The sequence below is a fragment of the Mustela putorius genome, unplaced genomic scaffold (assembly GCF_011764305.1).
Source record: "Mustela putorius furo isolate JIRA1106 unplaced genomic scaffold, ASM1176430v1.1 tig00003923_pilon_pilon_pilon, whole genome shotgun sequence".
In the NCBI taxonomy this organism is placed as follows: domain Eukaryota; kingdom Metazoa; phylum Chordata; class Mammalia; order Carnivora; family Mustelidae; genus Mustela; species Mustela putorius.
The window spans coordinates 9,342,278-9,612,638 of NW_025422068.1; the positions used below are offsets into that span (position 1 = coordinate 9,342,278).

A 270,361-nucleotide genomic window follows, 5' to 3' on the forward strand; every position below is an offset into this window, starting at 1 on the left:
TCTTTCCCTTGAGAAATAGAAGAGAGGTTTAAAATCTATGCAACTTGGGGCAGAGGACCAGGGCCTGACCTTAACTCGAGAGATTGAGAATGAACTGTCCCACCAGGAGGAGGAGCTCTGGCAGGTGGCTGCTTTCAGGTCCCAGCAGATGTGCCTACGGCCATGCCGTCACTGACTAATCTGTGGGTAAACTGCCCACCTCATTAGTTTCTAGCAGAGTCTCTGTCTGGCCTTAGACTACATGGAGTGTCCTGTCCCCAAGGATGTTACTTTGAAATGTTGCCATTCATGGGTACCCTCTAGCAACTCTTTGAAAGCTTATCATCTTCACGGAAAAGTGTATTTGTCAAAGGATTATAATTTTAATTCATCTTCACTGACTTTTTAACTGGTAATAGAAGTGTGATGGGTTGTGTACAAGTTTTTCAACAGAAAGGCTAGGTAAGCTGAGACCTATATAGTGGAAAAAGACATTCATTTTGATATGCTTCAAACAAGATAGGAGGGAGAGAAGACTGGTAGATTTCAAGGCACCCGGAATCTGTGCTCTATGTCCCTTGGTCTCTATAATTTTTTCTCAATATAATTCTGGGTCCCATCCAAGCTGCTGTCACCAGGATGAAAGAAATGAGAGCCATCTTGTTCAATTTCACTTTTTTTTTTTTTTTTTTTTTTTTTTTTAGGACATTGGGTTATGGAAGGGAAGGTATCCTGTGTATATGGAACTGTGATTTTTCCACTGTCTTGAGTGCAGAGGAGATCACACTTAAATGGTCTCTAAATTCAAGACCAGAGTCAGCAGGGATCCACATTTTCTGCTGGGGCCTGAGGTTTGCCAGCAGAAGTACAGGAAATGGGTGCAGGGATGACCAGGCAGAACTCAAAGCTTATGAAACCCTTCTTAGTACTTGAGTGTCTTCAGTAACTTTACTTGTGGGGAGGACCCAGGGCTTGACCCTTGGGAACATGGATGGCAGTCCTGGAGCCAGTTCTGGGAAGTGGGAGGCGACTGTATGCTCAGGGAATTGCTGAGTGGAACAGACCCCTTCAGGACTGGCTTAAGTGGCCCAAACCCTCTCCTTGGATCACTGCCTCTTGACTTGCCTTCCATGGGGGTCATGGCACCTCTGAATAGGTTGGCAGCAAAGGTCCTCAGCACCATAGTTTGGGCAATCTCAGTGGGTTAAGTTCTGTCTGGTTTTCTGAAGATGGGACCGTGGGCAATCTCTGGTCTCATAATTCTCCACCCTGCTTAGGGCACAGTGTGGTGGCTAGGCCAGCCCTTGATGGTCACTTGAAGTTGAATATAGAAAAGACCTACCTGAGGCCCAGAGTCTGCTGCAAGGCTTCTCCATAGGGATGGGCTAGGGTTTACTGTTGGCTGTGTGTATTGTCCAGAGTAAGTTCTGCAAAGTCATCAGCATCTGGGGACATTGTTCCCAGATCTTTATGGTCCTGGGCTTGGGAGGGCAACTGTCCTTGTCAGAATGTTATCTTCTTCAAGATGAAACTCATTTCCAAACATTCCCCAGTCTTGTAGGAAACTCTGGATTCCCTAGTCTCTCCCAAAGACTGGCCTGGAAAGGATAGAGAAATGTGGACACACCCTGGCATATCACTCTGTATATGTGAGTGGTTTTCAGAGACTCCTACACTAATAAGGCCCACACATGCCTTTATGTCTGCTGGTGGAAGATGAGAAATACTTAAATGGGAGGACTGGAACCAGCATCACTAGAAGTAACATCCAATATCTCTACTCACAGGCATATTGGAAAGCATCTCTGTGCTTCATTATTGTTTGTTCAATAATGAATGAATAGAATCTGAAAACCTTCAGAACAGTTTAAAGTATTTTAATGGATTACTGGTCAGGAAGGGATCTTCCTTGGTTTCAGGGAATATTAACAGTCCTTATGAGGGTCCTTGTTCACCTTTAGGTCATCAGGACTTTGTGTACCTGGAGCTCTGACTCTGCCCACAAAGTCACAGACTTGTCATCCTCAGAGCTTCCCTGTGGGCTGGGAGGGGAACTTGGGGCTGCTGAAGGCTCTGAGGCTGGGGCCAGAAATACTGAGAAAACCAAAAGTAGCTGCTAGTTTGTTGTAACCAGAAGGATTGCCTTTTTTTTTTCTTCTTCCCTTCTGTGTTAGGTGACTCTTGACAGAAATATAAAAATTCTAACTTAAACATAATTTTGCACAAAATGACCTGTAATGCCTTGCCTATGAATCTGTTAAAATATAGTACTGAGAATAATCTACCTTATGGATGCTAAGAACTGAGTGAAAAATGTATCATTCTAAAGTAGAAAAGAATCTAAGTCAAGTTAGGAATCAAGAATTGACCTCAAAATTCTTTCTGAGCTTCCCCTTCTGCCTATGATGGAAGAAGAAGATCTAGACCCCCTCCAGCATCAAGTAAAAAGCCAGATGAATGACATCATCTGAATGTCTTAGACACTGGACAAAAGGAGGACAGTGTCTGGAGGCAGGAAGCAGGCTGGGGTCCCTGCGACTGCCCGGCTCAGTCTGCAGAGCTTCCAGGATTCAGTGAGTGGGGATCCAGGCAGAGAGAGGGGGTCCCTCTGAAGTAAGGAAACTGAGATGAGAACACAAGGAGGGGAAGTCAGCTGGGAGTCCTAGAGAGGACCTCCAGAGAGGAGGAAAGCATGGCTGAATTGGGTGGGGGGTAATATTGAAGAGGAACTGGCAGAGGGGGTCATTGAATCATCTTCAGGAGTAAGGGTTAGTGCAGATTGAAAAATTAATTTTCTTCTGGTGTTAAAAGGAAAAGACACTACCTCTTCTTTTTCTTTCAGAGCATCTTTGTATCTTCAAATTGTTTCTCTGCCCATTGGTATATCTTTTTATAAGCTAAATAACCTTTCTGTCAGCTTTTCGTTGATAGGTCTTTCTCTAGTGCCTGGGAACCCTCTTCGTGAAGTTGCTTTTCACACAGTTTCTAATTTAAAACACTCCATTGAGAAATTTTATAAATTATTCACACAGAACATCTCTTTAATTGTAATCAAAGAAGGTGAAACCCCTATGTCACAATCACTTTGGGAGGGTAGAGCTCTGGCAGGTGCTGGGCTGTAAGATACAGACCTATCTCCTTGTCTTAGAATATTAGGGATTTTTTTTTTTTTCAGGAAAGGAAGATGGTGGTGAAGTTAGGAGGACCCTACGCTGGTCTTGTCCCATGAACACAACTAGATAACTATCAAATCCTCCCAAATACCCCATTTGGCCTGAAACTGGCCTGAAGATTGACAGAACAAACTCCATAACTAAAGGGAGAAAAGAGGCCACCTTGAAGGAGGCGGGGACATAGGCAAAAAGCCAAGATGGAGGAATTCATCTCAAATGAAAGAACAAGATAAAGCCATGACTGGAGATCTAAGCAAACAAGATATAGGAAAGATGCTTGATGGAGAACTTAAAACAACAATCATAAGGATACTTGCTGGGCTTGAAAAAAGACATAAGTGAGACCCTTATTACATATTTTTTAAAAAAGATTTTATTTGAGACAGTGAGTACAAGCAGGAAGAAGGGGCAGAGGAAGAGGGAGAAGCAGACTCCCCACTGAGCAGGGAGCCCAGTATGGGGCTGGATCCAAGGACCTGGAGATCATGAAGTGAGCTGAAAGCTGACACTTAACTGAGCCACCCAGGTGCCCCAGAAGATTTTGTGTGTGTGACAAAAGTCATATATTTTATAATGGATATCAAAACATGAAGTTCATTATGACCAGTGAACTTAAAGAATCTTATGGATTCTTTATGGAACTCAAGTGCTGACAGAATGCCCTGATGTTACTGCTCTGATGTTATTTGCTGGGGACAACTTAATATCTTGGTTTCCTCCTTGTATTTTTCCTTTTAATCTTCTCCACACTCTTCATCAAAAGAAGATAATCAAAAGAGTATAATCCATATGATTATACTCATGTCCTAACCGTGCCATTGAATGGGGAATGTGCCAATTCAATTTCTTTCTTTCACAGGCTGGAGACTCTAAACTGTTATTACCTGTGGGAACTTGTAGAGCTTAAATAGTGCAATGTGTCCCCTCCCATGACTGCTGCCAGTTTGGCCTGCCTTTGGCAGCTGTAATTGGGGATGGTTGGTGTAAGGGCCTACCCCTCCCAGAGGAACTTACTTATAAACCCCGGATATAGGGGGCGGGCCAGGCTGGATGGAGACATCCAATCAGTGGGGTGCGCATATATTTACTGAGGTGAGTTGAAATCCCATTGGCCACCAGTGTATGGGCCGGGCTCAACCACCTCTATAAAGGTTAGTCTGCGAGGTTGGGGGGGGGGTAGTAGGAGGAGTCAGAATTGTAGTTAGAATAGCTGTTAGGATAGCCATTAGGGTAGTCTTCAGGAGAGTTGGAGCGTCGTGGTCATCATGGTCCTCGGGAGCATTTTGTTTGTCCTGGTCATCGTAGTCATAGGCAGTGGCACCATAGCGAATGGCCTTGCCGCCAGCAGCCTCACTGCCAGCAGCGCCCACCCCCCCCCCCCTGCAGAGCGGCCTCATCTGGAGCAGCCTTCTTGGGAGTGACCTTGTCGGGGTCATCGCCGTCGTCTCTTCATAAGCGATTGGCCCCTACCAGTCAGTTTGATTTTTGATGCTTGGCGTGAAATAAAGCTTTGATTTTCACTTTGTGTCAGTCTCGTTCCTTTGGTCACGCAGCCTAACAGTTGGATTCTGCAAGGAAAACACCTTGGGAGCTCTCCAAGGTCCTGCCAGCCCTGCTGTAGAACTCATAAAATATGGAATCTCATAAATGTTGGGCAAAATATAAGGGTCTCGGTTGATGTCTTCCACAGCAAATTCTAGAACTAGAGCCCTGCTGGCAACATTTGTAAACCTACCTTCAGGGAAAGAAAGAAGTCATCAATTCTCTCTGGACTTTCATGGGACTGTTGATTCCCACCACCTGCCCCCCATCCCCAGAGCAGTTCTAGGTTTACAGCAAAGTTGAGTGGAAGGTAGAGTTCCCATATGGCTTCTGTCCCCACACATGCAGAGCCTCCCCCCACTACCAACATCCCACACCAGAGTAGAACATTTGTTTCTAATGAATGAACCTACAATCACATGCTTCTGTCACCCCAAGTCCAGAGTTTACATTAGGTGGTCACTCTTGGTGTTACATTTGCTGGGTTTTGACAAGTGTATAATGACCTGTTTCCATCATTGTAGTATCATAGAGAATACTCTGCCTTAAAATCCTCCATGCTCCACTATTCATTTCCCTGTCCTCCCAACCACTGATATTTTTTACTCTCTCCACAGTTTTACCTTTTTGAGAATGTCCCGTCATTGGGAAAATACAGTATGCAGCTTTTTCACGTTAGCTTCTTTAACTTAGGAATATGCACTTAAGCTTCTACCGTCTCTGTTCATGGCTTGATAGCTTATTTCTTGTTAGTGCTTAAGAATATTCTGTTGTCTGGATATACTCCAATTTATCCATTCACCTGCTGAAGGACATCTCTTACGCTTCCAAGCATAAGTTGGTGGTCTGGATTTTAGCCATCCTAATACGTGTGGAGTGGTATCTCATTGTTTTGATTTGCAATTCCCTAAAGATGTGTGGAGCATCTTTTCAAATACCCATTTGCCATCTGTGTGTCTTATTTGGTGAGAGGTCTCTTCAGAGCTGCCAATTTTTGAATTGTTTTATTTTCTGGGGGCATTGTTGAGTTTTAAGCGTCTTTCATGTATTTTGGGTAAAAGTGCTTTATCAGGTATATCTTTTGAAAATATTTTCTCCCAGTCTGTGGCTGTCTTCTATTATCTTGACAATGTATTCTGTAAGCATAAGTTTTTAATTTAAACGCAGCCCAGGGTATAGGTTATACCTACCTATATAGGTATAGGGTATAGTTGCTTTGGTGTTGTATCTTAAAAAGTCAAGACCAAACCCAAGGTCATCTAGATTTTCTCTGGTATTTTCTAGGAGTGTTACAGTTTGGCATTTTGCATTTGGTCTAGATTTTACTTATTTGAGAGAGAGAGCCCATGAGCATGGGGGGCGGGGCAGAGAGAGAGAGGGAGAAGCAGACTCTCCACTGAGCAAGGAGTCTGACATGGGGCTAGATCCCAGGACTCATGAGGATCATGACCTGAGCTGAAAGAAGACACTTAGCTGACTGAGCCACCTGTGTGCCCCAAGACCATCTTTTTTCTTTTGTCCTATTTTGTTGAAATTCAGTTAACATCTAGTATACCATTAGTTTCAGATATAGAGTTCAATTATTCAATTGTTTTTAACACCCAGGGCTCATAATATCATGTGTCTTCTTTAATGCCCATCATGCAGATACCCCATTCCCCCCACCCACCTTGCCTCCAGAAACAAAAACCTTAGTTTGTTTTCCAAGATTAAGAGTCTCTTATGGTTTGTCTCCCTCTCTGATTTTGTCTTGTTTTATTTTTCCCTCCATTCCCCTATGATCCTGTTTTGTTTCTTAAATTCCACAAAGGAGTGAAACCATATAAGTGTCTTTCTCTGACTTATTTTGCTTTGCATAATCCCCTCCAGTTCCACCCATGTCATTCCAAATAGTAAGATTTCATCCTTTTTTATGGCTGAGTAATACTCTATTTTGTATATCTGCCACACCTTTATCTACTCATCTGTCAATGGACATCTGGGTTCTTTCATATTTTGGCTATTGTGGACATTACTGCTATAAATGCTGGGGTGCAGGTGCCCCTTCAGATCACAATGTTTGTATCCTTTGGCTAAAGCCCTACTAGTGCAATTGCTGGACTGTAGGCTATCTCTATTCTTAACTTCTTGAGGAAACTCTGTACTGTTTTCCAGAGTGGCTGCACAAGTTTTCATTCCCACCAGCAGTGTAAGAGTGTTCCCCTTTCTCTGCATCCTTGCCAACATTTGTTGTTTCCTGACTTGTTAATTTTAGCCATTCTGACTGGTATGAGGTGGTATCTCCATCCTTTTTCTTTTTTTTGTATTTTTGATCCCTTCTCAAATACCAGTTCACTGTATTAGTGTAGATCTATTTCTGGACAGTTCTATTTCATTGATGTATTTGTCTGCTCTTTTGCTAATACCACAGTGTCCTGATAACTTTATAGTAAGTCTTGAAATCAGGTAGTGTCAGTTCAACTTTTCTCTTTTAATTTGTCTTGGCTATTGTAGATCTGTTTCCTCTCTGTATAAACCCTTTGAATAAGTTTTTTGATTTCCACAAAATAGTTTGCTGAAAACTTTATTGGGATTTCACTGAATCTATATGTCAAGCTGGGAAGAGCTGGCCTCTTGACACTACTGAGTCCTTGAACAAGGGTTATCTCTCCATTTATATAGTTCACTGATTTCTTTCATTAGAGTTTTATAGTTTTCCTCATGTAGATCTTCACACATACTTTGTTTTATAGCTAAGTATTTTACTTTGGGGGTTGCTAATGCAAATGGTATGGTTTCTAATTTCAGAATACACTTGTTCATTGCTGGTACATACGGAAGTAATAGATTTTTGTGTATTAACCTTATATCCAGTAACCTTGCTTATTAATTAGTCCTAGGAGGTTTTGTTTGGGGAGGGTTAATTTTCTTCATATTGTCATGTCATCTGTGAACAAAGACAATTTTATTTATTCCCGATCTGTATTCCTTTCACTTCCTTTTCTTGTCCTATTGAATTATCTAGGACTGCTAGGATGATGTGGGAAGAGAGTGATGAGAAGATGAATCCATCTTCTTCCTGAGCTTAACAGGAAAACCTCTCATTTATCATTGTTTTAGTATGATGTGAGCTGTACTTTCTCCGTAGGCTTTCTTTGTCAAGTTGAAGCTCCTCTCTATTAGTATACTAAGTTTCTTAAAAAAAAAATTTATTTATTTATTTGACAGAGATCACAAGTAGGCAGAGAAGCAGGCAGAGAGAGAGGGGGAAGCAGGCTCCCCTGAGCAGAGAGCCCGATACAGGGCTCGATCCCAGGACCCCAAGATCATGACCTGAGCCGAAGGCAGAGGCTTAACCCAGGCGCCCCAAGAATATCTTTATTGTAAGAAAAACATTTGATTAAAAAACCAAAGGAATAGGGCACCTGAATGGCTCAGTGGGTTAAGCCGCTGCCTTCGGCTCAGGTCATGATCTCGGGGTCCTGGAATCGAGCCCCGCATCGGGCTCTCTGCTCAGCAGGGAACCTGCTTCCTCCTCTCTCTCTGCCTGCCTCTCTGCCTGCTTGTGATCTCTCTCTGTCAAATAAATAAATAAAATCTTTAAAAAAAATAAACCAAAGGAATGAAATCTTAATGTTAGAATTTATTTTTAAAATCACAACATGAACTTATGATTCCTTTTTCTTATTTAAAAAAAAAAAAAAAGACATAGCCTACCTTCCTAATATGAAAAGGCATGGAGACAATGATAGTTTAATATCAACGAGGACCCCTAGAATAGATTAAATCTTCTAAATATTATTCACTACTCAAAAGAGACAAGGGTCCTTGGAGAAAAACAATCTAAGTATGAGGAGCACATGTACAAGAAAAGGTCATACTAAAATTCTTGGGGATGACCTGGCATATCAACAAATTTACTTTAAAACACATCAGCAACAGGGGTGGGGGGGCACCTGGGTGGGTCGTGGGTTAAGCTTCTGCCTTCATTCAGCTCAAGTCATGATCCCAGGGTCCTAGGATCGAGCCCCTGAGCAGGGAACCTACTTCTCCCACTCCCTTCACCCATTGCTCCCCATCTCTTGTGTTCTCTGTCAAATAATTAAAATCTTTATATATACATATATATAATTTTATAAATAAAATATAAATTTTATATGTGCTGGAATAAATATATGCTGGAATATATATACATATGTGTGTGTGTGTGTGTGTGTGTGTGTGTATGTGTATATATATATATATATATATAAAATCAGCAATGGAACACCTGGTTGGCTCAGTCAGTTAAGCATCTTAATTGTGGCTCAGGTCATTCTCTCTGGGTCATGAGACTGAACCCTTTGTCTGGGTCCCCACTCATTGGGGAGTCTGTTCTCTCATTCTCCCTCTACCCTTGTCCCTGCTCTCTCTCTCAAATTAAAAATAATAAAACACATTAGCAAAAAGAAAAGATAGGTGGGGATAATGGTGGCAAATTGTTAATTGCTAAACTATGTGATAGGCCAATGAATTATGCCAGACAGATACATGGAGTACATCCAGTTCTTTTGCTGTTTGAAAACTTTTTAAAAAATTAGTTTCAGAGGTGGAATTTAGTGACTTATCAGTTGCATATAACACTCAGTTCTTATTACATCAAGTACCCTCCTTTAATGTCTATCACCCAATTACCCCATTCCCCACCACCTCCCCTCCAGCAACCCCCAGTTTATTTCCTATTGTTAAGAATCTTATGGTGGGGCACCTGGGTGGCTCAGTGAGTTAAAGCCTCTGCCTTTATCTCAGGTCATGATCTTGGGGTCCTGGGATCGAGCCCTGAATCGGGCTCCCTGGGAGCCTGCTTCCCCCTCTCTCTGCCTGCCTCTCTGCCTACTTGTGATCTCTGTCAAATAAGTAAATAAAATCTTTAAAAAAAATCTTATGGTTTGCCTCTCTCTCAATTTCATTTTTCCTTCCCTTCCCCTATGTTCATCTGTTTTGTGCCTTAAATTCCATGTTATCAGTGAAATCATGTATTTCTTTCTCTGATTGACTTCTCAGCATAATACCTTCTGGTTCTATCCACAGTGTTGCAAATGGCAAGATTTCTTTCTTCTTGATGGCTGAGTAATATTCCAGCATGTGTAGACACCACATCTTCTTAATTCATTCACCTGTTGATGGACATCTGTTCTCCTTCTATAGTTTGGTTGTTGTGGACATTGCTGCTATGAACACAGTACAGGTGCCTTTTCAATCACTATCTTTGCACCCTTCAGGTAAATACCTGGTAGAGTAATTGCTGGGTTGTATGGTAGCTCTATTTTTAACTTTTTGAGGAATCTCCATAGTTTTGAAACTTTTGTAATAAAATTTAAAATGAAAGAAATTTCTCTAATTTGACTAGGAGTATTTGCAAAATCCTAATACAAACATCATACCACATAGTGAAATTTTGACTCCTTTTGAGATCTGAAGTGATACTTGGCTATTTGCTATGACGATTTCTGTTAAAAATTGGGGTAGGGGTTCTACTTCATCACGCAAGGCACTGTTGATCCTCTATTGTGTCTGTTTTTTCTTTTATCTTTATTTCCTTTTTCTATTTTTTTAAAAGATTTTTATTTATTTGACAGACAGAGATCACAAGCAGGCAGAGAGGCAGGCAGAGAGAGGGAGGAAGCAGGCTCCCTGCTGAGCAGAGAGCCTGATGTGGGGCTCGATCCCAGGACCCTGAGATGATGACCTGAGCTGAAGGCAGAGGCTTAACCCATTGAGTCACCCAGGCGCCCTTCCTTATTCTATTTTGAATTAAGTTCTTAATTTCGACACTTGACTAATATTCAACTTTTCAGTTATTTAAATACCATCATTTATTTCTAAATGCTTTTTATTTCCATTGATATCTTGTACCCATGTTATTTATATATATATACACACACACATGCACATATGTGTGTGTGTGTATTTGTTTTACACACACACACACACACACACACACACACAATTTGCTTATTTAACCTTTGTTTTTAGGAACTGCAGGACTGTTTACCAAAGCAGCTGCTCCCTCTAGAAATGTCTGAGGGTTCCAATCTCTCCACCTCTTCACCAACACTCTTTTAAAAAAAAAAAAAGAAAAAAGAAAAAAGATTTTCTGTGTCAGGAGAGAGAGAGACAGTAGTATGAGCACACAAGCAGGGGAAGCAGCAGGCAGAGGGAGAAGTAAGCTCTCCACTCTGCTGGGAGCCCAATGCGGGGCTCCATCCCAGGGCCCTAGGATTGTGACCTGAGCTGAAGGCAGATGCTTAACTGACTGAGCCACCCAGGTGTCCCGCCATCACTCATTGTGTCAGTCTTTTTAATTACACGCATCCTAGTGGGTGTGAGGGACATACCATTTTGGTCTTTCAACCCTTTAAAACTGCTCGTGGTTTGTGTCTTTGACCAAGAGGTATGGGTGCCCATCTTTCCGTAGCTTCCATCTTTGTCTCAGGTGACTAAGATTGAGTCCCAATTTCAGCTTTAGCTCTTTTTCTTTTAACAGCCTGCCATTTCCAAAGCTCATTTTCATTAGAGGGGCCAGGTACTCTGCAAACACACTACAGCTAATGTAATGCACTGGTCAGGCCATTTACATCAGCACATCCTTACACAAGCATTGCTTCACTAAGTCACATAACATTCCTACGGATCAGCAAGAACTCTGCTCCCGTTTTCTCTGGGTGGATAAACTGAGACCCAAGGAAGATAATGTGCATGCCCAAGGTCTTCAAAGTGAATCAAAATTTTTATAACCGCTAAGTATGGTGTGGTCAGAGAACACGGTATGTAGGCTAATTTTTATATATCTCCCAAATGGCCTTCTCAAGACTGTGTATTCTAATTGTTGATGGCCCAATTCTGTGTACTCATTTGCTTAAATGTATTACCTGTGCTTTTTAAATATTCTGTATCTTTGCTGATAACATTTGGCCAATCAGTAACTGAGAGCAAATGTTCAAAGATCCCAGTATGATAGATGATTTGTCACTTTCTTGTCAAAGTTCTATCAACTTCTGCTTTGAAGAATCCATGAACAGGAGGATGGTTAAAATAACTGGGGTTTTCATATCCTCATATGTAGCCACAAAAATTGAACAAGACAACCTGTGTGAATATTAAAACCTAATACTTAATCTCACAAAACAAACTGAGGGTTGCTGGGGGGAGGGGGTTTGGGAGAAAGGGGTGGTATTATGGACATTGGGGAGGGTATGTGCTTTGGTGAGTGCTGTGAAGTGTGTAAACCTGGTGATTCACAGACCTGTACCCCTGGGGATAAAAATATATGTTTATAAAAAATAAAAAATTATATTAAAAAAAAAAACCTAATACTGAACAAAAGCCAGATTTATAAAATGCCTCTGGTATGACTTAATAAGGTTTGGACAAATACAATCTGTTATTAGATGCATACAGGCATAGAATTTTTATATCTTTAAATTCTTGTATCTTTAATGCACATTTTTATTATACTTGAATATAATAATTTTAAGTCTATTTAAGTCTTAAAAGTCTCTTTCATCTGATAGCAGTATAAGTATACCGATTTTTTTGGCTAGCATCTGCCTGATCTTTACATAGACTTTGAAACTTTCTATGCCCTTACATTTTAAATTTCTTTTTGAATGCATACAGCTGGATTGTTATCAATATTATCATTACTCAATCTGACAATCTTTTTACCTCTTACGTTTAGTGAATTAGCAATTGATTTTCATATATTTGGACTTATTTTTATCTTAATTCTCTAAGTGATTTTTTTGCATATTTTTCCTTTCTTTGCTTTTTTTATATTCAGTTCACTATTTTTCCTGCTTCTGATTTTTTTTCCCCTCTAGTTTGGAATTTACATACTCTAGTGGTTAGCCTTGACATTTTAGCATGTACAGGTAATTACCAAAGAAAAATTAAACAAAAATGCAACAATAAGCTTTTAGCTTTAAAGTTTCATACCTATTTCTATGATTCAATATTTCAAATACTTTTTGGCTTCACTAGACAAACACTATATTACTACTTAGGACACTTATTCATTTATTGTACCTTTCTATAAGCCACGCTGTGCTTCTGGGATCACGTCTCTTCTGCAGTACAGTTCCTGGAGTATTTTGATATTATGGTCTGCACTGGGCATTTTATGTTCTATAAGGACAATTGTAAAAACCACGTATTGTTGAAACCCACAGGTACTTTCCTATCCATACCTTGTTTTATGTCTTTTGGACACCCTAAAAGTCACTCCAATTGTGGGAATCCACAAATATTTGGAATTAAACAGCACCACTATAAATAATCCATGGGTCAGAAAGGAAATAACTAGGAAAGAATATTACAAATGAGTCCAACACATTTGACAACGTAGATAAACTGGGTGAATCATTGATTACCAACACTGACTTAAGCAAAATTCAATTTCTTATTATAGGTCTACTCAGGTTATTAAATTTTTCCGCAAATTTTAGGAAAATTGAATAATTAATCCCTTTGTCCACCACACCAAAATATTTGGAATAAAAATGTAGACTAACAATAAATGGGCATGACGGATCTTATTAGGACATGAAAATGTTCTAGGGGCGCCTGGGTGGCTCAGTGGGTTAGGTGTCTGCCTTTCGCTCAGGTCATGATCAAGTCCCGCATGGGGCTTCCTGCTCAGTGGGGCGTCTGCTACCCTCAGTCTCTCTCCCTCTCTCAAACAAATAAAATCTTAAATGTTCTAAAACTGAATTGTGGTCACACCACTTCATGAAGTTACTAAAACCCAGGCAGAGAGGGAGGCTGCCGGCCCGGTGCTCTCCACCTGCTGTCTCCCAGCGTCGACTCTGGCAGTGGCACCGAGGACCGCAAGTGCACCAGCACATTGGGCATGGACTTCTGCTCAGTCACCGGCAAGAGGCTGGAGTGGCCCCCAGGAAGCCCGTGACTTTTCTCCCGGTCTGCTGGCAGCCTATGGAAGCCGGGGCACTGCCTGTCCACATCCCCAGGTGGTTGGTCTAAAAGCGCTGCATCCGAGTGCCAGGAGGTTTATGGCCTGTTGTTTATCCTCCTGCTCTGCTGTCCCCGCAGCAGAAAGCTGGGGCCCTGTGCCCTCTGATTCTTCTGCCAGGTGCTCCTCCCAGGTAGCATGTGCAGGTGCCAGCTCAGCCTCACCCCAAATGTCCCTGGTGCCTCCTGTGCCCTCCACCTATGCTATGGTCTGGCAGTACCCACGCCCCCTCCGAGAGAATGCTGAGCCTCACTGCTGGGTGCAGGAGGAGAGATTTCCCCGCCTCTGGGAGGAGGAACCTCTACTCTTTGATGCACTTGCATGGAGTGTGTTTATCTGAAAATGGGTTTACCTTGCAAGAAGCAGAAATCACTGCACCTGCACTGGTCAAGATCATGAAGGCCAGAGAGAGTCACCAAGATGCAGCAGATCATGACTCTTCAGCAAATGTCTCAGGTCATTCATGTGAAATGGGAGAGGACTGTCAGGTAGAAAAGTGAATTTTTGGCCTTCAGATTAGAAGATGAGAAAACTTCAACTACCTCAGATAAAATGACAAAGAGTGAAGTGACCGAAGTCCAAACAGGTACCACATTAGATTTAATCCAGAAAAGAGTAAAATATTCATCAAATAACTTTATTCATTGAAAATAATTGTACTCCTGGAATCCATGGAAATTGCTGGAAATGAGGACAGAAAAACAGTGCTGCTCGCCCAGCAAGCTCAGGCGCCCACCCAGGGAGACACCGAGGTTGCCCACCTCCAAACCATGCTCTAGTCTTGTAAGCCTGATAATATGAAATGTTAAGCAGGGTCTGTATTTCGTGTGCCTAACAGCAACTCTGGAGTTTTATCCCTATGGATATAATAAACTATTTAAAGAAGAAAAAGAAAGATACTAAAAACCACTGATAAGAAAAAAGAAATCACAACGAAATACTTACTCCATCCTCTGAATCACAGCTCCCAAGGGATTTTCTTCTGACTCCTCTGGTCACTCCTGAGTCTCCTATCCAGGTCCCTCTGTGCCCACTGTTCCATAGATATAAGGTTTTATAAAGCTCTCTTCTGAGCCTTCTGTTCTTTACACTTCTCAAAGAGCTTAAATGTCTGTATAGTCTTTTTGTTCTCAAAAAACACCCATGACTTTACATACGGGTTTTATACCAGAAAACTGAAAATTTCACTGCCAGCCTAAATGTCTTGACTCCCACTGCTACTCCGCCCACCACCTGTGTGATAGCCACTCAGATTCAGAGCCCGGTCTCTAGGCTTCACGCAAACTCATCTAAACCACTCGGGAACAGACTAACGAGTGGCTTCATAACCTTGGCCACTTTCTGGCTATACAGTGATTGGCATCTCAGCTGGGATTCTCTGAAAGTGCAGCCCAACCGAGTGGTCTCACAGCTTGTGAACAGCAGGCAAGGGTCCCAGTCAGCATCTTCATGTGAATAATGGGATATCAACACAGTTATTTTTACATCCTTAATAAGCCTGATGAAAAAGCCACATTCCAGCCATCTCCCCTTCGTGTTTTTAGCCACAGGAGGATTTTTTTGTTTGTTTAAACTGTAAGACTGACACTCCCTGACTCTATCCCAGAGAATTCAGGGCCAAGGAGAGCAACCAGATAGGGCACTCTAAAAAGGCCTCTTCTTACAAGTTGGCTCTGATCCCAGGCCCGTCCCATCCCTGACCCTCCATGGAGAGGAGCACTGAGACTCTGGAAGGAGAAGGACCAGGCCTGCAGGTTGTGCTTATGGGTTCAGGGCAGCCCAGATCCCTCCAGATAATACCATCTCCCAGCAGTGCCCTGAGCCCAACTCAGCGGGTAGAGCTAGGGAAAAGCCTGGGAGGAGAAGTTGAGGAAGACCCCTTGCCTGTGACTTTGTTGATTGTCATTGTGACCACCCAGATCCTGCCTCTGCTTCTGACCTCAGGGCAGGACTGACCTTCAGTGCCCTGAAGTGCTGAGTTCATGGACTCACAGCTCTTACCTCACAGCATCCCTCCCCTGATCTCCTTGGGAAGGCCCCGGAGGAGCTGGGATGGTTTGTACCTTCAGCTTTGTATTTCAGGGTCATGCAAAGATGGCTGTCACAGCTTACTGGGTACAGATGAAAGCAGTGTCCTGGATGCATCTCCTACAAGCCCTAGGGAAAAAGCCAGTCCAGTCAATAAAAATCCGAGACACACACTTACTTAAAGTACACACACAGTGTCTGAACAATTCCCAGTCAGTGAAGCTGCTCACTTCAAGAGTAAGAGGGGGGGAATATCCCACAATCACTAGGTGTCCATCCATGGAGAATCCAGGGCTGAGTTGCTGGAAGCAGGAGGGCTTCTCCACTGCACACTCTGTGAGAGGGACCCACAGGCACAGTGACAAGAAGAACAGAGAGAACATCATGGCAGCTTTCTTCCCTTCCCAGACCCTGGCCTCCATAGCTAGAAAATCAGGAGGGAAAGTAGCTCCAGCTGCCCCCAAGGAGAGAGACTCCACTGGTGTTGGTCCCACTGGGCTTGTTACACTCAACCCTGTGATGTTGAACACAACTGAGGAAATGGGGACGTGCATCAGGCCCATGGGACTTAGATAGTGGTCAAGGGACAGAGGGCAGTTGTAAGACGCTGCTTGTGCTTATGGAACACTTCCGGGGGAGCACCTGGGTGGCTCAGTGGGTTAAGTCTCCGCCTTTGCTCAGGTCATGATCTCAGTGTCCTGGGATCGAGTCCCGCATTGGGCTCTGCTCTGCAGGAAGCCTGCTTCTCCCTCTCTCTGTGCCTGCCTCTCTGCCTACTTGTGTTTTCTCTCTCTGCCAAATAAAAAAATAAAATCTTATATAAAAAAAAAAAAACAACAACCCACTTCCAGGGCACTTGCTCTGGGGAGTGGGCGAGCCTGGCTCCCTCTCCCACTCACCCTTTTAGTGCTTCTGTCTGGTCTGGGCAGAGTCACTCCTGGCTCTGGGATCATCCTGCCAGAGCACTGCACCCGCATTTGCAAGATATGCTCAGGAGTTCCTGGGAATCTCCTTTCTCCAGCCTGATCCTGGGGACACAGGCAAGATGCTCTGTGCTCCCCACCCCACCCAAAGGAGGAACACCCTGAACCTTGCCTTCTTCAGCTTCAATGACTTTAGAGGTTATAAGAAACACCTATGGGGGGGGGGTGACAAAGCCAAAGAGATTTCAGGGTGGCCTAGTCTGCCCCGGTGGGACCCCAGAACATGGTGGACCAAAGTCCTACCCTTGGAGGGTAAACCATACGGGAACCCTCTCTCTTCCAAGACCACTTAGAAACACAAACCCAAGAAACCTCCAGCCTGATGTGGACATCATGACAAAGCCCTTCCTGAAGATTCTTCTAAGAGACACAGCTGAGTTAGCAAAAGAGAACACAAGTTGTTTTACCCAGTCTCTTTCAGCCTAGCATTCTTTTTTCTGCCCCCAACAGTACAGTTCCCTCAGGGGATCGTGCAGCGCCATCTTGAGCCTCAGTGCTTCTGGCTGACCACGGAGAAGTCTGTCAGTCTCTTCTGCCCAGCCCAGCTCTGCAACTTGGGAAAACACTCCAGAGACCATGAACCTGTTCTTATGGGAGACTGAGAGGTACATCCAATATTCAAGATGTTTGTCTCACTCCCATAGCCTTTGAAAACAAAGTGTGCAACCATTTTATTCATTTTATTTTATTTTTTATTTATTTATTTTTTTAATTTTTATTTTTTATAAACATATATTTTTATCCCCAGGGGTACAGGTCTGTGAATCACCAGATTTACACACTTCACAGCACTCACCAAAGCACATACCCTCCCCAATGTCCATAATATGACCCCCTTCTCCCAACCCCCCTCCCCCCAGCAACCCTCAGTTTGTTTTGTGAGATTAAGAGTCACTTATGGTTTGTCTCCCTCCCAATCCCATCTTCTTTCATTTATTCTTCTCGTACCCATTTTATGCATTTTAATACTTACTAGTCAAGAGTTCAGTGGAAGGTCTGAGGAAAAAAATCGTGAAATGATTTCCCCAGTATCAAGCACCATAATTTGGTTCAGGTTTTGTGACTGCTGAGTCCTCACACGCAGCCCTGCAGTAATCTCATGCCCTTTTCCAGCATGCAGGTTCCCTCTCAGAGATTTTGGGGCCGAGCTTTCTGACACTCCACAGTGGTCACATCCTAGGGAACCCTGAGGATGAGCTCCCTTCCACTTGTCTTCCACTACTTGCTTTTTCCCGTGTTTTAAGGTAATAATACATTTGGGTTTTAGAAATTTAAGTTCATTAGATAACAATTTAAAACATTTGTTTAGAAAGGATAGAGTAGGATATAGCTAAATGGTAGGATTAGTATCACTGCTAATACAAAACATAGATACCAATTAACAATAAGCACAATCTGCAAGGTCAACATCATACTTGAAGTTAAACACCGAATGTTTTTCCCCTATCCTCCCCCTAAAAACAGGAACAAAAAAAGTTAAGGGTATCCCCTTACTGCTTCTCATTTATATTATACTTAAGTTTCTGGCCAGAAAAAGGGCGGGGGGGGGACATATAAAGAGAGGGAAAGGGTAGCATGAGGGGAGAGAGAAAGAAAGAGAAAACAAAAAATCCAAGGCATTCAGGTTAAAAAGAAGTAAAATTATTTCTATTTGCAGATGGCATAATCTTGTGTAGAGTAAATCCAAAGGAATTCACTAAACGACTGTGGGAACAGACGATTTCAGCAAGGTTGGAAGATACAAGATTGTGTATAAAAATCAGTTGCATTTCTTTAATAGCAAGCAATATGCAAATGAAATTAAGAAAACATCTTGTTGACAGCAGCATTGAAAAGAACAAAATACTTAGGAATAAATTAACAAAAGTGTAAAACTTGTTTATTATGACCTACAAAATGAAGCTAAAAATTTTAAAGAAAAAAATGATCTTAAACGAACGAAGTTGGAGGACTCATGCTTCCTGATCTCAAACTTACTGTAAAACTATAATCATCGGGACAGTGTGGTGCTGGCATGAAAACAGATCACCGAAATAGTACTGAGTCTCCAAATAGACTCTTACAGTTATAGTCACTTAATTTTGGTGCCATGATAATTCAATGGAGGAAAGAATTCTCTTTTCAACAAATGGTTCTAAAATAGAACCAGATATCCATATGCGGAAGAATGAAGTCGGACCCCTACCTCCTACCACCAGTGAGAATAAACTCAAAATAGGTTCTAGACTAGGGGCACCTGGTTGGCTCAGTTGGAAGAGCATGCGACTCTTGACCTTGAGGTTGTGAGCTCAAGCCCCACGTTGGGTGTAGGGATTATGTGAATAAACTTTAAAAATAGGTCATAGCACCTGGGTGGCTCAGTGGGTTAAAGCCTCTGCCTTTGGCTCAGGTCATGATCCCAGGGTCCTGGGATTGAGCCCTGCATCCGGCTCTCTGCTCAGCAGGGAGTCTGCTTCCTCCTCTCTCTCTGCCTGCCTCTCTGCCTACTTGTGATCTGTCAAATAAATAAAAATCTTTTAAAAAATAAATAAATAAAAAATAAAATTGGGACGATGGGGGAGTAGGATCCTAAGCTTACCTCATCCTACGGATACAACTAGAGAACACCCATATTAGAATAAATAACCCAGAAAATGACCCGAAGACTGGAAGAACAAACTCCACTACTAAAGACAGGGCAGAGGCCACACTGAAGAAGGCAGGAAGGCAGAGATGCAGCCTGGGAGCCAAATGGACCATGGCTATCTGAGCTGCAGAGGGAGCCAGTGGCCCAGAGGAGGATGGAAAACAGACTCACCGGGGAGCCCACAAATAAGGAAGACTGATTCTCTACAGTATTTGCTTGGAAAGTGAGTTCTAAAAACCAGCAGGACTTAAAACCTGGAATGTTTATTGTTGTTGTTCATAGTTTTTTTTTAAATTATGTTCAGTTAGCATCATTAGTTTTTGATGTAGTGTCCAATGCTTCAGTAGTTGCATATAACACCCAGGGCTCATCACAACACTGCCGCCCTCCTTAATGCCCAGGATCCGGCCTAGAATTCTAAATGCCAGCAGGCTCAGCTCCTGGAGAGCCCTGACAGCATTCAGAAGTGGAGCCCCCACTCTTAAAGAGACAGCACAACAGACAGCCCCTGCAGATACAGCTTAGAAAAAGCAGTTTGAAAAATGCTAGGGGCAGACAGGAGTGATTTTCTCCACTCGGAGTGCTGCCTGGAGAGACAGAGATCATAGGTAGACCCCTCTAGGAAAAAAAACAAAAACAAAAACAAACAAAAAAAAACAACTTCCAGGCACCCTTTCTCTCTCCTGCCTCATACCCCCATCCTTTGCATACACAAGAGCCACCCCGCAGAAACCAGCGGGATGCTGGACACTCACTACCTAACTTGCTTGCACCAAGCCCCACCTCCCATGATTCAGTGGATCCACCCTTCCCAGAAACATTCCCCTCAGTCCCCGCATTGTGAGCCCCTCCTTCTGGAAAAGCCCTGCCAGCCCATCTCTTGACCGAGGTGTTCTGTAGGACTTTGGTTCTGGCAGCAGTGGGGGCAGGTCTCATTTTGCAGGCAGACCACCTCACACTTCACTGCCCGAATAGGCAAGCAGAGCCTTTGCATATGACTGGACTGAACAAAAAAGGGACCGAGACTCAAGAGCAGAGCATGTGCAACACACACAGGAGACACTCTCTGAAGACCAGGCCCTGGGGAACAGGGCACATGACACTTCAGAACAATACAGAGCCTCTTCTTCCTAAGGGCATTAAGAGCAAGAGAAGCAGCTGATTTGCCTAACACAGAGAGACACAGAAAGTCAGACAAAATGAGGAGACTGAGAAACATCTCCCAAATGAAAGAACAGAACCAAACCACAGCAAGAGACCAAAGTGAAACAAATGTATGTAATAGGCGTGATAGAGAACTTAAAGTAATGATCATAAGCATACTCCTTGGACTTGAGAAAGGGGTAGACATCATCAGTGAGACCCTTAGCAAAAAGATTTAAAAAACCCAATCTGAGATGAAGAACACAATTAATGAAATTAAAAATACACTGAATGGAATCAGTTGCAGGCTAGAAGAAGCACAGAAATGAATTAATGACCTAGAAGACAGAGTAATGGAAAGTAATCAAGCTGAGCAAATGAGAGGGAAAAATTATGCAAATTGAGAATAGTTTTGGAGAACTCAGGGACTCCAACAAGCATAACAACATTCAGATTAGAGGAATCCTGAAAAAAGAAAGGGGGGCGGGCAGGAAAATTGAAGGCATAATAGCCAAAAACTTTCCCAATGTGGGGAAGGAAACAGATATCGGGATCCAGGAGGCACAGAGGTCCCCACCCTCTCCCCCTCTCCCCACTGCCAATTACTCAGCCCAAGGAGGTCCACACCAAGACATACAGTAATTAAAATGGCAAAAGGTAGTGATAAAGAATTAAAAAAAAAAAAGATTTTATTTATTTAACAGAGATCACAAGTAGGCAGAGAGGCAGGTAGGGAGAGAAGGAAGCAGGCTCCCTGCTGAGCAGAGAGCCTGATGTGGGGCTTGATCTCAGGACCCTGGGATCATGACCTGAGCTGAAGGCAGAGGCTTTAACCCACTGAGCCACCCAGGCGCCCCGGTAAAGAATTTTAAGAGCAGCAAAAGACAACTGTTACATACAAGGCAAACCCCGATGAGGCTATTGCTGGATTTTTCAGCAGAAACTTTGCAGGGTGAAAGAAAGAGGTATGATATATTCAAAGTGCTAAAAGGAAAAAAAATCTACAGACAAGAAAACTCTATCCAGCAAGGCTATCATTCAGAATAGAAGGAGAGCTATAGTTTCTCAGATAAAAGTAATGGAATTCATGATCACTGAATCAGTCCTACAAGAAATATTAAAGGGGATTCTCTGAGTGGAAAGGAAAGACCATAAGTGAGAGTATGAAAAGTAAAAAAACACAAAGGCAGTAAAAATATTTCTATAAAAATCAGTCATGGGATTAGAAGAATGTAAAATAGGACACCATACACCTAGAATGTGAGGAAGAGAGAAGAATGGGTGTAAAGTTAGGTGACCATCAACTTCATATAGACTGCTAGATGCAGAAGACATTACACACAAAACTAATGGTAACCACAAATCAAAAACCAGAAGCAGATATATTTAGCTCCTTCTCTCTCTTTTTTATTTGCATATCACTAAAGAAAGCAAATAAACCATCAAAGATAGCAAGAGAAGAAAGAGTCATAGAAAATTTATAGAAACAACCACAAAACAAATAAGAAAATGATCCTGAATACATATCTATTTAATGTAAATGTCCTCACCATGGTCATCAAAAGACAGTTACAATGTGGATTAGCATGGAGGACATGGGGAGTTAGAGAGAAGGGAGTTGGGGGAAATTGGAAGGGGAGGTGAACCATGAGAGACTATGGACTCTGAAAAACAACCTGAAGGTTTTGAAGGGGTGAGGGGGTGGGAGGTTGGGGTACCAGGTGGTGGGTATCATAGAGGGCATGGATTGCACGGAGTACTGGGTGTGGTGAAAAAATAATGAATACTGTTATGCTGAAAATAAATAAAAAATTAAAAATTAAAAAAAAACAAAAAAACCCCAAGAGCCATCTACATGGGGCCTGTAAGAGACTCCACAGATTGAAAGTGAGGGGATGGAGAAGTACTTAGCATGCAAGTAAATGCCAAAAGAAATCCACCCAAGTAATACTTAGACAAAATACGTTTTAAAAAAGGACTGTAACAAGAACTAAAGAAGAACATTACATAATAAAGGGGACAATCCCACAAGAGGATATAACAATTTAAATACACACGCACCCAATATGGGAAAACCTAAATACAGAAAACAGTTAATAACAAATATAAAGAAACGAATCAATAGTAATACAGTAATAGTAGGGGGGTCTCACATCTCATCTACATTGACGAACAGATCAGCCAAACACAAAACACAAACAGTGGCTTTGAATGACACACGGGGAACAGATGGATTTACCTGAAATAAAGCAGAGAAAGATAAATACCATCTAATCTCACCCATATGTGGGATTTAAGGAACAAATGAGCAAATGGAAGAGACAGAGAGAGAAACCAACAGACTCAACTCTAGAGAAAAACTGATGGCTACCAAATGGGAGGTGGGGGGGGGAGGGGGAATAGGGACAGGGGGTTAAATAATATACTTAGCATGATGAATCAAATGCCTGAAATAAAACAAAATAAAAATAAATACCAAGAATTGTGAGGACTCACTGAGAGTGTCTGATCTGGAGAAGGCTACTCCTTGCTGACCTAAATAGCTCCCCAGAGATCTTGAGACCCGTGCCTCAGTGTTGGCCAGGCCATTCCCAGTGGGCAGTGCTGTTAAGCCATACAGAGTTTCAGAGGGAGAAGGGTACCTGTTCCCGGGCTGGCAAGCCTTCTCCTCATGGACTGTGGTGCAAGCCATGTAAGGGTCCCTGGAACACTAACCCTCAGAGCAGCCCTGCGTTCCTGTCACACTCATGCCATCATCCACTAGCTACGCACCCCAACACCAAGGGACCCAAGCTCTCAGCTGGAACCCAGCTTTTACTTGGAAGGACGGACTCCACAGAGAACCAACTTGTAGAAAGGTCCACCTCAACTAAATTTGTACTTTACTCTTATCTACCCTTTGCCTAGACAACAGTATACGTGATCATTGGCTTGTAGTAGGTAATTTCTTTAGTTAGTGGGCTAATTAAGAGATATTCTCTTACATCCTATTGGCTTGTGAGATGTCACAGTTCTAATTTATAATTCCTGCAGTGAACCTGTGTTAAACAAATTCTTGGCAAAGACAAAAAAAAAAAAAAAGAAGACCATGTGTTATGTAATTCCATTTATACGAAATGCCAATAGACAAATTTATAGAAGCAGGAAATAGATTAGTGACTACCTAGGCCTGGCAGGGGTGATGAGTGGGATGAGAGTTTCTGCTAATTGGTATAGGGTTTCTTTCTGGGGTGGTGAAAATATTTTTAAAGAAGATTGTGATCATAGTCAAATAACTCCTGAATAGGGGTGCCAGGGTGGCTCAGTGGGTTTAGCCTCTGCCTTCAGCTCAGGTCATGATCTCGGGGTTCTGGGATCAAGCCCCACATCGGGCTCTCTGCTCAGTGGGGAGTCTGCTTCTCTCAATCCATCTGCCCCTCTCCCCACTCATTCTCTTTCTCTCAAATAAAATTTTTTTAAAAAATTTAAACTTAAAATATTTTAAAAACTCAAAATATATAAAATGCCTTTGAATTTTACATTTAAATGAGTTCATTTTATGGCATATGAATTATATCTTACAGCTTTTTATTTATTATTATTATTATTATTTTATTTATTTATTTATTTATTTTTTTGAGAGAGAGAGAAAATGGAAGGGCAGAGGGAAGAGCAGGGGACTGGGGGAAAGAGAGACTATTAAGTGTGGAGCCCAATGCATGGCTTGATCTCACAGTGCTGAGATCATGACCTGAGCTGAAATCAAGAGTTGGATACTTTACCAGCTCAGTCACTCAGGTGCCCCATCATAAAGCTTTTTAAGAAACACATAACTGCTTTTAAAATGTTCACCAAATTCAAAAGATGGCTTACAAGTTTCTATTAATATAAAATTGGGGGTAAATGGTAGAGTAGTAGGGGGACACTGGGCTTGCCTCATCCCTCAAACACAGCTAGATGAATGTCCAATCACTTGGAGCACCTAGGAAATCGATCTGCGGATTAGGAGAATGATCTGTACAACTAGGGTGAGAGCATGAGTTCCTGGGGAGGAGGAGGGCAGAGGCCCAGGAACTGACAGGGTGGTTCATTATCTGGGTACACACACTGGGAGAGAACGTTCCCTTTCCTGGAGTACATTTGGAAGAGGGTATATTGCTTCTCCAAGGACAAAAGACCTGCCAGGCAGCACTGAGCGGCTGTTCATCGGCCAGGGACAGAGGCACACGGAGGGCAGGGAACCTGGATGCTGCTTTTCATGGTGCTTCACCATTGACTCTGGGCACCTGTGCAAGCATGCGACTGTTTTTCTGGGACAAAACAACACCAGACACAGCACAACCAGCTCTTCTCCAGAGGAAGGGAATGGGTCTGCTCCATGCCAGGTCCTTTAAGATCTAGAGTTTTGAATACCAGCTGCATACATTCTTGCAGAGGAGCTGTGGCACCAGCGGTTCCGATGCCCTGGGTACTGACAGGGTGAAGGCAGGGACCCGAGAGAGGCCTGGGACACATGAGCAGAGGTTGCTTGCTTTTCTGTGAGGGCTTCCCAAGCAGCAATGGGCGGAAGAGTCCCCCATCTGGAGATGAGAGATTGGAGCAGAGCTATTTTCCCTGCCACCAACATGACTGGACTTCAGTGAGCAACACATTACCCTAGTGGAAGCTGGAACCACTTACACAGAAACCCTCCCCCACTCACCAACGCACCCTGCCCCCATGCCCTGCAGGTGCATCTTTACACCTGCAGGGCATGTGTCTGACTGTGAACCAGCGCAGAGAGCCTCTCCCCCAGAAGACCCATACAGGCACCTCACATGCACAAAGTCCACTGATCACAGAATGCTCCAAAGCATCTGCTTCAGTTCTGGTGGAAATAGGACCAGGCTTTCTAGCTCTCTCTCTCTCTTTTTTTTCCTTTTTTTTTTTTTCCTCTTTCTTTCTTTTTCTTTTTAATAAGGTTTGAAGTTTTTTAATCTGTATTCTTTTCTCTCTCTTTGGATCAGGTAGCTTCCTTTTTTTCCTTTCTTTTTCTATGGAGTCAGGATTATACTTGTTTGTCTCTTTGTTTTTGTTACTGTTTCTTTTTCTTTTCTCTCTCTCTCTTTTTAAAACAGGCTTATTTTAACAAATCAAAGCACACCTAAAGGCCCAGACATTCTCCATTCCAAGCCAGGAGGAACTCTGCAGAGGACTGACCTATGGGGAAGAGCAGCCAAACATCAGAACACAACAACACCAGAAATACTTCCTGAAGCACCAGACACTGGACAGTGCATGACCCTTTCTTAATATAGCATCACTCTCAGGAGCAAGAAACATAAAATGAGAAGACAGAGGAACTCCTGCCAAAAGAAAGATCAAGAAGAAACCATGGCGAGGGATTTACTCAAAACATAAAAGCAATATATCTGAACAAGAATTTATTTTATATTTTTACTTTTTTTTTTTTTTTTTTTTTAAAGAGAGAGCACATGCAAGCATGAGCCAGGAAAGAGATGGAGGGGGAAAGAGAGGGACAATCAGACTCCAAGCTGAGCACAGAGCCAGACATCTTCCCAGCAGAATTCTACCAAACATTTACAGAAGAATTAATACCTACCCTTCTGAAAATGTTGCAAAAAAATAGAAAAGGAAGGAATACTTCCAAACTCATTCTATGAGGCCACATTACCTTAATCCTTTTGTGTGGTTACACAAAGACTCCACTAAAATTTAGAATTGCAGACCAATATCCCTGATGAACATGGATGCAGAAATTCTCAACAAGATACTAGCAAATCAAATCCAATAGTACATTAAAGTAATTATTCACCACAATTAAGTAGGATTTATTCCTGGGTTGTAGGAGTGGTTCAACATCCACAAATTAATCAGTGTGATACACATTAATAAAAGAAGAGACAAGAACCATATGATCCTTTCAATAGATGCAGAAAAAGCATTTGACAAAATACAGTATCCCTTCTTGATAAAAACCCTCCACCACGTAGGGATACAGGGAATATACCTCAACATCATAAAAGCTGTATACAAAAGACCCACACTGAATACCATCCTCAATGAGGAAAAACTGAGAGCTCTTCCCCTAAGGTCAGGAACGTGGCATGTTCATTCTCACCAGTGTTGGTCAACATGGAACTGGAAGTCCTAGCCTCAATCAGACAACAAAAAGAAATAAAAGGCATCCAAATTGGAAATTGGAAAAGAAGAAATCAAATTTCTTTGCAGAAGACATGATATTCTGTAGAAAAACCAGAAAGATTTAAAAAAATTGCTAAAGCAGGAATTCGACAAAGTGGCAGCATGTAAAAATCAATGCACAGAAGTCAGCTGCATTGCTATGCACTAACAGTGAAGCAGAAGAAAGAGAAATCAATGAATCAATCCCACTTATGATTGCACCAAAAACCACAAGAAACCTAGGAATAAGCCTAACCAGAGGCAAAGAATCTGTACTCTGAAAACTACTGAATGCTTTTGAAAGAAATTGAAGAAGACACAAAGAAATGGAAAAGCCTTCCATGCTCATGGATAGGAAGAACAAGTGTTGTTAAAATGTTGATACCACTGGAAACAATCTACGCAGTATCTCTCAAAATTATATCAGCATTTTTCAGAGTTAGAACAAACAATCCTAAAATTTACATGGAACTACAAAAGACCCAGAATAGCCAAAGTAATGTTGAAAAAGGAAAGCAAAGCTAGAGGCATCATGATTTCAGACTTCAAGCTCTATTTCAAAGCTGCAGCCATTAAGACAGGATGGTACTGGCACAAAAATAGACACACAGGCATGGAACAAAGAACCCAGAAAGGGACCCATAACAGAAATGGACCATAACACGGTCAACTAATCTGTGACAAAGCAGGAAAGACTATCCAATGACAAAAGGACAATCTCTTCAATAAATGGTACTGGGAAAGTTGGACAGCCAGATGTAGGAGAAAGAAACTGGACCATTTTTTTACACCACACACAAAAAATAAATTCAAAATGGATGAAAGACCTAAATGTAAGACAGGAGTCCATCAGAATTCTAGAGGAGAATACAGGCAGCAACCTTTTCAATCTTGGCCACAATAACTTCTTGCTAGACACGTCTCCAAAGGCAAGGGGAACAAAGCAAAATCAACTATTAGGACTTCATCAAGATAAAAAGCTTTGGCACAGCAAAGGAAACAACAAAACTAAAAACAACCTACAGAATGGGAGAAGATATTTGCAAATGACTTATCAGATAAAGGGCTACTACCCACAATCTATAAGGAACTTATCAAACTCAGGACCCCAAAACCAAATAATCCAGTCAAGAAATGGGCAGAAGACGTGAATGGACAACATACAAATTGTCAACAGACTCACGAAATAAAAGGTCCACATTATTGGCATCAGGGAAATACAGATCAAAACCACAATGAGATATTAAATGGCTACAAGTAAGTCAAGAAACAATAAATCTTGGCAAGGATATAGAAAAAGGGGAACCCTCTTACACTGCTGGTAACAATGTAAACTGATGCAGCCACTCTGGAGAAGAGTATGAAGGTTCCTCAAAAAGTTAAAAATAGAGCTACCCTATGACCCAGCAATTGTCCTGCTGGGTATTTACCCAGAGGAGACAAACACTGTGATCCGAAAGGGCACCTGCACCGCAGTATTTATAGCAGCAATGTCCACAATAGCCAAACTATGGAAAGAGCCCAGATATCCACTGACAGATGAATGGATAAAGAAGATGTGGTGTGTGTGTAGGTGTGTGTGTGTGTGTGTGTGTGTGTGTGTATACATATATATGTATATATATTTTATATATTATGTATATATGTATATGCATATATACATATATATGCACACACATATGTATATATGTATATACACACATATATAATGGAATATATATAATATAATATATATTATATTATATATAAGATTTTTATATATGTATATACATATATATGCATATATTTTATATATATATGTACACACACACACATATATATAATGGAATATTATGTAGCCATCAAAAAGAATGAAATCTTACCATTTGCAATGATGTGGATGGAACTACAGGGTGTTATGCTGAGTGAACTAAGTCAATCAGAGAAAGATAATTGTCCTATGTTTTCATTCACGTGAAATTTAAGAAACAAAGCAGAGGCTCATAGGGGAAGGGAGGGAAAGATAAGACAAAATCAGGGAGGGAGACAAACCATAGAGACTTAATTCTAGGAAACAAACTGAGTGTGGCTGGAGGGGAGGAGGCAGGTGAGGGGATGGGTGATGGGCATTGAGGAGGGCACTTGATGGAATAAGCACTGGGTGTTGTATGCAACTGACAAATCACTAAACTCTCCCTCTGAAACTGATTATACACTACATGTTAATTAATTGAATTTAAATAAAATAAAAAAGAAAGCAACACCGGCCATAGACAAAAAGTGTTGCTGTTATTATTAGGGGCAGGGGTCCTGCTTAATTCGTTTTGTATTACTCCTTGCACTCTTGATAATTTTGTCACTCACTTGATATTCATCAGAAGCTAATTTCTTTGAGGGCACCCAGGAAACATAGAGTCATTCTTCGCTTTGATGGTGAGGTTGCTGAGGATCAGAGGCATGGGGTTGCTGACACTACTCCTAACTCACCAAGCTCTGCTCAGAACCCAGGCACTTTGACCTTTAGTCCAGAGCTCTTTCATTGCCCTGTACTCAGTATTAGGGAAATCAAGAGGCAGTTGGGACCAGATAATTTTTCAGGGGAATGTATAGAGTGGTTCATGCTCATCCTTTCTGGTGCTTCCATGACCCAGGAAGGGGAAGTGAGGACAGGGTTTCAGTGGGAAGCAAATGAGAAATACAAATAAGAAATGATGTAAGATCACAGGGTGGTAGGTACAGCCATTATACGACTGGCTACAAGTAGTTTCTGAAATGCTCTTTTTAACCAAAAGCAAGAAATTATCAGTTACCAATATAAACGTTGTCTAAGAGACACAGTTTAAGTGTGTATGTCTTAGGAAAAAAAAAAGATTTTATTTTAGAGCATGCACCAAGTGGTTGGGGGTCAATGGAGAAGGAAATAATCTCCAGCAGACTCCCCACCTTGGGGCTCGATTCCACAACCCAGGAGCTTATGACCTGAGCTGAAAACAGGGCTGAGAGGCTTACCCAACAGAGCCACTCAGGCACCCCATTAAGTGGGTATTTCTCTGTAATTATGATTATAGCATTTAGTGAATCATTTTTTTTCTTTCCAGGTTTACTGAGGTATAATCGACAAATTTAAAAAGCTGTATATATGGGGTGAACAGTATGATTTAATATATGTACACACTGTGGAAGGATTACTACTATCAAGTTAAATATACATTACTCACATAGTTACCATTGTGTGTGTGTGTGTGTGTGTGTGTGTGTGTGTGTGTGTGTGGTGAGCCCTTAGGATCTACTTTCTAAATAACTTCCATGTTTACAATACAGCATTATTAAGTAAGGTCACCCTGCTAAATGTTAGATCCCCAGAACTGATTCATCGCTCATGCCATGTCTGCATAAATGTGCATGAATTCAAATCCAAGTATAGTTAATTAACCATTCCCTTGAAAATTTCCACTTTTAGTGAATTACATCCCATCTTCATGGGGCCACTGGGAGGTGATGAGGTCAGGAGAGGGATGTTCTCATGAGTAGAACTTATGAAATATCACCCAGAGAGGTCATGTGAGGACACAATGAAAAAAACAGTGGTCAATGAGGAAGTAGCCCTTCACAGATCAAAATAGTGTGGTTCCATGATCTTGGACTTCCCAGCTTCCAAAGCTGTGAGAAATAAACATAAATTAAAAAAAAAAAATCTTCAATGAACACTCAACTATTTTGTTGTTGTTACTTGGCTTGCATTCTCCCCCTTATGACAGATTCCTTGAAGTGTAATTATTCCATGAAAGAACATGAGTATTTATGACTATTGGTACATATAGCCAAGTGACTTTTCCAAAGAGTTGTGTTAATTAACATGATCAGCAATACAGGCAGGAAAATAAGCTTCACAGCATCACTGTACATATTGCATACTGTCACTAAAATCTATCTTGCAAAACAATAAAACAAAAATAAATGAATTTTGCTACAAAAAATGACAAAAGAGTACCTCATGGATTCCCTTTAAACTCTTCTGATGATTAGTGAACTTCAACATGTTCCTGCATGGTTTTTTTTTCTTCATTATGAATTGTTTTTTATTGTGTAGAGCAATCCCATGCATGAAAAGACATTTAGCATTTCTGGCTTCTGGGCAAGAGATAACAACACAACCTTTTAAGTGCTGGTCAGTGGGACAACCAAACCTCACCCACATATTTTCGCATACATGTTTATGAGATACCGACCACTGGCTGCTGATCTAGTTTAAGGCCTGGACCAAACACAGGCTTAAGTATCTATTCCAGGCCTTCTTTTTCTTGACTTTTATCGTGGTTCCAGTATGGCCTTCATGGGCAAGAGGAGGCCTCTTGCAAACAAAGAGTTAATAAGGCACCCCCAAGAAAAAGTGTTGTCTTTGTAACCTCACTGACAGGTTTCTCCTCTGACACCTGGAACAGAGTTTATTCTTGGTCTTCACCTACATTAGAACTCCTCTTGTCAAAAATAAGCACATAGATCAATGGAACAGAATAGGAAACCCAGAAAAAAACCCCATAATTATATGGTCAATTAATCTTTGACAAAAGAGGGAAGAATATCCAATGGGAAAAGGACAGTCTCTCCAATAAATGGTGTTGGGAAGACTGAGCAGCTACATGCAAAAGAATGAAACTAGACCACTGTCTTACAACACACACAAAAATAAACTCAACATGGATTAAAGCTCTAAATGTAAGACTGAAACCATAAAAATCCTAGAAGAGAGCACAGGTGTTAATTTCTCTGACATCATTGGTAGCAACTCTTTCCTAGATATGTCTCCTAAGGCAAGAAATCAAAAGCAAAAATAAACTACTGGGACTCCACCAAAATAAAAGCCTTCTGCAGAGTGAAGGAAACAATCAACAAAACTAAAAGGCAACCTATAGAATGGGAGAAGATATATGCAGATAAAGGGTAAGTATCCAAAGTTCATAAAGAACTTAAACGGGAAAAAAAAGAATTTACACGATGCAACACCAAAAAAAACAAATAATCCAGCTAAAAAATGGACAGAAGAATAAACATTTCTCCAAAGAAGACATCTAGATGACCAACAGTCACATGAAAAGATGCTCAACATCACTCGGCATCAAGGATAATGCAAATCAAAATTAGAGTGAGATATCACCTCGCACTTGTAAGAATGGCTAAAATCAGTAACACCAGAAACAAGTGTTGGTTAGGATGTGCAGAAAAGGGAACCCTCTTGCATCACTTATGGGAATGCAAATTGGTGCAACCCCTGTGGAAGCAGTATAGAGGTTCTGCAGAAAATTAACAGGATTACCATACGATCTGGTAATTGCACTACTAGTTACCCCAAAACTACAGAAACGCCAATTAAAAAGGATACAAGCACCCATATGTTTATTCCAGCCTAACTGAAATAGCCAAATTAGAAAAGCAGCCTAAGTGTCCACTGATAGATGAATGGATAGAGACAATGTGGTGTACACACCATAATGGAATATTATTCTGCCATTAAAAAGAATGAGATCTTGCCATTTGCAATGGCATGGATGGGGCCATAGAGCATTATGCTCAGCAAAATTAGTAGCCAGAGAAAGATAAATACTATAAGTTCTCACCTCTTATGAAGAATTTAGAAAACAAAACAAATGAGCAAAGAAAAAAAAAGAGGGAGAAACAGAGAAAAACCAAGAAACAGACTCTGAACTCTAGAGAACAAACTGATGGTTATCAGAGGGAAGGTGGGTAGGGGATGCATGAAATCGGGGTTGGGGATTAAAGAATACAGTTGCCATGATGAGCACGGAGTAATGTACAGAATTGTGGGATCACTATATTGTACACCTGAAACTAATCTAACACTGTTGACTATAGTGGAATTAAAATTTAAAACTTAAAAAAAAAATTTAAAAATTTATTTATTTGACAGAGATCACAAGTAGGGAGAGAGGCAGGCAGAGAGAGAGAGGGAAGCAGGCTCCCTGCTGAGCAGAGAGCCCGATGTGGGACTCGATCATAGGACCCGGGAATCATGACCTGAGCTGAAGGCAGAGGCTTTAACCCACTGGTTAAAGGCATCCCCCCCCACAAATAAAAAGTTTTAAAAAGGAACTTCTTTTCTTGGATGAAGCTTTGAGCCTCCCGGAGGATGACCGTGTTCAGCCAGAACCTGTTTCTCACTTTTGGCCAAACCGTGGTAGCAGAAGACGGAGACTCTCGGAGAGGAGGCTGGGAAGGAGAAGCAGTGTGGGAGACTGGAGTTCAGGTGACAACCCACACTTTACCTCTAGGCAAAGAATTGCTTAGGCCACCCTGATCTCCAATATGAATGTAATCCTGCTATTGCCAAACCAAACACACTAGCGTCTTCATTACAGTCATTCCACAGTATATTAACGACTTTGATAATAAGCCATAAAATTCCTTTGTTGGCATATGCTAACAATTTTTTTTGGCCCCTTTTTCAAGGATCCAAGATTCTTTCATAGGATGTCTATCCACTCAGATCTACCCTTTTTATCAGGGTTCTCAGGTTGGCCAAACACAGCAAAGGCACTTCAGGAAAGCATAGATTTTTGTTTCAGCGATGGGAGGTCCAGAATTCTTGGATTACAAAAGATTCCATGGCAATGAATTTTAAATTCCAAAATAAAGAATCAGAAATGCTTTATTAAAAAAACTACCAGGATTCCTCTTTCAACTTCAGCTTCCAGCTTTACAACAGGAAAAAGCTGAATGCGCTGGAATTCATTTACTTTCCTTAGATTTATCAGAAAATTAAGGTCACAGGGCAGACCGCCACCCCCAAATCTGGACAATTGCACATACACAGGGAATCCTAGCCAAGCTGGGTCTGCCTGATCTTGTACTGTATGCACGGTACGGACAGTACAGTCAGTACTGATGGGCACACTTACAGGGCACCTGATGAATCAGGCTGAGTGTGGACTAGACAGAGTGTTAAAAGTTCCTGGGAATCAGTCCTTGGGGGGAGCCTCAGACTTCCATGGATTTTACTTCCAGGATCCCCACCAGGTTCTCCTCGGGAAAAGAGAAAAATCCACTCATGTTTTGGGCATTGGAAGGGGAAAGTAACTGTTTTGAAATATGCTACGGGCTTTCTGCATAGCAAAAGCCTACACTGTCAGGGAAATTACTCTACCAGAACTATGTATTTTTTAAGGTTTTACTTAAATTCCAGTTATTGAACACACAGTGTAATATTAGTTTCAGATGTACAGTATAGTAAGTCAACACTTCCATACAACACCTGGCACTCATCACAACACAAACATGCCCCAATCTCCATCACCTGTTTCCAGCATCCACCCACCCACCTTCCTACCTGAACCTCATTTGATCTGACCAAAGGGAAATTAGACAACTCCAAACACCTCTAGCTCTCCTGCTTCGTTTAAGGGGAGTATAAAAAGCTAAGAAATGCTTCTAAAAGCTCAGAGCAAGATAACAGTGGAGTGGGAAAAAAAATCAGAGAACTGAAGCCTTTAGCACTTACAGCTATAGCAAACAGTAAACGTAACCCCCATGACCCCTCAAGTTGCTATGACCTGAAACATCATGTCTGTCTTTCAACACAAACCTATAAGGCTACTGGCAAATGATACAGAGTCTGAAGAGACAAAGCAAGCATCACAGCCAGACTGAGATAGGACATATTTTGGTATTCTCACTTTAAAATAACTATGACTAACAGGTTAAGGATTCTGACGGAAAAAGTAGGTAACAAGAGAGAACAGATGGCTAATATAAGCAGAGAGATGGAAACATGAAGAATTAAAAGGAAACACTCGAAATAAAAAACCCTGTAAGAGAGATAAACAGAGCTGAAAAAAATAATCAGTGAGCTTAAAGGTAAGTCAGTAGAGATGTTTCAAACTGAAATGCAGAGAGAAAAAAAATTTTTTTTAAAGATGTTATTTATTTATTTGACAGAAAGAGACACAGTGAGAGACGGAACACAGGCAGGGGGAGTGGGAGAGGGAGAAGCAGGCTTCCCACCACCCCGAACCAGAGCAGGGAACCTGACTGGGGGCTTGATCCCAGAGCACTGGGATCATGACCTGAGCCGAAGGCAGACACTTGATGACTGATACATTCAGGTACCCTGAGGAAAAAAAAAATTGTTAACTAAATAGCTATCCAAAAAATGTTGGACAATTACAAAAATTATAACACTTAGGGGTGCCTGGGTGGTTCAGTGGGTTAAGTGGTGACCTTTGGCTCAGGGCATGATCCCAGGGTCCTGGGATTGAGTCCCAGGTCAGGATCCCTGCTCAGTGGGGAACCTGCTTCTCTCTCTGCCTGCCCCTCCCCTTCCCTTCCCTCTCCTCCTGCTCATGCTCAGGTGTTCTCTCTCTCTCAAATAAATAAATAAAATCTTTTAAAAAAAAGTATAACAGTCACACAATGATCCAATTGAGATATGAGGTAACTCAATGGATAAAAAAACAAGAAACATCTTTTTGATGCCAGAAAGAGACTCAGTTCAAACCTAAAGACATGTATATGCTAAATGTAGCATACCTAAAAAGATATGCTATGTAAATGAAAAGAAAAAAAAAAGTTGGGGTAGTAATAGTTATATCAGAAAAAAAAAGGACTTTAAAACAAAAACTGTAATGAGACAAAGGAGGGAATTTCATAATGAAAAAAGGAATCTATCCAACAAGAGGACGTAACAATTGCAAGTATCTAAGCACCTAACATAGGAACGCCTAAATAACACATTAGACCTGGTAGACTGAACAGATTATATAGACAGAACATTCCATCCCAAAAGAGCAGAGTACACATTCCTTTCAAGTGCACATGGAACATTCTCCAGGAGAGATTACATATTGGACCGCCTCAGTAAATTTAAGAAGACTGAAATCATATCAAGCATCCTCTCCAACCACAACTGTTTAAGAAATGAGAAATTACAAGAAAAAGTGGAAAAACAAACACAAACAGATGGAGGCTAACCAACATGCTTCCAAATGGGTCAAAAAAGAAATCAAAGAGGAGATTTTAAGAAAAAGAGAAAAATGAACATGGAAAAACAATGGTCCAAAGTATTTGAGATACAGCAAAAGCAGTTCTAGAAAGAAAGGTTATAGTGAATGGGGAGGAGCAAGATGGAGGAGAAGTAGGAGACCTAAATTTCATCTGGTCCCAGGAGTTCAGCTAGATCAAACCATTCTGAACACCTACAAACTTAACAGGAGATCAAAGAAAAGAAGAGCAGCAACTCTAGGAACAGAAAAGCGACAACTTTCGGGAAGGTAGGATGTGCGGAGAAGCGAATCTGAAGTGATGGGAAGATAGACCGTGGGGAGAGGGGCCGGCTTCTGGCAAGCAGTGGAATGCAAAATTGGAACTTTTAAAAGTCTGCTCCACTGAGGGATGTCGCTCCAGAGGCTAAGTGGGGGTGGAGCCCTTGCAGGGACAGTGTGGTCTCAGGACCGGCAGGATCACAGAAAGACGGGGTGTCTGAGTGTGGCAGAGCTCCCAGGTATCAGAGTGGGGAAGCTGACCACAGAGAAAGAGCCAAGAAGGGGCCCTCAGCTTGGGGTTACGTTAAACCATGATCCCCAGCACAGTCAGGCCACTGCTCTTTGAGCAGGGACTCCACAAGCGGCAGATCTGGGAGAATCAACTTCCTCTCTCGGAGTGCGTGGCAGGGATCTGCAGGGTTTGGAGACTCCAGATGGGGCTCTGTGCCAGGACAGAGATGCTTGTTCACAGGCTGGGTGAGCTCAGTGCTCAGCTGGCCGGAGACCAGGGAGACAGGAGTGACTGAGCACTTTTCTATGAGGGCGCACTGAGGAGTGGGGCCCTGAGCTCTCAGCTCCTCCAGCTGGCGATTGGGAGGCTTCCATCTTCATTCCCATCCTCCAGAGCTCTACAGACAGTGTTCAGGAAACAAAAGCTCCTGAGAGTGAACCCGAGCAGATTGCTTAGCCCTGCCCCTGGCAAGGGCAGTGCAGTTCCTCCTCAGGCAAAGACATTTGAGAATCAGGGCAACAGAAGATCAGCAAGAACATCCAGCCAAGATCAAGTTCACCTATCAAAGAAAACTCGAAAACTCAAGAGATACAGGAATACAGCACACAGAATTCATGGCTTTTTCCCCCATGATTCTTTAGTCTTTTGAAGTTAAATTTTTAAATTTTCTTTCTTTTTTCTTTTTTTTTTGAAATTTTCCCTCTTTCCTATTTTAACATTGTCTTATCAATACCTTTTTAAAAATATTTTAATTTTCATTTTTATAGTCATATTCTTTTTAAAATGATTTTTATTTATTTCTCAGAGACAGAGAGCGAGCGCACAAGCAGGCAGAGTGGCAGGCGTAGCTGGAGAGAGAAGAAGACTCCCTGCCAGGCAAGGAGCCTGATGCAGGACTTGATCCCAGGACTTTGGGATCATGACCTGAGCCGAAGGCAGTGGCTTAACCGACTGAGCCACCCAGGTATCCCTACAGTCATATTCTATCCCTTAGTTGTATTTAACCATATTGTGTGTGTGTGTGTATGTGTGTGTGTATGCACGTGGGTGTGCATGTATGTATGTATATGTATATGTATGTGTGTGTGTGTATTTGTTTCTCTTTCTTTAAAATTTTGCGATAGTTTCTTCTAACAGACCAAAATATACCTTAAATCTAGTGTCTAGCTTTGTTCTAGTCTTCCACCTGATCACATTCTCTTTTTTACTTTTAAAATTTTTTTCTTTTTTCAACCAACTTCTCAATTCACTTTTTAAAAATATTTTTAAATTTTCAACTTTATAGTCATATTCCATCCCTTCATTGTATTTACCCTTATTTGTGTGTGTGTATGTATGTATGTATGTGTGTGTATATATATATATATATATATATATATATATATATATATATATATTTGTGTTTTCTTTTTTAAAAATTTGGGAGGCAGTTTCTTCTAACAGGCCAAAGACACTCCAAATCAAGTGTGTGGCTCTGTTCTATTCACCAGCTTGATCCTATATTTTTTTTCCTTTCTTTTCCCCCAAGTTTCAGGTCTCTTGATTTGTTGAGTGTGTATTTTTCTGGGGTTCTTTTTACCCTTTTAGGATTTTATTCTCTCATTCATCTATTCCTTTCTGGACAAAATGACAAAGTGGAAAAACTCCCGGCAAAGAGCAAGAGGCAGTACCAACAGCTAGTACCTAATCAATACAGATGTTAAATGAAAGAATTCATGGAAACAAATGAAAATGAAAACACAACTGTTCAAAATCTTTGGGGGTGCAGCAAGGTGGTCCTAAGAGGAAAGTATATAGCCATACAAATCTTTCTCAAGAAATAAGAAAGGTCTCAAATACACAACCTAACCCTAACCTAAAGGAGCTGGAGAAAGAACAGCAAAGAAAGACTAAACCCAGTAGGAGAAGAGAAACAGTAAAGATCACAGCAGACATCAATGAAACAGAAACCAAAAGAACAACAGAACAAATCCATGAAACTAGGAGCTGGTTCTTTGAAAGAATTAATCAGATTGATAAACCCTTGATCAGACTTATCAAAAAGAAAAGAGAAAGGACCCAAATTAATAAAATTATGAATGAAAGGGGAGAGATCACAACCAAAGAAATACAAACAATTAAAAGAACATATTATGAGTCACTATATGCTAGCAAATTAGACAAACTGGAAGAGATGGATTCATTCCTAGAGACATATAAACTACCAAAACTGAACGAGGAAGAAATAGAAAATGTGAAGAGACCCATAACTAGTAAGGAGATTGAAGAGTCATCAAAAATCTCCCAACAAGAGCTGAGGGCCAGACTGCTTCCCAGGGGAATTCTACTAAACATTTAAAGAAGAACTAATTCCTATTCTCCTGAAACTGTTCAAAAAAATAGAAATGGAAGGAAAACTTTCCAACTAATATTATTAGACCAGCATTACCTTGATTCCAAAACCAGACGAAGACCCCATCAAAGAGTATTACAGATGGATGCAAAAATTCTCACCAAAATACGAACCAATAGGATCCAACAGTACATTAAAAGGATTATTCACCATGATCAAGTGGGATTTATTCCTGGGCTGGAGTTTGGTTCAATATCCTCAAATCAATCAATGTAACACAGTACATTAATAAAAGAAAGAACAAGAACCATATGATACTCTCAATAAATGCAGAAAAAGCATTTGACAAAGTACAGCATCCTTTATTGATCAAAAGTCTTCAAAGTGTAGGGATAGAGGGGACATACCTCAATATCAAAGTCATCTATGAAAAACCCACAGCAAATATCATTCTTAGTGGGGAAAACCTGAAAGCTTTTCCCACAAGGTCAGGAACAAGGCAGGGCTGTCCACTATCACCACTGCTATTCATCACAGTACTAGAAGTCCTAGCCTCAGCAATCAGACAAGAGAAAGAAATTAAAGGCACCAAATTGGCAAAGAATAAGTCAAACTCTCACTCTTTGAAGATGATATGATACTTTATGTGGAAAACCCAAAAGACTCCACTCCAAAACTGCTAGAACTTGTACAAGAATTCAGTAAAGTGGCAGGATATAAAATCAATGCACAGAAATCAGTTGCATTTCTCTATACCAACAACAAGACAGAAGAAAGAGAAATTAAGGAGTCAATCCCATTTACAATTGCACCCCAAACCATAAGATACCTAGGAATAAACCTAACCAAAGAGGCAAAGAATCTATACTCAGAAAACTATAAAGTACTCATGAAAGAAATTGAGGAAGACACAAAGAAATGGAAAAATGTTCCATGCTCCTGGATTGGAAGAATAAATATTGTGAAAATGTCTATGCTACCTAAAGCAATCTACACATTTAATGCAATTCCTATCAAAGTACCATCGATCTTTTTCAAAGAAATGGAACAAATAATTCTAAAATTTATATGGAACCAGAAAAGGCCTTGAATAGCCAAAGGGATATTGAAAAAGAAAGCCAAAGTTGGTGGCATCACAATTCTGGACTTAAAGCTCTATTACAAAGCTGTCATCATCAAGACAGCATGGTACTGGCCCAAAAACAGACACATAGATCATTGGAACAGAATAGAGAGCCCAGAAATAGACCCTCAACTCTATGGTCAACTAATCTTCAACAAAACAGGAAAGAATATCCCATGGAAAAAAGACAGCCTCTTCAATAAATGGTGTTGGGAAAATTGGACAGCCACATGCAGAAAAATGAAATTGGACAATTTCCTTATACCACACACAAAAATAGACTCAAAATGGATGAAGGACCTCAATGTGAGACAGGAATCCATCAAAATCCTTGAGGAGAACACAGGCAGCAACCTCTTTGACCTCCGCCGCAGAAACATCTTCCTAGGAACATCGCCAAAGGCAAGGGAAGCAAGGGCAAAAATGAACTATTGGGATTTCATCAAGATCAAAAGCTTTTGCACAGCAAAGGAAACAGTTAACAAAATCAAAAGACAACTGACAGAATGGGAGAAGATATTTGCAAACAACATATCAGATAAAGGACTAGTGTCCAAAATCTATAAAGAACTTAGCAAACTCAACACCCAAAGAACAAATAATCCAATCAAGAAATGGGCAGAGGACATGAACAGACATTTCTGCAAAGACATCCAGATGGCCAACAGACACATGAAAAAGTGCTCCATATCACTCGGCATCAAATCAAAACCACAATGAGATAGCACCTCACACCAGTCAGAATGGCTAAAATCAACAAGTCAGGAAATGACAGATGCTGGCGAGGATGCGGAGAAAGGGGAACCCTCCTACGCTGTTGGTGGGAATGCAAGCTGGTGCAATGACTCTGGAAAACAGCATGGAGCTTCCTCAAAATGTTGAAAATAGAACTGCCCTATGACCCAGCAATTGCACTATTGGGTATTTACCCTAAAGATACAAACGTAGTGATCCGAAGGGGCACGTGCACCCGAATGTTTATAGCAGCAATGTCCACAATAGCCAAACTATGGAAAGAACCTAGATGTCCATCAACAGATGAATGGATAAAGAAGAGGTGTATATATACACAATGGAATACTATGCAGCCATCAAAAGAAATGAAATCTTGCCATTTGTGACAACATGGATGGAACTAGAGCGTATCATGCTTAGCGAAATAAGTCAAGCAGAGAAAGACAACAATCATATGATCTCCCTGATATGAGGAAGTGGTGATGCAACATGGGGGCTTAAGTGGGTAGGAGAAGAATCAATGAAACAAGATGGGATTGGGAGGGAGACAAACCATAAGTGACTCTTAATCTCACAAAACAAACTGAGGGTTGCTGGGGGGAGGGGGGTTGGGAGAAGGGGGGTGGGGTTATGGACATTGGGGAGGGTATGTGCTTTGGTGAGTGCTGTGAAGTGTGTAAACCTGGCGATTCACAGACCTGTACCCCTGGGGATAAAAATATATGTTTATAAAAAATTAAAAATTAAAAAAAATCAGCTGTATTTCTATATACCAACAACACAGAAGAAAGAGAAATTAAGGAGTTGATTCCATTTACAATTACACCCCAAGCCATTACATACCTAGGAATAAATCCAACCGAAGACAAAAAAATCTGTACTCAGGAAACAAAAGAATACTCATGAAAGAAACTGAGGAAGACACAAAGAAATGGAAAAATGTTCCATGCTCATGGATTGGAAGAACAAATATTGTGAAAATGTCTATGCTACCTAAAGCAATCTACACATTTAATCCAGTTCTTATCAAAATACCATCAACTTTTTTTCAAATAAATGGAAAAATCCTAAAACTTTTATGCAACCAGAAAAGACGCCAAATAGCCAGAGGAATGTAGAAAAAAAAAAAAAAACAAAGTTGGTGGCATCACAATTCCAGACTTCAAGCTCTATTACAAACCTGTAATCATCAAGACAGTATGGTACTGGCACAAAAACAGACACATAGATCAATGGAATAGAATAGAGAGTCCAGAAATGGGCCCTCAATTCTATGGTCAATAATTTTCGACAAAGCAGGAAAGACTGTCCAATGTAAAAGACCATCCCTTCAACAAATGGTGTTAGGAAAACTGGACAGTCACATGCAGAAGAATGACCATTTCCTGACACCACACACAAAAATGGACTCAAAATGTGAGACAGGAATCCATCAAAATCCTTGAGGAGAGCACAGGCAGCAACCTCTTTGACCTCAGCTGCAGAAACTTCTTCCTAGAAATATGGCTGATGACCAGGGAAGCAAGGGCAAAAATGAACTATTGGTATTTCATCAAAATCAAAAGCTTTTGTACAGCAAAGGAAATAGTCAACAAAACCAAAAGACAACATACAGAATGGGAGAAGATATTTGCAAATGACATATCAGATAAAGGGCTAGTATCCAAAAATCTATAAAGAACTTATTAAACTCAACACACAAGGAACAAAGAATTTAATCAAGAAATGGGCAGAGGACATGAATAGACATTTATGCAAAGACGACATCCAAATGGCCAACAGACATATGAAAAGGTGCTCAACATCACTTGGCATCAGGGAAATACAAATCAAAACCACAATGAGGTACCACCTCATACCAGTCAGAATGGCTAAAATTAACCAGTCAGGAAACAAGTGTTGGTAAGGATGCAGAGAAAGGGGAACCTCCTATACTGTTGGTGGGAATGCAAGCTGGTGCAGCCACTCTAGAAAACAGTATGGAGGTTCCTCAAATAGTTGAAAATAGAGCTACCCTGTGACCCAGCAACTGCACTATTGGGTATTTTCCCCAAGGATACAAATGTAGTGATCTGAAGGGGCACGCGAACCCCAGTGTTTATAGCAGCTATGTCCACAATAGCCAAACTATAGAAAGAGCCTAGATGTCTACTGACAGATGAATGGGTAGAGAAGAAGTGGTACAAAATGGGAAGAAGACATGAAATAACACTTCTCCAATGAAGACATACAAATGGCTATCAGACACATGAAAAAATATTCATCATCACTAGCCATCAGGGAGATTCAAATCAAAACCATATTGAGATACCACCTTATACCAGTTAGAACGGCCAAAATTAATAAGACAGGAAACAACGTGTGTTGGAGAGGATGTGAAGAAAGGGGAACCCTATTACACTGTTGGTGGGAATGCAAGTTGGTGCAACCACTTTGGAGAACAGTGTGGTGATTCCTTAAGAAATTAAAAATAGAACTTCCCTATGACCTGGCAATTGCACTACTGGGTATTTACCCCAAAGATACAGATAGTGAAAAGAAGGGCCATCTGTATCCCAATGTTCATAGCAACAATGGCCACGGTCACCAAACTGTGGAAAGAATCAAGATGCCCTTCAATGGATGAATGGATAAGGAAGATGTGGTCCATATACACTATGGAATATTATGCCTCCATCAGAAAGGATGAATACCCAACTTTTGTATCAGAAGAACAGGACTGGAAGAGATTATGCTGAGTGAAATAAGTCAAGCAGAGAGAGTCAATTATCATATGGTTTCACTTATTTGTGGAGCATAAGAAACAACACAGACGACATGGAGAGATGGAGAGAAGAGAGTTGAGGGAAATTGGACGGGGAGATAAACCATGAGAGACTATGGACTCTGAAAAACAATCTGAGGGTTTTGAAGGGGTGGTGGGTGGTAAGTTGGGTGAGCCTGGTGGTGGGTATTATGGAGGGCACATATTGCATGGAGCACTGGGTATGGTGGATAAACAATGAATTCTGGTACGCTGAAAAGAAATTAAAAAAAAAAAAGAAGAAGTGGTATAGATATACAATGGACTACTATGCAGCCATCAAAAAACCCAAAATCTTAACATTTGCAATGACATGGATGGAACTACAGGGTAATAAACTAAATGAAAGTAGTCAAGCAGAGAAAGACAATCATCATATAATCTCATTGATATGAGGAATTTGAGAAACAAGACAGAGAATCATAGGGGAAGGGAGGGAAAAATGAAACAAGATGAAACCAGAGAGGGAGGCAAATGATAAGAGACTCTTAATCTCAGGAAACAAACTGAAGGTTTCTAGAGGGGAAGGACTGAAAGGGGTGGGGTGGCTGAGTGATGGACATTGGGGAGGGTATGTGCTATGGTGAGTACTGTGAGTTGTCTAAGACTGATGAATCACAGAGCTATACCCTGAAACAAATAATACATTATATATTAATAAAAAAAGAAAGTTTATAGTGATACAGGTCTACCTGCATAAGATAGATCTCTTGATCTGCAGTCAAATGCTCTAGCCCTGAGGTATACCCCCAGGTTAAGATAGATCTCAAATTAGCCATCTAACCTTATAAATAAAGGAACCATAAAAATAAGAACAAAGCTCAAGGTTAATAGAAAATAGGAAATAATAAAGATCAGAGATGAAATAAATGAAAGAGACTTAAAAAAATAGAAAAGGTCCATGAAACCAAGAGCTGGTTCTTTGCAAAAATAGACAATTTTGATAAACTTTTAGCCAGACAGCTCAAGGCAAAAAGGGAGAGGACCAAATAATTAAAATCAGAAACAAAAAAAAGATAACCACCAATACCACAGATATATAGAAGATTATAAGAGACTACTACTAAAAATTATATGCCAACAAAGTGGAAAATGGATAAATTTGTAGACACATACAATCCTACAAAACTGAATCAGGTAGCAGTAGAAAATCTAGACATACCAATTGCTAGTAACAAAACAGAATCAGGAATAAAAAACTCCCAACAAACTAAAGACTAGGACCAGACTGCTTCACAGGTGAGTGAATTGTACTAAACATTTAAAGAAGAGTAATACCTATGCTTCTCAAACTATGCCCGTAAAGTAAAAGATAAATTCCAAATTCAGCATCACCCTGATTCCAAACCAAAGACGCTACAAATAAGTAAAACTATAGGCCAATACCCCTGATGAACCTAGATGAAACTATCTTCAAAGAAATATTAGCAAACTGAATTCAAAGATACATGAAAGGATTTCATGGACTGCAACATCTATAAATGTTGTAATCTATCAATGTAATATATTCAGTTAACAAAAGGAAGGATAAAAAATCACAAGATCATGAAATGCAGAAAAAACATTTTATGAAATTCAACATATGTTCATGATATAAATGCTCAAAAAAAGTGTGTGTAGAGGGACCACACCCCAACTAATAAAGGGTTATAAATCACAGACTCACAGCTACCATCATACTTAAAATCAGAAAGAATGATGTTCATTCATGCCACTTCTATTCAGTGTAGGACTGGAAGTTCTAGCCAGAGCAATCAGACAAGAAAAAGAAACAAAAGGCATGCAAATTGGTAAAGAAGAAGTCAAACCATCATTATTTGTAACTGATACTATATATAGAAAACCATAAAGACCCCTGCAAAAACTATTAGAAGCAATAAATGAATTCAATAATATTGACTATACAAAATTAATATACAGAAACCTGTTGCGTTTTCATATACTAATAACAAAGTTGCAGAAAGAGATACAAAGAAAACAATTCCATTTATCATTACACTAAAAAAGAATAAAATACTGAGGAATAAATTTAACCAAAGAAGTAAAAGACTTATATTCTGAAAACTGTTAAGACATTGATGAAAAAAGTGAAGTCAGCACAAATGCAAAGGTATACCATGCTCATGGAAGAGTTGGTATGTTAAAATGTCCACACTACCCCAAAACAATCCAAGGATTCGATGGAACCACCATCAAAATTCCAACTATATTTTTCATGTAACTAGAACAAATAATTCTAAAATGCATCACAAAGAACCTTGAATAGCCAAAGCAGTCCTGAGAGAGAACAAAGCTGGAGGTATCACAAACTCTGATTTCAAACTACACTACAAAGCTACAGTAAACAAAACACCATGGTACTGACACAAATATAGACACACAGACCAATAGAACAGAATAGAGAACTCAAATAAATCCATACTTACACATCAATTAATCTATAACAAAAAAGATAAGAACATACAATGGGAAAAGACAGTCTCTTCAATAAATGGTGTTGGGAAAACTGGACAGCTACTTCAAAAGAATGAAACTGGACCCCTTTCTTACACCATACAGCCAATTAAACTCAAAGTGGATTAAAGACATAAATATGAGACCTGAATCCATAAAAGTTCTAAAAGAAAACACAGAGAAATAATTTCTTTGACAGCAGCCTTAGCAACTTTTTTTCTGGATAAGTCTCCTAGGCAAGAGTAACAAAGCAGAAATAAACTACTGAAACTACACCAAACTAAAAAACTTTTACACAGTGAAAGAAACTAAATAAAATGACAAGGCAACATACTGAATGTGAGAAAACATTTGTAAATGATATAAGCAGTAGGAGATTAATATCCAAAATATATAAAGAATTTATACAACACCTAAAAAACCCACAAATAATCAGATTAAAAAATAATCAAATTAAAAAATGAGCAGGGGTGGAAAGAACCAAGATGCCCTTCAACGGATGAATGGATAAGGAAGATATACTCCATATACACTATGGAGTATTATGCATCCATCAGAAAGAACGAATACCCAACTTTTGTAGCAACATGGACGGGACTGGAAGAGATTATGCTGAGTGAAATGAGTCAAGCAGCTTTGCGCAGTGGCAGTATCGTAGCCAATGAGGTTTATCCAAGGCGCGATTATTGCGAATTGAAATGAGTCAAGCAGAGAGAGTCAGTTATCATATGGTTTCACTTATTTGTGGAGCATAACAAAAAGCATGGAGGACATGGGGAGTTAGAAGGGAGTTGGGGTAAATTAGAAGGGGAGGGGAATCATGGGAGACTATGGACTCTGAAAAACAATCTGAGGAGTTTGAAGTGGTGGGGGGGTGGGAGGTCGGGGTACCAGGTGGTGGGTATTATAGAGGGCACGGATTGCATGGAGCACTGGGTGTGGTGAAAAAATAATGATACTGTTATGCTGAAAATAAATAAATGAAAAAAAATGAGCAGGGCACCTGAATGGACATTTTTCCAGAGGAGACATAGAGATGGCCAACTAACACGTGGAAAGATGCTCAACATCATTAATCATCAGGGAAATCCAAATTTTAGCCACAATGAGGTATCACCTCCCACTTGTCAGAATGGCTAGTGTCAGAAAGACAAGAAATAACAGGTGCTGGCAAGGATGTTGAGAAAAGGGAAGCATTATTTACAATGGCCAAGATAGGAACCAAACTAAATGTCTATTGATAAATAAGTGGATACAAGTAGATGTAGGTGTATACAGACTCACATACAAGTGAATATTACTCAGCCATAAAAAAGAATGAGACCTTGACATTAATGACAATATGGGTGGACCTAGAGGATATTATGCTAAGTGAAATAAGTCAGACAGAAAGACAAACACTGTATGATTTCACATATATTTGGAATCTAAAAAACAAATAAACAACAAACACAAAACTCCAGAGAAGAGGGGTGTGGAACATGAGCAAAATAGGTAAAGGGGATTAAGAGGTACAAACTTCCAGTTACGAAATACATAAGTCACAGTGATGAAAAAGTAAAGTATAGATTATATAGTCTATAATATTATAATACTGTCTGGTGACAGATTGTAACTACACTTATAATAGTGAGTACTGCATAATGTATAGAATTGTCAAAACATGACATTGTACACCTGGAACTAATATAGCATTCTATATCAACTATATTTCAATAATAATAACTTAGCTGAAAAAAATCTGGGGGACTACTGTTTGTTCAAAGTAATGAAAGTAACAATGTATTATGAGATTAGAGTATATGGATAAGTTAAAGGAATGATAAAAATGTCATAAGGAAAGGATATGGAATTGGGAATATTCTTATAAGATAACTGCACAACCCATGAAACAGCCTAGTATTAGATGAAAGTAGGCAGAGATGAAATGAAAATGTGTATTGCAAACTTTAGGGCAACCAATAAAAATTTTAAAGGAGTATAGTATGCTAAGAAAGGAGGAGAAAACAGAATCATATAAAATGCTCAATTAAAACCAGAGAAAGCAGAAAAACAGGAGAAGGTTTTTGTTTTTTTTAAAGAACAGACATAATTGATGAGAAAAACTTATAACCATGTTAAATATTAATCCAAATAAATCAATCACTTTCACTGTGAGTGGCCTGAGTATACCAATTAAAAGAGACCATCAGAGTAGATTAAAATAGGAAAAGACTCACTATATACAGTCTGTAAGACACCCACTTTAAATACAAAGACACATATAGATTAACAGTAAAGGGATGGAGAAAGATATACCATGCTAACTCTAATAAAAAAAAAGATGGAGAAGCTATATTAATTCCAGACAAAGCTAATTTCAAAAGTAGAAAAGTTATGAGACAAAGAGATGTTACACCATGACAAAGGAATCAATTCTCTAAGAAGACATAATAATTCTTAATATGTAAGCACTTAAGACAGGGCATCAAAATATGTGAGACAAGAACGGATAGAACTGTACAAATATTACATTTGGAGATTAAAATGTGTCTTTATCAGTATCTGACCCATCCAGTTGGCAGAAAATCAGGAAGGACAGGGTTTAACTAGATAACACTATCAATCAGTTGGACCGAATCAACAGTCTATAGAATATTTGAACCAACCACAGCAGAATACCCATGTTTCTCAAGCTCACATGGAACGTTCACCAAGATATTCTACATTCTGGGCCATAAAAACACCTTAACAATTTTTTTTTTTAAAGAAAGTGTGCACGTTCGTGGGGTGGGGGTGAGGAGAGAGAGGATCTTATGTAGGATCCACACCCAGCACAGAGCCCAATGCGACGCTCAGTCTCACGACCCTGAAGTCATGACCTGAGCCGAAATCAAGAGTTGACAACCAACTCACTGAGCCACCCCGGTGAACCAACAATTTTCTATTAATGAAAATCATACAAATTGTTCTCTCAGATCACAATGGAATTAAACTGGAACTCAATAACCTAAAGGTAGCTAGAAAATACCAAAAAATTTTAGAGATTAAATAACATACTTTTAATAACACTTGGGTCAAAGAGGAAAGCAAAAGAGAGGTTTAAAAATATTTTATCTAAATTAAAATGAAAATACAGCATATTAAAATATGTAGGATGCAATAAAAACAAGGCTTATAGGGAAATTTATAGCAATTAATATATATATTAGAAAATTAGAAGTTTCTAAAATCAGTAACCTAGACTTCCACCTTAGGAAACCAGAGAAAAATGAGCTCTATAAACTCAGAGCAAACAGAATAAAAGAAATAATAAAAATTAGAACAGAAATCAGTGAATTTAAAAACAGAAAATCACTAAAGAAAAATCAATGATCACCAAACATTAACTTTTTGGTATAACTCTATCACGGCTAACAAGAAAAAAAAAAAAAGAGAGCGAAATCACAAATTACAAATACACAAATATCAGAAATGAAAGAGGGATCACCACTGTTGATCCCACAGACACTAAAAAGAGAAATTACAAACAATTCTATGCCCCCAAATTTAATAGATTCAATAAAATTCTTTGAAAGACACAAAACTTACACAATGAGAAATCCATACTCTGAATAGAGCTGTATCTATTAAAAGAAACTAAAATAATAACTTTCTAAAAAGACAGCACCAAGCACAGATGTTTTCACCAGTAAATTCTGCCACGCAATTGAGAATGAAATACCAATTCTCTACAATATCTTCCAGAAACTAGAAGCAGAGAGAACTCTTGTGAACGTATTCTACAAGGCCAGAATTACCCTAATACATAAACCAGATGAAGACTTTACAAGTAAACTACAGACCACTACCTTTCATGAACATAATTGCAAAAATTCTCAACAAAATGTTAGCAAATGGATCAAAAAATGTATTAAAAATTATACACCATGAGCAACGAGGGTTTATCCCAGGCATGCAAGGCTAGTACAACATTTGAAAATCAACTAATTAGGGACGCCTGGGTGGCTCAGTGGGTTAAGCCTCTGCCTTCAGCTCAGGTCATGATCTCAGGGTCCTGGGATTGAGCCCCTCATCAAGCTCTCCATTTGGTGGGGAGCCTGCTTCCTCCTCTCTCTCTGCCTACCTCTCTACCTACTTGTGCTCTCTCTTTCTGTGTGTCAAATAAATAAATAAAATTTAAAAAAAAGAAAATCAACTAATGTAATTCATCACACTGATAGGCTAAAGAAGAAAAATCATACAAAGCTGTATATAAATGCATAAAGTCATTGAAAAAAATCCAACACTTATTCATGATTAAAATCAACAAGCTAGGAATAGAGGGGGACCTCTTCAACATGAAGAAGAAAATCTACAGAAACCTATAGCAAAGCACACATATCTAGTGATGAGAAACTAGATCCTTCTCCAAAGACTGGGTAGAAGAGAAAGATATCCACTCCTATTTAACCTTGTTCAGGAATAAAATCAGGGGATAGCCAAGCTGGAAGCCGGAGAAGTTCAAAGTACCTGGGTTTTTCAACAGCTTGGAGGAAGCATGCATTCGGCAATCCACACGGTTCATCTCAAAGTATCGTAAGGAAAATTGGTACTAATTTATCGCTGATCCAGTGCCCAAAAGTTCAGTTCCAGCTCACCAGCCCTACAACAAAAGGGAGCCGGAGCCATCCTGGAGAGGATGCAGTGGTGTCTTTTGCTGATGGCGGATGGGTAGCCAAAGAAGGAGAGTGTTCAGCAAGACAAAGGACAGAGGTCAGATCAAGGGAGTCTCTTCAGGACGACCTTCCTTTCTTTGAGAAGCTGCTAAGCAGGCAGTGTTCCTTACCAAACCTGTCTCCAGAAGAGCTTCCACAGAAGACAGCACTAGCAAATGAGGAGGCATTGCAGATCTGTGCCCTTGAAAATGAACTTGCTGCTCTCAGAGCTCAGATGGCCCAAACTGTGACCCAGTAAGAACAGCAACATGTTATTCCAGGTGACTTAGATCCTACCACATCTGTTACTACACCACCATCCTCTGTCCCTCTACCGCCCTCACCCCCACCTCCCCCAACCCTCCCCCACTGGGGCTCCACCAAAGTATATCACCGGCTGCCGACCTGATGAAAGAGCGGAGAGAAAAATACCTGTGCTGGAAAGACCTTGGTTAAGAACAGTCCAAAGAAACCGGATATGACAAATGCGTTAGAGATCCTTAAAGATATGAACAGTATAAAATGTCGGTCAGTGAAAAGTTCAGAACAGGATATAAAGCCCAAACCGGTGAATGCTACGGACCCTTCTGCCCACATACCAGGGGCTCTGAAAAAGGCATTTGCCTATCGAGATCGAAGCCATAGTCAAGGTGAAATCCAAAACCTGCATCAGAGGCCACCTCAGAATGGTGCTGTTGGGGCCACACATGTCGAAGTCTACATGAAATATGAAGGCTTTCATTGAAAATGTTTCAACTTCCCACTAGACTGTGAGCAGAGGAAAAACTATCCTTGTTCCAGCTGTTGGTTTGTTAGGGCTGTTTGAGGAGTGGAAATCAACACAATTTAGTAAATACCTGAATTTAGTATTCAGTGGTCTCCTTTACATCTCATCAGACTCAGCAATAACAAAAGTACTCTAAGTTTCTGGGTTTTTTTTTTTTTTTTTTTTTTAAGGATTTTATTTATTTGACAGACAGAGATCACAAGTAGGCAGAGAAGCAGACAGAGAGAGAGGAGGAAGCAGACTCCCTGCCAAGCAGAGAGCCCAATGCGGGGCTCAATCCCAGGACCCCGAGATCATTACCTGAGCCAAAGGCAGAGGCTTTAACCCACTGGGCCACCCAGGCGCCCTGGGTTGTTTTTTGTTTTTTTTTTTTTTTAATGAGAAGATTAGTTCTGAACTGGGATTCCCATAATGTGTATTCAGACATGTGTTTTCTTTTTTTCCAGACATGTGTTTTTAATATAGTCAGGATGCTTAGGTTTCTAGTCTTGAAAACAATTATATAGATTTCAGAAGAAAGGACATTTGTAGAGGTGTTTTTAATTCTTAATACTAACTTATCTCTGCAGATATTTTATATGCACATTTTGGATATAAAATAGTATGTAAAATTTAATAATGATGTCAGTGAGGGTACTGTTACCATCATTAGTGGTCATTGATCATTTACTACTCAGTGACAGAACAAGGTTGTTGTAGTGAAATATTTAGGATTGCAACCTTTTTGCCTCGAATAGGACTTTTACTTTAGATTCTCTCATTTCCTTGGAAATGGGGTTCAGGTAGGAACCAGATAATGTTCACTGCTGAAAATTCCATAATGCTTTCATTTAAAGGAAAGTCAAAGACTATGAAAGCTGCTTTCACTTTAGTGCTGTCCAGTGCTGAGGGAAAAAAATGTAGTTTTCACATAGTGAGAAATCAAATTATTGAATTAAATCTGTAACAGGAGAAAACCAGAATGTACCATCTTTTTTTTCCCCAGTTGAATAAATGGCATCAAAAAGATGACTTGTTGCTAAGTTGATATATAATGGAAATAGCAATATAACGGAGTTTTAAGATTTTTAATATTGGTCAAATATAGTAGCTATATAATGAAACCTTGAATAGGTGAAAGAATTTCCTATTAAGTTGTTCATCATTGGTCAGAGTGTTGTCCTGTTGAATTACATTAAGCAGCAAACCTTAGGTACTACTGGAATTGTTTTAAGTGATCATTTGTGAATGCTTGGTAAATCTTCACGGTTTTCTGTATTTCTGTTAAACTCAGCTATAGTTAATGCCAGAATCTCCTACCATGAGTAAATATTTGATTTACTTAAATCTAGTAAAAAGAAGTGCAATGTTCTCAATATTAGCAAAGGTTATTCAGCTTAAATCTGAACTATGACTGGGCGCCTGGATGATTCAGTGGGTTAAATCTTCTGCCTTCAGCTCAGGTCATGGTCCCAGGGTCCTGGGATGGAGCCCCACACTGGGCTCCCTGCTCAGCAGGGAGCTTGCTTCCTCCTCTCTGTCTCTGCCCGCCTTTCTGCCTACTTGTGACCCCTCTCTCTGTGTCAAATAAATTAATAAAATCTTAAAAAAATAAAAGAAGAAATCAGTGGTATTTATATGAACTGTGAAACACCTGAAAAAGAAATAAATAATCCTGTTCACAATAGCATCAAAACAGTAAAAACTTAGGAATACATTTAACCAAAGAAATGAAAGAGCTGTGGAAAATAATATATAAAACTTTCATGAAAGAAACTGGGAAGAAATAAATGAAAATCTATTCTGTGTGCTTGGTTCAGAATTAATATTAATAAAATGTCCATACTACCCAAGGCCATCTATAGATTTAATGCAGTCACTATCACCATTCCAATGGTGTCACATAATTTGTCACAGAAACACGAGAAACAATCCTAAAATGTGTAGGGAAGCACAGAAGACCCTGAACAGCCAAGCAATCATAAAAAGGAAAAACAAAGTCAGAGGCATCACATTTCCAGATTTCAAACTATAATACAAAGTTACAGTACTTAAAACAGTAGGATACTGGCATAAAAATAGATGCATGGGCCAAGAGAACAGACTAGAGAGCCCAGAAATAAATCCTCACAGTTAATGGTAAACTAATATTTGACAAGAGAACCAAGAGTCCTCCATGCAGAAAGGCAGTCCTTGCACAGAGGGTACTGAAGAACTGAATACCACATGCAGAAAAATGGAATTGGACAGTTACCTTACACCCCTCACAAAAATAAACTGAAGAGGATCAAGGATGTAAGCTTAAGACTTGATATTATAAAAATCTTAGAAGAAAGCATTCACAAAATAAGTCAGTCAGACAAATATATGATTTCGTTCATATGTGGAATTTAGGAAACTAAACAGAAGAACACAGGGAAGGAAGGAAAAATAAGATGAAATCAGAGAGGGAGACAAACCATAAGAAACTCTGAACTCTGGGAAACAAACACGGTTGCTGGAGGGGTGGTGGGTGGGGGAATAATATTCCATTGTGTACACTGGGTGACGGGCATTAAGGAGGGCACGTGATGTGATAAGCACCGGGTGTTAGAGGCAATTGATGACTCACTAAATTCTACCCCTGAAACTAATATACAGTATGTGTTAAAATGAATTTTAAATAAAATTTTTTTTTTAAAACAAAGAAGAAAGCATTCAAAAGAAGCTCCTTGATATTGGTCTGGGCAGCATATTCCCTGGATAGGACACCAAAGTGTAAGAAGGTAAAGGAAAAGTTAATAGGGGGACTACACCCAAGTAAAAAGCTCCTGTTCAGCCCGAAAGCAACAAACCACAAGATGAAAAGGTAACCTATTGAATGGGAGAAAATACCTGTAAATCATATACATGATAAGGGGCTAATAGCTAAAATATACGAAGAACTGATAAAAATATATAAAGAACTCAACAGTAAAACAAAATCCCCTTAAAAAAATGATCAGAGGAACTGCATAGAGGTTTTATTTTCAAAGAAGACCCATTAATGGCCAACAGAAATGAAAAGATGCTCACCACCACCATCAGCAGGGAAATGCAAGTCCAAACCACAATGAGCTATCACCTCCCAACTGTTAGAATGGCTGTTAACAAGAAGACAAGAATGACAAGCATTGGCGAAGATATAGAGAAAGGGAATCCTTGTGCTTGGTGGGGGGGGGGGGTGGAATGTAAATTGGTGCGACCAGTACCAAGAAGAGTATGGAAGTTCTTCAAAAAATTAAAACTGGAAATACCATATGACCCAATAGTCCTACCTCTGTTGTATATATGTTAAGGAGAGGAAATTAGGGTTTCAGTGAGATTATTTCCACTCCTGTGTACACTGCAGCATTACTCACAAAAGCCGCAACACGGGAACAAGCTAAGTGTCCTTCAGTGGATGAATGAAGAAGACCCAGTATGTGTGTGCGTGTGTGTGTGTGTGCGTACACAATGGAATATTATTCAGCTACGAGAAAGGAGAAAATCCCACCATTTGTACAGTTTGGATGGAATTTGAGGGTATTTCGCTAAGTAAAAAAGTCAGACAGAGTCCATCAGAAAAGTCAAAAGACAAATACTGTGTGAAGTCACTTAGATGTGGAATCCCCAAAAAAAGAAACCTGAACTCAGAGTAGAATAGTGGTGACCAGGGACCATGGGGTAGGGGGAAATGGGAAGAGGTTGATCAAAGTGTACAAATTTCTGGTTATAAAATGGGGCACCTGGGTGGCTCAGTGGGTTAAAGCCTCTGCCTTGGGCTCAGGTCATGATCTTAGGGTCCTGGGATGGAGCCCTGCATCAGGCTCTCTGCTCAGCAGGGAGCCTGCTTCCCCCTCTCTCTCTGCCTGCCTCTCTGCCTACTTGTGATTTCTCTCTGTGTCAAATAAATTGAAGAAAAAAAAAAAGAAATGGGAATTATGTGAGGTAGTGGGGTGTTAGCTAAGGCTTCAGTGGTAATCACTGCACAATGTGTGTGCAGCAAATAAACATGTAATACATCTTAAACTTGCACACGTTTATTTCAATCTCATCTCAATAAAGCTGAAAATAAAAGCTTACTGATATGCCAATAATCTTGAACCTGAATCCAAACAGAAGGTAGGGTCTGAATTCCTTTAAGGAGAAGTCAGCAAGTCTAGAGGCCCAACCAAGTATCACTTAGTGATAACAACATGCATGCATGTTCCCAGAATATACTATTTTTCCTGATGATATTGCAAGCTACTGCATCCCTAGAGAGGCATGAAAATATAGGGCCTTGTAAAATTACCATACTCTATGAAAATTTTAGCTAGGTATACAAATTAGAATTTAAAAAATAGGCAGTATTGAGACAACAGAATTCAATTCATAGAAGTAGCTCTTTTTAGTGGATTTTGGTCAAAAGTAAAAAAATCATTTACGTATTTACTGTTGTCTGCTTTTTGAAGAGGTTAAAACACTCAAGAGATTAAGATCTATTAGGTTGGTAATGGAATCGAACTTTTTTTTTTAGATTTTACTTTTATTTATTAAGCAGGCCCCCCCCCGCTGAATGGAGAGTCTGATGCGGGGTTCAATCCTGGGACTCTGAAACCATGACCCAAGCCAAAGGCATAAGCTCAACCCCCTGAGCCACCCAGGCACCCTGGAATTAAACTTTTAAAAGTAATTTGTCAGATAAGCTTGCAATTCATTCAAAAGGAAGACATCTTATTTTAAATCCATACATTTTGATTTGTTATTAAAGAAGTATGTGACTATTTAAAAGAAATGATGATTAATACTCAGAATATTTAGTAAATTCACAAAATGAATAAAGTTATGGGGGTTCAACTCCAGGCATAAAAGCTCTTGGACATTAATGAATCAAATGGTAGATATTAAAAATTATAAAAATTATTATTAAGATATTAAGATATAAAGATATTAAAATTATTAAAAATTAAAAATATCCTCTTAAAAATAGGATAATGGGGAGGGAGAAATCCATGAAAGATTTGGTAAAGAAAAAGATGTTATCCACAAGTTTAACAAAAAGACAGAGAAACAGGAAATAGGAGGAAAAGCCTAGAAGCCTAGAGGACAGATCCAAGAGAGCCAATGCCAATGAAAGAAATTCCAGAAATAGAGAACAAAGAAAGCCAAAAGAGACACAATTTTATGCAAATGTTTCAGAATTTAAGAATAGAGAGTCACTGGAATGAAAGGGCCCAGTACGTGGCAGACAAGAGTAAAGAGAGGTGTTTTCACAGCCATTTGGGAAATACAAAAACCCCAGAAAGGAAGAGAAGATCTGGAAGCCTTTAGGGAGGTATGAATCAATGCATGGGATAGCAGTCTCCAGAAAAACAAACAAGACGGGATCTAACTGATGATGTGATTGATCTGAAAGTTCAGAAAATAATCTTAGTTAGGCATTTTGTGTTCTTTCAGAGCAATTGGGAGAACAATTAAAAAAGCAAGGGAAGAGGAAAACAAGAGGTAATTAGATGATCCAGAAAAAAATCAAATGTTACAGGAGATGAAATGCGGTAGTAATATACAATTTCTGGCTGTGCTAAATTAGGTTTACAGTTGTAAGGGCCTATTTAGCCAGAGTGACTCCACTTTGGTTAAAAGCCATTTTATTGTTTGTGCAGTAAAACTTAAACCAACCCTGCCCCCACCCCCTCCACCTGGAGAAACTTACTTAGAAGCAAGTCTGGGAAGCCAGTAAAATTTGGTCAGCCAGTTCCTGATAACAGAGCCCAGAATACAAGGACGAGTCAGGCCAGGTGGAGACATCCAATCAGTAAGAAGCACACATACTCTCTCCCTAACCGCCAAAGAATGTAAACCCGCTGTTTGGGCGCCAAACTTGAGCACCAATTCTGACCAGAGTAATAGGTTAGGTCAAACAGCTACTACAGGGTAAATTGTAATTCAACTGGCCACCTGCACGTGGCCTAACAGGACTATACAATGTTACAATCTCATTGGCTACCTATAAGTGGCCAGGTTTTTGCTCTATAAAAATTAGTTTGTGAGGCTGGGAGGGGTCGCTCTCTTCGGGAGCGGCCCTGGCCGGTCAGTCTGATTTCTAATGCTTGACATAGTTTAAAGCTTTGCATAACTTTAACTTAGTTCACTTCTAATGCTTGGCATATAATAAAGCTTTAAATAACTTTCATTTTGTCTCAGTCTCGTTTCATTTAATAACGGACCCTAAGACAGTGTTACAAAATTATTAACACTAACTACCAACTTAATCAAAATTTTCCTGTAACTATACTGGGAAGAGGATAGCAGGAACATGGGTAGAGAAGAGTTAAATCTTCATCTACAATTACAGAAAGTCTGTATTTTATATTACTGGGGATAGAACTAATAGCAGGTTGTTTTTTGTTATAATCCCAAGAGTAGCCTTATAAAAGTAGTAAAAGCTGCTTCTAAATGCCATTTTAAAAACCTGTAAAACAAAGCTATTACTTCAATCACAATAAAAGTAAATTTTAAGATAATTGTTGAAGACATGGACAGATTCAAGAAGAGGTAGTATGGAATCCAGATCATGGGATGGAATGGCTGGGACAGATTCCATACTGGCTCAGTTGGAAGAGGATAGGACTCAAGATCTCTAAGGTTGTAAAAAAAAAAAAAAAAAAACCCTCTAAGGTCATGAGTTTGAGCCCCATGTTGGGTGTAGAGATTACTGGGGAGGGGGGAGGGGGGAGGGGAGAGGGGGAAGGGGGAAGACTTAAAAAAGACCCTGAGGGGCGCCTGGGTGGCTCAGTGGGTTAAAGCCTCTGCCTTCGGCTCAGGTCATGATCCCAGAGTCCTGGGATCGAGCCCCACATCAGACTCTCTGCTCGGCAGGGAGCCTGCTTCCACCTCTCTCTCTGCCTACCTCTGCCTACTTGTGATCTCTCTCTCTCTGTCAAATAAATAAATAAAATATTAAAAAAAAAAAAGACCCTGAATACAGTCCTCTTGAATAAGGTAGAGGAAGCGCAGCCCAGCAAGAAATGGAGAAAAATCCCTTCTCTGATGGCTGCCCCTCTGTGTCTGACATCCTGAATTTCCACTGGGTGGTTCATCCTTCCTCTAAGAGTACAGAGCAAATAAATAGGAAAATATTTAAGTTTCTCATATGAAGAAGGAAGAGGAGTAGGGTTAAAGAAGAAATAAAGATGGTACATAAGAATGGTACACCTAACAGTAGTCAAAGAAAATGTAAACAAGAAAAAAAAATACTCTTGCTTCTTGTTCACTCATAAAATTGAGAATTCCAATGAAATTGGCAATACGGAAGAAAACACAGGAAGAAGCAAAATTAGACAAAAAAAAAAAAAATGGAACAAAGAATAATACCTTGGAGGCCTTGGGATCTAGACCGTTTTACATTTTAGAGAAGACAATTTCCAGTTCATAGATTATTTTTTTTTTTTTTTTTTTTTAGGAAAGAACAAAAGATGTATAATGATCCAGCTTATTATGCAAAAGGAATCTATGATACCTACAGGTCAGTGAGAGGAACAATTATTCCAATAAATGAAGCCAGATAACCAAACAGAATCTAAGGTACAGTAAGAGAATGACCAATATAATCACGTTGGATTTATCCCAGGGAGTCACAGTAGGTCCACTGTGATAGATCCTATATGGAGTTCTCTATGGGGGGAGAAAGATCATTTCAATTTAAGTCTTGGTGAAGCCTCACACATTTCTCTACTTTAGGTATAAATGAGCACGTATTCATACACACATGCCTAACAAGACTAGGATGACGGTTCCTTCCACGTCAAACTATCTAAATCAAAGCAACGTTCCAGCACGGGAGACACCTCCACACCACCTGGGCAGAAACACCGGGCTCTGCTAGCACCTGTGCACCACACGGTTCAAGGCGTGTTAGCCAATGCAGCTGAACTTGAAGCTCCAGAAGATGTTAAATATCTTGAACTTTTCCAACAGTGTGGAACAAGGAACAAATAAAAATAAGGTAAGAATTCAGAAAATGGTTCAGCAAGGGGACTGACAGAGGAACAACAAGCAGAAGGTTTCCTATCCATGGCTAATACAACAATCAAGAAATGGGGGCGCCTTTGTGGCTCAGCTGGTTAAGCGACAGCCTTTGGCTCAGGTCATGATCCTGGAGTCCCAGGATGGAGTCCCCTCTGGGCTCCCTGCTTGGCAGGGAGTCTGCTTCCCCCTCCCACCCTCCCTCCTCTCATGCTTGCTCTCTCTCTCTCATTCTCTCTCAAATACATAATTTTTTTTTTTTTTTTTAAGAAAAAGTGGGGTGGAGGACGGGAGTTGGGGAGCCCTACTCACGGAGCAACGAAGGGGAGTCCGTGGATGTAATTCCAATAAGCTGCGTGAGAAACTTAATGATGACAACTCCAAGCGTTTCCTGAAAATTAGAAACCGCGAACCTGAGAAGCAGACCCGCGCAGGTGTTCCACGACGGCGGGGCTCCGAAATGAGACAGGCAGCGTCAAGGTCAGGAAAGGAGCGAGGGAAGGCAGAAGGGCGCTCAGGAGGTCCTGTTTGGAGGCCGTCTGGGATGGGGGCCTCTCCCCTGCTGTTCCGGCCCGCGCTGCTGCCTGGGTTCCGCGGGGGAATCCAAGCCGACCGCCCTCTTACCAGGACCGCCGCCGAACCGAACCCAGCCAGCCAACTGCTTTCCAAGTCCGAGGCAGCTGCCCGGGGCGATCCCGGCAAGCGCGCGCGCGTGGAAACACCGCGGCGCTGGCTAGGGATTGCAGTCCCTTTGCGTTCTGCGCGCATGGACGCGCACCGGGTCCGCAGAAGTAGCCGGCCGCCGGGCGGAGCTAGTCGGGCCCAAACCCCTCCAGCTGAGGAGCTGGGGAAGGGCATGAAACCCAGGCATTCGGAAAGGTTCTCAAGGCTGAGATGGAAAGCGCAGGAGACGCGCAGACCCCCAAACCTCAAAGTGCAGGTTCACTGTTTCCAGGGTCTGCTCTCAGAAGGACACGGCTGCTCTGGCCCCCGTTTGTCTGTGGGTGTGGTGTGTGGTCTGCGCGTATGTAAAACAAACCCACAACGTATGTTGAGAAAAAGTAAAATTTGTTCACCAGCCAGTCAGTCCTCGCTTTTCTAGACCTAGGGTTCTCAGAGTGCCATTTGCAATTCGTACTCAGTTTGTCAATATCTACAAAGGAAGGGGGGGAAAAAAAGCCTGCGGGGATTTTGATTGGAATTGCATTGGATCTCTGGATCAAATTAGGAATAACTGACCTCCTAAGAATATTGAGGCTTCTGAGCAGTGAAAACGGTGTATCTTTTTATTGAAGTTTTATCTATTTGTGTTCATCAGAATTTTATAGTTTTCAGCATACAAATCCTGCCCCTATTTTATTAACCATATACCTAAATACTGAATTTTGCTACTATTTTAAATCACGTCTTTATTATTCATATTAAAATTGGTGTATAACATGGTCTGCAAACCTTGGGCCAAACCTGATCTCCCACCTGTTGTTATTTTAAAATAAAATAACAAAGCTAAAAAAAACCCAAAATAAACATGATGACCTCAAACTTTTTTTTTTGGTTGCGGTTTCTCATGATATCTTTCCAATTATTTAGTTTTATCCCAAAGTTTTTCAACCTCAACACTGCTGAAATTTTGAGATAATTCTTTGTAACGGGATTGTTCTGTCCAGGGTAAGATGTTCAGCAGGGTCCCCGGCCTCTCTTCGCACCAGCACCTCCTAGTTCTGAAAACCAAAATGCCTCCAAACATTGCCAGCTGTATGCTGGTAAGCAAAACTACCCTTCTCCTCCTTTATAACTACTGTTTTAACCTGCCTGTGTCTTTCTATTTAAAGTAGGTTTCTTGGGGCACCTGAGTGGCTCAGTAGGTTAAGCCTCTGCCTTCAGCTCAGGTCATGATCTCAGGGTCCTGAGATCGAGCCCCCCCCCCAATCAGGCTCTCTGCTCAGCAGGGAGCCTGCTTCCCCCCCTTTCTCTGCCTGCCTCTCTGCCTACTTGTGATCTCTCTCTCTGTGTCAAATAAATTAAAAAAAATAAATAGGGCGCCTGGGTGGCTCAGTGGGTTAAGCCACTGCCTTCGGCTCAGGTCATGATCTCAGGGTCCTGGGATCGAGTCCCACATCGGGCTCTCTGCTCCGCAGGAAGCCTGCTTCCCTCTCTCTCTCTCTCTGCCTGCCTCTCTGCCTACTTGTGATCTCTGTCTGTCAAATAAATAAATAAAATCTTTAAAAAAGAAAGAAAGAAAGAAAGAAGGTTTCTTGCCGACCACTTATAGTTGGGTCCTTCTTTTTTTCTTTTATCCAATCTGACAATCTCTTGTCTTTACCTGGTAATATTTAGGCCATTAATATTAGTGGTGTTTATTGGCATGGTTGGATTAAAATCTATGTGCTTGCTAAGTGTTTATTATTTGTTTTCTCTTCTCCTCTTGCCTTTATGGATTTAGTTTTATTATTTCTTTTCACCTCCTCAATTGACTTATTATTGATTCCTTTTTAAAATACTTCATTTGTAGTGTAAGGACCTTATAAGTGTTTATTCCCAATTCCTCCTTTCCATCTCTTTGTCATTGGGTCACACACCTCACTTTAAAATACGCTACACATATAGAAGACATTGTTACAATTTTTACTTTAAGCAGGTAGCTTTTAGAGTGATAAAAATAAGAAAAATATTTTACTTTGCCTTCATTTCTTCTATTTCTAATGCGGTCATTTCTTTGTGTAAATCTAAATTTCCAACCTATATTGTTTTCTGTTTGTTTCTTTTAAAGATTTTATTTATTTGTCAGAGAGAGACAGAGCACGCACATGTGAGTACTAGGAGGGGGAGGGGCAAAGGGATAATCAGGCTCCAGGAGCAAGGAGCCAGATGCTGAACTGGATCCTGAAGCTCTTGATCCCAGGATCCTGGGATCACGACCTGAGCCAAAGGCAGACACTTAATGGAATGAGCCTCCCAGGTGTCCCTGTTTACTTTTGTTTTTGCCTGAATCACTTACTTTCACGTTTCTTGTAGAGTAGGTCTGCTGGCAGTGAATTCCCTCAGTTATTGTTGGTTGTGAAAATTATTTCTCCTTCACTTTTGAGGGATATTTTCACTAAGTAAAAATTCTGGATTGACAGCTTTGTTTCTCAGCACTGTAGAGATGATACTACCATCTTCTCGCTTGTACGTAATCTGATGAGAAACTGCTGTACTTCATAGCCTCGTCCATCTGCAGCTAATGGGTCTTTTTTCCCCTCTGGCTGCCTTCAAAGATTTTGGTTTTTTGTTTTTAGCAGTTTGAATATGATGAATAAATGTGATTTTTGGTGGTGGGAAAGCTTTCTATCCTTCTTGGAATTTGTTTTCATCAAAATTTATTAACAAAGATGTCAAAAGTCCAGAAATAAAAGAAGACCAACAAAGAGTACTTGGTAGAAGTTTATTGGTACACATCGAAGACATTTTGCAAACTGAGAGCACTTAAAGGAAAATATGGAATGTGGCTCAGGGATATGTTGTTATAAAGCAGCTTAGATAGTGAGAAAGCAGTGATTGTTTATTCTTCACAGTGATTGGTTATAATAGAATTTTCTTAAGTGATAGGGAATTGATCAGTGGTTGGTTTTGCTTATGATTTCCAGAGGTATTAGCAAGAAATGACCCAGGTCAAGTTAGACTTGCAAAATAGGCTAAATTAAGCTTTGCTTGTGTGACTAAACTGGTTTTGCTGGCTCAGGAAATTTGCCAGATTGGTCTCTTTGTTTTTTATTTTAACAAAGCTATGGTAAGGCCAAACACAAATCAGAAGGAGAGAATGACCATGAAATTATAAAATTATTGTATTCTAGTTTCTTGGGAAGAACACAGCACTCCACAGAGCTGCTCAGGGGAAGTTCTGGGGTCAATTACAAGACAGATGGAGAGGGAGGAAATGTGGACTAGTGCCTTTTTTGTGGTTTCTTCCAGAAGGAGGAGGGAAGAAGGAGGTTCCAGGATTGGCTAGCTATATTAAAAAGTGGCACCCTGGGGCTCCTGGGTGGCTCAGTGGGTTAAGCCTCTGCCTTCGGCTCAGGTCATGATCTCAGGGTCCTGGGATGGAGCCCGTGTTGGGCTCTCTGCTCAGCCGGGAGCCTGCTCCCCCCACCCTCCCTGCCTGACTCTCTGCCTACTTGTGATCTCTCCCTGTCAAATAAATAAATAAAAATCTTTAAATAAAAAATAAAAAAATAATTTAAAAAGTGGCACCCTTGTGACCTCATGCTGTGCTAGAAATGTGGGGACGTTAAATGGTTATCTTCCCTCCCTAGTAGTTTCCCTAAAGTAATTGACATCCATCTTGATGATATAATGCATCAAGTTACAGAAATGATAAAACATGATTGATACAAAGTTCATCGAGCTTGTGGGATTGGTGGTTTCGTGTCTGTCACTAATATGGGAAAAAAATCTCAGCCATTATTTCTTCAAATATTATCTCTGCCCCATTTTCTCTTTCTTCTTTTTCTGGGATTCCAATTATGCATACGTTAAACTGTTCCATATTGGTCCACAGCCCACTTTTTAAGGCTTGTTGTGATGAACACCCACTGAGGTTAATGGAAGAAAATGTCTCCAAGAGGATGTGTACTTTTCCTTTTTTTTTTTTTTTTAATGGTTTCCAGGGGATTCCTAGAATGCTGTTAGGTTATAGTCACTCTTAACCAATTTGTCTACTATCCTAACCGACCTCTTCTTTCTCCTGCACTGGCTTTCAGATTTCAGGCTAGTGGGTTACTCTATGACCTCAGCTTCCAATGGGTTCAAACAAAGTAAAAAAAAAAAAAAAACCGATGTTACAGCAGCTCTTTTTTATAGCAAGAATGAGAGCTACCCTTCTTCCAGCTCTCCACAGTCAGGTGGAGATCAGAATTCTGACCACTGATTTTTTTTTTAATATTTTATTTATTTATTTGACAGACAGATATCACAAGTAGGCAGAGAGAGTGGGGGAGGGGGGAAGCAGGCTCCCTGCTGAGCAGAGAGCCCAATGAGGGGCTTGATCCCAGGACCCTGAGATCATGACCTGAGCCGAAGGCAGAGGCTTAACTCACTGAGCCCCACAGGTGCCCTGCCCACTGATTTTTTTTTTAAGTTATTGTTTACTAACTGTTCTGTGCTATGTTATATCCTACAAAAATTCCTAAACTGGAGTCCTCACTCCGGTACCTCAGAATGTGACTTTATTTGGAGATAGGGTAGTTTCAAAAGTAATGAAGTCAAAATAAGGGACTTAGGTGGGCCCTCATCCAATAGGACCTGGTGCTCTTGTAAAAAGTGGAAGTTTGGAGACAGACACATACATTGGGAGAATGCCACATGAAGATAAAGGCAGAAATGGGGTGATGCTTCTGTAACCCAACATTGCCAATGAACCACCAGAAGTTGGGCAAGAGGCATGGCACAGATTCTGTCTCACAGTTCTGAGAAGGAATGAACCAGCAATCTTGAACTTCTGGCCTCTGAAACTGTGAGACAGCACATTCCTGATTGTTCGCATCATCCCAAGTCTACGGTTTACCTCAGGGTTTACTCTTGGTGTTGCCGATTCTGTGAGTTTAGACAAAGGTATAATGACCCATAGAGTAGTTTCACTGCCCTAGGAGTCCTCCACCTTCTGCCTATCCCTCCCTCCCCTGACAACCACTGATTTTTTTTTTACTGTCTCCATAGTTTTGCCTTTAACAGAAAGCCACAGAGTTGGAATCATACAGCCTTTTCAGACTGGCTTCTTTCACTTAGTAATGGGCACTTAGGTTTCCTCTATGTCTTCTCTTGACCTACAGGTCATTTCCATTTAGCACCAAGTAATACTCCATTGTTTGGATGGACCACAGTTTATTTATCCATCCACCTCCTGTAGGACATCTTAATTGGCAATTATGAGTGAAGCTGCTGTAAACGTCTCTGTGCAGGCTTTGCTGTGGACATAAGGTTTTCTTTTCTTTTCTTTTCTTTCTTTCTTTGAATGTTTTAGATAATGTCTATTTATTTATTTAAATATCATTTAGATAATGTTTATTTGAAAATAAACATTTTCAAAACTACCTAAAGGAGTTTTCAACTCCTTTCGGTAAATACCAAGGAGCACGATCCTATGACAAGACTGTTTAGTTCCGTAAGAAACTGCTGGTCTTCCAAAGTGGCTGTGCCATTTTTCATTCTCACCAGCAGTGAATAAGATCTCCTATGACTCTGCATCTTCCCCAGGATTTAGTGTTGGTGGTGTGGATTTCAGCCACTCTAATAAGGAGTAGAGTCATTGTTTTAATTTGTGTCCCCGGTAACATCTGGTATAGAGAAATTTCTGTTTGTAAGCCACTTTGTTTGTGTTACTCGGTGGTAACAAAAGTTCTAGCAAAAATGGACACTTAGTAGAGGAATGTAGCTCAGATATCCAGGTTTATGACTTGGGGATATTTTTCTCTTTGACTGACAGAATCAACTGTTGCTTTCTAAGAATTTCGGTCATGAAGTAGTTGGACATGGTTGCATTTTTAAACACACTGCATTTGCCCTCAGGAACATGAGCTTCTTGAATACACTGAGAATGCCCTAACTAGATCCCATGCAACTTTCCAGTGGGTGATTCATGGTTGCCCTGCAAGTGCAGAGACCATCTGCAAGTCAGCTTACTTTCCCAAACCTCAATTCTGCACCTGACAAATGGGGATATAAATTCAAAGCCCACTGGAAGATCAAATGCGATAATATCATAAATCTTTTTGAAGTTCGGAGCCCACAAATCTCAAGGTTTAAAATCCACTATGTTTGCAGAAGATCTGTCTTCACGCCCTCAAAAGTCATTACAACCACTTTGTGAGGTCAATGTAATTAGGTCTCGCAAATTCTTTAATCCTATTTTTCCTTGTTTTCAGTAGTAAACCGTGAATAGGAAAGAAGGAACACATTCGGCACCCCCCAGGAGGTGGGTGGGCAAATTAATATCTAAAATATACAGGTTTGGGTGCCTGGGTGTCTCAGTGGGTTAAAGCCTCTGCCTTAATGCTCAGGTCAAGATCTCAGGGTCCTGGGATCAAGCCCTGCACAGGGCTCTCTACTCAGCGGGGAGCCTGCTATCTCCCTCCCCCTGCCTGCCTCTCTGCCTACTTGTGATCTGTCAATAAATAAATAAAAATCTTTTAAAAAAATCTACAGGTTTAATGAATAAGCAATTAAAGGATAATAAGTGCAAGTCTGGACTGACCAGAACTTTCACATTCTAAAGAAGGATTTGGCCCTGTGCTCTGCTCCTGGGAGGTAACCTCTAAGCCCTTGGTTGGAGGTTCTCTCCTATTCTTGTTTACTTGGAGGCCTTGGGTCACACCAGACAGTGATGGGGCTTGAGCCAGGTGGTATGGCCTTGACCTCCGCAGCGGCTGGAGACTGAAGGTCAGGTGTATGGTTGGTAAGTCATGCCTATATAACTGACCTCCAACTACAGACACTGGATACTAAAGTTCAGTGAGCTTGCCTGGGTGGTAATGCTTGTTGTCCACAAACCGGAGAACTGAGCACTGCCCACAACAGCATTTGGAAAGGACAGCTGGAAGTTTGCTTGTACCTGTTGGTCTCCTGGACAGGCCCGGCGTGCTTTTTCCTGTGGCCGATTTGAATTCGTTTCCCTTTGCTATAGTAAACTGTAGCGGTGAATAGAAAGGCTTTCCTGTGTTCTGTGAGCCCTTCTAGTGAATCGCGGGCCCTGGGAGTGGTCTTGGGGACCTTGGAACTGCACCCCCCATCACTGCCTACCTACACAGGCTGTATTTAGGACTCTGACATTCTTTGGGACAGGAAAGACATAAATGAGATTTCTGTGCAGATGGATGGAGGGCTGACAGGCCCAGTTACAAATGAGACAGAACATGCACAGCTCTACCGAGAATGCAGAAACAAGGGAGCACACCTTATGCTTCCTATTCAATGAGATTAATAAGGTCACGTCACCTCCTCTTTCTAGACATTACCAACTATATAATTTTGTTACAATAGTGCAAAGCTTGGTAATGGCCATACTCATTAAGACAAACACCAACAAAAACAGGATCATGCAAAGATCCAGAGTGTGTGGTAAGAGAGCTGAGGAGGGACAGCTTACATTTCCCACCTGACTCTGCTTAACAGTGACCAGTGAAAGGCGAGACTTGACAAGGGGAGATACGAACATCTAGAGTTCTAACCTCTACAGTCCCATGAAAATTTACTAGTCTCCACGACATCACAAAATCAGGCTAGAGCCCATCAAGTGGCCATTAACAAGGCAGTTTGGAGAATTTCCTTTTTTTAAATAAAGATTTTATTTATTTATTTATTTGACAGGGAGAGATCACAAGTAGGCAGAGAGGCAGGCAGAGAGAGGGGGGGAAGCAGGCTCCCTGCTGAGTAGAAGCCTTGATGTGGGGCTCGATTCCAGGACCCTGAGATCATGACCTGAGCCAAGGGCAGAGGCTTAACCCACTGAGCCGCCCAGGTGCCCCTGGAGAATTTCCTTTTAAACGAAAAAGTTGTAAGCCCTGTTATCCCCACTATCTCTCTTGGGGCTCCTGTTGCAGTCCTGTCCTACAAGGAGGGGGCTTCAACCCTGGTGGAGATCCCAATAGCTAAAGGGAAGCTACAGTCTGGAGCCCCACGTGGGCCCTCAGCTCAATGGGCCTGGACTTAGAGCAGAAGGAACCTCTATAGCACCCCTCCTCCTCAGCACCTGGGGCCTGAGGTCACTAAGGCTGGTCTACCAAGGTTGGAGCAGAAGGGAAGCCTGCCCTGCCCAGTCTGGAGTGGGCAGGAGAGAGGGGCATCCCCCCAGGGCTATCCCAGGAGTCCACAGCTGCTGGGAATCCTGGCACCCAGCTACTCCCTGTTGAGTTTCACCCTATCTCAAGGTCCAGGAAGCAGCCACCCTAGAATTCTGGGTAGAACGATGAGGTAAGTCTACAACCTGTAAGCAGGACCTTACCAGACGCCACTGGGGACTAGACAGCAAGGAACAGCCAGATGGTGTTCCGTTCCCACCTCAGGAGATGTGGCCTGGTGGTGGGGACAAACACTGACTGCCAAGCAGTGACCAACCCTCACAGTCCCCAAGGAGGACAGCCTGTTAGCAGCAAGGAAAGGCGATCAATGCTGAGGCAGGTGCCCAGGTCCATTTCCTGTGCCCTGCCCCACCCTGGCACGTTATGTAGTAGGCACAAGTCAGGTGGCCTTCCGCCCCCCCCACCCCCCGCCCCTCAACCAGGCTCTGAAGTTAGAAGGGTTCCTGAGATCTGAGCACAGGAAGTAGATCCCCCAGCCAAAGGCAGCTGCCTCTATGAATACAAGGCTAAGTGCCCCCTCACCCCCCACCCCACCCCACCCCCGCCACCGTCTGTCGGGACCGGGGTGGGGGGGTGGGGGGCGATTCCCACAACTCAACAGACTTGGAGTAAGGAACGGCACCGCCTTCCTTCTCTGGCTACACCGGCCGCCCAAGACCCAATCTTCCCCTAAGGACTATTTTTCCCCTTTCAAAGCCTCACTGTCTACCTCCCAAGTCACCCTGCAGTCAAGGACACACAGCCTCGCAGCAGCGGGGAGACGCGGGCGCAGACCGGGACTCGGTGAGTTAAAGGCTCTGCAGAGACCTGATGGCGGGGGTGGGGGTGGGGTGGTCCTGGGCCGCCACCCGGGAGGGCCGGGAGTGTTCTGTCGCGAGTTCACGGCTCACAGCACACCCCCCCCCCCCCGTTCCCTTACCCGGGCTGCCTGCGACAGGCAGGGATGGGGGCACCGAGCTCAGCCAGGAAGCTGACCTGGGAAGCGGGAACCATTACACCTAAGGGTGGCAGCCTCGGGAGAAGAGCAAGAGAATCTCCCTCTGGAGCTGCCAGTGTCCCCGAAGACCCGTGTTCAGAGCGGCTGGCTCCCAAGAGCTTTGGCCAAGGGCTTCTGCGGGTGCCTGTCTTGAGCTGGCGCTGCCAGGACACTCCCACTCCTTCCTCTCCTCGGCCCAGACACTGGGGTGGCAGCTCCTGTATGTGAGCTGGAAGCAGTGACAAGGTCGCAGAGGTGGTGGGGGGTGGGGAGGAAGATCCCCCTTTGGTGCCTTATATATTTTTTTCTCTCTGAGGCTGGGTTCACGTGGTCCTCCCCATCCTGGTATGTCCTGGCATCTGGCAGGATTTCTTGGATTCAAGAGGAGTCCCTGCATCTGACCCCCATCTTGACACTAAGGTAGGTGATTCACAAATGTTTGCACAGAACTAGCTTTCTAGTTGCCTTACCTGAGAACTAGAAGCAGAAGTGTTTATAACGGTGCAGCGGGGGAGGTGGTGGTGGGAGGCACGGGCACTAAGCAGGTAGCTGGCTCTTCCCCATTGCTCTCAAGGTAGATGGCTTGGTCAGGGGTCAGTTCTGTCTTTTGGAGATGGGCAAGAGGACCTGACCTCTTTGACCTTGGGATCCCTATCCCTGTGACGGAAGGGCCTATGTGATGGAGAGGCAGCTGTCTACACCCATGTGTCCCCCCTTCACCTCCCTCACCTGGCTCAGGATCTTGAGGGGTCCCTGTTCCCCTGACCCTGGAGTGCATGGGCCCATCTCACCCTAGAAATGCCGAAATCTCCCAGAGGTGTTCTGGCTGCTAGTTTTGGATACACTACACCAGCTCTCTGGGTCCCATTTGCTGGTAAGAGGACACCAGGGCTCAGATGGACCCAGGTGTCCTGCAAATAAATTGATAAGTGCATGGTTTGAGTACCCTAAACCCCAAAGCCTTCGGCCATGTGGCTTCCTATACTTATCCAGACACTAGCCCCAAACACACATACACACACACACACACACACACACTCTCTCTCTCTCTCTCTCTGAGTCACCCTGTGGGGCTGACCTCTACTTTTATTCCACTTTGGGCTTCTTAGTTGGGTGCTAGTAAAGTAAAGGATCCCATAGGCCTTTAGATGCCAACTGTTAAGGGGGCATAACTCAGAGACTGATGGGAGGGAAGAGAGGAGGCACCTCAGCGGAGCAGGAACTTGGAAAACTGAAGCTAACAGCCCAAATGCAAACCAGGCAAATTCTCAGAACCCCTCTTGCTATTGGAACTTCAGCCTCACCGTTTGCACCTATCTCAGAAAAGAGAGAATGGGGGTACTGGGAAACTGGGAAAATAATAAGAAGTCTGATAAGCACCTGGGGTGAGGCACCCAACCGGTACAGTCTTAGAGCCTGGCACCTGGGCCCCTCGTGTGGGCCCAGCACTTGGAGGGCCCTGTCTGGTTCCCCTCTATCTGGTGAGAAGTTCTCAGGGTCCCTGCCCATGCCCCATTTCCCAGTTAGGTCTCATACCCAGGTCCCCAGTACAGTGATTCCCTGTCTGAATGGCCCTGATCCCCTTTCTAGGGTCTGCAAGATATAGTCCCCAGTTCCATCTTCCTGAAGGCTGAGCCTTGGTCCCCAGGGAACCAAAGCAGGACACTGTTTGTGTGGATGAGTAGTGTAGACGGCACCTTGAAGAGCAGTCTGAGTGCACCTGGAACTGGAGAGGTCTTTCTGGGCACAGCAAGTAGGGGCTGGTAGAGATGTCAGGCAAGCAGTGGACCGGAGTCTACACTTCTCTTGCCAATCTCGGGAGTCAGGCATCCCGATTCTGAAGGAAGACTGAAAATGCGCGTGGAAGTCAAGTCTTCTCAAGACTTGCTATCATGGGTGGCACGCTAGCCACGTTTCGGGGACAGTGAGCTCCAAACCCGAGAGCTGCATCTTGCAAGGCGGCCAGGTTCAGTGTGCACTGGCCAGACAGCCCGCAGGCCAGAGATGCGCCAAACTCCTGCGGAGAAGTGGACGCACTGCCTTCCAGCTCCCGGGTAAGGTGAGACCCGTGGAGCCAGAAGCAGCCCCGACCTGGAGTCTTGCGGGTTCCCGCTGGTCCCTCGATGAAATGCTCCTGGCAACTGAAGCTTCTCTCGGCAGCTGAATGTTTTACAACCTCTGCTTTCTCAGGTCTGGTTGGTAAATCGGGATCGCCGGTCGCTTCCGTTACACAGAAAGGCACCTGCAGCCTGCAGAGGCTACCTTGGACCGCGCACGCGCACTCCCTGTGCCCTCCCTGCATGCTCCACCTAGAGGGTCTTCACTGGTATTTCATTTCCCAGCGCAGAGATGAATTCCTAACCTTTTCTCCCTCGAGTGGCTGCTTTCCCCTTTGGTTGACGGGGAGGTGGAAGGGGATGTTGCTGCTTGTAGGACTGTTTTTTTCTTTTTTAAAGTTTATTAATTTATTTTTTAGGTAGTCTCTACACCAAGCACGGGGGTCGAACTCATGACCCTGAGATCGAGCCGCATGCCCTAAGGACTGAGCCAGCTGAGCTCCCCTTTTTCTTTCTTTTTTATTCCCAACTGGGGTGCAGATTCCAACCCTCTGCCAGTTTTAAGAGTATCACTTCTCCCAAGGAGGAAGGACAGGGAAACGAGAAGAGTTGAGGCGCGCCCTGCCCTTCCATTGGGTTTTACAAGAAAACCTGCCTGGACTCCTTGATGCCATGTTAACCCTTAAGGCTCCAACGTGCCGGGTCATTCTCCCGCACTGGAGGCACCAGGGCTCCCAGGTGAGCCGAGAGAAGGGGCCCGTAGGGAGCAAACGCCCTCCAGAAACTGCTGGTCTGCGATTTTTACTTAATCTATATGCATCCTAATATGCATTTAAATTTTTTCTACCTTTCAAGTTGTTTTGCACAGTTAAAACTTTATATAAACAATATGATATAGTGAAAGTACTTCTCTGGGAAAAAATGCTTTTTGCTCAAATAAGGCTTTCGGAGTCAATCCAGGTTAATATAAATATACTGCCGTATATGCCGTATATATATATATATATATACACACATATATGTATAATATTTTGAGTAGACTTGTTACAAAGAGTACTTTTGTAATTTATAAAACTCCTATTGAGATTTGTTTTAGATATATGTGTGTGTATACATAAAGAACTTTCCTGAATGATATAAGAAGAGTCTGGAAAAAAATGACAGGACACATCTGTGCTTGGATAACATGACTTAACATTTTAAAAGATATCAATAATCCTTAAATTTCACAGAATTATAACCCTAGGATGGCGGTGGTGCCAGAAGGGATGAGCTAACTGATGGGAAGAACCAGGCGTCTACAACTGTCTTGTGTGTAAAGGAGAAATTAGTGTGTGTGAAAAAGCAGGGCTTCACAAATCAGTGTCAGACGACCAGATACATTTGACTGGTAAGACTGGCTGGCTGGTCAGGAGGAAATTACATGAAAACTGTGCATGACTGCACATCCTAAGATAAAGTTCAGATAATTCAAAGTGGAGTGTTTTGATCTGGATGGCGGAGGGAATGAGGCTGGAGCTGATAAAAACAAGGGGAGAGGTTCCTTGGCCAAACCACCCCATGCAGAGAATGACCCATGGGAATATTTCTTGGGTTCTACCAATTCTACATAACTGGTAGCACTCCAGGCACTGAAAACAGAAGTTACATATGATACGTACCGACAGCATTAGGGCTTAATTCTCTCAGAAAAACCTTGCTCAGAAAGGCTAGAACACAAGTAACAAATAGCGAAGGACAGCCACCACACATCTAAAAAGCGACTTCTACCCCTACTGCACAAGGCGCCCTCGGTCACTAAGGAAAGATGATTCTACCAATACACAAATCCAGAAATACCTCAAAGAAGCCAGACAGAAAACATACAAGTTTCCAGTAAACATGACACTGCCCCCCCTCTCACTAGCAGCGCTGTAAATGAAAACGGACAAATAAGCAGTAAGGAGACATCGCCCTCAGGGGACAAGAAGGTCAAAATGGTGCAGGTCAACAAGAACGTGCTGAAACCAACACTGGGGGAGTTTTGAAGCTGGCGGCACATTTCTGGAAGGCAGTCTGGCCCAAGCAGATAAATCCATGGGAGGGCGAAGGTACAGTACAGAGGTTTTAACTCCAGGCTTTTATATATATATAAATATATGTACACACACACACACACATATATATATATATATAAATGTTATTCATGTTATTTATAAAATTATAAATAACATGAATATCCATTCCTAGGGGCTTGTTTTAAGGATTTTTCTATGGGCCTGCCAATAAGGGAGGTAAGCAAGCACATAATGAGTAAAATACCTTATAAGCAATAGGATATATAAATGGGGCCACCAATGAAGCCGCGCCAGGTTTCTGTGAGGGGGGCTCAGACCAAGGGACTTCCCAGCGGGTTCTTTCCTGGGAATGACCTCCTGCGAGCCTTAAGGCTCCTGGCTGGCGTTTGGAAAAGTCAGCCCTGAATCTCATTGTTTCTTCTCTGTCGGAAACCATATATGTTATGACTTGCAATCGATTTCAAAGTCAGGTTGAAGGTAATATTGAAGACTCAGATGTTTGGGTTTTTTTTTTTTATTATTGTTTATGAGATATTGGAGAGCTTTTCTGTGATGATCAGATTTGCAGGGTCCTGTTGGTAAGGGGAAAGTCTGGAGCTAAGGGAGCCACTGAGGAGGACCAGTTAGAAGATACGGGGCCGGAAAAGGCAAAGTGTCTGCCGGAATGGAAAACACAAGAAAAAATTCAAGAAGTATTCCTAGAACATTAATGAACAAAAGTGAATGACCGATTTGGGTGGCGGGTGGGTGACGGAGAAAGGATGAACAGGTAGACTTTGAATCGAAAGCCTTATTAAAAAGAGCTAGAAACTGCTGTATGAAGATCTTCAACTGTGATCTTAATCAACATAGCCCGAAAAGTTCTGTCATGTTTAACCACTTCCATTCACCAGTAGCAACAACTGCTTCCATCAGTACCCGCCCTTCTACTAGTCACCTCCCCGGAGGCTTTTTACTTCTATCTTCTAGTAGGTTCACCTCCCTAAATTCCCTCAACTAATGACCTGTGGCCTTCTTCAGCATGACCTCCCATTTCTAAATTCCCAGTCTCTGAGCTGCCTCTCACTAAATTTCTACTTGAACCTTGGAAGAAGGGAAGCCACCCAACTTTCTGTGCATTTCACCAGGACCACAGGCTGGGGTGGGGGGGATTTCCATATCAGTACCTGTCTGACCTTAGTTCCAGGACTTTGGGGGCTCAAGGCTGAGGGGAAGCATGGTAGGGGGTGGGGGGCAGGGCAGATGGCCAGTGGGCGTTGGAGGCAAGGTGGGATACCAGTCTTCAGGCTGGTGGGGTCGAGCAAAGGAACTGCCTGTGGAGGGCTGAGAGGGAAGGGCGTGGTTGTAGGGGTGAGGGAAGCAGGTCATGGGTGGAGGCGGTGTTGGGTAGGAGTAGGGGCAAGCAGGGGACTCGGGCAAGAAACCAGAGAAGGTGGCAGGAGACAGATGGGCCAGTGGCTGGAGGAGTGACCGCTCTTGCTTCCTCTGCTTAGCTCTGCGGTTCTGGAACCAGACCTGAGGGAGGGGGAGAACAGCCGCATCAGAGCCTCTCTCAAGTAGGGACACTCTCCCCGTCAATGACAGAAGCTTCAGGTACTGAACATAAGCCTCTCCCACACTGCAGAGGAAGGAGAGCTCTTCCCAGAGGCACAGCTGAGCTGGGCCTTCTCACCAAACAAGACGCAGACCGTCACCCCCAATCTGCGTCGAGATCTGCTCTACTGCAAATCTGGGAGAGTCCAAGTGTCTGCTTCCCATGAGAAAGAGATAAACCATGACACCAAATGACATTTTCCCCTCCATGGAGAATAGGAAACATCCCAGAGGGTTATTAGAGATTAAGACTTTGGATGAGTTTAACTGTTAGAGACGGGGCTGGATTTCGGGTAGGGTTTGTACCTAAGATTAACTACCTGGATGGTTCGGATGGAGGGAGCAGCAGGCTGGCTGGGTTTCAAGGCCATAGTTAGGGACAAGGCTACATGGGCATGCAAACGGCTAAGACCGTATTTCTGCTGGAATTCACATCCAGTTAAGGCTGAGGGTAGGATGCTGAAATTCAAATTAGATCAGGTTAGAGCTTGGGTTCAATTCAAGGGACATTCCGGAAGTAGGTGAGGCGGTGTGGACTGTGGGTCAAGGCTGTGTTCTGGGGAACACTCAGGGGGAAGTTCTAATGTCTAGGAGAATTGAGAGCCCAGCAGTTCCCAGGCACCAGATCTGCATCTCTTCCCAGAAGAGGAGGGGGATCCTGGGACCTCACCTGGATTCTGGCCTCGCTGAGGCCTGTGTCCCGGGCCAGGCCCTCTCGGGCCCAAATGTCGGGGTACTGATTCCTCCCAAAGGCTGCCTCCAGCTGCTCCAGCTGTGCGGGACTGAAGGTGGTGCGGTGGCGGCGTCGGGAGTGTGGGCGACCCCTCTGTCCTCCATGGGGGGACAACCTTGGTCTCCGCACTCCTACACCAGAGAGGCTCCTGTAGGGCCGCGGGCCGGTGTCTGAGGAGGGAGGGGAGACAGAGGTTGTGCGGAGTGGACCCACCTGTTCCCCTCCCCAGTTTCTCCTCAGTGCCCCACTGCTGCTGGCACACTCTGCCCTGACCAGAAACCCTTCAGCTCTGAACGCAGCTCAGCCTCGTCCTGGCCTCACCTCGGGTGCCCTGACCTGCGCCCTGCTCTCCGTACACACTGTACACATAAACTTGCTTCAACCCAGGGCCCTGACCGCCTCCCCTCACTGTATGCCCATGCCCGTGGAACATTCCCGCGCAACAGGCACCCCTCCTGTGCCTTCCACCTCTCTGAGCACATGTACCACCCTCCAGAGTCTCAGCCCACGGGGCTCCTCTTTGCTCTGAGCCACTAACAGACTGTCATGTTTCTAAGACCCTGGGTCCCTGCTCCCCAGGTTCACACTGAGCACACACCCTCTTGAGACGTCTCCCATCCCCATCCTCCCAAGCCCTCTACCTGGGCAGATGCAACATTCCTCCCTCTTGTGCTCAGGCCCACCCTCCCCTCACATGCATTTCATCTTCTCTCCTACCCTGGCCCTGGCCTGGGCCGCCGGGCGGCGGAACCTGAGCTCGTGGGAAAGGCTTGCCTCTCCTCCACACAGGCTCACTAAGCCCCCACACTAATTAGTCTGAGAGCCAGCCGGGGAAGGGAGAACACAGAGCGAAAGGAAACACCTGGAAGGGACACACTGTGAAAAGGAGCTGTCTGGAGCTGAGGCACCCATCCCCATGGGGACCAAGAGTGTGGCTCCCACCCAGGGCTCCTGGTCCACCTGGGGGACACACATGCATCGAGCTGCTGGTCACAGGGGATCCCGAGCCCGGGCCCCTCCAGTTGCCCATCTCAGAGGAGGCCGAGCAGCGGGTGACCCAGGGGCTCGGGATGAGGTCCCGGATGTCATCACCTCCAACCCCACCCCCAACTGCAGGTGCTGCTCTGCAGCCCATCCACACTGGGGTCTTGGGTCCCGTTTGCCAAGCCAACGACTTGTCCCTCCCCGCACTTTCTGAGATGCCCAAGGTTTTAGCATTCTCGGATTGTTTTTTTTATCACCTTTCTCGTGGGGAGCCACTGCCCCCATGAGCCTAAGCGTGGAGCACCCCCACCCCCCACTTGCCGCCTCCTCAGGTCCAGCCCGGAGATTCACTCACCGGCCGTGGAGGTCAGAGTCCCAGCGGCGACGCCGTGGCTCTGGGGCCAGGGACTGGTGCAAAGTCGCCCCTTCTTTTGCTTACCCTGCTCACTCCTTCCTTCCGCTTCCATGACTAATAACAGAGACCTAAGAGGTCCGGTCCCCCGTGTCCCCGAGTCTCTGCTCCTGGTCAGTCTTTCTCTGGTGTGTCCTCTCTACACCTCCTTCACCCTCTGTATGTACCTCTGGCTCTCTGTGTAGATGTAGGTACAGAGGGATATCTTGGCCTTTCTCACTATCTCTCTTTTTTTCTAATCTTTTTTTCTAACTCCCCCTTCCTTCTCTTAAGTATCATTTCATTCTCTCTGCCTTGCCCGGACTCTGTCTCCGTTTGTGCCTCAACTTCCCGCTGCAGGTCCCCTGTCCCCGCGATACGGTCCTCTCCCTTTGCTCTCAGCTGCCTACTTCCCCAGCTTGCAATCCCACACCGCCTCCTTCTCCCTGAGCCTTGGAGGAGTGACCTGCTCCTCGCCCCTGGGGGCCCGTCCAATCATTGCCTGGCCACCAGGGCCCCTTCGTCTGGGGAGGATCACAAGCCGGATGAGGGAAGGTGCTCAGTTGGAGGGTCCAGGGACTGGGGCCAAGAGCTCGTATTCCCAGAGGACCAAGTTCTTTTGTCCTATTAAATCCCCTCCTGGGAGTAGGCAGGGTAAGAAGCCAATGCATTCCTCCCAAGACCCTTCCTCAGAACCCCACCGCGGGGAGAGGGGGTGTAGATGTGGGCCAGGAGCCGGGCCTGCCTTGGTGACATCCAAGGATCTGTTTCCGGGAATCTAAAAAGCTAAAAGACACCAGTACATTCTGGCCCCTCCTAGATGTTCTGATTCTCAGAATATACTAGACATACCCCCCCACCCCCACTCCCCTGCCACAGCAGGACAACCTGAGCCACAAAATGGGTGTCCTGGAGACTATAGTTCTCAAGTACAGTCTGCTTTCTTCCCCCACATCGCCTCCTCCTTGTTCACTCAGAACCCCTGGGACTCCATGACCTTCTGAGTTCACTGAAATAGAAAACCTTGACCCTGAGGAGCATTGGAATGCCAGGGGCTTCCTGACCCCTTGGACTCATGGACTCTGCAGGAGACTGAGAGTCCCATGACATTCTGACACTCTGATTCTTCAAGGAAACCCTGACACCCACAGTAGTCGGCTTCTTGAGATGACTTAGACTCAGGAAGTCAGGGAGCCATTCTGACACCTGCAGGCCATCCTGACCCTTTCAAGACAACCTGATACCTCAGGATTCTAGGATATTCTAGGACACCCTGAAATCCAGAATGTTCTGCCTCAACTCAAAGATCCCCCTGACCCTGCCATGAGATCCTAACCCCTCAGGACACACTGACCCAATAGAGACACCCTGTGCCTCTTGGAAGGGACAATCTGGATCCCCAGGTCATGCTAATCTTTCACACACATCCTTTAAAAGCACCCTGACAATTTAAGACACCCCCCAAATCCTCTAGGAGCTTTATGTTTCCAACATGGCCCACAATCAGCAGCATCAGCAGCTTGTTAGAAATGCAGAATCTCAGCCGCCCCCCCCTTAGTCTTATAGAAACAGAATCGGTGTTGTAACAAGACCCTCTAGGAGAAATGGATGTACATTTCTCTTCATCAGCTCAGGCTTCCATAACAAAATATCCAAGGATGGGTGGCTTACACAGTAGACATTTATTTCTCACAGTTCTGGAAGCTGGTAAGTCCAGGGGCCAGGGGCCAGCTGATTCGGTTCCTGGGGAAGACTCTATCCCCTCATTGTAGACAGCTGCCTTTTGGGTCTTCATGAGACCCATGGGCTCGTTTCTTAATATATCTCTGTGCCTCAGCTTTATCATCTGGGGATAAGAGAGAGAGAGAGAGAGAGAGAGAGAGAAGCACCTCTGGCCTCTCTTTTTCTTCACGTCCAGATGCTAACCCCAAGACTGGAGTCCTCGCCTCAGGATCTCATCTCCCTCCGATTGCCTCCCCAAGGCCCCACTTCCAAATGCTGTCACACCCACTTAGGGCTTCAACATAGGAGTAGAGGCAGGGGCGACACGAACATTCAGTCCATAACCACATTCAAGAAGAGAAGAATCGATCCAAGATACCCACCTTTCTCCTACCCCAGCATACAGTGTGATTTCCTGGAGCAACCCAAGCCCCAGGACATCCTGATGCCCCAAGACCCAGTAACTTGGATCTATAAGCAAACACTGAATTCCAAAACAGCCTGCAACCTCAAGGTACCCTAAGCCTAAAGGGAAACTGCCCAGCCATCCAGGACAGACTGATTGATATTACAAAGAAACTCTGACCCACGACCCCTGCTCCCCAAGGACGTTGAGACCCTGACAGTTTGACTTGCCTTTCCAGAATACGCACAATCCCTCAGGGGACTGGGAGCCTTAGGGGCATCTGGTCTTCCAGGGGGCATCCTGACTCCAATTGCCACTCTCGACCATCACGGAGGCCTGACGCCCAGAAGCCTCTCATCCTACAAGAGGGAGAATGGTGTGGAGGGTAGGGGTGTAAGTTCTGAAGCCAAACAGCCCTGGGTTCAAATACCAGCTATACCACTTGCTATGCTATGTGATCCTGGGCTTATTTCTTTTCTTTCTTTCTTAAGATTTTTAAAATTTATTTGAAAGATCACAAGTAGGCAGAGAGGCAGGCGGGGTGGGGGGCAGGTGGGGGAGCAGGTTTCCTGCCAAGCAGAGAGCCCAATGTGGGGCTTGATCGCAGGATCCTGAGATCACAACCCAAGCCGAAGGCAGAGGCTCAATCCTCTGAGCCACCCAGGCGACCCTTGGGCTCGTTTCTTATATATCTCTGTGCCTCAGCTTTATCATCTGGGGATAATCATATAGTTGATTCTCTTTTATTTTATTTTTTATTCATCTGAAAGCGAGGGAGAGAGAGAAAGTAGAAGCAGTGGGGAAGGTCAGAGGGAGAGGGAGAAGTAGACTTCTGGCTTAGCAGGGAGCCTGACACGGGGCTCGATCCCAGGACCCCGAGATCACGACCTGAGCCAAAAGCATATGGTTAACTGACTGAGCCACCCAGGTGCCCTGATTCTCTTTGAGGTAGCTATGTTCCATAAAGTCACTACAAACACCGAGTCAGTGAATATTGAACCACTGCTCCAAAAAAAGAGGTTCCACAATATTTTCTTTTTTGAAAATTCTTTTATTTGTGAGGGAGAGAGCACGCAGGAGAGAGAGGGAGAGAGAGAAACTCAAGCACACTGCCTTTTGAGCACAGAGCCCAACAAGGGAGCTCGATCCTAGGACCCTGAGGTCAGACCTAAGCCAAAACCAAGAGTCTGATGCTTAACTGACTGCACCACCCAGGCATCCCTGGCCACAACATTATCACCAATCAATATGTGACCTTGTTGTATGTGTTTCTGTTTAAAGATATCTTATTTTAGTACATATAGCTAACTTACCAACATTGACCTTGGGGCCAACAGCACTGTGATTCACGCCTGAACCTGGGTTACTGAGCATATATATTTTCTCCCTAAAGCACATCGCGGCCTTCCTGAACTTAGAATTTGAAGCACTATGCTTAGAAGCCACGTTGAGCAGCAAAATTACCCCCCAAAACACAAAAATGCAAGAAGTGGCGGCACTTGGGAGACTGCAAAAAGACACTTGTTTACAGCATGGAAGTTAAAACAAGAAGGCAGAACAGCTAGAACAGCGGCTTTGTTTGACCTCGGCTGGGAGCCTGGCGACTCGAAGTTTTCACCCCCTGCGCACGCGCACGGCTGCAAATGCCTGCCCAGCTGCCAAAGAGCATTGCGAGTACTGACCTTCTCTGGGTTTTAAATACATTTTAGTGAGTAGGCGACTGCCCAAACACGGAACCCACAGAAAGTGAGGATCACCTGTACCTACCTGATGAAGATGGGGGGACTGAGAGTCAATGAGAGAGAAGCATTTAGGATGTACTTTGAATGTAGGAAACACAGGCAAACGTGCTACTTTATTTCATTTATTAGCATTCTTTTAACTACCACAATCCCTGGGAGACTCTAGCCCTCAGAGTCATTCTGACCTTATCTGATTCCTGAATCCCGAGGGTACACAGTTGAATTCAGTCCCTAGGACACAGGAATCCTCCAATAAGTGTTGACTTGCACACCTCGGAGTGGGCACAATAACCTGAATTCACAATGTTCCTCTACAACCTTCTAGGGCACCCAGAACTTAGACCGCCAACATGTCCAGACTAAAGGCACGGTGAGATTTGGGAAACTCTGACCCTAAAGGAATTCCCTGACCTGAAAAGATCCAGACACTCAAGGGCATCCTGCCTCCTAGTCCATTCAGAACCCCGGGTTGGCTCTAATTTTGCACAGGGCATGCTGACATTGAAAAACCATGTACTCTCCAATGCCCCCAATGCAGGAGATGAGAGAGAAAGAGGGAGAGAGAGGTAGGGACAGAGGAAGAAAGAAAAAAGTCTTAAATCAGTTACCTAACCTTTATCTTAACAAACTAGACAAATGACTGTCTAGTTGCAAATGAAACCGAAAGTAAGAAGAAAAAAGAACATACAGAGATCAGATTGTTGACAAAGATTTTTTCATGGACAAAGAATGAGTCGGGCTCCTGAACCTTCTCTTAGGCCCATTTGTGTATTTCCTTGTAAATCCCAGTTTTAGCAAGAACCCTTCAAAGTCAGTTTAACCAGAATCTCCCCTGCTAGGTATCTTGTCACCCTCCATCCCTGGTGGGTTCCACATCTTCCAGCATCCCTCAAGTGAGGTCTGCCCATCCTGGTCTGTCTTCAGCAAAGAATCCTCTTTGGTTGGTCTTAACTAGAAGCCTCCACTATACCTGGTGTCCCTCTTAGCAACTTTCCATCACCTTGCTCCTTGACTAAAAATTCCAACTTGCTCAGGCTATATTCTGAATTAAACCTGGTTCTTATACTTAGGACTCCTTTCCCTATTGCAATAAACCTGAATAAAATCTGTTTTTGACACTTTAACTACTGTCCAATTCGTATTTTCTTTGACAGTTTCAATCAATGAAATAGAAAACAGGTGATAGTGAAAATTAATAAAACTGAAGGCTGGTTCACTAAGAAAATGAAAAACACTAGAATCTCTCGCAAAGCCGATCAGGACAAAGATAAGACAGAAAAGACTAACACAAAGAATGATAGAAGTACATCAGTAGAGATTCTAGAGACATTAAAAGGATGGTAAGAGAATATTATGGACAACTTTATTCTGGTAAAGTTGATAAATCAGATGAAATGAACAATCTTACAAAAGATAATCTATCAAACCTAACTCAACAATAAATAAGCAAAGTAGTCCTATATCTAATTAATAACTGAATTATAGTTTTAAAAAACTTCCCACAAAGAAGATTTCAGGCCCAGATGGCTACACTGATGAAATCTATCAGACTTTTAAGAAATATGTAATAAAACTAGGCACAAGTTCTTTCAGAAAATTGAAAAGGTTTGAGTACCTTCCCAATTCATTTTATCAAACATTATAATAACAAATATTCTTTTTCTTTAAAAGATTTTATTTATTTATTTGACAGACAGATCACAAGTAGGCAGAGAGGCAGGCTGGGGTGGGGGTGGAGAAGGCTCCCTGCTGAGCAGAGAGCCCAATGTGGGGCTCAATCTGAGGACCCTGGGATCATGACCTGAGCCAAAGGCAGAGGCTTAACCCACTGAGCCACCCAGATGCCCTGACAGACCAATATTCTTTATGAAAATAGATTCACTGGGGATCCTGGATAAAACAGTATCTCATCATAGTTAAATGGGATAATACATATGACCAAACAGGCTTCACCCCAGGAATGCAGAGTGGGATTAATGTTAGAAATGCAAGCCATTGTAATTCATTGTATTAACAAACTAAAAAAGGAAAACCATCCCAATAGACACAGCTAATGCAACAGACAAAATGCAGCATGCATGCAAAATAGGAACAGAAGATTTCTTTAACTTGATTAAAGTCGCACATGAAAAAACTATAGCCATCATCCCTTTCATGATGTTGAAAGGGAGACTACTTTCCCCTTAAAATTAGGAACAAGGGGGCTCCTGAGTGGCTCAGTAGGTCAACTGTTAACCATCACACTCCTAATTTAGGGTCAGGTCTTGATTTCAGGGCCCTGGGAGCCAGCCCCTCATGGGGCTCTGTGCTCATCAAGGAGTCTACTACCCCTCTGTGTCTCTCTCTGCCCTTCCCCCACTCATGCTCTCTGTCGCAAATAAATTTTTTAAAAATTAGTTACAAGGCAGGGTTGTATGTTCTTACCACTTCTACCCAATATTGTACTAGAGGCTCCAGCCAGTATAATGAAACAATAAGAAGAAATAAAAATGTGGTGTAAGTGGATATATATATTTAATCTTCATCCCTAGTTCCTGACACAGGAGCTTCTGAAACCCTTGGGATCTCCCGAGTGAGGGGGAGAGAGGACCATATTTTGTTATGCACAATAAGCCCCTTAAACCATACCTAAATGTATGCTAATGAAATGACTCTCAGTGGGCCCCTAGATAGCTTCGGGATGGGGGTTGGTGACCAGAGGAATCAACGAGGTGACCAGTCAGTTGTAACTTTTAACCCCAGTCCCCCACCTCCAGGGAGGGATGAGTCACTGGAGATTGAGTTAATCACCAAGAGCCCATGATTTAACCAACATGCCTACACAGTGTTCTCTGCTTGAATTCCTAAACTACAGAATTCAGAGTTTCTGAGAGGAGTTGTGTGTTGGGAGGCTGGCACCTCTAGATTCCATGGCATCAGAAGCTCCTATACTCAGGGCCATCCCTGGCTTTGCCCTACGGTGCCTCTCTATTTGGCTATTTATTTGTATCTTTTATAATATCCTTTATAGTAAACCAGTGAGAGTAAGTAAAGTGTGTCCTTGAGTTCTGTGAGCCGTCACAGCAAATTAACCAACCTGAGGAAGGGGTCATTGAAATCTCAATTTGTAGCCAAATTAGAGAGAGTGCGGGTAGCCTAGGGACCCACTACTTGTAACTGGCATCTGAGGTTGGGGCAGTCTTGTAGGACCATACCCTTAACCTCTGGGGTCTATGCTAGGTCAGGATAGTGTTAGAACTGAACTGAATTATGGGACACCCAAGTGGTGTCCCAAGAGAGAACTGGTTGTCAGTTGGCAGAGGGGGAGGGAGAGAAAAAACAAAAAACCAGACAGGACCCATTTGTTGGTATCAAAAGTGCTGTGAGCAGAAAATAATTTTATTGAAGAGCAACTAGATTAGAAAGAAAGAAGAAAAATGCCTGTGTGTGTGGACGAAACACTCACACAGAGAATTTATGGTGGAATTATAAACAATCTACCAGAACTAATTAGTGATGTTAGTGAAGTTTTAGGATCTAAGGGCAAGTTTTTTAAAAAGTCATACAACCAACAATGAGAAATTCAAATTAAAACCTTAGTACTAGTTACATAAATGCCGATTATGTAACTACATAAATGCTAATTTAGCATAAAATATGAAATATTTAGTGTTTAAAGCTGTCCAAAAATGTGAGCAATCTGTCCACTGAAGACCAAAAATAGCATTCATGAGAGAAATGAAAGAAAACCTTTTAAAATGAAGAAATGCGCTATGCTTTTAGGTCAGGAGACTAAATGCTATTAAGCTATCCATTTTCTTTTTCTTCTTTTTTTTTTGGTAGAGAGAGCACCCAGGAGGGTAGGGGGCAAGGGAGAGGGAGAGAGCGAATCCTAAGCAGGTTCCTTACTCCTAGCTCAGCGGCCGATCCCGGGCTCGACCTCACAACCCTGAGATAATGACCTGAGCCAAAATCAAGAGTCTAAGCCTCCACCAAAAGAGCCAACCAGGCACCCCAGACTGGCAACTTTTGATTGATGAAATTCCATGCAATCTCAATCAAAAGTTCATCAGGTTTTTCCATAGAAACTGGCAAATTGAACAATTTATATAATAATGCAGGGAACCTATCTGGTTGTGGGAAGCTACCAGCTGCAAAGGGAGGCCAAGAACTGTAGGATAGTGGAACCATTCTGTAAGTTGATTGTGGTGATGGTTACACGACTGCACATGACTAACCAGACTCATCAAAGTGTACCCTTCAATGGGGCCTGTTTATTGTTCAAATAGAACTCAAAGCCTGGAAGAGTTAATTTTGGAATAGGGGAAAAATAAAGGCATGAAAATGAAACCAATGAAAAAAATACGCAATGATTAATTTCAGGAACATCCAAAACTTGTACAAGGAAAAAAAGTTAATGTAAGTACACCCACCGGGTGTAACAGAGTCAGAATGTTGATAATAAAATACTGACCTGCCTCAAAGTGTAATGTGCCTACATTAGGGGGATTTAAGGAAGAAGAAATGGGACAGTCATCTGTCAGATGGCAAGAAGGTAGGCAAGAGTGCAAATCAAAGGTCAAAAACAGTACTATAGACCTGAAACTAATGTAACATCGTGCGTAAACTGTACTTCAATAAACAAAATAGCATTAGGGGTGCCTGGGTGGCTCAGCGGGTTAAGGCTCTGCCTTTGGCTCAGGTCATGGTCTCAGGGTCCTGGGATCGAGCCCCGTATCGGGTTCTCTGCTCAGCGGGGAGGCTGCTTCCCCCACCCCCTCGGCCTGCCTCTCTGCCTACTTGTGATCTCTTGTTTGTCAAATAAATAAATAAATAAGATTATTTTAAAAAGAGGATATATTCTATAAAATCAGTGTTTGGGGCCCCTATCAATAGTTTTTGTGATAGCCTAAAAAGGACCAAATCACAAATATGTGATTGTTTCCTGGGCTGGAAAAAGAATGTGTCATCTCCATTTACAGGGTGGAACTAGATGTCTTTGAAATCAGATTTCCTCATGGTTTAAATAAAATCTCTGCCATATTTTTTTTTTAAAGATTTTATTTATTTATTTGACAGAGAGAAATTACAAGTACACTGAGAGGCAGGCAGAGAGAGAGAGAGAAGGAAGCAGGCTCCCTGCTGAGCAGAGAGCCCGATGTGGGACTCGATCCCAGGACCCTGAGATCATGACCTGAGCCGAAGGCAGCGGCTTAACCCACTGAGCCACCCAGGCGCCCGTCTGCCATATTTTTTTATTAACTACTTTATCACATTCTGGGAAATGTATGTTAAAGTCTATCAAGATATTAACTTAATCAATCTTAAAAATTTTCATGAGCCTTTGCCTTATGTAAACTGTTGTTACACTGTTTCATTTGGTGATTCATAAGAGTTTTCCCCTTATTATCATAAGATATCACTTTTTGGGGCACCTGGGTAGCTCAGTTAAGCGCTCGACTCTTGATTTCAGCTCAGGTAGAGATCTCAGGGTTATGAAATCGAGCCCCAAGTTGGGCTCTGCACTTAGTGTGGGGTCTATTCCATTCCCTCTGTTCCTCCGTCTCTCTCCTCTCTCTTGCACATAAATAAATAGACAAATAAATAATATCTTTTAAAAAAAGATGTTAGTCTTTTATGACTTGTGCTCCTGGTTGACTTAATTACTACCCTATCCATAATTAATAATGTCACCCCGATTCTCTCAATTTTTACCTAAACATCTCTGCCCAACTTCACATTTGTGTCCTTTTTTTCTATTTTTTAAAAGGTGAGTTTTGAAATATACATCTTTTGAAAGTTTTGCTTTGTGTATGACATACAAATGCAAACTTAGAAATACACACCCAAGTTCCGAGAGCCATTAGATACCATTTAGATGACGACATCCACACCCGTCCCCAGAACCCCTACCCAGTCTACAGGCCAGTATCTCTAGGCGATGACTCCAGTTTCCTGCGCTGGGGACATAGTCACTATTAGATCAAAACACAGATTTGAGGCTCTGTTCTAAATAATTACTTTCTCAGTACAAATTAACAAATCAAACTGTATGTTTGAGAGAGGAAAAAGTTCAGGGTCCTGAAACCTTTAGGATTCCAAGCGAGTCAGGGCAGGAGCAAAGTGTATCCAGAACAGAGTTTCTATAGTGTAGGTGGGCCAATTTCACTGACTTCACGATTTTTCTTCAGGTCCGCTTTGGGCAGAGCAAGGGATGAGGTAGATTCTGTGACATAAGACATACTTGAGGTAACTGGGAGTGACAAGTCTGAGCACCAAACTGAGTTCCTCTCACACAGAGACAGTGGTGTCCAGAGAGAAGAGGAACAAAGAGCCGTTGGTATGTGTGTCTCTAGCGGAGCTATGGGGAATCTACCCTAGGGACCCCCAACCTTAGCAACTATTGCTACCTAGAGCCCCAAGAAAGTCCCAGTCTCCAGGGAACAAAGATCTACTTCTTTGCTCCCAATCCTCCAAGCCAGACCTGGGAGAGCCCCATTGTCTAACTCCAGATGTTCTCCTTCGGTGAGAAAAGGTTCTTCAGTCCTCAGAGCTGAGACCCTGCAATCATCCAGGGTCAATCAAGGAGCCAGTGGTGACAGGGGTCCCATAACCACATCTCCACATCTCACAGCAGAGAAGACCCCGGTAAGAAGGGCAGGGTACCTCCAACAACAGACAGATTCACATGGATGGAAACACACAGACACACAACACATACAGTTGTACTTCTGCAAAAACAGACTGATGACATCCCTCTGCACCTAAGCAAGCGGGAAGGGGACACATGTCTTGGTTTGACCTGTACAACCCTTTCTCTTTTCAGGATGTGCTGCCCAGGGAAGGACAGCACAAGCTTGTTTCCAGGGTGGAACTGGAAAGCAGCAGTGGGAGATGAAGGAGAGAGCTAAGGTCCGTGGTGCCAGCATCAGTGACTGCGGGCTCCTAAAAATCCTGCCCCAAAGTCATTCTGCCTCCCTCAACCCCCAGAGACTCTTCTGGAAGGCATTCCAGACCCTTCCATGCTGCCCCTACTCTGCACCTTCCCAGCAGTTGCTTCCCTAGGTTTGCTCATCCCGCAGTATCTAGGTGTCCCAGAGGGAGGCTACTTGGGTGCCACACGGAGCCCCACAGAGGGGACTCAGCTGGGGCTGGGGACAGGGCTCAAAGCAGCTTCAGTTCTGAGGTCCAGGAACACAAACCCTCAAAGCTGCACCTGTGTCAGATGGCTCAGAGATGGCCACACACCAACACGACTCCAGAGAGATCGGGGCAGGAGACCAGTCATAGGTATAGTCCTTCCCCGGGCGCCGGCAGGAACACTCTTTTCCTCAGAGGACGCTGCATGGGAGACTGAGTGAAAGTTCAGGGGTGGGCGGTGAAGGGCCATTCAGAGGAAGAGGAATTCAGGGGGTGACTACCATGATGTGGCTGGTTTCCTGGGGAGTCTGGATTTTAGGGGTGCAAACTATGAAATTATAACTTTTTTTTCCTCCCGTAACTGACACTCCCAATGCTGGCATAAAAACTCCATACCAGGAAGCACGGAATACTTTGGGCTTGTTTTACTCAGTCTTTGGCCTTTGGTAGCCAACCAGAGGCGATCAGACCACTCTCACTTGATACCCTATTGCCCCTCTTTTATCTTTTCCTCTGTTTCCATTATGGGAAACCACCTGTCTTTACATCCAGAACATTTGCTGGTGCTGGGCAGCCACTGTCTTGTTTTCTTGATCTGTATCTCTCTCACCCCTCAGCGTCTACAGTCCACGGTAACCATGCTCCCTGCAGAACACCTTTGAGCTTCTGTCCAGTACGGTTTTACGTACCTATGATCTGGGAAATAGTTCAGGTAATAAACAACATCCAATCTGAGCGCTTTCCCCTTGATTTTACTGATTGAAATCTCACAGCGATAGGGACCTCACTGTCTCCATTTTATGTGTATCCTACAGCCAACTTCCTAGGAATATTCCCTTCAAGGTCTTCTGGCCCAGCCACGGAGTCACATCACAAACCAGTTCCCTGCCTCTCTTTCTCCCCTTTCTCCACTCAGGCCTGAGTAATGAACGCGTCCCCTCGCCTTTACTATTCCCAAACCATATATTTTTCCAGGAACATGTCTTTCACTGTGCTTTACTTGACTCCCACCCCCCCCCATCCTATAATGATTTCTTAGTCCTGGGATTATTTGCTGGAGGTAACACATGAATTTGGTCTTTACCCATCAATAAATCCCTTCTGTCCAAAAGCAAAAAGGACTATATTATTGAATACATATATGCTATATGTGACTGTATCGTTTTCAAAAATATACCTGTCTTTGTTCTTCTATCAGAAATCAGAGGAATGTTTCACACCACACCCTGAACAGCACACTTAGGATAGCCTTCCCAACAGCTGTGATCTATGGTTCGGTCAACCTCATAGCAGCTAAAATGTTAGGGACAAACTGCCAACCCGGTCTTTCCAAACCTGCAAATTCTCCATTATCTACATAATCTGGGAAAATACAAATGTTACAGATAACGACCGTAGGTTTGTAATACAGCACTTAGTACAGAGCCTGCCACATGGTTAAGTTGTCCTAATAAATGGTTAGCTAATCAAAAAATACCACACAGGGGGTGCCTGGGTGGCTCAGTGGGTTAAAGCCTCTGCCTTTGGCTTGGGTCATGATCTCAGGATCCTGGGATGGAACCCCACATCGGACTCTCTGCTCAGCGGGGAGCCTGCTTCTCCCTCTCTCTCTGCCTGCCCCTCTGCCTACTTGTGATCTCTGTCAAAGGAATAAATAAAATCTTAAAAACACACACACACACACACAGAAAAAAAGCACTTCACCCTATTTGGATATCTACTAACTTTTACTGTCTCGTGAGTGTGGAAATATCACTTAACTATCCTGACCCTGGTTGCTTTATCTGTTGAATGAAATTAAGTATCTCAATTATTAGACTGGGTTAAATACTACACATGAAAGTATCAATATAGGATACTCAGTAAAGAAAGTGGAATAAATTGAACTACAGCCATTGGTAATTAAACACTCTTGAAATGAAGGAGGATTTTTCTGTAAAATGATTATTCATCTTTAGTTAATTTTGAACTAAGTAAATAAACTATTCCAAAATCCATTGGCTTAAATGTTAACATGTGATCTGACCCTGTGATTACATTTTCTCCTCTGCAGACATGGATGGAGACAACCAGACTATTGTCACAGAGTTCCTTCTCCTGGGACTCTCTGGGCGGTCAGAGCAGGAGGACGTTCTCTTTGGGCTATTCTTGGGGATGTACTTGGTCACCATCATTGGGAACTTGCTCATTGTTTTGGCCATCACCGGGGACAGTCACCTCCACACCCCCATGTACTTCTTCTTGGCTAACCTCTCCTGTGTTGACATCTGCTTTTCGTCAGTCACAATCCCCAAGATGCTGGTGAATCACATCCTGGGAAGCAAGTCTATCTCTTACGTGGAATGCATGACCCAGATCTACTTCTTCATCACTTTCATCAACATGGATGGGTTCCTCCTGAGCGTGATGGCCTATGACCGGTATGTAGCCATCTGCTGCCCACTCCACTATACCATGATCATGAAGCTCAGGCTCTGCATCCTTCTGGTGGCGGCATCTTGGGTCATTACAAACCTGCATGCTCTGCTGCACACTATTCTCATGGTCCAACTCATATTCTGTTTCGACAATACTGTGCATCACTTTTTCTGTGACCCCTATGCAATTCTAAAGCTGTCTTGTTCTGACACCTCTATCAATGACCTGGTGGTGTTCACTGTGGGGGGAATGATATTTCTGATGCCGTTTACCTGTATCATCCTTTCATATGCTTATATCCTCTCCAATGTGCTGAAGTTGCCATCTGCCCATGGAATAAAGAAAGCCCTGTCCACGTGTGGATCCCACCTCACTGTGGTCTCCCTCTTCTATGGGACAATCCTGGGGGTATATATGCGCCCTTCATCCTCCTACTCCATCCAAGACACGGTGGCCACTGTCATCTTCACAGTGGTGACTCCCCTGGTCAATCCCTTCATCTACAGTCTGAGGAATCATGACATGAAGAGAGCCTTAAGGAAACTAATCTCATATTCTAGAGCTAGAAAATTTTAGAGCTTAGAAGATTTTTGGATATCATGTTTTTCATTTTATAATCAGAGGACCTGAGGTCTAAATTCACCTAGGACTATTTCTCTAATTAATGATATATGGTCATGCCCATCCTTTTAGTATGAGGCCGGTGGTTGCTCTTAAGTCATAAAAGCATTAGTTTGGGGCGCCTGGGTGGCTCAGTTGTTGAGCGTCTGCCTTCAGCTCAGGTCATGATCCCAGGGTCCTGGGATCAAGCCCTGTATTGGGCTTCCTGCTCAGTGGGAAGCCTACTTCTCCCTCTCCCGCTGCCCCCTGCTTATGTTCCCACTCCTGCTACATCTCTGTCAAATAAATAAATAAAATCTTTAAAATAAAATAAAATAAAAGCATTTGCTTGTATCTATAAAAAGGGTGGATTCTAAAACACTCATTTTACACACAACAAAACTCAGGACAAACGACATATTTGGATATTTTTGGATGGTTCCAGCCACCGCATGAGACAGTGGCCACCATAGTGATCTAGGAATTTCAGAGGACTTTGGAGCTGGCGCTACTCAGCATCATTTGAGGCCCTCTTGGCTTTACATTAGAAGATGTTAAAATTATTCCCAATTTACTGAGTTACAGAAAGGTTATTGTTACCAGGACTGTACGACTAGTAATTATTGACTATAATATGGTCCTATATACTCTCAAGGTCATTGGTCATTACTGAGTTAGGCAATGTTCCCCCTCTCTCCTAGAGTCAAGACAAATCTGGACCTCTCAAAAATCATAACCCTGCCCCTACACTACTCCTCTCCCTGCTACTATTCTGAATTTTTGGTGCTTTGCTATTATTCAGTATGGGTGTCAGGAAGCCTCAGACAGTAGCTAGACTTCTTCATGGAACTCTTGGTACCCTTTCAAGTTTAAACAGGCTAAGAGACAGGTTCCCTTGATGCTGAGGTGTCCAGAGTTACTATAGCACCTTAGGGACATGAAAATATGAATATAGGATTTGGGTGGGGACCCAGGACTTCTGATTCAAAGTCAAGTTTGTTCTACTCCATGAGACCAAGTGTCTAAGAGTCCCAGCTTCTTCTCCTAGTCTACATCTGAGGGCTAGGAACCCATAAGTCAGTTCCCATCCCCTCTTCCCTGGTGTCCAGAGGTCACTTCCCTAATCTCCAGTGGCCAGTCTTCAGTACCCCTCCCTCACTGGCCTTCTTGCCTCTCGCTTCTCTCCTTTCTCAATCTCCGATCTCAAGGCTCATAGTACTCCTTATCCTCACCATCAGATCCTTTCTGACTCGGTCCTGACACTGACCAACCCTTACCGTGACCACCACAACAGGCTTATTGTGGATGGCTACCTCCCACGTCTCCCTGCCCTTATCTATCCTCCATACAGGATCTTTTAAATCCTCCTAAATCACTGAGTATATTCTGTCAGCCAGTCTGTATATAAAATGAAGAAGAAGCCAGGATAAATCCAAGTATTACCTTTGAATATGAGGCCTAACATGACTTGGACTCAAGCTATCCCCACACTTTGCTCATAACTCACATATTCATCTGTTCCATGACTTGCCTCTTCTAATTTTCTTTCTCTTTCCTTCGTTCATTCTCAGTTAGAAGACTGCCTTGATTTTAAAGACTCTAACAGTAGTGCATTTCCTTTAACTTCTTTACTGACCCCATCCCATAGACCTATACTGAGCACATAACCCACTGCTTCTCAGGTGCAGTAAATGAACTCCCTTTGCATACTGGTGCCAGTGGAAACCTGACTATAGGTGATAAACCTGATGTTTATCCTTCCTGAGCTGTGAACTGGAGTAGGTTAGTGCAAATGCTTGAGATATAATAACATAGAGCAATGCTGGTGTTTAAGGTTATATGACTCATCTCACAAACATCATATTCTTTGTGTTACCCATATCTATCTGCTCACGTCTCATTACATTATTGATTATTACATTACATACTTATTTCAAGAAAGGACTGTAGATTATGCATGGGCATATCCCTACAATGCTTAGTAGAGTTTTTGTTCATCCCAAATAATCATGTGTTCACAAGTCATTGATGATAGGGTAGTAGGCAAGTCTAATGGAAGACTGGAAACTGAATATTCCTAAACATAAAAAATTACAGCACTAAAATTTTTACATCTAGGGAACTAGAATAGTGACAGATTTACTCCAGAACATGGAAAGGTTTCACTGAATTCTGGGACACAAAGAGGCAGCAAGGTTGAATGGAAAAGAGCCATGGTTTGGAATATAGTTTTATTTCTCATTCCCTCTCTCCCTCCACTCTCAAATGTTGGGTATGAGTGAGAAGGAGGATGAAGAAAGAGGCAAGTCATCAGGAAAATACAAATCAAAACCACAATGAGATACCACCTCACACCAGTCAGAATGGCTAAAATTAACAAGTCAGGAAATGACAGATGCTGGTGAGGATGCGGAGAAAGAGGAACCCTCTTACACTGTTGGTGGGAATGTAAGCTAGTACAACCACTCTGGAAAACAGCATGGAGGTTCCTCAAAAAGTTGAAAATAGAGCTACCCTATGACCCAGCAATTGCACTACTGGGTATTTACCCTAAAGATACAAACGTAGAGATCCGAAGAGGCACATTCACCCGAATGTTTATAGCAGCAATGTCCACAATAGCTAAACTGTGGAAAGAACCTAGATGTCCATCAACAGATGAATGGATAAAGAAGATGTATAGTATTCATCTACACAATGGAATACTATGCAGCCATCAAAAGAAATGAAATCTTGCCATTTGCGACAACATGGATGGAACTAGAGGGTATCATGCTTAGTGAAGTAAGTCAATTGAAGAAAGACAACTATCATATGATCTCCCTGATATGAGGAAGTGGAGATGCAATGTGGGGGGTTGGGGGGTAGGAGAAGAATAAATGAAACAAGATGGGATCGGGAGGGAGAAAAACCTTAAGTGACTCTTAATCTCACAAGACAAACTGAGGGTTGCTGGGGGGAGGGGAGGTCGGGAGAGGGGGTGGGGTTATGGACATTGGTGAGGGTATGTGCTATGGTGAGTGCTGTGAAGTGTGTAAACCTGGAGATTCAAAGACCTGTACCCCTGGGGTTAATAATACATTATATGTTTATCAAAAAATTTAAAAGTTATTAAGAAAAAAGATAGAGGCAAGTCAAAGAACATACTACGTGGTGCAGAGTCAAAGGGAAAATAACTCTCTATCATCATGGTCCCCACCAATTCATCTCAGGGAGAAGTCATCATTTACCACACAGCAGATCTGCCCCTTCTACTGAAATCTTCACTGGCTCTTCGCATTACTTTTCATGAGCCAACTACATAAGGGGACTGTAGGAGAGATAGGGGAAAGGAGTTTATTCCAGGGACCTGAGCAGAATCAGCTTTTGTTGTGTCTTCCTGCCCATGAGGCACTCACAGGACATGAACTCATGAACTTCTGAACTCGTAAATTAACGCGTACCATCATTTGGGGCCTGTGGTGCCCTCTTCCCAACAGAGGCAGATACAGGGCCAGGCTGGCAGAGTCCTCCCTGGGAGCAACCAGGAAATCAGATTTGTGTCTGCAAATTCACCCTCCAGAGTCTGCTCTCTGCAGCTGGGGTCCCCACAGACACCATCCCCCTTCCTCATAGGCAACTTTCATGTATCACTAATGAGCCACTAGGGGCCAGCTCTTCACAAGCAATTGAAACAACTTGCAGAGAAAAGTTTGACTTGAGCTCAGTGAATGTTGAAAGAGAGGCTCATCCCTCTTCCCAGCATGTTTCCCCAGACATTGTTCACCCAGTGGAGAAGGGACCGTTCCATGTCATGACAATTGCAATGAGATGTATGAATCATCTCCTTTCTAACTGTGCATTAAGACTAATCCAGCCAGGGACCTTCCAGGAGAGATTGGTAGTGTCTCTTCTGAGCTGAAGGCTTTCCTTGAGTATTGCATGTTACTGCCATGCCTGTAATATTTTGTCGACTTGTGTTTGAGGGCAGAAAAGCTTCACATGGACTTTGTTTCTCACAATGTCAATCAGCCATCAGCAGATGACTTTGCTTTTATTACGGGAATATTAAAAACTGGTTGCCTAGTCCAAATGGCCAAAAGACACACGAGAAAGTGTTCAACCTCACTTGGCATCAGAGAAATACAAATCAAAACCACAATGAGATACCACCTCACACCAGTCAGAATGGCTAAAATTAACACAGGAAATGACAGATGTTGGCGAGGATGCAGAAAAAGAAGAACCCTCCTACACCGCTGGTGGGAATGCAAGCTGGTGTAGCCACTGTGGAAAACGGTATAGAGGTTCCTCAAAAAGTTGAAAATAGAGCTACCCTATGACCCAGCTATTGCACTACTGGGTTGTAACATGACCCCAAAGATACAAATGTAGTGATCTGAAAGGGCATGTGCACCCCAATGTTTATAGCAGCAGTGTCCACAATAACCAAACTATGGAAAAAACCTAGATGTCCATCAACAGATGAATGGATAAAGAAGATATGGTGTATATATACAATGGAATACTATGCAGCCATCAAAAAATGAAATCTCACCATTTGCGACAACGTGGATGGAATTAGAGGTTATTATGCTAAGTGAAATAAGTCAATCAGAAAAAGGCAATTATCATATGATCTCTCTGATATGAGGAGTTTGAGAAACAAGACAGAGAATCATAGAGGTAAGGAGGGAAAAATGAAACAAGATGAAACCAGAGAGGGAGACAAACCACAAGACTCTTAATCTCAGGAAAAAAACTGAGGGCTGGTGGAGGGATGGGGTGGCTGGGTGATGGACACGGGGGAGGGTATGTGCTATGGGGAGTAGTGTGAATTATGTAAGACTGATGAATCACAGACCTGTACCCCTAAAACAAATATTACATTATGTTAATTTAAAAAACCTAGTTGTCTAATTGATGAACTCTGATTCCTAATAAATCTGGTTGTCTAGATTAACCTTTCATGTGTGAGCCACAAGGAGGTTCAGTGTCTTGCCAAACTCATTTTCAAAACAGACCATCTTTTATTTGGTCGAAACTTCGTGTCTGAAGTTATATCATGTCGACAGTAAAAACAAAAACAAACAAACAAACAAACAAAAAAACGCTGATTCAGGCCCATCTTGAATTTTTTAAAAATTCATTTATTTTAGAGCAAGAGTGAATGTAAGCTGGGGGAGGGGCAGAGGGAGAGGGAGAAAGAAGGACCTTCCCCACTGAGCATTAAGCCGGACCCGGGGCTTGATCTCACAACCCTTAGACCAAGAGTCAGACAGTGAACAGACTGAGCCACCCAGGTGCTCATCTGATTGATTTTTAAATGTGAGATACAAGTGCTATTTTAGGCACATCGCTATCCCTGTATTATGGAAATGTTTGTCAAGAAGGATGTGATGTTATTTTTGTTCTTCTTTCAGTCTTTGAGTATGGACCTATAAATCACTTGTGAGCCAAGTTCTCTAAGCACAATCCAGACTTCCCATACCTGATATTCATATACAATCTGCCATTTAGTATTTTTTCAGAATTTGGTAGAAAGGGTGTTTTTTTTTGGAAATTGTCAGCAGACAAGACAGGTAGTATAAGAAAGTAAGGAAAAGGTAAAAAAAAAGGATGAGGGCAAGACAAAGGGAGATCGCAGCCAACAAGGAAAGAATTCTCAATGGCCAAAGCTAGAACAATTCAAGCAACAAAATAAATAAAGCAGTATTGGATTATAACCCAAAGTATAAAATAAACTTACATGAGTCCATACTGATGAAAACAAATGACTAAATGAGCAAATAAGTGGGGGGGGGGATGTATTTTCCTTACAGGGAAACTCCAAGTAATATATCTAGACACTTCTGCCACCCCTCCATGCCAAAAAGTAGAACTTAATCCTCTTCTCCCTCCTTCATGGTGGCTGGACTTAGGGACTTACTTCCAAAGATTAGAATATGGAAAACCGAAAACAATAACTTCAAAATAGAGAAAACTGGCAAATGATACTACCTTAACCAAGTAATGAAGGATAACATCATCATTGAAAGTCATGATGATATCATATGCTACCTAAATGATGTGAGAGGGGTCCTCCACCTCTGTGGGATTCTTATTCCAAAGCCATGATAGCCTAATCATGAGGAAAGTTATAAAATCCAAATTTGAAAGGCACTGTACAAAATACTCTTCAAAAGTGTAAATGTCATGAAGAAAGACAGAGAAACTGATACAGATCAGAGCACAAATAAATGAAACAGAGACTAAAGAAAAAAAACAATAGGAATGACAATGAAACTAAAAGCTGATTCTTTGAAAAGATAAACAAAACTGATAAATCTTTAGCCAGAATCATGAAGAAAAAAAGAGAGTATTTTAATAAATAAATAAATAAATAGAAATGGAAGAGAAGTTAAAACCAACACAACAGAAATACAAAGGATTATAAGAGACTCCTATAAAAAATTATATGCCAGCTAATGTGCCAACCCAGGAAAAATGAATAAACTTCTAGAAACATAAAATCTTCTAAGATTGAATCAAGAAGAAATAGATTTATCTGAACAGACTAGTTACTAATAAAATTCAATCAATAATCAAAAACTTCCAAGAAACAAAAGTATAGAGCATTTATTCCCTCAAACATTTAGAGAGTTAATACCTATCATTCTCAAGCTATTCCAAAAAAACTGAAGAGGAAGGAACACTTCCAAACTCATTTTATGAGGCTAGCATTATCCTGATATCAAAACCAAACAAAGGCAACATCACAAATAAAGGAAAATTACAGGCTAATATTCGTGATGAATACAGATGCAAAAATCCTCAATAAAATATTAGCAAACTGAATTCAACAATATATTAAAGGGATAACACATAAGAATCAGGTGAGATTTATTCCAGGGATGCAAGAATGGTTCAATATCAACAAATTATTCAACATGATATACCACATTAACAAAAAATAAATATTATATGATCATCTTAATAGATGCAGAAGAAGTATTTGATAAAATTCAACATCCATATATAATAACATCTCCCAAGAAAGTGGGTATAGAGCAAACATATCTCAACATAATAAAGGTCATATATGACAAACCCAGAGCTAATTTCATACTCAATGGGGAAAAGCTAAAAGGTTTTCCTCTAAAATCAAGAAGACGAGGATGAACACTCTTGCCTCTTTCACTCAACAGTATTGGAAGTCCTAGCCAAAGCAATCAGACAACAAAAAGAAATAAAAGCTGTCCAAATTAGAGAAGAAGTAAAATTGTCACTATTTGAAATGACCTGATAGTATATATAGAAAACCCTAAAGACTCTACCAAAAAAACTTTAGAAGAAATGAATTCAGTCATTTCAGAACCTAAAATTAATATACAGAAATCTATTCCATTTCTATACACTAATAACGAATGCTCAGAAAGAGAAATTACGGGGAAAAAAAATCCCATTTACAATTACACCAAAAAGAATAAAACACCTAGGAACAAATTTAACCAATGAGGTGAAAGACCTGTACTCTAAGACTATAAGACAATGTGGAAAAAAACTGAAGATGATATGAATAAATGGAAAGACATACAGTGTTCATAGATTAGAATAATATTGTTAAAATGTTCATACTATGCAAGCAATTAACAGATTTAATATTTAATGCAATCCTTATTTTTCACAGCAGTAGAACAAATAATCCTAAAATTTGTATGGAACCTCAAATAGCCAAAGTAATCTTGAGAGAGAAGAACAGACCTGGAGGCATCACACTCCCTGATTTCCAATTATACTACAAAGTTAGAGTAATCCAAACAGTATGGTACTGGCACAAAACATATATAAAACCTAAATACACAGATAAATGGAACAGAGACCCTAGAAATAAGCCCACATTTATATGGTCATTTGGTCTTCAGTAAAGGAGGCAAGAATATACAATGGGGAAAAGACAACTAGTATTGGGAAAACTCAACATCTACATACAAAAGAATCATACTTTCTTACACCATATATAAAATATAAACTCAAAATAGATTAAAGATTTAAATGTAAGACTGGAAAGTGGAAAACTCTCAGAAGAAACAAAGGCAGTAAGATCTTGGACATACGGTCTTAGCAGTATTTTTTTCCATTTGTCATCTCAGGCAGGGCGACAAATGCAAAAGTAAACAAATGGGACTACATCAAATAAAAAAGGTTTTTCACAGTGAAGGGAACCATCAACAAAATGAAAAGGCAACCTACTGAGTTCAAGGCAATACTTGAATATAACCAAGTATTGGTTATACCAATACATATATACATATATACATATATACCCCAAATATGTAAAGAACTCACATAACTCTATATAAAAAAAAAACCAAACAGTCTAATTTAAAAATGGGCAAAGGACCTGAAGAGATATATCTCTGAAGAAGACACGTAGATGGCTGACAGACACAAAAAGATCCTCACCATCACTAATTATTAGGGAAATACAAATCAGAATCACAATGAGATCAAAATCACACCTCGAATCTGTCAAGATGACTATTATCAAAAAGACAAGAAATAAAAGTGTTGGTGAGGATGTGGAGAAAAGGCAACCCTGTGCTTTGTTGGTGGGAATGTAAATTGGTGCGTCCATTGTCGAAAACAGTACAGAAGTTCCTCAAGAAGTTTAAAGTATAAATAACAGGTAATCCAGCAATTCCACTTCTGGGTATTTAGCCAAAGGGGAAAAAACCCACTAAATCAAGAACTTGTATTCACCCCTATGTTCACTTCAATATTATTTATAATAGTGAAGAAATGGAAAAAACTTCTGTGTCCAACAATAGATGAATGGATAAAGAAGATGTGATATACATATATAATAGAATATTTCTCAGCCATAAAAAAATTTGTGGCAAAATGAATAGACTTAGATATTATGTTAACTGAAAGAAGTTAGAATACATTTATCATGATGATCATTTCCTTACATAAATGTTGAATGACAATGCTGTACACATCAACTACACTTCAATTAAAAAAATTTATCAGTAACTATGCACTCCTGGGGAAGTCTTCACATATTCACAGGCATCTGCAAATTCTCAAAAAATTCATGAAGGGGTAGACCAGTGTATACAGAATGTTTACAGCAGCATGATGCTTTTTCAAAAAATTTTTATTGTGGTAAAATACAAGTAACATAAAATTTACCATCTTAACCATTTTTAAGTGTACAGTTCAGTGGTCTTAAAGTCATTCATAGTGTTGTACAGCCATAACCAGAATCCATCTCCATCTCTCCATCTCTCTATCTCTCCATCTTGCATCTCTCCCCTGTCCCCTGTCCCCTCCCCTCTGTAACCACCATTTTGGCAAACACCTTTTTATTTTCTGTAGAGTCACACACTATTTTTTTGTGTGTGTGTGACTGGCTTATTACAGAAGCATGTTTTCTTAAAAATTATTATTACTCTGATCTGAAAATGAAAACAAAAACAACGAATCTTGAGATACAATTAGTATCTAGCCTATAGTGAGCCCTTTGATTAATGTGAGACAAAGCATTTTTAGTTTGTGTTCAGTTTGTTTCCTGCTTCTTGTTCTTTTCTGTCTCTTTTCTGGCCTTCTCATGGGTTACTCAAACATTTTCAGAATTCCATCTTGATTTACGTAGTGTTTTAGAGTATATCACTTTGTATAGTTTTTTTGTTTGTTTGTTTTGTTTTGCGGTTGCTCTAGATATAACAGTATGCATACATGAACTAGCAGTCAGCCAAGTGCAGAAACCCTACTTCCATTTAGGACCCTTTTCTTCCCCCTTTTAAAATATAATTGTCTTAAATATTCCCACTATATATATGGAGAATATCAAATGGTGTAATTTTTGTTTCAACCATCATGTCTGATGTAAGACACTTAGAAGTAGGATAGTATAATATTCCTATTTTTCCCATTCTGATGTTCTTTTCTTTCAGTAGTTTCAAGCCTTTGTTGTTATCATTGACTTTGTTTAGAGGATTTCTTTTATTCTTCCTTAAGTATTTTAGTTTCTCCTTAGTTATCTTTTGAAAACATCTTTATTTCTCTTTTATTCCTGAATATGTTCACTAGATAGAGAATTCATTGCTGATAGCTCCTTCCATTGCACTTGAGAAAAATATGCAACTTCCTCTGGCTTCCATAGTTCAGATTGGGGCAGGGGAGGTGGTTTCTCCACTGGTATTTGATTGAAGGAAGGTGGGAATTACCAAGAAAGTTTTCTGTTTGGCCACCCTTTTCCTGGTTTTGACTAAGGGGAACAGGCTTAGAGCTTTTTTTGTCTGTGTCTGTTGGAGGTTCTCACATGGAAGCTTCTAGAACACATTAGCTGAAAGATACGGAAGGTGAGAAGAAGAGAATTTACTACCATGTTGCTCCTCAGCCCTGAAGTTCCTCGCAGTTTGCCATATTCTTTTCACATTTAGAGTCTTTTTTTTTTAAGATTTTATTTATTTATTTGACAGAGAGATCACAAACAGGCAGAGAGGCAGACAGAGAGAGAGGGGGAAGCAGGCTCCCTGCTGAGCAGAGAGCCCGATGCAGGGCTCAATCCCAAGACCCTGAGACCATGACCTGAGCTGAAGGCAGAGGCTTAACCCACTGAGCCACCCAGGCACCCCTCACATTTCGGAGTCTTCTTATGTTTGTTTATTTATGCCCAGGGATTTTAGTTGTAAAAGGGATGACATAGGAGGAATGGTGGTCATCTGTTCTGGCTCAAAACCCCTAATACAGAGTTTTTCCTAATACTTTATTATGAAAAATTTCAAACACAAAGTAAAACTGAAATAATTTTACAATCAACACCCATAAACCATCACCTAGATCTACTTTTAATATGAAAAGGGGTCTACTTCTCAACTTGAGTGGATATTTTCAGGGTTTTTCTCTCTATAATGATGTGTTATTATTGGATTATATGTTCTGCCTTTCTGTATACTTCACATTTTGAAAAGTATGAAAAATATTACCTTATTTTTGTTTCATACACACAACGGTGCGTAAGCACACATAATAGTATATATGAATAGATGTAATCAGTGTTTATTACTATTTCTTCAATCCCCATACCATGTATAAATTTCTTATAATTTTCACAATCAGGTAAACAACAAAGCACTTTACAAAAATTATGCATATGCAGTATATTAAAATGATGAAAATTTATTTATTTATTTATTGAACATTTCAATAAAGTACATATACAGGCAGTCTATATCAGAAAATATCTAAATGGCTCAATAAATATGAGATCATATTTAATTTCTCAAGTACTCAAAATTAGATATAAAAAATTTGCCCCCTTGAATAAACAAAAACTTAAAGAAAAAGCATTAAAAATAAAACAAAAACCCCAGAGTAAGCAAGGGTGTTAGACATAGCACATATTATCACCAACTGCTATGGAAATAAAAACTGTAAAATCTTCCAGGAAGGCAACTAGACAATGAGCTCAGAATGCCACCAGTCCTTGATAAAGTCATTCAATTCAAGAAATTTAACTAAGAAAATAATCTTCAAAGATGCAGGTACAAGAATATTAATGGAGCAAAAACTTAGAAATAACATAACTAACAAGAAACGTTAAATAAGCTTAATTTAGTTAAATATATTTAACCAGATATAACAGCATATATACAATACACATTAAATAAGCTTAATTTATAGTTAAATAAGCTTTAATTAAATTAAGCCTACTTAACTATTTTATTTATTTAGCTTATTTAACTATTTAACTATTAGCTTATTTAAATATTTAACTACCAGCTTATTTAACTATTTTAGTTAAATATGTTAGGGTCCGTAATCAAAGGAGCGAGACTGATAAAAAGCGAAGGTCAAGCAAAGCTTTATTTCACACCAAGCATCGGAGAATCAAACTGACCCCTCAGGGCCATCTCTTGCAAAGAGGCGACCCCGCCCAGCCTCACAGACTAACTTTTATAGAGCTAGTTTAGGGGGACTATATACAGGTGGCCAATGAGATTGCAATACACAGAGAAAACTGCACAGTCAGTCATGCTAGGTCTGCCATACACAGAAAAAAACTGCTAGGTAACACACAGGTGGCCAATTGAATTTCAATTTACCCTAGTAGACATATGCCTGCCCTACTGATTGGATGTCTTCACCCGGCCTGACCCGCCCTTGTATCTAGGCTTTGCAAGTAAGTTCCTCTGGGAGGGGTGGGGTCAATCTAAGTTCACCGCATAAACACAAAATTACTCCCTCTGGCTAACCAGGCCCTTACAAAATATATTTTAAAATTTTAATTTGCCATAATGGAAGGCACTGAAGCCATTCAAAACATTCCTCAGGGAGAATTATCTACTGGCAAATTCAAATGTCCGAGGTACATTCATTCCTATGTGGGGAAAAAACCAAAGTAAGTTACAATTGCTATCTGCAAGATTCCATTTTGCTAAAAGCAGGTCGGCAGCAAATGTTCACCAAAACGTTAACCACTTTTGGGCAGTGGCATTGGGTACATTTTTCTTTCGTTTGTTGTTGTTGTTGTTGTTTGTTTGTTTTTTTCCCTATTTATAAAATCTCCCCAATGGGACGCGCTCCCATTATGAAGAAATGAGAACCACTGGCTTCTCCGCCCCTGGAATGCCCTTTCCCTTCACCCCCGCTGCTGCCAGGGGACCCCACTCACTCTTCTGAACGCGCCCAGATGCCACCACCCCGCTTTCCTTTGTTTCTCCCCATAACGCTTATCTTCTAAAATGTCACAGAATTACGTCCATGGCTTACTGTGCTTCCTACCAACTCCCCCCAAAAAGTTCTTGAAAGCAACGACCTTTGTTTTGTTCACTCATTCCCAATCACTTATGGCAGCCCTTGCCACAAGAAGGTCCTCGAAACACACTGGCTGCATGACCGAAGGGGAAATAGGTTTGTTCTCGGCGACTGTCTACTTGCCTTATTGTCACTGTGCCGATGTACAGCTACAAGACACGGCCCTCGGCGAACCGTTTCCTTCACGGGGAGTCGGGAGCCAGAGCCCTCGCCGCCCAAGCGGTGTGACCACGAGCCCGGAAGCGGGAACTCGGCAGGTGACAGGCTCGCCCCTCCCAGCCTCGCAGACCAGAGCGGAGAACTACACTTCCCAGAATGCATAGGTCCTCGCCTGGACTACATTCCCCAGGGGCATTAGCGGCCGTCCCTAACTCGCCCCCTGCCCCGCCTCTCTGGACAGCCGGCTTTTGCAGCCCAAGGCTCCCGGCCTGAGTTCAGCCCAGTGAGGTTAGAGACCCGGAGAAGGGGCCCGACCCCGGGCTGCTGTCCATCCGGGCAGTGCCGGAGCCTCCGCCTGCAAAGCACGGCCAGGAGGCGCAGACCCCGAAACCCCGAGGCCTGGGCGAGGTGAGCGGCGGAAGGTCGGTGGAATGCGGGACAGAGGGGAGGACCCCGGCCTTGGGAGGATCCTGCGCCGGGGCGCGGGACACAGGCCGGAGGCGCGCCAGTGGGGCCTTTGTAGGAGCACGCAATGGGGGCCAAAGGTTGGCACCACCCACCAGCCGTCCGGCGGACGTGCCCCTGACCGCGGCAGGTCGGGCACTTGTCCCCACCTGCCCAGGCCCCGGTCACTCCCCTACTCCCTCCCGACCAGTGCCCGGCGCGCTACTTGCCTGCCCTGCCGGCGTTTGGATTTGCTCCCGGCTGTCAGTGAACGTGAGGAACTGTGTTTCCACCCCTCCTCGGCGCTACTGCCTTCCCGGGCTGCAGGCGCAGAGATGTGTTTTCCAATAGAAGTGAGTTGCCGGCTTCCCTCTCCCCCCACGGCAGAATCTGGACCGGAACCCAGGATTTCGGTCTCTGTGCCTGCTCCCCCCGACGGCAGCCCTGCGGCCGCCGTCGGAAAACTGCTGTCATCTGTTTCCCAAGCACTTTTCTCTAAAAACCTGGAAGGAGATTCCTTGACAACAGGGGGAGGAGTTGGGGGCGGGTGCAGCTTGAGGTGGAGAAGAATTGTACCCTGCCGGCGGTGAGGTTAGAGCCGGTGCTGTGGAGACAGCGCGGTACGGATCCCGGTGCACCCTCACTGGCTGTGTGCACTGGGGCAAGTGGCTCCCACTCTGCCCTCAGTTTCCTGATCTGTAAAATAGGCGTGGACAATGGCAGCAATGCTGCGGGACTGAACGATGTGAGCCGTGCCTGGCCCCTGGGGCAGGTTCAGTGAGTTGTTGCTGCTACTGAAGCTGGAGTCTAGTCTTTTTTCTCTGAGCCACAGGGGGAAGAGTTGGGCCCCGGCCCACATTGGGCTGGCGTGTGTCTGGGCCTGTCCAGCTCCAGCTCCTTCTGACTTCCCTCTCCGAGGGCACGTGGCCTCAGTTCTCAGGTGGTGGAAGGATTTCAGAGCTGGTGATTCTCAGGGCTGGAAAGCAGAAGAGGCGGAAACCAGAAGGGGTTTCTCTGTCCTGGCTCCCTTTTTCCTCTTTCAGATTTGTCTTCTGGAGACTCTACCCATCCTCAGGGAAGAGCCCAGAAAGAAGATATGGCTATTGGACCGAGGGAAGCAAGATCTCATGTGAGTTCATTGACATCTTTGGTCTTAGAGACCGATTTTTTTTTTTTTTTTTTAATTCTCAAATCAAAGTTCTCTGCTGCATGCAGTCTTCTGCAGGACCTGAAGCCCAAGCCCTTTCCTCCTTCAAGAGTCAGTCCACCCACGGGGAGGGTGGATTCTGTAGGGAATGTTTGTCTCCTCCCTGACAATCCATGTCTAGTGTTTCCCTTTTCTTTTCCTAACAGATACTTCTTTTTTCTTTTTCTAAAAAGATTTTATTTATTTATTTGACAGAGATCACAAGTAGGCAGAGAGGCAGGCCGGGGGTGGGGGGTGGGGGGAAGCAGGCTCCCTACCTAGCAGAGAGCCCGATGTGGGACTCAATCCCAGGACCCTGACATCATGACCTGAGCAGAAGGCAGAGGCTTTAACCCACTGAGCCACCCAGGTGCCCCCAGACACTTCTTTTTATTCATCAGTCTCAATTCAGTGTATGATTACTAACTTGATAGGTGAGATGCCACATGGGGACCAAACACACACACACACACACACACACACACGGCAGCTCCTTTCTGGCCCTGCTTCCTTGGTTTGCCCTGGTCTCCCTTCCTACCCTTTTTTTTTTTTTTTTTTAAAGGATAACCTCCCTAGGCTTCTCCAACCCATCATTGTCCGTTTTTTCTCCCTCTTTACTTTGTGGATTATGTTCCTTATTTCTGTACTCTCTTGAAAACTTTTCTCGACCTGCCATTTTCACCCTTCTATTGTTGGAAATGGGGGAGGGACCCAGTCCAGGTGAGCCATGCTTGAACAAGGAATAGCCGTGTTGGAGGGGACACAGCTGGAGAGATCTCTGGACTCCAAGGGCAGAGAGAAGACTCGCCAGGAGGGAGCACGGAAGGTGTACAGGATATCAGGAGTGGAGAGGCAGGGTCTCCGGTGGGTAGGAAGCAGAGCTTAAAGCCAGACTGTGGGCCCTGGACAGATGTGCCTGTTTCCTCACCTGGACAATGGGAATAACAAACATGCTGACCTCATGGGACAGGTGAGAGGGTCACACGAGTCAGTGCATGGGAAGTGTTTGGATAAGGGCTGGGCACTAGCAGACACCCAACAAGGGGTGGTCATGGGAGCCGGATGGTGTTACTGAAGTGATGATACCACTCATGCCGACAGATGGGACCTGCTGGACCGTATTGCTGGGACTTGTCCTTTCATTGCTCATCTGCATCTGACAGTCACAGTGTTGGGTGTCTGCATGAGGGTGTGGCCTTTGTTTTCATGCCCACGCTCGCGCAGCAATGATCATTCCCATGTTTCACATTAGCAAACTTGAGGCTCAGAGACATCCAGTAACCTGAATTCAAACCCCAGTGCAGTGTGTCTGGCCTCTGGGTCCAGGCTTGTCACTGTGCAGCCATTCCCCTGGTGCCTCTTTCAAATCCCAGGGCAGCCCCAAACCCCATGTTGCCAGAGCTCTTCTCCACTGTTGTGTTGATTTGGGGCCCATGAAATGTTGTGGTGGTTGATCTTTGGGCTGGGACTGGCCAGTGCATATTTCAAAGCTTTCCCCTCCAGTTCCCACAGACTGACCTTGCTCTCTTGCCCAGAATCTTCTCCAACCTGCAGGGGAGTGAATGCATGTGGCATTTTCCCCAACCTCACTTGCTCCCATGTGCCCCTACTGCATGGGCTTGTGGGTAAAGCCCGGCAATGGGCGTTTAAGACCAGAGAGAGAATATACCAAGTGCTGGCTTAACAGAAGACTTTAATTATTGTCCTGCCTCTGCTGCTGGTAAAGTAGGTGGCCTTTGGTCTTGACTGTCCTGGACCTTCTAGTCCTGATCTCTAAAATGAGGATATTGTTGGGAGATTGTATACAGTCCTGCCCAAGTACACATTCTTCTTTCATTGATCCAAGGTGTTTATCTTGTCTGCCAGCTGGATGTAAATTCTTTGAGAGCAAAAATTATTTCTTATATTCCTCCCCAATATGTAAATAATTCAGTGTTTTTCTTACCATATAGATATTTTATAATCATGGTAAACATTGTAGAGAATAAAATATGCATGTATGTATGCATAGACGTGTAGATACGTGTGTGTGTAGAATTGACCCTTGAGCAACATAGGTTTGAACTGGGCAGGTCCAGTTACACATGGATTTTTTTCGATCAATACAGTAGAGTACTGTAAATGTATTTCTCTTATGCTTCTTTTTTGGTTTATTGTTTGAGAGAGAGAGAGCACAAGTAGTTGAGTGGAGACAGAGAAAAGAGATAGAATCTCAAGGAGATTCTGTGCTGAGCACAGAGCATGATGTGGGGCTCGATCCCATGACTCTGAGAGCATGACCTGAGTGGAAATCAAGAGTCAGAGACTTAACCAACTGATCCCACCAAGGCGCCCCTTATGATTTTCTCAATAACATTTTCTTTTCTCTAGTTTATTTTAGTGTAAGAATATAGTATATAATACATATAACATGCAGAATATGTGTTTATCGACTGTTTACTTTATCAGGAAGTCTTCCAGTCCACAGTAGGCTATTAGTAGTTATGTTTTGGGGGAATCCAAAGTTAAATGTAGATTTTCGACTGCGTGTGAAGTCAGGGCCCCTAACCCCCTCCTTGTTCAAGGGTCATCTGTATGTTAATTTTTTCATATATTCAAAAGAAAGTAGAATCACTCTTAACCCCACCATCTGGAGATAATCACTGCCAATCATTTGTTATATATCTCTCAGCATCATTCTCATATATATGTATATATATGTATATATATATAAGCTTTTATCAGAAATGAGTACAAACTACACACTGATATATAACAAATATAAATATTTGTATTTAACATGATCATGGATGTCTTTTTAACAGATACTGACCTAACCATCAGTTGCACTGGTTGCATAGTATTTTATATTGATGTGACAATAGCTAACATCTGAAGCTTTGGTAGGCCCCAGACATGGTATTAATTACATTGTATGGATTATCTCATTTATTTAATAGCTCTATGTAATAGGTTGTGGGAGGCATTTCTGCAGTTAAGAATGAAGCCTTGGACATGTCCTTGGACTGGAATCCCAGGTCTCCCACTGACTAGCTGTGAGACTTCAGGCAAATTTATCCTCTCCGTGGCTCTTTTCTGTCATGTAAATGGAAACAGTGATAATATCTTCTCTTAGGGTTGTTGTGACTTTTAGATAAAGATTATATTAAAGATTAATAGGTAACTGAATTAGAAAAAAGAAAGATCAATAGAAAGCTCTAGGGATTGTACCTGGCCTGTATAAAGCATTTGGGAGAAGAGAGAGATTTCAGTTTCCATTATTTCTGTCCTCCAGCTTCAGTGGCACTCAGAGAGTGCCTTCTGTTAGTGACCCTGCCCTTTATCATCCGTGATGACCTAGCTTGCTTCTCATTTTTTTGGTATTACTAAAACCATGATAAATGCTCTGTGTGCACTTTTGTGTACTGCTCATTATAGTAGAAATATAATAATTGGTGAGTTAAAGAATAAACACATTTTAAAGATTTTATTATGTATTATCATATCCCCATCTGCAAGATTATTCTAATTAACATTCCAGTGGTCTTAATTCCTCCCTGCATCTCCTTATAGTGGTTAATACTGGGCCTGGTAAGACTTTATGCTGCTCAGTATGTATTTGTCACTGGCCAATGGTTCATTGAACAAGAAATAACCTGAAACCTTAAGAAACAAGAATGACATCAGAAGCCTTTCATGGCAGCCCATCCTCCCCAGCAACTGCCACCACTTTTACCCTGTGCGATGGGAGGTCCTGGGTGAGCTGAGATGGCTTGTCATTACAGGTGTCGGTGACCTTCGAGGATGTGGCTGTGCTCTTTACACGGGATGAGTGGAGGAAGCTGGGTCCTTCTCAGAGAAACGTGTACCAGGAAGTGATGCTGGAGAACTACAGTAACCTGGTCTCACTGGGTAAGGGAATTTTCCCTGTTACCATAAGTCAGCACCTGCTTCCCTGCATAAAAGCTGTGGGGCATCAGGAACTTTCAGCTGAATTTGGCCTTGGGGTTGTGCACATTGTAAATAAATATTTAAAGGTTCTTTCCCACTATAGGCATGGATTTGTCCCACATGTGGGATAGCTGACATACTTGTATGTTAGAAATTCCCTCATAGTTAGGCAACATTTCCTGCTGTGATTTTCTGTGATTTGTTTGCTCAGCTCACAGCAGAAAGCATCCCTCAACCGTCTTCATTACCCTGCCGCCAGCCTTTCCCAATTCTCTCTTCCAGCCTGACAAATGTGTATAAACCATCTTTGAAGGGGAGTCAGATGGTGCTTTCTCATTTTAAACAGGGCACTTGGTGTGGGTACCTGTTTACAAACATTTAGTCTGTAAATCTAATATGTTCCCTCTTCTGTGGCAAGCCATGGGTACTCTAGTAACCAGAGCTGCCTGTGTATCCGGCATCTCTAACCTGCAGCTACTTCCCACACGGCCACGCCCTACAGGCCCCTTGCCTTTCCCCTCACACACTCCCTCACGTCGCGGGGGCACGGCTGGAACACCCCAGTGGAGCTCTTTGTACCATCCCATGCGTTTTCCACTCAGATCCATGATGCGTCTTTGAGTCAAAAGAAAACCAAGTCTTATCTTTCTCTTTTCTTTTTCTTGTCTCTGAGCAGGACTCCTGTTTTCCAAACCAAGAGTGATCTCCCTGTTGCAGCAAGGAGAAGATCCCTGGAAGGTAGAGAAAGAAAGTCCTGGAGGCCCCTCTCTAGGTGAGTGGGTGGGACCGAGCGGCGGGGGGTGGGTGCGGGCAACAGTCTGGGGGGGTAAGTGGACAGTGTGGCTCGGAGATGTCGGTCAGGAAGGTTTCTCCGGAGCCTCTGTCCCCCACAAGCGGCAGAGGGGGGATGCTTAGGCCCCAGACATGAGCTTCCTCTTACTCTCTTGGTAATCACTTACCAAATGAATCTCTGGGGAGCTCTTCTTATTCGTTCCGTTTTCACAGGATCGCTGCATCTCGGGGATTCAGTCAGTGAATAGTGTATTTAAGGAATGGCAGAGAATCCATCTGACCAAGGCTCGGTATAGGAGAGAAAGAGCCGAGGAAGGAAAGGGTGTCTGAAAGCTAGCAAAGCCGCATTACACTGGGCTTTGACAAGAGTCTTCTGCATGGGACCATCCCATGGAAATGAAGGATTTTCAGCAGAAGACTGGAGTTCTGGGTATTTTAGAAAAATTGGCTTAAATGTGAAAGAGTGTTAATGTCCTCTGGAGCAAGCCCCTATTCTGGCATTGAGGGCCGCTGTCAGAGACAAAGAGTGGCTGGTGTGGACAGAACTGGCAGGGGCCGGGGGGCAGCTACTGCTGTGTCACTGTTGATGCTGAAGAGTGATGATGTGGCTATGTGTGTATTTGTAACGGGTGCAGAAGTGCAGACAGAGGCTGGGGGGACACACCTGAGCTGGTGCCAGGAGCTCCACATGGAATGGGATTGAGAAGGGGCAGGACAAAAGAGGGCTTTAGTAGTATGTAATCTTAACATTTCGTAGAGAATAGATTGATGAAATCCTTATGTAATTTGAGTTTAATAAGAATAGTCACTTTGAAGCATGGTGGGGGGTAGATTGAAAGTGAGGGAAAAGCTGATGGGGAGACAAGTGTCCCGGAGACACTTGCAGTAAGGTAGGCGAGATGTTTCTACAGTGGGACAAAGGTATGGGCACTGGGGTCCGGAGGGAGGGAGAGGGGTCCCTTTGTTAAGGGTGTAGGGTGAGTTTGCTGTGGGATGGGTCTCACTGGGGAGGAATGCCTGGGGAGAAATGCTGGTCGACAGCTGTATGAGGTCTATGGGAACTCCGAAGGCAGGTAAGGGAGCCCTCAGTACAAAGGTGGCATTTGATGCCTCAAGTTGACCAGGTGAGGGCACAGAGCAGAGGACAGAATCCCAGGAAACCTCACCATTTACAAGGTGGGTTAGGAAAGACGACTCTGGCTGAGCCTGAGAAGTCATCAGAGGAGAAAAACGGGAGAGGCAGCTGACAGGGAAACTGGGGACAGAGAGCTGATGAGTGCAGGAGGATCCAAGTTTGAGTCCCCATCCCCTACTTTCCTGTCCCCTAATGGATGGTACGTACGTGAGCTCTGTGCTGGGCACTGGCCATGCAACATTGGACAGAAAGATGCAGGTTCTGCCGGCTAGAGATCACGGCTGGGTGGGGAGACAGGTGACGGTGCACTGAGCGCACACAGGGTGTAGAATGACCCCATAGGATGTCTGTAGAGTGTGTGAGCGTGCGCAGCAGAAGGGGTGGTGTAGGCAGAGGCTTCCCAAGGAGGTGGGATCGGAGGATGTGGAGCCGGGTCCAGCCACAGGAAAGGTTCACCTGATTCCAGAGAAAGGAAGCCAGTGGGTGCTGCCGTGAGCCAGGAGAGCTCTGCAGGGACCAGATGCCACACAGCGGGGGGGAGCCTGGACACAGGATCTGGTCTGTGTTTGAGAGCCAGGCCAGGAGCCTGGGGACTGGGAAGTAGTCTTACCAGGGCCCCAGGTGTACACTGCTGAGAGCAGCCTGCAGGCCGAGGGGGGGCCTGTTGGTGTGGAAGTGAGGGCTCCTCCCCGCTGTTGTCAGGTCCAGATGCGTCAGTGATGGCCTCTCATTCCATGGGCCCCGCACAGGAGCTGCAGGCTGGGTGTTCTCCCTCCCCAAGCCCGCAGGCCAACGGAGCCTGCTTCCCACCATACTCTGACGTTTCTGCTGTAGGTACCACCTGTGTGTCTGTCTGTTTATCTTACTCTGGTTTGGAAGAAAGACACGAGGTCTGGGAAGCGGGTAGAGGCCGCCGTCAAGTGCCTAGAGCAGGCAGGAATCCATGAATCAGCCGAGGCTTGGCAGGGTGGCATCTGGGCAGCCAGCAGGAAAGATCTGAGGAAGAGAAGGAAGTCTCTGTCCCTTTCCCCGCACCTCGGGAGCCTCCCATCCAGGAACGCATCTCTCTTAGTGAAGTGAGTCATTGGTGGGTTCCGGGGAGTAAAAGTGTGACCAGAGTCTGGAGTCTGGAGCTGTGCTGAGAGGCGCTGGGGCCCCCAGGCAATGGGGCTGGAGTCCTCAGTAGCCTCCTCCTCAGTGTTGGGGACATGTCCCTGAGGGTGGACCACAGGTGGGCGCCGGGAGGAAGGAAGGACAGTGCAGCCGACTGGTACGTGCATGTCCCTGGACAGGATGCACCTCCTCTCCTGCAGAGATGGCAGTCACCCCGGGGAGCCCCGGGAGTGCCTGCATGTGTCTGTCTGTCCGTCCAGCACCCCTGGCGAGTCTCCATCTGCCCGGACTAATGCAGCCTCCGAATGGCTTCCCTCCGGAGTGCAGCTGGCTTCACCCTAAGCACGCATGAAGGATGGGGTGTTCTGGATGTAGCTCAGGTGGTTAACTCTTGTCAGACCTGAAACCTGCCCCTCCCGCAGCTGGTGACCGAAAAGCCCGTGCTCCAGGGTGGACTCGGGGCACCTCTAGCAGCCTCCCAATGTCCCCCCCCCCTTTAAAAAATTTTTTCAAAGCCATTCGCAAATAGGAAAAACAGAAAAACAAAGGGTCACGGGGGGATGTTTGAAGTGAGAGGTGGAAGGAGGGGTGTGTGTCTCCTCTGAGTCTCTTGCTGAGAAGGGAGCACACCTGCGGGGGCTGCTTTGCCAGAAGAGTTGTAATGAGGCGATTAAACCAGCCGGTACATCATGAGTTAGCTCTATGCCCGAATGCGGAAATAGTCCTGAAATCTAAAATTTAAAAATGCAGGTATGATCTGGGTAAACAGTTAACCTTCCAGTGAAAATGTGCTTTTCTTGCCTGTCACTTTCTCCTCCTTTGTCATCTCAGCGCAAGAAGCCTGGTGGGGGGACTGAAACCCGGCTGCGTGGTCAGCGGAGGTGTCCCTGGGGGCTGCCCCACACAGAGGGTGGGGCCTCTTTTTCTAACTTGCACAAAGGTGCTGCCCTTAGCAGCGCAGCGACCCAGCAGGCGGGGGTTTAAAGAAGAATCTCTGAGGAGGTGAAAGCGGAGAGCAGGTACTCATAGGTGCCTCTACTGTGTTTGGTCAGTCTTGTCCTTGTCCCCTGCCCCCTCTCCCCAGCAGTACCTTTGTTGGCCCTGCACCTCCCTCCTGCCACCAACCTGTTTCCATAGCTGCAAGAATGCTCTATTAAAAGGTAAATCAGGCCACCTCACTTCCCTTCAGAAAACCTCTCCTGGCTTCCTTCTTGATGTTTACATTTCAAAGAGATGGCTCCCAGGAGCTTAAGAAAAACATCCTTGGTGGGGGCCTGGGTGGCTTAGTTGGTTAAGCAGTTAACCATCTGACTCATGATCTCAGCCAAGGTCTGGCCCTCTGGGTTGTGAGTTCAAGCCCCACATTGGGCTCTGCACCCGGTGGAGCCTGCTTAACAACCAAGAACATCCTTAGGCTATAATGTTCCCAGAGGCTTATAGTGTTCACAGGTTTATATACATTTCATATCAAAAGCACAGAGGAAGGATTTAGAAATGCAAATTTTCCCAAAGAAATGCTTTGAGGAAAAGGTAGGGAGCCCTCTTTCCCTTTGGAGCTCCCACCACAGCATTTTCCAGAACAACTGTATTTTCACCTTCCCACCCGCTATGCAGGCATGGAGGTTCCAGTTTATCTAGTGTTGCCAAACTTCTTATTGTCCCCTCATAATTTTTTATTATGGTAAAACACAAGTAACATAGAATTTGCCATTTTGACTGTTTTTAAGTGTACAGTTTGGTGGCATTCAGCTCATTCCCAAAGCCGTGCAACCATCCCCACCATCCAGGTGCCAGAAGTCCTCTCTAATCCCTTCCTGAAACTCTCTTCCCACTAAACACTAATTCTCCACCCACCTGTCTCCAGGCCCCTGCTAATCACTGTTCTCTGTCTCTGTGTTCAACTCCTAGGAGCCACATAGAATTGGAATCTTATAGGGGTGCCTGGGTGGCTCAGTGGGTTAAAGCCTCTGCCTTTGGCTTGGGTCATGATCTCAGGGTCCTGGAATCGAGGCCCATGTTGGGCTCTCTGCTCAGCAGGGAACCTGCTTCCCTCTCTCTCTCTGCCTGCCTCTCTCCCAACTTGTGATCTCTGTCAAATAAATAAGTAAAATCTAAAAAAAAAAAAAAAAAAAAAGAATTGGAATCTTAGGACACTTGTCATTTTGTGGCTGGCTTATTTCATTCCACATCATGTCTTCAAGGTTCATCTACATTGTACATCTGTCAGCATTCCATTGTCTTAGGGCTGAACAGTATTCCATTACATGTCTGCGCCACACATGGTCTATCATTTGGTCTGGATATTTGGATGATTTCCATCTTCTGGATCTTGTGAATAATGCTACTCCAAATGTGAGTGTGCAAATACCTCTTTAGATCCCTGCTTTTGGTTCTTTTGGGTACATTGGAGTGGAATTGCTGGATCACTTGGTAATTCTCTACTTAACTTTCTGAGGAACTACTATATCATTTTCCATTGTGGCTACATTAGTTTACATTCTCACCAGCAATGGAGCTAGGGTTTCAAAGTCTCCATATCCTTGCCAGTATTTGTTATTTTCTGGTTTCTTTTGTTTCTGTTATCCATAGCCATCCTCATGGATTTAAAGTGGTATCTGGTGGTTTTTGATTTATATTTCCCTACTGATTAATGATTTTAAGTGGTCTTTTCATGTGCTTATTGGCCACTGATATATTTCCTATAGGCAAATGTCTGTTTAAGTCCTTTGCCCATTTTTGTTTGTTTGTTTGTTTCTCTCTCTTTTTCTTCCTCCCTTTCAAATTCCAGTATAGGTCACATACAATGTTATAATAGTTTCAGGTTACAATATAATGGTTCAACACTTCTCTCCATTTCTGTGTTCATCTTGGGAAGTGTTCTTTTTAATTCCTATCAAGTGTTTCACCAATTCCCCCTACCCTCCACCTCCTACCTGGTAACCATCAGTTTGTTCTCCATAGTTAAGTCTGTTTTTTGGTTTGTTTCTGTTTTTGATGGATAGCACGTTCTGTATGTATCCATTAGTTCCAGTTGGTATATTGTGTTGTTCAAGTCCTTTACTACTTCTTTTCGTCTGGTTGTTTTATTCCTTATTGAAGGTAGGGCATTGAAATCTCCAACTATTTCTCCCTTCAGTTTTGTAAATTTGTATTTCATGTGTTTTGAGGATGTGTTATTAGGTATGTAAATGTTTGTAATTTTAATGTCTTCTTGCTGAATTGAACCTTTTATGACTATACATCATTCTTTGTCTCTCTTTTTTTTTAAGATTTTATTTATTTATTTGAGAGAGAGAGAAAGAGTGAGAGAGAGCATGAGATGGGAGAAGGTCAGAGGGAGAAGCAGACTCCCCATAGAGCTGGGAGCCCGATGTAGGACTCGATCCCAGTACTTCCGGATCATGACCTGAGCTGAAGGCAGTCGCTTAACCAACTGAGCCACCCAGGCGCCCCATCCTTTGTCTCTTATAACTTGTTTCCTAAAGTTTATTTTATCTGATACTAGTATAGCCCGTCCAGCTCTCTTTTAGTGCTTCTATTTGCGTGAAGTAGCTTTCCATCATCTCACTTGCAACCTATTTGTATCTTTGGCTCTAAAGTGAATCTTTTATTCAAACAAAAAACAGTCTCTGAATTACAGAGAACAAACTGGTAGTTGAGGTGGGTGGGAAGAGGGGTGAAAGAGATAAAGAGGATCAAGAATGCACCTACTTTTTTTTTAAAGATTTTGTTTATTTATTTGACAGAGAGAGAGAGATCACAAGTAGGCATAGAGGCAGGCAGAGAAAGAGGAAGGGAAGCAGGCTCCCCGCTGAGCAGAGAGAGCTGGATGCAGGGCTCAATCCCAGGACCCTGAGATCATGACATAAGCTGAGGCAGAGGCTTAACCCACTGAGTCACCCAGGAGCCCCCACGAGTATATCCATTTTATAAGCACTGAGTAACGTACAGAATTGCTAACTCATTATTTGTATATGAAACTTAGATAGCTGTATGTTAATCATTCTTCAATAGATAGAAAAAAGAAAAGAAGCCAGTCTTTTATAGACAACATTTGGTTAGATTATGATTTTTTTCCCCATTCTGCCAATATCTGTATTTTGACTGGATAATTAAGTTAATGTATTTATATTTGAAGTAATTACTGATATAAGGGACTCACTTCTGCCATTTGGATTTTTTTTTATACACCTTATATCTCTTCTTTGTCCCTGATTTCCTGCATTACTGTTTCCTTTTGTGTTTAGTTGATAAACATTTTAATTCCCCTCCAATTTTCTTTTATATATATTATGTAGGTATTTTCTTTTTGGTTACCATTGGGATATTTAACATCCAAAATTCATAACACTGTGATTTGAACTTACACCACCTTAAGTACAATAATATATAAAATCTCTGCTTCTATATACTTGCATCCTCATCCCCTTTTAGTTACTGTTGTCACAGACTGCATCATTATACATTGTGTGCCTTAAAACACAGCCTAATGATTTAAAAAAAAAATACTTTATTTATTTATTTGACAGGCAGAGATCACAAGTAGGCAGAGAGGCGGGGGTGGAGGGGAAGTGGTCTCCCTGCTGGGCAGAGACTAAGATGTGGGGCTCAATCCCAGGACCCTGAGATCATGACCTGAGCTGAAAGCAGAGGCTTAACCAACTGAGCCACCCAGGCGCCCCTCTTTGTCATTTTTGAAGGATGGTTTACCAGATGGAGAGAGAATTCCCTTTTGAGGTTTTTTTTTTTTTCTTTCAGCACACAGACTATATCAACCTAGTACTTTCTTGCTTCCAAAGTTCCTGATGAGAAATCTGATAATCTTAATGAAGATCATTTGTATGTTATAAGTCTTGTTTCTCTTTTGCTGTTTTCAATATTCTCTTTTTGGCTTTGGGTTTTGACAGTTTGGTGATAATATGTCTCATTGTTGGTCTCTTTGACTTTATTCTTTTTGGAGTTCATTATGCTTCATAAATTTGTAGATTCCTATCTCACATCAAATTTGGGAAGTTTTCAGCCATTGTCTTCAAATGATCCTTCTCCCCTCTTTCTTCTTCCCTTTTAGGATTCCCACAATGCTATTTTGGTCCACTTGATGGTATCCCACAGGTCTCTTAGGATCTCTCCACTTTCTTCAATATTTTTTGTTGTTCATCCTCAGATTCAGTAATTTTAATATGGCTTATCTTCAAGTACACTGATTTTTCTGCCTGCTGAAATCTGATTTTTTAGTTTCTCTAGTGAAATTTTCAGTTATTATACTTTTCAACTCCAGAATTTCATTTTGCTTTCTTTCTGTGTTTTCTATTTTTCTATCTCTTTATTGATATTTCATTTTTTGAAAAATTCATTTTCATGGGCTTTACCCATATCTTTCTTTAGCTCTCCTGAGCATCTTGAAAAGTGTTGTTTAAAAGTTTTTCTGTGGGGTGCCTGGGTGGCTCAGTCAGTAAGGATCTGCCTTTGGCTCAGGTCATGATGCCGGAGTCCTGGGATCGAGCCCCCCATTGAGTTCCCTGCCCAGCAGGATGCCTGCTTCTCCCTCTCCCACCCCCCTGCTTGTGTTCCCTCTCTTGCTGCCTCTCTCTGTCAAATAAAATCTTAAGGAAAAAAAAAGTTTTGTGTAGTATATCCACCTTTATTTCTTCCTCATAGATGTTGTCTATTTATTTTGTTGCTCTGAATGAGTCATATCTTTTTTTGTGTGTGTGCCTTCTGATTCTTTGTTGCCAACTAGACATTTGAATTTTATAATGTCATAACTCTGGGAACTAGATTCTTCCCCTTCCCCAGAGTGATTTCCTTCTCATATATTTCGTCCTTTTCACAAAGAGAGGGCTACTTCAGTTATTTGGGAAAGCCTCTTCCAGGCCAGCTTTATTACTATAAGATATTTGAATTTGGGTAAATTGCTTAATACTTGAGTCTAGTTTTCTCATGAAATGAAAATATTATGCTAAGTGATTTCCATGTTTCCAGCTAGTCCTAGAGTTCTGTATTCCTACATAACTGAATTATTTTATCGTGTTGTTGATGGGGAATATGACTAATACTGCTGAAGCTACAAATCTTATGTCAAGTTTAAAAGTCCATAGTTGTTATCTTTGGAAAATATTATTTGACCTACAGTATGTCCAAATCAATTCAGTAAAATCACTTTACAACAGGGAAAAATGATAGTTGTATATATGAATACATGTATTTTTACATATAACTAATTTTTTATTGTTGTCAGGGGTCTCTGTGCCATGGACCGGCCTGAGATATAAACCAAAGGTATTCTCATGTCTTTTCTGAGCTTCTACCTTTCCCTTGGCATGTATGGTGACTTTCTAAATTTCCCATGTATGCAGTTAGTTTTGGATGTCCTTATACTTAAATATGATTGCCCAATGTGGGAAAAAGGTAAAATGTGAATGGGAGAGCATAGGGAGAAGACGGGCTCTGACCCTTAAATCCCCTGGCAGCTGCTTCAGCCAGTGGGGCAACAATGGCAGGTTGCCCTTGTGTCTGTACTTCCATGACCCCAAGCAATAATCCTCAGTCAGAACCCAGATCTACAGTAATTGAAGAACAAGGCTCTTTTCACCCTAGCTTCTGCAAGCCACCTAAGGACTGTCAGTATAGCTGCCTGCCATGGAGCTGGGGGCTGGGGCATGGGTAGGGGCTAGCGACTGAAACTACGTACCATTTATCAACCAGGCTTTGCCCTAGAAGCTGCCAGCCTTCAGTTAGATTCCACAGTTTCAAAATCATTGGAGCAGCCAGATTCTGCCGGTTCATTTGTTGTCTTAGGTGGGGAAACAGAATCCTGGAGCTTCCTACTCTGCCATCTTCCTTAATGTCCACTTATTACTCTTTTGACTCACATTTATTTTACAAGGTTTGGCATTTTCTTTCTTTTCTCAAGTAATGTGGAAGAGGAGGATTTGGATAGAAGTCTCACAGTTAGCTGGTAATGAGTGTGGTAAAACCTTCCATCACCACTTAGAAGTGGGTGATGGGTGGGCACTTGTTAGGATGAGCACTGGGTGTTATATGTAAATTCTACTCCTGAAATCAGTATTACACTATATGTTAACTAGAATTTAAATAAAAATTTTAATAAACAAAAAAAGAAGTCTCACAGTTATAAAGTTATTTCTTATCATTTGGTGAAGTTTGACAGTTTGCTTACTATCCACCTACCATTGTCTTCAGTTACCCAGAAAGCTTTGGTATTTCCTATTTTAATAAGTTTTATCATACTGTAAGCATTCTGATTTTTTACTTAGGAAGTATATTTTTTTAAGTGAAAGTATTATTTTTTTTAAAGATCTTTTCCTTTGTATATTGATATTTTTAAATTCATGTGCAGAAACCTTTTAAAATTGCAAGTCTCTTATTAGATATGATCTTTAAGAGGAAAAGGATTAATCCTCTCACTCTTATGCAAGGAATGACAGAAAAGTGGAAGAAGATTTAGTTTTTAGTTTATTATGAAAACTTTAAGCATACACACACACACACACACACACACAAATTTGAAACACTGTGGATTGTCACAGCTTGAGGAAGGGCGGGAGTGGTAGAGGGCAGCCCAACACCAAAGAATTATCTGTCCTCAAATGTAAGCTGAGTCCTATCTCTATATAGGACTTAAAATATCTTTACATACTTTTTAAAAAATATTATATTTTTATAACATTGAGTGGTTCTATCCAAGAATAGGAGAGGTTTTTCCATTTGTTTAGGTATATTAATATTCAGGGCTATTAAAAATTTTCCTCATAATAAGTTTTTTTTTATATTTGTTGTAAATTCATTCCTCCAATTCTTTGTTAGTGCCAATAAGATTATTGACTTCAGCATGTTAATTTTATATCTGCTACATCACTGATCAAGTTTTATCATTGATTTTCTGGAGTTACGTAGATAGGGTATTATAACACCAGCAAATAGTGGTAGGTTTATTTCCTCATTTCTTCTTTACTCATCCTTGTGCATCTAATTGGTTTTTCTTATGTAACTGAATTGATTAAGACATCTACTAGGAATGTTGAATAGAAGTGAAAATAATGGGCATCCTTGTCTTGTTCTTTTTTTTTTTTAAGATTTTATTTTTATGTAATCTCTATACCTAACATGGGGCTCAAACTCACAACCCCAAGATTAAAAGTCACATGCTCTACCTATTGAGTCAGCTAGGCACCCCTTGTTCTTGATCATAGCGGAAATGCTTCTAGTCTTTCTTCATTAAATAGGATACTGGTTTTAGGACCAAACTATATGTATTTTAGCATATTGAGGAACTATCCATCAATTCTTATTTTCTTTAATGTTTTTACTATCAGTGGTGCTGAGTTCTTTTGAAGGCTTTCCCACTGTCTCTAAATATACTCACAGTTTTTCCCCTTAGGTACCTACTTTGTAAAATACCATTTACTGTGGTAATAATAAAGGCAATGGATTGTTGGAGCTGGATTCACGAAAGGGTACACGGAGAAATTAACATTGGAACTGAATCTGAAGGCTACAGAGGAGTTTGGCACGTAGAAAAAGGAGTAATGACATTCAACATTAGAAACATTACATAAATGAGAACAATGGCATATAAATAATATAAAAGTCTTTTAATGTAGTCTTTTAAGTCTTTTAACAATGGCATATAAATAATGCAAAAAGCTTTGGATATCAGACTGCACTTAATTCATACTTTTCTAATCCTGTCTTCCCATTCATTCTCCTGGTTGCCTTCCTTAAATGAGCTTCCTTTATTCTTTTAATTACCCTAGTCCTTCTGCCTTCATCCATTATTATTTTATATGTGTTACTTTCCTATTTTTTCCTCTTGCTAGTATCTTTTAGCCAGAAAGCAAGCCCTTATTTAAATATCATTAGTATTTATTCTTTCTACACATTAAGTCTCAGCCAATTGTGTGAATCATTAGTGATTTTTTTTTTTTTCAGGATGTAAGAGCAGTCCTAAAACTACAAAGTCAACTCAAACCCAAGATTCATCATTTCAGGGGCTAAGAAGGAAAAGACTCAAAAGGCATGAACCCTGGAGTTTCCTATCAGAAAAACCCTGTATATATGAAGACAGATTAAAGAAACAAAAGGACAAAAATGAAAGTTTACAAATAATTTCAATCACCCATACAAAAATCCTCCCTGTAGAAAGAAGCCATAAAAATAGCAACTTTGGCCAAAATTTCGGCCTGAAATCAGTCTTTGTTAAGCAACAGAGGGTTGCTAGAGAAAGAACACCCTCAAAATACGAAATACAAAGAAATAGCTTCAAGCAGAATTCAAACTTACTTAGCCAACCAAAAATCAAAACAGCAGAAAAGCGGTATAAATGTAATATATGTGAAAAAGCCTTCATTCACAATTCTTCCCTTCGTAAACACCAGAAAAACCACACTGGAGAAAAATTATTTAAATGTAAGGAATGTTTGAAAGCTTTCAGCCAAAGTTCGGCTCTTATTCAGCATCAAAGAACTCATACTGGAGAGAAACCCTACATCTGTAAAGAATGTGGGAAAGCTTTCAGCCACAGTGCATCGCTCTGCAAACATCTAAGAATCCACACTGTGGAGAAATCCTATCGATGTAAAGAATGTGGTAAATCCTTCAGCAGAAGGTCTGGCCTTTTTATACATCAAAAAATCCACGCTCGAGAAAATCCCCATAGATACAATCCAGGTAGGAAGGCAGCCAGCACATCCCTTCCTGGATGTCAGAGAATTCACCTCAGAAAGAAATCCTATTTATGTAATGAATGCGGCAACACCTTTAAGTCAAGCTCATCCCTTCGTTATCATCAGAGGATTCACACGGGAGAGAAACCTTTTAAGTGCAGTGAATGTGGGAGAGCCTTCAGTCAGAGCGCGTCTCTTATCCAGCACGAAAGAATTCACACTGGAGAAAAGCCCTATCGATGTAACGAATGTGGAAAAGGTTTTACTTCTATTTCACGACTTAACAGACACCGGATAATTCATACCGGTGAGAAACTGTATAACTGTAACGAGTGTGGTAAAGCCTTAAGTTCCCACTCGACACTTATCATTCATGAAAGAATTCACACTGGCGAGAAACCGTGTAAATGCAAAGTGTGTGGGAAAGCCTTCCGACAGAGTTCAGCTCTTATTCAGCATCAGAGGATGCATACCGGAGAAAGACCCTACAAATGCAATGAGTGTGGGAAAACATTCAGGTGTAACTCATCCCTTAGCAACCATCAGAGAATCCATACAGGAGAGAAACCATACCGGTGTCTGGAATGTGGGATCTCTTTTGGCCAAAGTGCAGCTCTTATTCAGCATCAAAGGATTCACACAGGAGAAAAGCCCTTCGAATGTAACACGTGTGGGAAGACTTTTAGACAGAGCTCATCACTTATTGCACATCAGAGAATTCATACTGGAGAGAAACCCTATGAATGTAATGCATGTGGGAAACTGTTCAGCCAGAGGTCATCCCTTACTAATCATTATAAAATTCACATTGAAGAGGATTCCTTGAAAGTAGATTTGCATGTGTGAAAGCCTTAAACCAAAGCTCAGCAGGGTATACATACTTGAGATTGATTTAATAAATGCCATGATCATGAGAAAACTTTTCTATTTTAATTTTGTCTCATCAGATATTAAATTCTAAGGATAAAGAACTCTGACTATGTAATAAATATGTGGAAAACTTTCATACCTGTCAGTCACTTTTTAAAAAATATCTTAAGATAAGGGAATCACAATTGTAATTGATTACAAAACCACAATTTTGACCTTCTGTAAAGTGGGGTTCTTCTATCTTTTTATACAGTATTATATATACTATATGTGATGTATAAACATGAGAAAAATCTGGGTGTAGGAGTGCTGGATTTCTCATTAGAAAGACACCAACTGTATAAGCCAGCAGCATATTTATTAGAACTAACATTTTAATAGCAAACAGAACTGATCTTAAAATATATGCATATGTAGACCAAATAATAGATTAAAAAAAAGAAAAAAAAAAACCCTGGAAACTACCTCAGTCTCTGGAATTTGCCTTTTCCTAAATTGTTGTCAAACTTTGTGCACAGTTTTCATTAAAAAAGAGAAAGGAAAAAAAGGTGTTCTCTCACTCCTTTATTCTTCTAGTTGTTTCCAAACTACATCTAACAGTCTCCCCAAAAATTTTTGCACAATTTCTAATTTTGTTCTCAGAATTACATTTATTTGTTGCATTGAAGTCATTTATTGTTGAACTGTACTTGCTGTGTTCTGCAGTCAAATGCTCCACCACTGAGCTATACCCCTCAGTTGCTGTGTTCTGAACAGCATGTTAATTTAAGTAGAAAAAATATAGTTTGTTTGTTTGGCAGTCACTTCAAGGTTAAGCCTATTAATATTTTTTTAGTTGGCTGCAAAAGAAATCTTAAGAAATAATTTAAAGAATATGTCACTGTGGCAAAGTCTTAAAGAAATCCATTTCATGAAATTAAAGCATGTTTTCCCTACTTGAGGTTTTCAAATTTTTTTAAAAATTCAGACTGCAAAAGCAAATAAAGGAAATAATTCTAAGCCTTAGAAATGGTTTATTCAGTAAATATTTGCTTAATCCCAGGGTTGAACCAGTTACCATCCCGGGCACTGGAAATTGTAGAGAAGAGAGAAACAGGCCCTAATCTTCAAGAAGTCAAGAATTGAGAGGATGGGGCTGAAGGGACTAGTGAGTAAATAAGCAAATTATCATAACGTGTTGAAGTTTTCACGGAAAAAGAGATGGTACAGAGGTACCGTGTTACAGAACATCTTGCAGACATTTGCTCAGAATTCAGAAAGAAGGAATGGAGTCTAACCAAGGGAGCTTGATCAGATTTAGTGTCCCAGAGACAGGGATGCCCGAGCCCAGTTCTGGAAGAACAGGAATTCTCCAGAGAGTGAGATAAGTACTTAAAAGAGAGACAGCCACACATGCAAAGATCCAGGTACATGACAGCATGGCACATTTGTAGAACATCTATTAAGAAATGAGAATGACAGATGTTGAAGCTTGAGAAGGAGGCAGATACTAGATAACCAAAGGTCTTAACTGCATTTGATTAAGGAACCTGAATTTGATTCTGAATTATGGAATTATGATGAAAGATGATATCATAAAGGAAACTGCTCTGACAATAATGTATGGAGAATGAGTTTAGGATGTTGAGGACAACTGAGCAGACTGGAGCCTAGAGTATGGGCTGTGACAGTAACTTGAATGATAGGTAAATGAGGGTCTAAACTCAAGCAGGGGGCAGGGGAAGTGAAGAATGTGTGACAAATATTAACGTGGTAAAATACGGTTTTTACAATCAAATAATTGGGAGTGGTGAGTTAAGATACGGGAGTAAACCAGTGTGATCTGGCATGTGTTAAAGTTGATCGTATGGATCCAAAAGGGAATTATGAGCCAGTAGACTAGTATTAAGAGTAATTAAAATAGAGTTGGTAGTCAAAACCACGGTATATGAAATTGGTCAGCAGAAAACAGGATTAGAATGAGAAACAAAGGGGTCACAGTTAAAACCCAGGAAAACATCAATATATAAGGAGCTGGTCAAAGCTGGTCAAAGAGGAGGAATTGAACTAGATGAAATGAAATGGCTCCAAAGCCAGAAGAGCGATGTCACTGAGCCCAAATGTGAAATGAATGTCATCAGATGGTCAGTAGTGTTAGGTGCCACAAATCAAGTAATAAGGAGTAAACCAGAATTGGTAACCAGGACAGTACTGGAGACTGTACAGTGACTTATGGTGAATGGAAGCCAGATTATTCTAGGTTGGATTATTAATAGGAAGGTGAGAACTAGTGGGCTGTTTCAGACATGTTTCAAGAAGCTTAAAGGAAGAGAAGAAAAGAAGGCTGTGTTTAGAGGGGAGAAAATGATTTCTGTGTTAATGGGACAACATGCTGAGGGTGAATTAAAGGAGAGCATTAGGTGGGACAAATTGTCTGCAATGTTCTAAGGGAATCAGGGTTAGAGCACAGGTGAAGAAATTAACCTTAGGGTGGAGGAAAAAGCCTACAGAAATATGAGAATGCAGGTAAGTTCCTGTTTGATTTGGAGGTGAAGGAATTTCCTCCTGCTGACCTTATCTTCCATAAAGTGGGAGAAAGATTCATTTTTTAGAGATATTAATTATAGTAGCAAATTTGGGGTCGTTGGGTATCTAAAAATATGTTAATGAATTTCAATCTGTGATTTGCAGATGTTTTTAGAAAGTCATGGCTCTGAGTTCATTCTACATTCTTGGGTCAAAATCTCCACCTTTGTCACTTTTCTATGTTTGGCACTTGTGTTACTTTTTGTTTTTTCAAGAAAATTTGCTCATGAATTGGAGTTTAAAAACTACTTGGGAAGGGGGTGGCGCCTGGGTAGCTCAGTTAAGTGTCTCTGCCTATGGCCCAGGTCATGATCCCAGGGTCCTGGGAGAGAGTCCCGCATTGCTTTCCCTACTCAGTGGGGAGTCTGCTTCTCCCTCTCCTCCCTGCTTGTGCTCTCTCACTACCTTTGGCTCTCTCTCTCCCAAATAAATAAAACCTTAAAAAAAATTCTTAGGAAGGGGAAGAAAGAATGCTTTAAGAGTTATAAGGAGTTATAAGAAGAAAGAGAGACTAGAAAGAAATGTAGGATTTCAACAGGTAGGTGTGTGGAGGTAGATGGAAAAGCATTCACATCAGAGGAAAAGTTTGTGCAATGACAAGGAATCATGAGAGGACACGACGTGCTCACTGTACTACTGTAAAAAGTATTTTTTAAACTTCATTTTCCAATTATTTCTTACTAGTACATAGAAATATAACTGATTTTTGTATATTGACCTTATATCCAGTAACCTTGATAAATTCACTTTCTTCCAATAGCTTATTTGTATATTCTTTTGGAATTTCTGCATATACAATCATCATCTATAAATAATGGCCATCTTATTTTTTCTTTTCTATTCATAATACCTTTTAAATTCTCTTCTTACATTATAGTACCATATGGCGCAAGCCAGTGCAATGTTGAATACAAATAATAACATTCAGTACTTTACCATTTAATGTGTGAGCTTTAATTTGTGGTTATCTGTTATCAGACAATTAAGGACATTCCCTTGTATTCCTAGTGTGCTGTGAGGTTTGTTTGTTTGTTTGTTTGTTTTATCACAAATGGTGGTATTTTGTCATATTCATTTTCTGCACTAGATCAACATGACCTTATTTTCTCTTCACACTTTTAATAGAGAAGTACATTGACTGAATTTTTATGTTAACCAATATCACATTCCTTTGAATTAATCCTACTTGGTCATAATATATCATCATATATGTGTATGTGTGTATAAGATCAGGTTTCTTCCTTAATAAATACAAGTCTGAAGAACTGACTGAAGACTATATTCTAAGAATTGAGAGCAGAATTTTTAATCATTCAAATCTGAAGAGTGGATGGAATCTTAGTATCTGGAGAGGAAGGGAAAGGCAAGGGCAAGTGTACTATAGGAACAAAAGGCTCAGAGCGAGAGTGAATACAGCATCTGTAGGAACCAGCGGGAAACTAGTCTTGCTGGTGTAGGGGGCTCCTGATAAGAGAAAAGAAAAAATATTAGAAATGAAAGCTTGAATTAGATTATCAGAGACCTTGAGTGCTGTCTGAGACTACCATAGCTGGGATATGATCCTTTAGATCCTTGTGAAACTAGCTGAAAGACAGGTTATTGGCAGTAGGCATTGGGAAAAATTGTTCTCAGTGAGCAGTACAGAAAACAGAGGGTAGCTCCATTCTTGATGCCTGACAATTGCTCTGGTCTTTTGCCAAATGCCCCAGGTGATAAAATTCTTAAAGCTGACTTTATGAAGCTTTAAGCTTTTAGATTTTTTCAAAATCAAGGTGCAATTATACTTTCAAAATCAGAAGATACAATTCAGTTAGTATTGTAGATTAGTATGTTTCGGGTACAAAACCAACTGTTTCAGGAATAGATTTTCTGAGAGTTATAAGAAAAAGTTTTTCATTTTGAGAGGTAACTTCTTGTTGGAACACTGGACAAAGCGTCAAGAGACTTGCATATTTGTCTACCCCCATTCTGCTTCAAGTTACATAGCCTCTGGCCTTTTCAACTATATAAATACCACTATGTTGTTTCATCTACTGTTACAATTCCTAATGGTGTATGTAAGGGCCTGGTTGGCCAGAGGGAGCCATTTTGTTGCAGTGAACTTAGATTGACCCTATGCAGTGAATTTGGATTGACCCTGCCCCTCCCATAGGAACTTACTTGCAAAGCCTAGATATAAGGGCGAGTCAGGCCAGGTGAAGACATCCAATAAGAGGGGAGTGCATATATTTACTGATGTGAGTTTAAATCCCATTGGCCACCTGTGTGGGGGCGGGGCTCAACCATCCCTATAAAGGTTAGTCTGCGAGGCTGAGGCTGGAGAGGAGTAGGAGAGTCTTTGGAGGAGTAGGAGAGCCCTCGAAGAAGGAGAGCCATCAGAGGAGTAGGAGAGTCGTCAGAGCTGGGAGAGCCGTCAGAGCTCTTGTAAGAGCCATAAGAGCTGTCAGAGCTCTTGTAAGAACTGTCAGAGCCGTCAGAGCTCTTGTAAGAGACATAGCTATCAGAGCTCTTGTCAGAGCTGTAAGAGCTGTGAGAGCTGTCAGAGCTCTTGTCAGAGCTGTCAGAGCCATGAGAGCCGCCAGCGGTCCAGCCGCTCCGAGGCCTTGCCGAGTGGCCTTGCGGGAGCAGCTTCCTTCTGGGAGTGGCTTCCTCGATGTGAGGCCTCCTCGGTGAGCGGCCTAGTCAGGAGCAGCATCGTCTAGGGAGAGGCCTCGTCCAGAGCAGCTATGTTGGGAGTGGCCTTGCCGGGGTCGTCGCTGTCACCTTTTCGTAAGAGACAGCCCTGACGGGTCAGTTTGAGTCTTGATGCTTGGCGTGAAATAAAGCTTTGCTTGACCTTCGCTTTGTATCAGTCTCATTCCTTTGATCATGGACCCCAACAGTGTAGATCAACTCAAAATTTAAATTTATATCTTATGCATTTTTTGTGTAGAAATGTTGAGATGAGCACAAAAAAAACTACAAAGAAATACTCTTCTCATCTATCAAATTGTTAGTAATACTACTGGCACATATTATTGGATAAAATAATTAAATTATACATTATGAACTAAAAATTTCAACCTAAAGGTGAATTATTGTGGGAAAATGGAGTAGACAGATAAAATTTTCCTTATTTTTCCCATTAAGTATATCTAAAAACTCATAAAAAGACTGAAAAGTGGAGAGAAGAAAGGTCAGGTAGGAACCTCAGGAAAAGAGGAATGATGTGGTGATTGCGGGGCCTTTTGCTTCATATACCCCAGACTTGGAGCTGAAGAACCAGACACACAAAAATATTGCATAGCCCAAACAAGAGCCTGTATTCTTTAACCAAAGGGCCAAGAAAGGGGTATCCCTAGCAAGACAAAAAATTCTTAGATAATAACCACTCTACTTCAGCCAAACAACACAGAAAAAAACTAGTCCTATCACTACCCACACCAGCAAAGACTGAGTGGGGACCCTAGACTCCCCACCCTCCTTGTGAGACTGTAAAGAGGGGGTCATAAAACCCTGCTGGGTGGTGTCAGAAATGGCCAAGAGCTAGGACATGCATCCATGCTGGCTGGCAATAAACACACCACTTTCTTAGCAACGATAGTGGAGACCATGTGGGAAACCTGGACATTCTCCTCTTGCACCCAATAGTAAGAGAGCATCCCTTCCCCCTCCCTTTTGGGGGTGGTGTCAGAGCAAAGCTGGAACTTTGGCTACTGCCCAGCAGTAATGAGGCCACAATCCCACCTTATGGTGTCACTGGAGGCCAAAAGAATAGTGACAGGGCCCTCTAACTCCTCAGCCAGAATAATGTCAGGGAAGGCCTAGTGAGGAACTAGAAATCCCAACCCTTACCTCCGTAAGTATTTGGGAAGGTGGACAAATGGGGAAGTTGGGCTTCTACCCCCCATGGCCATAATGAAGTAGCACCACCTCTTCCTTTGCTAGAGCAGTATCAAAGCAAGCCAGGTGAGACAGAAGGTTCAAATCAGATCCAGTTTTCACAGCTACATTCAAAATGTCCAGGATTCAACGACTTTTTTTTTTTTTCCAACAAAAGATTTTTCTCAGCCCAAGAACAAGGAAGATCACTTGGATGAAAACTTGGATGAAAAAAAAGACAATTAACAGACATTAACAAGTTGGTGACAGATATTTCAATAATCTAACAAAGATTTGAAAGCAGCCATCATAAAAATACTGTAGTGGGCAATTATGCAAATGCGTGAAACAAAAAACAGGGTCTCAGCTAAGAAATTTAAAGTCTCAGCAAAGGAATGGAAGAAATGAAGAAACAAATGGAAATTTTAGAATTGAAAACATACTGTAAGTGACAATTTTAGAGCTCACTGTGTAGGCTCGAGAGCAGAACTGGATGGAGAGAACAATATCTACGGACTTGGAGATAAAACAGTATAAATTACTCAGTCTTAACGGAGGACAGAAAACAGACAAAAAAAATACAGATTCTGTGACACTATAACAAAAGATCTAATACATCATCTGAGCTCAGAAGGGAGGGGAGAAAGAGGATTGGCCTGCAAAGTCTTTGAAGCATTTTTAGCTGAAAATTCCCAAGTTTATCAAATGACATAAACCTATAGATTTAAGAAGCTGAGTTAACCCTAAAAAACATAAAAAACCAAAACACGTATAAACTTCTGAAAACTAAAGTCAAAGAAAAAATTCTTGAAAGCGATTAGAGAGCAAAATAACACCTACATATAAAGGGAAAAAATTTGAAAAAGCAGACTTTTCAGCAGAAACCTGAGGTACAACATAATAAAAGATCTATGAACCCAGAGGAATGATGTCCGCAAAACGGTGGGCTAGAAAGGCCCTGGCCTTCATTCTCCCACAGAGACTTTGTCTAACAAGAAGATATGGAACAAAATGCTTTTGAGAACTCCAGAAAGCAGTTAAGACACTGCAGTACTCAAGTGAGTGCAAAGCCAATAAGAAATGCATTGGGGTGGATGGTTAAACTGGTGACATTTTACCAACCCCAGCCACGTCCCTTGTGTGGCCCAGCAAAGCACATTCAGGAGAAAACTCCCAGCTCTGGGCTTCTCCTTCAGAGGGAAAGAGAAACATCCACTGTGCAGTCAGTGGTCTTGCTTTCTGGAGGCTTGCCCAAAGGACTAGTGGGTTGTTAGTATATTCGCAGGTATGTGTAACCATAATAAATAAGCAATTTTAGAACATTTTCATCACCTCAACAAAATAAAACCCCACACTCCACTAACACTGTCCCATTCCCTCTATACCCCCCAATCCTAAGCAATGATACATATTTAAAGATTTATATATTTGTTTGAATCTCTAGCAAACTCCCCACTAAGCATGGAGCCCAACATGGGACTTGATCCCATGACTCTAAGAACATGACCTGAGCCAAAATGAAGAGTTAGACACTTAACTGACTAAGCCATCCAGGTGCCCCTTTTTCCGTCAGTTTTTGCTTAATGTTTTTGGTGTTCTGTTATTAGATGCATGTATGTTTTTAATTCTTATGCTTTCTCTTCTAATTAAGGGCTTTAATGCAGAATATATAAAGAACATTTACAGACAAACAGGCCTGTAAAAAAGATCTGAGTCCTTCACTTAAGGAGATACACAGATGTCAATTAAGTCATAAAAAGCTATTCAAAATTAATTATTGGGGAAAAGCAAATTATAACCACAATGAGACACCATCTCATACATACCCACACTGACATCCCCACACCAGAATGCCTAAAATTTAAAAGACTGACAATGCCAAGTGCAGGCAAGGTTATAATACAACTAGAACAGTCACACATTACTGAGAGAAATGCAGAATGGCTCACCCCTTGAATTATTATATATTCTTAATGTAATGGCTTTTTCATCATTATAAAATGTCCTTCTTAATCTCCAGTACCTTTTTTTGTTTGTTTGTTTTTTTGAGAGAGAGAAAGAGACTGGCGAGAGGAAGAGGCAGAGGGAGAGGGAAAGAGAAAATCTTAAGCAGGTTCCACGCCTGGTGCAGAGCCCAATGTGGGGCATGATCTCACAACACTGAGATCTTGACCTGAGCCAAAATCAAGAGTTGGAGACTTAGCTGACTGAGTCACCCAAGCACCCCAACATTTTTTGTTTTGAAGTCTATCTTGTCTTATATTAGTGTAGCTACTCCAGCTTTATTGTGATTGGTCTTTGCCTGAAATCTATTTATTCATCCTTTTACTTTCAATCTGTCTGTATCTTTGAATCTAATATATGTCTCCTGTAGACAGCATATGGTTCAACCTTGTTTGTTTGTTTTTTTTTAATCTAGACTGACAATCTTACCTTTTGAATGTGTTGTAATCCATTCACATTTAAGACTTTTAGGGACATAGTTTATTTACAACTGCATTTTAGCTTTTGTTTTCTACATGTCTTATGTATTTTTTGTTCCTCTATTCCTCTTTTACAGTAAGCAGAAATTTTACAAAGTAACATTTTAATTTCTAGGATTTTTTTCACTATAACTTTTAAAGTTGTTTCTTTAATGTTTCCTCTAGGCTTACCTTCTACATCTTAACTTACTAAAATCAGCTTCAGATTTATTAATAACTTAGTTCCAGTGAGATACAGAGACATTACCACTATACAACTATTCCTCTTCACTCCTTTTTGTAGTATTATTGTTAGACATACTACATCTATCTATAACCTGCAAACCCAACAAGTACATTGCTATAATTATTAAGTAATGTTGTGACTTTTGAAGAAGCGCACACAAAAAAAGGAAAACAAGTAACTATAGCTTTTTAAAATATTAACCTCATTATTTACCATTTCTGGTATTCTTCATTTGTTTTTGTGGATTCCAGTTACTGTCTCAAGTAATTTTCTTAGCCCCAAACAGCTTTGCTTTCACTACCTTCTTTGTGCTGTTAGTGACAAATATAGATTCCAAAGGTTAGGCCTGACAATACATTATATGCATATTGTTTGATATTATTACTTTGTAAATAAGTTAAGAAAAGGGTGAGAAATCTGCATATATATTATCTCTTATAACTACACAATGACCTTTTCCAGCATTCTGTTTTATCATGCCAATTTAAATTATCATCTGAAAAACTTCCTTTTAATCTTTTGCAAGATGGGTTTGGTAGCAACAAATTTTGTTTTTGTTTATGAGGGCCATCTTTATTTTGTCTTCATTCTTTGAAAATAGCTTTGCTTAACAGCACCCTGGGTGGCTCAGTCAAGTTAAGCATCTACTTTTGGCTCAGGTTGTGATTCTAGGGTCCTGGGATGGAGCACCACATCGGGCTCCCTGCTCAGTGGGGAGCCTGCTTCTCCCTTTCCCTCTCCCCAGCTTGTGCATGTACTCTCTCTCTCTCTCTCTGTCAAATAAATAAATAAAATCTTAAAAAAGAAAAAGATAGCCTTGCTGAATATGTGATTCTTCTTTGACAGATTTTTTCCTCTGAGCTCTGAATATGTTGCCTACAGCTTTGTAGACTCCACTGTCTCTGATAAGAAGACGGCTGTTTTTACTGTTTCCCTTTAGGTGATGAGTGATTATTTTCCTGCTGTATTCAAAATTATCCCTTTGGTTTTGTCTCTCTGTATTTTTTTAAAGGTTTTATTTATTTATTTGACAGAGAGAGAGATCACAAGTAGGCAGAGAGGCAGGCATAGAGAGAGGGGGAAGCAGGCTCACTGCTGAGCAGAGCCCAATGCAGGGCTTGATCCTAGGACCCTGAGATCATGACCTGAGCCAAAGGCGGAGGCTTAACCCGCTGAGCCACCCAGGTGCCTCTTGTCTCTTTGTATTTTTATTTTTTAAAATTTCTTTTCAGTGTAACAGAATTCATTGTTTATGCACCACACCCAGTGCTCCATGCAATACATGCCCTCCATAATACCCACCACCTGGCTCCCCCAACCTTCCTCTCCCTGCCCCTTCCAAACCCCCATATTGTTTTTCAGAGTCCATAGTCTCTCATGGTTCATCTCCCCTTCCAATTTCCCTCAACTCCCTTCTCCTCTCCATCTCCCCATGTCCTCCGTGTTATTTGTTATGCTCCACAAATAAGTGAAACCATATGATAACTGACTCTCTCTGCTTGACTTATTTAGCTCAGCATAATCTCTTCCAGTCCCATCGATGTTGATACAAAAGTTGGATATTCACCCTTTCTGATGGAGGCATAATACTCCATAGTGTATATGGACCACATCTTCCTTATCCATTCATCCGTTGAAGGGCATCCTGGTTCTTTCCACAGTTTGGCGACCATGGCCATTGCTGCTATGAACATTGGGGTACAGATGGCCCTTCTTTTCACTACATCTGTATCTTTGGGGTAAATACCCTGTAGTGCAATTGCAGGGTCATGGGGAAGCTCTATTTTTGATTTCTTAAGGAATCTCGACACTGTTCTCCAAAGTGGCTGCACCAACCTGCATTCCCACCAACAGTGGAAAAGGGTTCCCCTTTCTCCACATCCTCTCCAACACACATTGTTTCCTGTCTTGTTAATTTTGGCCATTCTAACTGGTATAAGGTGGTATCTCAGTGTGGTTTTAATTTGAATCTCCCTGATGGCTAGTGATGATGAACATTTTTTGATGTGTCTGATAGCCATTTGTATGTCTTATTGGAGAAGTGTCTGTTCATGTCTTCTGCCCATTTTTTGACATGATTATCTGTTTTGTATGTGTTGAGTTTGAGGAGTTCTTTATAGATCCTGGATATCAGCCTTTTGTCTGTACTGTCATTTGAAAATATCTTCTCCCATTCTGTGGGTTGCCTCTTTGTTTTGTTGACTGTTTCCTTTGCTGTGCAGAAGCTTTTGATCTTGATGAAGTCCCAAAAGTTCATTTTCGCTTTTGTTTCCTTTGCCTTTGGAGACATATCTTGAAAGAAGTTGCTGTGGCTGATATCGAAGAGGTTACTGCCTATGTTCTCCTTTAGGATTCTGACATCTGACATCTGACATTGAGGTCTTTTATCCATTTGGAGTTTATCTTTGTGTACAGTGTAAGAGAATGGTTGAGTTTCATTCTTCTACATATAGCTGTCCAATTTTCCCAGCACCATTTATTGAAGAGACTGTCTTTTTTCCACTGTATATTTTTTTCCTGCTTTGTTGAAGATTATTTGACCATAGAGTTGAGGGTCCATATTTGGGCTCTCTACTCTGTTCCACTGGTCTATGTGTCTGTTTTTATGCCAGTACCATGCTGTCTTGGTGATCACAGCTTTGTAGTAAAGCTTGAAATCAGGTAACATGATGCCGCCAGTTTTTTCTTTTTCAACATTTCCTTAGCAATTCGGGGTCTCTTCTGATTCCATACAAATTTTAAGATTATTTGCTCCAGTTCTTTGAAAAATACCAGTGGAATTTTGATCAGAATGGCATTAAAAGTACAGATTGCTCTGCCTAGAACAATCTATACTTTTAATGTCTCTTTGTATTTTTAATATGATATATCTAATTGTGTATCTCTTCTAAACTCATTTTACTTGGAGTTTGTTGAGCTTCCTGACTCTGTGGGGTTTTGTTTTTCAATAAATTTTGGATATTTTCAGTCACTATTTCCTCAAAATATTTTTCTTCTCCCTTCTCTGCCCTGGTTCTGCCTTTAAGCATATGTGGGTGTGCTTTACCATGCCCCACATTTTCCCTGAGTCTCCTTTCATTTTTTTCTTCTTTCTTCTTTCAGATTACATAATTTCTATCAATGTTTGCCTAATTCTTTCTTTTACTAGTTCAAATCTGTTAAGACCCTCTAGTAAGTTTTTCATTTCAATTGTATTTTCCAGCTATTTGGAGGTCTTTTTCTGCTTAATCCAACATCTATTAACAGGCAGTTTCTGGGGCCTGTTTATTTCCCAGTGTACATATTTCCTGTCTCATATTTTTTGTTGAAAACTGGACATTGTACATAATATGTGGCAATATGGTAGATAATACTGTGGCAAATCTGAGTACTTACCACCTCCACAGATCTTTATTTCTATTTGCTGGTTTATTTTTTTTTTTTTTAACAACTGGCTAGATCATTTTAGTGAACGTTCTCCAACATAATATTAAGCCTCTGATGTTGCAGTTCAATGGGTGCAACCCTGGTCCTTCAAATAGAAGTGGGATCCAGGTTTAAATGACTTTAAGTTCTAAATTTAAGTTCTAGATCTGTTTCAGAGTGAGACATGCTCCAAGCAGGTCTCCAAGCAGAAGTACAGAAAATGCGTATAGACGTGACCAGCCAGGACCCAAGGTTTCCATCCCACTACTTGGGTGTCCTCAATAATAGTTTATTTTGGGAGGGACCTCAAACTGACCCTCAGGAACGTAGATGGGCCAGCCCTGGAACTGGTCCTGGGAAGTGGGACAAGGCCATATGCACAGGGAAGAACTATATGGAACAGACACTTTCAGGGCTGGCCCAGACCTCTGACCCCGGATCACTACCTTGAGTCTTGCCTTCCACAGGGGCCAAGGTCACTCTGAACAGGCTGGCAACAGAACCCTATAGCGCCATTGCTTTGGGCTCCACTTGTTGAGGAGCAATCAAGAAAGAGAGGCAGGGACAAGTTCAGAATGTTAAGTCCTTTCCAGTCTCATGCAGATGGGACCATGGCCAGAAGCTGGTCTCAAAATTCTCCACCCTGCTCAGGGCACAGAGTGGTGGCAGGGCCAGGCCATGTTGGTCACGTAAGGGCCATAAAGTCAAATATGTAAGAGACCTACTTGAGGAGATATGTTCCTCCCAGTTCTGGCCCAGGGTCTGCTGTAGACCTTCTCCATGAAGATGGGCCAGGGTTCACTTGTTAGCCACATGTATAGTCAGTCCAATGTAAATCCTACAAACTTATCAGCATCTGGGGACACTTTACCAGCTTTTCTTTATGGCTCTGGGCTTGGGGACAAAGCAACTGTCCTTGTCAGGATGTGATTCTTCTTCCTTGACTCAGATGAAACTCATTTCCAAGGACTCCCCAGTCATGTAGGAAACTCTGGATTCCCTGGTCTCTCCAAGAACTGACCTGAAAGGGATAGAGAAATGTGGATGTACCTTGGCATGACTCACACCTTATATGTGGGTGGTTTTCAGAGACTCTTTCTACATTGGTACGGTCCACATATGCCTTTATGTCTGCTGCTGGAAGATGAGAAATCCTTAAATGGGAAGGTCAGGAACCAGCATCAGTGGGCAAAGTAACGTCCAATCCCTATATGCATAAACCTGTCAGGAAGCTTCTGTATGTCTGGATAATATTAAAATTCATGAATGAAAAAAATCTGAAAACTGACTATACAGAAGGATTTTAACTAAGGAATTCCTGGTCTGAAAGGGCTCTCCCTTTGTTTTAGGAAGGTGATATCTGTCCTTGTATGGGGCCTCATTTACCTTCTACTCACCAAGGTTGTGTGGGCAAAGACAGGGTTCCAAGTACCAGAGTCACTCCTGTCATTCACAGAGCTGCCCTGTGGGCCATGACAGGAACTTAGGGTTCGTGAAGGTCCTAAGGCTGGGTGGGAAATACAGCGAAAAAGAAAAGTGGCTGTTAGATTGCTGTGGCCAGAAGGCTGCTCTTACCCCAGGGTTTCTTTTTCTTCCTTTGCTGCCTTAAGGTTTTTAATATTTCAATTAGCATAATGCCCTAGGTCCATCCATGCTGTCAAAACGGCATGATCTCATCCTTCTTTATGGATGAATAATAATCCATTGTGTTATATATACCACCTCTTCCTTATCCATTCTTCTATCAGTGATGGACACCTGGGCTCTTTCCATGTCTTGGCTCTTGTAAATAATGCTGCAGTAAACATAGGGGTGCATGTATCTTTGCAAATTAGTGTGTTTTTTTTTTCCTTTGGGTCAATACCCAGTAGTGGAAATATTGGATCATATGGTATTTCTATTTAAAATTTTTGAGGAACCTCCATACTGTTTTCCACAGTGGCTACCATGAATTTATGTTCCCACTAACAGTGTATAAAGGTTCCTTAAGTCAGATTGAGAAAGACAAATACCATATAATTTCACTTGTATGTGGAATCTAAAAGAGCAAAAACAAAAACACATGACTAAGGAAACAAAAAGCAGAATCAGACCTATAAATATAAATACAGAGAACAAACTGACGGGGAGGGGAGGGGAGAGATGGGCAAAATGGGTAAAGGGGAGTGAAGATTATGTCTTCCAGTTATGGAATGGACAAGTCACAGGAATAAATAAACGGTGCAGCATAAGGAATATACTCAATGATAAGGTAATAGCATTATATGGTACAGAGGGTAGCTACACTTGTGGTGAACAAGTGTAAAAACTCATCAAATCACTATGCCATACACCTGGGACTAATGTAACATTGTGTCAGCTATACTGAAGTTGAAAAAAAAATTTTTAATTTCAGTGGAGTCATCTAATTAAAAAAATAAAAGATATCTTAACATGAGACAGTCTATTAATGTCTTACCTGTGAATCTATTAAAATATGGGAAATCATAGTGTTGAAAATAATAACCTAATGTTCTAAGAAGTAAGCTAGAATCTAATAAAGAATCCCAAGCTTCCCCTTCTGCCTGTGATGAAAGCACAAGATTCAGACTTCCAGGACTGGATGGATAAAAAGCCAGAAGAGCTACATGAAACCTAGCAACAGGAGTACAGGACGGCGTCTGGAGGAAGGAACCAAGTGACAGGAGCTCCATGGCTGCCCCAGTGGGTAAAGGGGAGTGAAGATTATGTCTTCCAGTTATGGAATAACTTCCAGGATAGAGTGAGGAGAGGATCTAGGCAGAGAGGGGGGTTCCCCCTGAGTTAAGGAAACATGGGTGATAATTTGAGCCTTGGGTCCAAGTACCAACGAGGTACTTGCTGCAACAAGGGGCAGTTGAAAAAACTGCCAATGAAGAGGAGTCCAATGAAGAGTATGGTCAAAGAAGGAATCTGTTAGTATAACTGGCCCAATCTCTAAATATTCCCTTTAGCTAAAACTTTAAAGAAGTTTCTGGTCCTTTTAAAAATGTCTAACTGGGGGGCACCCGGATGGTTCAGTGGGTTAAGCTGCCAACTTTCAATTTCTGTTCAGGTCATGATCTCAGGGTCATGGGATTGAGCCCCACATCAGGCTCTGCATGCTCAATGAGGAGTTGGGAGCCTGCTTGAGATTCCCTCCCTCTCCTTCTGCCCTTCCCCTGCTTGTGTGCTCTCTCTCTACAATAAATAAATAAATCTTTAAAGAAAAATATCTAATTGGCATTGTGATACTATGTGTCTTTTATAATACCAATTCTTTGAAATGTTTAAGACAACTTTACAGCCTAGCATGAGGTCATTTTTTTAAAAATGTGTGATAAAAATGTGTTTTCATTAATTTTTTTTAAAGATTTTATTTATTTATTTGACAGAGAGAGAGAGAGATCACAAGTAGGCAGAGAGACAGGCAGAGAGAGAGAGGAGGAAGCAGACTCCCTGTTGAACAGAGAGCCCGATGTGGGGCTCGATCCCAGGACCCTGGGATCATGACCTGAGCCGAAGGCAGAGGCTTTAACCCACTGAGCCACCCAGGCGCCCCTGTTTTCATTAATTTTTGAATGCAATATTCCATATGTCTATTCATCAAATCAAAGTTGCTCACTTTGCTGTTCAGAAATTCCGTATCTTCGGTGACATTTTGGGGGGAGGAGGCCAGCTTTCCTACCAGTTACTGATAAAGACGGCTTAAAAATACCTCTATAATGGATTTGTCAATTCTCCTGTCAATTTTTATTTATATATTTTGAAGCTATATTGTTAAATATAAAAGTTTATTACTATTTTTCCTGGTGAATTAACTTTTTATTGTTATAGAATTATCTTATTTCCAGTAACACATTTTCTTAACATGTTATCTTTTATTTAACTAAATGTAGCCACATGAATTTTCTTTGGTTAATATTTGCCAGGTGTGTCTTTTTCCAACATTCTACTTTTAAGATGTGTGTATCTTTGTTTTAGCATGAAGCTATATTTCTAAAAATTTAGTCTTTTATTATTTTTCTTTTAATTGAAAAGTTAAGTCCATGTGCATATCTAGTGATTACTGAGAGGCCTGGATTTATTGCTACCATATCCTTATGTACCTTTTATTTGTCCAAATTTTTGTTTATGGGTTTATTGCACATGTGATATTTTATTTTACTTTACTTTACTTACTTTTACTTTACTTTTTACTTTATTTTTTTGTCCTCCCTTCCCCTTTGCCCATTCCTTCTGCCTACTTGTTTGGAAACTGCACATTCTATTTTGTGAGTTTTATTATCAAGGACCATTTCTCTATCAGAACAACTATGATGAATATGCTCATGTGATTTCTTTTTTTTTTTTTTTAAGATTTTATTTATTTATTTGACTGACAGAGATCACATGTAGGCAGAGAGGCAGGCAGAAAGAGAGGGAGGAGCAGGCGTCCCGCTGAGCAGAGAGCCCAATGTGGAGCTCAATCCCAGGACCCTGAGATCATAACCTGAGCTGAAGGCAGAGGCTTTAACCCACTGTGCCACCCATGCGCCCTATGTGGTTTCTAACATAAGAATGACCTGTAGTGGGGCGCCTGGGTGGCTCAGTGGGTTAAGCCTCTGCCTTCGGCTCAGGTCATGATCTCAGGGTCCTGGGATCGAGTCCTGCATCGAGCTCTCTGCTCAGCGGGGAGCCTGCTTCCCTCTCTCTCTCTCTCTGCCTGCCTCTCCATCTACTTGTGATTTCTCTCTTGTCAAATAAATTAAAAAAAAAAAATCTTAAAAAAAAAAAAAAGAATGACCTGTAGTGGTGGAGAAACTGGTTCAAGGTATTGTCTTATTGTAGTGACATATTTTTATTTACTTTGGTGCTATCTGGGGTACTTTAGCTTGATTAAATGAATTGTGGAATCTTTCATAGTTTTCAATATTTTACAATAGTTCACAGAGCTCTTAAGAGGAAACAAAGTTAGTTAAATAAATAAAGGTACAAGTTAAAAGTAGTAAAGAAATATTTTATTCAGCACTACTGTAATAGAGGAGAGAAGCTTCAGTAAAACTGAACTCAACTCCCAGTATAGCCAAGACAGCAGGGGATTTACAGTAACAGATTAAGGGATCAATGGATGGAAAATGACCAAAAGGAGACAGCGAAGTTGGGGGATTCTTGCAAACCTGTCTCAATAAGATTCTTGCTAAAGGCAGGCCAAAGATGCAGACATCAAGAGGAGGGAAAAAGGAAACTGATCAGATACCAAGAATGAGGTTTCTACCTAAACTGACTTAGCAGGACTCTTGCTAAAACTAGGGGCTCTGCAGGCTAGGACTGGGCCCAATGTGGCCGAAAAGAAAGAGGACTCAGAGGAATCTGGTTTGGTCCCGTCTCTGTCACAGCAATAGAAAGAGGCAGAGAAAATTAGCATTTATCTTGATAAAGCCAAGTAGCACAGTCTATGCTACCGTACTGATAGGTCCCAAATGTCATGTATTTCTCCAAGTGCCAGCGACAGATCCAACTGAAACAACTCTGGCCACCTATTCAATTAGACTTTTTCGGGGCATTCTACACTGTACCTATCTTGGGCGCCTAGCTAGCGGTGGGGGGGGGGGGTGGAGGGAGGTGAAGGAGTATAATAATCACCACTCATGGGGGGCCCACTACACATACGGTACGTTACTACCTTCTTCCGACAACTTTGCAGGTGACTCGTCATTTCACAAGAGTAAAACGAGGCTAGTTAAAGCCCTCTACCCCCTCATCCCTTCGTATGGGTTAAGCATGGACAGGCTCTAACCAGGAGGAACTTCTTTGGGGAACCGCCCCCCCCCCCCCCCGCCCCAGCTTCCCAAGACAAAACCCCACTACCGCGAGGGAGCCATGCTGGAAACGCCTACTGTTCTACGGCTGGGATGGCCCCCGCCCTCCCGCTGGCGCCTGCGCAGTGACAGCCGCGCCGCGCCCCTGCAGCCTTGTGGGAAATGTAGTCCGTCGCCCGGGGCGTACGCGCCGGGGAGGGCTGCGTCCGCACCGGTTGCTCCCGCTCCTGCTGGGAGAGGGTGAGTGTGGGGCCGGGGTGAGACGCACCGTATGGGACTGGAGCCAGGAGGAGGCCCACGCAGGAAAAGGCCCGGACGGCCGGGCGAGGCCCCTGAGGGGCGTGGCTGGCGGTGGATGGTTTGGGGGCCGTGTCCTCTCAGTCCCCGCGCGGCGCCGGGCCGCTCGCTCCAGGTGCGCCCTCTCTCGCCCCGGGAGCCCGGCTGGGTGGGAAAACCGAGAGATGAGGACCGTCACCTGTCGGGAGCGGTGAGGGCGGGGGACCTGGTGCAGCGGTCCCGGGCCCGAGGGCTCTGGGAGTCACTCAGACCCTGGGCTCCTCCCCGCCGCGGGCTTTCCCCGGGCCCCACTTCAGAAGTCTCTGGGGATGCCGCACTTGGTGCGCGGTCTTGGGGCTCCAGCACCTGCCCTTTGTGTCCGCCTCATCTCGCGGACGCGCCATCTGCGGTGTCTGATTCCGAGAGGCGCTGGCGTGGACCCCCCCTTGACCCATCTAAGAATGGGGAGGTCGACCCCGTGCAGGTTTCTGTTTCAGGGAATCGTTTTATTTTTTTAAAGCCATTTTTTTCCTCCGTCTCCCCCAGCCCCCCAAAAAGGATAAGTTCACTATAGGAAAACTAGAAAATTCAGAGGAGCATTTCAAATAAAAAATTATTTGAAAACTCAAAATCTGCATGTTGGCATATAAACATAGAAAGCCTTTGTTTCTACACAAAGATGTGGACATTAGTGTCCTCTCCGTTTACATTTAAAACCGAGCTTTGACAGACATTTGGAAGGGGTTTAAAGAGCACAAATATTGAGCTCCATGATTTTTTACAAATGTTTTTATCTGTGTAAATACCACTCGAATCAGGTAGAGAATAAGCTTTTTTTAAAAAAAATTAATATTTTGAAAACATACAGTTATGTCAATTTTTTAAAACAAGTGTCATTTTAAAGAGCGTGAAAAAAAAGTGTCTGTGTCATATTCAGTCCTTCCTTTAGGCCTTTACATTATTTCTCAGGTTTTTAACCCCCTCATGTTATAAACCATATAGGCCATCCAGCTACACACATCTTTGCATTCCTGTCTTATTCTTTAAATCTCTTCATATGAAAATTTCTGGATCATACTGTAAGACTTTTGATACCCTCCCACCTTACTCTCTCCAGAACAGTAGTAGTTTATAAGCATTTGCAAGATAAGGCTGTCTGATGGATCCACTCCAAGTCTGGGTGTTCCTGTTCTCTAGCTTTCTGAGAGGTGCAGGCAATAGGGTTGTTTAAATGTGTGTTTTGAACACTAATGAATATTTTATGAAATGCTGAAGTTTGTTTTTGAATTCTATATCTAATACAGTGTTTTCTTACTAGGTAGAAATGTTACATTTTCTCATGGTTAGGCATGGAAACAATCCCTTCATGTTTGGGTCTTTGGCATCATTGCTAGGGGGCCGTCTATCCCATTATCACAAAAATGTTCATCTGCAGTTTCTTCTAGTACTTTAATTTGATTGAATGTGCAAATTTTATTCTTTTCCAAATGGTAAGCCCTCGTTCCAAGTTACTAATTCATTCTTTTTTCACTGATGAGAGGTTACTTTTTCATATCCTGAATTTTTACATACAAAATGTTCTCGGAATTGTTTGTGTTGGCAGGATTTTAATTTGTTCTACTGATCCTTTTCTCTGCTAGACTATAATCCATGATGGCATGGAGAGAACTTGTTTATCTGTTTTGTTTATGGCTGTATTTATCCTTTCCCCTAGGAATCTTGCCTGGTACACAGTAGGTGGTCAACATTGTATCTGGTGCATGAATGACTCAGTCTGTTCAATCAGTGTGTTCTAATTACTATAGCTTATCTGATACCTGGTGGGCAGGTTCTCCCTCACCACTCTTCCTTTTCAAATGTTTCCTGGCTGTCCTTAAAGGACACACTTAACTTTAAAAAAGATATTTTCCATAATTATCCTTAAAATACTATTACTTAAGCATAACTTGGTTAGGAATGTGCGAAGTTTATAAATTAATTTCAAAGAAGTGACAACTTAGATATTGTGATAGCCTATCCAGGAATATGGTATGTTTCTCTGTTCATCCTTTATATATCTAGATAAGCTTAGCAAAATGAACTTCATGAATATAAATATCGTTTTCTTAAGAAGGTACCAAACATTTCTTATTTGGCTGATCTGTAGGTATTTGTTGTTCTTGCAGGCGTCTCATTTCTCATAGCTTCCTTTCCTTCCCTCAGCTCTGCTTCCTCTGGATCCTGCCCATCCCCTAGAAGGATGGCACAGGAAGGAAAGAGAAGGTGATGGCTATTGGGCCTCTGCTCCTGGCAGCTAAGGTGAGTGCATGTTTCTCTCTAAACCCTCTCCCTTACTCCTTAGCACTTATACCTATACCATATGTGGGTTTCACTGCAGAGGATGGGGCTACTGCAATCTCAGAATGTTAGATATTTCCCATAAATCCCCCCCTAGTGGGGGGCTTTAGTGTACCTCAGCTCTGTCCTCAGCAGCCTACTTCCTTATTCAGCTGGAAGCCCTGGTCTACTGAGCTTTTGGTGCCATTCAAGCATCATCGAAGGAACAAAAATCATATGAAAGATAGTCTGGGTGCTTATCGGGTTTATGGACTCTCAGGGAACATAAGAGAGGTCATCTCACTCAAATAAATATATAAAATCTTAAAAAAAAAAAAAAGAAAGAAAGAAAGAAAGAAAGAAAATGGAATTTGCTAGTTTTATTAGAACCTGGAGTTTTTGCTGCTCTGGAAAAAGAAGATATCAGGGGGACTTGGCCCCAGGAGACCCTAAGTTTTGTTTTGTTTCTTATGGTTAGGCTTACTTAACTTTGTTTCCTATCCCACAGGACTCAAGGTGTTTTTCTCTATTCATAAGATCATGTATTAGCGTTCTCTCAGATATGTCACTTATTTATCAAAAGAACAAGTTTAAAAAAGGCTTCAAGAAGACAAGTACTAACTGTTGTGATTTATGTTTGTCCTACTCTCTCTCCTTAGTATTATCAAGCTCAGTTAAGAAAGGCATCATAACTCACAAAAATGGGCAGAAGAAAGAGGGAGTTTCTAGAAAAGAAGGTTTAAAGGGGGAGCATTCAGAAGATTTCGGTTGATGAAGGTTGCGGTTGGCTGTCAGGAGCCTTGGTTTTATTTTATTTAGTTAAATAGTGTTAATTAAGTTTTTTAATCAGATTTTTTCCCCAGGTGTAATTTTATTTTATTTTTTTTTAAGATTTTATTTATTTATTTGACAGAGATCACAAGAAGACAGACAGGCAGGCAGGCAGAGAGAGAGAGGAGGAAGCAGGCTCCCTGCTGAGCAGAAAGCCCGATGTGGGGCTCAATCCCAGGACCCTGGAATCATGACCGGAGCCGAGGGCAGAGGCTCTAACCCACTGAGCCACCCAGCACCCCGAGGTGTAATTTTACATAAGATAACCCATTTTAAGCATATTATTTATTAAGTTTTGACAAATTTATGCACCAACATAGTCATTACCCCAGTCAAGCTACAGTAACAGTTTCTTCACCCCAGAAAATGTTGTCATCCCCTTCCAGTCCACATCCCCTGCCTCAGGCAATCACTGGTTTGATTTCTGAATACTTCAGTATGTATTTCCTAAAAACAAGCTCTCATTTTACATCACCAAAATATAATTACCAAATGAAGATACTTATGTGGACACAGTACTGTTAGCTAACCTATAAACCTTACACATATTTTGCCACAAATTGGGTCTTTATCTGGTCCAGGACCTAATCCAGATCACAGCTGGCATTCAGCTGTCACATCTCCTTAGCCTCCCTTCACCTGGAACAGTTCCTCAGTCTTTGTCTTGGATGACCTTGACACTTGGACCTGGGATGTATCAGTGAAGCACTGGAGCTGTTCTCCTTTTCCCATTTTTCCTTTTTAGGCTGGTCATTGGACTATGAATCACCCAAGTAGGACTTGTATTTGCCTTTAAACTACATCTTCTTTTTATGAATATACATACTAGCTGTGTAGTTGTAAAAAAAAATTTTTAAGACTATAATATATAGTTGCATGTCTCAAACTGTCAAAAATATGCACAGGCACACATTCTTCTGGCCTTTTAAATACCTGTTTACATGCTTGCCCAGTTTTATACTGGGTGGTTTATATATAAAAGAAGGCTTTTATGCAGTGTGGACATTAATCCTTTGCCATAAATCATTATTATTTATTCCCTGTCATTTCTCTTAAATGTGTTTCTAACATCTTCTGCTATAAGTAAGTTTTGGAGTTTTATGCAGTTAACTTTCCTTTTCCCTTTGTTTGGCTTTGGAATCGTGCTATGAAAGGCTTTCAGTACCCTAAGAGTATATAAACATTTTTCTACATTTTCTATTAATTTTATTCTTTTAAACTGACATCTTTGAGCTATCTGGAATTTATCATATATTAATGTGAGATTGGAATATAACTTCATTTAAAATGTGTAGTGTTTTGTTGTCCATCCGTTCACTCAACAGGGACTGAGCACCTGCCTATCACGTGTTAGGCAGTATTCTAGATGCTGGGAAAATGGTGGTGAGTGAGACAGGCTCGGTCCCTTTCTCCTAGGTCCTATCTTTCAGAAAGGGAAGGCAGCAGAGAAGAAATAATTACTGAGGACATTGTTAGGTGCTGTGAAGGCCACATAGCAGGGTGGCATGGTGGAGTATGATGTCTGTTTTAGCTGGGTAGAGCTGGAGTGGCACTCTGGAAAAGATGGCATTCCAACTGGTGTAATCTGAATAATCTGCTTCTTTCCATAGATTGGAAATGCTACCTTTAATGTATGCTATGTTTATATATACATTACATAAGTTTTTCTAGGTTCCATTCAGTCGCTCTATCTCTGCTCTAGTACCACACTATTTTATTTGTTGTTTTAGAATTTATTTTGTTATTTCATAAAGCAAATTCTCCCTTGGTTTTCTTTCCAAAATTTTGCATTACAGTACTGTTCTTTTACAGTTATCCTTATAGTCAAATTTTATTACTTTTTATCAAGTTTTAACAGTAACAAAGTATGCAATTCTGATTTGAATTCCATTAAATCTATATCAATTTGAGGAAGACTGCCATCTCTTACAATGTTTATTCTTCCTATTAAAAAACTACCCTTCATTTTATTTGGATCATTCATAATGGCTTTTGTTAAGTTTGATCACAAGGATCTTACATATCCCTGTTAAGTGTTAAGTGTATTCTGGGGTGTTTTGGTTTTTTGTTGCTATTGTGACTGTGATTTAAACATGATTGAGATTAAAAAAAAAAAACAAAACTGGATTGCTGGGGCACCTGGGTGATTCAGTCAGTCAAGCATTTGACTCTTGGTTTTGGCTCAGGTCATGATCTCAAGGTCCTAGGATCGAGCCCCATGTTGGGCTCCATGCTCAGCAGGGAGTCTGCTTGAGATTCTCACCCTCTGCCTGTGTACCCCCACCCCAACCCACAAGCTCGTGCACGCATTCTCTCTCTCTCAATTAGTAAATCTTAAAAAAAAATAAAATAGCAATTGGATTGCTAAGAATTATACCTGAAGAAAGACATTGTGTTGCTGTGGTGCCTCAAACTTCATCACTGTCATACCTTCTTTATAAATTATGCTTTGATCACTTAAAATATCCCCACTTATTCCATTTGGTTCTCAGTCTTTCAAAGGATAACAATATCAAAAAGCCTGCATTTTTAGGTTTAAGAAAACCTTTGCACGAAAGAGACAAATCCATGAAGCTGTTTATTTCAAACACCATGAGTTAACCTGTGCTTTTAATGTAGCGCTGGGGAGAAAAGACCATACTAAGTGGAAAGGCGAAAGGGAAAAACCTCTGAAGGGATTAACAACAAATACGTTTTGTGAGCAATATCATTAAGTTTTGGTCTTTAGGAGCCCTTTTATATAACTCAGGGGCCCACAAGATGTTTTATAATAGAGACAAGCTCTGGGAGCTCCTTACTAAAGCTGATAAAAATCCAGGAAGTGGGGAATACTGGCATATAGTCCATAGAAGTCTGAATCTGGGCTTTTTTTTTTTTTAAAGATTTATTTACTTGATTTTAAAGATTTATTTATTTGATAGACAGAGATCACAACAGATGGAGAGGTAGGCAGAGAGAGAGAGAGAGAGGAGGAAGCAGGCTCCCCGCTGAGCAGAGAGCCCGACGTGGGGCTCAATCCCAGGACCCTGGGATCATGACCTGAGCCAAAGGCAGAGGCTTTAACCCACTGAGCCACCCAGGCGCCCCTGAATCTGGGCTTTTAATTTTGCCCAATATATTCAGCTAACAAGGCAATTTATTGGGGAAAAAAAAGTGGCTTAATTTTTGGAAAGAGAATATCCTATTTCTGTTACCTTTTTTCCTGTTCCCACATACATTCTATCTTATTTGATATTCATATGTTCTCCTCCTAGTTTCTTTTTTTCTCCTTGTTTTTTATTTACACTGGCCTGCTGTATCTTGTCTCTACCCTACCACCCCTCACCCCACACACATACACACTTTTTAACTTTCTGGTATGTTGTTTAGGTATATCTCTTGTATGTGCTATATTTGAAACCAATTTTAGAGTTTTTGTCTTTTAATAGAGAAAGTCAACTCATTCACGTATGTTGTTACATAAGTATCACGTCTTTTTTCTGATTATTTAATGATTTATGTTTATTATGCTTTCCTGATATTTGTTAAACTGATGGTTTTTCTTGGTTCCTTTTTCTCCTTTCATAAAATGGAAATTCAGCCACATAATTATGTCCTTCTAGAAGCTACCTTCACATTTTTGGACAATATTTGTGATTTTTAACATTATGTTGATATATCGATTAAATAAGTATTAGGAGGAAATAATGAGGTAGAAAGATAATGAACTCTGCCTCAGTGCTGACACTTTTCCTAGAAGTTCACAGCGAGCAGGATGTAAAATACACACATTTCTTGGGGTGGGCTTCGTGCCATCGCTGGTTTCCAGGCCTTTCCTCTCCACTACTTTTCTCCCCTTTGCCCACTTACATAGCACAGCACTCTTTGTCCTTAAATGAAAGCCTCCTCAGTGGCTTTATCCCCATTTCCTTGTCCTTACTTCTTTCCATATCCACCGCCCCTCCCACCACACACACTCTCTCTCTCTCCCTCTCTCACTTGCTCTGAAGAGGGCTGGCCTTTTCCTCTAACAACACGGGGAGATAGATGGCCTGGGGTTTGAGTCCCAGCTGTGTGATCATGGAGAAATTATTTAGCCATTCTGATCCTCAGATTTTTCATCTGTAAAATGATGACTGTACTGCTAGCAATCTAGCAGGTTGTCATAGGGGTTAATGGGGTGAGGTGTGAGACTCTCCTATTAGCGCAAAGCTCAGTACAACAGTGAGTACTCAATTAGTGCTCCCTCCTTGTACCAGGCTTCTTCAAGAAACAGAACCCATAAGCTGAAGAGTCCCCACAATCTACCCTCTGCAATTTGGAGGCCAGGAAAGCCAGAGATCTGGGACTGAGGGTGTAAGTCCTGGTCCTAGTATGAAAGCTTAAGAGCTAAGAGTACTGTCTGAGGGCTGTCGCAACTCAAGCAGAGGCAGCAAATTTGTCTTTCCTCAGCGTTTTTGTTCTCTTTGGGCCTCAATGGATTGGATGATGCCCTCCCACATTGCTGCAGGCTGATCTTTACTCGGTCTAATGACTCACTGGGAGCACCCTCACAGAAACACCTAGAAATAATAATACTTTACTATCTATTTGGGAATACCTTAGCCCAGTCAAGCTGACACATAAAATTAACCATCACACTCATTAAACAGATACTGAATGCTTACTGTGTTTTACTTCCTAATCTAAGGGCAAGAGAACAGGGCTGAAATGGGCTTAGAAATTTGAAATGCCACTTTCAGGTCAAGCTGGATGTGTTCTTGGACTTCTCAACCATATTCTGCAGGTACCATGTTTGTACATGCTCCCTCCATTAACTGGGATTCTGCCTATATTGTAAAGCCTGAAATTCCATGTGCTGCCTGGTCATCGCTGAGCCTCATGGGGCTCCAAAGCCCTGGCTATGAGTTCCCCTGGGTCTTCCTGCCCCAGCCCAGCAAGGAAAGCACCCTAACTAGCTAACTGCCCTATCAGCCAGACCGGTGAATCCCTCCCAGTCCTCAACCTTAATAGGTTTTGCCTCCCTACCAGCCCATAAAATTGTTCAGACAGGTCGACTGCAACTTTCTATGGTCACCTTGCTCTCTTGTCACTAAAAAAGCCTGCTTCCCACAGCCCCTGCTGGTTCACAGGTACACTCCCTGAATGGCCCTGCATGGGGAGGTAGTTCCTCCTTCCCCAGGCTATAAGAACATGTGACTTGTAAATTGCTGTCAGCCTCTTCTGCCTGGTGCTCGGTGTCATGTGTTCAGTCATCTTGTACTCTCTAAGGTTTGGGATCCCTCCTTCACCAACAGGGTAAATGGGAGGCCATTAGAACACTACCTACTCTTTGCCAGTGGTTATCTAGGGCAGCCTTCAGTACCTTTCCCTATTACTCTCTAATACCTCCTCTTCCATCCTTACAAGTCAAAGCACATTCTTTTTATTTACTCATTTTATTTAACTATTTGAGAGAGCACATATGATGGGGTGAGGGGAGAGGGAGAGAGAAATTCTTAAGCAGGCTCCATGCCCAACATGGGGCTCAATCCCAGGACCCTGAGATTACAACCTAAGCCAATATCAAGAGTTGGATGCTTAACCGACTGAGCCACCCTGGCACCCCAAAGCACTTTATATTACATTTTTCTCTGGTTATTTCATGATAATGTAGTGTTTAGTTTCTTTTGGCAGATAAGACATTTTTCTCACACAGATCTTTATCCTGTCCCTTCTAACATGGATTTTTTTCCCCCCACTTCCCTCAGGGGGTTTTATTAGCATAATCCTCTGAGCAAGAATTTATAGTTTCAGGAGTCAGTGACCATCAGGGATGTGTCTGTGGATTGCACTTAGGAGGAGTGGATTTGTCTGGATTCTGCTCAGAGGAACTTGTATGGGACAGTGATGCTACAGAACTACAGTGAGACTTGGGTTTCACTGGGTAAGACCTCTTGTTCTAATTCAAAATCTCCCTACTGACATTTTCCCCCACCTACTGCCACCTTGTACAACCACAGAAATTCAGAAATTTACACTTGCAATCCTCATTGATAGGTCATTGTTTTAGGATGGTTGCTTGGTGTCCTCTCTGGACATGGAATGGAAAACGGAATCTTCAGAAGACCGGATGGGGAAGGGACAAGGACAGGTACTAGGAGTGGTTATTATACTCAGTTCAGAACCCAAATGTACTGTCTCTCCCCCAGAGCAGGGCATCAGCTTTCCAAACCAAATGTGTTTTCTCAGCTGGAACTTGCAGAACTGAGCTGGATGACAAATGGACTTAGAGTGTGCCTCTCCAGGTACACATCAGGCTGCAAGGACTTGTTACTGAGTGTGTACCCAAGGAAATCCCCACGGAGCTCCCTCGGTCTCCTGGAGTGACAGCAACCCTGCCTGCCCTTTATTCCCTCAAAGGTCTCTGCATTACTCATGTCACTCATCCTTCATCCGTCTCGCAAAAGCCCTCACCATGGAGGGAAGAGTGTAGGAGGATCAAATGAGTACTACATTTGTAGCACTTATTTATTGCTGTGAACATCAGTAAATGTACCAATTATTACTGCTTTTCTGTCTTTATCTGTAGTTTGAATCCCTGTCTATCTTCTTCCACTTTATATTCTCTTTCCTCTGTTTCGTGAGTCTTTCTTCTCAGCCGTAATGTGTATCCATGACTTCTTTCATTTAAATGTTTGTCAGCTTTCTTAAAGGAAACTGAGGGTTTTTTCCCTGAGTTGCAAACTTGTATATGTGTTTTAGTCTTCATTTGAAAACAAATGAAGATGACGTTAGCTTTTCTATTTTCACTAGTAACCTCACGTTCTATACATTCCCTTTCTCATTCCTCAGGTTTCAATCTGGATTCCATTCTCCTCTAAACATTTAATGTCTTTTTTAGTCTTTGTTAACTGGTTTCTAATCCCCCTTAGAAATGAAATTTCTGTTAGAGGTTATCACTGACTTTCTTCTGGAAAGAAAAAAAATTTTTTTACAGTCTTTTATTCTCTATTCAATATGAAAGCATTTCTTCTTATACACTTTTTTAAATTAAAGGGATAGGCATGTATTTTTTTTAAATCTCTGTATAAATAGTATATGGCTACCTAAGTATAAAGCAATAAAAGAAATCAGTAAAAGAACATGTTGATAGGAAAAAAAAAACAAAAACAAAGAATCTTATGAATGCAAGTTTCCAGTAAGCTTTCTAAAGAATAAGATTTGGGGCACCTGGGTGGCTCAGTGGGTTGAGCCTCTGCCTTCGGTTCAAGTCATCTCAGGGTCTTGGGATCCAGCCCCGCGTCGGGCTCTCTGCTCAGCAGGGAACCTGCTTCCCCCTCTCTCTCTGCCTGCCTGCCTGTCTACTTGGGATCTCTCTCTCTGTCAAATAAATAAATAAAATCTTTTTTTTTTTTTAATAAAGAATAGGATTTTACAAGAATCACTGGGTCAAAAGATGTATTTTTTATGATTCCTGCCACACATTGCACAACTTTGGATATTTTATGTCTCTCTGAATGTCTGTCTAGCCACTAGTATGCAGGCTCACTGAATTGTCATGATTGAGCTAACTTTGCTTTATATCCCCTGCCTGGCATGTTGCCTGCCAGAGTAGGTATTTAATATATGTTTGTTAAGTGAATACTGAATGACATCAAGTAGAATTTTTAGAAATTAGGTGAAAATACAGGTTTGAAATTTACAATCTTATCTGTGACTTGGTATCATGAGTATTATTAATTATCAGGATGAGGGAATGAGAAAGGCAAAGCAGCAAGGATGGGACCCCAAAGAACAGTAAGACTGATTTGGGGCCAAAAATGCCCCAGTGAAGGGGACAGAAAGAGTCATCAAAGGAGGAGAAATGTAGGGAAAGCCAAGGGAAGAGAGAAGTGGGAGAGTAAACATGCCAACCAAGAACTGGAGGGTGCTGTTGGCCTTAGCCAGAAGGACGCTAAGGATGTGGCGTGGGGAAGGGTACTCTTGTTGCAGAGGGAAATGGGCTGTGGGTATATGAGTAAAGAAGCAAACAAGTAAAGACATTACAACTAGTTGTTTCAACAGAGTTCACGTCAGAGGGCAAGGAAGAAAGGGCAAGAACTGAGACAAGATGGAGGTTGGTAGGTACCTCTGGTTTTCTTACCAGCAAAACAACTCAAGTGTATTTACAAGAGTAGAGAGGAGAAACCAAAGCCCCAGAAAAGTGGAGCCAGAGGATGAAGCCCAGAAAATTGGTGGTGTGCTAACTCTGGGTCTTGTTTTTTCCAGGTTTTGATGTTATTGCCAGATAAAGCTACCTTTTAGTCTTCTGTTCAAAACCAAGACAAAAAAGTGTGGAGGACTGAGTGCTGTGCTCGGCTCTTGTCCAGCCATCCTGACTCACTCTTTGTAACCATCTAAAGGGGTAGGTACTGCAGCACCCCCTCTTAGGAGAGACAAGTTCAGAGATGGAATGACATGCCAGAAGTTGAACACAGGTTTCTAGTTTTGTTTTGTTTTTGCCTTCAAGTTTAATGCTAATTCTGAAACAAAAAAGTTGTAACTTTTCTTCCCTTCCTTGCTGTGACAAATAGAACCTTAATGTCCTGGCCCAATTTTTCTTTTAGATGATTGTTTTCTTTCTTACTTTTTTTTTAGAGAAAGAGAGTGAGTCTGGTGGGGGGGTGAGGTGCAGAGGGAGAGAGAAAGAATCCATGCTTGGCACAGAGCCTGACATGGTGCTCAATCCCACGACCCTGATATCATGACCTGAGCCCAAATCAAGAGTCAGATGCTCAACCAATTGAGCCACCCAAGCACCCCAGTTAATTATTTTCTTTTTCTGTACAAAGGTTTTCATGTGTATAGGTCTTGAATTAGATATTGCCTATATTTGATAAAAGCTAAGTAGAAAATGTGCAGATAGAAGTTCTGTTAGAGACAGCATTATCACTAGTAAACTTGTTAATGTTGAGACAAAGATGGGAATTATTAACAATGTGGAAAGCAGTGAGGTTTTAGCCTCTAATCAGTGGTCATTAGACTTAAATCAATTGGTGAAGTACAGTCATGAAGAAAACAAACAAGAACATGTGCAAAGTATTAAAATCTATTACCAAAGATCTTGTCTATGAAATAAGATAGTTAGGGATCCTGTAACATTTTAAGCCCTCCAGGAAGCCACCCTTTACTACCCCTAAATGTAGAAACCTATTATTTGTGTTTTATACATGACTTTGTATCATTCTCAGAAATGTACTGGGTGACAATCTGTGTGTGTGTTTCTATGTCTGTGTGTGTGTGTACATTAACATGTATGTACACACACACACAGAATTTATATACTGTTACGGAGTCCCTATTTACAGAGTTCCTTCTGCTAAGCTGAGCCTCCTTCATGTTTGCTACAGCCCTGTCTTTGCCTCCATCAGTAGGAAAACTAATCTGAAAGACCATAAATGTAGAGGTATCCAAAGTGCATTGATCTTTACACAGCGCAGACCCACACCTGCCTTGGGGCCTCTGCACTGGTGGTTCTTTCTGTGTGGGTTGCTCTCCCTGTGATAGTCCTGTGAGTCCGTCCTTAGCCTCTAAAGTCTTGCTTCAATATCACCTTTTCACTGTGGTCTTTCCTGAAGACTCTCTGTGAAATTACAGACCATTCCCCTCACCCATCATGCTCCCTGCTTCCATCTTACTGCTTTTATTTTTTTCTGAAAGGCATGCCACTTAAATTTTAAGTATTTTACTTATTTATTATGTTGGTTGCCTTTCTTCCTCTCATGGAAATATAAGTTCCTTAGGCCAGAAATGTGTTTTGTTCATCATTAGCACTCTAATCAGCACCTGGTTCAATAGTGATTCTTGAAGAGATAATTCATGTTCAGAGGGTCAGTCTGGCTGCTAGATGGAGAATGCACTGTACAATAAGTAGCGAGAGTGTTAAGTAGGAAGTCCAGTCAGGTGAATACTGAAATTATCTAGTGGAGTGGAAGGAGTAACTTACCAACTACACAGGGGATTGAAGAAAGACAAAAAGAAATAAAAACTTGCCGTAGGAAGAGCCGGACCTGCTGCCCGAGGGCTGTACCTGCCCCAATTCTCTTGGGGTGGGTACAGTGGGTACAGTAGAGGCTCTTGGCCTCCTCTATGACCAGTGTCAGCCATAAAGACTGAAGGATCTGTGTTCTCCCAAGGTCCTGGGGGCTCTTGTTCATGTCCTGAGGAGTACCAAGATAATATAAATCCTGTAACTAGACATTCTAAGACAATAAGGAGAATGAGCTATCACTCCAAAGTCCTGTTTAGGAAAAAATGAAGAGAGGGCTATATATTTTTTTAACACAAAATAATCATGGTAATGATAACAGCTAACAATCAATGACCAAGCATATTGCTGTGCATGTTAACAGGGTCCTTGTTTAATGAGACAGCAAAATAGCAAGCATCTGAAACCTCATCCAGTCCTAGAAGAGCTACAGTTTTTGATCCTTAGTGCTCCCATCCCAACCCCTCAACACTTCACTAATTCGGAGTACAGTTACGCTAACAATTTTGTGTTTTCCAGGGAGACAGTCATGTGATCTGAGAAAAGTAAAATTTCCTCTCCTCTAAGTTGTCTAATGTGCTGGTCACACTTTGGGAACACTATTAAATAGTAAGCATCTGTTCCTTGATTCTGTTGTTAGTATGAATTCTGGTGTTTTATGTGTATTTGATACATTGCTTATACTTTTGTTTTTGAATCAGGATCCAACGTTGGATATTATCAAATACTTTTGAAGCATCCCTCATGTCCTACTAATATATTGTTATATATGTTGTCAATATATTCATATAATTAATATATAGTATATATTATATACAATATATAATATATATATGTTGTGTAATATATAATATTAATATAGTTTATAATGTTATATGATGTATTATATATATTACATAATATAACATATTATATTACTAATTAGTAGCATCCTGATAGTGACATTCTGGAACTCCTGGATTAAATCCTTTGTTCAAATCAAATATCTAAGCAGTAGTTCAGGAATGGCTTCAGTGTACTACAATTACTAAATCTTTCATATTTAAGAATGTGTTTTGGTTTTCTCTACAACATGTACGGAGTACTGGCCATGTGCAATTCTTGAGTCACATTGATCTTTCCTCAGTCCCTGAAGACATGGCTTCACTGTCTTTCTGGAGCAATTGCTTCAGTCAGTTTAAAGAAAATTGTTGGTAATCCATTTTTCTTTTCCTTCAGCAAATCTCCAAAATTAACTTTTAAATTAGATCTCCAAATTCCATGAAGATATATGGAGTCTATTAAGTTTTCTTTAGTACATAATGATGTTTCAACTTAAAATTACTAGTATTTTCCAAAATTGCAAATATTTTGTTGTTCTCATTTTAAGAAATGTCTTATAGACAATATAATATACTATAGACAATACATATACTATTTAGCAAAAATCTACACAGAAGAGGCCTTTATAAGTACTAATTTTTTTTTCTTACATCAACACTATACACTAGGTGCCATTTAACAGCTGAGCAAACAGGAACACAGACAGGTTAACGTAGCCTTCCCAAGGTCACACAGCTAAGTGGAGCCAGGTAGCCTGGTTCAAAAGTTGTTGTCTTAACCATTACGCCATACTGCTTCTCTTTATAGTTCGTGATGATAAAGATGAACAAATAATAAGGAAAGCAAACACTAAGGCACTAGACCCCAGATTTAGAAACAGAACATTGCTTGTATATTAGAAATGCTTTGTGTGAGCCTCCTTATTCATGTCCTCTTACCCAAGACAGAACCATTCTTCTCACATTTGTGATAATTCCCTTTCCTCGCTTTTACTTACAGTACTGCCATCCATAAAGGAATCTCTAAACAATACATTTAGTTTTAGTTGTTTTTAAACTCGATCTAAATGGACTCTTACTACATACATTTTTTTGTGTGACTTTGCTTAAATTATTTACTCATTCTGATTATTTTACATAGCTTTAGCTAATGTTCTCTGTTGGTTCAGGTTGCTATCACAGAACACCACAGATTTGGTAGCTCTAACATCAGACATCTATTTCTCATAGTTCCTTGGAGGCTGGAAGTCTGAGATGAGAGGCCAGCATGGTTGGCTTCCTGGTGAGGGCCTACCTCCTACTTCATGGACAGCTGCCTTCACACTGCATCCGCACATGACAGAGAGCATAGAGAGGGGAAGCAAGCTCTGTCATGTGCGTCACTTCTTATAAGGGCTTTACCTTCATGACTTAATGACTTCCAAAGGACCTCCCCCTCCTAAAGTTATCTCATTGGGGATTAGGCTTCAACACATGAGTTTTGGGGAGACATAAACATGACATTTTTAACACTCACTGTTTTCAGTTATTCTGTTGTCATAAATATTTCACAATTTAGTTATCAATTCTATTGCTGGTAACATATGGGTGGTTTCCAGTTTTTTGCTCTTATGTACAATGTTACTTTAAAAATTATGAATTGTGGTACACCTTTGCAAAGCAGATTCCCTAAGCGTATGTATCTACTAGTGGGTTTACTAAATCACAGTCTCTGTACCTGTCCTACATTACTAGGTAGTGTTAAACTTTCTCAAACACCTGAACCAAATTACATTTCTACCAGTGGTATGTGATATTTCCATTACAACACATCTTTCTAAAATATGAAGCTATCAGTCTGCACTTTCTTTTCCCTCAAGTAGATGTTACTCACTGGAGCTTTAATCTCCCTTCTCCTGGCTACTGTTGAGATTGGGTATCTTTGCTTGTTTACTCACCATGTCTCCTTTTCTCAAGTCATTTGCCCATTTTTCTGGTGGGCTTAGTGTTCCACAGACACTGTTTTCCAGATCTAGGTTCTAGTCCTGTATGGGCCATGTGTTGCAAAGATCTCCTCCCAGTATGTCACTGTTTTTGTTTACTTCCTTTTCGATACCTTTTGATGACTGGAAGCATTTCATTATTCTTCCAGTATTTATTTTCCAGGTGGTTTTTATGGTTTTTTCCTCATTCTCCTGTTTTTGTTTCAAAATTTTATTTCTTAAACCTCTACATAGTTTCCAAATTTGTCATTTTCTGTGTATCACTTATCTTGAATGAGGGCAGTTTGGTCTGGAGTTTGTATTTGTCTAACAGTGTGAATGGCTCCTCTTTTGCCCTTTATGTTGCTTACTGGGTAGAGCTTTGGTTGGACAGTTGGATGTAATATAGTGACGGGAGGAGGCAGCCTCCAGTTCATGTGTCGCCTGTCGATATCCACACTAGATTGGATAGGTCGTTTCTGGGGTTACGCAGTGGTGTGTGTGTTTTAGAAGTGGAGCCTGCATGGCTTTCCACTTTTTCTCTTTTTTTACATAAGCAGGCCAGGTTGCAAGGAGGTGGTTTAGTTAATGCATACCTCATGCTTCATAGTAAAGCCTCCTGTCCACAGGCCTTTTTGTTGGTTCATTATTGATCTTGGCTCTCGTAATTTTGATCAAGCTGACAGCTGATTCTCAGACTTTAGTTTTCTGTCCTCTGCCTCTCATCTCCCCTGGCCGCTTTGTCTAGGATAAGAAGTGGGATGTGAGAAAATAAAAGTCTGAGTGGTCGCAAGGTCGCTCCTTCAAGGCCCTATCTCAAGAAGCTCAACAGATCCTGCTTTGCCTCTTCCTGCAACCAGTTCACATCTCTAATGAATGGGTCTTTAGGAAATGGTAGGGCCCTATACGCCCCTCTTACTTAAAGAGAATGAGAAACTTACAGCCTGTTGAAAGTTGGTGGTAAGGGGAACCTTTAGATTGTGTGATCATCCTGTAAGTTTCAAGAAGGTTGTGGCATTTTATATTCCAAACAAGTGTGTTCCTGAAGGGTAGTTTATATGCATTATCTCACTTAATCCTCATCTGATTATTTTTATCTTTATTTTATATCTGTAAAAACTAAAATCCAGAGAAACAACTAGTTAAGAGGGTACGTTAACAGCCAGGGTTTAAAGCCAAGTGTGTCTGACTCCAGAGCCAACAGTTTTTGATGGTGTCACACTGTAGTGTTGCACAAAGATTTAGTGTCAGAATCAGAGGCAGCACTGCAGGGGAGAAGAAACTGCTGGTGGGAATACCAGGACTTTCTGATCTGCCTGCCCCGATCCCAGCTTATCTGTATTTCCCCTTCATTCCATCTTCATTATTCAGCCATGCCCAGAGGTCAGTGATTTCAGTGTCCATCCCTTCTGCATACTCAGGCTTACTCTTTTCTCTGCTTACTACCTCCTGTAGTTCTTTTGTTATTTATGAACTAGTTCACTGTTCTTTCCCTCCCTTCTGTTTTTCTTCCTAACTGTAGACATCTCTGAAAGCTCTCACATGTGCCCCACAGTTATTCTCAGTTTCTTTCTTTCATTCCCATCATATACAGTTTTTTGTCTTCCAGCAGAGAAACCAATGTATATTTGATTTTTTTTTTCCCCCAGACTGGGAGACAAGACTTGAAACCAGAGAATCAACGACAAAGCCCACCATTACTGAAGATTTATCCTATGGGGTAATAATGGAAAGAGGTCTCTGGCCTTCTTTAGGAGAAGCGTGGGAACCTGATAATTGGTTAGATGGAAAAGAGAAAAACCAGGACAGACATCCGCACCAAGTGGCCCTTACTCATAAGGAAACCCTCCCTGAGAGGCGGGCATATGGTGGTCATGAATTTAAAAGATGTTCTAGTCAGAGGTCAGTCCTTGATATACAGCAAAGTGTTCCTGTGGGACAAAGGCCCCATAATCAGAATTCATGTGGCGAAGACACTAAACAGAATTCTGAATTAATTAAAGCTCAAAGTATGTTTGTAGGAAAGAAAATCTATGAATGTAATGAATGCAGGAAAACCTTCAGCCAGAGCTCATCTCTTCTTAAGCACCAGAGGATTCATACTGGGGAGAAACCCTATAAGTGTAATGTATGCGGGAAGCACTTCATTGAACGCTCCTCCCTTACTGTACATCAAAGAATTCATACTGGAGAGAAACCCTACAAATGTAACGAATGTGGGAAAACCTTCAGCCAGAGCATGAACCTTACTGTTCATCAAAGAACTCATACCGGAGAGAAACCCTATCAGTGTAAAGAGTGTGGAAAAGCTTTCCGTAAGAATTCATCCCTTATTCAACATGAAAGGATTCATACTGGAGAGAAACCCTACAAATGTAATGAATGTGGGAAAGCTTTTACCCAAAGCATGAATCTTACAGTTCATCAGAGAACTCACACAGGAGAAAAACCCTATGAGTGCAATGAATGTGGGAAAGCCTTTAGTCAGAGCATGCACCTTATTGTACATCAGAGAAGTCATACTGGAGAAAAACCCTATGAGTGTAGTGAATGTGGAAAAGCCTTTAGTAAAAGCTCAACCCTTACCCTACATCAACGAAATCACACTGGAGAAAAACCCTACAAATGTAACAAATGTGGGAAATCCTTTAGTCAAAGTACATACCTTATAGAACACCAGAGACTTCACTCTGGAGTAAAACCTTTTGAATGTAATCAGTGTGGAAAAGCGTTCAGCAAGAATTCATCTCTTACTCAACATCGGAGAATTCATACTGGAGAGAAACCTTATGAATGTATGGTATGTGGAAAACATTTCACTGGGCGATCTTCCCTTACTGTACATCAGGTTATTCATACTGGAGAGAAACCTTATGAATGCAATGAATGTGGAAAGGCCTTTAGCCAGAGTGCATACCTTATTGAACATCAAAGAATTCATACTGGTGAGAAACCCTATGAATGTGATCAGTGTGGAAAAGCCTTCATTAAGAATTCATCCCTTATAGTGCATCAGAGAACTCATACAGGAGAGAAACCCTATCAGTGTAATGAATGTGGAAAAGCCTTCAGTCGGAGTACAAACCTTACACGACATCAGAGAACTCATACATGAGTTTTTTCATTGAACCCTTCACCAGGATTAACTCTTCAGTGATAATCAGATAAAGCATGTAACACAGAAACCTAATAAATGTAATTATTGTAGGAATCTTTTAGGTGAAGTATAAATTACTATATCAGATAATACCACTGCAAAGAAACCGTATAGAATAGAGAAATCTTAATTCAGAATGTAAAACATTCCTTTACACCAGAAGCTTTAAATAGCTAATGTTCTAAACAAAGAAGATTCATGAAGATAAGTTCTATCGTATGTCATAGTGTAGATCTTTGGATATCAGAGACTTCACACTGGAGAGAAAAGGTGAGAATGCTAAACTGGACAGCCCAAAGACCTGGTATGTAGTCCTGATCTGCCACTAACTTGGACAAGTCACCTACTTTCACCAGGTCACAGTATCCTTATTTGGTAAATGAGAGATTTTGAATTTAGAAGGTCTCCATGGTCCCTATTAATTCTAAAATGCTATGAACCTATAAATATAACCAACACTGGGAAATCCTTGATCTTTTACCATGTTATATGTGTTATCTAGATGCTTCTATTCCACCATCTGGTTTCCTTGGATGTTTTGGGTCAAAATTCTCTACCTCTACCAAATCCTATTATTATCCATCCATGTCCCTCCCCCCTCTCCCATGCTGTTATTTTCTCCCATAAATCATAAACTGGTTGCTACCGGGTGATGAAACAATTGTACGGATCATGCAATAGCATGCTATTTTGAGTTCTCAATTAATAGTCATTAAACTACTGTTAAGCAAGCTAATTATTTAGAAAACAGTGTTAACTTAAATATAGTCTCTAAGTACATAGGATTCAAACATGTATCTTTGTACCATACTCTGTGTCAAAGTGAGAAGGAGAAAAAGCTAGACACTAATGGACATGAAAATGTGACATAGTAACAAAATCTTTGCAACTCAAAACAATCATAGGTTTTATAGATCTCCAGTGATGACATTAGATTTAAATGAAATAAATTTCATTGATTTCATACATACTTAAAAAGTGCTAAGTATGTGACAGACATGATTAGAAGATCAAAATGGGTAAGATATATTCTTTGCTTTTTTAAAAAGATTTTATTTATTTATTTGACAGAAAGAAAGATCACAAGTAGGCAGAAAGGCAGGCAGAGAGAAAGGGGGAAGCAGGCTCCCTGCTGAGCAGTGACTGTTAGGGTCAAGAAGACCTCAACCTAGGGAGGCGCAGAGAAACAACACCAAGGCAGCTCTTTCTGCAACAGCACGGGCTTTATTGTTCCAGCATGCTAGGGCTCTGCAGCATACCCGAAGATCAGGCAGAGGCTGAGAGCCCTGATCAAGGGGAGCATATGGTTTTTATACATTTTTTAGACAAAGGCTTGGCACAAAGCCACAATCACAGTGACCTCTTTACACAGTTACAGTTCCTGGTATGCTCTGCACAGTTTACATTTTTCAGTTAGCCATATCTTATCGTCCGGGTGCAGCTGGGGTCAGGCAACTGTGAAACTAGGACAAAACAGTTCTCTTCTTTGTTAACCACAAGCATAATTCAAGACATTTTTCTTTCTTTTTTTTTTTTTTTAAAGATTTTATTTATTTGACAGAGAGAAATCACAAGTAGATGGAGAGGCAGGCAGAGAGAGAGAGAGGGAAGCAGGATCCCTGCTGAGCAGAGAGCCCGATGTGGGATGCGGGACTCGATCCCAGGACCCCGAGATCATGACCTGAGCCGAAGGCAGCGGCTTAACCCACTGAGCCACCCAGGCGCCCTCAAGGACATTTCTTAAGCAGGAAACGTGCTTAAGATGCCCCGATGTGTGGCCTCGGGGGAATGGAGGGGAACACAAGGGGAAGGCCATGCTCCTACTTCTCAAGGTTCAACCCGCAAAGCAGCAGAGCAGTTAGAGAAAAGCAAGTTAGCAGAAGCTCCACACAATTTAACTCTTTCAGCTCTGGATCTCTTCATGACCACCCCCCCAATGTGGGGCTTGATCTCAGGACCCTGGGATCATGACCTGAGCCGAAGGCACAGGCTTAACCCACTGAGACACCCAGGTGCCCCTATTCTTTGCTTTTTAAGGGCTCAACTAAAAACTGGCCTGGGATGGGAAAGGAAGAATTCAAGCAATAATGAGGCAGAATCTAGATAATGTGGTAATTGATTAAATGTAGGAACTTGAATTTACTTGGATGGATGGAGTACCATAATTAAGAACACACAAAGTTGACCGATTTTTGTGGGGACATGGTAAGTTCAGTTTGGGGGCATTTTAATGAGTCTGTGGGTATCCTAGTGAAGATTCCTGACAGACACTAGAATAACTGGCAGGACAATTATGAAGGGTGCTCTGAGAGTACTCTCATTGAATGGGGGAGGTAGAGGAAGTGGAACCAGTAGGAGCTGACAGGAAACAGCAACCAGAAGGAAAATGAAAAAACAGAAGGAAAAATTAGAAGATGGTAGCACAAAAGTGAAAGAATTTCACCTAAGGTAAGAATAGTTAATACTTTCATATGCCATGGAGGGTTAAAGTGAGATAAAAATTTAAAATGGCCTTTGGTTTTGGTTACCGAAAGCCTTTGCTAAATATTAGTAGGTTGAAGAATGAGTGGAAGGACTCATTAGCTTGCCTGAGGAAGGAGACACAGAGAAAGATAACTAGAGGGAGACTGGCATTGAGAGCGGGTATATCTATCAGAAGAGCTTTATGGCTACAAATACTGGAAAGCCCGGTTAACAAGGCTTACAAGCAAGCAGGGATTTTTTTTCTCCCCTCTTAACAAATCTGGAGGTGGGTGGTATTGTTTCAAAGCAAAATTCAATATCTTTAGTTTGATAGCTTTTCCATCATGGTCACATGATGGCTGCTCTGCTTCAGGTAAAGTATCCGATTCAAGGCAGGAAGAAGGAGGGTGGGAAGCACCAGCAACATCTGTGCCTTTTATCAAAAGAGGTTGTCCCAGAAATTGCTCAGCGGACTTCCGCTTATATCTCATTGACCACAGCTGTGTTACATGGAGGCCAGCAGCAAAGGAGGCTGAGAAACTAAATACACTTCCAGCCTCTAAAGTGGAGGTAGGCAAAGAAAAGGAGGTTTGAGCAAGGTGTTGATGTGGCCAATAGTCTGACGAGAGTGTGTTTGCCTGACGGCTGAAAGGAAAGATGTGGGAGAGTGGAAGGTACAGCATGGAGGAGACAGGCAGCTCAAAGTGGGAAAACCGGACTGGGGCAGAGGCAGAAGCTATAGGAACCTTTTTCGAAGGAAGGAAATTTTTCACCAGGAGAGGTGGGAATCAAAAAGTGATGGGTACAGAACACGTCACACGTCTGTGGGTGGCAATGAAAGAGGCTCCCTATGGAACTGGGTCCCTTGGGCAGGTCAGTCTCTTTGGGCTATGTGACCTCTATGCTCTAACTCTTAAGGGCTGGACAAAGACGGAGGGATTGAAACAACCTTCTCCTCAGAAACTTAGATCTTTAATATTTGTCCCTTACACCTAGTTTCCTTCTCTGCCTTCACAAAATTTTTTCTAGAGGAGGCAGAGATAAGAGATGGATAGAAAGTAGATGAAAATGAAAAAGACAAGAGCAAAATAAAGGGTCAGAAGGAAGGCACAGGACAAGGAGAAGAGGAAATATGAAACCTACTGAAGCCTAAGATAATGCAATAACTCAAAACTTGGTGAAACATTAACCTATAAAAGAAGCAGCTGGAGAAATGAGTCAGCTATACAGAGGTTGCACTATTTTTTCAGGAGTGTTTGCACGCCTTAGCTCCCTGTATGTCAGTTCTCAGTCATTCTGGTCAACAAGTAAGGAGGACAGTCTCTGCACCTCTTCTCTATCCCAGGGCCAAGACACCAGGTTCGAGCTACTAGACATGAGACCTCCAGCAAAACACTGAACATGTGGGTGCTTCATTTATTGTTAGTAGTGCAAACTGCACAGCTTGGGATTACAGAAGATACCCATGTAAAGTACTCATAAAAGTGCCCAACACACAGTGCTCCATAAACACATATTATCATCCTCATATACTTGAAAACAAAATAACACCCAGACTCCTTAGCATGGCATCCGAAAAATTATCTTGGAATCACTAGACCCTCAAAACAAATTCGGTGCACACACAAAGGCGGTATGTCCACCCCTGGGACTGTTGTAACAGCCTCCTACCCGGCTTCCCTGTATTGCCCGGGTGCCACCGGAGTCTCTTCTCCCCTTGCAGCTGACCAGCGATTCTTTCCAAATGTGCTCCGCCACGTCACTCGCGCAGACTCCTTCGCTGGTTGCCCATCACACACGGAACGAATCCAAAGGTCTTCGATGGCCTGCAAGGCCCCGGTCCGCTTGGAACCTCCCGTGCAACGCTCCCTTGCCCACCCGGCCCTCTTCAGTCCCTCCAGCCTCACAAAGCCTCAGGCTCACCAAACACACACTTCAGTCTTGGGACCTCCCCGTCGCCTCCCCTTAGACAGCTCTTGCCCCACGTATTCACACGGTTTCCTCCCTCACCAGAGTCCAGTCTCTGCTCACGTGCTCCCCTCAAAAAGGATTTCCCCAATCGACTTAACATCATCCCCACCCCACCCCCCCCACGCCCCGGTTCACAGGTTTCCGAAGAGACATTAAGTGCAGGTTCCACGGCTCTCTCCCCAGCCCCCAGAACAGTGCCTGACACACGCGTGCTCCCAAAGTTGTCGAGAGGATGAAATCTCCCATAAAACCCCAAACAAAACGCCGTCGTGGGACCTAAGTCACTGACACCGCTTCCTAAACCGACAGTCCCCTGACAAACCTCTGGTCACATTTTTTACTAAAATCACCGCCAACAAAGTTAAAACCTCCCCTTCCTCCCTGAGCTTCGCGAAAACATGTGTTCAAAGGCAACTAAACACCCGGCGTGGGATTCTCCACAAGCCACCCTGTCCCTTCCCGTCCCCGCAGAAAGGAATCCCACCACGGCCTCTGGGCTCCTTCCTGCCTCCGCAAGCCGCCGAACCCCAGGTCCGCTCGATCTCCTCCGCGCTTCTCTCGGGTCCCGAGGCCGCCACCCTGGTCCCCGCCGCCCGCCCCGTACCCCGGCCTCGCGCCCCCGCCGATCCCCCGGGCCACACCGCTACAATGGTTTGCGTTCTCCGCCCTCTCAAGTCTTCTCCGCGCGGTGCTCCTTCAGGAAGGCGCCTTTTAGCGGCTTCTCACCTCTTACTACGTCCTCCGGTACCGCTTACGATCCGCTCCCCGCGGCGACGGACCGACTTTAACCGCGTCAACTTCTCGCTGGTCACTGCTTTCCCGGGCGTTACTTCAGGACTGAGGAGGACGCCGAGCCTGACTTGGACGGAACGAAAGCCCGCACGTGCTGCTTAGAGCCGGGAGAATTAGCTGCCCTAAGAGGAACGCCAAAGAGCCTGCCGTGGCCTCTGGGAAATGTAGTTTCAGCGCTCAAAGCTGCCGGGCGTCGTTTTGAAGGCTGGGCCCTGTCTGCGCAGGCGCGCGATATCACTTTCTCCGCCCCACGCAGGGGCTGGCGCTGGCCGCCGCTTCGCCCTCTGGGAAGTGGAGTCTGGGAAGCCGAAGTGTTGCTGCTCTAGGACTCGCGGGTACTCGGCTCCGCGGCTCCCGGGGCAACGCGCAAGCGCAGTTCCGACCCGGACTGCCGACTCCAGCTCATTGTGTTCAGCCTGCGATGTGGCGGTTGCGGTTTCTCGCCGCGGGCAGAGGCTCCTCCAAGGGCAATCCTGTGGTGACCAGGTACGGCGGGCAGAGCCGCGTCGGGAGAGCGGGATCGGCCGTGGGGTAGTCGGGCCCTGGGGGGCAGGGCTGCGGGAAAGAACGGCGACTCGGTACGGGTAGTAGTCCGTGCCGGAGGACGCTGATCCGATACCCCAAACTTCTCGGGACATATGACTGAGCTTTGATTCCACAGAGGAAAGGGGAGGACGGCCAGGTTCAGGCTGTTGGCTTTAGGGTCCGAATGTGCGAGCGCATGTGGAGGAGGATGCGGTCCAGGCCTCTGCGTGTGTCTCGGAGGAGCCGACTCCGGGGAGCCGGGGGACGCCTCCAGAGGTGGATGCTCCGGGCTGTGACGGAGCCCTGTCTGCGGACTCGCCGAGGCCGGGCAGCCGCAGCCGCAGTCGCGGCAGCAGCTTCCGCGAGGACCCGGCAGAGGGCCGGAGGGGCGGTTGTATGAAGGAGACTCCCCGCCGCCCAGACACACTGCCTCTCGCCCACTCTGGCTCTTTGTCATCCAGACTGGGTGGAGGGGAAGAGGCCTGAGGTCAGAGAAGGGCTTGGCCTGAGAGGCCTTGGCAGTGACGACCCAGCCCTCGTAGCTTGCCTTTGGAGGAGAAAGAAGACCATCTTTCTCCACTTCATCCACTCTCCTTCCAGGCTGGGGGGAAACTTCTCTTGAGACCTGTCAGGTAACTTCAGGGTACAGGCCAGGGGGTGGGTAGAAATCCCGAGATCTGGGGCGGAAGGGTGCTTTCTGCAAGGAAAACCCAACGTATTTAAGATACGGGAAGATGTGGAGGATTTGACTTAGATGCTGGGAGAGAGTGTGGGGCTGGGAATGGCCGCATGTGGAGGGATCCCCTTGACAGTGGAGGCCGTCAAAACTATCCAAAGAAAGAGGAGAGAGAATTGGGAACAGATAGGAACCAAGAATCTACTGCTTCAGGGTACTGGGGGACTCCTAGAATGGGAATGCTCACTGCCTCAGTCTGGACTGTCTGTCCTCTGATCTCTTTTAACCCAGTTCTCCTCATAACAGGTGTGTAGAAGTTTCTAGCCTTGGTCCCATTTTGCCAGTCTCTGAAAGGGCTTATCAGAGAAGGAATGGCTGTCAGGCACCTGCCACCCATGGTCCAGGTGAGTGGGGAGTTGCTGCAGGGTTCCCCGCCCCCCCCAAAATTGACTTAAAAGTTTTGAATGTAGAGGTTTGGAGAGGGTGGGCTTGTTTTTTTTTTTTTTTTACCCTAACCAAGAGCTTTTCTCTTAATCCAATCTCAGTTAGAGGCCTGACCCCGTTCCTCTTGTATAAAGATATAAAGATAGATAGATAGATAGATTGACATTCTTCTTGTAGATATACTGACATATTATTTATTGACATTGGGCTTCTCCTTAACTCCTTCTCAGGGCACACCACCTCTCTTGGCTTCTCAGCCAAGAGTTTCTAAGCAAGGCACTAGTTGTGATCAGAGGGGACAAGGTCATATTGTCCAGAATAACTGTTCCTGTGGGAACCGTGTTCGTGTGTTGGAGGTGAGTAGGTGAGCAGCCAAAGACAAGCAGGAAGGAGTTGCTCAGCAACAAGTAATAGGTGCTGGGCCATGTTCTCCAAGACATGCTGGGAAGACGAGAGATGGGGACACAGTCCCTAGCTTCTTGGAGTTAACAGTCCAGAGCGGGGGGAATCTGAAAGTAAACAAGAACCCACAGTAAAGTGGGACGGTGCTTTGCTGGGCCTGCTCACTTGAGAAGGGAGTTGAGGACGGTTGTGCCCAGGAGGAATTATGGAGGCTGAGGTCTGGGTAGGATTAGGTCATGGGGTGGAGGAGGGCATATTGAGGGAAATGGGAGAAAACGTTCGGGGCGAAATGAACAGCAAGAATGAAGTCTCAGTGCTGAGGAAGCCTATCTTCTCCACACAACGTGTTTCTTCAAGGCAGGAAGCAAAGTCTGATAAAAGCTCAGCCCCGGGACACCCTGAGGAAATGCTTACTTTGTCGTAGAACTCCAGCCCACTCTGCACTGTCCTGCACCTCTCAACGGGCTCCTGGGCCTGCCAGGCTCAGCTCTTCCCAGAGAGCCACGGGAGGGGGTCACCGCTGGTCACCAGGGATGGGGTTTGCTGTTACAGGAATCAGTGACCTTCAAAGACGTGGTCGTGCTCTTCACCCGGGACGAGTGGGCACAGCTGAGCCCTACTCAGAGGGCCCTTTACAGGGATGTGATGCTGGAGAACTACAGCAACCTGGTCTCACTGGGTAAGTGGGGGCCTCCGAGGGCTGAGCTTCACACATGGGGATCCCTTAGGGACCCTTAGAAACTCTCAAACTGGTTCCACACAGAAGACTGGGCTGGGAGTGGGCTGATCAGGGCTGCTGCATGCCTACCCCTGGTGTCCTGAGGACGCAACCCCTTTGGAGTCTAAGTGCAGATGCTTCAAAGGCGACAGGGCTGAATCCTCTCTCTGTGTCAGCAGGGAGAAGGACATGGGAACAGCTGGTCTGTGTCAGGCCCCAGGCTTCTGTTCTTCCTTCTGAAGAACTCACCTGTGCCCTGGCCTTCTTATCAGGTCACCTTTTCCAGGAAGTCCCAAGGACCAGGTCTCTTCCTTGCAATGATTTTATCACTGGTATGAATAAGATGTGGTCCATTTTTCCCCCCAAAAACAGGACTCTTAGGACCCCAGTCAGATGTGTTTTCCCGACTGGGAAAAGGAGAAGAATGGATGCTGGAGGACACGTCAGGAAGCTTCTGTCTTGGTAAGAGCCCTGCATGTGGGAGGCACCAGGAGGGCCTCCACAAATGCTCCAGACTGAGGAACACTGTCTTTTCCCTTCTCATTCACCGCAGCATCTGGTTGCCACATTGGTCCCTGTGTGCATGGGGGCCCTCCTATCCATGAATTTTCTCCCTATTTGGTATTGATTAATAGTCTTCAGTTTGGAAAAGGCCTCCAGTGTAACCTAGGCCGCTCCCCCTGCCCCATGCCTTGTTTAGCATCTCAAAGTACGGTCTCTGCTGGCGGTTCTCAGTGATGAGGAACCTCGCCAGGTTGCACACACGGCAGGGTGAGATGGGCCGGCTAACCATGTGCCTTCTGAGCAGCCGTGCCAGCTAAACCCTGCATGCTTCTTCAGCCACCTTCGTATTTGTTCATCTGTGTGTGTACAGATTCAGCCAACATTTAATTACTCTCTGCCTATTGTCAGCACCTCACCATGCAGGAAGTGTCATGAGAGTGTGGCTAGGATTACACTTGGCCAGGTCCCTTCTTTGGCACCTGGTAGGTGGCATAGACTTGTAGCCCGAGCATATAGAGAACGTGACAGTTTAGTGATTGTTACTTGTCTCAAGGAGCCCGGTGGGTGCCCCTCCCTTTGGTGCTAAATTTTCTAAGAGAGCATATTGCCTTATCCAAGGCATTACGACATTTCTGCTTGAGCTGGCGTTTTGCAGGCTATGAAGTATTTTTTAAAGCCTTTTGGTACTGATCTTTCACCCAGCAAAAAAGGCAGGGATTTATACGTGGAATGTCTAGGACTCAATCTGTTCTGGAATTTAAATGTCTTAACTCTAAAATTCAGTTTTCCAAAGAAATCTCTTCTAACTTACCTGGTAGCATTCTGAATTTGTGTGTTCTGTTATACCCAAGCTAAGGCATTTTTAGTATTTCATTCCGTACTATACAAGCAGGGTTCTGACAAAAGAAGGGGGGCATGGAGGAATTAAGCAAAAGAACCTTATCTGCTGTCCTGGCACTTGAGCATAACCTCCTCTATTCTTCCATTACTCCTCATTACCACGAGTTCTTTCCTGTACTTGGGTGGGGGGAATATGAAGATGAAGGAGTTTTGTGCCTAGAAACAATTTGACAGTCACGTGTGGGTAATGACCTGAAAAACCAGGTGGTCATACTACAGGCCTTCCCAGTGCCTTTCCCGACTCTCAGGGTTCAGCACTTCCTCTTCCTGAAAAAGGTTTTTGGTCACCCCAAAACCTTGAGCTGATTCTGGAGGGATGACCAGTGGTTAGCACTGATCAGGCATGGGAAGAAGTCTTACTTTATATTTCCCAATAAAGTTTTGTGGCTATTCCTCTCATTATCTATTGAAGATTTATTTTTACTTTTGAACAGAACCATCTTCTGTTTTCTTAGCCAGAAATTGCTGCTGTAGAGAAATGGTAGTCATTTCCAATATCTATTGCCCTCTTGTCTCTCTCTGTCAGTATTCTTAAAGCATTCATTAGATCATTTTTAGTTTTTTTTTTTTTTCTTATTTCTGTTTCACTTCATGATGACTGATGAGAACTTCAAAATGCCATCTAGAATTTCTCCATTGCTGTACCAGTGACTCCTGATTTAGAACAGACACTTATTTTCAGTTGTAGGGAGAAGAAGTCCTTCTGATAGGTTTTCTCTTCTCAGGGCCATGCACTAGCAGAGGGAGAAGAGAGTTGGCATTTGAGCACCCGGGAACTACTACCGTGCTAGGTGTTTTCCAAGGGAATTTATGTGAATTGCCCCATTCAGTCCTTACAACCTGTGAGGCAGGTCCAAGGTTACCTGAGAGGCAACCCCGCTTACAGAAAACCAGGCCTCCCCATGGTTAACTCATTTGGACAGATTTAACATTGCTGTTTCCTGGCAAGTCAGGATAGGGGTGAAGCCAGCATTGAAACCCATCTGACCCTCAAACTCATGCTCTCCTCTCCTCCAGAAGAGCTTCAGTCACCTAGAAATTGTTTACTCAGTGAGCCTATGGATAACTACTTGGTCCCTTAATTTGGGTCATGTGCTAATAACTTTTCATAGTTCTTCCGTATTTATTAATCCTTTGAGGTTTCTTTCTGTTACATTGGTTATACATTTTACCAATTAGCTTTAAACTGTTGGTGGGGGTTTTTTGTTTTTTGTTTGTTTGGTTTTGGTTGTTTTTTGTTTTTGTTTTTGTTTTTTTATTTTTTGGGTTTTTGGTTGTTGTTTTTTTTTTTTTTTAGCCATGAAGTATATTCGTTCACAACTGGGCAAAGCATTCATGTAAAACTTTAACACTTTATATTGTGTCTTCTTCCCCATTTCCAACTTTATCTGCTTTTTTTTTTTCCTTTCTCCCTCTTAAATTGGTTGGGAATTTTTTTCGGAGATTCAGCTCTTAATTATATCTCTTACAGGCTGTAATTTTACTTCGACACTTGTGGTCATTTCCTTGATTTATTTTAAAATGAACATATTTTGATGTCTGTATGTTCTGTATACAAACAAGAATCAGTGGTATTTTTTGATAGTCTGAAGAGTAAGGAAACAGCACCCCTACCCCCACTGTCCAGCCAAAGTAACAAAACGGAGGGGCACCCATGGAGTCTGATGTGCCCCACATCACTGCCCCTTCCACCTCTCAATAACCTCCAGAGCCACTAGCTTATCACCAGCAGCCCTGTTCCTCATCATGGTCTTTCCACATGTATCTCTGGCTCTGAGCAGTCACAATCAGCTTTGCGTGCTTTAACGTTTGATCCATGTATTGTACAGCAGATATCTTTCCACAGGCTGTACTTTTCAAGCCTTGCTAAGATGTGTAGCTCTGCCCTTCGATACTCCCTAAGCGGTGATACATCAGCTTCTCCATTCTGTGGCTGGTAGACCTGTAGGTCGTTTCTGGACGTTGCTGTATAGAATAATGCTGACCGAATATTCTTATATGCATTTCCTCATACGCATGGGCATTCTTCGGGAGTCTTTAGGTGTGGAGACACTGGGTTTAAGGGTATATGCTTCGTCAACTCTGCTAGATTTTCCCAGATTACTGATTAAATTAGTTGTTCCACATTATACTGATAGTTGACGCAAGTTCCTGTTACTTGATACTCTTGCCAAAATTGGGAACTGTTAGACTTTTTGTCCCAGTCCCACTCCTGTGAAATGGTATCTCCCTGTGGTTAGAAATTACATTTCCTTGTTTCCTAGTGAAATTGGACATCGTTTTGTGTGTTGCTAATTTGTGTTCTGTGACTTACATGTTCCTATTCTTTGCCTGTTTTTCTATTATAGTTTTATTTTTTTCTTACTCATTTGTAAAAAGTCGTATGTCTTCAGGAATCCAGGATTTTATACAGTAATATATATATATATATATATATATATATATATATGGTGTATATATATATGTATATAATAGGAACCCAGTATTTTATCAGTTAATATGTGTGTCACCCTATAGTTTCTCTTCTTTACTAACAGAAATTCTTTTTTTTTTAATTTTTAATTTTTTTTTAAAGATTTTTAATTTATTTGACAGACAGAGATCACAAGTAGGCAGAGAGGCAGGCAGAGAGAGAGGGGAAAGCAGGCTCCCGCTGAGCAGAGAGTCTGATGTGGGGCTCGATCCCAGGACCCTGAGATCATGACCTGAGCCGAAGGCAGAGGCTTTCACCCACTGAGCCACGTACCTGTTCTTATTTTTAATAATTAAGTTTTATCACAGTAATACATGTATTTCATGGAACTACAGTGTTGAATATAAAAAACGAGTGGCCCCTTTGTCCCCCCTTTTCCCCATTCTCCCCCCTGGAGAGATAGTCCCTTTTCTCTTCCTTTAGCTGATTATTTGATATAGTTGCTTCCAAATAATGACGTTTTTGCTCTCCCTAAGAGTTCCCTCTGACCTCTTGTAGTGAATCCCCTTCCCCATCCATAACCCAGGCAACCCTAATCTGCCAGGATTTCACAGGAATGGACACATAGCCTTCTGTGTCTGACTTCTGTCACTTAGCACAGTATCTCTGACGCTCCTCCTTGTTGTTTCACGTGTCAGAAATTCTTCGCTGTTGCTGAGTTAGCACCCTGTCATATGGTGATAGCTCTGTTCAGTCATCGTTAATGAGCATTTTGGCTATTTTCAGGTTTTGGCTAAAGCTGCTATGAACAGTCTGGTACAAGGCTTCTTCATGTGGCTGTATTTTAGTTCATATGCTCTTTGTACACATCTGTGCTCACCAAGGTACGTGCCTAGAAGCAGGAATCCCAGGTTGTGCAGTAGTTGTGTGTTGAAACTGGGACACTCTTTTCAGGGGACGCAGGAGCCAGGTGCCCCTTACTGTGCTGGGTTGGACTCCAGCACCTTAGCAACAGCTCTGCAAGGGGCCACCCCTCCTTATTCCCTTTCTCGGGGGAAATCACTCTATCTTTCACGATTGAGTCTGTCACTGGATTATTTTGCAGACAGACATCCTCCTGATGTCAGTTTGAAGAAGTTGACTCATCTGATGAGAGTTTTATCATGACTGGATATGGCATTTTTCACAAATGCTTTTCCAAATCCTGAAGATGCTGCTATGTTTATCAGTTACATTGATTGGTTTTAAAATGTCAAATCAAATTTGCCTTCCTGGAAAACCCCAACTTGGTTTTCATTTCTTGTTTTCAAAATATTGCTGGATTAAATTTTTACATCTGTAGTCATGATAAATTAGTCTGATCTGTTCCTCGTAATATTTTTGTTTTTGATATCAGGGTAATGTTAGCCTTATAAAATGAATTTGGACATTTCCCCTTCCCTATTATTTTTTGGGAAAATCTGTACAGAATTGGTGTTATTTCTTCTTCCTTAAACGCTTGGTCAACCCAGTGAAGTTTTCTGGGCCAGGAGTTTTCTCCATGGGAAGGTATTAAACTGCAGATTCAGTTTCCACAGCTTCTTTTCAGTGGGCCACAAATGTTAGCTGCCTCAACCTCCCTGAATCCTGGGCTCTGTCACTTCAGTTCACTGAGCCTTCTGGGCTGTTTTGGTCCCTGTGCTGGGACCTGGACACTGTCCCCGGGGCTAAATCCCTTGGCCTTCCCTTGTCTGTTTGCTTTCTTCCAGGGATCTCCATCTTCCCCTGTCATTTGTCCATTGCCTAAAAAGTTGTTTCTTTCTCTCTCTCTCTCTCTTCCCACCGCTCTGGTTTTCTAATTGTTTTACAGTGGGGATTCTCAGAGTTTTCCAATTCTGCCATCATTTTTAATTTCCAAGAACTCTTGTTCCTCTGGATATTGCTTTATTTATATGCTAGTATTCACATTTTATGGCTAAAATATTTTACCTCTAAAGATAATGGTTTTTTAAAAACATTTTTCTCTCTCTTCATAAGCTCTGTGTTCTCAAATTTTTCTCTTTGATTATTTTGGTATCGCTTTCCTGTTAGAAGCTTTCCTCCTGTATCCGGTAGTCCCTGATTGTCTGCCCAGGTAAACGGTGGGAGGATCAAGGTTCTTTCTGGTAACTCTTAGTGGGTAAGTGGGGCTTGAGTGTTTCACCTCCTGCCACCGGCTTCCCTGGTCCAGAGTACCTTCGATTTACTCCCTCCAAGAGGAAAGGCTGGGACTTCTGCCAAGTTGGGAGAGGGGAGTCCCCAGGCTCCTCGGACTGGGGGAAGGAACGTGGGGGCCTAGTAGCTTTGTAAACTAACCTTAAAGCAATGCTCCATTATCCATTTCCCACTTCCAGAGGTACCTGATGGTGCCAGTTCTTGAAACTCTAGGTAATTTGGAAGTAAATCAGGTTAGTTTCTGATCCCTTCCTGGGGGTGACCTTTTGAGTACATTGTAAATGGGTTTTGATCATACCACTTGCATGCCTTGTATGAAACCCTGGAGTTATATAGTTTAAGACCATACTTTGTTTTTTGTAACATGGGACAATGCAGCTAGGGGTATTGCTTCTTAATTCAGCCCACTCTGAAGTGACCTGGGGGCCCCGGGGAGTGCAAATTCCTTGTGCTCAGATCTTCAGCAGGGGTCCAGTCTCTCCTAACCTCAGTTCATCTTCAATGTGGGAAAACTGGATGCACTTGACTCCCCTCTTAATTACATGAGTATTCTCCTGAGACACTAAATATTCAGAAGACAAATATTCTCTTTAAAGTACATGATTTGATTTTATGACCACAATCAAGAAAAGGCTTTAATAGATATAACTACCCAGCAGCTGCTAGAAAAGAAAGCCAGCATTTGGTTATTTTTGTTGAGCCATAGTATATCCCTTTTGAAAGCCTTCTGCTAGATTTTTTCAAGTAAAAATATTTTATAGTAATACTAACCCAGGAAAATACACAAATTATAAGTGTAAAACTCAACACATTTTTGCTGTGTAAATACTGTATTATAACTGGCACGTGTAACAAGAAGAATGTTACCAGCACATCAGAAACTTAACATCCCCTCTATTTCTTTTGTTCTAAAGATAACTACTACCCTGACCATAGGCTTGTTTTGCCTGTTTTCAAAGTTTGTATGAATGAAATCATACAGTATGTTTGAGATTCATGCACGTATGGCAACAGTTGAATCATTCTCACTGATGTACAATATTTCACTCTGTAAACCTACCAACATTTCTGCTTTCTACTGTTGTTAGACATTTGATTCATTTCTAGCTTGGAGCTATTATGAAGTGTACTGCTTTGAATATGCCTGTATGGCTTTTAGAGAATATAAATGTACATTTCTCTTGGGTATGTAGTTATGAGTACTATGTTCATGAGTATGCAAACTTTAGTCGACACAGCCAAGTAGTTTTCCAAAGTGGGTAGACCAGCAGTATGCGAGGGTTCCGTATTCTCTATAGACCTAGTATTACCATTTAAATTTTTTTTTCCACCATTCTAGAGGATTTATGGTTCAACTTATGACTGATGAAATTGATCATCTCTATTTTTAATCTAATATCCTCCTCTTTTGGAAAACACTTATTTACTGTAAAGAGAGAGAGAGCACAAGTGGGAGGGGCAGAGGGAGAGAGAATCTTAAGCAGACTTCCCCGCTGAGCGTGGGGCCCAACTCTGGGCTTTATCTCACAACCCCGAGATCATGACCTGAGCCAACACTAAGAGTCGGACACCTAACCAACGGCAGCACTTATGTGCTCCTAATATTCTCTTTTGTAAAGTAACTATAAGTCTTTCTTTTATTTTCTATATAGTTGTCTGATCTTTTCTTATTGATAGGTTTGCTGAATATTTCTTTTAGGAACTTTGCATCTGTTTTGATGAGAAAAAGTGGTCTGTGAATTTTTTTTTTTAATTGTCTTCATCATATTCTGGCAGGTTGTGCTAACTTCATAAAACCAATCAGAAATATTTGTTCTAGTCAGTTCTTTGAAAGAGCTTGTGTAAAATTGGTGTTATTTCTCCCTTAAATGTTCATATAAATTCAGTACTGACGCCATCTCTGCCTGGCAGTCTCGCAGTGAGAGGTTTTTATTTATTTATTTTTTAAAGATTTATTTATCTGAATGAGAGAGAGCGGGCAGAGAGTATGATCACAAGTTGGGGGAGGGATAAAAGGAGAGGGATAGAGAGAGAATCCTCAAGCAGACTCCCCACTGAGCACAAAGCCTGACATGGGACTTGATCCTAGGACCCTGAGATCATGACCTGAGCCAAAATCAAAAGCCAGCCAGTTAACCTACTGAGGCACCCCAGGCACCTCTGTGAGAAGAACATTTTAAAATGAAGATTCAATTTATTTATTAGATGTAAGACCATTCAAATTTTCTGTTTCTTTTTTTGTACCTTTCTAGGAATTTGAGCCTTGCTCTAAGTGCCCAAGCATATTGACATAAAGTTTCCTCATTAAGTTATTATCTTATAAGTCTCTGTGGAATCTGTCCTGATGTCGACTTTATCATTATTGATATTAATAATTGTTGATATTAGTAATTGATATTAGCAGTCAATTAGTAACATTAGTAATCATTATTGACAATTAGTGATTAGTGATCATTAGTAATTAGTAAGGCACACACATAATTATTGTGTGCCTTCTTTTTTTGATTAGTGTTGCTAGAAGTTTCAATTTTTATTAAGTTATTGATTTGTCTATTTTGTTTTATTTTATTTGTCTTTATTATTTTTATTGTCTTTTTTATTTTTTATCTTTCCTTTTATTTTTCCTTTTTGTTTCATTTGCTATTTTTCTAATTTCTTGAGATGTACACATGACTGTAGCTGCATCCTATCAGTTTCATTTATTAGATGTAATAAATATTTTTATTATTTAAATTCTAATTGTGATTTTTTTTTCTTTCATCTATCAGTTATTTAGAAATGTATTGCTTAATTTAGAAATATCTGGGTTTTTTAAGTATCTTTTTGGTATTTTGGTGTTCATTTCCAGCTTAATTCCATTGCGTTCAGAGAACATACTCTTGAGTATTCTCATTCCTGTGAAATGTATTCATTTACAGCCAATATAAGGTCAGTTTTGGTAGACGTTCTCTATGTACTAATAATATGTGCTCTGTCATTGTTGGGTATACTGTTTTCAAGTCTATTTTGAGTCAGATTTGTTTATCAGATTATTGAGAGCATCTCCATTCTTAAAGGTTTGATTTCTGAGTTATTGAGAGTGGTGTGTGAACACAGATTGCTAGGATTATAAAGATTTCTCTGTTTTTGTTTTTCATTTTCTCAGTTTCTACTCAGTTTCTACTTTATACATTGTGAAGTTTATGCACAAATGTAGATTTGTTATATGTTCCTGGAGAACTGTCCCTTCTGTCAATGTGAAATATCTGAAAGTCTATTTTTTCTAATATTGTAAGATTTGTCTGATTTTATATACCAGCTTTCTTATGGTTACTGCTTGCTTCATAAATCCTTTTTATTTTCTATATTTCTATACCTATGTTTTGGTATTTCTCTTCTAATAAGCATTTAGTTGGATTTTTTAAATCCAGTCTTACAATCTTAGTTTTTGTTTGTTTGTGACAGAGATCACAAATAGGCAGAGAGGCAGGCAGAGAGAGAGGGAGAAGCAGGCTCCCTGCTGAGCAGAGAGCCCGATGAGGCGCTAAATCCCAGGACCCCAAGACTATGCCTGAGCCGAAGGTAGGGGCTTAACCTTAACCTTAACCTTAACCTGAGCCATACAGGTGCCCCTGCTAAGTGTATTTAATTACATATATATTTTCAACCTCTCAAGACATAATTATTGTGTGCAATAATACTTACGTGTATTCACATATTTACTTTTCTATTGCTTTTCATTCCTTCTTACATTTCCATGTTTCCACCTGGGATTTTCTTATGCCTAGAACATGCTTCTTACTGTGTTTTGTTTTGTTTTTAATATGGGTCTGCTGGTGACACAGTCTCTGTTTTTATTTGTATAGAAATACCCATTTCATATTCACTTTTTAAGGATATTTTCTTTCTATTGAATTATTTGGCAGTTATGTTTTTTCAACACTTCCTGATGTTGGTTCATTGTCTTCTGGCTTCCACTGTTTTTGTTGAAAAGATGGCTGCCAGTCTTACCTTTTTTCTTCCCTTTTTTTTTTTTTTTTAATTTAATTTTTTAAGATTTCATTTATTTATTTGACAGAGAGAGACACAGTGAGAGGGAACTCAGCAGGGGGAGTGAAAGAGGAAGAAATAGGCTTCCCACAGAGCAGAGAGCCCGATGCAGGGCTCGATCCCAGGACCCCAGGATCATGATCTGAGCAGAAGTCAGATCCTTAACAACTGAGCCACCCTTTTTTTTTTTTTAATTCTTTAAAAGTAACGTATTTGTTTTCCTCTCAAACAACTGTCAAGATTAAACTTGTCAAGATTAAACAAGATAAAACCAGTCGTTTTGTGCTTAGTTGAATTTTCTATGTATTTATCCTGCTTGGAATCTCTGGTGCTTCTCAAATTCATTTTTCAGCCTTTGTGTGTTTCAAATAGTATTTTTGCCCCATTTGTTTCCTTCTCCCATTCCAGAACTTGTCACAAATGTGTTCAGTCTCTTCATCATGACTTGTAGGTTTCTTTTTTAACTTTCTTCAGCAACTTTTACTGTAGATGTTTTCTGCTTATGTATTTTTCCATTGCACTATTGCTCCCTTCTACTATGTCTAATACACTATTAAATCTATCTGTTCAGTTCTTAATTTCAATTATTATATTCTTTTGTAGAATTTTCATTTGATTCATTGGTCAATCTCCTGTTGAAATTCTCATTCTTATCTGTATAATTGAACACATTAATCACAGTTATCTCAAAACCCATGTCTGATAACTTAGATGTCTGAATTCTGTGGGTCTTCGTGTATTATCTGTTTTTTCTCTTGATTTAATTTCTTATTACTCTGGTACATTTTGATTGAATCTTTGATATTGTATTTGAAGAAGTGAAGAGGCCTTGGGTGATGTTATATTCCTCCAGAGAACATTGCCTTTTTTTCTGGCAGACAATGAGCGTAAGGGAACCACCTTAATCCAACCAGGGACGTGTTAGATGGAGATTGGGCTGTGGTGTTTATATAAAGCTTTGCCTATCTCTTCTTTGCCCTTGCTACTAGGTTGTAGCTCTCCAGGAGTGCATATTGAGAGCTTTACATGTTTACTGTGACCACTAACCCCTTCTTTGGAAAATCCTGATCTCAGATTTTGGCTCCATATTTTCTTAAGATTAGAAAATTTTGAAATTCTGCTTAGCTTTGGCCTCTTGTCCTGAGAGGTTTTAGAATTCAGCAAATTCTATAAGGGAAAAAACCAGTAAGTATTGGGATTACCTTTCTGTATTTCCCTTTTCTCCCAAATATTGAAATATCAGGTTGGCCTTGAGTGACATCTGATGCCTTTAGATAGAAATTTGTTTATCAATTAAGATTTTCCAGTTGTTTTCTGCAGGAATGTCTGCCACAGCTTACTTTATCAGGTCCAGAAATGAGAGTCAGCCCTTAAGGTGTTAACATTTGGCAATCCTGGCATTTAACTGACCATTTTTGTTTTGAGCAACATTAGTCTGAGCTCACCGGGATTTTAGCTTTAAAATGCACCTGTTTAACTTTCTTTTCCAGATAAGTAAAGAGGTTAGTTTAGTTTGTTTTGTTGATTATAGCTCTTTGTAGATTTTCTGGAGTGTGTAGGAAAAAAGTAATGAGGAGGCTTGTTCTTGATAGGACTTTCCAGGAATCTTTGCATCATTGCAAAGTAGTATCTAGCTTTTATCATTCATTTCTTATTACAAAGTCTTAAAGAGACTTAACACAAAAGGCAGATAATCACAAATACATAGGAAAAACTAGTATGCAGTCCAGAACTCTGCTTGTTAATACAGACCTACCTCATTCTGTTGTGCTGTGCAGATATGCATTTCTTAACAAATTGAAGGGTTTTGACAATCCTGCTTCAAGCAGATCCATTGATGCCAATTTTCCTGCAGTGTTGGTTCACTTCATGTCTGTGTCACATTTTGGTAATTCTGGCAATAAAACTGAAAACTTCTGGAAAGGATTCACTATTCTAGATACCATTGAGAACATTCATAATTTATGGTCAGAGGTCAAAAAAATCAATATTGGTAGGAGTTTGGAAATTGATTCCAAGGTTCATGGGTGACTTGGAGGGGTGCAAGACTTCAGCGGAGGAAGTCACTGCAGATGTGGTAGAAAGAGCAAGAGAACTAGTATTAGACGTGGAGCCTGAGGATGGGACTGAATTACTGCAAGCTCCTCAAGACAACTTGAACGGATGAGGAGTTGCTTCCTACAGATGAGCAAAAAGAGTGGTTTCTTGGCATGGAATCTACCAAAGAGGATGCCGTGAAGGTTGCTGACATGACAACACAGTATTTAGAATAGGGCATAAAGTTAATTGATAAAGGTGAGGCAGAGTTTGAGAGATTGACTGCAATCTTGAAAGAAGTTGTACTGTGGGTAAAATGCTATCAAACTTTTAACACCTCATGCTACAGAGAAATCATTCCTGAAAGGCAAGAGTCCATCGATGCAGCAAATTTCATTGTTGTCTTATTTTAAGAAATTGTCACAGCCACCCCAGCCTTCAGCAGCCATCAACACTGAGGCAAGACCCTCCCCTAGCAAAAATCAACCCCTTCCGGCTACGTCCTTTGCTCACCTCTCTTACCCTTTCCTTTCCTATCTTCCCTTCAAGATGCCTTCAAAATGGCAACCTCTTTGTCAGCATTATAAACAGGCTCATCTTCTTACCCTAACTAGATAAAACATATGTTTATGTTTGATGTCTTTCAGACTGGATGACTATGCCTGTGAGTAAGAACTCTCCTCCCAAGCCGGATATTCCTGATCAGGACTTGGATCAGTGGATGATAAAGGAAGGATTCACGAGAGATAACCACTGGAAATACGATTGCCAGTTGGAATGGCAGCATGGAGGCCAGGGGGTACTTGCTCACCAGAAGACTCCATCTGTGCTCCACGCCCAGGCCAGGGATGAACCTGGGAAGCACTGCACTGTGAGCTCATCTTTTGATCAGAGTCAGGAATTTCAATCTAGCAAAAAAGCCTTTGAGTGTAGTGAGTGTGGAAAAGTCTTCACTAAAAGTTCAACCCTTAATAAACATCAGAAAGTTCATACTGAAAAACTGAATGCAAATCGGAAAACTGTTATTAAAGAGAAGCGATATGAATGTAGAGAATGTGGGAAAGCCTTTCACCAGAGTACACACCTTATCCACCACCAAAGAATTCACACTGGCGAGAAACCGTACGAATGTAAAGAATGTGGCAAGGCCTTCTCTGTGAGCTCCTCACTCACTTACCATCAGAAAATTCACACCGGAGAGAAACCTTTCGAATGCAACTTATGTGGGAAAGCTTTTATCCGAAACATCCACCTTGCCCACCATCATAGAATTCACACTGGAGAGAAGCCTTTTAAATGTAACATATGTGACAAAGCCTTTGTGTGCAGGGCACACCTTACTAAACACCAGAATATTCATAGTGGAGAGAAACCTTATAAATGTAATGAATGTGGAAAAGCCTTTAATCAGAGTACGAGTTTTCTTCAGCATCAAAGAATTCACACTGGAGAGAAGCCCTTTGAATGTAACGAATGTGGAAAGGCCTTCAGGGTGAACTCTTCCCTGACAGAGCATCAGAGAATTCATACTGGAGAGAAACCTTATAAGTGTAGCGAATGTGGGAAAGCTTTCAGGGATAATTCATCCTTCGCTCGACATCGGAAAATTCATACCGGAGAGAAACCTTACAGGTGTGGTTTGTGTGAGAAAGCCTTCAGGGACCAATCAGCCCTAGCCCAACATCAGAGAATTCATACTGGAGAAAAACCTTACACGTGTAATATATGTGAGAAAGCCTTCAGCGACCATTCAGCCCTCACTCAACATAAGAGAATCCACACCAGAGAAAAACCTTACAAATGTAAAATCTGCGGGAAAGCCTTTATTCGAAGCACACACCTTACTCAGCATCAGAGGATTCACACAGGAGAGAAGCCCTATAAATGTAATAAATGTGGGAAAGCTTTCAACCAGACTGCAAACCTCATTCAGCATCAGAGACATCATATTGGAGAAAAGTGATAGGATTATAGTTTATATGGCAGAACTTTGAGACCAAGTGTGTTAATTATTGAATGTAAGCGAATCCATTCCAGAGAATAGCCATGAAAACTTCGGTGAAGATGGAATTTTTATTTACAGAGAGTCAACCTTCACGGTACTGTGGGTTTGAGAATTTAAGAATGGCATGCCCTCCTAGTTCAGAACTGCCTCAGTTGAATAACAGTAATGTTTAATTAGTCTGAATTATCAAATACTGTACCCAAAATGAAGCTTCATTAACAACACAGAAATTAGATGATCTCATTTACATTTTGACTATTAAGAGAAATTATAAAATTGCAGAAGACCAGGGGAAGAAGCAAAAGAACAAAAAAGTAAAAATGGCCAATAAGCATTTCACTCACTTTTTTTATATAAAAGGGTTTCTACTTTCAGTGGAACCCTTTGTTCTCACCCACCCACTTTCTCAGTGTAGGGAAAGTGCAGTCACCATGCATTGGCCCCAGAGTTACCCAAATTATGTTTCCCACCTTCTGCTTCAAACCCTCTTCTCAGATCTCCCTGACTTAGTGTCCACTGGCTGCTTACCCATATTCTTCTTCTGGGACAACTCATTTGAATGGTATGTCCCTCTTGATTTAGCACCTCCTAACTGGTGACATCATGTCACTTATCATCACCCCATTTGCCCTTGGGGAATGTGGTGATCTGGCCTCCCACACAGTCCATGATTCTGGTTATCACAACCAGACCCAGCATTCAGAACTCCAGGACCTCTGGGAGACAGGTTGATCAAACTTCTTGAGTTACCCAGTTCCTTTGGGCCTCACCTTTACTCTGACACTGGGATGGTACCTTTAAGTAGGGGCTAGGTTGTGTAGACATTACCTCCAATTGCTCTGCACTGTCCTTACCCCACACATAGCGTCAGGGGCCTGCTCAGCTTCAGATGTGACAATCCAGCCACTTCACAGTGTTCTAGACCCTCCCCACTTCTGTGATTTGCCATTTCCTAACATGCAGCTGACACAAGTTAGAGCCCCAAAGCTAGTCCTCAAAGGCTCTGACCCACTCTTTCCCTTGGCTGGCAGTCCTCTGTGTCCACTGTGCTAGTGGATGTATTCCTCGGCCCCAGAATATGAACTGCTGCATCCTGGTCCCTGCACTTCTTCCATCCAATTTTCGGAAGGTCTCGAGTATTCACAGAGCAAACAGCTTTGAATTTCTCCTTTTGCATTTGGAAGTGGGCATTTCCTCTCCTCCATCTGGGTGTTCTATTTAAAGACTGTCCCATTCTGACAGTGGTGAGCTATCCGTGGAGTAATTCCATGGGTCAAGACATGGTCAACAGCATCGTGACGTTCCCTGGCAGGGGACTGTCTATGCCCCAAACTTGCAGCGATACTCTGTTCCTGCAGGTACAGTTCCTTCTCCATCTTTGATCCTTCACTGCTCTCAGTAGAAAGCACAGAGATAAAATAACATGTGTGCCTTCACACACACACAGCCCCTGGTAGCACTGTCCCCTTCCCCCACCACAAAGGACGGGGAGCCTGCACTACTGCAAACTGGAACAACACACCACATCATGAATATGGAAGAGCAAGTCCACCGTTGTGGGAAAAAGTGGCAAGTTCTCAGTCCGTGGAGGTGCTCTCCATCAAGTCGGGCAGCCCACTGGCCCCACAGATGCTACACCTCAACTCCAAGTTACAGAAGAGGACAGTCTTTTTCCTGGTGGAATTCTAAATTCACCTTCCATCGAGTACAGGCTGCCAGTGTGGGCAGGCATCTGTGAGGGGGTCAGCAGCAGCTCATGCTTTCTCCCCTACTAAGCTGCAGATGAAGCAGCATTTTGAGGGGTGACTTGGAGCTCTTTGTACACTGGGCCCCCACATGTTCATCGGCAGCCCCCAATTCCACAAAAACTTGAAAACCTGCTCGCTGCTATAGATCCCTACCTGTAGTACCAACCATGTGACCCACCTGCCCCTAACAATCACCCTCTTCCCTTGAATCCCTGTGGGATGCTGCTCAGCTGAATTCAATGTTCATTTTGTTTGTGTTTAATGAGAGTTGCTGCTGTGGGTCCTGTGCCTGCAGTCAAGCCAGAGCCGAGACCAGGTGCCCCTGAGAGCCTCCTTTATCCCGGGGATGGCACCGGCAGCTGTTCCTGCACCAGAATCCATGCAGCCCAAAAGCCCTCAATCTGGGATTGCTCCCTGCCCAGTCAGTGCACAGACTTCCCAGCGCACCCATGACTATGCCGTCACAAGATCATGAAGGAGCCAGTCTCCCCACCCCCTCAACAGGACTAGAGAGACAGAGGAGCCAGAGAAGCAGATCTAGACCCACTTCCCGCATCTGATGCACCAGAGCTCTCCTGGTCTACCATGGAATTGCCCAATGGTCAAACTCAGTGGCAGTGGCAGTTCCGCTCTGCCCAGGGGAAGGGTTTGGGAAGAGGATTAGCACCGTAAACCTTGTAAAAAGTCATCATTGGCTGTGGGCTCCCGTGAATGCCCCCCGAAACTGCCAGCTCTTGGGGGAAAAATAATTGCTGCAGTCTCCCCTTTCACATTCCTCTAATGCTCTCTTGTCAAGTCTTCCCATCTCCAGCTGATAGATTGGGCGCCTGGGTTCTCCCTTGTCACCTGAGCTCGCCTCACTCTGCCACCAGTGTCTGCCCAAGACATTGCCTTTCTCCATATTCAGCAATGGCTTTTAGAATGGCACCTTGACCCTCAGCGGACTGGGGCTTCCCAGTTATAGTACCTGAGCCTCAGAGTCTTGGAACAAAACAACCCTACTGCATGCATCTTTGGTTGAGAAAACAACTTAATTCCCTCGAACATGAATTTAGTCCAAGTGCATACTCTCCAGCTGTCTTGATTCCTCTTCCCTTTGCACTTTGCCCTCCTCTGCCCTTTACTGGATTAGCCAGCAAGGCCATGTGGACACATAAAACACTCCCGCCTACAGTGGGAGGAGTCCCAGCTTCTGGCCCCTCCTTGACTCCTGCTAAATATATTTTTGGTAATATTTTTACTTTTAGTATTTTTATACCAGTTTGCGAAGGCAAAAAGAAAATACAAGGTTTGTTTCGATCACTCATGAACTTCTCAGTGACGCTGCCAGTGCCAGGATTTGGTCACTCGGGCATGTTCCTCCTCAGCCTGTGTGTTACCCTGTCTATGGCTCATCACTGTTCTTAAAAATTGTTGCCATAGAATGGCCCATCAGTGTTTCTTTCTGAAAATAAATGAGAAAAGTACACAGTATTCTAAGAGGTACAAGCTGCATTTGTGTTACCTGGTTATCTCTTAAGACATGGCCAAAAGTAGTGCTTCTAAGTGTTTTTATCTTTGTATGGCCAGTCTGGTCCTGCCCACAATAAGCATCCAAACCTACCTGGTCCCAGAAACCATAGTTCAGGCTGTGGAATAGAAGAGAGCTGTATCCCCAGTCGTCAGTGACAACAGTTAACATTTGAAGATGTCCCACAGGCCGGGTACTGTTGTAAGCACTCTGCATGTAATAACTCATTTAATCCTCACAATTCTGTGAGACTGTCTCATCCCCACTTGAAAGTTGAACAGAGAGGTTTAAAAGCATTTCAGAAATTAAACAGCTGGTAACATGCATGGTCTGAGAACCTGATCCAGGCACTGTAGCTCTGGGGCACACATGCCTCCCTACTGCACTCAGCTTCCTCCTTCATGGACACATTCTGGAGGGCCACTTGGCTCCAGATATGGGGCAAATATGGCTATGGGTGGGTGGGGTGGGTCCACAGCCTTGCGACCGTGTTGCAGGCATGGCTTTCTGTACCCACATCCTCCACAAAAAGACCTTTCCTCGGCCCTGGGTTGGCAAGGTGGAAAGGGTTCGGGTGCTCCTCTAGCCTGAGAGTACAAGAACCATGGGTTCGCAAAGGCCTATCAACCCTTGGATATCTTGAGGGCATGGCCTAATAACCATAGCAGGTCCTGGACCTGGCCACATGAGAGTAATTACTATAAGTGCCCTTCTTGAGGTTTTCCAAAAGCAGAGAGGTGGGGCATCTGGGTGGCTCAGTTGGTTAAGCATCTGCCTTCAGCTCAGGTTATGATCCTGGAGACTCAGGACTGATCACTGCATCTGGCTCCCTGCTCAGCAGGGAGTCTGCTTCTCCCTCTGCCCCTCACTCTGCTCCTCCATGCTTTCTTTCTCTCTCTCAAGTAAATAAAATCTTAAAACACACACACACATAGAGAGAGAGAGAGAGAAAAAGCCAAAGCTAGTAGCTAGAGAAACAGCAACAGCCAAGCATGGTACATACACAGTGGGTATGTATGCACACATCTAAGTACTGCTTTCATGGGACTTAAATATGGAAGACAGGTATTGCAAAATGAAACACAAATAATGAGCAAAATAACTGTAGTTTGTGGGAAACGTGTTTACACAGATGGGGTACCACAAAAGAGTGTGAGAGGCCTAGCTGTAGATTGTGTGGTCACACTGGGCTTCACTAGAATTGACAACAGATGCAAAGCACAGTTCAGTGAGACAGGGAAAGAGGTTCGGACACACAGGCAGGAACAGTGTGGGCTGGGTAAGTGCCATTAAAAAGGCGGTGGAGCCCAGAGTCAGCACTGGTGTTAGCAGCGTGAGCTTCCACAGGAAGAGACAGGACCACAGCCCAACCAGCCCCTGCAGTGAACTTGGATGGTGCTCTAAACACAAGCCATTGCCAGGGGTCAGGTTTTGTGCTTCAAACTCTCAAGCTACAAGTGGTTGCTATTGATGAATAGATTTTACCAGAGCATTGGGGGGCTTGGGTGGCTCAGTTGTTGGGCATCTGCCTTTGGCTTAGGTCATGATCCCAGGATCCTGGGATCAAGCCCCACAAGGACTCCCTACTCAGGGGGAAGCCTGCTTCTCCCTCTCCCACTCCCCCTGCTTGTGTTCCCTCTCTTGCTGTGTCTTTCTCTGTCAAATAAATAAAATCTTAAAAAAAAATTTTTTTTACCAGAGCACTAATACTGGGAAATTTTCCAATTAGTTTGTTCTTTCCCAATTAATTTTCCTTCCAGTGAATAAGAAAATTCCAAATTTAGAAGAACTAAAATGCGGAAACTTAAAAGCCACGTAAGTTTTGATTGCTAATTTATTTCAGCAATATACTTCAACGAAGGTACAGCATTGCTCACTGTTACCTAATGCTATCATTTCTAGCCATTGTGATAGTGGGGAAAATGGGGGTATAAATATTTACAGGCAAGGATATACCAGATTCCCCCTGGTGCATTGCCTCAGGCTCTTCACCAATCATTCCGGGCCACCTCCCATTCCAGCCACCAGTGACTTTGTCCACACCACAGATCCAGCCACAGGACTCACTTGTGTAAACACTTCCATGGCTCCTCCAGGGCCAACCATGGGAAGCAAAACCTTCAAGACCCTTCACAACCAACCCATATAGAATTCATATTTTTATGAGGGAAATACAGCACAGCTTTCTCTATAGCTTTCTCAGTTTTCAAGAAGGAATGTTATTTGGGAGGTCTTAGATGGAGTCTTGGTATTGGTCACCTGAGGGGTTTATGTAATGAGTGGGGTCTGTTTGGGCATTGACTGTTAGGGCTGGGAGGGTGGATGCTGGGAAATGGGGTTAATGGTGTGGGCATCTGCAGGGATCAAGGTGACTCTGGCTGCAGCGACTGTGGGAGAGGCTAATTATCTTGGCCAAGGTCACTAACTAGCATGGCAGAGCTGCCATTGATCTCAAGAAGTCTTAACCTTGACATTATACAATTTCTAGATATGAAAGCTGACTGAAGGAAGTCTACAGTGTCAGGGGCAAGACAAAGTCTGTGCCCCCTGGAAATTTCCCTGTCTGGCAGATTGGGATTGGAAAAAAAAACTCGGAAGTTGATAGTATGGGTAAGTTCAACATTCAAGAGCCCTGGTAGAATAAGCTAATAATACTTCAAATTGGCCAGACTACATCAGTGAACAGCATGTGGAGCCAGACCCATGTCCTTCCTGCTATTTCTGTTTCTGAATCTGCATGCAAATACGAGAATGAATCATAGCCAGACTCCGGGTGCCAGGAGAGAGCAGGGCCCATAGCAGCATCACTATTAATGGGGAGCACTGGTGCCCCAGAATGATGATTTTGATATTGGTGTGCGGGATGGAGGGGAAAGACACAGGAAGCAGAGACTAGTTAGTATCCCACCACAGTAACCCACAAGAAGCAGGAAGGCTCACAGTGTCCAAAACCAGCCCCTTCACTAATCTGTCTCTCTACACCCTCGACTACCTTTCATCCAAGCCTCCTCTTGGAGTTTCTGTGTTCAGGGCTATGCCCCATCTTGAGTCCTCTCTGTTCCATAAGCTGAAAGATCATCTCTGAAACTCCCAGTCTTCTACAGCTGTCACTACTCTGTCCACACAGCAGCAGGCTTCCCTTGTCAAAGCTGGGAAATGGAAAATATCTACACCTGGGAATTTTTCATAAAATTCCCAAATGACGAATTTGGTGACGCCACTGAAAAATGGTGTCAGTATAGTGGAGATTTCTGAAGAGGTTTCATTCTGTAAAATGATGGTGGGAAGATTCACTTGGAATTGTGTACTTTATTCCAGTTTAGAAGAAGTCTTGCAAATTGTTGACTACATTAAAAAAAAAAAAAAGCAACAGAAAATGCAAGTTAAACTTCTGGGAAAAGTTGTATTTATTCAACAAGAAGTCAATGAGTGAGAGACAATGAAAGTAATGAGCTTGGGGGAAATTTCCAAATAGCACAAAATTTAATAAATGGGACAGAGCCAAACTGAATGTAATAGATGTGTTGAAAAATTCACACTGGTGAAAAGATAAAAGCATATAGTTAACATGAGAGAGGCCCTCCTTATGCAACTCTCTACACATTGGACACAGACAATATCCTTACAAATTGGTGAATTAAAGTCTATATCAAAATGTAATCTTCCTCTGCTTTAGAGAATTCATGCTGGAGAGAAACCCTCTGGTTGTAACATGGGAAAGCCTCCAATACAGAGCCCCATTTTCACTGAAACACAGAATTCATACTGGGAAGAAATCACTCAGAGCAATGAATGTGAGAAAGCCAACAAGCACAGCCCAGTTCTTACTTAGCAGCATAAAAGAAACCAACACCTTATAAATTCCACAAATTCGAAACAAAACAAAACCTTTATTCAGGGGTTCAACTTGATTGACTGAATCTCAGAGAAGGCAAAGCAGTGCCTATAGTAAATAGTAAATGGGAAGACCTTCAGGAAGTTGTCAACCCTGCACTGAACCTCAAATGATCCTTTTACACACTGATCATAGAAAAGCCTTCTTCTGGGAGTCCAAATTTAGCATACAGTAGAGAACTCATAAAGGAGAGAAACCTCACAAGTGCACTAAGTATGATCACATGTTAGTAACAGAGGATTCTCCACCACATACAAAATGGCACATGCTATAGAAATCATTACAAGTGGACTGAATGTGAGATGCCCATAAGAAGGAACCAGAACCTGCCTGTGGTCAAGCATTCATTTTCACATCAGAGACACCAGCATGAATGAATGTGAGGAGTGTGTGAAAGTCTTCAGCAGGAAGCCAGGACTCTAAAGCAGAAACCTTACACTGGGGAGAAACCCTCTAAATGTTCTACTAAGAAATCATCCAAACTCTAAGTCACAGAGTTCAAATTGGGGAAAACCACTAAAAAGTTTTTAACTAGAAGTCAATGCTTATTGAACATCAGGGAATTCATCCCAGGAGAAACACTAAGAGAAAAACAACAACAACAAAAACACAGAAACGTCTTCCTTTGGAACTGAGAGCTAACTGACTCTGAGAGTTCACATAGCAGAAAAACACTCTCGAAGCACTAATATGGTAAAGCCTTCAGCAAGAGAATACACCTCATCACGTTACATCAGAAAACCCACACAGGAAAGCAGCTCTATGAAATAATGAATTTTTGGAAAGCACTGAGCAATAAATAAAACTTCCTAATTCACAATGTGGAGAAACCATAGAAATGCAAAAAAATGTAAGGAAGGAGAATATGTACACCAAAAATGTTATTCTGAGGAGAAGCCCTATTAACTTAAGGAACACCTGGTCCCGGGGACAAAAATCTATTTATGCAATAGAGGAAGAGGAAAAAGCCTTTATGTTGCATGAAGGTTCGTTGACCTTCAGAATGAGTTCTGGACATCAGATACTAGAGAATTCTGAACTGATAAAGGAAAAGAGCCAATTTCACAGATAGAAATTGTACCATAGGGAAATACAATTCCGTAACTAAAACCAAGCTTTTGGGAAAAAAAAAAACACCCTCAAAAATAAATGTCCATGCATCTGAAGTCTAAGTATCTTCCTTCCCATGCTTCATGTTTCCCTTTCAAAGGGGACCTCTCAGTAAATGTTGGGAGAGAAAAGTGTGGATATTCATCCTAAGATGTCTACTTGGAATTTATCATCACCAAGGACACAACCCAAAACTCCTGACCATAATCTCTCATGGGCATCAGAAGAGGGCAACTGCTGCCCCGTTGCTTATTCTCACACCGCTACCACCACACAAGTGTTTGGGGGTCATTTAAGGGAGGATGCACAGGGAAAGGCAAAAACTATAGTCCACATGTTGACATGCCCTAGATCCCAGGGGTGAAGGTCCCAAGAAAAAGACCTCAACACAAGTAACCCCGTAGGGTATGTCCCAGTGCCTCTGCTGGCTCCCACGTCCTGTCCCAGGTCGATCCCTCACAGAGCTCTCTCACCTGAGGTTCGATCCCTCAGAGCCAAGCCTGAGTTACTCAGGCCAGAAGAAAGAACCTCAGGTCTCTTGGGGAAAAGTCCCCTCCTCAAAGCCAGCCCTGCATTTCCAGAGTGATATCTACACATTCTTGAATGTTGCACAGTCCGCACATTCTGATGGCTGTTTGGGTAGAACTCTCACTCACGCTGGGCCAAACCCAGGGGCTTCATCACACTCTCTGAACTCAGATCAGGAAGTGTAAGTTCAGTACTCCCTAGAGTAGGATCCTCTTGGTAGCTGTTTCCCACCATGAGTAGAAAGTCTGGTCTGCAGCAAGTACGTATGATGCCAACAGGCATGGAAAAGCAGGGATGAAGTGTGGTATGTTGGTCCAGGTCTTTCTGGAGGCCAGCCCCATCCTGGTGGGCATGGACTTTGAGGACCCCCTGCTTCTGACTGTTCACTGCAGTCCTGGACTTGTCACAGCTTCCACCGTGAAGCAAGAGAAAGAAAGAACAGAAGGGAGGGAACAACCACTCCCACTCCTTCCCCACTCACTACTTGGGGGCCTCTGTGTCCTCGCCCTTGGGTGGGGCTGCCACTGTTGAGGTCGCCTTGAGGCTCCGCTTCCGCTTCTGCACATTCTGCTCCGGGTGGAACAGGATGACGTAGGTTTTGGGCACATACAGCATGCCAAGGGACACTGACGCACTCAGGCTCAAGGACACAGTCAGTGTGGTGGTTTGGATGTAGATCTGAGCCATGGAGGAAAGAACCGGGTGGGACTCAGCATTTTTCCTTCCCAACCCCACCCCCACATGAGTCTGTGTTCATCTGGTGGATGGAAAGGGCAACCATATAAGCAAAGGCCCTGTGGCATGAAGAAGTGATGGTCATGGTGTGACTCTGACATAGGCAGGACGGAGAATGAATAACACAGGACCAAGTGGACAAGTGACCAAGGGAAGGGCTCATTCACAGTGAGTGACATCTGGGGAAGGGTCCATATGCCTAAAAAGCACTAGAGCATGTTAATGAATGGATGAATGTTTTCAAATGTACACACGAATGAACACTTTGAATGAAAGAGCGAGTGGGCAAACATGAAGGACAGTGGTGAATAAACACGTCTACTATACACGCAAGGAAATCGCTGAGTAATGAGCAAGAAAATGGACTGACAGATGAATGGACTGATGGCTACAGAGTATCTAAAGAAGTAACTGAATGGAAGTAAATTAATGGAGAGGCGCCTGGGTGGCTTATTCGGGTAAGCATCTGACTCTTGGTTTCAGCTCAGGTCATGATCTTGGGTCATGGGATTGAGCCCCATGTTGGGCTCTGCACTCAGCCTGGAATCTGCTTGAGATTCTCCCCCACTGGCTCCCTCTGCCCCTCCCCTGTGCTCACAGACACATTCTCTCTCCAAAACAAGTAAATCTTAAAAAAAAAACAACAACACAAGTTAATGGATGGTTAGAAGCATGGATGAACACATGAATGAACAAAGGAAAATTGGGCTGACTGAAGCAGCAAAGGGAGACTGACAAATGAATGGATGAGTTTTTAAGTATGTGAATGAATTAACCAACAAGCAGGCATTCATGCATGTGGCCCAACACTTGGGACCACCGAACCCTTCCATGGACAGGCAGGAAACAAAGGAGGCAGTGGAACTGACGGGGGACCCCAGATTACCTTTTCAGCTGACTGGGCAGTGCCAAAGAAGATAGGCACAAAAGCCAACCAGATGATGCATGTGGTATACATGGTGAAGCCGATGGGCTTGGCCTCATTGAAGGTCTCAGGCACGCCGCGGGCTTTGATGGCATACACCGTGCACGTGACCATGAGCAGGAGGCTGTAGCCCAGGCAGCCGATGAGGGACAGGTCCGACATGTCGCACTTGAGCACCCCTCTGGCCTGCTCTGGGTCCACTGTCCGTTGTTCTTCATAGTCGATCACGCTGTGTGGGGGCTGGGCTCCCAGCCACGCCATCACTCCCACCACCTGCAGGACCCAACATGGGTCAGGAACACATGCAGCCTGGCCACCCACCAATGTCTCTGGCAGGTTAGGGTCACCTTGAGGCTCCTGGCCTACTTAGTGGGATGCGCAGGCCTGAGAGTCCCCATGGAGAGGGGAGGACCATCCAGGAGGGAACTGCCTACGCAAAGGCTGGTGGACAGAAGGGGTTGCCGTGAAGATATGTGCTGGCAATATGAGGGCTGGCTGAGTAATGGGCCCTGGATGTCCTCTTCCTGTATCCCAACCATCACCAAGTCCTGCAATATACAGCGACTACAGGCAGAGGTGGCCTACACACAGTCCCTCTGAGCCAGCTTGGGGAAGGAGCCAGTGTCTGTCCCACTGATTAAGGGCTAGACTCAGCAGAGATTCTCTTTCCTAACAACACCCCACCCCTGGCCGCCCAGGGGTAGGCAGTACCATCTCCATTCTGTAGATGTGAAAACACTCGCTTGATCCCATCTAGCACCATGGCAAACCTAGTTCCTTCATATCAAACCTAGTTCCTGAGGACCCATTCCTTCTCCAGATCCTGAGAACTTCTGAACATAGTATAATGAAATCCTGTGGGTATGCAGAGTGAAGCCCAGAATGAGGCACTAAACTGAGTAGAAAGGATGTGAGCTGATGCTGGGTGGCCCTGGAGGTTATCAAAATCAAACTCAAGCACTGGATGTTGTACACAACTAATGAATCATGGATAGTACATCAAACACTAATGATGTACTATATGATGGCTAACTGAATATATATATTTTTAAATTACTGCAAAAAAAAAAATCAAACACAGGGATGCCTGGGTGGCTCAGTCAGTTAAGCATCTGCCTTTTAGTCAGGTCATGATCCCAGGGTCCTGGGATCTGCATTGGGCTCTTTGCTCAGTGGGGAGCCTGCTTCTCCCTCTCTCTCTGCCTGCTGCTGCTCCCTTGGCTTGTGCGCTCTCTCTCTCTCTGATAAATAAATAAAATCTTAAAAAATAAGTCAAAAGCAAGCACTAATAGGGAGGAGATGGAGTAGCAGTTCCCTCACAGAGACAGAAGACATGACCTTGAGCAAAAGGAAGCTGGGGAGCAGGAATTAAGACACATGCAATGAAGGCAGGACCCTAGAGGGGCTTCCCCTTCATTTGTGCTGGTTGCTCACTGTACAAGACTGTCTGGTATGTATATATGTGTGGGGGGCATGTAGGGCTGAAATCAAGCCAACACTTCAGTGCCATGCTATGAACCTAGAGCAGGGCTGTGTGATCCCGGAGAAGGGCATGCTTTTTAATAGTTTGTTCACCAGAAAGGAGAACCTTTTTGTGATCCTTCCAGAGGCAGCAGCTCCATGGACAAGGGACTAATAACATCCCACCCACCATCCAGGAGAGCAGTCTGGAGGCTCCTCCTAGAACAAGCTTCTAGGTAGGAAAAAAAAGTTGCCTATGAGGAACTCTCATCCAAGGCCTGAGATATACAGGAATAGCAAACAAAAGGGACCCCACCAATTTCACAACCCCTGTAATTGAAAAGGAACTAGCATTAGGGAACTAGCATTAGTACCTGGAAACAAAACAAACAAAGAAAAAAAAAACAACTCCTACAAAATAATAGAAAATAAGCAAAGCACAGGAACAGGCACATCACAGAAGAGGGAACCTCAAAGGCCAGATGCACTAGTAATTAAGTAGATGCAAATTAAAACGAGATGCCATTTCATGTCCACTGTATTGATGAATGACCCAGTAACACTGCAGGTATGCCTCTTTGCAGGGGTTTGGGATTTCCGGAAGGGAGGGTATAATGTGGAGAGTCCAGAGATGAGCCAGGAAGTACTGACTGTCGTCTAAGTACCTCTGTCCTGGGGGCAAAGGGACATTGCAGGGGTTTCGGGCGGGGAAGCAGGGAGGTAAGAGGTCGGGACATTAACAGGTGCTGGACATTGGCCTTCTGGATCTCACAGGGATAGCTCAGGCCCTGCTATCTGCAGGAAGATGGCAACACCTTTCAGTTATGGAGAATTACATAGCCTAAGGTTTGCAGGTAGGAATGAAAGAGGCATACACAGAGCTAGGCAGGGGGAAGGGCTTTCCTGGAGTGCAGAGCGTGCACTGTCCAAAGCAGGCTGAGCACAGGCCCTCCATGTAGCCCTGAGAACTGGCCTGGCTCTACGATGCCACAGTGCCACCCACACCTGTCCCTGAGTGCTACCCTTTGCACAGAAAATGTGCAGTGCTTTCCAGATCATGAGAATAATTTCCAACGTCTAATACTACCACAGAAAACCCCCTGAAGGCACTCTGCTTTTTGCTGCATGTAAGTCATGAAATCCTGGCCATTTGTGGAGCAGGACGCCCCACTACACAGTAAGGTTGCTGGAGCCCATGCCTCTCATCCAGGTTAGCCCAGTGACCCGGCAGCAGGAACTCCCTTTACAGAAACAGCTTCTTTTTCTGCTTGAGAAAAATTATCAGATGGCTTTGCCTTATTTTTATATGGGAGCGAAACTGTGGAAAGCATGTTCCGTGTAGGAAAATAATCTCATTGTTTTTTACAGAAACAGCGCTGGATGCTGGCACTCCCCAGCTTACTGACCCAGTTCCCTCGAGGATGGAGCAGGATGGGGCTTGCGGGAGGAGTTCTGTTTATAGGAGAACAGTGGGGCCGTGGCTCCTGCAAAATTTTTTTTTTTAAAACATGGGAGCCAAAACAGAAGAGCGTTTATTGGGTTTTCCGAGTGGAGGACAACCCGCCAGCCCAGCCGTGGTCCCTTCCCCCTTTCCCCCCTCGCGTGGCCCCAAGAGCCCGCGGCCCACCTGCACGGAGGTGAGGCTGAAGGTGATGGCGAGCTGCGAGGTGGGGCTGATGAAGGGCGGGGGCGTGACGGAGCGCTTCCCCTGCTCAAAGATGCGGTAGATGCGGTTGGTCTTGGTGAGCAGGGCGGAGTAGCTGAGCGTGGTGCCCAGGCCCAGGAAGAGCCGGCGGGCGGCGCACACAGCCGCTCCGGGCTCGGCAACCATGAGGAAGGTGATGGCGTAGATGAGGAAGATGCCGGTGAGCAGCACGTAGCTGAGCTCGCGGCCGGAGGCGCGGACGATGGGCGTGTTGTTGTGGCGCACGAAGGTGGCCACCACGGTGGTGGTGGCCATGCTGCCCAGCACGGCCAGCAGGAGGGGCGGTGCGGCCCACGGCGAGGACCAGGTGAGGCGCACGACGGGCGTGGGGCGGCAGCCCGTGTGGTTGCGTGTGGGCCGCATGTCCCCGGGGCAGGCCTCGCACGTGAACTCGTCCACCTGGAAGCGGTAGCCGTCGCAGGGCTCGCAGTGCCAGCAGCAGGGCACGCCCTTCACCATCTTCTTGCGCTCCCCTGGCCCGCAGGGGAGGCTGCACAGGGATGAGGGCACCTCGCGGGTCTCCCCTGACCACTGCAGGGCTTCCACCTGCGGCACAGGAGACGCGTGGGCCTGAAACATCCACCCGGGGTGGGCTGGGGGGGTCTGTGCGCCCCTCCACCCCCGCCACCCCGGGCTCCGCGGGTCCGCGCCCACTCACGTCCAGCCTGAGGTTCTCTGCCCACTGGCCCACCGCCTGGTAGCCGCCGCTGCCCGCGCTGCCGTTGGCCGCCTGGTATTGGAAGATGTCGTACCGCCCCGGCGCGTCCCCATTCTCGTTGAACATCACGGGGGTCCCCGCGCTGCCTGGAACGAGAGCCGGGAACCCTCAGCTGGTCCTCTAGTCCCTCCCGGAGAGGCCCCTGGGGCGGCCCAGGATGCAGGGAGGCGTGAGGCACTTGCGCAAAGACGCTCGGAGTCATGGGGGACATCACCTCCCCCCCACCCATTGGAGGTGGCCGCGGTTAACCACCCCCCCCGGAAGTAACAAGCCTCGGGAGCACGTGGGGACAGTGGGACCGCAATGCATTGCTGGTGGGGATGCAAAATGGTGCCGTCACTGTGGAAAACGGTGTGGCGGGTCCTCCAGAAACTGGACGTAGGATTACCACCTGGCCCAGCAAGCCCACTTCCAGGGTATGTCCAGAAGAAAGGACTCAGCTCAGAGCCTCAAAGATGGGTCACCCACGTTCACGGCAGCATCATTCGTAGTGGCCAAAGGTGGACGCACCAGGGGTTGAATAGACAAACAAAATGTTCCCCTATTCATGCAAGGTGATTCTTCAGCCTTAAAAAAGGAAAAGAGGTTCTAACGCCGGCCACAACGTGGGTGAACCTTGCGGATGTTATACTGAGGGAAAGGAGTCAATCACAAAAGGACAAATAGTGCCTGATCCCTCTCACAGCAGGTACGTAGAGCAAGCAAAATCATAGGGACAGAAAGTAGGATGGAAGTTGACAGAAGCTTGCAGGAGGGGGGATGGGGAGTTAGTGTTTAATGGAGACAGAATTTCGGTCTTGGAAGATAAAACAAGTTCTGGAGAATGGTTGCACAACAGGGCACACACGACTAAACTGTACACTTAAAATTGGTGAAGATGGGGGCGCCTGGGTTGCTCAGTTGGTTAAGCATCTGCCTTGGACTCAGGTCACGATCCCCGGAGTCCCACATTGACTCCTTGCTCGGCGGGGAGCCTGCTTTTCCCTCTGCCTGCTGCACCTCCTGCTTGCACTCTCTCTCTCTCTCTCTCTCTCTCTCTCATTCTCTCTGACAAAATCTTTTTTAAAAATGGTGAAGATGGCAAATATGAGCCTACATGTATGTCACCACAGTTTATAGAGAAAAAGAAAGAGCTTAGCTGGCCGGGCCAGACGGTGGGTCCAGACCTGTACAAAGAACAATCAGCCTTGTTTCTTTCAGAGGCTTGTTCAGCCAGTTCGTGGGGCTGGTCTGGGGTGATGTTAAGCTGTGCTATTTAACAGACAGCTTGGCAGGCAGAAGGTGCTCCATATTTGGTGGGAGAACAGTTTTTAATTTTTATAAAGAGTAGTCACTGAACAAGAAGCCTATCTTTCCGCACAAACCAGGAGTGTGGCTTGAGTCTTCCTGGGCCTTTTCCAGACCTTATTCTGAGCCCTGCCCATGTGCCAGGCCCTCTGCTGCTACCAGGGGACAGGACACCATTCTGCCTCTCCCATCCCTTTGATCCTGAGTCAGCCCAGGTCCAGCAGAGAAATCCATGCCAGGGACATCCCTTCCCTTTGGGAGGGGATCTGTCTCTCACTCACCATTGAAGCGGACTGCTCGGATATACTGCAGCAGCATCCGCCCATCGGTGGTCTCCATGGCTGGGCACAGGCCAGTGAGCCCGGGGCAGAGCGCCTGGTGCATGCTGTGGAGGGCGTGGGCAATGGCGTACACCGCGTCGATCACAAACTGCACCTTCCCCTCCTGCTCGTAGGTCGAGTCCCGGCCGATGCGTTCCTCGCCTGTCCTAGGGATGCCCAGAGGAAGTGTGCCCGGCCCTCCTGGGTGCCCCGCCCGGCCTCAGGCCTTCTCCCCGACCTCCCGTGCCACCCCGGGCAGCTCTCACCTGTGCATTTGCGGATGGTGTCATCTGACTGGGTACCTGAGCTGGTCAGTTTGCAGTTAAAATTCTCCTCCCAGAACTCGGCAAACCAGATGTTGCGGCGGTTATTCTCCAGGGAGCGGGTCATGAAGTACTGGTCAAATCCTGAGAGGGAGGAGAGAGGGCGGCAACCATCTGAATGATTCCTCTGTGCCCCTCTACCACTTGCTTACTGTGCAGCTAGGACTGGCCACACGGTCAGCTTCTGGCCTGTGATTTCAAAGCCGTCTGGGGGCTTCAGGGTAGATTGTGCATCCTATTGTAAACTCAGAGCCTCGCCACCTCGAAGACTTTTATGCTGCTCCTTCTTTCCTGGTTGGGATGCGGTGGTAAAGATGTAATGGGAGGAGCTCCCGCAGCCACTTTGTGAATAAGACACCTGAGTCACGAAGGCACAGAGCAACTATGGAGAATGGTGGAACAGAAGTGGGGATAGAGCTCAGGGCTTTGAGAACATCATTAACTCACTGCCCCCAACCTGAAGTGGCCTGTTTTCAGACATCTTATCTGGCGATGACATGACTTTATTGCTAAAACCACTCTCATTCTAAATTGTCAAATGCAACCAAGTGCACTCTAAGGGAAAGAAAGAGCATGAGGATGGGTGGGAGGCTGGGAGCCCCGGAAAGTCAGAGTTCTGAGTCTTTACGAGGTTCTGTGCTTCATTAAAATAGCCTGAAGCATCTTGTCGAGGCATCTTCAGTTCAGGCTTTGGGAAAATGACCAAATCCTGTTGTAAAGTGAACCTCTCTGCTGGGTTCTTCCAGATATTCATGGGTAGGATGGTGAAGGGAGGGAGGGAGGCAGGTTTCATCATTTGATCGATGGGACAATATGTCCCCATCCTCGGTTTTGCTCCCTTTCCCTCCCCCCTCAAATTAGTGTGTCTTGTGCAGAACCAGAAATACCAGGAAGATAGGCATTGAATTAAAACAAAAACAAAAACAGAAAAGCCACAACTAATTCTTGACCCTGTGAAGTGAGGGTGGGCTTTTCCTCCTTTGCCAACTCAAACACTGCTTGCTGGGATGTAGTCACAGAATTTTAGAATCCTAGAATTTGGGAATCCCGGAAGGGACATGGAGCAGGATACACAATTTTACAAATGGGGAAAACGAATGCCCCCCAAGAGGGGATCGTGGGGAGGACAAGCAGGGGCCTGGGATGTGGTGGGAGAGGGCATCCCGGCACTCACCATCTATGGAAGCTCTTTTGGGCAGGATGGTGATGGCCCCCACAGCCACATCCTCCAGGTTCAGGATGGGAGAGGTCTTGGCTCCCCAGCTGTCTGAGCCGACCCATAAGAAGTGACCTGTCAGGTTGGCGTGGCGTGCGGCCTCTAGGACCCTCCTGGTAGGAACAGGGTCAGGGTGAGTGAGGACCGGAGATCCCCCTTCTACTTTCTGTTTTTCCCTCTCCTTCTATCCCATTCCAAACCACTCACCAGACCCTCATTAAGCAGTAAAAATGGTGGGAAAGGAGTTTTGGACACTTGCTCCAGGGTTCTTAGGTAGTAAAGTTTCTAGCCAGGCTCTGGCCCTAGGCTGCCCTCCTGTTCTGTGCACTTGCGGCCCACTTCAAGGAAGAAGGGCCTCCCTTCTCTTGCCAAGCCTCCTGCTGGCCTGGAACCACACAGGCCTCGGGTCAGGGTCCATGACCCCCTGCTGATACCCCCTGCACTACCCCAGGTCTCCTTCTCTGACAGCTCATTTTCGGCACTCAGATCTGCCCATGGGTCTCTCCCCCACTGTGAATGATAAGAACAGACAGGTATTCCTCTGTGGTTTCCCTTGGCAAGTCCTGGAGTATCTCCACCCACACCCAGCCCGGTTCATTTCTGGGTGCACCAGACAGACAGATGCGAGCCGGGAACGTCTGTAAGGGCAGGAGGGTTGGGGGGGGGGCATCAAGAAGAGGGAGGAGGAGGAAGAGAGGATGTGCATGGCTGGGGGATGTGTAAGAAGAGGGGGCAGGGCCTTCGGGGAGAGCCTCTGATAACCACAGTGACAGAATGTGCCGGCTATACCACCTGATGTCGTCCTCGTTGGCAAAGATGATGATGCCCCTGGCGTTGGGAGTCTCCATGAGTCTCTTGATCACCTTGTTGAATTCTCCTGGCTTCGGTTCCCTGGGAATCTTGATGGACTGGGCAATGCAGACCCCCCCTGGGTGGGGGGATGCCAGAATCACCTCTTGTTCAACCCAAGTACCCACCCACCGGGGCCACCATGGTGCAAGACTGTGATGGGGACCGAATGCTCCGAAGGGGCGCCTACCCACAGAGGCACCATCCAGGCTCCCCACCATGGGCCCAGTGCCCCATCTCATGGCTTTGGCCTTGTCCGATGGCCCCTGGCTCACCCCTGTGTAGGCTCCTTGATGCCTTGGACCCCCGCTCCCAGCTCACCAGCCTCCCGGGAGATCTGCACAAAGGCCTCAACCCCGCTCTCGCCATAGTTGCCCTCGGAGGCCAGTGTGGACACGTAGTTCCATCCCAGTGCCCTCACGATGTCCACCATGGCCTGGGCCTGATAGGAGTCCGGTGGCACAACTCGGGAGAAGAAGTCGTAGCGTGTGGAGTCACTGAGCTCAGGCGCTGTGGAGGCGTAGCTGATCTGGGGTATCTGGAAGGGGGAAGGACACCTGGGCTACAGATGGAGGGAGGGCAGCAGGGATCCAGAACACAGGTTGGGGCACCGAAGTCTGGGATTAGGGCACCGGGGCCCACGTGGGAGAGCCACATGGAGAGCCCCAAGGGCATGGGGAACGCTCTGTCTTTGAGATGTGGTCTGATGGAATATGGGAGGTACAGGGGTCTAGGGAGAGGGCAGGGCACACCGTGCACAGTGGTGGCGACTGTGTCCAGCCAAAGGGGAAGTGGAGGCTCAAGTCCAGCCTGCAGCCCATTCAGCTGCTGGGCAAAGGCTGCATTGGCAAGGGGAAATGGAACTCCTTGTCAGTCCCGGGAGGCAACATGTTTTCCTAATTCACACAAAGGGACAAGTCTGTGTGGGGGAGCAGCAGACCCAGGCAGGGTCAGAGCAGGCAGGGGGCTGGGACGGGGTTATTTGAGTCAAAGCTCTTTCTGGCCTAATGGAGGGGTCTGCTTGCAGCTGGGCTTATCTGTGTGCTAGAGTGATTGACAGCTGGGATTATGGGCTAAGCTGATCCTGGAGAAGGGGGGAGGGGAAGAGCAAGTGTGAAAGGAGAGTGGAGAGTGGAGAGGCTAGCAGAGCAGAGGGGTGAGGTGGGAGCTGGTGTGAGGGGAAGAAGAGAGAGAAGGTTCTGGAAGGACTGGGCTGAGCTGGTCTAGGGGAAACAGGGATGTCTGAAGCAAGGCAGAAAGAAAGTGTGGCGTATGGAGACATAATGGGAAGAGCAAGAGGGAGAGAGAAGGGAAGAGGAAAAGAGGAAGGGGGAAGAGAAAAAGAGAGACGAGGAGAGAGAGAAACAAGAACCACAAAGAAGGAGGGAAGGTCAGAGTAAGGTCCAGCGTGGTTAATGGATGCTGTAGCTACTCTGGGCACTCTGGACACTAAAGTTTGATCCTCAGAACCACCTTCCTGTACATGTTGAACTTCCTCCAGGAAGTTTATCTAAAATGCATTGCGATCACAGTGATGCACACACATAAGGAGGTGAACTCGGAAACCCTCAACCCTGCTCCTGGACCAGGAACAGCAAATCTGGCCCCTGGCTGCCTTTCCTGCACCAGTGTCTTCATTCGTTTAATTTTTAAATTGATAGCCAGGGTCTAAAACATGGGAGTGGGGCACCACCCCTCTCTTGGGCTGATCTGGCGGCAGTGGGCTCTGGACTTGTGGGGGTCCTGCTTCACTCATCTACACCCCAAACCTGGCCCCTGAAGACCCCCGAGTTTGAGATCTCTGCACTCAGCCTAGAGAGGCAGACATAGGGAAAAGGACAGAAACTAAAGCTCCAGGCAGGACAGGGGACAGAGGTACAAATGCAGACAGACATGGGCAGGCAGGTGAGATGGAGACTCTTCCCTGTGCCCCCCATCCCCCTTATAAACTCTCCCTGTCCCAGCTAGAAGGTGTGTCTGTACAATAAGCTCTTGTCCAGGGGGAATCAGGATGGGGGGAATTATATGGATGCAGATGATGGAGGGGGGCCCAGATGAAACCCCTACCCAGCATGGTAGAAACAGGCCATGCCTGGGAGAATGGGAGAAACTCTCAAGAAACACAAGTCCCCTCCCCTAGCCAGATGGAAGCAAAGCCTTCCTCTGGGCTCAGAAGGACAAAGCACAGAGATGCCCAAATGAATGACTACTGCAGAAAACCCCCAAACTCTAATGCCAAAGGCCCCCCAATCCCTGATTCCTGTTGCCCTCCCCCAATCACTGCCCCCCAGGATGCAAGGAAGGGCTGTCCTGCATTTAAGATGGTTCCCTGAAGCTGAGGGAACTACCCTCGCTCCCCACCTCCCCAGGAGTCAGGGGTATGTCCTAGTTGCCCCACCAGAAGGAGGGGCCTGATCCCAGGAAAAATTTGCACTCATTTGAGCACTCCCCAGGGCCCGGGGTGAGACCACCACACAGCAGAGTGCAGTGAGTGTGCCCCAAACAAGGACACCCAAGCTAGTGACCAAGTAGGTGCTAAATTAGGAGCTGCCCTGTTGTTATAGTGAATCGCGTCCCCAGCCCAAGGCTGCAACCGCTTCAAGGCAGCACCTTGACCCTCCAGAAGGTAGTTTTCCTTAATTCTCACAAATGGCTGTGTGTGCACACGGCAGCTCTGGCAGGGCCCCAGAGCAGACAAGGAAGGGTGGACCGGTTGGGTTGATGTGGCTCGGGCGTACATCTGGTGCAAGGGACGGGGTTTGTGAATGTGAGGATTTCTGCCGGGAGATCAGACACCAGCCACCCGGAGGGCGAGGACGGGAGGAGGACGGAAAGAGAGTGCCCTCACCGCAAACAGGCGCAGCACGTTGGCGACCATGATGGAGACGGAGCTGGCCGAGGCGCCGACAACAGCCACGACGCGCTCCGGGGGCGCGGTGCGCAGTGGGGGGACGCCCCCTGGGCAGCGCACGGCCCCCTCGTCGCCGTCGCCACGGCGGCGAATCAACGCCTGCACGAAGCTCAGCGCCTGCTCCAGCGCGTACGTGTCCCGCGAGCAGGTGTCGAGCAGCCGCGCACCCAGGCGCACGCCAGGCAGGAGCTCGGGGTCGGCGTTTACGCGGTCCAGCGCGTACAGCATGGCCTCCAGCCGGTGCACTCCCTGTTCCTTCTTCAGCTGCCCGCACGCCCGGCCAGCCGCGCCCCGCGCGTGCACCGGGAACAGGCCGCCCAGCGTGAGGCCGCCCGCCAGGCGCACCGAGCCCGCCGCGCCCGCCACGCCCGCCTGCGTCAGCACCAGCACCAGCACCAGCATCAGCATCAGCAGCGGCGGCAGCGCGGCTCGGGCGCTCCCGGGCCGGGCCATCCGCTGTCCCGCTCCAGGGCCGGGAGGGAACAGAACGGGGGAACGCTTTGAGCGCCTGGCAGGAGTCCCGGGTCCTGGGGAGAGGGGAGGCGCGCAATGAACGTCGGCGGAGCCCGCTGGGGAAGAGGTGGGATAGCAATTCGCCCTGCGCTCGCAGGCCTCCACCGCGCTCTCACACCCTAGGGATCTTCTCACTCAGGTCCACCTGCGCGACCGCGGTCTCCACCTCGCCAGCCTGCTTCTCCCCGACGGCCCTGGGCCCCTGGTCCTCAGCACTCCCTAGCCGCACTCACCTGCACCAGCCGCTGTCGCTGTTGGTCAGGACAGGGCTGTGACAGATGTGCAGGGCCCAGAGAGGATTTAGGGATTCTGGGGAGGGGATGAGAGGCCACCCTGAGGGGTGTGCGCAGAAAGGGCGCGCTACACGGCCTTTCCCTCCCTCTTAGGAGGGGAGGGAACCCTACTCCCTGGGGCTGTTTCTTTCCTCCCTCTGGATGTGTGTCTGACCCCAACTCTCTCTGGCTGTTTCTGACACACATACACACACACACACACACACAGTCTTCTGTCTCTCCGTTTGTTTCTCTATCTCTGTCTCTACCCCCTGCCCATCTCTCTCTTCTCTTTCTGTCTCTATTAATTTCTCCTACTTTGTCCCCCTCTTCCTTTCTTTCCTAGCCACCTGGGCCTTGGTTCCAGCTGCCCAAGCCACTCCCCAACTTTGTCCCTGCAAAACCCGAATGGAGGGAGAGAGGAGCTCAGACTGACTGAGCCAGGTACACCTGAACAGCAGGAAGGAGAACAGGGCTGGCCAGGAAGGAAGCACCAGCAAGCAGACCTTTAACCTTACTAAGGACTCTGCTTAGTACACACACAACAACCCTGCAGTAAGGAGACGTTTACCGTGAGCCCCGTTTTGCAGATGGGAAAATAGAGACCTCAAGGAATGAAGTCTCATCTGAGGCCACATAGTTGGCATGGATTAGCCTCTGGATTGGCGCTCAGACTCGTATGAAACCAGCTGCCCACACTGCCTTTAGTGGAGAAGGTGGGAGGGACAGGGCCAGCTCACCCCGCAGCTTCTGCCCCAACCTCTCACATCCGATGGTGGAACCCTAAAGAATTGTCCTTCTGGTCATGGAGAAAGCCTTCCTGGGTTCTGGGGTCTGAAGCAGTGACCCCAGCGACCACAGTGGGAGGCTCGGAACTTACATTTCCCATCTCATCATTGAGGGCTGCGGTGAGGGGGCTTTAGCCACAATATGCGTTTACCATCATTCCTGTCTGAGGCCCCGGATTTGGCTCTCTCATGCAAAGAGAGGGAGAGAGCAAAGGGCCCCCTGGGGACAGGTGGTGAGCTCCCAGCCCCAGGGATTTGCAGGCTCATCCCATGGGGGCTTGAGCCAGCTTGGGCTCCATTAGACAGGGTGGATTAGGATGGCTGCAGGGATTTGGGCAAAGCTGGCAGAGGGAATGAACAGAAGCCATGTCACCCTTCTCTCTTCCCCTACCGCATGCAAGGGCCCTGCCAGTTTTACTCCCAGAGCTGTCTATGCACCTCTCCCTGGCGGAGGGTGGGAGCCAGGAGGACGGGACCCAGCTCTGCCTTTACCCATTTTCCACCTTGGGAAGAACGGAGCACTTAGCTGGCCCTAGGCCCCAAGCTTGACATTACAAAGGTCCATACAAACTGGGTGTTGTAGGTGGATGGGCTGGGCTCATACAGCCCGTCGCAGCCCTCCCCTGTTCAGAATGGATCAGATGAGGGCATCGCCGATGTCACAAAGCACGTTCCAGAATCCCACTGGCCCCTGAATTCAAGACAGACCATCAGCAACTGGGGCAGAGCCCTCACAGCGGTGCAGAGGGAGGCGACAGGGTCTGTGACCAGGCTGCTGGAGGTGGAAGGAAGGGAAGGAAGGGTGGGCCCCAGGCGTGGGGCAGGACTGGCTCTGAGAGCGAGGAAGAGGAAGAGGAAAGGGTCACGGCTGGAGCACCTGGCGGGGGGCGGGGCATGCCTTGAGAACGTCGGACCAGGACCACAGCAGGTCCATGGAGGGCAGAAATCAAGAGTTCAGTTTGGGACACCGGAAAGCGAAGAATCTCATTCAATTGGTTGGATCCATGAGTCTGGAATTAAGGGAAGAGGCCAGGGTGGGAGATAAGGCTGGGATGGCATCAGCAAGTGTGGTGTTTAAAGCCATGGACGGATGACCTCTCCTGGGCAGAGGATGTGGACGGAGGGTGAGGACAGAGCCCCAGCCACCCCCCGCCCCCAGCAGTAGGAGATAAAATAGAAGAGAGGAGGCTGGAAGGGAGGGCCAAGGAGGTGAGCAGGGATGGGAGAGTGCGTGGCAGAGAGGCCAAGAAACAGGGACTGGTGAAGAAAGGAAAATTCATTATAATTAATTCAGCCTCGTGCAGTGGCAAAGGGGTTCTTATTCACCTTAACAAATGACACAGCCTAACCAGAGAGGTACAGTGACCCCCCCGAAGTCCACACAGCACAGGAGACTAGGGGCTGCTCACAGAACCCATTGTAAAATAGTTCAACAACATTTACTTCTGAGTCCATAATTTCAGTTCCAGTGAGTTCAACTGACAAGACTAAATGAAACTTAAGGCTTGGGCTGCTGCTCTCGGTATGTTTTCATATTTCTAACCCCAAAGCTGGAAGGTTAAATATATCTATATTTTTAGACTAGCCTTCTTACCGAACCACCAGATGATTTTTATTGCAAAATTCATTTAAAACTCATGTTCTTGGGGCCCCTGAGTGGCTCAGTGGGTTGGACCTCTGCCTTCGGCTGGGGTCGTGATCTTGGGGTCCTCAGATCAGGCCCCTTGTTGGGCTCTCTGCTCAGCAGGGAGCCCGCTTCCTTCTCTCTCTCTCTGCCTACCTGTGATCTCTGTCTGTCAAATAAATAAATAAACTTAAAAAAATAAAAACAACAACTCTATGTTCTCAGGTTCACTTAATGGTTAACTTCAAAGCTGTTGATCCCTGGATTGGGTCCACCTTCTCGTTTGTCGAAAGAGAGTGGGGAATATGGTTTGTGAGTGAAATGGCATGGTCTTTGGCACGAGGTTGTTGAAACACCCAGTTGCACCCAAGGACATTCCCCTGAACCCTTTCTGAATGTTCTGTCTGGAAAAATGTGAGGCACATGTGCCTTCAGAAGCCTCCCATTCTGCTGTTGTCCTGCCAGGCCTGCGCATGCCCCTATGGCACCTGACCCCCTCACAAATCCTTCTAAACAAATGTTCATGGCAGCATTATTCATAATAGAAGTTAGAAACAACTCAAGTGTCCATCAGTGGACGACTGAATGAAACAATTAAGATAGGTTCACGCAATGGAATATAATTTGGTTGCAAAAGGAATGAGATACTGACACAGGCTGCAATATGGATAAAATTCAAAGACGTTATGCTAAATGAAAGAAGTTAGCCCCCAAAGGGGACATATTACATAAATGCATTTATGTGCAATATCCAAGATAGGTTAAATTCAGGGAGACAGTAGATTTCTGGTCACCACGTCTGGATGCAGGGAAGGATTAGGGAGTAACTGACCAGGAATTGACACCCTTATTTGACATGCTTAAAGGAGACCCTAACCTCTCTTCCCCACGTCAGGTAACTGAAGAAGCAAGAGCAGCCATACAATTGGTCCAAAAAAGGTTAGAAACTGCTCAAATAGAATTGATTATGCCAAACCCTTGCTACTTTGTGTTCTTGCTGATAGACAGATTCCATCTGCAGTTTTTTGGCAAGTTGGCCCTATTTCATGGATTAATTTAGCTCATTCTCCAAAGAAGGTCCTACCTTGGTACCCAAGTGCTATAGCACAACTTATACTTAAAGGAATAAAATCCAGTGTTACAGCCTTTGGCAAGCAACCAGATACGATAATAACACCTTATACACAGGAGCAAATAGTCTGCTTGGCTGCCTGTGATAATGACTGGGCCATTCTATTGACCACAACATATGCCCAGTTTGATAATCATTACCCTTCACATCCCTGGTTACAATTCAGCTTATCCAATCCAGTTATCTACCCCAAGGTTACACGCAGAGAACCCCTCCCTAATGTGACGCTCATATTCACTGACGGCTCAAAACAAGGGATAGGAGCTAAAGTTACTAAGGATAAAAATTGGACATTTCTCTTTCCTAGCTCCTCTCCTCAAGAGACTGAGCTTCTTGCAGTAACAAAGGCATTTCAAATGTTTGATCAAAAACCCTTTAACCTACTATCAGACAGCAAATACGTAGTTCAAGCTGTCTCTGTTATTGAGAATGTGGGTACTATTAATGTTCGTTCCACAATTGCTAAAGCATTACAGGAAATCCAGACTTTAATCTGGGATAGAAAGGTTCCATTTTACATTGGCCACATACGGGCCCACACAAATTGCCAGGTCCTCTGTCAGAGGGCAATCGATTGGCAGATTCACTAACCAGAGGAGACCTCATTTTTGCCTTTGAGGACCCTATAGAGCAAGCAAAACATTATCATAAGTTATTCCATGTAAATGCCTTGACTCTTCACCTTAAATTCAAAATAACAAAGGCACAAGCGCGATACATAATAGTCTCCTGCAATAACTGTGTAACTCTGATACCCACACCATCCTTGGGAGTTAATCCTAAAGGCCTGTTGCCCAATCATATATGGCAAATGGATGTCACACACATTACAGAATTTGGAAAGTTAAAATACGTTCATGTCTCTGTTGACACCTGCTCTGGCGTAATTTTTGCCTCAGCACATACAGGAGAAAAGGCTAAGGATGGAATATCCTATTGTCTCTCAGCTTTTGCGACATGGGGAAAACCCCGCCAACTGAAAACAGCCCTGCTTATACATCACAACCCTTTAAAAGCTTCCTACAACAATTAGAGATTCAATTAATACACGGAATGCCCTATAACCCACAAGGACAGGGCATCGTGGAGCGTGCACATCTTACCATTAAAAATGCACTTTATAAACAAAAAGGGGGAATAGGGGACAACTTCAGGTCCCCAAAAGCTAAACTAAATACTATTCTTTTTATTTTAAATTTCTTAATGCTGGACAAAGAAGGTAAATCAGCGGCAGATAGACATGCGAATGCCGCTGCTGCTCCCCCCAAGCCGTTAGTCCTGTGGAAAGACATCCTTACAGGAAAATGGAATGGACCAGACCCAGTGTTAGTATGGAGTAGGGGGTCTGTATGTGTCTTTCCACAGGAAAAGGAGACCCCAATTTGGATTCCAGAATGATTGATATGCGCTGCTCTGCCCCTGGCCACCAACCATGACACTGAAGATGATGAGGATGATCGTGGGGATAATGCTTCTCCTGCGGCAGACGCAAGCTAGAGAACTGTGGGCGGCGGTAAAAGCTTGGCCATATCCTTTACCCGTTACTGACTCCTCTCTCCTGTTCCCTCCTTTCTTTACTACCAACTCATCTATAGGGCTACCTACTATTCATATAACCAATGATATTGCTAAGGCATCTAATATCACTATCCCCTTGTCAGGCACCCTCTGCTTTTCACTATACCTCAATACATCTGCAGAACTCTGCCCAGACTGTATCCTCCTTAGCAATCAGACCTTGGGACGGTTTCAACCTTTTAACCATACTTCAGATAAAGGCAATGTTACTGTGATCCAAGGCCTAGCCCCTGTAAAACCTCCTAATGCCTTAGGGCCTTATCAACCTATTAAGCTGCCTAGATACATCTAAAAGGACATGGCCGCCAGAATGGTCCGGCTGCCAGAGCACCTTACGATCAGTATATGTCAATAGTAAGCATAGCCTTACCTTCACTCCACGTTTCCCTACTATTAAGAATTCAACCTTCCCTGGGTATAATTATTCCTATCAAAATCCTACGCTGGGCAACCCCTCATCCCCTTCTGATGCATGGCTACTTTGTAACCTGTTTGGAGTGTGTACCGACATCTCCGCAATGTCTATGCTAACAGGTGGAAAATTCCTCAACTGTTCTTATGAACAAATAATACGGCATCCTTTGAGAATACAGTTAAAGTAAACTGCCAAAATAATGCTACTGATAAAATATATCAACCCACGCCTGTATGCATGTCTCCACCCTTCCTCTTTCTTTTAACTAATGATAGTATACATACAGAAAACTTAAATTGCACAGACAATTGTTATCTTTCCCAGTGCTGGAACGTTACAGCCTTTTCACTAGCTGTGGCAATGCGCATTCCTACCTAGGTCCCCATCCCAGTTTCCATTCCAGAAGACAAGCTACCGGAGGTGCCATCCAGGAAGAAGAGGGATTTTGGAATTACAGCCACCATCGTGGCAGCTGTGGCCATTTCAACTGCAGAAGCAGTAAACACCCTTGCAGAAGGAACAGCAGCAGCCCTTCAAACACAGACTCAGCTCAATGCACATTTGCAAGCCTATATCCTGATAATCAACCAAAGAGTGGACTTAATACAAGAACAATTGGACCTATTGGGAGAAATAATGGGATTGGGACGTATAGCACCTTTTTCAGCAATCTGTGTTACTCCTGTAACTTACAAGAACACTAGCGAGATACGAAATACCTCCCTACGGCTCTCCCAGTACTTGCAGGGAAACTGGTCTGCAGAGTTCCAAAGTTACACCCAACATTTGTTGATACAAATAACCAGGATTAATAATACCAGAGTAGATATTGTAACCCTCCCAGAAATGCTCAAAATCCTAAAAGGAGCATTCACCTTTACAAAGGAATGGGCCAGCCTATTCGGTGTTGTACTACTCCTCTTAGTAGGCATAATTCTGCTAGCAAGAAAAATGCTTGCTTGGAGGCGACAGCAACAGGAACAACAACGCGTAATAGTGCAAGCCTTGGCAGCTCTCCAGACAGGCACTTCTGCCCAAGTATGGCTGAGCATGCTGGATCGGTAGTCAAGGACGGGTAAGATTGGTGGGGGAAATACACCAACCTAAGACAGGACACAGATCATTGATATCTGTTGTCTGATGACGGGTAAGTGTATTTCCTGCTACTGACAACCCAAGACAGGCACGATCCCTGCCATGATAGAAAAAAGGGGGACATGTCGGAGGCAGGCCCCTTGGCCAGGGCGGCCTCCGCCATTAAAAGATGGCACCTGGCGAGCTGCCAAGAAAAGTTGCTTCATAAGACTAAGCAGAATGCCCTACGAGGAAGCCTATAGCATTGGTTGCTGGCGCAGTCATCTTGCTTAGGCTCCCCCTGTGATTCACCCCCTTCTGTACCCTATGCGCTCATTGGCTGTGTGAGGATATATAAGCATGTCGCTGGAAAATAAAGAGAGGAAAAGAGCACAAGACAAGGAGGCTGATTGTCGTCCTTGCAGGTCGAGGGCGCTAAGTTGTCATGTTAGATGGAAGTATGATCTTGTTATTACCTTCATTTGAAGAGTAAGTATGCTTTAAGGAAACCCAAATGGGTGTTGACAAGGGGTGGATTTGTGATGGTTAATTTTATATGTCACATGGCTGGGTCAAACATTATTTTGGATGTTTCTGTAAGGGTATTTTCTGGATGAGATTCAAACTGGTGGACTTTCAGTAAAGCACATTCTCCTCAATAATGGGGGTGGCCCTGACCCCATCAACTAAAGTCTTGAATAGAACAAAAGGCTCACCCAAGCAAGAGGGAATTCTATAGCAGATGACTTTCACACTTCGTCTTGAGTCTCCTGACTACTCTACAGATTTTGGACCCGCCAGTCTGTGTAACTGCGTGAGCCATTCCTTAAAGTAAATCTTACTCAGTTTCTCTCCAAACAGCACCCTCCCACCATGATTTCTGGCTTTTGTGAAGACCCTAATACAATATGTTTTCAATTTTATGGGGCATATACCTAAGAATAGAAGTGTTGGATCATATAATTCCATGTTTAACTTTTTAAGGAATTATAAAAATGTTTTCCACAGTGGCTGAGCCATTTCACATTCCTACCCACGATGCATAGGGATTTCTACTTCTCCACATCTTCACCAACACTTGTTATTTTCCATATTTTTTCTATTTTCCTAGTGCATGTGAAGTGATACTATGATTTTCATTTGCATTTCCCTAGTGACTTTTCACGGGCTTTTTGTTTATAGAGCTTCTTCAGAGAAATGGCTATTTAAATACTTTGGCCCTACTGTATTAGGTTTTTTCCAATCTTTTTGTGGTTGTAAGAGTCGTAAGAGTTCTTGATATATTCTGGATACCACACCCTTATTAGAGATATGATTTGCAAATATTTTGTTCCATTCACTAGGTTGTCTTTCACTTTCTTGACAGGGTCCTTTGATACACAAAAGTTTTCAATCTTGATAAAACCCAAATAATATCTATGTTTTATTGCTCATGTTTTTGGTGTCCTGTCTAAGAATCCATTGCCCCATTTGAAACAGGAAGATTTACACCCAGGTTCTATTGTAAGATTTTGATTGTTTTAGTTCTCATGTTTTGGACTTTGATCCATGTGGAGTGAATTTTTGTATATGATGTATGGGTAGGGGTCCAAGTGCATCCCTTGGCACGTGGACATCCAGTTGGATGCACAGACATCCTCTGTGGTAGGTCATATGTAGGCAGAGCCCTGAACCTGAATGAAGGGTGTGATGAAGCAATGTTGCCATCTCCCAGGCAGAGGGAAAAGCCATTGGTGACTCTGGATATAGTCAGGTGGCACAAATGAATCAAGGAATGCGTCTAGGTGTTTCTGCAGGAGCAGAGCGTATGTATTCCTGAAAATTTTTGTGTCACATAAAAATGCTTATAAAAGATAACTGGAGATATTGTGGGAAGAATGGGATTAGAACAGACCATTCAGACCACAAACAGGTTTAGAACCAGAACACTAACAAAAACCACCAGCCTTTTTTTTTTTTTTTTTTAAGATTTTATTTGTCAGAGAGAGAGAAAGCACAGCAGCGGGAGAGAGGCAGAGGGAGAAGCAGGCTCCCACTGAGCAAGGCACCCAATGTGGGCCTTGATCCCAGGACCCTGGGATTACGACCAGAGAAGGCAGGCGCTTAACCAACTTAGCCACCCTGAGGTCCTTTTTAAAAAAAAAAAAAAAGTATTCATTTGAGAGAGAGAATGAGCAGACGTGGAGCAGCAGAGAGAAAAAAAGAGAGAAACAAACTCCCTGCAGAGCAGGGAGACTGATGCACAGCTTGATCCCAGGACCCAGAGATCATGACTTGAGCTGAAGGCAGACGCTTAACTGACTGAGCTACCCATGTGCCCCCCAAACCACAATCCTAATAAAAACTGCACAGTTAAAAGATGTTATAGGATATTAGATACATAAGTACATATACATGAGACAGAGAGACAGGGCGCTTCACTTAACAATGGTGAAAGGAGGGGTGCCTGGGTGGCTCACTGGGTTAAGCCTCTGCCTTCAGGTTGGGTCACCATCTCAAGGTCCTGGGATCGAGCCCCACATCAGGCTCTCTGCTCGGCAGGGAGCCTGCTTCCTCCTCTCTCTCTCTCTGCCTGCCTCTCTGCCTACTTGTGATCTCATTCTGTCAAATAAATAAAAAATCTTAAAAAAAAATGGTGAAGGGACTTTGGAAAAGGAATGTGATGGAAAGTTTGTTGTTAGTGAGTTAGGAAGACCACACAGAAGCGTTTCAGATTGAAAGCAGGAAGCCACACTGAGTTACGAGAGACAGTGGTGCCAGGAACAGTTCTGTTGTCCCCAGTTGGACTGCTCTCAGCTGTGCTGGCTTGCCTGCATTCAGATCCTCTTGTCTGAAGTATAAAAAATGTTCTGGAGAAAAATCTCATACGAACCAAGAAAGCTTCCACGTAACACTGCATTAATCCAAAATATAGAAGCATTATTGCAGTACAACACACTTCTTCACAAAAAAAATTTTCAGAGTAGAAAAAAAATATTTTATCATTCATTTTATGAAGCCTAAACACAGCTACAACAAGAAAAAAGATCTTCAGCTAAACAAAAGAGTGTAGAGACCAAAATCCTAGTCAAAACATTTGCAAACCAGAAATACTTAAAAACCTCATAAGCAAGTCTGGTTTGTCCCAGAAAACAGATTAATGACTTAAAATTTATTAACGTAATTCACTGCATTAACAGATTAGAGGAGGCAAAAAATGATTATCTAAATGGATGCAGAGAAAGCATTTGATAACATCTAATATTCATTCACGATTTTAAAAACTTAGTAATCTCAGGAATCTTCTTTAGCCTCATGAAGTTAGCTATCAAAAGCCTACAGAAAATATTATACTTGGTGATGAAGTCATCTCAGGTATTTATTTCCTTTAAACTCAGAACGAGAAACCATTCTAATTATCAGTCCCTCTTCGGGGGCACTTGTCAGTGCAAGAAAAAAAATAAGCATGACTGAATTAAAGATAAACACTCTCATCGTTTGCAGATGTTTAACTACTGTATTCAGCGTCCCCCAGAAAAACAGAAGATAGATAGACAGACAGGCCCACATCGAGTTTCAGTCTGAGGCCTCAGAACCAGGAGAGCTCATGGTGTATGTTCTGGACAGAAGACCAGGAGGCCTGAGATCCAGAAAGAGCAGATGTTTCAGTTCGAGTCCAGTAGAAGTAGAAGAAGACCAATATCCCAGCTCAAAGAGGGGAGGGTAGGCTTTTTTGTCCTGTCTAGGCCTTCTGTTGATTGGATGAAGACTGCTTACGTTAAGGATAGCAATCTGCTTTATTCAGCCTACCAACTCAAATGTGAATCTCCCCTGGAAATGTTAGGGAACGGAGCTGACCACCCCTCAATTAGACAGAGAACACTCTCGATAATGCAAGTCACACAGCGAGGTTTATTTCCAGCTAGCTGGGGTCCAAGTATCCGCCCGGCACAGCGGGTTTCAACAAGGACCCCGAGCACACAAGCCAAGGGTTTGTATAGCATTTTCAAGGCACTTTTTCATAGCTACATACATATCTTGGGCCCCAGTTTGACAGTTTAACTTTGTTTAACATTTTGCCACCCCGGCGTCACCCTGGAGCCATCCTGGCGGTTAAGTGTGATTTAGGTTTAGAAGAAATTTAACTTTATTTATATTTCCTTCTGCCTCAGCCTCCTTCAGTTTTATGGTGGGGAGGGCGACCTTAGGCCTTGAGGAACTGAGCCATTTGTCTCTGGAAATTGGGCCACTGAAGAGATAATCCTTTTTGTTGTAAAGCACCTGCAAACCAAGGGAGACTCCTGTCTTGCAGGATTGTGATCTCTGCAAGTTAACTATTTGCTTTTCTTTAACATTTGGTCCCTGTGGTGCCACCACCTAACTGCCAGCCCGTTAGGCTTCCAGGCCCTCAGGATGGCCATTCTTATGCTAACCCACTCTTACAGAGCAAGGTGCCAGCTTTTGCTTTGCCAAGATGGCTGTACCTAGGTCAGGGCTAGGCTCAGGTGGGTACAGCCTTGTTTTTCTTGGCCTCCACACCTGGAGCTGGTTTCTGGGACTTGTTTTTAAGTCCCCTGGGGGAAGGGGAGCAGGGACAGTTTAAAGGTTAAACAACAAAGTTAATGTTTAACCTCAATGGAAGCCTCTGGCTAAAATAAAAATATAAAATAGGTCCTTACAGAAACACTTACACAGACACACCCAGAATTACATCTGGTCAGATGTCTGGGCACCCCGGGCCCTTGTCAAGTTGACATATACAATTAAACATCACCAGGTCACCCCTTATCTACTTGGCACCCATAACCATCTCCTTAAGCCATACTCTATATGCTTCATATGCTCTATATGAAGGCAATAAGAAAGTCATACTTCATGTGATACTAGTATCCTGTATACAACCAAAACCTCACTAACCCCTTCCCCAGAGGAGGAGGGGATGTTTTTTGAGTGATGTTTATGCTTCTCCTTGACATCCTGTAACATAAATACTGTAAGCCATCGTTGGTCCTGGCGGGACTGGACAGTTGTACTCTTCCATTTACCTTAATCACAGGAGTTGGTGATATGACACACATCCGGAGAGGTCCCCTATGTCCACTGTGGAGTGGCTGTCTACTTTCCCCTCGGTGGTACTCCAGATCAGCCACCTAGGCCAGCACAGTAACTCCCTTCTTTACCTGTCGATTCGGAGGCAGGAGGAGTCCAAAGTGGCCATGTGAACCTCCAGTTCAGGGTAATTACTGCTGTGTCTCCAGATGGAAGCATTCTGCCCCCTGGAACTCAAGGCCCCTGGGCCAGCAGAACATGAGGTTATGGGAACCAGAAGCGAACATTTTGCTGGTGGGGCTCTAGGGGTAATACTGAGTGGTGCCTCTATTTCTACCCCTTGGTTCCTGGGTCCTCTAATTCTGGCTACGGAGGCAACAGTGATCGGTTAGAGTAATACTAGGTCACCCACTGACCTCAAGAAAATTTCCATGCAATGAGGTACATTGTAAAATACCATGCAACCTCTGAGCCCATGGCACGTCCCTCTTAGGGGTCAGTCTGGCTTTAAGAAACTCAAAGGCTGGGGTGCCTGGGTGGCTCAGGTGGTTAAGCCGCTGCCTTTGGCTCAGGTCATGATCTCAGGGTCCTGGGATCGAGTCCCACATCAGGCTCTCTGCTCAGCAGGGGGCCTGCTTCCCTTCCTCTGTGACCTCTTCCCTTCCTCTCTCCTACTGTGATCTCTCTCTGTCAAATAAATAAATTAATTAATTAATTAAAAAAAAAAAAAAAGAAACTCAAAGGCTTATTAGTCAGAGAAATAAATGGGATCCTTAAAATTCTAAAGAGTTCCGGATGCCCCCTTCCACCACACCTGCTTAAAAACTATGCTCCCAGAAGCTCTAAAGATCTGTGGAAATGGCCACAATTTGATTAAAGAAAGCCTAGAATTTTGTGTTCCAAGAACTTGGCTTGGTAACTGTCAGAGTGGGGGACCCTCCCCCAAAATGTGGCTGGACAGAAATGCAGGTTGCACCCCACAGAAATGTGGGGTGAACTCAGTTTGTGGCTAAGGGTCCCAGCAAGCTGCTGCCAGCCCTCAGGGAGGATTACAACAGCTGTTCTGAGGCATGTTCCAATCAGAGAAGATCAATGAGGAGATGCACTTGAAAGCAAGGGTTCCCAAATCCACAGACCAGAATGGGATAACTACTTTACTTGGCATGCAGAAGCCTCCAAAGGGCTTCGAAATTCCTGAGCAGATTCATTGGCAGATTTGTTACAAAAGGCTAAGGAAAACTGAAGACTTAAGAGGTACCTAAAACAAAAGACCAGAAGCCTGACATCCCTCCTCCTGCCCCCCTCCACCTTCCTTTCTTTGAATACTCAGCTCTTCTAATTCTTGGTCTGAATTGCCTCTATGAGACTGTAAACCGGAGTCCACCCTGTTCGTGGCTTAATGGACATCCTCACGTCTATCCCCAAAGGAGGGCCCCTGTGTGGGTTCCTCTCAGAGTTGATAGGACCCGGAGATTTTCTGAGCCCAGGAAAAATAAAATTAACATTAATGAAATACCTTGCCAACTTCTGGTAAATAGCAGAGTTGCATCCTCTTCTTTAAAGCCTATTCGGAGCCTGCAGATAGATAGGGTCCTGGGGAAACTGGCAGGAGTCAGCTAGAATGAGACTTTGGACCAGAATCCCCTCTCCTGCATGGGTCTCTGTCAGGGAGAGACAAATCAAATTTCATACTGTCCTTGACCTTTCCAAATCCAGGGCACTGGTTATCGATTTTGATGATATTCCTTGCACCCTCCCTCCCAGGTCCATGGGGCTGTTTAATGCTGCCTGAAACATTTAGGGTTTGGCCACGATGAAACCTGGCAAGGTATTTAAAAGGACTTAATAATTCTATGATCAGAAGTTTGGCCAAACTGAAAGCTGACATTCAGAGCCTAAGAGAAAATTTTTTAGGCCTTCCCCGTGCCCCCAAGCAAATAGAAGATAATGCTGCGTGGGTGATTCAGCTTCGGATGTCATTAGGTCATTCTTGGGGAGAGGAAAGCAACTGTCTTGATCTCACACATTCTTGCAAAGCTCTGGAGGGAGTTCAAAGTTCACCTGTTCCTTTTTACCTATCCCCAAACCTCCCCGATTTCTCTTAAAAGGTTTGTAACTTGCGTTCTCTCCCCCGTGCCTTTGGGAGGCAAAGGTTGAAGCACAAACTTCGGGAAGGTCATGCTTACCACAAGAAAAATAAATGGGGGAAAACTCATTTGAAACGGCTTTAGCCATCTGAGCAGGTGGCTTTAACTAACTTACTCCATCTGCCAGAAAAACAACGGAGATCCAATTCCTTTTGAACTAAAACGGAAGCTATAAACTCTCTTTATTCCGTCTGCATGTTTATGTGTGTCTCTGTATGCGAGTTGTGGACGCGGAGTATTTTCTAGCTCCAGATGCTATTACTAAACTTAGTTAAGCATCAGACTTCTATCTTCTTCTTCGTTTCACTTCTATCAAGTTCATAAAAATTCTCGAAAATATAAAAGAGACTAACCCAAGGGAATTTCAGGTTCATGTGATTTGGGAAAAAGATGTGGCATTAAAGCCAGTTTAAGTTTGTTGGTTTATTCACTCAACATTAACCATAAAACTCGTATTCCACCTGAGTTCACTTACCAAGTAAGTTCACGCTATTGCTTACAAGGTATGTCAGCAAGAAAAATAGCTTGGGGGTAATGGCTAACCTTGTCTAATGTTTAATGAGGTTTAAGTAGGTGCTCCAAACACAATTGGTGAAAACAAGCGATCTAAATTGATGTAAGAGGGGTGCCTGGGTGGCTCAGTACATTAAGCCTCTGCCTTTGGGTCAGGTCATGATCCCAGACTCCTGGGATCGAGTCCAGCATCCGGCTCTCTGCTCGGCAGAGAGCCTGCTTCCTCCTCCTCCTCTCTCTCTCTCTCTCTCTCTGCCTACTTGTGATCTCTCTCTCTGTCAAATAAGTAAAATCTTTAAAATAAATAAATAGATGTAAGCGACCTGACAGGTTTTAGGAGAATTTTTTAGTTTCTCTGAAAATTTCGGTCATCTAAAACCTTGAAGTTTTGCTAAGTTACATTAAGTGATGAAATCATTAAATATCTAGATTACTTCCAAATAAGATACTCTGTATTTGTTAGATTGGAGGCTGCCTGAATCATGAATTAATAAGACCAATTAGACCTTCAAACTTACTTGGTTGCATTTTTATTGTTTAACAGATGTGGTGGCAGTGGTTGGACTGAAGGAGGCTTCTGGTGGCTTCAGAGATAACAAGAAACAGGTGCGGTATCCCATAAACCTTTTGAGTTTGCAGTCTTTCTCGTGGTTTCCAAGGGCCATAGGTAGATCCCCTTTCTGCCCTGAGCTCCATTTTCTTTGCACTGAGTTCCTGATTTAATTGGCTTTCTAGTCCAGGATTTAGCAAGTCAGTTTGAGCAGGTCAGTTTGACCATTAGTTCTGGTGATTCTTACCTGGTTCAGTTTTATGATCTTAAAATTACCAGCAAAGTCCATTCTATGAATCTTTCTGAAGACAAAACACTTTTGCAAAAGCATCAGAGTAAAATAACAATCCTATAACAATCCTGTAAATGACAAAGACAGAAAAATGCCATGGTTAGAGATCTGATTAGAGTTCACTGCCATGCAGTTGACAAGGAAATGTGGTTATTTTGTGACATACAACATTTTAAGATAATAACTAGGATTATGATGGGAACAATATTTAGTTATCCACTTAACCACAGTGACAAAGATTTCCTAGGTAAGTTTTTTTTAAAGATTTTATTTATTTGTTAGAGAGAGAGCACAAGCAGGCAGAGTGACAGGCAGAGGTAGAGAGAGAAGCAGACTGCCCGCTGAGCAAGGATCCCGACACAGGACTCTATCCCAGGATCCTGGGATCACGACCTTAGCTGAAGGCAGTGGCTTAACCAACAGAGCCACCCAGGTATCCCAAGTTATATGAGTTATTTATCTCTTTGGGATATTAATCCCTTATCAAGATACATGATAAATATTTTCTCCCATTCAGTAAGTTGCCTTTTCATATGTTGATGGTTTCCTTTGCTGTGTAGCAGCATTTATTATTTTTTTTAATTAGGAAATACTTGATATAAGGGTTGGGAGTTATAACTCCGTTTCCTTCTTTGTGGTGTTAATAAGAAAACAGCAGGGCCAGGATGGAGTCACTTGTGCTAAACCCCATGTCAGCAAACCAAGACTTCATATCCAGTCTGAATAGTTTCAGCTCTCTAGGAATGTAACCTTTAACCAGTTAACCTGACATTACCTGGTCAGCACCACTTAGGAGGACCACCTGGTCTGGAACAATGCATTCATCCTCTGTTAACAATTTCCTTTTCTCTAACCCTCTCTGCCTTAACAAACCTTCCCTTTTCTGCAGCATTTTGTGAAAAGTGGACAAGACAAAAAAGTTTGGGCTTGGGTACTAAATGAGTCAAGAATAAGGTTTGTTTATACAGCCTCTTCAACCCTGAATTGTCTCTTGTGCTGCTTTACAAGTCAATCCCTTCGCATTTTCCCCAGCATTAGGGAACCACTGATTTGACTTCTGTCCCTTCTGGCTTTGTCTCTTTTTTGTGTACTATATATAAAGGAGCACACACTATGGAACTTTTTGTGTTCTGCTTCTCTGACTTAGCATAATGCTTTTATTTACTTTTTATAATTTTTTATATTTTTTATTAACATATAATGTATTATTAGCCACAGGTACACAAGTCTGTGAATTGCCAGGTTTACACACTTCATAGCACTCACCATTAGCATAATGCTTTTAAGATTAATCTGTGTTGACAAATGCCAGAAATTTGTTTCTTTTTATTACATGAAAGTATCAAAATCTATTGATCTATTTACCAGTGGGTAGATATTTCAGTTTCTAGGCATTGGCTATTATGAGTAAAGCCACTGTAAAGATTTTCATACAGGGGCATCTGGGTGGCTCAGTTGGTTAAGCATCTGCCTTCAGCTCAGGTCATGATCGCAGGGTTTGGGGATCAAGTCCTATGTCAGGCTCCCTCTAACTCTCTCTGGGTCAAATAAATAAAATCTTAAGAAAAAGATTTTCATACAAGTTTTTGTGTGGACATATGTTTTCATTTACCCTTCAGTAGATACTGATGAGGGAGCAGGAGGCTGGCTGAGGACAAAGCAAAAGCTGGCACCTTGCACCCCCTCTCCACCCACTCCCCTTGGTAATATGTGTGACATTTCTCAGGCACCCCTGACTGCCCTAAAAGAAAAACAAATAATTAACTTGCAGAGATCACAATCCTGCAAGGCAGGAGTCTCCCTTGGTTTACAAATGTCCTTGAAATTTACAACAAAGAAGTTACCTTATCAATAGCCCAATTTCCAAAGGCACATAACTCAATTCCTCAAACCCTAATGTCACCCTCCCCTCCATAAAAACTGAAGGAGGCTGAGGTAGAAGGAAAAGTAAATAAAGTTAAATTTCTTCTAAACCTAAATCTCACTAACAAGGACGCTTGATAGCAGGAATGTAACATTCCACCAGGAGACTCCCAATTGTCTTTATGTTAGTGCCTCATTAGAGAGAAAGTGGCCTTGGCTTGATAGTAACCAGGCCTTCAATATCCTGACAGTCTTCTTTACCCCAATAGCCCTTCTGAACAACCCCTTGTCCTCACCTACCCAACTCCTGTGTATATAACCAGCCACTCCTCACATGCCCGGCGCAGCAGCTCTTCCTGCCCACGGGTCCTGTCCCCATGCTCTAATAAACCACCTTTTTGCACCAAAGACGTCTAAAGAATTCTTTCTTAGCCATTGGCTCCGAACCTCATCCTATTGAACCTCACCTAGGTTCAAGAACTTCATCACCCCCACTGGTTGAATACCTCTACCTGGTCTGACCCAAGCTTGTACTTGGACTTTGTTACCTGGGACTGGTTTCCGGGATTTTTAAATAAGTTAAATAAGTTTTTAAATAAGTTCCCCTGTGGGGGGCCAGGTCAATTTAAGTTTTACAACAAAATGGCAGTTCAACCGGGGTGGGGCCACTCTGGCTGAATAGACCCTTACAGTTTAACTTTATAAGAAACTGACAAAATGTTTTCCAAAGTGTGAGAGTTCTGCTCTTTTCACATTTTCATCAGCATTTTGTATTATCTATTAAAAATTTATTAAATCATTTTAGGAGGTGTGTTAGTTTCTTTCTTTCTTTTCTTTTTTTAAAAAGATTTTATTTATTTATTTGACAGACAGAAATCACAAGTAGGCAGAGAGGCTGGCAGAGAGACAGGGGGAAGCCGACTCCCTGCTGAGCAGTCCGGGGCTCTATCCTAGGACCTGAGCTGAAGGGCAGAGGCTTTAACCCACTGAGTCACCCAGGCGCCCCAGAGGCATGTTAGTTTCTTATCGCTGCTGTAACACACTGCCACAAATTCAGGGGCTTAGAACATGCATTTATTCTCTTGCAATTCTGGAAGCCAGAAGTCCAGAATCCTTTTCACTGAGCCCAAGTCAATGTAAAAGCATGGCCGCTTCCTCCTGGGGCTCTTTCCTTGCCTTTTCCAGCTTGTGGAAGGTGCCCACTATAAGGACCTATTTTATATTTTTATATTTTAGCCAGAGGCTTCCATTGAGGTTAAACAATAACCTTGTTGTTTAACTCTTAAACTGTCCCTGCTCCCCTTCCCCCAGGGGACTTACTTAAAAACAAGCCCTGGAAACCAGCCTCAGGTAACAAAATACAGATACAAGGATGGGTCAGGCAGGTGGAGACATCCGATCAGTGGGGGGTTGCATACTGTCTCCCTCGCTACCAAGGAGTATGGGCCCCACCCTTTGGGAGCCTTTTGGGCGCCAATCCTAACCAAGGTGAAATTGTAATTAAACTGGTCACCTAGAAACACTGTGCAGTTTTCTCTGTGTGTTACAATTTCATTGGCCACCTGTGCATGGCCAGGCCCAACCGCATGGCCTCTGCCCTTAAAAGCTAGTCCGTAAAGGAGAGCGGGGTTGCCCTCTCTATAAGAGGCGCGGCCCTGGCGGGCCAGTTTGATTCTTGATGCTTGGCGCGAAATAAAGCTTTGCTTGACCTTTGCTTTGTATCAGTCTCGCTCCTTTAATCACGGACCCATTATTGGGGCATAACACCCATGTTCCTTGGCTGACAGCCTCTTTCCTCCATCTTCAAAGGCAGCAGTGTGGCATCTTCAATTCTTTCTTTCTGTCCCCCTGCTTCCATTATCATATAACCTCTGTTCTGACTCCCTACTTGTCTTTTGTAAGGACCAATGTGATTATGTCAAGGACATCTAGATAAGCCAGGATAACTGCTCTATCTCAGGATCCTTAACTTGTTTACGAGGGCATCGTCCTTTCTGCCATAGAAGGTAACAGTCACACATTCTTGGGGTTAAGTTGTGGACGTATTTGAGGGGATGTGAGCTCTTCTACAACAGTAGGTATGTAGTGGTGATGAGGGAGCACGAGGCTGGCTGAAGACAAAGCAAAAGCTGGCACCTTGCACCCCCTCTCCGTCTGCTCCCCCTCAGTCATATGTGTAGCATCCCTCAGGCACCCCTGACTGCCATAAGCGAGAAGCAAATAGTTAACTTGCAGGGATCGCAATCCTGCTAGACAGGAGTCTCCCTTGGCTTACAAATGTCCTAAATCTCACTAACAAAGATGATTGATAGCAGGATTGTGACATCCTACCAAAAAGTCTCCCAACTATCTTGATGTAAATGGCTGGCCTAAGTATGACATTGATCAAGCCAACATTGATCAAGCCACAAGGGCAAGGCCTCCAGTATCCTGGCACCCTGTAGGCTCTCTTTAGCATATGAAAACTCCACTGAAACCTCCCTTCCCCTCACCTTCCCCCAACTGCAGGGTACATAACTTGCCATCCATCACAACCAGGGGCAGCAGCTCTTCCTGCCCACGGGTCCTGTCCCGGGGCTTTAAAAACTACCATTTTGCACCAAAGATGTGTCAAGAATTCTTTCTTGGTCATCAGCTCCAGACCTCAGCCCACCGAACCTCACCTAGGTTCTAGAACTTCATTAGTGGTATCTCCCTATAGTCTGAATCGGCATTTTCCTAATGACTAATGCTGTTGTGCAACATTTTTTGAGTTTAATATATCTTTTTAGTGAAGTATTGTTGGGCTGGCAGAAAGGGCTACTAAAGATGGCGAAAGTTCCCGCCACAAGACCTGAGCTCGGACAGGAGAACAAAGGCCCAAGCAGGAATCTGAGACCCCCGCCCCGGGCTCCTGTGGACCAATGGGATCCTGATGAGCGGCGGGATATCCAAATAAGGGAAACTTGCCAAAAGACCCCTGAGCTTCCTCCGAGACCCCTTAAAAGCCCCCTCCTCCCTGCCTTGGGTGCAACTTCCGCCACTCTGCTTTCCAGAGTGGCGGAACCTCGCCCGAGGGTGCCCACCTCCTCCCGGCGCAACTTTCCTGGCTCCCCTTCTCATGAGCCCTGAAACTTCGCCGGAGAGCCTTTTTAATAAATCTTGCCTTGCGCCCACTTTGCCTGGTGTTGTGTTTATCTCGCCAGAAAAAACTTTACAAGAACAAAGGCCCAAGCAGGAATCCGAGACCCTCTCGCCCTGGGCTCCCATGAACCAATGGGACCCTGACAAGCAAAAATCTGAGACCCCCAGCCTGGGCTCCAGTGGACCAATGGGACCCCGACAAGCAGGAGAAATATCCAAATAAGGGAAACTTGCCAAAAGACCCCTGAGCTCCCCTCGAGACCCTTAAAAGCCCCCTCCTCCCTGCCTTGGGCGCGACTTCCGCCACTCTGCTTTCCAGAGTCGCGGAACCTCGCCGGAGGGTGCCCACCTCCTCCCGGCCCAACTTTCCTGGCTCCCCTTCTCCTGAGCCCTGAAACTTCGCCGGAGAGCGTTTTTAATAAATCTTGCCTTGCACCCACTTTGCCTGTTGTTGTGTTTATCTCGCCGAAAAAACTTTACAAGTATCTGATCAAATCTTTTGCCCATTTAAAAAATTAGGGTGTTTGGTGTAGTACAATGGGAGTTTTTTGAAAGTTCTTTATATATTCTCGTTTATAAATCCTTTATCAGATAAATGCTCTTCAAGTGGTTTTCCCCAACTGTGTCTTGTCTTTTCATGCTCCTAAAACTGTGGTAATTTTTCATTTTGATGAAATCCTATATGTAGCTTTGCAGACACTGAAAGGCCTGGACAAACCTCACCCCACCCAAAACTTGTTTCCGCCCAAAGTGTTATCAGCCAGCTACTTCTGCTTCTGTAAAAGTGCTTGCTTAACGCGCCGGCTAACTAGCTACTTTCGCTTCTGTTTGAACGCTTGCTTGATGCGTGCGCGGGCTCCCAACACCAATCAACCAACACCAGGTATGATTTTTTTTAACTTGTCTGTACTCCTCCCCAAACTTGTTTGTACCTGCTTATAAAAACCCTGCATTTACTCTGCTTGGGATCTCTCAGCGTCACCGGCAACGAGTGCGTGGAGGTCCGGGTGCAAACTCGTAATAATCGACCCTTGCTGTTTGGCTTTGACTTGCGTCTCTGGTGGTATTTTAAGGTGGGCGTACAACGCACACGGCATTACAACACCTGGTAAGTCTCTCTCCTTGGCAACATCATGGAAGTACAGGTTCCCCCATATACTTGATAGAAAATAAAATACAGTCAAGCCAGATCTCTAATTTTGGTTCTAAGTCTCCTTGTTGATACAGATGGGTAAGTAGACAATAACACTACTCCAAGAGATGCAGACAGCAAAAAGCATACTTGACAGTCTGGAAGGTAAGCTGCCAACAGCTGAAGTGGTGATTCCATCCTTGGCCAGTGTCTCTCTGAACAGAGGTCTGTGGTCCAGAGCACTGGTGTGTTAGGTCCTGGCAGAAAAGCCCTCCTTTTGGTGGATGTCTTATTCTCCCCGAAGTACTCCAAGCTGAGCTGGCATTACCTTCTCATGTATTAGGTCCAAGACTCCAAACACTGATGGCCTGGTGGGCCAGAAGGTGCGGGCAGCGCTGGTGAGTGAGTATTCACACTTTGGGGAATGAGGCAACTTGGTGCAAGTCCTGCTCTCCTCCCTACTCGTGCAGCCAGTGCCCTGGGTCCACATTCCAACCCAGAACAGAAGCTGATGCTGGGGCTCAGGACACAGGCTAGATGTGTGGAGAAGGAAGAAATATCCAAAGCTGGCAGATGGAGAGGAGGGCTGCGGGTCTCTCTCCACTATCTTGATTGGGACCTATGGCCACACAACAATTTTATCAAGAATTTAAAAATGTTACTTCAAAACTTTTCTAATCTGATGACACAACAAAAGCTTATGCAACAGATAAAATCTTGTGTTTTGAGACAAATATCCTTTCATTTCTATTAAACTGAATATACAATTATTGTTCCCCAGGTGATCAGCTTTTGTGTACTTTTTGTGTACTTTTGTGTACAGTGTGATTTCACATCAACAAAACACAGTGAAAAGGCAATTTTGTGAAGATCCAATTACAAAAATAAATAATTTATATTTTAAAAAGAATGTTGCCTTAAAAGAATATAGTTTAAGACTACTCTGTGACTGGCTAGAAAGTGAGATACCATGTTTCCATTTGCCTACTGGTCTCTATTAAATATTTAATATACATACTTAAACATTTAAAAAAATTTACATCTGAAGTGAAATGGTATCTGTGTCATCCCCTTGAAAAAGACAAGTACCTTAGCCTGTCATCATATCCTCTTTGCCATTCCCTTTTGTTATCATGTGTTTTTAATCCTATGATTAAATCTTCACAATACTCCCCAAGAATCATTTTGATCCCTGATATTTTACTAATGTACTTATTACATTCTCCTATAATCCATACAAGTTACACTGTTTTGATTTTTTTTTTTTTTTTTGAGAGAGAGAGAGAATGAGAGAGAGCATGCAAGCAAGGAGGGGCAGAGAAGAGAGAGAGAATCCCAAGCAGGTTCTATGCCCAGAGTGGAGACCAGCATGGGGCTCCATCTCACAACCCAGAGATCATGACCTGAGGTGAAATCAAGAGTCAGATGCTCAACTGACTTGAGCCATCCAGGTGCCCTCTTTGATTTTTTTAAATGACTATATTTATCACTAATTCCATCAGAAATATTTTAGGGATTACAATCTATGCAAATACTTTCAACTTCCAAACGCATTTACTTCACTCACAATTGAAAGCTAGATTAAAGGGTTATAGACTTACAAGTTCTAAGTCATTTTACTTTAGGAATTTGAGGATATTAGTCCACACTATCTTCTAGAATCCGGTGCTGCTGCTGAGTCTGATATCAGTCTTACCCTCTTTGCTTTGCCTAGAAGAGTGGGCATGCTTGATTACCCAACATCCATTCCTATTTCCCAACAGACCTTAATTTTGTGTCCATGTCCACATCACACCGAACTCCTGAGCAGCAGAGAGGAGGGAAGGAAGAAACTTGGTTTTCTGACGACCTCACTGAACTACTCATTCTGCTGGAGCTAGAGTCCTACCCAAGAATTTCTGGCTCTGCCTTTATCATTTGAGACAACTAAATTTTATTTTTATATCCTTGTAGCTCCTAGGATTTTCTGTTTATCCTTAAGAGTTCTGAAACTTTATCCAGGATATATTTTTTTGTAGGTCTCTCCTGGCCCAACCCCATCATTATGTTCTGTAATCTATTTATAATTTTTCCTCCTTTTCATTTCCTGGCTGCTGCTTCTGAATCTTTCTACTAGATGGATTTTGGATCTCAGGGCACACTGCTGCATACCTTCCAAGATTTTCTCTCAATTCCTGGGGTTCTGATGGTATTTTCTAGAGCTGTAGGGGATCTTTTCCTTTGAAAATTAAATTTGTATGTGTTTTTGTCATTTTAAGGAATATTAAGAGAAAAAAGGAGGCCATCATGTACTCAGTGTCACTTTATTTATACTTTGTAAATCTCAATGTTATATTGTTTTGCCAGTAACAGTTCATAACTGTTACATCTTTATTTCGTATTGCTATTATTTTTATTGCGGTAAAAGTCACGTAACACAAAATTTACCATTTTAGTCATTTTTAAGTGTACAGTTCAGGAGTACTAAGTACATTCACATTGTTGTACAACCATCACCACCATCCATTTCCAGAACTTTTTCATCATCCAAACAATAAATTCTCATTCCCCTCTTCCCCAAATGCCTGGTAACCACCATTTTTCCACTTTTTATAAATCGATTCTAACGACCTCATATAAGTGGAATCACAGTGTTTGTTCACTTTGAGTCTGCCTTATTATACCTGGCTTGTCTTCAAGATCTGTCCACCTTGGAGCATGTGTCCAAACGAGCACGGGTTCTTTCCTTTATATGGCTGAATGATTTTCCATTGTGCGCCTACACCACATTATGTTTAGCCACTCATCTGTCCATTGACACTGGCTTGTTGCCATCTTCCAGCTACTGTAAATATTGCTGCTATTAACATTATACAAATACTAGTTTAAGTCATCACTTTCAATTCCTTTGGGAATATACCCAGAAGAGGAATTGCTGGATCACGTAGTAATCTTATTTTTAATTTTTTGAGGAAAATACTATTTTCCACAGCTGCACCATTCTTCAGTCTTGCCAGCAATGGATTCCAATTTCTCCATGTTCTCACGACCACTCATCTGCTGTACTGTACTGTCCTGTTTTGTTTTGACAGCAGACAAACTAATGGCTATGAACTGCTCTTTCAATGCCTTTTTTGTTTGTTTGTTTAAGATTTTATTTATTTATTTGACAGACAGAGATCACAGGTAGTCAGAGAGGCAGACAGAGAGAGAGGGGGAAGCAGGCTCCCCACTGAGCAGAGAGCCCGATGCGGGCCTCGATCCCAGGACCCCGAGATCATGACCTGAGCCGAAGGCAGAGGCTTTAAACCACTGAACCACCCAGGCACCCTAATTTTTCACATTTTTAAACACATACTCACTTTTCCCGAAAAGCGCGCTCCACAGGACCGGCGGTGACAGAGGCATTAAAGACGCGGCGGCAGCCTTCTGGGGGTTCCCAGGAAGACGGCTTTCTCCAGCCTTAGTGCTATTGGCCCATATCGGGCACCGTAGATCGCCGTCCCGCGATGACCTCTGGGAAATGGAGTTCGTAAGGAAAAGCGCTGCCGTTCAGCCCAGGCACCAGTTTCCAAGTCTCGTGCGCAGGCGCAGTTGCGCCCGGCGGCCTGGCGGCGGTGGTGAAAAATGTCCCCAGGCTAAGTATCCTGCCTGTCTCCGGTGCGGTGCGCCGGTTGGCGTCCGGGTCGCGGCGGGCCCAGGTACAGGGTGCTGGTGAGAGCGGGCCCGGGGTGTGCAGCTCCTGCGGCGGGGCCAGGGCAGAGGGCTGGCCGCCGCGCGAGTCCCAGCCGAGTCCCAGTCGCGTGCGTCCGAGCTGCGGCGGCCTCGGCAGGTGAAGGCGGCCCGGGAAGGGGGCGTTGCCCGGGGAGCACTCTGCTCCCGCGGCCCCGCTTCCCCGGAAATCGGAGCTGTCACTGCCTGAGCCGCGGGAGCCAGCCTCGGGCAGCGCTCCTGGAGCAGTGGCCCCAGAACTGAGATTGCTGGGAGCTCTGCGCTGTTGGAGGGTTCGTGCACCCTGGGGCGGTTTTTGGCTGATCGCGTTTGTTGGTCTCTCCCCCCACCGCCCTCCAGTTTCAACTTTATTTTTATGTGTATTAGTTTTTGCTATCCTTGCTGTATTGAGCTTGTGTGGCCCTGTTCTCAGAGTGAATCCTAGAGTGATTTGACTATTCTTTTTTTGTTTAATTTTGTCCTTTTGCTGAGTTACTTCCCTTTTCTCCAAAACTTAAATTCATCTCTAGCCAATGATGCTCTTTCTTTTGAGACTTGTGGGGGTTTTTTGGAGCAGGGAGAGGATGGATAATGTTTTCATTTATATTAAGGAGATTTGATAACTCTTTCTTCATAAAGGAAGCACCATTTCCAAGGGGAACAGAGGACTAATTTTTGGTTTGCTCTTCCGGAAAAGGACACCAATTTCCTTCAAATGTTAGTGAAGAGTGATGATAATTACCGTATTATTATATTTTGTTGTCATACATTATATCTAATTATAGAGTATGTTAGGTACAATGTAATTATTATAATTGTAGTACATCTCAAAATATTTAAGTACAGATGTGCGGAGTATTTACTTCTCTTTCATTGAACATCTTTGTGAGCCGGGCCTGACTGCCCTTTACTCTGTTAATGTCCATGGGATGGTTCTAATTCCTTAGTCTGATTTACCTTTATTCAGAAACCACTAGCTGAAAGGTAGCAGGCCCGGGACTGGAAGTAGGTTTGCCACGCACTCTGGGTTTGGGTGGCCATGCTCACGGACCCTCCAACGCAGGGATGCGTGGGCTCTCAGATTCCCTCTGGCTTTCGTCTGCAGAGTGCTCAGTGTGTGGATCTAATTTAGTCATGCCTCATGAGGGTGGGAGTACAGACAGGATGGACAGACAGACTGCTCACAGTTTCTTTTTCCATTTCAGGAGCCTTCTCTAGGAGGGGCAGCAGGGAGGGAGAAATGGCCACAGGGTTGCTCCCAGCCCAAGCTCAGGTGAGTCAAGGTTCCTTTCTTTGTCTGCTTTCTTGGTTCAGAGGTCGTGAACCCATTGAAGCCGTTGTGGTTGAGCCCATGGAGGGACCCAAGGGCCTGGTGGGGTAACTCTTGAAGGAAGCTGTTTGTCTGGTGCTTGGGATCAGTCTTCTTGAGAATTCCTGGCTTAGCAGCTAAGACCCTCTCCAGTCCTGTTCCAAAGCCACACCAGAGCTCTGTGAGGGATCTAGGTTTGTTTTTTGCCCTGTGAAGGGTGGAACCTGAGGGAGTCCGATAATTCTCTCTGTAACATTAGGAATTCAAAGAGAAAATGTATGGTCTTTACCCTTAAGGAACTGAGGACCAGTCAACTAGAGTAGTCCCTCGTAGGAGTCCAGGTGATTTTTCTAGGAAGATCCAAAAAAGAGGACCTCTGAATCAGCAAGCGTGGTCAGGGATATTTCTAGTATAACTGACTCTTGAACAACACAGGGTTTCAGTGTTGCTGCGTGAACTGGGGAAGCCCAGCGGCCTCGACCCAGCATGTCCTTGAAGGAGTTGCTGAAGGTTCTTGGTCTTGTCTCAAGAAAGAATTCAAGGACCGACCCACAACACAGCAGATGAGTGACACAACAGGAAAGTTTATTAAAGCAAAAAATGTACTCTCAAGATAGGAGAGCAGATGGCCTTGAGAGAGAGAGAGGGAGCAAGCACTTTGCACCCTGGGGTTTGAGTTGCTATCTTTTATTGACAGTTGTTAACTAGAGGGTAGGATATTCATTACTTGGGCTAGGGATGTAGCGTTTCAGCTTTCTCTTCCTAACTTGGTCAGGGTTTCCTGTCCAGCCAGCTGCTATCTTGGGCCTGTGTGGTTTAATCTGGCTTGTGAAGGGCTGCCAGGGCAGCCTCTGACCTTCCCTATAGCTGGTCACGACTTCCTCATTGCTGGCCTCCATTCTGCTAGAAGCCAACATTCTGCCTACTCTAACATACAGGCTCGGGCTCTGACCCCACCTGTCCCAAGCAGTCAGAAATCCACATACAACTTTTTTTTAAAAAGTTTTTATTTAAATTCGAGTTAGCTACCATATGGTGTAATACCGGTTTCAGGAGTGGAATTCAGTGGTTCATCAGTTACATGCAGTACCCAGTGCTCATCACAACAGGTGCTCCCCTTAATGCCCCCCATCTAGCCCCACCCATCTCCCTCCAGCAACCCTGTTTGTTCTCTACAGTCAAGAGTCTCTAATGGTTTGCCTCCCCTCTTTTTCTTTTTTTTCTTTATTCCCTTATGTTCATCTGTTTTGTTTCTTAAATTCCACACGTGAGTGACATCATATGGAATTTGTTTTTCCCTGACTGACTTATTTGCTTAGCATAATACACTCTAGCTCCAGCCACATGATGGCAAATGAGAACTCCACATATAACTTTTGACTCCTCCAAAAACTTCACCACTAACCATAGTTAGTATTGTCTGGAAGCCTTGCCATTTCTGTCAATTAACACATATTTTATATGGAATATGTATTCTATACTGTGCTCTTATAATACAGCATCCTAGAGAAAGAAAATGTTATTAGGAAAATTAAAGGGAAGAAAAAAACACATTTATAGTACTGTATTTATTGAAAAAAAGTCTATATATATTTGGACCTGCTCAGTTCAAACTCCTGTTATTTGAGGGTTGGACTATACTGGGAAATTTAGGGCTTATGAGCAGGACCAGATTAAAAGAGCTGGTGAAAGGAAAAGGAATCCCAGCTAGGTAGGACTAGTGGTCTTGGGGGACGGATTGAGGGAAATGAAGCATCCGGCCCACCGTGTTCTCTTCCCTTCTTGGCCCTTTTGTGGCACTTAATAGAAATACAATTAAGAACACAATCTCTTCCCAACCCAGAAAACCTCTCCACAGAAGCAGGAGAGAAAGAAAACACTTTTATCATTGAATACGTGCTCGGCCCGAATGTCACGTGCATTACAGGCCATCCCCCCGAAGAGATTGTCAAGACGGAAGGCTCACTTTTATGTTGAGTGGCTACAGCCCAGTTTGGACATTCATCAGGTGACCCGTTAGGCCTGCCCACTCCCAGGAGACTGCGAGGTTGGCACATTCAAATAGATGGCTTCCAGGCCTCCACGGAAGTTGTCCGGAGTTGCGAGCCTGGCGAGTGACTTCCTGAGCCTTTGAAAAGACTTAGAGTAGGCACCCCCCCCCCGCCCCGCATCCATCAGGGAATTGATGGTTTCAGTTACCAGATGATCCTGCTTCCAACCTCTCCTTAGAAGGTCAGTAGTAGCCAGATACTCACTGTACCACAAGGCTGTGTCATTCTCCTCACTTCCCCTCATGTAGGCACTTTACCCTCCTGGGCACTCCTCACACTCCTGGGCACTTTATCCTTTCACACTCCTGGGCGAGCCACCAAGAGAAACTACACCAGGTGAGCTGTTGCGCCAGGGAAACTTTATTTGCAGCATATAAGATCATGCCAAATAACTTCCAAAGCCGTGACTCCCCAAGCCACAGTGTATGGGTTCCTGTTATTTAGGGTTAAGCTGAATATTTTAAAAGGGGATCCTTGTCACTGTATGTGGAGGTGGGCGTAAGGTTGCACATGCGCCTTAAGGAAACACGTCTGAACACACGTTGTATGTTATGTAAACGAGACTGTGTCCTCCTTGGGCAGAGATTGTAGTATCCTAAGGAGGTGGAGGTAATTGTCAGTCATTCTAGAGGTCACTCCACGGTCCATCTGTGCAAGGTGAGTCGGGGCTGTAGCTCAAACTGGTGTGAATGGTGTGGGCCGACTGGAGAGCTTGTCAGTGAGACTTGTCCAAGTGGCTACTGCTGGAGGGGTGGTTTCACTTTCCATCTTGAGAGATAACTTGGAAAGAAAAGCTCAAGGAAGAATGTGGGTCACAGGTCCGTGAGCACAAGCAGGTGGGCAGTCAAGATCAGGTCTTGGGGTCTAGCTGTAACGATATCGCAAGCAGAAGGGTAAGTACAGCACAGAAAGGTGTTTTGAGAGGGAGAGACCACAGTCACATAATTTTTGCTACAGCATATTGTTGTAATTGTTCTGTTATGACTTGTTAATCTCTTATTCTGCCTGATTTATAAATTAAACTTTATCATAGGATTGTATTTATAGGAAAAAAAATATATGTAGGGTATAGTACGCTCCAAGTTTTAGACTTGGAGAGGGGGGGTTCTTAGAACATAGCCCCTCCTGCAGAAGTGGGGACAACTGTATGTGCATTTGGAAAGGACAGAGACTTGCCTAGAGATGCTCGTAGCCCTGCATGGCAACAGGGTGACTGCTCAGCCACCCCTTTGGGGGTCTGGTCCCAGTTGAGCAGGAACGGGTTTGCCATTGCAGGAGTCTGTGACATTCAGGGACGTGGCTGTGTTCTTCAGCCAGGACGAGTGGCTGCGCCTGGACTCCGCACAGAGAACCCTGTACCGGGAGGTGATGCTGGAGAACTACGGCACCCTTGTCTCGCTGGGTAAGGACCTTTCCTCATGATGGAGAATCTGTGGAGGGAGCTTCGTGGGGCCCTCCCCAAGGAGGACACTTGGAGGGCTTGGTCACGTTCAGCCGCAGGTGGGCTCTCAGGGCGGCGGTCGCTATCCCCTCTGCTGCCAGGAGAGGCCTTGGGTTGGTAGAGTCAGTGATGGGCAGCCTTTGTGTGCTTTTGCCATTCTTTGGCTCCACACTCTGTCCCTCTGGGTCTCCTGAGAGGTTCCAATAGAGGCATGCACAGCCAGCACCCTGACTTTCTTCCTGAGACCACCTCCTGGCTGTCCTCAAAAAAGTTTTATCGAAGCCCCTTTCTGAAAAGACATCTCCTTCCTTCAGCTGTCCCTCTGCCCCGGAGCCCCAGGGGCTGGATCTGTGTGCCAGGATGGCTGCTCATATCTGTACCGCAGACTCATTCTCTTCTTGCTCACAAACAGGAATCCTATTTTCCAAACCAAAGGTCATCTTCCAGTTGCAGCAAGGGGAAGACCCCTGGATGGTGGAAAATGGAGTTTCTCAAGGCCCATGTGTAGGTGAGTGACAATGATTGGGAAGTGGGCAGAGCATTTTCTCACTTCCTGGGTGCTACTGCTCAGGAGACGTGGACCAGGGCCCTCCTGAATGGGCCAGGCCGGGCTGGAAAGGCTGGGAAGGGCATATTCTCTCTATCTTTCTGAGCCCTGATACAGCAGGTTCAGAGAGAGAGTTGAATTCTCCGAAAAAGGGCCCACTTGTCTCCAGAATCCTTTGTAATGTGAATGCAGAAAAGGTAACACTGTATATAATACGTAAAGGTTTGTGACTCATGTCTTCTCTTTTTCTGACTGATCTTTTCTCTTTTTTTTGGTTAATTTCTGTTACTTAAATTCAATTAGGCAACATACAGTACATCATCAGTTTCAGAGGTAGAGGTCAGTGATTCATCAGTCTTTTTTTTTTTAATTTTTTAAATTATAATTCTTTTTTTTTTTTTAAGAGTTTACTTATTTATTTGAGAGAGAGAGAGCATGAGAGGAGAGAGGTCAGCGGGAGCAGCAAACTCCCTGCTGAGCCGGGAGCCCGATGTCAGACTCGATCCCAGGACTCCAGGATCATGACCTGAGCCAAAAGTAGTGGCTTAACCAACTGAGCCACCCAGGTGCCCCCCCCCCCCCGCTTTTTAAAAAGATTTTGACAGAGACCACAAGTAGGCAGAGAGAGTAGAGGAAGCAGGCTCCCTGCTGAGCAGAGAGCTCGGTGCGGAGCTTGATTCCAGGACCCTGGGATCATGACCTAAGTCGAAGGCAGAGGCTTTACTGAGCCACCAGGGCGCCCCTCATCAGTCTTATATAATACCCCGTGCTCATCACATCCCATGCGCTCCTTAATACCTATCACCCAGTTAGCCCATCCCTTATCCCCCTCGCCTCTAGCAACCCTCAGTTTGATTCCTGTAATTAAGAGTCTCTCATGGTTTTTCTCCCTCTCTGAGGACTTCCCATTCAGTTTTTGGACTGACGATTTTAAATTATTGTCCCTTTGATTTGAACAAATTTCTATCTATACAGTACATCCCTCATTGTTCCAGCTTGGGTTTTTGTTTGACTTTTTTGGTTTGCAAATTATTACATATGGTTCGGCTAAAAAGGAAACACAGATGTATGCATATTTATATACTACACGAGAGTGAGAAGGCAGGGGTAGCAAAATGGTCATAAATAGAATTTATGCAGAAGGTTTGCAGATGTTCAGTATGGCATTCTCCTAAATCTTTTGTGTGAAAATATTCAAAATAATACATCCCAGACCCTGGCTGCTAGGATGTATCTCTCAGTCTCTAAAACTCCTCTGGGTTGCTGGGTCCTTAAGCTCTCATTTGCCGTTCTGCTTTGTCTTTGGTTTTTGTTGTTCCTGTTATTGTCATTTTGGATTTTTTTTTTCCATCTTTGCTTTTGTTCTGTTTTGTTTTGATTCTAGCACCAGACGGTGGCCCTCTCCTTTGAGCTTTGCTTCTTATCATTTATTGTCATTTATTCCTCACATGGCAGGACATAGGTTTTCTGGGTCAGCTCAGTCCCGTGTTTCCATGCATTAGCTTTGTCTTCAGCTTTTCCCCTTTGGTTTGACTAGAATATTCTCTTGGATAATGTTTTCAGAAAGGTTCATGTGTGGTCTTTTTTGTGCATGTCTAAAATATTCTTTTACCTCTCCAGTGAGAATTATGGATCTAGAATTCTGGCATCAAATTTTTTTTTTCCCCTTCACACTTGACTTTAGTATCTGAGTATTGAGTGTCCTTGATAAAAAGTCCTCTGTTAGCTTAATTCTTTTTCCTCTGTCTTCTGTGTAGAAATCTGATCCCCCTTTTTTTTCATCTTCTGTCTAGAATATTATAGGATTTTTTTTTTATCTTCGGAATTTAGAAGATTCACTAGGTTGTATCAAATACCAAGGAGTTTTTGGGTTAATACCGTTATTTGGTATCACAGTGTCCTTTGCTTTGTAGAGTCAAGTCTTTTTTTCACTTCAGGGATCTTTTTTCCTACGGCATACTAACATATATTCTGTCACATTCTACCAATAATCCAAGGAAGCTAGCTGTAAAAATAATGATAAAATAAAATAGAAGTTTGGTCAGAACCTTAGAAAGTGAATGTATCTGGTAAGGGCCAGCATAGTAGCCCTGGGTGAATCTAGAATTTAGCTCTGAGCTTTCTGGTTGGTAAAGAAATCATTAGTATCCAAATTGACTGTGTTCTTCTTTTGCAAAGCAGTTGAAAAAATATTAACTACTTTTAATTTATAGAAGGAATACATAGTATTGTTAAAAAAAAGGGGGGGGCTGCCTGGGTGGCTCAGTCGGTTAAGCTTAGGTTGTGAACCCAGGGTCCTGGGATCGAGCCTCGCGTCGGGCCCCATGCTTGGCAGGGAGTCTTCTCTCTCTCTCTCTCTCTCTTCCCCCGTGTCAAATAAATAAACAGAATCTTTTTTTTTTTTTTTTTTTAAGAGATAGACCTGAAATTTTGCCAACCAACCATGGTGAACCTTTGTTGATATTTTACTATTTATCCTCTCAGGTTATGACTATTTGAGTGTGATTGTGTTTGTGCATGAGGGAGAGAGAGACACACGGAGAGAGAGATTGATGTTACATACTGTTTTCAAACCTCTTTTTTTTAAAAGATTTTATTCATTTATTTGACACAGAGAGAGATCACAAGTAGGTAGAGAGGCAGGCAGAGAGAGAGGGGGAAGCAGGCTCCCTGCCAAGCAGAGAGCCCGATGCTGGGCTTGATCCCAGGACCCTGAAATCCTGACCTGAGCTGAAGAAGGAGACTTAACCCACTGAGCCACCCAGGCGCACCTCTCAAACCTATTTTAAATTGTGAATGTACTTCAGCTCTTCAGCCCTTGTTAAATAGAGGCCCACCTTTCCGAAAGAGCTCTATTGTATTATTAATCCATATTTTATTAAATAATCTTCCAGAAATTTTAATTTCTAGTTTTTTCCTACTATTACGATTGCTGTAGTGGCTTTGGAGTACAAAGGCATAATATAAAGAGAAACAGAGAAAACGTCCAGAGAAGAAATAATTATAGGACAAAGGCATGAGTATTACCATTAAAAAAATCAAGGAGGTTGCCTCGGTGGCTCAGTGGGTTAAAGCCTCTGCCTCCGGCTCAGGTCATGGTCCCAGGGTCCTGGGATCAAGCCCCACATCAGGCTCTCTGCTCAGTGTGGAGCCTGCTTCCCTCTCTTTCTCTGTCTGCCTTTCTGCCTACTTGTGATCTCTATCAAATAAATAAATAAAATCTTTTAAAAAAAATAAAGGAATATGAATCAACTTCATTATAATCAATGAATTACAAACTAAAGCAATGAGAAGCCATTTCCCCCTTATTACCCCAAATTAAGAAATACATATCCAGTGTTTTCCTGTTGCTCCGAGTGATACCTGAGTATCTTTTTCTGCAGGATGGTCTGGCTTTATTAAAATCAATTCTAGGTTTGGAAATTTATCTTAAGGAAATAATTGTGCAGAGTTGCAATGGTGGTATAAAGAATGTTAATAACATGAGGTATCACTGAGGAGAAGAAAGCTGAGTCACTCTTAGAAGGGGATTTATTAAATTATAATTATGTTTGTGCTTTGAAATCTTACATTGCCATTAAAATGATGGTGTAAAAAAATGATGGTGTCAACCTTCATTTGTTGCTATGGAGAGAAGCCTACAATTTTTTTAAGTGAAGAATAGGTGGGGGGAAGTGTAGTTTCAACCTATTTTTATTTTTCCAATGAAAGTGTTTTCTAATATCCAGAAAAATTCTGGTGAGCTGAATTCCACATTTAGCAATGATTATATTTGTGTGTTGTGTATATATATAATCGTGGTAAACTTGATTTTCAAGTTTTCTGTATTTTCTTTATTTTTCTTATATGATTACATGTCTCTTTTCCAGTTAAGAAAACACATTCATTCTTTTTGAAGCAGTGACACCATTCCTTGCACTGTATTCTAAGTGATCAAAAGTAGACTGGAAATTATTTTCAAGAGTGTACTCTTCCCCCAAGTTTCCCCATATCATTACATGGTACCAGTCTCCCATCGAGTGCAGGCCAGAAGCTGGATACCATCCTTCAGTCCTCTCTTTCATGTACTCAGGATATACGTACTCTTGTCATCTCTGCCTTCAGAGCATCCCAAATGTGTCCCCCTCCACTGCCATACTAGTGCAGACTGCCATCACCTCCATCCAGTCTCCCGAGTGGCTGCTCTACATCTGTCCTGGTTTACCCCCACTGCCAATGACAATCCATTTGTCGCACCACCACTGTGATCCTCTTTAAACAAAACTGTCCTGTCCCTCCTAGCCCACAGTGATCCTCCGAAGAAATTCCAAATGTCTTCCGTTATCACCTGCGTGATATGGCTCCTGCGTACTTCTTTTCCTCACCTCCTAACACTGTCTTGTTCCCTCTTGCTCAGGCTACACTGGATGAATCTGGGTTCCTGGACAACTCGAAGCTGACTCTGACCTTACATTCTTTCTGACCGAATCATCTTTATACCCACGTTTTTGCATGGCCGTCTCTCATTATTGAGATCCCATCTTTAATTCTACTCTCTTATCACCCAGTTTAAAATGTCAGCTCATTTACTCTTACTGCATATCACCTTGTTTTTGTTTTCCTCGATCTCATCACCCCCAGGACTCATCATCCCTAGTTTATTTCATCGCTTGGTCACTGTCAGAACCCTGCTGCTAGAACGTAAACCCTTGTGAAAACTGGATACCTGCCTGATATGTTCCCCATACTTCTGTTCTTGACCTTTGCATGGTGGCTACTCAGTAAAGAATTGCTTGAACGAGTGAGGAAATGTCCATCACAATACCACATACAGCACTCAGAGGAGTTCCACAACAGTTTTCACTTATAGCCTCTCTGAAGTTTCCTCGTGGATTTACCTTGAGTGTACCAGTGACTGACGTGGGAAAGGGAGCTGAGGAGTAACACAACCCACTGAACTCAGAAGTGCTCTGTCCCCTGCTGACCCAGCTTCGTTCCTAGAGCAGGCCTGGCTGCCTTTGTTGGAGGAGCTTTCCTTGGAGCTCACCCACATACAGCTTTCTGCAGACCTCTCCACCCAGGCATGTCTCCCATGCTGCTGCTTTCTCTTGCCCTTCTTTCTCTCCATCCTTTCTTAAACATCCAGGACATATTTGTTAGCAATCCTTGTATATTTTGGTATCACTTTTCTTTATTCTTAGTGCAAGGGAGACTTACCTGTTCTGTTTATTTTAGGATGGGAACGCTTATTTGAAACTACAGTTTCTGAAGAAGAAAATCAGGAAGTAATGAATAAACTCCTAGGGGACGGTCCTTTTAACTTCAAGTTGGGGAAAGCCTACATAAATGAGGACAAGCTAAAGAAGCAACAAGGCAAAAAGAACAAACCTTTCAGGAAAGTCTTAATCACCATCAAAAACACCTACATGAGGGAGAGGAGCTTTGCGAGTATTGAGCTTGGGAAAAATCTCAGTCTGAAATCACCCCTTATTAGAAAACCCAGACTTGTTTCCAGAGGAAGGAAACCCCATTCCCAGCAGTATTCAGTTCTGTTTAAACAATTGGGAGTCAATACGGTGCGCAGATGTTACAAATGTAACATCTGTGGGAAAATCTTCCTCCACAGTTCTTCCCTGAGTAAACACCAGAGAATCCATACTGGAGAGAAGCTCTACAAATGCAAGGAATGTCGGAAAGCTTTCAGCCAAAGCTCTTCTCTCACTCAGCACCTGAGAGTTCACACAGGAGAGAAACCTTACATCTGTGGTGAATGTGGGAAAGCCTTCAGTTTCACCACATCTCTCATTGGACATCAGAGGATGCATACTGGAGAGAGACCCTATAAATGTAACGAGTGTGGCAAAACATTTAAAGGAAGCTCATCCCTGAATAATCACCAACGAATTCATACTGGAGAAAAGCCCTATAAATGTAACGAGTGTGGGAGAGCCTTTAGCCAGTGCTCATCTCTTATTCAGCATCACAGGATTCATACTGGAGAGAAACCCTATGAATGTAGTCAGTGTGGGAAAGCCTTTACTTCAATATCGCGGCTAAGTAGACACCATAGAATTCATACTGGAGAGAAACCCTTTAATTGTAATGAGTGTGGGAAAGTATTCAGTTACCACTCAGCCCTTATCATACATCAGAGAATTCACACTGGGGAGAAACCTTATGCATGTAAAGAATGTGGGAAAGCCTTTAGCCAAAGCTCTGCTCTGATACAGCATCAAAGAATTCATACAGGAGAAAAACCCTATAAATGCAATGAATGTGGGAAGGCCTTCTCCTGGATTTCCCGGCTTAATATACACAACAGAATCCATACTGGAGAGAAACCGTATAACTGTAAAGAATGTGGAAAAGCCTTCAGTTCCCACTCAGCAGTTAATACTCATCGGAAAATTCACACTGGAGAGAAACCTTATAAGTGTAACGACTGTGAAAAAGCTTTCAACCAAAGCTCAGCTCTCATTCAGCACCAGAGAATTCACACTGGAGAGAAACCCTTTAACTGTAAAGTATGTGGGAAAGCCTTCCGACAAAGTTCATCCCTTATGACACATATGAGGATTCATACAGGAGAAAAGCCTTATAAATGTAAAGAATGTGGGAAGGCTTTTAGTCAGAGCTCATCCCTTACCAATCATCAGAGGACTCACACTGGAGAAAAACTATAAATAAAACACATGTGGAAAGTCTTCCAACTGAAGTTCATTTTGTACTCAATTTCAAAAAACTCGTCCTGGGCAGAAAGTGATGAAGAGTAGTTAATTGTGAGTTAAACTTCAGAATGTAGACCTCCTCAGACATCAGAGACTTCATGATGCAGGTAACGTTAAGTGTATTAGGAAAGCTACTATGAAATGTTTTCATAGTTTTTAAGTTATCATGGCTATAAGATAGAGAATGTGTAAGATTCTTCTATCTTGTTCCTGGTGACATGCGATAAGAGCCCCCAGCTTTCACAAGCATTACTGGGAAGCCTGTTGATTTATGTAAAAGTGCAGCCATAAAATCCAGACTTTAGATTAATCTAGGAATCTATTTTTTGAAATGACATTTGAGTGTTATGCAAGCCAGTTATACTAAGAAGAATGTTTTGGAGAAGAAATATAAGCAGGTGACCTGTAGCTACCTCACTGTCGCTAAAATATGTTCTTTAATAGTTTAAAGGCAAAACGTGTACTTGGTGGTTGTGAAAACTTTTTGGGTTATTTCTTCTTTGCTTTCCAAGCCATTTACCTGAAAAGAAAATCACTCTGTAAACTCTGCAGGCACATGGTCCTGTGTTTTCTCCCCAACAACTTGTTCCCAGCTCTGAAGCAGATCTAAAGCCACTTTATTTTAAATCACAGAATGCATGGTATTTCACTTGGTTTTATCACAAAGTGATTACCTTTGCTGCGTGAGGTTGAGAATTAAAGGTTATTCAGACAACTACTGCTTTTGCGAGTTACTCCACTGATAAATGTGAGTGATGATCTTACAGTATAAGATGGGAGCGTGCCTCCTGGAACCCAGGCTGTGCCTCCTTCATTAAGCTCTCCGGTTACCATCCAGGAAGGCCCAGGAAGAATGTGGATCACCATTCATCCTAGCTGAGGTAAAGTGAACCAGGTAATTTTCACTTCCTCCCACACTCTGAGGGCCACAAGATAGAAAATCAGACTCTTAAGTTCAGTAAATGGGCTGTTAGATTCTTCAACAAGTTAGCACATTTCTACATTTCTAAAATGTGAATAATAATTCTGGCAAGGTAAAAACAGTTATCTCCCAAGTCAGACTAAAATTGTTGAACTTTACAGAAGCAACATCCTCTAGTGTTGTCCAGTATCAACTGGAGTGGGCAAGCACTTAAGGACTGAACTACCTATTTTATTAAAACAAAGGGGGGGGGGGAATAGTTTCTTTTTCTTTGTCAAATAGTTAAAAAAAATTACCTCAGAAAAGGTACTATTGGGGATAGGGACTGAGGGCCAAAAATCATTGAATTCAATGTTTGCTTCCTGGGACCAACTAATCAGTTTTACTGTTCCAGACTCATGAGGAACAAACTTTTCTGAGTCATGTAATCTTCCACTGCAGTACCTCTTTCCTCACAGCCATTTTTTTTTAATTCTCTAATTTCTGGGAAAATTCTAGGAAAACATAACTTCACTGTCTTTGTCCAGTTAGGTTGCCATGATAAAATACCACAGCCTGGGTGGGTTCTAAACTACCGAAATTTAATTTCTTACAGTTCTGGAGGCCAGGAAGTCCAAGATCATGGCATCTACATGGGTGTGTTCTTGTGAGGATCCTCTTCCTGGTTCCTAGCCAGCGCCTTCTTGGATCCTCACATGGTGGAAGGGGCGAGGGAGCTCTCAGGCCTCTTAAGAGGACACTAATCAAATTCATGAGGCTCTATCTATCCTCATTATAGTCACTTCCAAAGGCCCCACCTCCTAATACTATCACCTCTAGGGGTAGGGTTTCAACAAGAATTTTGAAGGGGCACATGTTTAGATCATCATACCTCCCAGTAACAGTATAGTCCTAAAAATAATCCCTCCAAATAAATCTGAATAAAGTTACACAAAGAAAATATCAGGCCCAGTTATTTTTACATTGAAGTCTCAAACTTGCGGGTAACAGGCTATTTGAGTCTGATGTGGGATCATCCAGAGGTGATCGTGTACAAGCACAATGATTCCAGGTTAATCTGACAATATAATCTACCAAGATCTGAGAAGGAAAGTACAAGAAAGAAAAAAAAAAAAAAAACACAGGCCCATATCATCCAGGAACAAAAATGTAAAAATCCTACTAAACAAAGCAAATGTAATCCAGCAGTACCCAGCATAGTTCATACATCATGATAAATGGAAATTTTTAATGGGAATGGGTGGGTTACTTAGCATTAGGAAACTTAGAGTGGCTGTGTACTACTGGAGCAGGTTAAAGGTTCAAAATCCATACCTTCATCTCAGTGCTGACAAAGCAACCAAAACACTCAGCACCCATTCATTGTAAAAACTTAGTAAGCCGTGGAAAGTTTACTTAGCCTGGTAAAAGGGTATTTACCAAAAACCTGCAATTAAAAAATGGTAAACTATTAGAAGTAGTCATATGACAGGAGCAGTATAGAGAAATAACAAATTATTCAATAATGAATAATGGCTCTGAGAAAAACATTTCATCCACACAGAAGAAAAGTTGGATGCCCGCCCTTGCCACAAAAAGAATTCTGTGAAAGGCAAAATTGTATATCTTTTGGAAGAAGATGTAAAGAATAACTTTATGACCTCACAATAGGGAAGGATTTTTTAAAGCAGAATACAAATAAGCCATGAAATCTTTTCTATATTTGCTCACATTAAAAAAAAGAACACCTGGTTATCAAAATAGACAAAAATGGAATTGAAAAGACATAAAATAGATCTCTCCACATTTTTTGACAAACACTTATTGTCTGGAAGGTTTAAATACTTTGTACAAATCAACTTAAAAAAAGAAAAAGACAACCTTGTAGGAAAAAAGGTGTTCTGAATACATGACTTCTTCTTTCACAAAAGAGGAAATAGAGATTTCTAAAAACATGAAAAGTGCTTAAAAATGGAAATTGGGATAACAGAGAGGATTTTATGACTTAAAATAGATCTTATTTTTAATTTTTTTTGTTTTTTAGTAGGCTCTGTATCCAATGTGGGGCTTGAACTCACGATTCCATTATCAAGAGTCACACACTTCCTTGACTAAGCCAGCCAGGGACCCCAAATTTTATGATTTTTTTTAAGATGAGTAAAAATGAAGATGTGTGACATTACTGAGTTTTGGAACGTATGTGGAATAACTGGAATCCATTCTCCACTAGTGGGAGTGTAAATTGATATAGACCATTGGCATCCTATAAAGTTGAACTTGTGCATGTCATCAAATACAGAAGTCCCACTCCTATGTACATATGATAGATAAATGTGTGTATATGAGTAGTAAGAGACATGAATAAAGATATTCTTAGCAGCACTGCTTGTAGACGCTGATGCTTGGAAGTAGTCCGAATGTCTGTTAATAGGAAAATGAATAATTTTGAAATATTAACAATGTAGAGCAGCAGTGAGAATAAGTGAACCAAAGCTATAAGCAAACATGAATTTAAAGGCCTGTTGACTTTTCAAAAGTCCTAGGAAACAACATATGGTATAATAACATGTTCTGCAATATTAAATTGATTTTAAGTGTTTATACATACAGTAAAGATACTTAAAATAGAAAGTGACTGAAAGATAAGATAGTCTAGCTATCTGTGGCAAATTTAATGGCTTAAAGCAACAATTTATTAGTACTGTTGGTTCCATATGTGAGTTCAGTTGGGCAGTTCCTACTTGGCGTCTCTAATGCATTTGTGGTCAAAAAGCAGCTGCCATTCACCTGGGCTTGGTGTCCAGGGTGGCTGACACCCAGTGATGTCTGCTGCTGAGACCCCAGTTGGGCTTCGCACAGAAGGGTGCCTGTTCCTGAGAGGCAGTGTCCCCAGAGCCAGCACCCTAAAGGATCTACACTGAAAGTGCCGATCTTAGAACTCAGCTTTGGAAGTCATATGACATCAATTCTGTATTCTCTTGGTGAAAAATGGTATATAAATGTGGTCCAGATTCAAGGGGAGAAACTGATACAAGGATATAAATACCAGGGTTATGGTTCATTGGGATGATATTTGGAGACCAGCTACCATGCAAACACACAATTCAGGATGGTGATTGCCTCTGGCTGACAGGTAAGGAAGTGACTTGGGGAGAAGCCTGGGGTTCCTCAGCTTGCCTGATGCCCGAGAGAGCCTGCCTTCTCAGGAAAAGGTTACCCAGGCCAGCCAGAATGAGGATCAGTAGGAAGGCCAGTGTGTATATCAGTAAAAATGATTAAATTGAGTTTTTTGCTGCAACTCTGTACTGGGTCATTTAAAGTAGGATAAAACAGATCTTTACTGCCAGATCACCCTAGGTGAAGTGCACATCAAGTTTAAGAGGTTGTATTCAAGGGCCATTTCAAGGTCATAACTTTTTTTAAAAAAAGATTTTTATTTATTTTTTTAAAGATTTATTTATTTATTTATTTGACAGAGAGAAATCACAAGTAGGCAGAGAGGCAGGCAGAGAGAGAGAGAGGAGGAAGCAGGCTCCCTGCTGAGCAGAGAGCCCGATGCGGGACTCGATCCCAGGACCCTGAGATCATGACCTGAGCCGAAGGCAGCGGCTTAACCACTGAGCCACCCAGGCGCCCAGATTTTTATTTATTTTTTTAAATAGAGATCACAAGTAGACAGGCAGGCAGGCAGAGAGGAAGGGAAGCAGGCTCCCTGCTGAGCAGAGAGCCTGATTCGGGACTCGATCCCAGGACCCTGAGATCATGACCTGAGCCGAAGGCAGAGGCTTTAACCCACTGAGCCACCCAGGTGCCCCTCAAAGTCATAACTTTTAAAAAAAATTTTTATTATTTTAGAAGAGAGTAAAGAGAGCAGGGGGAAGGGTAGAGTGAGAGGGAGAATCTCAAGAAGACTCCATGCTCAGCAAGGAGCCTGACTCGAGGCTCAATCCCTTGAGATCATAACCTGAGCTGAAACCCAGAGTCCGGTGCTCAACCAGCTGTGCCCCCAAGGTCATAACATTCTTTTGGCCACTGTTGAATTTAAACATGCCTCCTCAACAAAACTATGAACACCTCCCTTTCCTGTCTATACTTCCCCTTCCCATTCATCTCCCTAGATCACCAGATGAAGAGAGATGGTTCCTATCCCAAGTCAGGAAACACATACTAAAGTAAAAAAATGTGCGTAAGAGGACTAGACAGAAGAGAACACTCTCCATTTTTATACCTTTCTAATGGGCCATCTTCAAAGCAACCTGAAAAGGAATATGCTCTACCTTTTATAATAGAATTGACATGCCTGATACATTGAATTTATAGTGTTCATACTAATTAAATTATTTAAAATGTCCACCCTTCAGGTGGGTTGGGCCCTTCTCTTACCAAACCCGTTTTCTCATGAAAAGCTCTGTGAAATGAATAGGCTCATTTTTTTCCCCGTAGACTGTCCCTCCATTGGCTTTGTCCAGTGTTTCCCGCATGGTTAGGTTTATGCTGTGCTTTTTTGGGAGGGAAACTACCAAAGCAATATTGTATTCTCAGTTCATGGTCTTATCACATTGGGAGCCTTGTGATGTTGGTAATTTCAGCCTCACCTTGGTTGAGGTTGTGTCTGCCTGATTTCCCACTCTAAAGTCACTGTTTTTCTCTTCACAGTCGTTAGTATCTTGACAGGTGATCCGATTAGTGTATGCATGTACACCTGTACTAGAAAATCTCACCTCCACCAGTTTTAGCATCTATAGATGACACTGGCTTTATTATCATCACAATGGTTTCCACATAGAGATCTCATAATTCTGTCATTTCTTATACCTTTATTAATTGGCCTTCTACTTTAGGGAAGTGTTTTATCTTCGGTTTTTATGACTGGGAGCATGGGTTCTTATTTTATTTAATAGACTGTAATCTGCTAATATCTTTGTGTATGTTGATGCTGAAATTGCCCCAGACTTGGCCTCGAGAGCCCCTGCAAGCTCGTTTCTGTGTCCTTTCTGTCGCAGGCTTGAGTCCGTATCTAAAATCTGTAAGTTGCGTAAACCTACTTCTGTCTGTGTAGCAACATATGACTTCTTGACTGGATGACTTAGGGGTTGGAGGAGGAATTGTGGAGTCAAAACATTTGGGGGGATTTTCTCTCTTTTCTTGCAGGATCTTCTGTTTCCTCCTCTTGCTACTTTCCCCCTTGACACATGGCTTCCACATTGCTGTCTTTCCATTAACAATATTCTCCGCATAAAGCATTATCTTTCTGTGGATGTCTCCTCACCTCACCTGTATTTTTTTAAAAACTTTTTTAATATTTTAAATATCATTTAAAATATTTAAATTTAAAAATAATATTTTAAATAATATTTTTAAAAAAGATTTATAGGACTTGTCACTATAACCATGTTTAAGTGTACAATTTAGCAGTATTGAGGATATTCACAATATTTTGTAACCATCACCACAATCTATTTCCAGAAACTTTCATCACCTCAAACAGAAGCTCCACACCCATTAAGTAGTAATTCCCCCATATTCCCTGCTGCCAACCCCAGTCACCTCTTTTTTTTTTTTTTAATTCTTTTTTTAAATTTATTTGACAGAGAGAGATCACAAGTAGTCAGAGAGGCAGGCAGAGAGAGAGGAAGGAAAGCAGGCTCCCTGCTGAGCAGAGAGCCCGATGCGGGGCTCGATCCCAGGACCCTGGGATCATGACCTGAGCTGAAGGCAGAGGCTTTAACCCACTGAGCCACCCAGGCGCCCCGCCTGGTCACCTCTTATTCTCCTTGTGCCTCTCTGAATTTGCTTATTTTAGATTATATAAGTTGAATCATATATTTGTCCTTCTGTGTCTGGCTGATTTCACTTAGCATAATGTCTTCAAGGTTCATCCACATTATAGCAGGTGTCAGGATTTCCTTCCTTTTTAAGTCTAAGTAATGTTCCATTGTAAATAACCATCCCATTTTATTTATCCATTTATGTGCTGATGGACATTTGGGTCGTTTGCACATTTTGGCGATCTGGAACAATGCTGCCATGAACATTTGTGTACAAGTGTTTGTGTGGACATTTCTCTTGGGTAGATACTTAAGAGTGGGATTGTGGAGTCACATGAGGGGTGGATATTATAGCCAAACTCTTTGCCACTGTGGTTGATCAGCAACGTGTGAAGGTTCCGGTTCCAATATGGGTGGTTCTACATCTCTGCCAACACTTGGTATTTTCTGGCTTCCCTCTGTAATAGTCACACTCAGATGTGTGAAGTGGTGTCTCATGCTGGTCATAATTTGCATTGCCCTGATGACTAGTGATGTAGAAGCTCTCTTTTATAAGATTTTTGCCTATTTTTTATCTTTTGTTGAGAAATGTTCTGTTCAAATCCTTTGCCCATGTTTGGAATAGACTGTTCTGTTGTCGAGTTATAGGAGTTGTTTAAATATCCTGCATGTACTCTGAAGCACTATTCTGTTCCCTTCTACACCTGTACAGTTTTGCTGTTTTCACACACAGAGTGTACTTTCTCTTCCTGGTGGTGGTTTTATACCCATTTTAGAAACACTACTGCCTCTTTCACTACTACCTCTTTCCTCTGCCATATCCTTTGTTGTTTTTCCAAAGGCTGTGATGGGAATTTCAGGTTTATACCATCATCACTACCTCATCTACCCAAAGAAACATTTCAGTTATCTTCCCAAACAACTACACATCATGTCTGCCCCATTTTTATTTCTCTCTTTCTTTAAGTGCCTACTGTGTACCATCGTGCTCAAGACAGAACACACCCACTGTCATGCCTGTGGCAAGAGGTCTAAAAGCTGCTCTGTAATAATCACAGTTGCTTCGTGATTTCTGTTTCAGTGGAAAGACATGGGCTCAGTTGGAAGAGCATGCAGCTCTTGATCTCAGGGTCATGAGTTCAAGTCCCACGTTAGGAGTGGAGCCTACTTAAAGATATGAGCAAAAGAAAACAAGCTGGCAAGAATTCAATTTCTTTTAAGCAAATTATATACAATAAAAAATTGTATACAAAAAATGTAGGTTTTCATGACTCCATAAATTGATAGGGTTGTAATGGAATTACCCTTCGGGCCCCTCTGTTCCAACACCATCTTGCTCAAGCATCTCTTTGCTTGGGTCACTTGGGTTATTTTTCCTAAACATTTGCAATCCCTTTTGAATGCTATAATACACTTTAAACTTCTATGGGAGTTCATATAAGGCAAGAAGATATGCATACTTTATGGAGCGTTTCTTTGAGAACATTCAGGTTCACAGTAGAATCTAGGTGGCATTTTCCACAGTATACCCCATGTCCCCAAGTCCAGCGGGTCCAGTGGGCTGTATTCCACATTGTCCAGGGACAGACCATGGACTTCTGAGCTAGCCCCAGTCTCTCAGCCGATTCCTTTGACCCTTTGGTTAACTCTCAGCATGGCAGTCAAAGTCATCACTTAGAAATGGACATCAGAGGATGGACAAGGGAGACCCTGGGGTCCTGAGGCCTCTGCCCTGCCTGTCGCTGGGATTCTGCAGGAGGCTCTTGGTCATGTTGCAAGAAGGAATTCAAGGAGAGATGGGACATGCTGTTGAGCAGTGTAAGTGGGAAAGTTTATTTGAGTGAGAGTATGCTCCCCCCAGCAGGGGAGCACGAGGGGAAGCTAGGTTTGGGTCTCTACATCTTTTACTGACAGTTCTTAACTAAGGGTGGAATATGTATTACTTGGGGAGAGGATTTCTTGGGAACAGAGTTTCTCACCTTTTCTCCCTTACCTGATCAGGGTCTCCAGCCTTCTTTGTCTTGGGCCTGTCTGCTTTGATTTGGCTTCCTGTGGCTTTGTTTTGGGTACTGCTGTCCAGACAGGTTTCTAATATCCCCCATAGCTGACGCTGACTTCCCCCTCCCCTGTTTGCTGACATCCAGCAGCCTATTAACCCCTAACTAACTGCCTACTCTAACATCTCCACTGCTCAGAACATTCTCTTTCAGAGTAAGATCCAGTGACCGTGACCAGTAAGAGCCTGCACATTCTAGTCTTCTTGCCTCTGATCTCGCCTGTACTTCTTTCTGCCTGCTTCCTTAATGTGTCTTCAGCAGGCCAGGAGTGCTCCCACCTCTGGGCATTTGCTTTTCAGCCTGCCAGAAAGCCTTCCCACAGATCCTTAACTGGGCTTACTATCTCTCTGCAGATCTTTTTTCAATGTCAGCTTCTCAGTAAGACGTTTCATAAACACTTTCTGTAACATTGCAGTAACCACCCACCCACCCTTGGGTCTCTACAACTAGGGTTACCGTTCCCCCTTTCCTGTTTTCATTAGTGCTCATCACTCCCTAAAAACATACCATTTATTATTCTAGTTTATCATCTTTCTTCCCTCTCCTTCTGGAGAATTTAAGCTGCACGAATGTAGAGGTTTTGAGAGTTTTAACTTGTATTTCTGGCATCTAGAACAATGCCAGGAGCAAGAGAGGTGTTGAAGATTTTTGTTGTTGTTGTTGAATGAGTGAATAGTGGAATCTTATACAGTAGCGATAATGGATGAACTTCGCATGTATCAAGATAGGTGAATCTAAAAGTTGTCAAAGAGTGGTCTCTCAGGCTAAGTTTCCCCTTCACCAAACAAAGACTTAGAGTTTCATATGGAATCTTAAACCAGCCAACCAGGAGCTGGGTGATCATCATTAGTTAGGTAATCTGCCTGATAAATCTTTGCCAACTTCTTTAGGTAAACTAACCTTGCAAGAAGCAATCCACTTTTTGCCTAAAATACTTTCCTTGTTCCTGCTCCCTTCTGCCTATAAAAGGTTGCATGTAGTACTTCTTGGAGTTCCTTCCTACCTGCTAGGATGCTACCTGGTTCAAGAATCACTGAATAAAGCAATAAAATTTTAAAAATACACTCGATTTTTTTTTTTTTTTTTCAAACAGCGGTCAAGTTGAGCATATGTCACAGCAGATTCCATCTATATAAAGATCAAAATCCTTGCAAAAATAAACACTTATTGTGGAATATAATACCATCAAGCTAAGCAAGGTAAATGCTTAGCACAATTTAGACAAATGACAAGAGAGCATTGCGGACAGGGCTTCAGAAATTCTGGTCAAATACCTTTTTAAGCAAAGTGTTGGGTATGTGGGTATTGGTTTCTTAAACTGTAGCTATGCATTCATCACCTTCTGAGTATGGTAGGCATTAAAATAAAAATTATCCTAACTAGCTGGTGGGGGGCCATGGAGCACGGATCCTTCTAAAGGCGTCTAAATTCGGGTTTTGCTTTTTCAAATTACCTTGCCGGTCTAGCACAATAAGCCCCAGGGCGGATGCAGCCAGCCAGCACCGGGAGGACACCGTCCGCTCTACTAGTCAGCGCACCTTCGCGCTGCCGCGGACCTCCTGGGGCGGAGGGTGGGGTTGGGTGGGGGCACGGACAGCGGGTCCCGAGAGCTCGCAGCGGGAGGGAAAGGGCATCTCCCCGGGCTCGCCAGGCAGCCTTCTGGGAAATGTAGTCCGCGCGCGGCGGAGGCATGCCGGGAGTGGTAGTCCCGGGGCTCGCGGGATTGCGGGACGGCTCCAGGCCTTTCTCGGGCCGGTGGCGGAGGCGACCCCGGCTGCGCTGTGGCGGCCTGTCTGGGGCGGAGATCTGCCGGGGGTCTCTTCCGCGCGGCGGTGGAGCCAGCGCCTGTACCGGGCTGGGTGGGGGGCGCGGCGTTGGGTTTGGGAGCGCGGAGCCGGGAGGGGCCGCGCGCGGACCCCGGGAGACGCGGCGCGGCGCGGCCCGTGGGTCAGGGGCCAGTCCCCGCGGCCCCCGCGGCGGTGCGTTGCGGGCGTCGCAGCTCCGCGGGATACGCGCGGGGAGGGAGCGTCCTGCCAGGTGAGCTGGAGCGTCCCGGGACTGCTGCGGGCGGGGGTCGGGGGTGGGGGGCTGTCTTCTCGGAGACCTCTCTGGGATGGAAAAACAATAGCTCGTTCCCGCCGAGCGCGAGCACGCGGTGTGCCCGGCAGTGGGCCGGCGCCTTGGATGAATGAACTCATCTCATCCTTCGAGATTTATGCCCTGAAAAGTGGCTGCGCGCTGCCCCCAGATTACAGACGGAGGAACGGGCAGAGTGGCCAGCTAATTTGCCACATTTAGCGAGGGCCCTGGGCCCGAACATGGATTCCCTTCCTGCCCGTTACTGACCATTTTTGTTTCTCGGGCAGGTCGCTCCAACTCCCTAAGTTCTCAGCCTCCCTGGCATCTGCAAAATAGGGTAGCATTACTTTTTAGAGTCCTGGCAAGGTTTAGAAAGAATACATGCCAAGCACCCCGGATTCTGGTGCGGAGGAGGTGTGCATCTTCGAGTGTCTGCGGTTACCCCTACAGTAGCTTCCCCAACCTCGCTGAGGTGCCCCAGCCCCAGATGACACCCCACACTCAGCTAGCCGAGCTCTCATGCCGGGTGCTGCTCCCCGAAGAGCCCTCGGGCAAACCCAGGCGGCCAGTGCAGGCAGCTGTGGCGGGGCCCTCCTCTGACACTGGTCTGGCTGTTCCAGGCCCCCTTTTCCTGTGTCCTCCCAGGTGGGGTTTGTGTGTGAGAAGCAGGGCTGTTTCCAGCTGGGTGCTCTCCCAGTAGACCCCTGTGGAATGTGTGTTTAGGAGGGGCTGCCAAGCAACAATCTGGGGTGCATCCCTGCCAGAGGGAGCGTTTTAAACACATTCCTGTGGGTGCGGTAAGATCGGGCCACAGGCAGGGGCGGGGGTGGGGCGAGGAAGGTTTTCGGGTTGTGTTATATCCGGGACCCATACAGCACTCCAGGCAGGGGCCACTCAGGAAAAGCACCTGGGTGGGTCATGAGCAGAGAGAAAAGGCAGATGTGGACAAGTGCCTTTACTGTGGCTTTTTCTGGAAGGAAAGTGCTAGGTGGGGCAGGCTGACTGAGGATTGGCTGCGTGTGTTTGAAAGTGGCAGCCAGGGAAATTCATGTTCATGTCGGTTTTACAGTGTGCTCGGTTTAAGGCTTCCCTAAGGCTAGGGAAATTTGCAGGCTGCTGAGTCACAGCTAGTAGACCTTAGGTGACAGTATAGCATCACCTTACAACAATTAGAATATCGTTAATGCAGGAAGATGGAGATGGGCGAATTGTCTTAGAGCTTCATTGGCTTGGTAAGCACGTGGTTTACTTGGTCTGCATCTTTGATGTGCTGTGGCTTTGTTGGGACCCGGTAGACTTTACGGGTGGTCGGAACTTCCTCTCTCCCAGCCATCCTTCACACCACAGTTCCTCATGACACCTGTTCTTCTCCAGACCTACCCTGTCAGCGGTCTGCACTCCCTTGATGGGAAAACTGAGAAGGAAAGAATGGCCATGGATTTGCTGCCCACTAAGGTGACAGTAAGTGAAGTTTGTCTTTTTCATAAATTGTTTTCTGGGTTTAGAGATGGTGGAGGTGTTTCCATTCTTTGGGTACTTTTCTCTCCAGAGAAAACTGGGGGGTGGGGGGAATCTAGAGCTTTTTAAGTTTTCCCCAGGATGCAGGATTCATGGAGGGAGTGCTGCGGAATGTGCCTCCTCTGTCCCCAGGTCACTCTTAATTCACCCTAACCTCATTTGATGACCCAGGATTGAGTTAGCTCTGAATACATGTTTCTGGCTACAATAAACACTTGGTGCGCAGTATTGCATATTAGACAGTCTTTGTCATCACAGAGGATATAGTCTCACTTGGAGCAAAGACATGGAAGGAGCAAAGACACCCTCAGCGAACATTTGTTAAGAAACCGACTATGCATGGGATGCTATACAGAGCATGGGAGTTAGAAAAAGGAAAGGCAGTATTTCTGTCTTCAGGGAGTTCTTGGCATTGACCTTAGGAAATGATTCAGTGTCCAAGAAGAGTCAGGAAAAGATCCTGGGTGTGGGATCATTTCAAGCTGGGACTGAAGGCCAGGGCTGCTGGTGGTAGGCATCCTGGAAGGAGCCCCGCTGAGCTTGGGCCCTGAGGCCAGCCCTGGAGAGGACAGAGGACTGGGAGTTCTGCGTCAGGCGTAGCTCTGACGGCATACTATGTCCATGTCCTCCGTCTGGACCCGACTGATGTCTCTGTCTCTAAGTCTTGTCCCCTGTCTCCCCTCTTGGGCTCTTCTTGCTCTTTGCCCTTTTGACATCCATTTTCATTACCTTAACCTTCTAAAGATCTTTCCCAAATCTCCCTAACAGCCTGAGGAGACTGGAGCTTTCCCCTAAAGATACAGTCTGTCATTCTCAAACTTTTAGGGAATTTTTCCCACATGGAGGTCACAGCTTTCGCCCAGTGCCAGCTCCTGTTCCTTCTGGCTACCCCCAGGGTCATCTTCTGTGGATTTTCTGTTCTGCCATCCCCAAAGGCTCTGTTTTCACTGGCTGCTTTCCCCCAAAGTAGTGTTAGTTTACAGGTTACAAATGTGGACCCTGGAACTTGAGTTCTTAAGTTCATAACCGAGCTAGGGATGTGACCGTGGCAAGTTATTTTCCATGTGCATCATTTCCTCGTTTGTAAGCGGGATTAATAAAATGCTCAAATTAATAAAATGATCAAACCTTTTTTGATCTGTTCAGGAGGACTGAATATTTTTATTTTACCGGTGAGGAAGTTGAGGCATGGAGAAGCAAATAACTTGACCAAGGTCTCCCAGCTAGCCTTGACCCCAAACAAGGCCACCTATATAGTTAACATTAGGCTCCAAGAAAGTATATGTAAAATGCTGAGACCAGTGCATGGTGCGTATTAATGCTCAGTAAATGCTTGCTCTTACTACTGTTTTTTTATCATCATAAACAGCAACAGCATTATTTTAGGACTGCCAAATTTGGTAAGCCTCTTGCCATCAGCTTAGGCTTTGCTTTGATTCTTGAATGACAAGGAGACCGGTGTTTCAGGAAGCCAGACTGTAAAGAGCAGCAAAACTCAGTGCAGAGCAATATCTAGCAATGACCGGGCTGCTCTCTGCCCAGAGGGAGGGCTCTTCACTGTGCTCTCCCATACCCATGAGCTTGGTGGTAGCTAAGGGAAGCTGGAGAGGAGGGTCTTTGGAACCCAGAGCCAGGTTTTTTCTTTTTTTGGCCACTTATTTACTGAAAACCGAAGATTTGAAAGCAAACAGAATAAGATGTTCGTATGAAATACAGAGCATCAGTGCCTAAATGCTTCTCATCAGAAACAATAGAATGACGTTTTATGTGAGAGAAAGAAAGAAAACCTCAACCCAGATTCTATAACCAACAAAAGTAGCCTTTAAGAATGAAGAGGGAGGGAAGTTCTTCGGGCTGAAAGGAAATAATGCCAGATGGGAGCTCTCATCTTGGCAAGGAAGTGAAGAGCTTTAGAAATGGAGGCTATAAATATAAATATAGACATACTTTTTCCTCTCAGTTTCTTTAAAATGTCTACGATTGTTTAGAGAAAAATATGCTGAATGATGGGATACAGTGCATATGACAGCCGTGGATCTAGAGTACATTTGTGTCTGGACCGGAAAAGCTCTGTCTTTATCTCTGAGGATGCCTGAGTGGATTATTTTTGACCCTGGGCACAATAAAGGCAGTGGATGTGTTGTTTAAGATCCCAGTGCCCCTGGCTACCCCCAGGGTCATCTTCTTCACTGACCATTGACAGCTGGCCTACATGGTTTGACAAGCCTTCCTTGATACACAAAAGGCCCCTGCTCAGAGTTTCCCCTCTGAGCTCTCCTGAATCTAAATTCCTTCTATAAAATCCAAGGACACGCCTCATCCGTGTGTGCAAATAAAGGGAGATTGCACATGGAACACCTTTCAGTCCTCCAGGGCCTCAGTGCACTCTGTATTGTTGCACTGTAGCCATTGCCTCCCTGAGTGTGCCTGGTGAGGTCTGGTGAGTCCTGTCAACTATCCCAAGTGAGAGCATCTTTCTAATAAGGACAGCATGAGGAAGGGGTAGTGGAAATTCCCATATACTCACACAGTTCTCGCGTTCTATGTGAAATCAAATGTTAGCTCTAACTAGACCATAAACTAAGAAGGTATATTATAATTCTCAGAGCAACCACTACGAATGCAAAGAGGTAGAGCTGAAAACTCAATGCACAAACTAAAATGAATCAAAAACATTTCAAAACAAATTCACACAGCCTGTTAAACGATGTAAGAGTACAGAGTAATAAACAAAAGATTTCTTTCCCATCCCTCCACAAACATGAAAGAATAATGAGGGTGGACAGCTGGTTGTAGTCTTCCAAATGTATCTGGATGGGTGGATGGATGAATGGATAGATAATTTTTCAACAACTATGGATTGTTTTGCAGCTCGATTTTTCATATGAATCAGCAGTGTATCAATGTCAAATTCCAAGGTCAGCCATATAGATCCACCTCATCCTATTTAATTGTTGTATATATATAAACCATTTTATGGAATCAGGGTCCTATCATTTGCTTATCCATTCCTTCATTAATAGATTTATAGGTGGTCTTTAGTTTTTCACCACTGTATTAGTTTCCTATTGCTCCTGTAACAACTTGCCACAATACAGTGGCTTAAAACCACATAAATGTCTTCTCCTGCAGTTCTGGAGGTCCAGAGGCTGAAATCAGTTTCACTGGCTTAACATCAAGTTCTTAGCATGGCTGGTTCTTTCTGGAAGTTCTTGGGGGAAATCTGTTTTCAGGCCTTGTTTGCATTTTTGGGTGGCAGCCTGCGTTCCTTGGCTTGGGGTCCTTTCATCCGTCTTCAAAGTGTATGACTTCAGTCTCTTTCTGTCCTCATGTCACTACCTTGTCCTCTTTTGACTGTGACTCCTCTTGGGTCCTAACAGGGACCACTGTGATTATACTGGATCCACCTGGATAATCAGGCTCTTCCCATCTCAAAATCCCTTAGGGGAGTCTGGGTGGCCCAGTCCGTTAAGTGTCCAACTCTTGAGCTCAGATCATGATCTTGGGGTTATGAGTTCAAGCCTCAGACTAAGCTCCACGCTAGGCATGGAACCAACTAAAAGAAAAAAGATCTTCAGAGTCCTTTTATTTTTTTTATTAAAAAAAAGTTTTTAAAGAAAAAAACAGAAAGCATAAAGTAGAGGGTGGGGTGGTGGGCAGGCAGAGGGAGAGGGCGAATCTTTTTTTTTTTTTAAGATTTTATTTATTTATTTGACAGAGGGAGAGAGATCACAAGTAGGCAGAGCAGCAGGCAGAGAGGAGGGAAAGCAGGCTCCCCGCTGAGCAGAAAGCCTAATGTGGGGCTCCATCCCAGGACCCTGAGACCATGACCCAAGCTGAAGGCAGAGGCTCAACCCACTGAGCCACCCAGGTACCACGAGAGGGAGAATCTTAAGGAGACACCCTGCTTAGCATAGAGCCTGACATGGGGCTTGATGTCAATGATCCTGAGATCATGACCTGAGCTGAGATCAAAGAGTCAGACACTTAACCAACTGCGCCACCCAGGTGCCCCCAGAGTCCTTTTAGTCATATATGCATCTCACTATATATATATATATAGTGATAGAGTGTTCACAGGTTCATTACTCAGCCTACCACAACTGTTGGCATGTAAGTAGAGTTCCAGTGAACATCCTCGAACAAATATCCCTATCCACTTGTGTGAGAATTTCTTATAGTCGAATCCTAAAAGTAGAATCACAAGGTCAAAATGTGTCATTTTCCGTGTTCCAACCCTTTCATACAAGAGTTAGCATCTGGCCAACCTCTGCTTTGGGGTATAATGGGGTTCTCTTGTAAGAATTTCCTTCTCTCATAGTTCCCTTTGGCACCTGTGTAGTCTTGCAGGTCCTTTACATCTTTTTGGTCTCCACAGACTGTGGAAACCCGTGTGACAGACGTATAGCTTAGACTATAGCTCTTAGACAGTATAGCTCTGTCTGCCTGAATTCAGTTTCAATCTCCACCAATTTCTAACAGAATTACCTTGGGAGGTGACATCACCTTTTGAGATGTTTCTTCATCTGCAAAATGATTTAATTATAGCATCTTCTTAATAGGATTTCTCTGAAACTCAGCGAAGATACTGTGTACAAAGCTCCTGTCATAGTCCCTAACATACAAGTACCCAGTAAACAAGAACTAATGATATTCTTACAATTTGCTTTACAGCTCAGAAATTCCTTTTCATTTCTGTTCTGCTAATGGCATTTCCACAGTTTTATGGCCTTGCTCTAAGTGTATTCTGATCTGCACCCCCGCCCCCCACCCTACTTTCATTTAATTTGGATTTTGAGTGAGAGGGAGGTGAATGTACGTGCTCAGTTACTCTGACAGGTCCCAGGCTGAGATTGAAATTCCCCGTTGGCAGGGGCAGCCTTTACCCCCCCACCCTCCCAGAACGTGGCCCACAGTGGGTTCCCAGTAGATATTTGTGACCTAGTTGCTGGGTGGTCCCCAAAATAACATAAAAAGTTAAGGTGAAATACTTTGAATCCTGGGACATTTTCAGGATTGGTTGCTACACATCCCCACACCAGCCCTGTACCTACTGAGCAGTGGAGAAGCTGGTCCCACTGAGAAGGAATGGATTTCCCGTTGCAGGAGTCTGTGACATTCAGGGACGTGGCCGTGCTCTTCAGCCAGGATGAGTGGCTGCACCTGGACGCCACACAGAGAACCCTGTACCGGGAGGTGATGCTGGAGAACTACGGCACCCTCGTCTCGCTGGGTAAGGAGGCTTGTCTATAAGGAAGAATCTGCCAGGGGAGCCGCCTCTTTGGGGTTCAGAGTCTGCAGCTTCTCCTCTGCCGTGCCCCTGGAGAAGGACGAATCTCTGTGAAGTAGAAAGTGTGTGTTTGATGTCAGGCCACCCTTCACGCTGTGCTCTTCTCCTTCCTCTGGCTTCCTCTCACCCCGCCTCCTGACCCCTGTTCTCATCCAATTCTTGGGTCCCCATTTAGCGTCTGAGAAACTTACAGGACTCCCATGTTAGAGACATTCATAGCTGGGGGCCCCCTATTGTTTCTGAACCGAGCCCTGCCTCCTGCTCCATCCCTGAGAGCCCGGGACCCTCAGAAGTGCTGGTGCTGCCTGCTGTGCCTCCCTTCTCTGTACTGTGAGCTCTGGGGTTGCCCTTCAAGCCCCCCCGTTCCAACCCCGTTCCTTTCCTCACGAGCAGGGATTCCGTGCTCAACACCGAAGGTGATCTGCCAATTGCAACAAGGAGAAGACCCCTGCCTGGTGGACAGGAAACTTCCTCAAGATGCTTCTCTAGGTGAGTAAGTGTCCAGGAAATGGGCTCAGGGTGTTTTGTACATGAGTCCACCATGAGGAAGCAGTCCTGGGAGAACTTGCCTGGAAACTATGAGCCTAGGCCTCCTGACTGGAGGCTCTGTGGTTGTGATGGTATTCTTGGCTCAAGAAAGCCCTTGTGTAGACCTCTTTCTTCTCCTCCTTAACACTGCACACATTCTCAACCTCTTTTCCTTTCCTGTGGCTTCACTCCCTCCCTGCTGCCATCTTGGCCTGTTGGCTTTCATGGATTTCTTCCCATCTGCCTTTACATGCATTCATGCTTGGCAGATTTTAAATACTTTACACCTTCTGTCTCGAATTCTTTGTAATTTCTTTCACCAACCACATATTTCAGAGTTGTCAGTGCTCCCGTGTCTCTGATTTCTTAGCTCAACATTTCCCTTTTATCTTCAGGGAGATTGGGCTCTCCTATCCCACTGTTAGAGGCAACCAGCTCTCCTTTACCACTGTAGCCTTTCCTGCCCAGGGGTTGGAACCATCTGGTTCCTACAACGGACCAGATGGTAAATAGTTTGACTTGGGAACCGGGGGCCTCTACTGCAACCCTTTAACTCTCTATCCGTAATGCAGACGCAGTCAGAGATAGTGGTACCTGGATTGGTGTGGTGGCCTTCCAGCAACAGCAGCTGGAGTTGGTCCCAAGATCTGTAGTGTACACATTCTCTTCTAGTCCTGGCTAGTCTCACTGGTCTTTATCCTAAAACTGTAGGTGGTTAGAGCTGGAGGATCACTTGAAGATGGTCAAATTTAGATATCCCTCTTTATATTAGAAGAAACAGCGCATCATCAGAGGTTATAAAATGTTTACAGAGTCAAAGAGCTAAAAAGCAGTGACAGAAACCTAGATCACCTTTCTCATTTCTGTTCACCGTGTAACATGGATTTGCAATATTTTCCTTCTGTCTTTGTGGTTTGGCCTTTAATCTATGATTCTTGCCTTTATGGGCTTTTTGTTTGTTTGTTTGTTTCACAAATACTTTTCATCTTTATTAAAATACATTTATCTCCAAAAAGTTAGTGAGTAGTGAGTAGTACAGGATAGCACTTAAGATCTTGGTTTGAATTTAGACATTCCTAAGCTCCCGTTACCGATGCCACGGCTCACAAGTGCTCTGTGCTGCAGGAAAGTTACCCACCCTCTCTGAGCCTTGTTCTCTTCTCCCGATCTCTGCTCCATCCACAGAGCAATCTTTTTGAAACTCAGGTGTATTAATCCTGTCCATTAGAAGAACTCATTGCTTCTCAGTTATGCAACCTTAAACCTACTTCATAGCCTGCTTCCGTGTTGCTTTACAGGAATCGGTGATCCCTTCCATGCCAGCTCATGTTCCCGCCAAACCTGCACACTCATTACATTTGTGTATCAGTCCTTCTTGGAGTACCACCTCCATCTTGTCCCCTGGGAACCCTCTTACCCTACAAGACCCACCTGTCCACCTGACCTGTAGGTTTTCCTTATTTCTCCTGCTTCCCAGTCACCATTCATTCCTCAGTCACTCGCATTCATATGCTGCTTTCTCCATGTCTCAAACGCATCCGTGACAGCATCTTTCCTAGCGAATTATAGTTCCTTCGTTATTATTTATTTTCTTAATTGGATTGTATATATTTAAGGAAGAGACCAGGTCTTTCTTTGAATTCTGTGCCTGTGGCATCAAATATCCTGCATTTGAATTTAATTGAGCTGCCTTGATGATGAACTCAGTGCTGATGAGGCTCAAAATTAAAAACTCGGTGCAGTCTTGGGGCGCCTGGGTGGCTCAGTTGGTTAAGCATCTGCCTCCGGCTCAGATCATGATCCCAGGGTCCTGAGATCGAGTCCCGTGTCGGGCTCCCCCTGCTGCTTCTCCCTGTCTTTTTGCCTGCCTATCTCTCTCTCTCTCTCAGATTAATAAACAAAATCTTTGAAAAAAAAAAAAAAAAGACGACTACGGCAGCTGCATCATTGCTCAGCTTCCACTCTAACCTCGCTCTGGTCCAAGCTGCCCACTCTACCAAATATGACCACTTCATCTTATTATTACCTGCCAAAGAGCATACAACACCTGTATTATTCTTCTGAGTTCCTCAGCCCATTGTTCAGGAACTCTGTGCTCAGCCTCATCCTGTTGAATAAAAATGTTAATTAATTCCGGCCTGGATTTCCTTCTTTACTCAATAAGCGTCCCCTAAATAGGTTTACTTACCCCTATATGACTTTGCTCAGGCCTCATTTCTGACGCACAGGGTCTTCTTTTCTTGTTCTGCTGAAACCCATCCCCCTCTTTATTATCCACCTTCCTTCATAAAATCACTCCCTGCTAATACTGTCGATGCTGGTGTCTTGGTTCTCTGACCCTCAGACCTGAATTGTACATTTGAGGCTTCTCATGCCAAGGGGAAACAAGCTATTCCTGTCCAGTCATGTCTTTGTTTCATGTTATCCTTGCTGATTATTCAGTCTTTGTTCAATAAATGACTGATTAGGTTTCAGGAATCCAGCATGAGAGAAGACCTCATTTTTAAAAATTTATTTATTTATTTTTAAAGATTTTTCTTTATTTATTTGACAGACCACAAGTAGGCAGAGAGGAAGGCAGAGAGAGAGGAGGGGAAGCAGGCTCCCCGCTGAGCAGAGAGCCCGATGCGGGGCTCAATCCCAGGACCCCGGGATCATGACCTGAGCCGAAGGCAGAGGCTTTAACCCACTGAGCCACCCATCTCCCCAGAAGACCTCATTTTTGAGGTCACGTGCCTTTCTTGATTTTTCCAACTCACTCTGCCCATTCATGCATTATCTTTTTATTTTTTTATTTTTTATTTTTTAAAGATTTTATTTATTTGTTTGACAGAGAGTGATCACAAGTAGATGGAAAGGCAGGCAGAGAGAGAGGAGGAAGCAGTCTCCCTGCTGAGGAGAGAGCCCGATGCTTGATGCCAGGACCCTGGGATCATGACCTGAGCTGAAGGCAGAGGCTTTAACCCACTGGGCCGCCCAGGGGTCCCATGCATTATCTTTTTAATGTAAGACATTCTAATTGTGTACTTGTAGTGTGCACAGTAAGGAACGAGGAAATAACCGTAAGACGTATCCACTATTCTCCCTGAATAAATACTTGAATTATTTTCAGGTTTCATAAGCATATATATTAGTAAAATGATAGAATATATAAGTAAAGCACGTTGTAAAATTATAAAAAAGAGGTGGCTAATTTAGGCTTTACTAGTTAAATTTCTTTAGAAAAACAAGATTAGAGTATTTTTTTTTTTAAAGATTTTTATTTATTTATTTGACAGAGAGAAATCACAAGTAGGCAGAGAGGCAGGCAGAGAGAGAGAGAGAGAGAGGAGGAAGCAGGCTCCCTGCTGAGCAGAGAGCCCGATGCGGGACTCGATCCCAGGACCCTGAGATCATGACCTGAGCCGAAGGCAGAGGCTTTAACCCACTGAGCCACCCAGGCGCCCTAGAGTATTTTTATACAGATTTAGTGCATGTGTGTCTTCTTCCTCTTACTATTTGATTTTAATAAAATACATTTTATTACTAAAACTCAGTGGGTTTTATTAACATACATAACCTAGTTATACTTTTATTATTTAAGTACATACAAAGACCTAGTTTTGCTTTAAAAGATTTTATTTATTTGACAGAGAGAGATCACAAGTAGGCAGAGAGGCAAGCAGAGAGAGAGAGAGAGGAGGAAGCAGGTTCCCTGCCTAGCAGAGAGCCTGATGCAGGACTCGATCCCAGGACCCTGAGATCATGACCTGAGCTGAAGGCAGAGGCTTAACCCAGTGAGCCAACCAGGCAGCCCCAAAGACCTAGTTTTAATGTATTTTCAGTTATGGATTGATTAAAAGAGAGCCAGATTTTAACCCACACTTCCTTAGAATCAGCTCAAACTAAACCCTTTCACTTACCGTCTGGTCTGAGCTTGCACCCTGGGTGTATTACAGATCGCTGGGACATATTGACTCATTTCATGCAGACTTTCATTCATGTAAAGAGATTACTGCCAAGGTTAATCTTCTGGTTGCCACTTACTAGAAGAGACAAATATATCTGTTTCTCCTCAGGATCAAATAGGAAGGAGAGAAGTGATGGCAGGGTGTCTCATGTCACAGACTATGATATGAAATCATATTCACATACAGATTTCACAAAACTTAAAATACTGCAGAGATTTTAAAATTAATGTGTATAAAATTTTGGCGAAAGCATGGTGGAAAACATAATAAAAGCCGCATGTGAATAGAAAGGAGAAAACGGGGCACCTGACTGGCTCTGTTGGGGGAGCGTGTGACTCTAGATCTCGGGGTTGTGAGCTAGAGCCCCACACTGGGTGTAGACATTCCTAAAAAAAATAAGTAAACCTAAAAAGAGAAAATAAAGACAAGTTACCTGCTTCGTGGCTCCTTACACAGAGTAGGAAATAATTAACTGAAGTATCCTACGGTATCCAGCTGAAGCGTACGAGCTGACATTTTTCTGTAGCTTCATCCCTTCTGCTCAACCAGTTCTTATCTCTGTATTTACTTCTCTCAAGTTGCAAGTCTCTTCGTTTTCAGCGTTCATTTGTCCGCTGTACCCTCCCAAACCACTTCTTCCCCTCTTCACCTCTCTTTCCATCTCGTCTGGTTTTTACCCAGATGCAGGTCCATATTTGAGATCAAAAGAGGTTTCAGAGCTCTTTTATATGTACTATTACCAATTTTTTCATTCCACTGACGCAGGTCTGTCTCTCCCAGTAGAGGTGCCATCATTATGCTTCTGACTCATTCCAGGTCTCAAGGCTCAGATGGAAATGGAAGCCTTGCCTCCCAGACAAGGCATTTCTAGAGAAGAAACATCTCAGGGAATAATAAAGAAGAGGTCCATTCAGTGTGGTGACTGGGACACCAATTTTGGACAGACTTTTGAATTTGAGAGCAGGACAGGACAGGAGCAGCAGAAGAAATCTCTTAGGCAAATGGTGACCTCCCACAAAAAAACCATGAGTGGAGAAGTAAAGCAGACAAGTCTTGAATTGGGGAAAGGCTTACTTATAAATACAATTCTTGGTACACAGCAGAGTGTTCCTATCGAAAAGATACCCAATATCTATTACACCTTTGGGAAAGATTTTAAACAGAATTTTGACCTAATGAGATGCTTCCAGATTTACCCAGGAGAAAAACCTCAGACTTGTCATGAATGTGGGAAAAGCTTCACGCAGCGTCTCCATCTGATTGAACACCAGAGAATTCACACTGGTGAGAAACCCTACAGATGTGATGAGTGTGGGAAAACCTTTAGCCATAGATCCTCCCTTCTTGCCCATCAGAGAATCCACACGGGAGAAAAACCTTACAAATGTAATGAATGTGAGAAAGCGTTCAGCAGCAGTTCAACCCTGATCAAGCATCTGAGGGTACACACAGGAGAGAAACCCTATCGCTGCAAGGAATGTGGGAAAGCCTTCAGTCAGTGTTCTACTCTCACCGTACATCAGAGAATTCATACTGGCGAGAAACTCTATAAATGTGCCGAATGTGAGAAGGCCTTCAATTGTAGAGCAAAACTTCATAGACACCAAAGAATCCACACAGGGGAGAAACCCTATAAATGCAGTGAATGTGGGAAAGGTTACAGCCAGTTTGCATCCCTGGCTGAACACCAGAGGCTTCATACCGGGGAGCAGCTGTGTAAGTGCCTGGAATGCGGGAGAACCTTCACACGTATCTCAACCCTTCTCGAACACCAGCGAATTCATACTGGCCAGAAACCCTATCAATGTAACGAGTGTGGGAAAACCTTCAACCAGTATTCCTCCTTCAATGAACATCGTAAAATTCACACCGGGGAAAAGCTCTATACTTGTGGAGAATGTGGGAAAGCCTTTGGTTGCAAATCCAACCTGTACAGGCATCAGAGAATTCACACGGGAGAGAAGCCCTACCAGTGTAATCAATGTGGGAAGGCCTTCAGCCAGTATTCATTCCTCACTGAACACGAGAGAATCCATACCGGGGAGAAACTCTACAAGTGTATGGAGTGTGGGAAGGCCTATAGTTACAGATCAAACCTGTGCAGACACAAGAAAGTTCACACAAAAGAAAAACTCTATAAATGGAAGGACTATGGGAAGCCATTTATCTACAGTTCTTCCCTTACTCAGTATCAGAGATTCCTTAGAGCAGATAAGCCTGGTGAAGTTTAATTCTTCTCTCAAATAATTCAAGACTCCTTATTGGAGAATAATAAATAGGGCACAGATTCTGGATTAGATTTTTTTATTTTTACTGATGGAGAAAATATGCTAGTTCCCACTACGTAATGGTGAAATTGATCAGTGGGATTATGAAGAGCACTGATTTGTCGAATTTTCTAAGTACCATTAAATGCTAATAAGGTTTCTAAGAACATAGACCTTTTTTTTTAGTTCATGGAAAAAAACATAAAAGGCCTAACTTAAAAAAAAAAAAAAACCATGAAAATAATGGAATATACGTTTTGTTTCTTTCTTTAAAGTTTATTCCCTTTCTAAGAGCAAGCTTCAATATGAATTTTCTTTTAGATTAGTCATTGAGTTAATGTGAATAAGTGTGAGGCTTTATTTGCTAAAATGGCACGCAAGCATAGGACATGCTCTCTTCCATAAAGAGAAATTCAAGGTAAAAAGGAATTCTTTAAATTCAAATTCTCACGTGGAAATAATCACTTTTTATGAACTGCCTCAGCAGCAGGTTGTATATATAAATATATGTATGTGGACATAGGACATACAGACATATATATATAAACATGTAGCTTTAGAATACATGTATATTTTTTCCAAAAGTCCCTGATGATTAAAAAGTGTGGTTTCATTAATTTAGAATTTAGTTTGGGGAATTAAAAATTTGCCCAAATGGGATCTCTTTTCCTTTTCCTTATATATTTCTTAATTGGACATGATCTGACACTCCCAAATAGAGTTCTAGGATAGTATTCTAGAAAGTGTAGTGAACTAAAGCAAGGGAGACTGTCAGGCAAATACTCTCTTACCTGTTGCAGAAGGTACCTATTTGCAGAATCTGACTCTACACCTGGTAGCTCATTAGAGCCAGGAGGAATTTTCACTTAGTTTATGTATAGCTTTTCATTTTACTAATGAAATTGAGCTTATTGGGCAGAGTCAAGGCTAGAATCTTAAGTTTTCAGCTCTGGTTTTCTATGGTAATTATAGATACGAATTATAATCATTGGCTTCCAACCTCAAGCCCTGAGAGTACTATTCACTATTTGTTTTGTAAACTGATTGGGCATAATTGCAGTAATTTAATCAGTTTTATTTCTTTGTTTGCTCGGATCCCCCTAACTGCAATCTCAGTCTTGTTCTTTTTCTCCTGTGTTCCTAATTATACCTGCTTTTACAATAACTATACATAAATCCTCAGACTCAGCTGAGGTCCAGATGGTGAAATTGCTTTTGGGGTTTTCATGTAGAAGGTTGCCTTTTCTTTTGTTTCTGTTATATTCATCTTCTAGGAATCCTTTTGTGTAAAGTGATATGTGAATATTTTGAATATTATTGTTAAACATTCTATTCTTCAGTTAAAATTGGCTTTCCAAACATTTTCCATATTTTTAACATTTTACCCTGGGCCCACTTCCCACTATTTTATGTCTCACTTTCACCATTGGTATCCTTTAAAAAAGTGTTTTGTTTTTTTTTTTAAGATTTTATGTATTTATTTGACAGAGAGAGATCACAAGTAGGCAGAGAGGCAGGCAGAGAGAGGAAGGGAAGCAGGCCCCCTGCTGAGCAGAGAGCCCGACGCGGGACTCGATCCCAGGACCCTGAGATCATGACCCGAGCCGAAGGCAGCGGCTTGACCTGCTGAGCCACCCATGCACCTCTAAAAAAGTGTTTTAATAAAAGGAGCTAGAACCTTCTGTCTGAGAAAGGTTTTAGAATTAAATGCAGGCATTCAGCATAGCATATTTCTTGACCTGCCTTAGCTCACTTGAAAATATCTTTTTATATATTTAAGTATATTTACAAGGACATAAACTTTTAAAAGACCTCAGTGTTTAACACTGGACAGAGCCATTTGCAAGATATTCTAGAGAAGAACATTTGATAACCCAATAGCAAAGAGAATGCTTAGTACCCAGATTTTGGTTTCTAAATGCTGTTCACCACTAAAAGGAACCTGGGCTCATTGGGATAATGGCTGATTCTATATATGGAGCAGGGAAAGTAGAAGATGTGTCTGAGGTATCTCCTTATGAAACAAAACAAAAAGATAGCACTTCAAGAATAAGCACTCAAAGGATAATGTCAGAAGGACATGGGAGCCAACTTGAAGGTGCTCTCACTGGTCAAATTTAAGATAATTTAAACATCAAATATAACAGTCACTGTAATTAGTTATAACATGCTAAGTAAAAATGAGACCATAATGAAAAAGATAAAGAAAAGGAAAGCTCTCTATAAGCTAAACTGAAGAATGCCATCTTTTAACTGGAATGAGAGTTTCAGAAAAATTACCATTTTATAATCCTTCATGTAATTAAACTAGGCAAATTCAATGGCTGATAAGCCCATTAGGTGAAAAAAATATTTAAGGAACATTATATGGTGTCAAAGGTCACAGATACCAATTACAAATCTAATAGATCTGGAGAAACCAAGTTTCACTACTAGTGGGACAATCTGACATGATGTGGCTCCTGATGGGATGCCTTATGAGGTGCACATGATAATCTGTGACATATTCTTGCCAAGAGTGTTTGATGAAAATGTAATTAAACCTCTTATCCAGATTTATGTTCCTGTTTATAAGAAAGACAAGAGATAGAGGAACAAGTTGAATTCCATGAAGAGGAAATAGACAGACCCAAAGTTTGAGACTCCATACAAGACAACTGCTCTGGACTCTTCAAAAAGCCAACGTAGTAGAACAAAAGAGACTTCTAGATTAAGGCACTCAAGAGTCATAAGGTGTGATCCTTAGTTGGCTTCTGATTCAGAAAAACTAGAGCAACTATAAAAGACATTTGGGAGGGGATTCTTGGGGAAGTATGAGGATGGAATGGGTTTTAGATAATGTCATATGTTTAATTTTCCTAGAAGTGATGATGGTATTGAGGTATTTAGGATGATGCTCTTATTCTTAGGAGATGCATGTAAAAGTTTTCAAGTTTGAAAAGTCATGATGTCTGCAGCACATTTTCAGGTAAGTACATAAAAAATTAGGTGTTGTGGAAAATTAGTCAACTTTGTGGAGGATATAGAGATGTTCATTGGTCATCCTTTACATTTTTCCATATGTTTAGAATTTTAATTAAAAAATTGAGGCAAAAAGTGATTGCATAATGTGATGAATATGAAGCTTCCAGTCAAAATTTTTCCTTTGTACTCACATAAATTTCCTGTTTGACAATTTATCTCCTGGGGATGTAATCATTGGAAATAAAATAATTTTTGGTTTATTCTTATTCCACTCTATTTTTCAATGTGGGGCTTGAACTCACAACCCTGAGGTCAAGACCTGAAATGAGATCAAGAGTTAGATGCTTAACTGACTGAGCCACCCCGGTGCCCTGTTCTGTTCCAGTTTAAATGGAGTATGCATCTGCCATCTTGTCTCCCCCCAAATGTAAATAAAAACCCTAGAGATGGAGCAGCCATTTGAGAACCCTGACTAGTATGGTAGAAGACAGATTTAAGAAGAAAACCAGAATTTGAAGTAAGAGCACTCTGGTATTTTCAGACATTCTTATGGCAAGAACAGTGGTGGTAAGCAGGCCTCTAAACATTTGAGGGTGGGGAACCCTTATCTCTGTTCAGAGCCACTACTTCCCTGCCACTTGGGTCTGGAGGTAAGTATCCCATGGGAGCTGGAATGTGTCAGGTTCACCACCTGAAAAAGAAATCCACCAGAGTTTTGTATGTGAGCCAAGACTCAGTCCCTGATCTGGACCTAGAGTCTCATAATATTCAAAATGTCCAGTATATAATGCAGAACTGCACAAAATATAAAAGTCATAAAAATTCCTACATTCTAGGAAAAGGACAACAGACACTATCCTGAGGTAACATGGATGTTGGAATTATAGAGTATTACAACAGCATTTCAAAAAGCATGACCATTCTTGAATGGAAACTTTAAATGTCCCAGGAGGAAAATAGATAATGTTAAAAGAAAAGGGGAGGGGGAACCAAGTGGATATTTTAGAACTGAAAAATAACCAAGTTTACAAAAAACACTGGAAGAACTCAGTACCAGAATACAGATGACAGAGAAAAGAGTGAACCTGTAGAATTATATTCTACACATATTATCCAAACTGAACAAGAAAGAGAAACAAATACACATCTCACTGATTGGGGGGAGGATAACAAAATTAAATACCCATTTATGATAAAAACTCAGAAAACTAGAAATAAAGGAGAAATCAACCTAGTAAAGGGCTTCTACCAAAACCCAACAATGAACAACATGCTTAGTGGTAATCAACTGAATGATGTTAAGGTCAGGAACAAGTTCATGTGTCCACTCTACACACTCCTATTCAACTTTGTAGTGGAAATCCTTGCCAGTGCAATCAGGCAAGAAAAAGGAATGAAAGGTATTTGGTTTAGAAAGGAAGAAATAAAATGGTCTTCATTCAGATGTTGAAATTGTTCACTAAGAAAACCCCAGGAAATCAACAAAGATGCTCTTAGAACACTAAGCATTAAACC

At 43.2% G+C, this 270,361-nt stretch overlaps 8 protein-coding genes, 2 long non-coding RNA genes and 2 pseudogenes across 19 annotated transcripts; 8 read left to right on the forward strand and 4 right to left on the reverse strand.

Annotated features, from left to right (window-relative positions):
• Positions 1–32,749: 32,749 nt before the first annotated feature.
• LOC101680595 lies at positions 32,750–50,998 on the forward strand (annotated as a pseudogene).
• Positions 46,188–46,339, forward strand: LOC123388920 (annotated as a pseudogene).
• Positions 50,999–73,085: 22,087 nt separating the features above from the next.
• On the reverse strand, positions 73,086–76,920 carry PROP1 (PROP paired-like homeobox 1). Its single transcript, XM_004759026.3, has 3 exons — positions 76,591–76,920; positions 75,189–75,421; positions 73,086–74,440 (listed from the first exon to the last, which is right to left on the reverse strand). Exons 1-3 carry the CDS (start codon positions 76,700–76,702, stop codon positions 74,102–74,104), a joined length of 684 nt encoding a protein of 227 aa, XP_004759083.1. The 5' UTR covers positions 76,703–76,920; the 3' UTR covers positions 73,086–74,101.
• Positions 76,921–89,670: 12,750 nt separating this feature from the next.
• LOC101680289 (olfactory receptor 1E1-like) lies at positions 89,671–90,609 on the forward strand. The gene has a single exon (XM_004759087.1). The coding sequence runs from the start codon at positions 89,671–89,673 to the stop codon at positions 90,607–90,609; it is 939 nt and encodes a 312-aa protein (XP_004759144.1).
• Positions 90,610–103,778: 13,169 nt separating this feature from the next.
• ZNF354B (zinc finger protein 354B) lies at positions 103,779–123,281 on the forward strand. Of its 2 annotated transcripts, none has more exons than XM_013059700.2 (5): positions 103,779–104,000; positions 105,066–105,151; positions 108,973–109,099; positions 109,815–109,910; positions 121,131–123,281. In XM_013059700.2, exons 2-5 carry the CDS (start codon positions 105,119–105,121, stop codon positions 122,708–122,710), a joined length of 1,836 nt encoding a protein of 611 aa, XP_012915154.2. In that variant the 5' UTR covers positions 103,779–104,000; positions 105,066–105,118; the 3' UTR covers positions 122,711–123,281. The 2 variants fall into 2 exon arrangements, with proteins under 2 accessions (XP_012915154.2, XP_004759082.2); XM_004759025.3 differs by having other exon boundaries at positions 103,779–103,986.
• LOC123388884 lies at positions 108,992–165,827 on the reverse strand. The gene is made up of 4 exons (XR_006603402.1): positions 165,583–165,827; positions 157,862–158,009; positions 136,000–136,295; positions 108,992–109,114 (listed from the first exon to the last, which is right to left on the reverse strand). It is a non-coding gene; the product is annotated as an uncharacterized LOC123388884 (long non-coding RNA).
• Positions 141,222–160,900, forward strand: ZFP2 (ZFP2 zinc finger protein). Of its 4 annotated transcripts, XM_013059702.2 has the most exons (5): positions 141,222–141,312; positions 143,551–143,646; positions 152,725–152,860; positions 155,003–155,092; positions 158,915–160,900. In XM_013059702.2, exon 5 carries the CDS (start codon positions 158,992–158,994, stop codon positions 160,378–160,380), a length of 1,389 nt encoding a protein of 462 aa, XP_012915156.1. In that variant the 5' UTR covers positions 141,222–141,312; positions 143,551–143,646; positions 152,725–152,860; positions 155,003–155,092; positions 158,915–158,991; the 3' UTR covers positions 160,381–160,900. The 4 variants fall into 4 exon arrangements, with proteins under 4 accessions (XP_012915156.1, XP_044925204.1, XP_012915157.1 ...); XM_045069269.1 differs by lacking the exon at positions 155,003–155,092; XM_013059701.2 differs by lacking the exon at positions 155,003–155,092 and having other exon boundaries at positions 141,231–141,484.
• A 165-nt stretch (positions 165,828–165,992) lies between the features above and the next one.
• Positions 165,993–185,715, forward strand: ZNF454 (zinc finger protein 454). Of its 4 annotated transcripts, XM_045069266.1 has the most exons (7): positions 166,014–166,134; positions 166,635–166,805; positions 167,156–167,253; positions 167,524–167,649; positions 168,248–168,374; positions 168,786–168,875; positions 181,137–185,715. In XM_045069266.1, exons 3-7 carry the CDS (start codon positions 167,221–167,223, stop codon positions 182,450–182,452), a joined length of 1,692 nt encoding a protein of 563 aa, XP_044925201.1. In that variant the 5' UTR covers positions 166,014–166,134; positions 166,635–166,805; positions 167,156–167,220; the 3' UTR covers positions 182,453–185,715. The 4 variants fall into 4 exon arrangements, with proteins under 4 accessions (XP_044925200.1, XP_044925203.1, XP_044925201.1 ...); XM_045069265.1 differs by lacking the exon at positions 166,635–166,805 and having other exon boundaries at positions 165,993–166,134; XM_045069268.1 differs by lacking the exons at positions 166,635–166,805; positions 167,524–167,649 and having other exon boundaries at positions 165,994–166,134.
• A 6,050-nt stretch (positions 185,716–191,765) lies between these two features.
• Positions 191,766–204,338, reverse strand: GRM6 (glutamate metabotropic receptor 6). Its single transcript, XM_004759086.3, has 10 exons — positions 203,673–204,338; positions 201,146–201,362; positions 200,768–200,903; positions 199,934–200,088; positions 198,703–198,843; positions 198,398–198,598; positions 196,770–196,915; positions 196,034–196,657; positions 192,907–193,218; positions 191,766–191,963 (listed from the first exon to the last, which is right to left on the reverse strand). The coding sequence occupies exons 1-10, from the start codon at positions 204,186–204,188 to the stop codon at positions 191,766–191,768; spliced, it is 2,646 nt and encodes an 881-aa protein (XP_004759143.3). The 5' UTR covers positions 204,189–204,338.
• A 14,995-nt stretch (positions 204,339–219,333) lies between these two features.
• Positions 219,334–229,300, reverse strand: LOC101685417. The gene is made up of 3 exons (XR_199929.3): positions 229,121–229,300; positions 225,580–226,398; positions 219,334–219,729 (listed from the first exon to the last, which is right to left on the reverse strand). It is a non-coding gene; the product is annotated as an uncharacterized LOC101685417 (long non-coding RNA).
• ZNF879 (zinc finger protein 879) lies at positions 229,267–242,239 on the forward strand. Of its 2 annotated transcripts, none has more exons than XM_013059709.2 (5): positions 229,267–229,459; positions 230,675–230,742; positions 234,105–234,231; positions 234,683–234,778; positions 240,032–242,239. In XM_013059709.2, exons 1-5 carry the CDS (start codon positions 229,282–229,284, stop codon positions 241,477–241,479), a joined length of 1,917 nt encoding a protein of 638 aa, XP_012915163.2. In that variant the 5' UTR covers positions 229,267–229,281; the 3' UTR covers positions 241,480–242,239. The 2 variants fall into 2 exon arrangements, with proteins under 2 accessions (XP_012915163.2, XP_044925247.1); XM_045069312.1 differs by lacking the exon at positions 229,267–229,459 and adding an exon at positions 229,669–230,186.
• Positions 242,240–251,939: 9,700 nt separating this feature from the next.
• On the forward strand, positions 251,940–266,926 carry ZNF354C (zinc finger protein 354C). Of its 2 annotated transcripts, XM_045069304.1 has the most exons (5): positions 251,940–252,287; positions 253,704–253,790; positions 258,954–259,080; positions 259,531–259,626; positions 264,432–266,926. In XM_045069304.1, exons 2-5 carry the CDS (start codon positions 253,758–253,760, stop codon positions 265,844–265,846), a joined length of 1,671 nt encoding a protein of 556 aa, XP_044925239.1. In that variant the 5' UTR covers positions 251,940–252,287; positions 253,704–253,757; the 3' UTR covers positions 265,847–266,926. The 2 variants fall into 2 exon arrangements, with proteins under 2 accessions (XP_044925239.1, XP_044925240.1); XM_045069305.1 differs by lacking the exon at positions 251,940–252,287 and having other exon boundaries at positions 258,862–259,080.
• Positions 266,927–270,361: the final 3,435 nt, after the last annotated feature.

Bases quoted from the DNA above. Each gene is read 5' to 3' on its own strand.
- PROP1 (XM_004759026.3), bottom strand. From the start codon at position 76,702: ATGGAAGCGGAAGGAAGGAGTGAGCAGGGTAAGCAAAAGAAGGGGCGA. The intron at 75,422-76,590 runs GTGAGTGAATCT...CTCCCTCCTCAG, and splicing joins GACTCTGACCTCCACGGCCG to ACACCGGCCCGCGGCCCTAC. The intron at 74,441-75,188 runs GTGAGGTCCCAG...CCCCTCCCTCAG, and splicing joins TCAGCGAGGCCAGAATCCAG to GTCTGGTTCCAGAACCGCAG.
- LOC101680289 (XM_004759087.1), top strand. From the start codon at position 89,671: ATGGATGGAGACAACCAGACTATTGTCACAGAGTTCCTTCTCCTGGGA.
- ZNF354B (XM_013059700.2), top strand. From the start codon at position 105,119: ATGGCTATTGGACCGAGGGAAGCAAGATCTCAT. The intron at 105,152-108,972 runs GTGAGTTCATTG...TTGTCATTACAG, and splicing joins CGAGGGAAGCAAGATCTCAT to GTGTCGGTGACCTTCGAGGA. The intron at 109,100-109,814 runs GTAAGGGAATTT...GTCTCTGAGCAG, and splicing joins CAGTAACCTGGTCTCACTGG to GACTCCTGTTTTCCAAACCA.
- ZFP2 (XM_013059702.2), top strand. From the start codon at position 158,992: ATGGAAAGAGGTCTCTGGCCTTCTTTAGGAGAAGCGTGGGAACCTGAT.
- ZNF454 (XM_045069265.1), top strand. From the start codon at position 167,221: ATGGCTGTCAGGCACCTGCCACCCATGGTCCAG. The intron at 168,375-168,785 runs GTAAGTGGGGGC...CCCCAAAAACAG, and splicing joins CAGCAACCTGGTCTCACTGG to GACTCTTAGGACCCCAGTCA. The intron at 168,876-181,136 runs GTAAGAGCCCTG...GATGTCTTTCAG, and splicing joins GTCAGGAAGCTTCTGTCTTG to ACTGGATGACTATGCCTGTG.
- GRM6 (XM_004759086.3), bottom strand. From the start codon at position 204,188: ATGGCCCGGCCCGGGAGCGCCCGAGCCGCGCTGCCGCCGCTGCTGATG. The intron at 196,658-196,769 runs GTGAGTGGGCGC...CCTGTGCCGCAG, and splicing joins CAGAGAACCTCAGGCTGGAC to GTGGAAGCCCTGCAGTGGTC. The intron at 191,964-192,906 runs GTAATCTGGGGT...TCCATGGCTCAG, and splicing joins CTGCCCAGTCAGCTGAAAAG to ATCTACATCCAAACCACCAC.
- ZNF879 (XM_013059709.2), top strand. From the start codon at position 229,282: ATGGAGTTCGTAAGGAAAAGCGCTGCCGTTCAGCCCAGGCACCAGTTT. The intron at 234,232-234,682 runs GTAAGGACCTTT...GCTCACAAACAG, and splicing joins CGGCACCCTTGTCTCGCTGG to GAATCCTATTTTCCAAACCA. The intron at 234,779-240,031 runs GTGAGTGACAAT...TGTTTATTTTAG, and splicing joins TTCTCAAGGCCCATGTGTAG to GATGGGAACGCTTATTTGAA.
- ZNF354C (XM_045069304.1), top strand. From the start codon at position 253,758: ATGGCCATGGATTTGCTGCCCACTAAGGTGACA. The intron at 259,081-259,530 runs GTAAGGAGGCTT...CCTCACGAGCAG, and splicing joins CGGCACCCTCGTCTCGCTGG to GGATTCCGTGCTCAACACCG. The intron at 259,627-264,431 runs GTGAGTAAGTGT...GACTCATTCCAG, and splicing joins TCCTCAAGATGCTTCTCTAG to GTCTCAAGGCTCAGATGGAA.